Source organism: Balaenoptera ricei, chromosome 21 (genome assembly GCF_028023285.1).
Source record: "Balaenoptera ricei isolate mBalRic1 chromosome 21, mBalRic1.hap2, whole genome shotgun sequence".
Classification (NCBI taxonomy): Eukaryota; Metazoa; Chordata; class Mammalia; order Artiodactyla; family Balaenopteridae; genus Balaenoptera; species Balaenoptera ricei.
Genome location: NC_082659.1, coordinates 17385089 through 17645461, shown reverse-complemented (window position 1 = coordinate 17645461; position 260373 = coordinate 17385089). Strand labels below are relative to the sequence as shown.

The 260373-nt window shown below is 37.8% G+C and overlaps 4 protein-coding genes across 31 annotated transcripts; 1 reads left to right on the top strand and 3 right to left on the bottom strand.

Moving 5' to 3' along the window:
• Positions 1-17164: 17164 nt before the first annotated feature.
• FGL1 (fibrinogen like 1) lies at positions 17165-74270 on the bottom strand. Of its 6 annotated transcripts, none has more exons than XM_059909282.1 (9): positions 73935-74270; positions 72968-73141; positions 39532-39611; positions 37186-37366; positions 25812-25971; positions 25472-25569; positions 22255-22343; positions 21898-22085; positions 17165-17523 (listed from the first exon to the last, which is right to left on the bottom strand). In XM_059909282.1, exons 3-9 carry the CDS (start codon positions 39592-39594, stop codon positions 17364-17366), a joined length of 939 nt encoding a protein of 312 aa, XP_059765265.1. In that variant the 5' UTR covers positions 39595-39611; positions 72968-73141; positions 73935-74270; the 3' UTR covers positions 17165-17363. The 6 variants fall into 6 exon arrangements, with proteins under 6 accessions (XP_059765265.1, XP_059765269.1, XP_059765267.1 ...); XM_059909286.1 differs by having other exon boundaries at positions 74110-74270; XM_059909284.1 differs by lacking the exon at positions 73935-74270 and adding an exon at positions 73835-73913.
• Positions 74271-74530: 260 nt separating this feature from the next.
• On the top strand, positions 74531-162980 carry PCM1 (pericentriolar material 1). Of its 22 annotated transcripts, none has more exons than XM_059909749.1 (43): positions 74531-74923; positions 76804-76871; positions 86000-86117; positions 87893-88138; positions 89516-89785; positions 90449-90619; positions 90805-90921; positions 92419-92607; positions 97400-97577; positions 97741-97830; positions 100669-100778; positions 102714-102930; positions 105687-105873; positions 106812-106985; positions 107506-107663; positions 107780-108018; positions 111828-111982; positions 112127-112256; positions 113575-113715; positions 114625-114815; positions 116197-116400; positions 118287-118506; positions 118596-118741; positions 119270-119457; positions 121836-122007; positions 124560-124918; positions 132300-132464; positions 134731-134787; positions 137136-137308; positions 137653-137784; positions 141674-141794; positions 143312-143473; positions 143730-143869; positions 148769-148903; positions 151030-151227; positions 152830-152892; positions 153154-153289; positions 153594-153754; positions 156339-156414; positions 156955-157211; positions 159301-159393; positions 159485-159602; positions 160972-162980. In XM_059909749.1, exons 3-43 carry the CDS (start codon positions 86022-86024, stop codon positions 160995-160997), a joined length of 6561 nt encoding a protein of 2186 aa, XP_059765732.1. In that variant the 5' UTR covers positions 74531-74923; positions 76804-76871; positions 86000-86021; the 3' UTR covers positions 160998-162980. The 22 variants fall into 22 exon arrangements, with proteins under 22 accessions (XP_059765732.1, XP_059765731.1, XP_059765738.1 ...); XM_059909748.1 differs by having other exon boundaries at positions 76801-76871; XM_059909750.1 differs by lacking the exon at positions 74531-74923 and adding an exon at positions 75044-75131 and having other exon boundaries at positions 76801-76871.
• Positions 162981-172477: 9497 nt separating this feature from the next.
• On the bottom strand, positions 172478-211734 carry ASAH1 (N-acylsphingosine amidohydrolase 1). Of its 2 annotated transcripts, XM_059909489.1 has the most exons (14): positions 211576-211734; positions 198239-198285; positions 189027-189117; positions 188531-188617; positions 185351-185429; positions 182587-182661; positions 181710-181755; positions 180996-181140; positions 180410-180464; positions 180199-180280; positions 175349-175480; positions 175118-175241; positions 174632-174688; positions 172478-173419 (listed from the first exon to the last, which is right to left on the bottom strand). In XM_059909489.1, the coding sequence occupies exons 1-14, from the start codon at positions 211651-211653 to the stop codon at positions 173330-173332; spliced, it is 1188 nt and encodes a 395-aa protein (XP_059765472.1). In that variant the 5' UTR covers positions 211654-211734; the 3' UTR covers positions 172478-173329. The 2 variants fall into 2 exon arrangements, with proteins under 2 accessions (XP_059765472.1, XP_059765473.1); XM_059909490.1 differs by lacking the exon at positions 182587-182661 and having other exon boundaries at positions 211576-211733.
• A 14386-nt stretch (positions 211735-226120) lies between these two features.
• On the bottom strand, positions 226121-240103 carry FRG1 (FSHD region gene 1). The gene is made up of 10 exons (XM_059909256.1): positions 239993-240103; positions 239819-239896; positions 237703-237773; positions 233535-233660; positions 232667-232724; positions 232210-232324; positions 230830-230934; positions 228357-228448; positions 227742-227852; positions 226121-226226 (listed from the first exon to the last, which is right to left on the bottom strand). The coding sequence occupies exons 2-10, from the start codon at positions 239878-239880 to the stop codon at positions 226190-226192; spliced, it is 777 nt and encodes a 258-aa protein (XP_059765239.1). The 5' UTR covers positions 239881-239896; positions 239993-240103; the 3' UTR covers positions 226121-226189.
• Positions 240104-260373: the final 20270 nt, after the last annotated feature.

Here is a 260373-nt window from a genome sequence, read left to right as displayed (position 1 = left end):
AGTAGTTAAGCAAGAAAAGTAATGTTAGCTTAAACAATAGTCAGCAGCTAAAACAGAGTTCTAGCCCCTCCTCAAGGGATAATACATAACAATATGACACTTATCTTTGAGTTGTTCTGCAGAAACTAAGACCACCCCCCCCTCCAGGTGGCGAATGGTGACTACATGCTGAAAACAAGCATGTAGACCCCAGACTGGATAGAACCAAAAGGTTGATGATTAAGATTCCTGAAACACCACCTTGTTGCCTCACCAGAAACCAATCAGAAGAAAGTCCATGAGCTGCAACCCTCACTCCAAATGTTGCCTTTTAAAAACCCTCCCATAAAAGCCATTGCCAGGATTTCCCTGGCAGTCCAATGGTTGAGATTCCACACTTCCACTGCAGGGGGCACAGGTTTGATCCCTGATTGGGGAACTAGGACCCTGCATGCTGCATGGTGTGGCAAAAAAAAAAAAAAAAATCATACATATATATATATTTATATATCTATATATATGTGCCATGAAGGAGTTTGGGTCTTTTGTGCATGAGCAGCCCATTCTCCTTGCTTGGTGGCCTGCAAATAAGTGCTGTACTTTCCTTTGCCACAATCTGGTGTTGGTAGATTGCCTTTGCTGTGCAGCAGGCAAGCAAACCCAAGTTTGGTTTCGTAGTTTCATGTTTCATCCTTTTTTTTTTTTTTGGCCACACGGCCTGTGGGATCAGGGATTGAACCCATGCCCCCTGCATTGGAAGCATAGAGTGTTAACCACTGGACCACCAGGGAAGTCCCTCATGTTTCATCTTAAAAACTTGTTTCATGTTTCATCTTAAAAACTTTTTTCATGTTTCATTTAAAACATGTTTAAAATTTACAATCTACACCATTATATATCAGCACTTATTTAAAACTAAAGTAACTTTTATCTCAACTCTTCTAATGAAGATGAATGGCATTGTACCTATTACCTGCTGGGCTATACAAACCTCAAACCTTTTGAGAAACACAAGTACTCATTTTTTAAAAATATATTTATTTATCTATTTATTTTTATTTAGTTGAGTCAGGTCTTGGTTGTGGAAGGCGGGCTCCTTAGTTGCAGCATGTGGGCTCTTTTAGTGGTGGCAGGCAGCAGGTGGACTCCTTAGTTGTGGTTCAGGGGCTCCTTAGTTGTGGCAGGCAGGCTCCTTAGTTGAGGCATGCATGTGGGCTCTAGTTCTTTGACCAGGGGTCAAACCTGGGCCCTTGGCATTGCAAGTGCGGAATCTTAACCACTGTGCAACCAGGGAAGTCCCAAGAGACACAAGCACTCATTAAGTGATCTATAAGGCTCCCTTTTTGTTCAAAGTTTTATGATTCTCTAATTGTAACTTATCAAACAACGAATATTTACTGAGTTCCTTTCCTGTTCAAGTCACAGGGGGAGAATACAAGAAACAGATAAACCATCTGCTTTTTTTTTTTTTTTTAATTTTTGGCTGTGTTGGGTCTTCGTTTCTGTGCGAGGGCTTTCTCCAGTTGCGGCGAGTGGGGGCCACTCTTCATCGCGGTGCGCGGGCCTCTCACTGTCGCGGCCTCTCCCGTTGCGGAGCACAGGCTCCAGATGCGCAGGCTCAGCAGTTGTGGCTCACGGGCTTAGTTGCTCCGCGGCATGTGGGATCTTCCCAGACCAGGGCTCGAACCCCCGTCCCCTGCATTGGCAGGCAGATTCTTAACCACTGCGCCACCAGGGAAGCCCCTAAACCATCTGCTTTTAAGGAGGTTAGGCTGTCGTAACAAGTCATACACATGTAAAAAGATAACATTAGGAGGTAGTAAAGAGTGAGTGCCAAGTGAGTGGAGAATCTTGTTAGTGCAGAATAGTTCAGAAGAAGGATTAAGCCCTCTAAGCCTCAATTTCCTCATTTGTAACACGGGGTAACGATGCTCACACCTTTTATCTCAGAGGGCAGTTGTAAAGTTCAAGAAGATAAACTATGCCCACTTACAAATAAGAAATAGCATCATTAAGATATCAGGGCAGGGGACTTCCCTAGTGGCTCAGTGGTTAAGAATCCGCCTGCCAACGGGTTCAAGCCCTGGTCCGGGAATATCCCACATGCCACGGAGCAACGAAGCCCATGCGTCACAACTACTGAGCCTGCGCTCTAGAGCCCGCGAGCCACAACAACTGAGGCTGCACGCCACAGCTACTGAAGCCCACATGCCTAGAGCCCGTGCTCCACAACAAGAGAAGCCACCGCAATGAGAAGCCCGTGCACCGCAACGAAGAGTAGCCCCGGCTCGCCGCAACTAGAGAAAGCCTGCATGCAGCAACGAAGACCCAACGCAGCCAAAAAAAGATAAATAAATAAGTAAATTTATTTTTAAAAAAAGAGTTCAAGGCATCTCAGTGGCATGGTGAAACCTTGATATACGGGTTGCAAACAAAAGGCTAGCATGGGTAATGGCCTTCATGAGGTCATGGAAGGAGAAATACACCACAAAGATACAGGAAACTAAAAACAACATAATCTATTGAGCTGAACGCTCAATTAAGGGAGATATCTCTGAAAAAAAGCAGACTATTGCAGGCCATGAATTCTAAGTTAGGGAATTTAGAATCACTCCTGTAAAACTTTATTTTAAAAAGATAAGCCCCTTGGTATAATTTGGTTCATATTTTGAGACAGCTGGGAACGTTTTGGCACAGACCAAAGGGCTATTGTAAATGCTTCAACTCCTTTAAAGAATATTAAAAGGAGAATTGAAGAAACCAGATAATTGTTTGCAGAGATCAAGTGTCAGGATTGCAATATTGCTAAAAGAATAAAGAAGGAGAATATGGCTGTGTCTTTCAGCCGAAAGTGAGCTGACATCATGCCAAGTGTGGGAGAACAGAATACAAGTAAATTCAAAAAGGAGTTTCAATATAACCCTTGATGGGAGGCTAAAAGCAAGTGGCCTCCAGGATGATTTGGAATACATTTCAGCATTATTGAATGAATAACACATGGTTCAAATCTTAATCTGAAAACCCAATCAGCTCCATGTGATGAAACCTTGACATTTGTAGAGGGCTGAGCTTCGGGGGCATGACGTAAGCGAAACAGTACCTGGTGACGATGATGACTCTATTTGGTCAATTAAATGGGGTATTTGAAAATCAAGTAAAAAGAAAACACGTGGTTAGTACACAGCATTAGAATTTTTTAAATGGAAGCATTTAAATGCAAAACAAATCCCTACTTTAAGAACTTTCTATAAAGCATACCTTCTTTTGCAAAACTTGGAAAAGGCCATAAAACTTAATGTTGGAGTCATATACATTGAGTACATTTGAACGACTAGGGTGTGCCACATTTTGTATAGAAAAAAAAGTGAAAAAAGAATACACCTATTAGCTGGTATGTGTATAAAATAACCCTGGAAGGATACACCTATTAGCTGGTATGTGTATAAAATAACCCTGGAAGGATACACCTATTAGCTGGTATGTGTATAAAATAACCCTGGAAGGATACACCTATTAGCTGGTATGTGTATAAAATAACCCTGGAAGGATACGAAACGAACTGTTAATCTTACTTTGCATCCAGGACACAGGAGTAAAGGGGAGAAATTTCTTTGTACGCCATGTTGTGTATTAAAAAATTTTTTTGTTGTCTAATTTTTTTTTTAGTTTCTTTTTGGCTGTGTTGGGTCTTCGTTGCTGCGCATAGGCTTTCTCTAGTTGCGGCGAGCGGGGGCTGCTCTTCGTTGCGGTGCGCGGGCTTCTCATTGCGGTGGCTTCTCTTGTTGCTGAGCCCAGGCTCAAGGCACGTGGGCTTTAGCAGTTGTAGCAAATGGATTCAGCAGCTGCGGTACGCGGGCCCTAGAGCGAAGGCTCAGTAGTTGTGGCACACAGGCTTAGTTGCTCCTCGGCATGTGGGATCCTCCCGGATCAGGGATCAAACCCATGTCCCCTACATTGGCAGGTGGATTCCCAGCCACAGCCCCACCAGGGAAGTCCCTGTGTTTTAAAATTTTGATTCATGTTCATTATGTAGTCCAATAAGCAGACAGACAAACAAACAAATCGAATGACTGCAAATAAAATGTTTATCTTTGACATGGTTTCTGGAGATTTGATGTTCAACATATTAATAAATAAATCAACTTACATCATATAGTCAGACAGGTAAGACAGTAATCCTTCTGCAGCATATTTTCCCCAAACTTTAGCATGCATCAGAATACCTTTGCTAAATATGGAATTGACATGGTAATATTACACTTTACCCATCGCATTGTATGCAATGCCTCAGTGGAACATTTGGGGAGAATATTGAATAACTAACATGCAATGAATATGCCTTCTGTTGAGTAATGCTTGCCTCTGATTGCTTTGAATTTGTGAGTCAGAATCTGGAGGAGGAGGGAGTGGAATCATTCTCTCCCTTTTCTCCCACACGGCGCCCCTTACTGACCACAAATTCTTGGCTTTGACTCTTATTAGGGGTTTTCTGTCAGATTTTATGGTTTTCCACATTCTAAAATACAAGTTGTATAAATAAATGACACATGCTTCAGGCCCACAGATGCCTTTAGATATTTTTGAGATTCCCTGTGGGCTAGTTCTCCACCTTCCTTCATAATGTAACACAGATTGGGCATTTGGACTCGAATTAGCAGGCAACAACTAGATCTTTACTCTGGACTTTCATTTGCCCATTGCTGCAGTTGCTCTGGGTCGGGTTTGATTAGGATACAGCCCACAGGATTTCAATTAACAAACTCTTAAAAATTGCTTGAAAGGTCCCATCTACCAAAGTAAAAATTTTGTGATGTCTCTATGAATATTGACAGTACGTTGGTGTATCATGTGCTTCATTCTGTGAAGTTAACCTGTAACATATCAAAGGCAACTGGTTAAGATAAGACTCGGTCAGCTCCTACCCTCAGGTTCAAGGATACATCCTGCCAGGTAGGCAGAGCCCAGAAGCTGAAGTTTCTGCATAGCAGCATGGATTAAGGCATAATAAAACATATTTGTAAGCTCTTCCCCCATTCAACTCTAACTGTATCAAATTAGGGGGAGAGAAATTTCTAGGATCCAGAGAAAGGACTGAGCATTAGGTAATCTTGGCCTACAGCATCGGGTGCAGATGAATGCTTCCATGGTGGAATATCATTTTGAAATTGTAAATATTCTTCTACTGCTCACCTCCATCAACCAGGTGAAAGACATAGTATTTTCTAATTGCTCTGAGTCTGAGGGTGCCTGAATCCTCCTTCAGCCTGCCCGAGTTTGGGCTTTGATACAGAAACAACGATTGAAAAGACATGCTTTCTTCCCTTTGTCCCTGCAGATGGTTGCAAAGGGGATCCTTTCCAGCTTTTATCATTGGGGGGTTAGGTCAGATCCATAGGCACAAATGCCATGTAGCTAAAAGACATTCAAAAGTCAGTTTGTTAAAATGATTTCTAACGAAGAGAGTTAGAAATGTATTAGGAAAATATTTCCATTTTTCCTAATTTTATTTATTTATTTTTGGCTATGTTGGGTCTTCGTTGCTGCCCGCGGGCTTTCTCTAGTTGGGGTGAGCAGGGGCTACTCTTCGTTGCAGTGTGCTGGCTTCTCACTGCGGTGGCTTCTTTTCCTGCAGAGCGTGGGCTCCAGTAGTTGTGACACGCAGGCTCAGTAGTTGTGGCGCATGGGTTTATTTGCTCTGCGGCATGTGGCATCATCCCGGACCAGGGCTCAAACCCGTGTCCCCTGCATTGGCAGGCGGATTCCCAACCACTGCGCCACCAGGGAAGTCACCATTTTTCCTAATTTTAAATTAAAAATTCATGTATAATGGTTACTTAACCTTTTTTTTAAAAGTAGAATTTAGAGAATTGAAATTGTTAGTTCATTTTTCCTTAGTTGTTTTCTTTACACTCTTACTTCTTTTCTCTATGACTCATTTCTTTCTCCTGAGCTTAGAGACATAGGTGTTAGATGTTAAGAGTGTGAATTCTAGAGCTAGGGCACTCGGGTTCAAATCCCAGCTCATTGCCTGCTAGCTGTGTGACCTTAGGCATTATTACTTAACCTCTCTGAGTCTATGTTTCTTCATTCATCACAAGGGAATAATTTTTATAAAGCCTAGCTCAGAGGGCTGTTGAGAGGATTAATAAGCAGAGATGAAGCACCAAGAACAGCATCTGGCACTTGCTTAAACGCCACGTTAAGTGTCAGCTTTACTCCTGTTCTTGCTGAGGGATTTTCTTGTACCTTTTGCCCCATGATTTGCCTCTTCCTGATGCTTCTTCTCTCCTAGTCTTAACTCTAGCTTTCGCTCTACATTAACATGCTGACTTCATTTGTTTGTTTATTTCTTGGTGTAGATTTCCCCCAGTGGTTTTGAATCATAAGATTCCCTGGGTGGTAGAGAATGACCTTTATTATTAACTAACAAGAGCTTGGTATAAATGTAAAGACTGTCACTTGCTAAGTGATTCATTTATTACCCACTACTGTCATGCACTGGTCATAAGACAATCGAAAGGCACAGATTAAAAGAACACTCATCTACTTTAATTGTTATGTTTTGGAAATAATGTGTAACATTAAAACCACAACTCCAAATCATAAAACCTAAGATTTGGGAGAGACCAAAAAGATCACTCAGTTTACTACCCAGCTGATGCTTGTGTGCATTCGCAATATTCTCCACAAAAATTCCAGCTTCAATTAAATCCTGTGATGATAATCTTATCAACTCGAGGGGCAGCTTATATTATCTTTTAGGTAGCTTTGAATCTTGGGAGATTCTTCCTAACTTTAGTCAAAATTAGCATACTCACATTTATTTATTTTACTCTTTTGAGTTCTTAGGGAATAAATATAACACATATTTCTATAAAAATATTTCAGATATTTGCTGACTGTTCACATGTTTCTCCTGGGGTTCTCTCTGGGTATTCCCTGTTGAGCTAAATATTACTAATTTTGTTCATTGTAGACAGTCTTTTCTGAATGAACTTATAGTTTCTTAATATCCTTTTAATTTTGGTCCCAAATTGAACCCAATATTTCATATATAGCTGGGTAAGTCCAAAGTAGTTATTACCTATATTTACTATTCTACATTCTAGATGTTATACTTCTACTAATGGACCCCAAGATCATATTAGCTTAATTTTGGTAGCTACATCACTCTTGTGAATAATATTGTATTAATTCTGTCCAACTGACTGTCCCAATACAGATCTAATTAGCAACTCATTCTTTGGAGGTTCCATAGCATTTTCTATAGACTTCTATTATAAGACACAGTGCAAAGGTATTCTAATTATTTTATTGTTTTGATTTTAATTTCTTCTAATTATTTTATTGTGTTCTTGCATTTGACTATGAACTCCACATAGGTGAATTTTTCATCATTTTGTTGTAGTGACTAATAACTTATCTGTTACTTAAAACATGTTTATTGAATAAATGTTGCATAATCCCTTTATAGTGCTTTTTAAAGGTAACTGCAGTTAACGAAGATCACTGTACCATAAAGTCACATGAAAATTTTGATAGAAGAGGCCCACAGAGATTAATAAACCCATCTCCCTTCCTAGAGGCCTGCAGACCAAACCAACTAGATGAAGAGTTATATAACCTAAATCTAACGATCATCAGGAAAAGGGATTATTAAACCTAACAGCTTAGCCAAGTGTATGTCCTATGCATGCCTCCAACTGTACAGCCACTGGAAACATCATGTAAGATATGAACGGGTTACCATGCAGAGTCGGCACCCACCATGGCAAAGTCATCAGCTTCAGAAGCCTGAAGCCATGAGCAAACCTGTTCCAAGGAAACCTGATGCTGGAAAATTCCAGTGAATTCTGCTGCCTTGGCAGTTACATGACATCCAACGACCTGCATGCCTTTCAGGAGATCGCAATGACTCTGACCTTAAACTAAACATAGGAGCCTGGAAGATTAGGGTTCTATTTCTGCTGTTTGGGTTTTTAATATGTCCTTCATATCCTTTCTTATTTGGTCTTTGGTTAATACACATTCTTTGGTAACAGCTGCTATACTGAACACAGAGGAACAGCTACCCCAAGACTGTAAATTCTCTTGGATTTTGCAAACTTGATATACAATTTCCAGATTAGCATTGATAGCAATGCTTCCAAGTGATAACTCATAGAAAATGATGAAGCAAGTTCTCCTGACAGTGAGGTCCTGCGTGCACTGAGCCGATGCGGAACGCTAAAAAAGTAGGTGTCCACGTCTTTGAGGTGATTCAGGGTGCATCCAGTGACAGCTCCCTTCCTTTCTGTCCAGAAATTCCCATCAGAAAAGTTACACCCAAAATAAATAAAGCTGTTGTTTGATTACTGAAGGGCCTTTCCATTACCTGAGAAGAAGGGAAGATATTCTAGCCCTTCTTTATTAGCATCTTAGGAGGCACTGGTGAAGCAACACCTGAGAAGATACAAGTGATAACATACGTGAGGGACAATCAGTTCCCAGGGACTGAGTTTGTCCCCGGGCCCAGGCACAGAGCCTCTCTGAAGACCCTGAGCAGCCTAAGGCAGAAAATGCCGAGCAGCAGCGGTGAGGTGTGAAGGCCTCGGCCAGCCAACGTCTAGGGAGTCCACTGGGCTGCTTCCTGAGGGAGGAAGGACTAAAGACAGGAGAGGAGAAAGCCTGGATTCACCTAGGATCTGATCTGCAAAGAAAACCGTCTCTGGGTGGCATCCTTTGCCACTGTCACCTTGCAGGGTAAGCAAGCCGCGCTCTGGGAAGCCCGCCTGGGAAGCCGCAGAAGCAGACCTGCAACACCGCCTGGGAGCACTTTCACAGGCGGTCACTCTGTTAGAGCCACTCTGTGTAGGCGGGCAGGCCAGGCCCGCACTGCGGGCGATTCTGCGTTCAGGGCTCACGGCGTCTCACCGAGACGACAGACCCCAGAGCACAGACACCCCGTGAAGGGCCTCAGGTCCGGTACACCCTTCCCGCCAAATTCATAAACACCAGAGCTAGAAAAAGCTAACAAGGGTGTCTCCATACCCCACCACCGTTTCAAGTAAGCACTTCACAAAATTCCCTCCTATGTTTTCTTTCTGTTACTTTGGGAAATTTGAACAAAACATTTTTTCAGATAAAGTATACAAGTATTTATTGCAAAATATTTAAATTTTTATACGTTAAAGCATTCTCTGGCCCAGAAAGCATTCTGTCCTGAGGACTTGTCACATCTTAGAATGGAAGGCTCTGTTTTGGTGGGTTTTATTTATGGATATAGGAAAAAAAAAAAAAAAGGGTAACTGAAACTGGTCACATAGTCTGCCCCACACTTTAAAAAAAAAAAAAAAGTTTTTTTTTGGTTCTGGGCTCATGTCCAGCATGGAAAAGTTTTAGTCTCTAAATAGACTCTTTCAGGAAGTTTTGGATGATGGTGAAGGATGGTATAAAGAGAAGTGTGACACCCTAACTTTGTCCTTGGTGAATATTTTCTTATGCAAAAACTACAGTGACCATTGGGCTCCAGGGATCAGTCTTTCATTAAATTATGAAACGAGGAGAGAGACAGCTGTCACTCAGGCCCCTCGGCCGGTAGTCCGGTCCAGGCTTGCTGACTGAAGGAATGAGTGTGGAGCGCTCACCAGCTGTCTAAGCACCCTGGCTGGGGGCATCCGATCCTCCAGGGGGTCCCTGAAGGATTTGGGGAGCACGCCTGATAGCTATCTGCATGCTGTAATCATCACTGAGGTGCTGCTTTCTTGCACTGTTTCAGAAAACTGTATGAGACTATAGATCTGAACTTTTCACATAAACTTTTATCACATTGGGGTTCAATCTGGAAGACTGTCCTTGAACTAAAGCTAAGATGTCAAACACCTCAGCTTCTCTGAATGAGAAGAGTGTTGAGGAGTGACACCAAGGATCTTTAAACTTTGGGGTGAATCAGATTTGTTTATGCACCTTGTTAAAAAGTAAGTGGCCCAGGCTGACAGCTTGATATTAAAAATAGCCTTGAAAGTACAACACATAGTCCTTCCAAACTCCTAGTTCCTCTGAGTTACACATCCTACTACATGCTGACTCATACACAAACAAGATGCAGATGTTGTTTGAACCTAGGCTACCAAGATCCCTATTTAGAAAAATTTCTTAATCATATTCACCAAATTACTCACATATTCTGAGAGTTTTCAGAACCATTCTTTTTCTGGTCCTACTGGTCTCTGAGGCAACATGGAACTCCATTTAGGATTTCATTTTAATTTGAAATTGTTCTGCATAATCATTTTTTTTTAAGTATGTGATTTCCTGCCTCTTCAACATGAGTGAATACATGAGGATATAATACTCTTTCAAACCACAACTATTAGAATAGGACAAAAGTTGCAAGGGAATGATGATTTTCCACCCATGAGCTACTTAGTGTTGTTTCAGATTTAACTTTCTCATAACAAGGGAAACGTAAGTTATTTTTAATCTTTAAAAAAAAAAAAAACTGGTGATGAAAAAGCTGGTATCTCTAGAAGACCTTCTTTGAAGAGTATGGGATTTCTGAGAATCTCAGTTAGTTAGCTGGTCACCAGAAAAGGACAGAGAAGCCTTTATAACTAGCTGAGTTTTCTGAGGTTTCATTTTACATTTCAAGAGCTCTGTGTTCCAATATCACTCAACTGAAAAGAGATAGAGTAGGTGTAACTAAAGGACAAGAGTGAAAGAGATGAAACAGCTGGCATGTTAGCCACCTTTAAGAGCTCCCAAACTACCTGTTATTCCAAAGAATTATGACGTGCACAATAATTCCTAAGGGTTTAATCATTCCTTCTGGGAGAGAAGCCACAGCAGAAACCAGAGAGTGAGCTAGTATCCAACAAGTGGGTATCTGTTTAGCACCCTGAAGAAAACAAAAGCAAATTACCCCTAAATCTAAACTGCGTGAGGTCATCTTCCAATGAACTAAAAAACCTAGTACTTCTAAAATATACTCCTGGCCTCATTCCAATTGCTATATGACCTTGGAGAAACTTCTTTTGAAGTTTTCTGTGTCTGTAAAACCTGGATAATAGTACTATCTGTCCCAGATGGTTGGAATTGTATGAATTAATTAGTTCAAGCTGGAAAGGTCTTTGATAATGTTAAGTGCTGAATATTGTTATTGTTAGCGGTGCAGGTGGAGGCAATGTTACATAGCACATCTATAATTAGAAAGGCCTAGAAACTGCAAATGGTGCCAATGTCCCGGGAGTTGAGACAATACCCTGTGTCAAGTCGGCTTGTTATGAGAGAACGCCTAATTCGCTCTTTTATCCTCTTGCAAAGGTTGCAGCTTGTCATGAAGTTGCCCACCATAGAGTATGGTTTTTACTGGGTATATAGGCTTTTGAAGGCACTGTTCTAAATGAAGTGCTGATATTCATTGGAACACAGGGTACAGTCTTGGGATTACAATGCTTGTTAATTCATTTGAGTCGAGGGAGTCACAAAGTCCTTCCCCAGAAATACCTGTCCTCTGCAAAATGCAGAAAATTTCTTCATCTGAAAAAATGAAGGAAGAGGTCTAAACCTTCTTTTAGAGATGATAAGCATTCTTTTTTTCCAAACAAACAAAACCCCATAACACATAGCAGTGTTATGTGGAACCCAAATACAGAAAATAGATAAAAACAGCTGTGTCCAATGAAAAAAAAAAGAGGAAAACTTCCTGTTACCTACAGTGACCCTGAGGCACGTTATCAAAATTAAAGTCTCCCCCGAGCCCATTTTAGAGACCACTGGACCAGATGGTCTGTAAACCAGGTTTCATTCTCTAATTTTTTAGTTTTTTTTTTTTTTTTTGTGGCCGCACTGAGTGGCATGCAGGATCTTGGTTCCCTGACCAGGGATTGAACCCACGCCCCCTGCAGTGGAAGCACGGAGTCTTAACCACTGGACCGCCAGGGAAGTCCCTAATTTTTTAGTATTTTAAATTCCAGTAATATGAAGAACCTGGATTGCGGGGCTCTTACAGCTTGTCCAGAGAAAATACAGCTTAGCCAGAGTCATAATTCATTTTATCTGCTACCTTGTCTGGAAAACCTTCTCTGACCATCTCTCTTCTCACACCTTCAACTCTTGGTGAAGGTCACACAGCACTCCAATTCACCATTACCACATTCCTTTTTTATCTTCCTCATCTTCAATAGCACCACCACTGTCATCGTAGTAGTAAATATTTATGGAGCACTTAGTATGTGCCAAGCACAGTATATCTCATTTAATCCTCACAACACTACTATAGGGTAACTAGATTATTATTCATATTTTAGAGATGAGAACACTCAGCACAAAGATGTAAAGTAATTTGTCAGAGAAAAAAAGGCAAAGATAAAATTTAAACCTCAGTTAGACTGCAACCTTCTTGGGCAATAGCTAAACATTAAACCATCTCGTTTATCGCTTGGAGCAGACTAACTGCCTATATGTTGACTTGTCTTTCTCCCCAACTAATTTCGTGTTGACCAAACAATAGATTATAGGCTGTAAGGAAGGATCTTGTTTTTATGATTTGCATCCTTTCTGAAACTGTAGATCTTGGGCAAATTTGTGAAGTTGGTACTTGCAGGGACACCTCCCCACCGCCTTTTGTTAAAAATACCATTTGTCTTTTGGTGGAAACCTCTTCTGCAATGATGTCAGGTATTTACCATTCTTGCATTTCCTTTATACTTCCGTTTTATTAAAAAAAAGGTGGGGGGCGGAACTCAAGTTTCTTTGCCATAATGTAATCACCTGATATAAATTAAAAGCATATTTGCATTTTAAAAAGTGGTAAAATCTAATAAACCACTCTCTAATGGTAAAATTTTAGAGGAATTTGTTTATACTGGGGTGTTCCTCATGTTTTGACTTCAGGTAAACCAGTCCAATTTCCCTCTCTCAAGTCTAAACTCAAATGACCTATCTATTCTCTCTAACTGCTTTTATTTCCTGCCCTCTGGCTATTCTCCCCACTAGGTCTATTGAAATAGGCTTAAGGACACAAATAACATCATCACTAAATCCAAAGGTTTTTCATTAGAACTCTTTCTCTTCCATCTTTTTATGGCATTAAAATTCTTTTTCATTACTTCTGCATTGAAAAACTATTACACTGAGATTTATGTAACACTATACTTGTTTAGCTCCCCTCCCACTTCTCTATAAAATCATTTTTTTCTCCTTTAAAAGCTTTTCTTCTTTTGATCTCCTAATTGCATGAGGTCTCCATGCTACTACTTGAGCAAATAATACCCATATTTAAAATTGGTACTGGCCCCCCATTATTTATGCCTTCCCAAAGTATGATCTGTGGGACACTGTTCCCAGAAGACTGCATTAAAAAAAAGGTTCATGGGGCTTCCCTGGTGGCACAGTGGTTGAGAATCTGCCTGCCAATGCAGGAGACACGGGTTCGAGCCCTGGTCTGGGAAGATCCCACATGCCACGGAGCAACTGGGCCCGTGAGCCACAATTACTGAGCCTGCGCGTCTGGAGCCCATGCTCCGCAACAAGAGAGGCCGCGATAGTGAGAGGCCCGCGCACCGCGATGAAGAGTGGCCCCCGCTTGCCACAACTAGAGAAAGCCCTCTCACAGAAACGAAGACCCAACACAGCCAAAAATAAATTAATTAATTAATTAATTAAAAAAAAAAAAAAAAGATTCAGTTATCTATGAAACAGACTCACAGACATAGAGAACAGACTTGTGGTTGCCAAGGGGGAGGGTGGGATGGGGGAGGGAAGGATTGGGAGTTTGGGATTAGCAAAGGCAAACTATCATACATAGAATGGGTAAACAACAAGGTCCTACTGTATAGCACAGGGAACTATATTCAATATCCTGGAATAAGCCATAATGGAAAAGAACATGAAAAAGAATATATATATATATATGCATGACTGAATCACTTTGCTGTGCAGCAGAAATTAACACAACATTGTAAATCAACTATACTTCAATAAAATAAATTTTTAAAAAAGTTCAGGAACCATGACAAACACTTTTCTTGCCTGTACATTCTAGCAACTATAACATTAAATATTCTCTTTCACGATCTTCCAGATAGAATAACTACATGACAAAATTCTGGCCAATAAGGCATAAATTGAAGTCTATTGACCCTTCGCCCTTCTTCCTGCTTTCAACACGGACTCAAAGTAGAAACTGCAGTAGAAAACTTGTGCTTTTGAAGGGAGGGCAAAGTGAGTTGCAGAGATATCAGCTTCCACACTGCAGAGCACTGAACCAAGGCCAGCAACCTCCTGCCTCCTGAGTTTTTGTTATGTAAGATGAACAAACCCCCATTTGTCTGGACTTCCGTAATAAGTGATGTGCATCTTGCAGCTGAACACACTCCTAACTAGATCTAAAAGTGCAAAAGTGGCTCACCTTTTATCTGCGGAGAATACATTCAAAGATCCTCAGTGGATGCCTAAAACCGTGGACAGTACCGAACCCTATATATACGGTTTTTTCCTATACGTACATACCAATGATAAAGTTTAATTTATAAATCAGGCATAGTAAGAGATTAATAACAATAATAAAATAATAATACACGTAATAAAAGTTATGTGAGCGTGGTCTCTTTCTCTCTCCCACAATATTTTATTGTACAAATTTAATGCCTTTTCCATCTTAACTAAGCACTTTCCATGCTCTGTGGCTGTAATTATTGCAGTTTGAGGTGCGACAGCAAAACCAGCACAAATTTCTTTTTTTTCACAATTTCACAGAAAGGAGATTCGGTCTTACCGTAGATCTTAGCAATCCCAGCATACGATTTCTTTTCTTTCCTCATTGAGAATTTTCAGTTTTTCACTTAAATGAAGCACTTTACAGCTCCTCTCTGGCACATCCAAATCAATAGCATCACTACTTTTGAGCTTGGGGGCCATTATTAAGTAAAGCAAGGGTCTCTTGAACATAAGCGTTGCATTACCCAGACAGTTGATCGGATACTGAGGCGGCTACTAAGTAACAGGTGGGAAACTCCAGACAAAGGGAAGATTTCCATCCACGTGGGATGGAGCAGATGCACGCAAGATTTCATCACGCTACTCAGAAGTTGCATAATTTAAAACGTAAATTGTTTATTTCTGAAATTTTCTATTCGAAATTTTCAGACCATGGTTGACCGTAGGTAACTGAAACCTTGGAAAGGGAAACTGCAGGTAAGGGGGGAGGACTACTGTATGTTCCTCTTGGAACTTCAGAATGCGCCTAAGCATATTAAAGGACGTGAGAAAGACTCAAGAGAAGAAATCTGTTGAATTTTGTGTCTTCTCCTAGACTCATTTGATCAAGGGGCCCTTTTCTTCCTGTATTAATTATTACTATCCCACAGAACTACCGTTCCCTACACTCTTATTTTTCCAAGTGTGATCCCTAGACCAGATTCCTAAATCTGCATCACCTGAAAACTTGTTAAACAACTAGAACAACTGAGGCCCCACCCCAGAATCACTTTAACTAGATGCCCAGGTGATTGGTATGACATTAAAGTTTGAGAAGCCTGCTTTGGAAAGCACTGTTTAGAGGATAAAGTATCAGTACACCTAACCTTAACATCTTTTTTGTTTGTTTGTTTTGTTTTGTTTTGGCGGCCCCGGGCGGCATGTGAGATCTTAGTTTCCCGACCAGGGCTCAAACCCACGGCCCCTGCAGTGGAAGCCAGAGTCTTAGCCACTGGACCGCTAGGGAAGTCCCAACCTTAACATCTTTATGTGACCCATTATTTCAAGACATCTGTTATTATTGTCTCTTAATGCCAACTTCACTAATAATTACGGCTAGTTCTTATTGACTGCTTACTTTGTGCAAGGCATTACTCTAAGTACTTTACTTGTGTAATCCTCAACCCAACCCTATGAGGCAGGTACTATTATAATCTTCATCTAACAGATGAGATTACTGAAGTTCAGAGATGTTAAGCAGCCTTCCCAAGGTCACACAGCTATTAGGTGGCAGAATCCTTGGTTTAAGGATGTAAGGATCACTAAACCATATTGCCTCTCTAGCCTTTTCTTGTTTCCATGCACTTTTTTTTAAATAATTTTTTAAAATTAATTAGTTAATTTGTATTTATTTTTGGCTGTGTTAGGTCTTCATTTCTGTGAGAGGGCTTTCTCTAGTTGCGGCAAGCGGGGGCCACTCTTCATCGCGGTGCGCGGGCCTCTCACTGTCGCGGCCTCTCTTGTTGCGGCGCACAAGCTCCAGACGTGCAGGCTCAGTAGTTGTGGCTCACGGGCCTAGTTGCTCCGCGGCATGTGGGATCTTCCCAGACCAGGGCTCGAACCCGTGTCCCCTGCATTGGCAGGCAGACTCTCAAACGCTGCGCCACCAGGGAAGCCCCTCCATGCGCTTTCTTGCTTTGTGTACTTTACACAAGGATTTCTCTCTGCCTGCAATGATTTCCCACATAACACCTAGTTAAAAGATCTCAGCTCAAAAAGTTAGTTCTTCTGGGAAACTTCTCTGACCCCCCTCCCCCAAGCCAGGTCAGGTTCCCTGCTATACATCCCCCAGGCACACATTTTTTCTTCATACTTATCAGCTTTTGGAATTATTTATATTTTTGTGATTGTATGGTTAGTGTATGTTTTTAGCCAAAACACTTAGCTTCATGTGGGTTTGAAGTGCGCCCTCTGTGTCTGACACATCCCAGAAGTTGCAGCGTGGGTGCAAAACATTTGACTCAGCATGCGAAGACTTGGACTTGAGTCCTTGTTCCCCTACTTATTAGCTTTGTAACTTTGAGCAATGACAGCCTCTCAGGTCCTCAGATTCTCAGCTCTTTTAAATGGGGATCATAATACCTCACAGGACTGGTATAAGAATTAAACTGAGCCTTCTGAAAGAAGTGTGTAATCTACCTAAACATCCTAAAAATACGAGAAAGTGTTTTATAGTGATTAAGATCCTGGGTTGTATTTAAAGTTCTAGCTTTGCAGTCAGAGACCTGAGTTCATTCTCAATTCATAATATTTATTATCTACGCAGTTGATTTGGCAATCCATTATTTGCTGGATTATTTTCAGGTATTTTTAAAACTGCATTCATATGTAAGTTATTATAAATTTATGCTGTGTTATCTCCCAAGTCATGTATATACTCTATGCTTTTTATTTTTTGTTCAGCAATAATCTCTTATTGTAGTCCTTTGCACGTAGGAATTCAATTAAATAGTAACATAATCTACATTTATTTGGTGAATATCACTTATTTGCTGTACTGAAAGTACATTAATTAATAAAGGCAAGTAAGAATGAAAAGCAGTGCACATAACAATTGCCATCATTATACATGTGAATGTTTAGATTTGCTATTTTCCAAATCACTTAAACCAAGATGAACTGCAGAAATGAAAGCTCAGCAGGGATAATTAAACAATATTTGGAATAAAATCATTTGGCCTAATTTTCATAACCACAGATTTCAAGGAATACCACCATCCATGCCAGGTGTGCCAGACTATCCCATTGTCCGTTTTAGCCGTGTAGGGGCCCATGTGATATAAACCATTCAGGTTTGCAGAGTGACACCTAGTGGGAGGAAAAATAAACACAAAACAATCACTAGAAAAACACCCTTTGGAACCATTTTATTTTGCTAGCAAATGATTAAAAACATTTTAATTACGAATTCTGCCTTTTTTTTTTCCTTGGCCACGCCGAGCGGCTTGTGGGATTTTAGTTCCCCATCCAGGGATTGAACCCACGCCCTTGGCAGTGAGAGTGTGGCGTCCTAACCACTGGACCGCCAGGGAATTCCCTCTGCCGTTTTTAGATAAGGGAATATTTATCAGTTTCCAAAAGCCAAGTGATTCTACAACATGAGTTTTTTAAACTGGTGGGTTTTAGTACCATAACAGCTCTCAGGATAAAACCTAGGCCACTTAGAGAGTACTGATAAAGGAGGAGTTCTGTTCTTAGTAGAAAAGGAAGGAAGGAAGGGAGGGAGGGAGGGAGGAAGGAAGGGAGGAACGGAGGGAGGGAGGGAGGGAGGGAAGGAAGGGAGGAAGAAAGAAACAGGAAGAAAGGAAAGAAAGAAAGAAAGAAAGAAAGAAAGGAAGGAAGGAAGGAAGGAAGAAAGGAAGGAAGGAAGGAAGAAAGAAAAAGAAAAGAGAGAATGGAAGGAAGGAAGGGAGAAAACAAGCAAGCAGAAACATGACCTTGTAAGCCTGAGCCTTAGCAAGAGCAGCATGGCTAAGAAAGCAGGGTGTGGCCCGCTTCTCTATTCGCCAGCTCCCCTGTATACGTTACACTACAGTGTTCATCCGTCTGCTGCCAAGACTTAGCTTTCGGAATTCAAATTCCCTTCCTCCCTCTTAAAAATCACCAGTGTATCGATTATTTTAAGCTCAGGGATAAGAAAACAAAACCTAAACCACCATTTAAAATTTTCCCAGCCATCAGACAATAATCATTTGTCTTAGTTGCTGAGTTAACTTTTTACATTTATTGCTCCAACCTAGATAAGTGGGTTAGGTTATCACACATTTTTAAATGTCCCCCTTCCTCCTTTGGAATCTGTAAATTTTGTTCCTGATATGGATACACTGAGGATAGGTGATAATTTTCTGTGTACTGTTATGAAATTAGTTACTATATATTTATTGATATAACCAATGAAAAGATATCAGACATTAGGACATAAGGAGAACATTCACAAGGAATAGTTCTTAAAATCTTTGGCAAGCACCTAAATTGCTGAATCAAAGAAAGCATATAATTTACCCATAAACGCTGAGTGGCTGGCTTGAACCCCTTGCCCGCCTTGTAATTCTCTCCTGCCGACCGTCCTGACAGTCCTCCTAACTTAAATTGATGCAACTAATCAAAACCATGTATGCTAAATCTGCAAGTGTTTTAAGAGCCTACTGTGTTTTTAAAACTGCAATGGAAAGTAACGTCAAAAGACAAAACACTCTAAATTGAGCCTCCAGAACATACATTTTGACATATTTCTGTCTTCCTAGAGACACCTACTATATGTACTTTTTTATTTGGTCTGTGATTTGAATGCTATTAGGAAACTGACTCTGGTCAACACAGGAAACCTTAGCAATTCTAAGACCAATTTTCCAGCATCTTCCAGGTTCTAGAACAGCCTGGACTTGAAGCTAGATTGGAAGTTGATTGGGGCTTCCTTGGTGAAGAAGTAGCTGTGAGCACACACATGAGATGCTACACCAGAAAAGCAGAGAAGACGTCAACACTCAGTGATTAGTTTGCTATGCAGAGAAGGAATGCCTTGTAAGTGGAGTATACTTATGAAGTGCCAAGATTTCTTGTAAATTGGAAGAACTATGGGACAGAAAAAAAAAGAGTAAGGAGGAAGAGGATGATGCAATTAAACCACAGAAGCAGCAGGTATGGTAGAAGTAGCACTGAGCTCCTGGAACAACTGACTTTTTCTCCAGCTTTTCTGTTTTTCCACCTGCACAGCCTTATCATCTCCTCTGACTCCAAGGATAACTGCAGGCTCCTTGGGTGGCTGCAGCAACTGAATTGCCTTTCTTTGTCCTCCCTGAACCCCTATCTTTAAAGTCAAGTAAATCGTTTATTAGCCCCTGTTAATCTGTGTGCCAGCTGTCTTCCACTGGGTAGGTACTTAGTTTTTTTTTTTTTTTTTTTTTTTTTTTTTTTTTTTTTTTTTTTTTTTATTTATTTATTTTTGGCTGTGTTGGGTCTTCGTCTCTGTGCGAGGGCCTTCTCTAGTTGCGGCAAGCGGGAGCCACTCTTCATCGCGGTGCGCGAGCCTCTCACTGTCGTGGCCTCTCTTGTTGCGGAGCACAGGCTCCAGACGCGCAGGCTCAGTAGTTGTGGCTCACGGGCCTAGTTGCTCCGCGGCATGTGGGATCCTCCCAGACCAGGGCTCGAACCCGCGTCCCCTGCATTGGCAGGCAGACTCTCAACCACTGCGCCACCAGGGAAGCCCAGGTACTTAGTTTTGATCTCCTGCTAACATTAACAATGTGGTTGTTATTTCCGTGTATGGAATTCTGTTCCAAACCAAACATTAAGGGCTGCTTGCAACTTTGTGAATCATAGATGTTTTACGTAATGCTGATAATTCTTACATAAGGCTAACTTAGAACGGGAAGAAAAAGGAAGATGAAGAGAAGCTGATAAAGATGGTTTTAAGAGAACAAGAAAACCGCTGGGGAAAAGATTATCACCACCTTCAACTTGTCAAACAGGAAAGATAACTTTGTTTCTCTGTCTCCTCTCACTGCTGTGTGTGTTCTACTTCCCTTACAAATGACCCAAAATTAAACGGACTCAAACTTTGAAAAAAAGCAAAATCCAGATAAAATAGTGTTTTTACAACTATCTAGGTTCAACTTGACACTCCACACTATACACAACAAGCTGTACCTCCATAGAATCTACAACTCTAAAATCAGCACATCACAATAACACAAGATGTTCATAATGAGGATTCTCATGATTTTAGGGAAAACAGACATATGTCTGGTATACCTCCACTTAATAAAACAGAGGATGCTTAATGTTTTAAAAGTATTTACATAATCAAAAAAATGTTAAAATTTGGAATGTGGAATTTAAATGATTATTCCTCAATTACATGGAAAACACGGCACTCCAGAAATACTCAAGATTCTGTAATGCAAAGTTATTTTGAGGGGGCCCCTGTCTTCTAAATAGAAAAGATGTTCAAAGCCCATGTACTGCCTAACAGTCTGAGCACATCTGCTTTGCAGACATAGCAGGCTTATCAGGTTATTTTTAAGGAAGACTGTTTGAATTTTTCCATTCCTGCCTTAACTTTGTGATTACAGCAAAGGGTACTGTCTGGATATCATCTTGGGTGGAGAACAGTTACGGGAATGAGGCATATCTAGCTTAGAGAAGAGAAAACACTGAGGAATACAATAAATATCTTCCTATCCAGCACCCGAAGAGATTATGTTGAAAAAGAATACAATTACTCTGTAGCTACTGAGAAAAAAAACTGGCAAAGTAATAAGAAGGAAGATTTCAAGCAAATAAAAGGAAAATGAAGAAAAATTGATTTAGTACAATCAAAAATGGAATAAGTTTGCTGATAAAGTAACACTGAAGTATTCAATGAGAAGGTGGAATTAGGTTTCAGGAATGTTGTAGAGGAAATTTATGCATTGGAAGGAGCTTGGATTCAATGATTTAATAAAAGTCACAGTAAATGAAAAGTAGTATTACACAGAAAAAATTACAATAACATGGCCATTTGGGATGACACGAGAAGGTGGAGAGCTACTTGGTTATTAGAACATCGAAAATGTTCTCTATTTCTTTGTGTCAATTTGTGACCCACTACTTATGATAACTCACCCATAATTCAGTTTGCAAAGAATCTTTGTAAAAGCAGTAATTTGATTTATTTCTATGATGTATCTTTCAAGCTTTACTAATGTACACAATGAACAAATCCTTAAAGCGACTTCGTCACTTAAGAATTCTTATAGGGGCTTCCCTGGTGGCGCAGTGGTTGAGAGTCTGCCTGCCAATGCAGGGGACACGGGTTCGAGCCCTGGTCTGGGAAGATCCCAAATGCCGCGGAGCAACTAGGCCCGTGAGCCACAACTACTGAGCCTGAGCGTCTGGAGCCTGTGCTCCGCAACAAGAGAGGCCACGACAGTGAGAGGCCCGAGCACCGCGATGAAGAGTGGCCCCCGCTTGCCACAACTAGAGAAAGCCCTCGCACAGAAACGAAGACCCAACACAGCCAAAAAGAAAGAAAGAAAGAAGCTTTCATTTTAAAAAAGAAAAAAAAAAAGAATTCTTATAAAGATGATTATTTAATAATACCAGGATCACAAAGAAGACCAACATTACCTCATATATTATAATTAATGCCCACCAGTGAGCAATCATCAACGCCACTACAGCTATGTTTATAAAATGTCAAACCTGTTAAACCACCAGCCAGACTGATCTTCTTTTGCACAGTTCCCTTCGTAGTTGTCGTTATCTCTGTCCCATGTGCTGAATTTCATTCTTTTGTGACTGGCCCACCATTGCACTTCAGGATGAAAATTCCCTGCAAGGGAGTCTCCAGCTGTTCCAGAATATTCCCCAATATGCAAATCATAGGAATTCTAAAGGAAAAGAGGTGACTTCCATTATCAGTTGTTACTATTTTACCAGGCTTATTTAATAAATAAAAGATTAGGTTCTATTGCATATTTTTGTTTCCCCTGACTTCAGGTTTATATTGTATGTTTTACATGTTAATTCATGATGTTAGTTATTTGAAAATGTTCATACCTTTTCATCTCCAACTTTGAAATTTCTGTATTGTGCATAACGGCTATTTTTTTCAAAATCTGCAAGGTTGATTTTTAATGTGTAGTCTCCTGAAAAAAAAAAAAGAAATCATAGTTGTTTTTTTTTTTTTTAATGTGTGAGATGACACTGACTTACTGAGGCTTAAAAACAATTTGCGGCTCTATTTTACTTAGACAATTTCCTTCTGCCATGAGTCAGTTTTCAAAGGATAAGCAGTGACTCCATTGTATTTACAACGTGAGTGTTTTATTGTGTATTTTACTCGAAAAAAATTAGGGACGCAATATTAAAGGTAGAACATTTCTACTACATCTATCACAGGTAAAAGCCAGTGTAATTCACTTGGCAAAGAACAACAGAAAGCAAGTCATTTTTTAGTAAGTAGATTAAGAAATCTAACAATGAAAGAAGTTTTAAGATGTTTAAACGTTTATCCTCTTTTTCTTACTTTTGGTAAGAATGTTGATCTTAAATATAAATAATGACTGAAATAGTTGATATCATCAAGTAATCATCTTTTCTTCATTGTCCCATCATTTGCAAATAACAAAGACTATTCTTCTTTCAGAAACAGAACTATTGTCAGGAACATAAAAAAGTTATAAATCAAACTAACTGTTAGATAATAACTATATTCAATCCTCCTACTTTGATAAATAAACTTTCACAGTGACCTGTAAGATCAGGTTTGAATTTAGTCTTGGCCGCCTCCCAGTTCCAGGCCGGACCATGGAGACACGGCATGCAGACCTGGTCTGTGGTCTACCTCACTTCTCTTCCACCTCTGTCTCCATCACACACAGCAAGGGGCTTTGCCCACACGCATGGGCGTTCCAGGCTGCACACCCACGCTCTTTTTACACCAAAATAAAAGCTCTTTCTTTACCTCCCCTCAGACTTAGGGGTGCACACACCAGCTGTATAATTGTCCCACAGTGGAGACAGATGAAGAAGAGGCATGAGCAGGTCCTGGAGACAAGTTCAAGGCTTCTTGGGCAGGGAATGCTGGATTCGCCATCACTGGAGCGAGTCTGGGAGGCACTCTGGCCCCACAGATTCCTTGTCCCAGGGAGCTCTCTAAAGTGGGGTTTCAAGGAAGAGGCCACTTTCATCTGATCAAAACGTACTAAATGTTATGTGAGCTAAGACTGCAAAGGGGACAAGAGCAGTAACACAGGCTAAGTCAAGACTCCTAAAAAAAGTGCTTTGTATTATAGAAGAGATTCAGACTTTTAGGTAACCATCTAAATATCTCTTTGGTCAATGAGTAAATAAAAGTTCAATTACAGACCATTTCTAAATTAACTTTATTGCAAACACTTCAGCCAAAATTTGTATAATGGGGATAAAGCTATTTTCAGAGGCAACTCCTTAGCCTTAAAGGCTCTCATAATTAATAAATGCAAGGACAAAGGCACTGTTTCTCCTTGGGATGATGTGATATGCAGTTGTGATGCCTGGAACTGATCAATACATTTTTGCTACCATGAGAGTAGCCAGCCTGAAACACCAATCAAAACCTGAAGGGGAAGCAGATGTGTTGGCAAAGTGCATCTGGGCAAATAAACATTTAATAATAATTTGAAAAATAATAACTTTGAATTTTGTATGTTTAGAAGGAGCCAAAGGTTACTTCTTGGGGTTTTCATAGTTTCGACAAGAAATCAGATGCATATTAATGCGTGAAAGAAACAGAAGATGGTATGATAAATGTTATATATCTATCATAAAACACGTAAAAGTAGGATAATAAATACATTGAAATTTAGAGAGCACTGATCACAAGAAGAATATACAAAGAAAGCATTAGACATCTAGGAGTATCCATCCTCTCTGAGTTACTATTCTGGTGTCTCAAAGACCTCTATAATTATAATCATACTATTATGAATATAGAAACACCAATCACTTTCCTTAACTTATTTGGAAAAAATAAACCCTTGCTCTTACATTTAGTGCATTGCCAGTGTGATTTAGCATGTTTTCTTGAGCAATACAGTTGCCTTTTATGAAACATTAAGAATCAGATTTGAGTGGAACTGACTACAATCTGAGATAGCAACTAAGGTAAGGAAGGTAAAGGATTGGAGCAAAAGAACACGGGAAAGAGAAGCTTGGAAAACGTATTATTAAACTAGTGATATTTTAGACAAATATTGAACTCTAGTTAAAGATATCCATGCAAAAACATATAGGGGGAATTTTACAGATGTACACAATTTACTTTGAAATATGTCCAAAAAAATGGATTGATGGATGGATAGATGGATAGTTATGGGATTAAAATGTTAATGTAAAATCTAGGTGGTAGGTTGAAACTTTTCCCAGTTGTGCTGTGTCTTGGAAATTTTTCAAAATAAAATTTGGAAATGGAATGGGAACAAAAATATTTAGTATATTGTGGTATTTGATTCCAAAAAACTGCCATAATTCCTCAATTCTCCACCTTTCCCTATGCAATGCAACTTCGTAACTCCTCCCATTAAGTCTATTTCCTTTCCCCTTACATCTGAGTTGGTCCTGTGACTTGCTTTCACCAATAGAAGGCAGTGAAAGTGACTGTGTGCCATTTCTGAGTCTGGGTCTCAAGAAAGTTATGTGCTTCCACTGTCTCTCTTGGAACTCTGCCTCTGCTTCAAGAGCAAGTCCAGACTAGCCAGCTGGAAGATGAGAGACCAAATGGAGTGAGCTGAAGCATTCTCTCCAAGGCTAGCCTAGAACAGCCAGCCTCCAGTTGACCAGGAAGTTGATCACCAACCCATGAGCAAGCTGAGCCAAGACCAGCAGAGCCCAGCCCTGATCAGCAAAGCCACCCAGCCAACCTGTAGATCTGTGAGAAATAAGAAACAGTTGTTGTTTTAAGCCACTAAATTTATGTCTTGTTACACAGTTTTATTGTGCCAGCAGATAACTGATACAATATATATGTTTTGAGGCGCTCAGGGCATTTAAAAAGAATGATTATAACATTAGCTTTCCTTCCAAGAAACAGAACAAAAATATATGAGAAATCTCCCTCCCACAACCCAGGTGCAAGGAGCCACATTTTACAAAGGGAATTATTGCCCAAAAGCGATCATTGCCATCTGCAAATCATAGTAGTTACTGAATTAGTTCTATTGCCTATGATTTAGTGAAAAACATTTGTGTTCTTTTTATTGTATTTCAGATGAAGTTGATATTAGGCAAACCTTACCTTGTGTAGTCAATAAGTGAAGATTTCTATTACCCAGCCAATATTCACCATTTTTTTGGACAAAATTTCCAAAGCCATTTTCATAGTCATTCCAGTCTCTAAAAAATTAAAGTGAAAGCTGACTTTAGCAAAATCCAAATGGACCTTTGCAGTACCCAAGGTGTGCACCTCCACTCCTACCCCCAATATTTTCTTGATTAGCTAATGTATTTTATTATTATTAAGAGAGAATGAAATTCTGTCTAATTAATACACTTCAGGATATAATAAAAAAGGCTTAACTTATTGTAAACCTCACATTTCCCACTCCAAATAAATCCTTATGTCATAATTAACACACCTGTTAAAGTTCTCACTGCCATCAGATCGTCTCTGAATTACAGTCCATCCTCCTCCATCAGACATGTCACAATAAACAGAGAATTCTGCTGGGCTCTGGAGAGGTTTGATTTGGTAAAATCCACTCTGCTTATACCCATCATTGAAAATCTCTGAACAATCTGTTTGGAAAACAAGGTAATGTAGTATTTGTTATCTTTTTTTTTTTTAAAGGGAGCCTCTGAATGAGATTACTCAATACTAATGGAGACAGATAAATACATGATGTAGATAAGCAGCTGTTTAAAACTGAATCTTGTACATCTTCCAGTGGCTATTAGGAAATTCTTATTTCTTTTCCTAGTATTTAATTAGCATCTGTCTTCTTGATATGATCATGGAAAAAATAAAACAGTGAACCATGTATCTGGTTTTTCATTTCTGATTCTTGTAGAAAACAATTAAAAGTATATGTTTCAGTTAAGCACAGTATATTTAAGTGAAACTTATAGCTTTATCAGACAGAACAGAGGAAATTTTCTCTCCTGTGACACTAAAATGAAAGTAGAAATACAACACCAAACAAATAATTTAATATAGATTATCTTGACTTAGAGCATTATAAATCATTCTGAACATCTGGAAGTGAACTCAAAATAGTAATCTTCTGGTTAGATTCTTATAACCTCCCAGTCTCACCAGATTTTTTACTAACCCACTGAAATTTATAACAGTCCACGCATTCTTAGATGTTTTTGCTGAAAACTGCAAGATTCTACTTTTGTCCCCACAGTCTCCTTTGCTATGGTATTTCTTTGACCCCTGAAGCAAACATAGCTACCAGTTTGTCACCAAAAACTAGTATCTGTTTCTTAAACCACTTGAGGGTGGGATAAATTAATATCTATTGGGTCTTATCTAGGCTGATCTGTACTGACTTCGAGAATATGGCAAGTATGGACTCACTGTTGTTTAGACGCCCAGGAAGCTATGTTTTAGGGTAGTTGAATTCGTGGCCACTGTAAAGAGATAGTTTTGAAGGATACCCAGTCACAGACTTTTGGATAAAAATACTATAATTTAACATCACAAACTTTCAAATTTTACCCTTATCATTTTGTTTATTTCCCTCCTTTTTTAAAAAAAAATTTTCTACAATTCTGTAACTATGTATGGCAATGGATGTTGACTAGACTTACCGTGGTGATTATTTCACAATACATACAAATATCAAATCATTATGTTGTACACCAGAAACTAATATAATGTTTTATGTTCAACTGTACCCAATAAAAAATTTCTCTTCCTGATGGGATAATTCCATTCTTTTAGCATATTTTAAGTTCTTTCTTCACTTTCATTGTTTTGATGCCAAATTGTCTACAACAATTTTGTTACAAATAAAATATACTCCACATTAAATAGATTGAATAGCCAATAGGAATCAGAAGAGAAATGAAAATAAAGAACCTTCATCACTTTCTAAAAACACTTATCAGGTTGAGACCAATCATATACTACTGCTTTGGTGAAATGTTCATTTTTCTAATGATTTAGGCTTTATTCATATATTTATTTTTGAGATTCAGAAGCCCAAGTGTTCTTTACACATGCTGGATTATTTTTAAAAAATCCTGTTTTGGCAATTAAACAAGCAGAAAAACAATGGGAAAATGATTGTCTAAAATTAGTTCAATGTTATTCAAAAGCTTACATCTGTGATCAAGTATATCACACAACATTTTTCATTCAAGTAAGCAGATTTTAACGTTGTTAGGAAAGGAGCTCTTTGCTTACATTTAATTACCTACCAAAGAGCTGAATAGTAAAGACTCACAAGTTCCAGACTATTTTCCAAGCAAATATGAAAATGATTAGCTATAACATTTGCCTCTGGAAAACTCTGTGAATATGGAGTTTTCAGCCAACATTTTCTATTTGTTTTTATTTTATGCCAACCCTGAGTTTAAGTTTTTAAAAATTTTTTCTTCTTCCCAGAGGAAAATGCCAAACACAACTTAAGATCCAGAGGAAGGATTTCAACTGAAAAAACAAAAACAAAACCCCAACAAATAAATAAACATCAAAAAAGTGCCAGTAGCTCAATTGCTTATAGCAAATAAGTTAAGGAGCCTGCCTTGGGGAAATGTGACTTACACTGTGATAGAAAGTTCAAGCAATGTAGTGTTTAAAATATTAGCTAAATATTTTAAACTACTATGATTTTCAAAATGTTTTGACCCACTCAGCGTCCCCAAGAATAGGCAGGAGAAGGGCAGGAGAAGGGTTAAAGAGCTCTGTGTTCATGGGAGTTTAAAAAAAAAAAAAAGAATTTTTGGATACTTACGTAATGCTAGAGTGAGGCCAAGGATACCTGCCCTCTGTTTGATAAACACTGTGTTAAACTGGGTGAGGTGAACACTTTCTCTGATCATGCAGAAAGCAAGCCATTTTGGAAGGCTGAATGTTGAAGCTTCAAAAAGTGCCATGACAGCCTGCCAAACGAGCTTCTTCCTCTTGTCCCAGAATGGTGGCTGAGCCCAAAGCTGAGCACCAAAGGCACCAAGTACCCCACATTCTGAACTCACAGAAAGGCCAGCATGAACTCAGCCATCACGCCATAGAGCATGCTGGGGAATGCCGGACTGGCCCTACCACTGCCATCCTCACCCCCAGGCAACATAGGGTAAAACTTAAGAGGAGAGAGAGGACGTTGCAGTATTCTTTCAGGGGAGGGTTGGTGGGCTCTTTCCTCTGAAAACAAGGGAGAGAAGATATAATAATGTAGACATTCATTGAGCTAAACGCTCAATGCTTTTGTAATCATGTTACATGTATTAACTCATTTGCTCTTTTTTAAAAAAAATTTATTTATTTATTTTTGGCTGCATTGGGTCTTCGTTGCTGCGCATGAGCTTTCTCTAGTTGCGGCAAGCGGGGGCTACTTTGTTGCAGTGCGCGGGCTTCTTTTTGCGGTGGCTTCTCTTGTTGCAGAGCATAGGCTCTAGGTGCGTGGGCTCAGTAGTTGTGGCTCATGGGCTCTAGAGCACAGGCTCAGTAGTTGTGGCACACGGGCTTAGTCGCTCTGTGGCATGTGGGATCTTCCCAGACCAGGGATCAAACCCGTGTGCCCTGCGTTGGCAGGTGGATACTTAACCACTGCACCACCAGGGAAGTCCAACTCGTTTGATCTTTACAACAAAGAGATAGGTCTTCTTATCACTTCCATGTTACAGATGAGGAATATGAGGCACATAGAGGTCAAGTAACTTGCTCAAAGGCCATGGCTAGCAAGGGCAACTGGACTTTGAAACCAGGCTTTGGACTCTCTACATTAACCACTACACATACTGCCTTGAGAGACTGTCTCATAAAGATTGGGGCTCCTGCAGAAGGGGGCATGGTTAAACTAATGGTCTTGGCTGAACAGATGTGATACCAAAGGCTGTTGTGATTGTCACCAATTAGTGTGAATTTGGTACTACAATCTTTTAATGTAGGCACATAATTCAATCACACCCAAAAGATTAAAAAAATACATTTAATTATATGTTGTATAAAAATGGTGGTGATGTGATGAATTGGGAGACTGGGATTGACATGTATACACTGATGTGTATAAAATGGATGACTAGTAAGAACCTGCTGTATAAAAAAATAAATAAAATAAAATTCAAAAAAAAAAAAAAAAAAGATACTGAGATAGGAGGTAGATGGGGCCCTGGGCTGGACAGCTGGAGTTTGTCCAACGGGAGTAAATTGGAGCTTTGTTTTCCCTGACACTCCAAAGACAAAGGGCAGGAGCTGAGCTCTGCTAGAGTAAAGAGATAAGATGACCACATCTATTACCTCCCGGACTGCATATGTGCAGAAAAGCTCCTCGGGGGTCAAAAAGGGAGGGGCACGACCCCATAATAAATGTTGTCAAATCTCCCACAGGCCTCTGCACTGAAATCCATCTTGGCAAAAAGATGTGCATGCATGTTGGAAAGATTTCTAGGGCAGGTCAGGTGTGAAAAAAGAAACAAGATAACTGGCCAAAGGTAAACAAAGACCTGGAAGAACTGCCTTGTATAAATAATTTAACCCCTTCTTTACTGCACTCCTCATTAGGGATGACACCCACACCCTTTCTCTCTGGGTGTGTATTTCTGCCTTGCTTCTGTCTTAAATAAATAAACTGTTTCTCTGTGTGCTCTCCCACATGTTATGCTGTGTCTCTAATAATAAACTTTGTACCTGTTTTTGCAAAAAAAAAAAAAAAAAAAATCATGTGATTTGTGCATTGTTTTCAAAAATTGCTAGGTTGTATGTAAGTAGGCATTTTCTACTATGAGATGAATTAGAATTCAGAAAATAATTGATTTAGTAATAAACTTGTAAATAACAAAGAAATTTATTTCTACAGATCATATGCATGAATATTTAATTTTTTAATTTAAGGAGACCAAAAACATACACTTTGGTGTGAGCAAATTTTTATATATTTTATATAATATTATATATTATATATTTTCTTAGAATTTATGTCTTATTATATATTTTATTTATTCAGTGTTTGCCCTTGGTAGGCTCTCTAGTACTATTTTCCTATATGCTGAAAAATAAAATACAATTGAACTGGATTTATATTTCATAGCTTATTCCTCCTTCTCCTCCTTCATGCTTGCCTCACCATAAACACATCATCATAAAAACAGATCTACTGACTTCTGGAATTTTTTTAGCTGTTATACCCAGAAGCAGTCATCTAGAATGTCTATTATCTATCTTATTACACATGCTATAATTTTATAACACACACACACACACACACACACACTATAATAGTTTGTCTAGACCCTGTCCATATGACTCTTCTACCCAACTCCTACTTATACAGTCAGTTCTGCTCTGTCCTTGGTATTTCAATTTCCTAGTAACTGATTTCTTGCCTTACTCCTTGGTGACCTCTTGTTTCCTAAGTTCTGCGCCCAGCACTCTCAACACAGGGGTGAGAGTTTTAGTGCTTAAACTTCACTCTTCCCAGGACTGGTTGCACAGTCCCTGTAACAAACACCCAACTGCCTGCCTCCTGCCATTATCTGACACTTGAATCTGTGTTGACAACCCACTCAGACTGTTTAAATAGACACCGTGGATCTTGAGCTTGGTTTGGTATTTGGAATAATGGTGCTTTTTTTTTTTTTCCAGCCGCACCACGCAGCTTGTGGGATCATAGTTCCCTGACCAGGGATCCAGCCGGGCCATGGCAGTGAAAGTGCCGAGTCCTAACTACTGGATGGCCAGGGAATTCCCTGGTACTTCTTCTCATACATTGATCAGTTCCTTGCCCTTGAGATCAGTTTTGTTCCTACTTTTGGAATCACATATCCTTTGCAGACCAAACTGTTACCTTCCTCTGAGTTGTTATTCAAATAAATATCTTGTTTTACTCCATGAGTATATTTGAAGCATCTGCCCTCTCTTTTTTTTTCCATCTGATTTGTTCCACCAATTAAAATTTTTAAATATATATTGAACATTCACAATATGCCAATCACCACATTAGATGCTAAAGATACCAGTACCTAGACAGTTTAGCAAGAGATAGACAATTAAGCATGCAGTGACAATACTCCATGATAAGTGCTGAGATAGAAAAGTAGGGACTTCCCTGGTGGTCCAGTGGTAAAGAATACGCCTTCCAACGCAGGGGACACAGGTTCCATCCCTGGTCAGGGAACTAAGATCCCACATGCCGCGGGGCAACTAAGCCCGTGCGCCACAACTATTGAGCTCGCATGCCTAACTAGAGAGCCCGCGTGCTGCAAACTACAGAGCTCGCGAGCCCTGGAGCCCGCGTGCCACAACTACAGAGAAGCCAGCACACCACAACGAGGAGCCCGCACGCCACAACAAAAGATCCTGCGTGCCTCAACGAAGATTCTGCGTGCCGCAACTGAGACCCGATGCAGCCAAAAATAAATAAATAATAAATAAATCTTTAAAAAAAAAAAAAGAAAGAAAAGTAAAGGGTGCTTTTGGAGTACATGGAAGTGGTGCCTAATTCAGTCTTGAGGGTCAGGAAGTTTCCTGAAGGGTTAAACTGGGGTCCGAAGGATGAATAACAGGAGTCAGCCCAGGCGACAGGATTGAGTAGGGAAGATGTTCCAGACAGAGAAAATGGCTAATGTAAAGTTCCAAGGAGAGCAGGGTGCTGTTGAGAAACTGAAGTAAGTTACTGTACCTGGAATGTAACATGCAAAAGAGAAGCATGAAAACAGATCATGTCAAAATGCCGCGTACTTCTGATCCCATAGCTACGCAGCCTCCACAAAGCCAGCACACGCGCAACACCAGTGCTCTCTCTGCCAGGCAATCCCCTCCAACACCAAAGACACTTCTAACTCCTTATCATTCTACGTGGAGCCCCTGTGGTCTAGAGGCAGCGTCAGCCCTGGAATCAAAGACTCCCCTTCACGCTTACAGCCTCTTCTCTCTCCTATCCTTGTACCACTCCCACTCTTCTCTTTTCCCTAGCTCTGATTATGCACTTGGGGGTTTTGATGGCTGCTTTCTCGGACCTCCCTGCCCCAGCCCTGACCCCTCTTCTGACCTGGGGGGCTACAGGAGAGAGAACAACAGGGGCTGAGGGTGACAGCAGCAAATTCAAGGTCATGGAAGTTATGTCAAATTTAAATGGCAAAGACTTTATATCCATTCTCCCCAAGGAAATTGGGGTAGGCAAGAAATAGATACGGTAGATATAGATAAATCTTTTCATTTTTGTCAGGATCCCTTGTAGTTTTGTATCTAGTTTATTGTGTAACAATTTATCTTTGAAACATAAAAAAAGTAATGATAGCTATATTTATGAGTACTTACTGTGTGCCAGGCACAGTTCTCATTGTTCTACATGTATTTATTCATTTAATTCTCAAAATTCTCTAAATTAGATACCATGATTATCCCCATTTTACAACTGAGAAAATTGAGGCCTAGAGAAGTTAAACAAATTGCCTGAAGACCATTGTTAATAGTGCTACAATCCATTCTCCAAACAATAGGCAAGACTTAACCTTGCTTTAAAATAGACTGTTATATGTGTTTGGGTGACTAAGGGCAGGGACATCCACAGAGGGCAGACCCAGGCCATTATGATGGAGCCTGGAGTCAGTGTGTAATCTACTTTGTTTCTATAACAGCCTCTGCTATTCCTCTAGGAAAATTCACTGGCAACAGCGATCCTTCCGGTGTTTCTTCTGTAGAGTCGGTTATGTCAGAACATGCCAGTTTCATGGGCTGCCTGTCTGGTTTTACACTTAGCGGGGGAAGCACACATGTTATTCCCACTTCGCCGCTGGCTAGGCGCCCGTGGCTCCAGATTGAACTGGGCTTCTTAGAAGAATTAAGCCAGTGCTTGATAGCCCCGTCATAATACGGCCACTAGCTGACCACAGACATGGGCAGTGGATGGGGCCAGTTGGCTGCTACTTCTGGTGGATGCAGCTCTTGACCAGGCGCTATAATGGAATGATTTTAGGTCTCAGGTGGATCTGTTGTGTTAGACTTGAAAGAGGTCCAGTACCCATGTCTTTTCAATGTTTAGAATCAGTAAATGTAATGTCTTTTTAAATCTATGAGCATATCTCAGAATGGCAACCTCATTTCTCCCCATCCCGTGCTTGGTAGAAGGAGATGAGAAACTCTGAGGACGGCAGGTCTGATTTACTACTTTGTGGCGGGGAGCAGATGCCCAAGACATGCACGCCCCAGGCGCTGTCCAGGAAGGCACCCTCCACCGCCCCACTGGCTGCAGTGTCCTTCCAGCATCCTCTGTTGATCCTCAAGCGCCCCTGTGGGAGGAACACGCTGGATTATGTCTTTCATTGAGCAACATCTCCTGGAAAGTACATTATCTTGATGATGGTAGACACTCTTTTGAAGACGGCACATTTTATTCCTTGAAAGGGCTTCCTCATTTGTACCAGTCACTGACAACCTGTTCATCAAAAAGATCATCCCCCATCAGGCGTTTAAAGACACATGATCTTGACTGACACGGAACATGTCTCCTGGATTTAGGAAGTGATGTTAAAATCAGCCTGTCCACTCCCTCCTTGATCAAATGGAATGGATAGCCTAGGGAGTTACCTCACAATAACCCTTGCCAACTCATCTACCTGTCTCAGCACTGAGGAATTTACCCCGAACATGCTTCACTCCTCCACCAGGAACACTCCATTCCAGAGCAATCATGGCTCTCAGCCCCTTACACCTCTGACCTCACCGACATTCCACTGGTCAGTCAGGTTCTGAACAAACTACAGATCTCTCAGCTAAGATATCCTCTAGTGAATCAGTGACAGAGTGGTCACCGGTTGGCCCAGAGCCCTGACGAGCCCTGATGAAAGGACACCTCTAGTAACTTTTCTTTATAAAAGTACTACCTTCCCGAGCCAGAAGCTCATATCTAAGGCAATGTAAGGTATATTAGCTTGCTAGGGCTGCCAGAACAAAATACCACAAAAATGGGTAGCTTAAATAATAGAAATTTATTTTCTCACAGTTATGGGGCTCGGAAGTCCAAGATCAAGACGTCAGCAGGTTTGGTTTTCTCTGAACCCTCTGTTCTTGGCTGACTTCTTGCTGTGTCCTCACATGGTCTTCCCTCTGTGCACACACATCCCTGGTGTCTCTCTGTGTGTCCAAACTTCCTCTTCTTATAAGGATACCAGTCAGATTGAATCAAGGCCCATCCTTAATGGCCTCCTTTTAACTTAAGCACCTCTTTAAGGGCCCTACCGCCAAGTGCAGTAGCATTCGTAGGTACTGAGGGTTAGGGCTTCAACATACGTATTTTGGGGGAACATGATTCAGCCCATAAGACAGAGTAATCAATCAAATGGCCTTTTGACTATTCTGATTACCCACTTCTCTGTGAATCAATCCTGTCATCCACAATGATTGACCAAATTAACCCAGTGAGATCTTACCCTCTAATCTGTGTCTTATTGACATTTTCTGCAGTCTCAGGATAGGTACCTGAAGCCTCCTTGTTGGATACCTAAACATATTACAACCAGGTCTCAAACACCCAATAAAAAGAGTACCAAACTGGGAACTTCCCTGGCGGTCCAGTGGTTAAGATAAGACTATGGGCTTCCACTGCAGGGGGCACAGGTTCAATCCCTGGTTGGGGAACTGAGATCCCTGGTCCGGGAACTGAGATCCCACATGCCATGCAGTGTGGCAGAAAAAAAAAAAAGAGTACCAAACTGGTACAGGACCCCACCTCCTACCTGAAAAGAAATAAAGCCTCTGCTTTGTGACCTCAGGGAACCTTGGACTTTTTCAGCCTGTGGGAAGAAATTTGGTAAGAAGCCTGATCTGGTTTTGGTCTTGAGCAATCTCATCCACACCCAACAGGGAAAGCACTCCTTTTCAACCCTGTAGGGTTTATAATTTAATTGGCCTGGATTGGAGCTCAGGCACTGTTTATAGTTTCCCATGGGTCACTTGCATTTCTGCACATTTTGCACACAGAGCTTATGTTCTGGACTGTTTTTTTCAAGGATGTTTCTATAGAGAACAGCTTTGGGCAGACAGAGATAGTGGCTGCCCCAGAGCAGATGGTGGGTTTGTTTGCTTCCTCTGGGGTGCGAAGGCTGGGCAGACTTGCTTGTAACCTATTATAAAAGACTGAGGTTTCCTAAGCTCAGGGTTCCTCAGCTGTGACCTAGCCCACTGCCTGCACACCTTCCACCTGGATTATTCCACACTGCGCCCTTGGTATTTGCAGGTTGGACACATTGGTGCAAACATGAAGCTCATGTCTCTGACCCTGGAGTCTCTTAGTCTTCTGCCAGCATCCCTGAAACTGTGACAGGCCATCAGCATTTTAAAAGGTCACCAGGTGATTCTCTTGAGAATCACTGTCTTTAAGAAATCACTACTGATTCTGCTTCCTGTTTGATTGCTTTCCTGAGTCTTCTTTCACTGTCTTGCTTAATCTTCCCAGTAATTCTCCACTTAGGTTCCAGTTCCTGGTTCTCTGCCCCTGTGATGGCTTCAGACCGTCCCTTGTTTCTGAAGCCTGTTTTTACCCAAGTGGTCCTTAGTTCCTCTTTGTTCCATGCTTCAGAGCCACACGCCATTCTCGCTCCGTATCCAGTCCCACTCTGCAGGGCAGTGGCTCTGGTCCCCTAAAGTGGGGAAGGCAGTTGGACTCCAAGGATCAAGGGCAAAGGATCAAGCTGCTGAACAACAGAGTCAGGAACTCAGGGCAAAGAGTCTGAGCAAAGAGAGATTAGGATCTCAGTAAAGAGAGAAAAAGGGAGCATTTTATTGAAGCATACGTTCTAATATTCTCACAACTCATATCTGACACTGATGAGTATATTTAGAAACACAAAATAAAGATGTTTTTATTCTCCTCAGCTTGGCATCTCATTAGCCTCTACAGGTTCTCAATTATAGTCAGATATATTTCCCAATTTATAATTGCTTATCTTGCTATTCCTATTTCTATATACTACCGTGCTTTCATTCATAAATATGAGGCTCTACTATGTTCCAAGGACTCTGATGGGAAATAAGGAGCAAAGAGTGTATTAAACGTCATCCCAGACCTTATAAAGTATCCAGTTAATTGACAAAGATAGGTTCATAAACAGAGAAATTATAATATATCATGGCAGTACAGTAGACATATAAGAACAAAGCATTCCAGATGTCATTCTCATTTGTGACAACTATTATTTGTTTATTTTAAAGTTGCCTGGAGGAAATCAGGTGAATAGTTTTCTGTAGGGAATAAGGATATGTGTAGTGATAAGTGCGATATGTTAGCAGTTTAAGATCATTTAGTTTCTGTGGGGAAACCTGGCCTAATCAAAGGGAAAATGACCAAACTGTAAAATTTACACATAAAACATAAATAGTAGGGAGATTATTTATTTTCCTAAATAATTCTGATTCTTTTTCCTGCCCTGCCCTTTTATTCTATTACCTTACTTACTATCCTAAGGCATATCAGGGTTTCAGAAGGGAAAACTGTATAAATGAAATGAAGCAAGACACAGTACACAAATAAAAAACTGTAAAATTTCACAAATATAATCTGCCATTTGCACACTGATATTTAAACAATCTATTGTCATGATCTCTTATTAAACTATTGAAATCCTCAGATAACTGGCATATGTTATTCAATGTCCCTTGCAGAGATAATAGAGAGAAAGGGGTAAAATATAGTAGAAGACGTTAAATTTGGTATAATGCTTCATGTTGCTTGTTACTGGAATAGGAAAAGCTCTTTAGCAAAACCTGAAGTGATCAAATTACTAGCACCACCGTTGCACACGGGTGTATGATGTAAGTTACTGAAACACGTAAGAAACATAGATTCTGACCTGCGTATTGCCTCTTGCCTCCAAGGTCAATGACGCTATTCTCCTCTCCTTCATCAAGGAGCTGGACTTCCTTCTCGTGCAAAAGCTGCGCGATCTTGACCCGCTGCTGCTTGACCCGGGTCTCAAGCAGGTGCACCTGGGCTCTGAGCCGCGTCTGCTCCTGCAGGCAGTTCTCGAGAGCCTGCAGAGTAACGCGCATCTCGCTCTTAAGGGGAAGAAACGCTCCGAACAAGCTGGATAAATTAATGATTCAAATTTGTCCCCAACTCCCAGTTCAGAATAATATTCTAACCAGAAAGTGGTTTGCAAGTTCTAACACTGTTTGCTATTTGGAGAATAAGAAATTATGGCTTACGGTAAAGTGCTTGAACTAAAAAATGATATAAAATAATCTGAATGACTACACCAAGAGCTGTAGAGTGGTTGTCTTGTTTGATCCTCCTAACGATTCCACGAGGTAGGAGGGGACTCATCCTTGAGGAAACTTGCAATTTCTCAAGGAAACAGGAAATTCTCAGCTGGCAAGAGGAGTCAGGATTCATATCCAGTTCAAGGATCCTACTCTCAAACGCTACGTATCACCGCCTGAGTGCTTTCTTAACAGGAAAGTGCTTTACAGCATCATTACATGTGACTAGTGTGTCAGTCTCTAAAATAAACAAGGCTTTTGAATGACCTTTTTGTATTAATATGTTTTAAAAATATACTGAATGCTCATAACCTGATGACACATGGTCACCTTTCTAAGGGATGCTACTTTAGACGCTCAGATCCTTGAGTATCTTACCCATTTACCTGTTTCTGGAAATTCTACTGGAGTCACTTTACCTTTTGGCTTACTTATTGTTTTTCCCTTAATTACTTCAAAACAGGATGGAGAAGCCTGAGTCTTTCAGTTAAATTATTTACTTTCTCTAAAAAGGCAAATAACCCAAGAATATTGCATGTGAAAGAGTTTATCAGCTTCCTTCTACAGTGGCATCTGACTGAGCAGATTTCTCCAGAGATAAAGCAAATGTGGTGAGTTGGGAAGGGGAGTTGCAGAGGTGTGCCTCCTGGGAAAAGCTACTGAGAACAAGAAGCTGCAGTAAAGACCCTTAAGTACTCAACGCTGGGAGAGTTACTAGGGGATAGTGAAGAGAAAGGACAAAAGACAAATTTTTGCCTTTTTCCTGTTTTTACTTGGACAACTCTATTTGCAGCTCATGTCATGATCTCCTGTGATAAGCATAAATGTTTGCTGAGAAATTATGAATTTTAACGTGTAAGTGCCTTACACTACTTTTATATACATTATTTCCTAAAATAGGCATTTGAATACAGTCAGACATATTTCCCAATTTATAATTGCATAACTTCCTGTTTCTATCTTTATGTGCTACCTTGTATTCATTCCATAAATATGAGGGCATACTGTGTTCTGGGCACTTTGCTAGGCTGTCTGAACAGCATGCTCAGATATTCTGTTTGGGGCAAAAGAAAGATGTAAATACATTGTCTTCCTATGAAGGACTATAACGTAAACATAGAAATTCGGCCTCTAAACTGAAGGTCATATAGCAAGAGAATGGAGAAATGATAGTAGAGGACTCCTTCCTCCCATCTCCAGGCCCAAGTCACTGAATCTCTCCCAGCTGTTTCTCTAGGACTATTTCTTATTTTCGGACTCTCTCTTCAACTCTCTTTGATTTATCCTCTCTGAACGAGTTATTTGCTTAGCCCCCTGAGTTATACCTGTCTAAAAAATGAACAGCAAAGACATTTTATGGCATCTGGAATCCTGTGTTGCTTTCTAATAGTGGGAAATTGGTTGTGATATTGTTAAATATAGTGGACTATACAATTTAAAAATAAAGGATTACAGGGCAAGGATGTTCAATTTTTACGTGACTACATATACAGTGTTAGTAAGCTTATTTAAAACTTAAGGGTTTTCTTTCTCCCAGAACTTTGAGTAAATGATTGTTTTTCCCTTTTTACTCACGAATGGAGAGAGGCACGAGTTCATTGCAATTACTTTCAAATAATCTGTTTAGTTTACACTGACAGTGTCTGATACTGGAAAGCTCAAGGTCAATTTCAAAGGACAGTTTTAAATTCTTAATATTATGTAACCACCCAAATAACCCCAGTAAATAAAAAAGATTTTACTTAGTGTGAATACTGATTTTTACTTAAAAAAATTTTTTTAAGGACTTAATAAGTGCCTATTATGTGGCAGGTGCTTTTTCATTTTCCCCCTAGTTAAGTTTTTTCAGTGACAAGTTACTATAGACTTTCTGCAAAATAAAAGAAAATTCAGATCTCAGTGGGTATTTAAAACAATAGTTTTTGTAATGAGCTTACCCAGCTTTCCCTGCCCATTACCAGAAGAGTGGTGAGAAGGATGAAACTGATCATCTTCGCCATTTTTCCCACTGAAAGAACTGCAAGAACAAAAAGAATTTCATAAACTTAATTTATTGTGAATTTTTCATGAGACCAATGCTGGCTTGACTCAGAGTGATCCAGGAGGTCAGACACAGTTCCAGGCTGTTTCTAATCTGAGAGTCGCCATGGAAATTCTCCTCGACTTTCCCAGGCTTCCCCCCACAGAAGGATGCTCACTGTTACATTGTATAGAATTGAACCAGTTCCACAGCAAAAACAGAGGAACTCTGGCTCTTGGGAGTATGGAAGAGGCACAGGCTCTTTAAGCACAAAGACGTGGTTTCCATATTTTGGCTCATTCAGTTCCTAGTTGTGTGACCTTAGGCAACTTACTATAAAATGCTCCTGATCTGTAAAACAGACATCATAATTCTCACCTTATAGGACCGTGGTCATTTTGTTGTAATATTTTCAAACACCTTAGCATATGATAAGTGCTAAATGAATAGTCACTCATTTTGTATATGGAACGTTTTTTATTTTGACAAAAAGGAAGAAAGAAAAAGAGTTACAACAATTAGAAGGTGATATGCATTATTTTTCTCAGTGTTTTAATGTATAGGCAGCTACCAAGATAATATAAAACTTTAAGCTCTCTTTAAAGTTGTAGAGGAAAATTAACTTTACCACTTCTTGAGATTATTTTAAAAATCAGTCTTGAAGTCATGAGTCTTGATGAAAAATTTTGTTCATCCTCAAAATAACTTCTGTATGCTGCCAGTGGTGAAATTTCATAAATTTTAGAAGCTAAGGAGCTTAGAAGGGCAGAAATACCTGCATAATCTTCAGACAAATTTATACCTATTTCTTTTTGCTAAAAAAAAGAACCAGAATCAACTGAATTATTTATTTGTCAGCCTATTTTTATTCTTATAAAATCTATGACCACTAAGTCCTTTTCATGTATCTTTTTCTCAATTTTTACATAATTTAAAAAGTGGTTCCTAAACTTTGCTGTCCGTTGGGATCACTTGGGGAGCTTTAAAAATATTTCCACGTCCAGAAATTGAATCAAATGTCTAAAGGTGGCAGTCAGGGCTTAGAATTTTTAAAAGACTCCCAGCTGATTCCAATGTACAGCAAAATGTGAAAAGCAAGGATTTAGGGACTTAATAGACAATTTTTTTTTCAGTCTATACTAACAAAATACGTAGTTCTCAGTCCTTCTGGGGCCAAAAAAAAAAAAAAAAAGTTACAGAATGAGAGGGGCACTACTTAAATTCAGGGACAAGTAGCATGCATGGGTGTCTTGGGAAGCACTGAAAGATATAATGTGAATTTCTTAAATATGTGAAATTTGTGCATTTGTGCTCTCAAGACAAAATTACTTCCTCCACTGTGATCTCATACTATGTTTACAGACCAATATAGCATTCCTTCACTCAGTAAACACTGTTTGCTATGCTCCAGGCACTGTGCCAGGTGATGGAATTATCGTTTGATTTGTTTTTACATGTCTCTCTCCAACTGCTTCCTTTTGTCCACGCTATTTTGTTTAGAATAAGATTTTTGAAGGCAAAGGCCACACCTTGCTACAACTGTTGTATCCCTAGCATCTAACTTATTATGGCAACCCTAATAAAAGTTTAGTTATTGCCTCTGAAGAAAAATTTCCCCGAGAGGGAATATCTTTCTCAGAGGGAAAAATATGAGTTCCTTGCCATAAAGCTAGTCTGTTTGCAGTGACATACTTCCTCTCCTATGCTTATCCTTGTCAAGGGGAAAACGATGGGCTGAGTATATTTTTGAAAATAAGTGTTAAGAAGGAGTTAGGGACTTTGGGTTGGATTGAACACATACATTTTTTTCTTTCTCACAAAACCCCACTAGAAAGGAGTAAAGAAAAATGGAAAAGACATGAATTGACAAGGTGGAAGAGAAAGGGAGAGGTGAAAACACCTGGCACGCAATGTCAACCAGATGACAAAAAGCACATGGGGGAATTGGCAGAGCTGCTAAAACTGAAGAGCAAGCAGCAGCAGCAGGGAGTACCACCAGAAGCAAGCTAGGTTGCACTGCAGTATCCCAGATGGTGCTGGGTTGGAGGTGACCACTAACTTGGAAGGCAGGGTGGAGGTGATGGGCTGATAGCTTCTCACCTAAACCCTGAACAGCCAGGTGAATAATGTTTTTCCCACCCCATCAGAAAATGAAAGGCTTCTTCTTTTTTTTTTTTAATATTTTTTTAAAATTAATTAATTAATTTATTTTTGGCTGCATTGGGTCTTCGTTGCTGCACGTGGGCTTTCTCTAGTTGCGGGGAGTGGGGGCTACTCTTTGTTGAGGTGCACAGGCTTCTCACTGCAGTGGCTTCTCTTGTTGAGGAGCACGGGCTCTAGGTGTGTGGGCTTCAGTAATTGTGGAGCATGGGCTCAGTAGTTGTGGCTCGCGGGCTCTAGAGCGCAGGCTCAGTAGTTGTGGTGCACAGGCTTACTTGCTCTGTGGCATGTGGAATCTTCCCGGACCAGGGCTCGAACCCATGCCCCCTGCATTGGCAGGTGGATTCTTAACCACTGTGGCACCAGGGAAGCCCTGAAAGGCTTATTTCTATTAAGGTCGAACCAAAGAGACTCCAGGTAGCATGACCACAGGTACAATGGAGGTCAAAAGAGAGACACTGTTCTATAAGTTTGAGCCCTCCCCAGGTTACTTCCAGCCTGGCAGCCAGATAGCCACGCAGCCAGCTCTAAACTCCTCCCATTACTTTCCAGGCCAGAGATTGTGGGATTCCTCTCTGGAGGAATGAATAGCCTCACAGAAAAGATCTTCAGAAGTTGACATTGGGAGATTCCCCAGCAAAAGAGCTATGTTCTTACCTGATCATTCTCCAAAGAAGTCCACCAGTTGGCAAGCTTCTTTTATGCACACAGGGAAGGTATAGGCACAATATTTTGCTTATTTCTTTTCTATCTGAAGGGAGGCTTATTTTAAATTACATTCTGTGTCCATATTTACTTAACAGTCTAAAGAGAAACACTTAAAGACCAAACTTTCTATATGACAACACTGGGCAGAAATCCATATGATAGCAATTAATTTACCATGAAGTATATAATTTACTTGTTATCATTTAACCTTTTTATCCAACATTGTAGCATATATCCAGAGAAAACCATAATTCAAAAAGACACATGCACCCCAATGTTCACTGCAGCACTATTTATAATAGCCAGGTCATGGAAGCAACCTAAATGCCCATTGACAGACAAATGGATAAAGAAGATGTGGTACGTATATATAATGGAATATTACTCAGCCATAAAAAGGAAAGAAATTGGGTCATTTGTAGAGACGTGGATGGACCCAGAGACTGTCATACAGAGTGAAGTAAGTCAGAAAGAGAAAAACAAATATCGTATATTAACGCATGTATGTGGAATCTGGAAAAATGGTACACATGAACTGGTTTGCAGGGCAGAAATAAAGACACAGATGTAGAGAACAAACGTATGGACAAAAAGGGCGGGAAAGTGGGGCGGGGGGGCAGGGGTGGTGGTGATGGTGGGATGAATTGGGAGATTGGGATTGACATATATACACTAATATGTATACGATAGATAATAAAAAAATAAAATTAAAAATATCCAACATTGTAAACAAAATAACCAAAATACACAGAAGGAAGTGAAGTGCTGAGTAGATTACACAGCTAAATGGACAAAGAAATTAGATAAAACACAAGAAGACATACAATTGTTCATTACAGAAAAGTTCCAAAGAGCATTTATAGACCCATTTTTTTTTCAGTAAGTCATCCTTTTATACATGCATATGATAAAGTTTGTAGCAACAGTTTAGGAAAACGGATATTTTACTCTATTATCCTAGTAGCTAGTTTTCTTTAAATTCAAGCATGTATTGTGTACCTGCTTTATGCCAGGTGCTATGTATACTAGATGCTTATACATATAGCTTATTTTAAATATATTTAATTATATTAAAAATATTAGCTTATATTAACATGTAGAGAAAATTAAGTTAATTATGGCATTTAAAATGTTTTCCAGTGTAAAATAGAGACCCCCACCCCCACTCTGTGGGCTTTTAGAGGGGATAGAAGTGACGTGACAAGAAAAATGCAAGCAAACAGAAGTATAAACAAATTGAGAAGGAAGATGAATAGGCTTGCTATCAGTATCTTCTAATTGATAAAATAATCTTGGAATTCTATTAAAAACTCATCTAGGTAGCTTTTTTTTGTATGAAAGATAAAGTCAGAGCCCATTTGCAATGCAGTAGTCTCCTAAACTTTGCATTTGCTGATGCTGAGGTCATACCTACAAAATTAGCAAAATTTCAGGTTGAAATGAAAACCCTAATCCAAGACATCTGATGTTATAATCAAACACATTTTCATCCTGATCCTGGGGGTAGTTTCACGTTTCTTTTGTCTGGGAGTTCTTGGAAAGATCTGCCATTATCATCGGTCCATCTGTCAAGACTCTATTTGTAAAGAAAGAGCTTGCAGAAGAATAAATTCTCACTACAATTATGACAATTTAGGTATATATGGAATGAAGACATTTCCACCTTTCCTGTTAGGCATAGCAGTCAAACACTGCTATAGTAAGACTTATTTTCTTTAGATTTAGCTATACCAGTTGTCTAATCTTGTTCATTTAGACATAATTATATGCAATTAAGGCCTAATAAAACACAACAAATCTCTGAAAAATGTGCCTCCTTTCCTCCATCAGAATGAAAGATAGAAAAAAAATGAGGAAAAACAAAAGAGAAAGAATCCAATTACTTTCAATGTCTGTATTCCATAAATCCCATTACAAAATATATATATATGTTGTCAAAGTATCTACTGTTGTCTGCACTAAATGTCAATGATTTTGAGTAGTATTTCACTGTAAACTTATCACTGATCTTTTTCCTAAGAAGAGCTGAGATGGTGACTAGTGCTCTCTAAAGATCATAAAGAACAAAAAGCTATTTGTCTTGTTTATGAATTATATGCAGTACTTTTCTACTTGAATCATAAATATCTTCAGTGTTTTCTGCTACATTGACCAGCTTCTGAATTATCTATCCTTTTTCAAAATAGAAAATGCAAGTACCCTTTGACTTTAATACTATCGCTAATTCTCTCAGTTAACATGTTTTTCAATACTATGTAAAATTGTGATTTAAAAAGGCTAATTTTAAAAAGAAAAATGAACAAACCTCCATACTGTGAAAACGCAGATATAACAGAAAGCAGGGACTTGAACAGATAGTTGTACACCAATGTTTACAGCAGCATTATTCGCAATAGCCACAAGGTAGAAACAACCCAAATGTGTATCGACAGATGACCAGATGAACAGAAGGACATATATACGCACAATGAAATATTAACTTGAAACTAACACAATATTGTAAATCAACTACACTTCAAAAAAACAGAAAAAAAACCCAACAACAAAAAAAGTGTTAGCTTCCAGAGACGGGGGATGGAGTAGAAGGAATGAGCCCAGGGACAGCCGATTTTCATCATAAGCCTCTCTGTATTATTTGACGTTCTTTAACTATGTACACTTTGATACACATTTTTAAACATCAAATTTTAAAACTCCATGATTTAATTTACATATGTAGAGGATTTTCAGACATGAAAATCCCTGACATGATTTTAAGTGTTTTTAACTGTCATTATCTAAAATTATTTTAAAATAACAACATTGGGGCTTCCCTGGTGGTGCAGTGGTTAAGAATCCGCCTGCCAATGCAGGGGACACGGGTTCGAGCCCTGGTCTGGGAAGATCCCACATGCCGCGGAGCAACTAAGCCCGTGCGCCACAACTACTGAGCCTGTGCTCTAGAGCCCGTGAGCCACAACTACTGAGCCCACGTGCCACAACTACTGAAGCCCACGCGCCCAGAGCCTGTGCTCCGCAACAAGAGAAGCCACCGCAATGAGAAGCCTGCACACCGCAACAAAGAGTAGCCCCCGCTCGCCACAACTAGAGAAAGCCTGTGCGCAGCAACGAAGACCCAACGCAGCCAAAAATAAAAAAAAAAAATTAAATAAATATATTAAAAAAAAACAACAACATATTACCACAAACTGGGTGGCTTAAAATAACAGAAGTTTATTGTCTCACATTGTGGAGGATAGAAATGTGAAGTCAAGTCAGCATGCCTATGCACCCTTCAAGAAGCTCTAAGGAAGAATCAATCCTTCCCTGCCTCTTCTAGCTTCTGGTGGTTGCCAGCAATCTTTGGCGTTCCTTGGCCTGTGTCAACATAACTCTACTCTCTGCCTCCGTCTTCACATGGCTGTCTTCCCTTTGTATGTCTCTGTGTCCAAATTTCTCTCTTAATACAAGGACCCCAGTCATTGGATTAAGGTTCCAATATGACGTATTGTAATTTGATTACATCTCCAAAGACCCTATTTCCAACGGGATTTAGAATTGAACATATCACTTTAGAAGACACAATTTAACCCAGTACAGGTACTCAACAAAATATTTGTTGAATGGATGAGAAGAAAAATTGTGAACCTAAGTTACAATTTTAGAACTTCCCAGTATCTGTTACTGCAATTTTATAGTTGTTTACTAGAGACCGAATTCAGTTGGTCTGCTGAATTTATTAGATGTCCCTGTCAGGTTCCCTACATCATCTCCCCACTCCCAGTAACAACTAGAAACACTTAACAAACTATGCCTTTCATAAAGTTTTTATTGATTTGCAAATATGACATTGCAGTGTGTGATAGCTTAAAAAGAGTTACTTTTAAAAGAGATATTTGGATTTATAAAATCCCCAAAGGAAAAAAAAAATTAACTGAAAACTTAATACCTAAAATATTTAAAATTTGGCTCTTAATGGGCTAAAGCTATTATCATACCTATCTCATAATAAATTATTAGTTTGACTCATTTTTCAGTTGGTAATAAATATATTTCTTGAGCAAAATTACAACAGGTATGCTCCTATTTAAAAGAAAATCTCATTTGTATCCTTAAGGTCATTTATTATTTAATTTTAAAATTTACCATGAAGTTCAAGTAGCAAAAAGTAAAACAAAACAAAACAAAAAAACCCTCCACATAACAGAGGTTTCTTAACATGTAATCAACTACACAGTCATAAACATATAAAGTTTTTTAATGTTACAGAAAATAAGAAGCAAGATAATTGTTTTATTATAAGCAAGCAAAAGAAAATAAAGACAGAAAATAGATGTTTTTTTAAAACACATAAAAGAGATTTTTGAAGTAGAAAGTATTATCCCATGAGGTTAGAACACACAATCAAAATATAATTAAAGGAAGTGAGATCATCCAGTTGAACACTGCCAACATTTGAGGAAGCAAGGCTCAGAGAGGGCATATCATCTGCCTAAAGAAATAAAATAGACCCTCCTAGAGTAACAAAAATAAAAACAAAATTAAACAAATGGGACCTAATTAAACTTAAAAGCTTTTGCTTTTAAGCAAAGGAAACCGTAAACAAGACGAAAAGACAACCCTCAGAATGGGAGAAAATATTTGCAAACGAAGCAACTGACACTTATTTGTGGAATCTAAAAAAAATGATAAAATGAACTTATTTACAAAACAGAAACAGACCCACAGACATAGAAAACAAACTTATGGTTACCAAAGGGGAGAGGGGTGGGGACAAATTAGGAGCTTAGGATTAACATATACACACTATTATATATAAAATAGATAAACAAAAAGGACCTACTGTATAGGTAGGTCCTTGTTTTATATATATCTCTCTATATATAACTGAATCACTTTGCTATACACTAGCAACTAACACAACATTGCAAATTATACTTCAATAAAAAATTATGTTCTTATATCTATATCTGAATCTGGCTCTTGCATGAGCAAAAGTGTGTATTAAAAGTGCTCTGGGAGAGCTTCCCTGGTGGAACAGTGGTTAAGAATCCTCCTGTCGGGCTTCCCTGGTGGCGCAGTGGTTGAGAACCTGCCTGCCGATGCAGGGGACGTGGGTTCGAGCCCTGGTCTGGGAGGATCCCACATGCCACGGAGCAACTAGGCCCGTGAGCCACAGCTACTGAGCCTGTGCGTCTGGAGCCTGTGCTCCGCAACAAGAGAGGCCGCAATAGTGAGAGGCCCGTGCACCGCGATGAAGAGTGGCCCCGCTTGCCACAACTGGAGAAAGCCCTCGCACAGAAATGAAGACCCAACACAGCCAAGAATGAATAAATAAATAAATAATAATTTAACAAAAAAAAAAAAAAAAAAAAAAAGAATCCTCCTGTCAATGCAGGGGACACGGGTTCAAGCCCTGGTCTGGGAAGATCCCACATGCCACGGAGCAACTAAGCCCGTGTGCCACAACTACTGAGCCCACGTGCCACAACTATTGAAGCTCGCATGCCTAGAGCCCGTGTGCCGCAACAAGAAAAGCCATCCAATGAGAAGTCCGTGCATCACAATGAAGAGTAGCCTCTGCTCCCCGCAGCTAGAGAAAGCCCGCACAGCAATGAAGACCCAAGGCAGCCAAAAAACAAAAAAACAAAAAAAGTGCTCTGGGAGATGCTGGGAAATTATATTATATACAGATTGCAATGCATTATGTTTGGTAGAAGATAAAGGGGCAGGAACTTGCCTGGTGGTGCAATGGTTAAGAATCCGCCTGCCAATGCAGGGAACACGGGTTTGAGCCCTGGTCCCAGAAGATCCCACATGCCATGGAGCAACTAAGCCCGTGTGCCACAACTACTGAGCCTGGGCTCTAGAGCCCGCGAGCCACAACTGCTGAGCCCACGTGCCACAACTACTGAAGGCCGTGTGCCTAGAGCCCATGCTCTGCAACGAGAGAAGCCACCGCAATGAGAAGCCCGTACACCACAACGAAGAATAGCCTCCATTCACCACAACTAGAGAAAAGCCTGCGCGCAGCAACGAAGACCCAATGCAGCCAAAAATAAATAAATAGATAAATAAATATATTAAAAAAGAAAGAAAGAAAATAAAGGGACAGTGAAAAGCTTTGGCAGGTTTCTCTTGCCATTGAATTTCCAATTCATTGCCATTAAAATAATCAAATCTGATCTTTCCCAGAGAAAGGAGGCAGCCTCTAGTCTGGCAGATCCTTAAACAATAAGGCATTTCAAAATGTTATTATATATATTTAAAAGTCATTATATTAACTTGATCATCTTTAGAATAATTCCTGAGAATATCTTAAATCTTTTAAAATTCCCCAGTGCCTCCATTAGTAATTCCAGCCATCTTCTATAATATTGAAGAAATGTTTAGGTATAAGAAACTTGCTTTGAAATTCTGATCTCCATCATTCATCATAGTAAACCATCATTATTCTGCAAACCTGGATTGTGGTGAAGTTATATCAGATTACTTCACTCCTCACTATACAACTAGTTGTATTTATTTTACAATGTTTTTGCTTTGGGCTATCTCAAAATTTTAATTATTATAAAATTAAAATAGTTTTCAAATGGCTATTCTTTGATGTACTGTATCATTTGATATAAATTGTTCTAAGTGTAAGTCCATTTATTTCCCAATAAAATCTTTGAGTTTAATTGATTATAGTAAATTAAATATAAACACAAAAATTTTAAGTTTGGGACTAAAAAGTTCTACAGCTGACATGTAACTTTTAAAAACACAATTACCAAACACAAGTACATTACTAGCATGTAATGGTAATTCAAAAATGGTATGTTTTAAGTGAGCTATTATGAAAGGATACAGATAAAAGAAATTAAAAGGAAGAAAAAGTTACTGAAGGAAGCATATTTAATAAGTTAGCATTCACAAATGGTAATGTGTAAGACATATTAATGTGTCTCATATTAATGGAAGACAGTTAAAATTACCCATAAACACAGACTTAGAGACTCCTTTTGGGTTATTTTCTTCTAATTTTTTCCCTTTTTCTGGTAATGGAATACAACAGTATCTTTGTTACTTATCTCAAGAATTTACACTCAATGAAAGCTTTAAAAAGCCAAGTAAGTTTGATTCCCAAAAGAAAGAAATAAAGAAGAACATTTCTGAAGTTTTTACTTCTGAAGAGGAAATTATAACATCATCCATTTTATTTTCCATTTTGTATATTAAAACTGCAAATCTTTTTATTTACATCAAATTCTCATCCAATTCATTCAAAATGTACCAGGAATGGAAAGGAGATGTAATTCTAAATCTCTTTTCCAAGTGGCAGAAGCGGCCGTCTCTCTAATCAACCTAACCTTTCTCAAGAGCCAACAGTTGTTTCTCGAGTTATGCTTAATATCATACCTAGGAAATCAACTAGCATTACCACAATTATGTCAAAAGTGCAGAGAGGTTAAATACCTTGCCTAAAGTCACAAAGGAGTCAGAGACACACCTTAGGCGAGGTCCAGCCACTCTGTCTCCCAGGCTCCTCTAACTGTATTCAGACTTTGTAATTGCTTCCCTGTTATTTGATTAGAAATAGGGACAGTGTTGATTCTGGCTTTAGTCCAGAAACAAATAGATGAGGAAATCAGTTTAACTGGAAGGAAAACTAAAAGAGGGAATTCAAGGACAAATCCCAGTACTCTAATATTTTTCTTTTTTTCTCCTATTTGAATGAATTTTTACTAAAAATCCAATAATATATCTTTATAAAAACATATCTCTGATTTTTTAACCTCTTACTATTGTGCTCATCCAGAGAATTTTTGTATTTTGATTAACTTCAGTAATGTTCACTTGAAGATTAAGTAAAACCAAAGTTTGGTTGAAGCTTTACTTTCTGGTACTAACGATAATAAAATTTTACCTATAAAGATACGGATTAAAATTTCATTTCAACTACAATATGGAGAGAAGTCAAATTTTTCTTAGTTATAAAAATGTGGCAAGTTAATAATTGTCAAGATGAAACAGTCAGTTTCTTTGATCTTTAAGAAAAGCAAAAATATTCTCTGAGGTGCAAAATTGTGAAATTTATCTGTAAGCATCAATTATCCTCTGATCGAGCTGTTCCTTTTGTTTTAAACTGTAGAGGATTTTCTAATGTGTAAGACGTTAGCTCCATTAATCATATTGCACAATAGTTTCAGACTGGAAACCCAGGTTCATCGTTTCTTTTTTCATTCTGATGTAACTCACGCTGTTGTTTGCTGTTTGTTCTGTGATCCCTATTTATTAACTCAGATTCCAGTAAAAAGTTGTTTTTCTCTCTGTTCTTTGTTGTTTTCTGGACTAAAGTATTGCTGGTGTTTGGACTTCCCATTAAGCATTTTCTCATCATTCACTCAGAAATTTTCAAGTTTATTAAGGAAAACATAATCCTGATGATTTACTGGAAAGAAAAAGTCAACTAGGTTGGAGTGATTTACACACATGGGATAAGTGGAAATTACACATTTACAATAACGAATTCAAGCTGCTGCTGTTAAATTTCAAAAGCAAAGGTATGGGATTATTTGGCTGATTTGATAATTACCTCTGGTAAAATGCAGTATTTTGAAATACAGACCTATTTTTTTCCTCCTTGTATCCTTTTTGCCTCCTTCCCATTCAAGCATTTAGTAAACCCTGAGCTCACGTCCTCAGAGGAGGGACCTATAACTCTATGTCCCAGTAACAGCAGCTATCACACGTGGCACCCTTATGTACCAGACGTGGTAAATATACTAACTCATTCGGCGCCAACAGCCCCATCAGTGGGTACTGTTACTATCCCCATTTCACAAATGAGGAAACCAAGGCACAGAGGTTTAAGTAACTTGCCCAAGGTCAAGTTACAATTAGCAAGAGGTGGAGCTAGGATTCAAAGGCAGTCTGGCTCAGAATCTGTGCTCTTTACCGTTAAAGATGATCAATGCTATCTGTCAAGGATTCGAGCAGCACCATGGCCTCAGGAGAAACCTGGGAAAAGCTAATCAGACCATAAGGACAGAATCTAGGGTCAATGTTCTGTGAAGGTGTGCCAGAACCTGAACTTCTTGGGAGGAATGTTAGTACTGCAGTCCATGGATGCACTGTCAGAGCATCAGGAAAGGTCAGATTTGTGACCTTGTACAATTGTACCAAAGCTATGAAATGAGAATGAGACCTCAGCTCACTGGCTGACAGAAGCATGAGAAAACGAGACAAGACGAGCAGGTGGGATCCAGTGTTTGAGGAGATGGACCAGAAACAGAATGGTTGGGATGCATACTGTAAGGCATGCCTGCTTTTTTTCTTTCTTTCTTTCTTTCTTTTTTAAAAATTGAAGTATAGTTGCTGTACAGTATTATATATTATAGGTGTACAATATAGTGATTCACAATTTTTAAAGGTTATACACCAGTTACAATTATAAAATATGTGCCATAGTCCCCATGTTGTACAGTATATCCTTATAGCTTATTTTATACCTAATAGTTTGTACCTCTTACTCCCCTACCCAATATTGCCCCACCCTCTTCCCTCTCCTCACGGGTAACCACTAGTTTGTTCTCTACATCTGTGAGTCTGCTTCTTTTTTGTTATATCACTAGTTTGTTGTATTTTTTAGATTCTACGTATAAGTGATATCAGACAGTATTTGTCTTTCTCTGTCTGATTTATTACACTTAGCATACAGGGCTCAGCTTCTCAAAGGGGCTTCACTGAGCAGCACAGTGAGCTCATTAGGCTTACATCTTAACTTAGCTTGTCTAGAAGTTGGATTTTACACATTTACCCTAAGTGATTATTTTCTGGAGAATGGACTCATACTTAACAGTTTCTCAGGGATATATAAAACAGAAAAGTGAACTTATTAATTTAGGAAAAGAGAATTGCTTGGTAAGATAACCCGTTTAGGAATTTGCATAGAGGACTTCCTCATGGTGGACAAAATTGCCCCAGAGCAAATCAAGCAAAAGGAATTTTGATGAACAAAGAACATGAATAAAGAGCATTGGACTTAGAGGCTTTTTTTTTTTTTTTCAAAGTAAAGTAATTAGATAAACTTTTCTTCTCTGACCCGAGAATATTTCCATTGGATAACAGGTACAGTTGCACCAAGATCAGGTCACTCTGGCTCCCAGACAAGATTAGATGAGCATCGACAAATTTTTTCCTTCTCCTTTTGGAAGACCATATTCAGAGAAGCTTCTCAACTAATACATCAGTTATAACACAGTTGTCATCCAAACCCTCTGGACTCTGTATTGTGTCTGCCCCTTACCTGATACCTGACCCAGTCCCAGGAGGAAGGTTGAATTCCAGGTCTCCCCAACTCCAGTCCGCTCCTGCCTGCAGCAGTGAACATGTCTGTTCTCAGCCCCATCATGAACTAGACAACTGATCGTATATCCTTTAGTGTATTCTACCAGCAAACATTTCTGATGGTTATATTTTCCAACCTTGACTCCCAGTGAAGGGGGAGACACCTTTTATGGGACTTATAAAATCCTGTGCTCTGAATACAGTGATCACATTTTAAACTTAAAAATGTGACTTTTATCAAAATATTTAGGATGGAACATATTTTAAATATCAAGGAAAGAGGTTAACAAGACTAGTCTTCATTTCAGGCAACTAACAGAGCTTCCTCAGGTGGAGGTTATGAAACTCCTAAATATATAAACTTCCTAAAATGTTGGTTTAGATATCATCTCATATGGAGTCCTGAAAGGATATAAAACATTCTCATGTAGCACAAGTCTGAGAAATTACTATGGAAAAGCATTTTAAAATTAGTAAGACTAAACCAATTTCACTGGTGAGTCACCCTACCCATTCCTATTGTCTATGTAACCAGTAAAAGTTTAAATTAATAGATGCTCAATAAACGGGTCCTGAATTAATTAATCCATGTCATGTCAATATGAATGGTATGGTCAAGGGAATAAAAGCGTTTTACTGAAGACTGAGAGAACTGCATTAATTTCCAAGCTCTGTCACGGCTCATCCTATGCTCCTGAGCAAGTCATTGCTCCTCTCTGAACCTGTCTTCTCATCTGTGAAAAAAGCTATTGGATCTAATGGTCCCTACGATCCACTCCCACTTTTAAATTCTTCCTTTTTGCTTATTTATTATTATCTACAAGAAACCTTCCTAGAACGTATTATGAAAGAGGATTAAGTTTTATATCAAAGTTAGGAAAGTTCATGGATAACTAGGCAATGCTGGTAAGTATGTGTAACGGATGAGTAAACTAGGTTGGAACTGAGACTTGGGTAGAGAGTCCTGTGGAATTAGGGATCCCCTTCATAGCTCCCCTGGGGCTCAAAACAGATAATCACAAAGCTGCTGTAATTATCCAGTTGGAAAACCTATATTATTACCTAAAAAATCTAGTTGCTTTGCTCTGTTCCTGGCCAACTCCTAGAGTTCTGGGACCATGGTGGTCTTGAAATGCTGCTGTTACTACCAGGCAGATTTCAAAATGTTAAGTGGTGGTTGTAGGAAAAGGCCACTTTCTTCTTCCTTAACCTAATCTAGACTTGGACACAAGCCCCTTCCCTGAAACCCCAACAAAAGCATTTGATAGGCTGTGATGTTTGCAAAACTTCTGAAACATTGGGGGTAATGGAAAGAAATTACAATGCAGAGAAGGAAAATGTAAACAGGAATATTAGCTATGACTATTCTCTTCTCCACAGAGGTCTCCCATGGGCCATCTCTCCCCTTATTAATGGACCCAGACTACTGACAGGTTGAAGGAATTACATAACCTCCCACGCAGAGAATGTCCTTGGTCATATCCTACCCTTAACTCCTCTCTTGCTTTAGAAGAAGGGAAAAAATGTCTATATCCCCAGCCAATAAAGTACTAACCACTACTGATTCTTTACGTACAATTAAGACAACAATTTATAGATCATGCAGAAAAATTTTGCTTTTTTTCCCACAAACTTTCCATTTCAGAATATAATCTGTGTTATATTTTGCATAATAAAAGCTCATTAAAGTATCACCCACGGAGAAAAAGAAAAGTTTTCTCCAAAGATAAATAATGGTTCTGCTCCTAGCTAAACAAAAAAATTGTCACCAAAATCTTCTTGTTAAATATGGTGGATTGACCACATATTTTAATATGTGCTTCCTCCTCAAATCCCTTTAAAATGACAGCAAAGAAATAAAAAGGCATAAACCTACAATGTCAAAGCAAACAGGAATGATATGTGAAGAGATAAGAGAGTACAACAACTTATTGGAAGAGATTTTAGAGGAACCACAAAATTCAAGAGTGACTGTCAAGGCTGAAAATAAGGAGATTGGTAAAATAATATAAAAAGTGTAGTTGGACCCTATAGCCTCTTCCCCAGCCCATGTAACTCCTACCCTCTTTATTCATACACTACCTACCACTTGCCCATTTTTTATTCCTAAAAGAATTTGGTCTGGAACTTATTTTCATTTGGGGATAGTAGGAATGTTGAAAGGTAGGAGCCATAACAGAGAAGTTAAAATAAAGCATGTATAGAAAAAGTACAACCAGGCACCTCTTTCAAACAAGATTGCTCAGGCAGGCTTGTGTTTCCTGGCAGGAGACAGGGTTCTTCTCGGGAGAAATGGAATGGCCCCACAGGAAAAAAAATTAAGGATACTAAAATATAATGCTCCCTCCACAGACATGCCAGCTCACCACTTAACCATATATTGAATCTCTCCAGTCCACAAACTCTACCCATGAACATTAAGCTAGCTTTCCATTAGCTTTGTTGGTGCCTCACATAGAGATAACCAAGGATCACCAGACATTTGAAGAATGTCTCCAATATGAAAAACAGAGATAAAAACAAGGGAAGAAAAAAATAAAAATGGAACCCAGGGAATACAGAATACTGGGGGCCAGGCAGTGTTCTAGATGCTGGGGAAATTGTAATGAACAAAACAGACAAAAGTCTCTGCCCTCATAGAGCTTACATTCTAGCAGAAAGGGGGAAGTAAACATTAAACGAAATAAATAAATAGATTTGTTAGAAAGTGATGTCTGCCATATACTGTGAAGAAAAATAAGTCAGTGGAGAGGCTTAGTGAGTGGCTAGGGTAAAGAGAGGCAAATTTAGATAGAGTGGGCCAGGGAAGGCTTTACTGAGATGACATTTGATCAAAGACTTGAAGGAGATAAGAAAGTAAATCATGGGGATATCTGGGGACAGAGGGAGGAAGGAAGCAGTCCAGGCAGAGAGACTAGGTAGTGCAAAGGCTATGAGGCCGAAGTGTGTCCGAATGTCTGAGGAATAGCTAGGAAGCAAGCAGTCAATGTGTTCAGAGAGATAACAGAGATTAGATTATAGACAGACTACTAGTCTGTTGAAAGGAATTTGACTTTTACTTTGAGTGATGGGCAAGCCACTGAGGTATTTTTGAACCAAGAAATAATATGATGTGACCTACATTTAAAAGAAAAGACATATTTGGGGGACACAAGAGTGGAGGTAGAGAGACCAGTAAGAGACTAGAGGAATACTCCAGGCAAGAAATGATGGCAGGTCAGAACAGGATGCTAATAGTGGAGGTGAAGAGGAATGGATATAATTTGAAAGTAGACGAATGATTTCCTGACAGTTTGAATGTGAGTTGTGAGAGAAAAAAAGTAGTCAAAGATGACTTCAAAGTTTCTGGTCTTAGCTACCTGAAAGATGGACATGTCAATAAGCTGAGGTGGGGAAGAATGAAAGAATGACAATTTGGAGCAAGGAGGAGAGATCAAGAACTCTATTTTGGAAACGGTAAGTTTGAGATGACTGTTGAACATGCAAGGAAAATGTCAAGAAGGCACTTGGATTACAGAGTCTACAGTTAGGGGAAAATATATATTTTAAAGTCAGTACCACAAAGAATGGTATTGAAAGTTATAAGATGAATGAGGACAGCAAGGATGTAGTACAGATTCAGAAGGGAAGAGGTAAAAATACCGAGCCCTGGGGTAATCCAATGTTAAGAAGCTGGGGAGATGAGGCACAAAGAGCAAAGAATAGCAGAAAGGAGTTGTCAGTGGGGTAGGAGGAAAACCAGGAATGAGCGACGTCCTAGGAACCAGGTGAGAAGATGCTTCAAGGAGAAGGGGGTCATTCATGTGTCTAGCAGATAAAGTAGCAGGAGGACTGAGAACTGATCCTTGGATGAAGAAACATGAAGGTCCTTGGAGACTGTGACAAGGTCAGTTTCAGTGGAATGGTGGGGTGAAAGCCTGGTCAGAGTGAGTTTAAGAGAGAATGGGAGGGGATAAATTGGACATAGCTAAAAAGAAGTACAACTGCTGTAATGGGAAGTAAAGAAAAGGTTTTGTTTTATTTTTTAAGGTGGGAGATGTCTGCAGAAGAAAACTCCTTCCAAACTATATTTAGTATTATCAGAAAAGTAAGAAACAATACTGGAATGCTGTTATTTTTATTTAAAAAGGAACAATTAGCACAAAGCAGAAAAAGCTCAAAGAAATTAAATGAAATAGTCAAAATTAAACAAACTTCACTGAGTGGATTAGAATATATATTCAAGGAAACCTCCCAGAAAGTAGAATAAAAATACAAGGGTAGTAAAATAGGACAGAAAAGATAAGAAAATTAGAGGTATAAGTTTAGGAAGTCAAGCATGTACCTAACAGAACCTTCAAAGAGGAGATAGAACAAATGGAGAGTGAATTATCAAAGAAACAATAGAAAAATAATTCCCAGAACTGAAGGAGTTGAAGTTGAGTTTATTTAGTGTCCAGCACAACGACTTTTAAAAACAAGACAAAAAACACCCACCCCTTGGGCAAATCATGATAAAAATGTGAATAACAGTGTTAGTGAAAAGTTGCAAAAAGCTTTCAGAAGTGAAATCACATAAAAAGTACTGAGACTCAGAATGGCATCATGCTTCTCCACAGAAAGAATGCCTTAAAAATTCTGAGGGAATTTATATTTTCCAAATCAGGACTCTACACTGCCAAGCTAGCAATCAAGTGTGAAGTGTGAATAAAGCCATTTCAGACGTGCAAGAACTAAAAAAACAAAAACGAAAACAGCAAACAAACAAAAAACTGCCTTAACATAGCCTTTCTGAGAAAGAGTCTGACAATATGATCTAGAAAAATAAGGGCGAATGAAGATCGATACATCAGAAGACAAGGAAAAGGAACCAAGAAAAAGGGTTCATTTCCCAGAAATCCCTTTCCCTTGCCAGAGTTGGGATTCTTGTGGGAGATTTGAAGGGCAGAAATGAAGCGGCAGGCTTTGTAGCTCTCACATGCTGTTGCCTATCTGTTGGCTCATCTCACTGGCATAAGATCTCTGCCAGGCCTGCAGCTGCCCCGCCTCCCTGGATCTTCCTTCAGCACATGACAAAGGGTTCAGCTTCCACAGGACAGCCGCAACACCCAGGTCAGAGGCAACAAGAACTGACACAGCTTGCAGTCCGTCCTCATGGGCTCCAGCTCCTGCTTCCCGTACAGCCATCTACCCTTTTCACTCACCTACCCTCCATCCTTCGAACTCCTCCGGCATCTTATGTTAAGAAAAGGGCCTTTGAGAGACCCACAGTAGCCTAAGGTCATTCCTTATATATCCTAGAGGCTCTGCTTCTCTGATTGAACTCTGTTATATACAGGATCCCAAACAGGAAAACTGAATGCCAGAGAAGGAATTTTTCAAATGCACTGTTGTTTCCTGGAGGACTCACTGGCCCTCTTGGCCGGCTACATGAAGCACGTAAAGAGTAATCTTAATAGACATTGGACAGATCTCCCAAAATGTATAGCTTCAGGTCCCACAAAACCTGTATCCTCCCCTGCTTACCAGTTAAGATAAAATGAAATGCTTATTTACTACTCTTCTTTTCAGAGGTTTCTTGCCTATCTGAAATTTTTTCCCTCTGGTATCTAACCAACTCTAAATTAGTTGCCTAACAGGGCAAAGTGCAAAAGATGTTTTCTTATTCAATTTATTTTCCCTGTAAAGAATAAAAAGAGCTCTGGGCAAGGAATGTTTGTTTTTCTTTCGACATGTATGCAAGGACTTCAGAATTGCATATATTTTATGCTTCTGAAGAATAACATCTTTCTTATTAAAGAAGAATCTCCCCATAAGATCACGTCATTAAAAAAAAAACAATTGCAACCAAATAAATATTAAATTCTAATAGAAAACAGATTTTTTACACTAAATACATGAAGAAGAAATTCAGCTATATTGTGTAAAAATATGTGGAGAAAAAAGAAAACAAGAGCTCATGTTAAGTAAAACCACATTTTAAAATATGCCTTTAGACCCAAGGAAGATGGGCGGTAACACAAGCGTCTGCTTTCACTCTACTCCCCAGTATGACTTCTCTGCTTTCTTTGATAAATTTGCTATACATCTTTTTCATTCAGGTACCTAAATCCAATTTCTACGTGTGCTTTTTTCCTCCAGTTTTTAGATTCTTAAAATATTATCTCCTCTTAAAACATCATCCAACTAATTGGAAAACACATGATGATTCATACTTTTATGACCACAACTAAAAGTAGAATTCCCAGAGTTGTTAGCTATCCTGACAGAATTTCTGGACACTAGCAGAAAATTTAAAAACATGTTATTGACAGAAGTGTATTTGTACATTTGAATTTAAAATTTGTCCTTGGGACTTCCCTGGTGGCGCAGTGGTTAATAATCTGTCTGCCAATGCAGGGGACATGGGTTCGATCCCTGGCCGGGAAGATCCCACATGCCGCGGAGCAACTAAGCCCGTGTGCCACAACTACTGAGCCTGCGCTCTAGAGCCCGTGAGCCACAACTACTGAGCCCACGTGCTGCAACTACTGAAGTCCACACGCCTAGAACCTGTGCTCCGCAACAAGAGAAGCCACAGCAATAAGAACCCCACACACCGCAACGAAGTGTAGCCCCTGCTGGCTGCAACTAGAGAAAGCCTGCACACAGCAACAAAGACCCAGTGCAGCCAAAAATCAATCAATCAATAAAATTTAAAAAATAAAATCTGTCCTTATTTTTCATTCAGCTTTTAATATTTTTTATTTCTTAGAAAAAAATAAGACATCCTAAATATAATGCTCTAAGATAGTTCATTTAATTTTTTTGGTCGCACAGCTTGCGGGATCTTAGTTCCCAGACCGGGGATCGAACCCGTGCCACCTGCAGTCGAAGCAAGTCCTAACCACTGGACCCCCAGGAAATTCTGAGATATAGTTTCTTACTTTCACTTGAAAATAACTACATAATGCTGAGAAAAAAAGTTTTATTGTGCACAATTACACACACATTCTGATTCATTGTTTGGTTAGCCCGCATAAGTTTCATTACAATGAATTTATTTTTCTGCATGTGCATTTGAGACCAGAAGCTGGAGTATTAAACTTTTAAAATTTACATTTAAAAATTTTACATTTGCACGTGGATGACTTTACCAATAACTAGGACTACCTCAAAAACAAAGGATAGATGTCCACACATGTGCATGACCAAGAGTACACACCAAAGTGATTCTCTAAGATTGAAGTGTTTTCCCATTTCCTCCTTAGAAATATTGAGGGAAAATTCTAGAACTTTTAGATTAGACTTTTTGTCCCTACCTCTAGCAATCAAAGATTATGAAATATTAAAACCTAATCTCAGAGTAATCCACTTTTTGTTTTTGCTTATAAGCTAAAGAAATAAATTTATACAGTCATCTTGAGCAAAAATAAATAAATAAAATAAACAATTGAATTTATTACAGGGATACTAAGGTAAGTAACAGAATCAATAACAGACTGCCACAAAAAACCTGAGGAAGGCAGAACATGCACTGCTCCAAAATGCTCAGCAAGAGGAGTTCTTGGATCTCTTCTGTAGTGTGCACCCTTAAAACAATTTAATTTCAGTGGAAGTTTAGCCCCTGTGTCTTTCCATACAAATTCCACATCCCTGGGAGAGAGAATCCAATTAGCCTAGTCACTTATATATCAGCGTACACCTAGACATATAGCACCCACACATCGGGGCTATGTGCCTGCTCTCTTGTCCACAGATGATAGATTCAGGGGTAGAGATTCTTACCAAACATGACTACTGGGGGAACTTCTGTAAATAAAGAAGGCTCCCAGTATGTGCCATTTTCCTATTAGCCAATCAGGAAATTTAAAGAATGAAGAAAGGGGGATCCATCCAGTTTACTAGAATATCTTCTGGTTAATAAAGATGCCTGGCAAGCCTAATATCTCATCTCCCGCGACGACTATTTTCACCAATGACTCAACCACATTACATGTGCTCTTTCGTTATTGCTGTCATATATATATATATATATATATATATATATATATATATATAAACATATATATATGGTTGATATGTGTGTATGTATATATATATATGTGTGTGTGTGTGTGTGTGTGTGTGTGTGTATTCCAGTCCTCTTTTCCTTTATTTGTCTATTCCAATATTCCAATAATCCCTCTGTACCCTCTATGAATGAAATAAGCCTTCCCTGGCCACCTGCCCTTCCCCTAAGCCCATCCACCTAGGCTAGATGTTTTCCTATGTGTTTACTCTCTTATATCACACATCACTATATTGTGTACTGGAGTTTCTCTCGTCATTAAAGAGAGATCAGGGACTTTTTTCTTGCTTCTATATCCATAGCACCTAGCATATACGTACCATACAATAGAGGCTCAAAAATATTTATTGTTCATGGAACAATAAAATTCCTTATCTGTGATAGCATATAATAAAAGATTCAAACTGGGTAACTTTTATCAAATTGGCATCTTACATGAAGTATTACTTACTATCAGGCCTAATACACAGAAGTCATGCAATAAATTCTAGTTTCCTATTGTCTTGAAACAAGATTAGGACTGTTGAATTTGATCTATAGAGAGTGAGGCAGCAATAATACTCATACAAATAATTAATGGTTTCATATATATTGCTAATTTAGACAGGGAAGGAAGAAAGTGATTTTTAATAATCTAGAATTATTTGTGAGATGGGGAAGAGGTGAATCTGGAGACGATACCTTGCTCCTAAAATCATTTTCTAACATTGCCAAACTCACTCACTCTTGTAGCAGAATGAGAACTTTACATCGCAATAAAGAAAAGTAACAGAAACTTCTGCTTTAATCTATAACGTAAGTGCTTGTAGCAGAACAAAATTGCTACCAAGAAAAACTTGAAAAGTTAGGTAAAATGAAAAAGACTGTCTGTATGAAAGCATCAGGGAGTTACTAAGGCAGCCAGGATTGGAGGGGCCAGATTGTAGAGAAGAAAGCTGCCCACAGTCATAATATGATAAATGTAAACTATTCTTGCTTTTTTTTGTTTTTAAAGCATAAACTATTGATCAAAGCAAAAAATACACACAGGTACACGCAGGAAAAATACACAAATCATTAGCATATAGTTCAATGAATTTTCTCAAACTACTTTTTCTGTAGTGTGGATATTCTGGTGATTGATTTTTTCTGTTTTTGTATACCTGAAAATATTTTTGCCTTAGTTTCTGCATATAGCATTCTGGTTACTCCACTGTTTTCTCACATGCATCATTTCCAGCAAGAAATCTGCTAGCATCCTTGTTCCTCTTTAGGTAACACTTTTTTTTCTCTTGCTGATTTTAAAGGAACTAAGTCTGTCCATTCAGATTATATTCTCCAGGAAGCTAAGTCTGTCCATTCAGATTATATTCTCCAGGAAGCTAACTCCGAGATAAAGTTTTGTTCTCGGGATGTTTATGAGGGAGTGGCCTGTGATCCACCCCTGTGGAAGGGAGCAGGTTTGGGCAAAGGGAGAACCTACGCAGAGTTTTGAGCTAATATGGCCCATGAGAGGTATCCTGCTTTGGCCAAAATGGCTGGACCTTACTCCCAGCTTGATGGGACATTACTTGTGGGCTGCCCAGGGAGGGGAGAGACCTTGGCCAGAGGTGGCTCTCTATAACTGAGGGAACTCCTAAAGGGGCTGATGGCACACCAAGCAACAGGGCAACAAATTCTCCCTTGAAGGGCGGATCTGGAGGTGGTGCATCACCATTTCCTTACATCTGTGGATACAATCACAGGCATTATTCATTCACTTGGTGGAGGAGAGCAGAGTCTAGATACCCAAGAGAGTGTCTATTGTTGTATCTTTTTGGTGACACAGAAAGACTGTTAGATGCCTTTAAAAAAAATTGTGATAAAATATACATAGCATAAGGTTGACCATTTAAACCATTTTAACTGTATATTTCAGTGGCATTAAGTACATTCACATTGTGGTGCAACCATCACCACCAACCATCTCCAGAATTTTTCATCTTCCCAAACTGAAACACTATACACATTAAACAATAACTCCTGTTATTTCCTTCCCCCAAACAATGGCAACCACACTCTAATCTCTGTCTCTATGAATTTGACTACACTACGTACCTCAAATAAAAACAATCATTCACTATATGTCCTTTTGTGTCTGGCTTATTTTACTTAGCACAATACCTTCAAGATTCATCCATGCTGTAGCATGTGTCAGAATTTCCTTCCTTTTTAAGAATGAATAATATTGCATTGTATGTATATAACGCATTTTGTTTATTCATCTGTTGATGGATATTTGGCTTGTTTCCACCCCTTGGCTATTGTGAATAATGCTATTATGAACATTGGTATACAACATGTCACATTCCTTTTAATCGCTCTCCATGACTACTAAAGGATAAAAGAAAACAAGAGGCCAAAATATGAGCTATGAATTTCAATTGGTGACATTCAGAGTCAGATTTTGAGTATTTGATCACGCAAACTACATGAGGATTAAAAGCAGGTGTGCAAAACAGGTTAAGTGTCTTTAAAAGGATTGTTCAGCTTTCAACAGTATAAAAGGCCACACACACAAAAAAAATCTGAACAATCTCATGTTCTCTCCGCCCCAGCCAAACTGGATATATGCCATTTCCCAAATACAAGTTGTGCTTTCTGTTTCTGTGCCTTTGCCCATGCTGTTCATTAAGTCTGCAGAAATCTTTTCTCAAAGGATCTGTGATAGCCAACTCTGACCTGTAGTTCAGAACAGAGAAAATGTCAATAATTATTTTCCTATTCTGAGACAATTTCATTTAGCATCTTTTTATTCCACTGCTAACACCTATTTACATTTATTCCCATTTTTTTCAGTTTGTCCTTTAAATATTATACATATTATAGCCAAAGAATATTATGCATTCTAGATCATAAGATCCTTATGGTTATTCACTTGTCAATGACCAGGTCTGTGTCATCCATAGTCAACAGGCAGCCCTCGACAACAGCCCTGTCTGGTTGACTGATGAGATCTGCAGTTGACGTGTTATTCTTTTGCCTCCCAGCGTCTGTTCCTCCTCTCTAATAGCATCTCTATTTCTGTCTGGGGCTTCTCCGTAACTTTTGGGGAAAATAATTCTGCACTTCCACCGCAGGAGCCAAAGGGCAGTGGGCTGAAGGAGTGAGATGCTTTCTCCAGCATCTGCACATTTAAGGAGAGACACAAGGAGGTCATGCAACCTACAAGAGCAGAGGCAGCAGCATGCTGGCCAGATGGTACAGGCTATGACACAGGTGCTCTGCCCCTTGCTTTCTGCTTCTTGGCTTTCCAGAGCTCCCTTAATTCCTGTTCATCCTGAAGCCTGATGGTCCCAGATGACTTTTGATTCTGTGAATCCCACATTCTCCAGTAAATTTCAATAAATTCACTTTTGCCCAAATTTGTGTCAGAAACCAACCAGGAACTCTGATACATTACTATCCTCTTGCCCCTACTCATCTCTCAAATTCCTGTCCTGCTCTGGCCTGTATCTACTTTTTTAAATGCATATATATACATATATATATATATATATATATATATATATATATATATATACATGTATATATGTATATATATAAATAATACATATATATGATGACATTTGTAGATGAAAATGTAGATGTAACTTTAGACACAGATGAATGATATCTATCTATCTACCTATCATCTCAAAAAATGAAGGATCAGATTCAGAAACAATGGAACTGAAGGACAATAACACAAGTTGGCAGTTAGCTTTTACTGCTTTTACACATCTCTCTTTAGAAGATCCTTATCCTAGGCTACTCATCAGAAGATACAGTACTACTGGCATGGACAAAGACAAAGAAGCAAAAAGCATAACTTGTATTTGGGCAATGCCATGTACCCAGTGTGCAAAAAGGTTAATAAGAGTGACAAAGTATGATTTGGCTGGAGAAACCCAAGACGTGGAATTAGAAAGCCTGGGATAATGTTCTAACTCAAAATCTATTTAAATTGGGGTCCCCCAAAGCAAAGCCTGAGACAAAGATTTGGATGCAAGTAGTTTACTTGGGGGGTGATTCCAGGAATCATAAGTGAGGGAGTAGTGAGATGGAACAGGGAGGAAAGCCAATAAAGGGTGCCTAGTGAGTGGGTTACAGCCCTAGGCAAATGGGGCACAAACCTCCTGGACCAGGACTTCCCTGGTGGTGCAGTGGTTAAGAATCCACCTGCCAATGCAGGGACATGGGTTCGAGTCCTGGTCTGGGAAGATCCCACATGCCACGGAGCAACTAAGCCCGTGTGCCACAACTACTGAGCCTGCGCCCCAGAGCCCACGAGCCACAATTGCTGAGCCCACGTGCCACAACTAATGAAGCCCACGCGCCTAGAGCCCATGCTCCGCAACAAGAGAGGCCACCGCAATGAGAAGCCCGCGCACCACAACGGAGAGTAGCCCCCCGTTCTCCGCAACTAGAGAAAGCCTGCGCACAGCAACAAAGACCCAATGCAGCCAAAAACAGATAAGTAAAATAAATACATTTATTTAAAAAAAAAACCTGCTGGACCCTCTGAGAGACCCACATCAGAATTTGCCGTCATGTGGCAAGAAACCTGGGGTATATATCTAGTAACTCCAGCCCCTCATTGCTTGAGGGTTGCTTCTGTAGGTACTGGCTCCTCTTGTTTTAGTCTATTCCTTCTACCTATGCTCTGAATCCCAGCCCCTCCTTTCTTCTCTAGAACTGTACTCTTTTAATTATCTTTCCCCTTCTTACTTTTAACATCACCCTCTCTACCCATAGTCTTGTCCCCCTTTCATCCTAGAGACAAGCTCAATTCTTTTAAACTCTAGAAAATTAAAATCTCCCTTCTTCCTGCCTCTAGCTACCCTCTAATTGTTCTCTCTCCCTTCCAACCACGCTTTGTAAAAAGGGCAATCTACACTCACTGACTCCACGGTCTCACTTCCTATTAACCCCTCAACCAAAGCCAATGACTTCTGATCCCTTCACTTCGCTGCAGCTGCTCACAATTAGGTCACAAGTCTCCTCAGAGCAGTTTCTTACTGATTTCTCAGAATGCTCCTTCTTCTTCAAAACTTATTCTTCAGTGGGCTTTCCTAAAACACCTCCCTCTTAGTTCTCTGGGTGTCCTCCAAGTGCTTCATCTTTTCTTAATAGAGTATTCTTCCTCTGTTAGTCCACTGAATGTTAGTGTGTACCAACTCCCAAATATCTAAGGCCAGCTTTCACTTCTCTCTGTAACTCTGTAAGTGTTTGGCCAACAGTCAACTCATTATAGTCTCTTCCTTTTCCTTTCCCCTGGAGGAAAAGGCTTGCCTTTGGGAGAACACAATGAGTTGGTAAAACCCCTATTTATTCACTCATTCAGTTCAAAATCTTGGCATTATCAGACATCATTCCTCTCCCTCATCCTTCTTTTCCTTGGTCAGTAAGTCCTACTGAATCTACTTCCTAAATACCAAACTTCCTTCATCAGCCCCATTGCCACAATCTCATTGCCACTGCAATCTTAATTTGTGTCCTCAACACCTTAGCATAATCTATTGGTACCTCCTCTTTGATCAATCTACTTCCAGTTTCTTTCCCATGGTGAGTATCTCCTACACAGTTAAAAAAAAAAAAGTTATCTGTATAAAAACAAATGTCATCACATCGCTCCTCTGTTTAATAAGGCACAAGTGGCCCTCCATAATCAACAAGATAAGATAAAATCCAGTTTCTTTCCTGTGGTGATCTAACCTTGGTGTCAGTATCCACTGGTAGTCAAGTAGTCCCCACGGTTAAAGCCACTGTGACTCAGCCAAAGTGGTGTACTGTGAATGCTTTGAAACCTCTGCTAAAATGTGATGCAGGAATGGATCCTGAAAACTTGGAGGCCCAAGTCAGTATCAGCACAGAGTCTTCTTTGTAAGCATAATAAATGTAAACATTTATATATCACTTACTGTGAGCCAGTACTCTCTGAACATTTTCTGTGTATTAATTCATTTAATGCTCATAACAGCCCTTTGAGATATGCATTCTTATTTTTATTCCCATTTTGTCAGTGAGGCAACAGAGATGTAAAAAGAGCAAGTAACTTGCTGAAGGTCACGTATGCCAGGGTTTGACTTGAAATAGTCTGGCCTCAGAAGCATGTTCTCATCCACTTGCTGTAGTGCTTTACTAGCTTTACACGAAGGTAGTGGGGTCGCCCAGCCTTAGAACATCATTACAGCCTGTGCAGGGATCTATGCTAAACAGAGGCAAAAAGCCTGAGTCAGTGATAGCTCAGGGCAACCTAAACCTGGAGCATAACATAAGGAGAATCCTTGTCTCCACATCTTCCCAGTGCCCCACACTCCATGAAAAGCTTCTAAGAGACCAGAAGTGGAATCATTGCTGCAGAGGATAATGATGGCCTCAGATCATATGGGAATGTTTTCAAAACTGATAAGATGAGGGCAGTGGGACAAAGAACAAAAAGTGGGACCCATCTTGAAAATTAGGCAGTCTACCCTTCTCTCTCCACTATGTGTTTGGACTAAAGACTGGCTCCTAAGAACTGAGTTAAGCATCCCCCATTCCATTCTTGAATATTAAGGGAGGGGATGTCAGGGAAATGGAGGGAAATGTTTCTTGTTACAATATCTGCTAATCAGGATAGTTAAGAGCCATATGCAATTAATTTTAGCATTCAGAGAAGACAACTTTCTTAGAAGTTCATGCTGAGGAAATGGGTCACGCTAACTCATGTAGCAGAGGAAGAACCTTGTTTATTTTAATAGTAGGTCTAGCTGGGACAGGCTAGAAGCAAGACCAAGGGAAAAACACTGTTCTGATAACAAATAATTAATGAGGAATTTGGAGTTTCCATGGATAACCCAAGAGGAAGAGGGTGAAAAGGCAGGAGTGAGTGAGATAAGAATGGGCAGCAGAATGTGAAGAATCCATCAAGATGACAGAAAGTTGGCAAGAGGCAGCCAGTGAGAAATTCCAGGCTATGGCCAAAGATCTTTAAAGAACAGGGGTGTCGAATATTCACTTTTAAGATGTTTGCTGCAGCATGAAGTCCTCTTTCTCCTCACCCCCTTGCACTGTTAACACCAAATCTTCACTGAAAAGCTACCACAGAGAGTGCCTTGTGTCCATGGTATTTTGAGAAAATAAAGGGTAAGAGGCCACGTTCTGCCTTGGGAATGACGTGGGATGAAGAAAAAGAACAGCCAAAAGAGGCTAGACTTGAGAGAAATCAAGAAATCAGCAAAAGCAAAAAATAACAGAAAAACATTAGCTCCAAGGATCCTAGAAGATGTTGGCAAACGAGATCAGATTTCCTGCTGTCCTCGCAACGGAGATGTGGTTATCCCAACAACTTCGGGGGCTTGGGAACATTCAGGTAGCTGACATTTGAACTATGTAAGTAAAGTGGGTATATTTCTTATGCCACAAACTTACACGTGAAAGATAAATGTGACTCTTGTTTTTCTAATTGGATTTCAAGACTATGTCCTCTGGGCTTGAAGAAACCTAATCTCTCTTGCATTGACTGCCGGGCCTTGTGGTAGGCGAGGTCTGCGCTGTGCCACGAGAACCCTCTATTCCTGCCACAGATACTGGCCCCTCTTAGTTCTCCTCAGTCATCAGTCCACACAGGCTGCTGCTAAATGCTTTTGATTTCCCATCAAGTCTTCCTCTTTTCACAAATTGTAAGGGGTGGAAACTGCTCTGATTTTAATCTTTTTTTCTTATGTCTGAAATTTTTATCTTTTGTTTCTGCTATGACTGCCTCGGACCATCCTTCATGGAGGCAATGCATGCCTATAACTAGTCTGAATGGGGGAAAAGAAAATATATCGGAAAATGGAACAAGCTAATACCTACAAATATTGTTCAGTTGCATTTGCTTGATATTCTCCCTTTCTTAATTAGTTCAAAAGATTCCTTGTATAATGACCATCCTGCAAAGTAGTAAAACTGCGTTTTTTTCCGTTGCTAATTTCTCCTTTGATCTATCATTAATTATCTAAAAACTTTAAATGTTCAGTACTCTCTATCAGGGGTCAGCACACTATGGCCCCTGGGTTAAATTGGGCCCACTGCCTATTTTAATATTTTTAAATGGTTGAAAAAAATTAGAAGAGGATTAATATTTTGTGACGTGAAAATTATATAAAATTTAAATTTCAGCGTCCAAAAATGTTATATTGGAACACAGCCATGCTCATTCATTACCTGTTGTCTGGCTGCTTGCACTCTACAATCATTGAGTAGTGGGACCGGATGGCCCACAGTATCTAAAATATTTAATATCTGGCTTTTTACAGGAAAAGTTTATCAACCCCTGCTCTACACCATTCTGCTGCACCTATTGTCAGGGTTTTATTTTTTTCCTTCTCTAGATTAGATTGTCTATCCATTCAATATCCCCCAGTTTTTAACTCTGGAAATTTAGTCCTCTTTTGGTAAAGAAAGAACATTCTAACCTCTTTTACCTGGTTAATTTGAGTTCACACGTTTTGCCAGTTCTCCCTGATCTTAGAATCTTTCTTATGGAAGGAGAAATGCAGTGTGGGAAGCTTTTTTATGGTAAAAGGGCAAAAATCATAGCATATACAGTTGTACTTCACTATATAATGCAGTGAATTTAATATGGCTCAATGTAACGCCAATCATGTTGGATATTCCTTCATTAGCCCACCCTTATTTTCATGTATATACCAAATCTAGACCTGCAGATCTCTTTATGTGAGAAAAGACCCTTTTCTAACCCAGAGTTCATCTTTTGTGGTTACTCCAGATTACTCCTTTAGAATCATGGCAATTGTTCTTATTTCATATAATTTTAGTTTCAATAACAGGGTTTTTAAAGTAAAAGCTGAAAATTACTTTTCATACCTTTCTAATATTTTTCATATGAATTAGGGAACAAAATCTCTATCAGTCTATATTTCTGTAATTTTGGAACCCTCCCACCTAATTACCTGGTTTCTCTAATTATTAACAACCTACATCTAGTTATATTTAAGACTTTTCTATTGTAGGGGTGGTGGGAAGCTAGGAAAAAAGATATAGATTATTTTCTTTCCAGTTTTTTATTGTTACTCACGACACCTTTTATAAACCCCTTCAACTTGATTTCTTCCTGGGAAGCAAGCATTGCACATAGGACTGCACTGCTGCCGCTCTTATCAGGTTTACAATGAACAGAGAAGGTGGGGCAAAAACACACAGACCCCCACGAATATACACAAGGAAAATACAGGAAGACGTGTATAGTAATTACAACTCTATAGTTGGAAAGCCGTGTAAAGACTGATGACCTGCAGACAGAAATAGAGACACAGATGTAGAGAACAAACCTATGGACACCAAGGGGGGAAAGTGGTGGTGGGATGAACTGGGAGATTGGGACTGACATGTACACACTAATATGTACAAAATGGATAACTAATAGGAACCTGCTGTATAAAAAAAATAAAATTCAAAACTTAAAAAAAAAAAAAAATTGATGACCGGCAAATATGTATGGAATTGTCAGAATCACAAGGCTTACATTTATCGAAAGATTGATTTTTGAATGAAAAGGGCCATAAATTGGTTATGAAGGAAAGAGCAGTTCAGACTGGTGTAAACATTAATATTGTATGTTGAGAACAGCAATTAGGTATTTTGGGATCTAGTAATAAAGAGTCTGAACTAGGCAGTAATGAGAGATGTCATAGTAATTAGATATGGGGGAAACGGAAGAAGGTAAGAAGAGCCTTGAAAAATTACTTAAGCATGAGGATTTGATATAACTAGTTGATATAATTACCTAGTAATTAATTGATTTAATTATTTATATGTTCAGGTTTTTGAGCAAAGGAGGTACATAAGAAGAATCATAATTAACATGGTTTTCTCAATGCAAAGACTAGACAGTGTTTCTCAACGGGGAGTGATTCTGCCCTTAAGCCACGCCGCCCACCCCACCCTGACTCCGGGGTTACTGGGCCATGTCAGGAGACAGTTTTGATTGTCATCACCGGGGAGGCAGCGGGCTACAGGCTGCAAGAGGCCAGGGTTCCTGCAGCACACAGCACAGTCCCCATCACAAAGAATCATCCAGCCCCACAGGTCAACCACGTCAAGACTGACAAACTCTGGGCCAAATTAAGGCAGAGCAGTGAAGTGCTCAAATTTAACCGAAAGGTATAAGAACTAGGCCAGAGGTCTCCAACTAGTTCCCTGGGTGACAATGATCGATCTCTTTGTTCATCAAGTTACCCACAAGCTAAGATAAAGAGTAAAGATAAAATCACTTATATTCAGTTGTAGGATTATTCAAAAATTAATTTTACATTCTGCTCTTAACAGACTGTGTTTCTACCCATCAACATGGATGAATCTCAGAAACATAACGAGGAATCAAAAAGCACATCAAGCAAGAATATAATCAGTATGATACCATTTATATGAAGTACGAAAACAAGCAAAACTAAAAAAATATACTACTTAGGTATATATACATATAGTTACACAGGAAAATTAAGGAATTATAACACTGATATCATTCAAGATAGTATTTATGACTGCAAAGAAGGGGAATGAGTTTGGTGGAAAGCAGAGGGGTCCTTAAATATACTGATTATATTCTATGTTTTAGGTTAGGAAGTGGATTCTTGAGTGTTTCTTTTCTTATTGTACTTTATAATTTACATAAATGTCATACATTTTCTTGAGTGTATCAAAAATCACATAATAAAAATAATCTTAAATTCAGTTATAACAGTATAGCCGTCACTGAAGGTTTTACCTTTAAGTTCTATCACCACCTACAGGTTAAAACTAGGTACTGCAGAAAACCGTCTTAAAAGACCAAATTAACGAACATCAAAATAAACGAACTCTACAAGGCATCTGGGATATAAAGAAGCATAAAAGGCAGGGTTTCTGCTCTAGCCATGATTAAAATCTATCTATGGATAAAGAAGGTACAGAACTCATTAAAGAGATAGATAATATATCACAAAATGTCATATTTTAAGTGCCCTCTGGTCAATGTCATACTAAATATCAAATAACAGAAACAAATATTTTACACAGCAATGACAGCTGATTTAATTTACCATCAGATTCGAACTCCTCCACTTGATTCATTCTGCTACCACCTTAGGCCAGGCCTTAATTATTTCATGCCAGTTACCACCTGTTCTTTGTCTTTCCCTTCTCCTCTGCTCTCCCTAGTCTGTTCTAAACATTGCCACTAGATTAAGTCTTAGAACAACTACTTCCTCATATCATTGCCTCTTCCAAACCCTCAACTAGTTTCACACTATCTGTTGAACAAAGCCCAAACATTTCAGATCAACATTTGAGATTTTTTACAGTTTGGCCCCAACCTGTTCATGGATCTTGCTTTCTTCTCCTGCTTCCCCATCTCCACATGAATCCTCTACTTGACCCAGTCTGTCTTCTGCATTATTCATTGCTTATTCTGGATGTATTATCTGTGTTACAGGTGTGCTCCTTTCCTTTGAACATTATTCTTCCATTTCGGCCTCCTCACCCACCTTTAATATATGTGTTTTAGTTTTACTTAAATGTGGAAAACTGAGATGTAGTTTCAACCTATATCTTTTAAAGGCTACTTATGTTCCCCATTTACATTTCCACCAGACTGTTGCCCCTAATTTCATCCTACATAGAAATCCTGGAGCTATCATCATCTTTGAGGCAATATAATACAATATACTTAATATGATGTACTCTTTCTCTGCATTCCTAAAGCACTTACTGTCTGTATCATTTATTTGCCATATTCATACACTACTGATGCTAAACTGGTTCATTTGCATAGTTTGTTTTTCAAAATTACATGTGAAGGTTTTAGAAATCCAAGATAATTTCATCATTTGGGGGGGTCCTCTGTCCCCTGCTAAGATCAATAATGCCCATATTTAGTTTGAGGACCCCATTTTAATGTAAAAATTTCTCAGACTTCTCCCACCACCTAATAGACCAATAATAGCACTGGAATTTTTTAGGGTTCACTAATTAAAAGAACATAATGACCATATGATTTCAGTAGTGCTTTTGAATCCATTTGAATTGTTTCAATGACAATAGCTTCTACATATTTAAAAATACTACTACATATGTATAAAACAAAACGGTGGTGATGGTGATGATGATGATTATGGCTTACCATGTGCCAGTATTTTTTCCCATGCATTTTCTTAATCAAAAAATTCCTTCGAGGAGTCAGTAGACCTCAGTTTACACCTGGGCTCTCCCACTTGGAGCTGTCAGAACTTTGGCAATTTATTTAACCTCTCATTAGTAAAATGGAACTGATGCAGAACCAGTATCTTCAGGATAGCTGTGAGAATTAAGAAAACCACAAGAGATGAAATGCTTAATCCTGTGCCTAATATAGAATAAACACTACTTTAAAAAAAAAAAGATCTTTCTAAGGTAGGCAATATTATTAGCTCCTCCCCCTCATTTCATAGGTGGGGCAACTGAGGCTCAGAAAGGTTAAGTAACTTGCCCAAAATCTTAGAGCTAGTATGTGGTGGAATTGCAGTGAGGCCTAGGGCACACTGGACTACAGTAAACACCTAATCCATTAGCTGCTCCGTGCTGGGAGTTCCCACAGCACTTTGTTTTCTTATAAAACAGAGTTTATTTACATCACACCCTATTTCTTCATCATTCATTAAAATATGAGCTCTTAATGGGCACGGACTATGTGTTTGTTACCTCAGTAATCAGCACGGTTAGACGCACAGAAAAGTACTTTAAAAATGCAGGACAAAGTGTCAAAGATCATTGCACTGAAGCTGAACCTGGATTCAGTTACAAATTACAGTAGCACGAAGGGCTTGATTTATCTTAATTATGTACCGAGACGCAGTTCTATTAATTGGTTTTGTGAACAAATTCCATTGGTAACTGAGAACAATTTGCTGTTGGAACTCAGATACCCATTCTTCATTCCTCCTACCCTTATTTTGCTTAAAACAAAGTTATTCCACCATTACAAACTGTCGAAAAATAAAGAAAAACTGACCAGTGTTTAAAACTTTCAGGTAGCCACACTGAAGGCCTTAATTGTCACTTTAACGCGTTCTGGGGGTTTGTTTTGAGAGAGAACCTGTTGATATACTAACCTTAACAGGGCTGCTGCTGAGGAAAGAGAGTAAATAAAAAGGGACTTAAGAGACTAGTTTTAGAGAACATTTTTCGATATTAAATTTTGATTAAAATCATCTGGTTCTTCTAAGGAAACTAGGGCGTTAATCCAAGGTGGAGTTAATTACTAACACTGATGATTCTCGCACTGACCAGCTGTACGACATTTGGCCAATTAACTCGCGTGGGTTTATCTCCTCAGGTGTAAAATTAAGCCCAGATTGTAAAGGTCCTTTTGCTTCCACCCCTTCGGGACCGGGATGTGGGTGGAGAGCGACCCCAGTCTGCGGCCTTTTCTCCTCCTTCCGGCACTCTCTGGAGCTGGCACCTCCCCCCCCCCCCCCCCCCCCAACCCCACGGAAAACCAGAACGCGCCTCCGCTCTTTTTCCCGCTGCCTAAGAGGGCTCCATCCACTTCCGCACAGGCCTCGACCTCCTCGCTGGAGGAGCCGGAAGCGCACAGCATGCTGGGATTTGTAGTCATTTCCCTCGTGCCGAACGTGCGGCCGCGTATAACCCGAGAGCGAGTTGGCATTCTGGGATATGTAGTTCCTGGTGGTTCGTTTGTGTAATCGGCACCCGGCTCCGGAGCCAGAGGTGACACCGCAGACTCCTGCCGGTCATATGACTCAATTCTAGAGCGCTGATCGCACTGCGTCTCCCGCCCAGGCGAATTTCGCCCCCGCGCGGCCGTTGCCGAGGAGACGGCGCATGTCTCCCGGCGCGTTGCCCACTCTGCAGTCCCCCCGCCCCTCTTCTCCCACCACAATGAGAGTCTAAGATGGCGGTGGCTGCGGCCGTTGGAGCCGAGTAGCTGATGTAGAAAAGGCGGCCATTGGGCCCTAAGCAGCCAGGAAACTTGGGGACTCTCCCTGCTGTGGTCTCTAAGGGAGGTCCGCCGCCGGTGGCGTTTCGTGGGGGCTGGCCGCTACTCCGCCCTTGGCGGGAGCGGCTGCTTCGTTTACAGGTAATGCCTGAGCGTCCCCAGCCCTTGGCAACCGAGGGCAGCGCGGCGTAGGGGCGGGAGAGCAACGGCCCTGGGACACTTGACTCCGTAGGGCCTGGTCTCGGGCCCACGCCTCTGTCTGGGCTCCTGGGGTTTTTTTGCTGCTTGCTTCCCGTCCCCTGGGCAGGCATTCCGCCCCCTCCGCCGGACCGACCGACGCGACCTCGGGGTGAGCCTCAAGGGACGCATCTTGGCGACCGCAGAATCCCCCTTCTTGCCTCCCCGCCCCTCTCTCTTTTTGGCGCTGGGGAGGAGGCCGCCCTGCGACTCGGGAGCTTCAGGAATGTCCCTTGCGAGTGGAGGAAGCGGAGGGGGGGGTTACGGTTTGGTTGCCAGGGGTAGGGGGTCTAGTTTTCCATAGTAAGGGGCTTTAGTGGCCGTAGTCTTCGTCACTGCGCCTCTCCCACCCTACCCCCCAAATTCTCTTCTGGTGGGGCTTTCGAGGTCCAGAATTTGGGGTGGAGAAGGGCCGGTGAGGAGCGACGCGACTTCGGGGTTGGGCTGTGGGCAGCGGGACTTCAGCTGTCTCGGGTGTTCTTAGAGCGGAAGGGCCGCGGGAGGCGTTCCTGGCTTTGGGGTTTCTACTTGCGAGGGGAATGTTCATTTCAGAGCTCTTCCCTCGCCTCTGCCGTTGCGCCCCTTCGCCATCCCTTACTGCTGGTCCAGTTTGGATGGGCCCAGGGTGGGGAGAAACTAAATGCCAAATGGGATTCAGGGAACATCGCTTGCTTTGCAGAAACGGGGGTTTGGGGATTACGTAGTAGGCCCCGCTAGGGAGGCGGGTCGCCCAAACTTTTCATCCCGCGGCTCACTCCTCAAGAGCTCGCCCTCTCTGAAAAAAGAAACAAATTTTTTTGACCGATTGGAGATCTGTGTCGTGTGCTCTACGGGTGACGGATCGTGTCTTGGCGCTGGAAGAAGCGGGCTTTCTGGGCGCCCCTTTCACCCCCGCCCCATCGCTGCTTTCCAGACTCCGCCTTCTGGTATTCTCTGGTTTCTGGAGTGGGTGTTGTCAAGCTTCGTGCACCTGCTCCTTTCTTTCCCTATCACCTTCCCAGTTAGAGCCACTGGAAACCATTATAATTCTGAGTTTTTGGACTGAAAGTAAATCTTGTGTTTATGTAGTTACAGGGTTATTTTTTTTTTTTTAAATTTATTTATTTATAGCTGTGTTGGGTCTTCGTTTCTGTGCGAGGGCTTCCTCTAGTTGCGGCAAGTGGGGGCCACTCTTCATCACGGTGCGCGGGCCTCTCACTATCGCGGCCTCTCTTGTTGCGGAGCACAGGCTCCAGACGCGCAGGCTCAGTAGTTGTGGCTCACGGGCCCAGTTGCTCCGCGGCATGTGGGATCTTCCCAGACCAGGGCTCGAACCCGTGTCCCCTGCATTGGCAGGCAGACTCTCAACCACTGCGCCACCAGGGAAGCCCTACAGGGTTATTTTTTAATGAAGTAGCCAGCTTTTAAATAAACTTTTTCCTCATCAACGGGTCTGCAAAGTTCTGGAAGTTTTGAGTGACAGGAAGTTAATGACTTGATCAATCTGAAGAGTAAACTTGGGCATGGATTTTTTACATGATGATTACATTATATTCCAAAGTAGGTATTAAGGTATCACACTGTTGTTTGGTAGGATCTTACAAGGTTGGAGGATTTAAACCTGTGTACCACATTGTTTTCCTAAAAGATGAAAGTAAGGTGATTTTAAAATAGTGATAAATTGGATTTTTCCTTTTCTGTTGATTTTCTGAACATACTTCAGGTTATAAATATAGTCAGTATTTGTTATTCTGTACTTCATAGTGTAATTTACTGAAGTGATTTTTTTTTTTAATCATAAGCAGACAACAGCTTTGAAGTGTGAAACAGGAAAGGAGCTGTTTCTGAGCTGCAAAAACTAGTTTCTAAACAGGTAATTTGACATCATTATATATGTTATTGGCCTTTGTATTACAGTGGAAGAAGACATTATGATGCAGACTGTTATAAAATACCAGTGCATGTAGTAAACAAACGGTCTAGGTTTGCTGCCCTGTTTGCTCTGCTTTTGGCATGCCACTTTGGTCTGCCTTCATACTTTTGTTTGAAAAGAGCCATGTCATTCCTAATTATTAAATACTAGAATAGTTTATGCAATACCTTTTTAAATGTCTTTGTCTTCACAGAATTTCTTCTTCAACCCATTTCAGTTTGAGTGTGTCCTGTAACAACTATTTGGATAGCCTCTCGTTCTGAATTCATTTAATCTTAAGTCATCTTGTACAACTTTTCTATTAATTGACTGTTTTTATTTTTTATTCACAAACTTATCTACTTTTTGAGCTTATTATATATACTATTGATTGAAGTTGTTTTGGTTTTTTTGGTTTTTTTTTTAGCTGTCTAAAATTACTTTAAACATTAGTTTGTATGCACAGTGCATTGTCAAATGCTGGTTATGTAAAGATATTCTCTGACCAGAAGAAAAAAGTCAATGTAAGTTCATTGAGGGAAAGTTAAGTAATTGTTTGCCAAGGACCGTTCAGAAATTAAATGACCAAAGGATGAGGATTAGAAGAAATTTTTGTTAGAAGCATTTCAGCAATAATTACTCTTTTTAAAAAAATCTCAGAAAATTTAATTCTATTGTTAAAATTTTAAGACAGCCCATTTTCAAAATATGTTTACTATATCTTTGCTTTCTAGGAAAGCAGACAAATCTTCAGCTCCCTTATGAAATAGGCTATCATGAGAAAATATAGATTGGCCGTTGATTTATATCTTACTTATAATTCTTGGTATTTTTTTCTTTTAATTGAAAGAGTATAACAGAATAAAACAAGAAAAGTGGAACTTGGGAAAAGTCAAATGTGAGTTTGTGGATTAGAGTTCTTAACACTGGAGTGTGTAATAGGCATTTGGTAAAATAAAAACAGGTATAAAATCAGTCATAAAATAATTTTCCTTTTAACACATTAGAGAAGATGGATAAAATAGAATAAAAATACAGGGCTCTTGAGTTAAACTCATTTTAAAAGACCTTTGTTTTCTCAGTAGGAGATTTGGCCATTTGTTTGTAAAGGAGGCAAGTGTATGTGAGATTTGGAAAAAATAGAAACTGTTTGGAATAATCACACTAGGGAATTTATTAAGAAGCCAGAAGGGGGTACACAGCAGTACATTCATCTTCAGATTTAATTCAGTGCCTACAATGTGCAACTTAATGGCTATAAAGTACTAGAGATGTGGCAGTGAGCAAAACAGATAAAGTTCCTTACCTCAGGGAGTAAACCTACATTTTGCAAGTGTGAGTGTGTAGTATGGTATAATATACCTTAATAGTGGACACAGTCATTGCCATTTTATAACTATTTGACTGACCTTACTTTGAGTTTGAGAGTAGAAGCAAAGAGATTAGGTAATGAGGTTTATCCAGAATTGAGTTCATAAAATGGGCAAATAGCTGAGGAGGCCAAGGATGCTAGCAGGTCATTTTTGGAATGGCTTACTTGGGTTTGTGTTTGGGGTTGAGTAAGAAAGTGGGGGTTTAATGGATTCCTGGAAAGAGAAATGATCAAGGGGCTGGAAGTATTCAGCAGGGCCATGAGCAAGTGAGAGAAGTAGAATGCAAGGTCTTAGGTTCAGAAAGAGGGATTTCAGAAGTTCAGGATCTTGAACAAATTATCTCTTCAGAGTAGAAATAGTATTGGAATAGAGAAGATGAGATGGATGTTGGAACTGAGGTCAGAGTTTAGAAAAATGGTTATAAATGTTCAAGTCATGAAAGCAGAGAATGAGGCGGAGAGTGAAACCATGAGCCTGTTGTTACCAAGAAAAGTGTAAGACTGTCTTGGGATGGACAGTAGGAAATGGTACCCAAGATAGGGAGAGTGGTATTTTTGGTGGTTAATTTGTTCGAAAGAGGAAGGTTAAGCATTGTTAAATAAGAATGGTCTGCAATTAGTATCCTTTCCCCCATGAATCTGAAAGACTAGGAAGAGTAGCATCTTCTTTTAGAAAGGATTTCTAAGGAAATAGTGCTTTTAGAGGGACTTGGGATTTTATTGAACCCAAAGAAGTAGGAGGAATATTTGGGAACAGATGGAGGATGTGTAGGGAGTTTGTATGTAATGGTCCAGTGGAAGGGGATCATAGGAAGAGCTGTTGTCAGTAATGAGTATGCGATGGAGTGGCCGTGAAGATTGGGATTGGTTATAGCAGGGCATATAGATGTACCCAGGGAGTTATATGTAATCAGTGACAAGGAAGTGACAGATTTGCATATAAATTGTAGAGAGGGAGAGGTTTTAGCAAGCAGAATTTAATTGACCTCAGGGCTCTCATTTGCTTTTGTAGAGAGCAAGGATATATTAAATTTTCTTGGTGTGGAAATGCTCTACAGAGTAACTGTACCATAGACCCAGTGCAATACTTGGTACATAGGTCTAATCAAAGTTTTCTTGATTCGAATTGAGTGTTAATATTGCAGTCTATTGTTGCAGTCTATTCATTCTCCTCCCCCCAATACCTTAAGAGTTTTTATTTTTTTTAATTTAAAGAGGGTAATTATAGAGAGATATCTTAAGTTCTAGAAAATTATTGAAATTTTTAGGAAGTGTCAAATTGAAAGAACTATGGAAAAGATCTGTATGGTTTTTAGGTACAGAGAAGAAATTGAGAAATTCCTCAAATGAAACTAAACAATCACATAATGCCAGAAACTTATGCATTTTCTTCTCAGTTTCCATTAAAAGTGCTTATTAGTATGCTTGTGCACTGTATTAAGACTTTCAAAACAGTATACTGGGTATTTCCTTTATATAATTAGTAAAAGAAATATTCCAAATAATGCAACCTTTAGAAAACTTGTGCAGATAACATAAAGTACCAGCTTTGGTTATTTTGTGACTGACTCTAAGTAAATATTTAGAAAAAAACCTGTAGTTTCTACATTATTTTATTTGGATGAGTATTTCTAAAACCTTGATTTACAGCTGTCAGGAGAGAAGTAAGGTATTTCCAAAGACAGTTATGAGTAATTTAATACCATTTGAGAAATAATATCTGAATTTTAAAGATTTTAGGAAAAATAATCTTTTTTCTTTTCTTGATTAATTTCTTCTTTACTTTGTATTTTTATTTCAAAGGTAACTTTAGTCAACCATTGGTATTTTCATGGTAATTAATACTGTGATATTCTACTTAGATATATATAATACTTTTCTATAGTAAGAATCCTACAACAGGATTTTCTTCAGAAGGATCAGTCACTGAAAGTAGCTTATAAATTGCCATGGTATTTTTGCATTTCATATCCTTATAAGATAGGGGAGCCAAATAAGGCTGTCAAAAATAGCAAAATGAAACCTATAAATAATAGTTTCAACTTAGTTTAGTAGGTCATAGGATGCATAGAAGTGCTTGTTTGAAGTAGAAGAATTTTACTCTTATCCCCATTCAGCTTCACATACTATCTTCCATCACTTGTACTAGTTATCTTCCAGTGGCTTCAACTTTTCCATCTCATTGTCTTTCTATTAAACCTGCCTGGCAAAATCCCAACCTTGGATGGATTCGATGGAGTGTTTATACCAAGGCTGATGAGCACTTCTGGGGGAAAAAAATTCACACTGCAGATGAGTGATACATTAGTGATATCAGTGAATGTTAGCGCTCTCATCTGAGTCCTTAGTGCTGCCCACAGCCACTCTTCCCCAGTCTCTCAGACACTGTCATGTTACCCTTGCACATTTAATGAGCAGTCCTTTTTACTTCACCTCACTTAACAAACTCTCTCAGCTTCCTACCACCAAATCTGCTAACCAGCCTGTATCCAATTGTAAACTTTCTTTCTTTTCTTTTGTTTCAGTAAAGAGGTGTTCCTTTGCCTATCTGAAGCTAATCATTTTTCTTACACCCTGGATCCCAGCTGCTCCTGGTTTTTCAGAGACCACACAATTTATCTCCTTTGTCTTTTGCATCTTCATTATCTCCCTCTGTGAGCTCTATCCCGACAAATTTTAAATGTGCTCAAGATACCTTCCTTTTAAGGAAAACTTTCTTCTTGACCATCTCCACCTGCTTTCCTTCACAGACGGATTCCTTGAAAAAATCACCTCATCACTTCCTTTATTTTTTCCCTTTCCCATCAATAAATGCCTTTGTTATGGAATTGATTCTTACCAAGGTTGTCAGTAACCCCCTTGTTGCTAAATCCAAGTGTACACTTGTCACTGCTTTCCTTATATGACAGAGTAACATTTGGCATTCTTATCATACCCTCCTTCTTTATATACTTCTCCCCCTTTCTAGCACATTCTTCTCGTTTTCTTCCTGTCTTTCTGTACCTTCTTAGTGTTCTTTTCCTTTCTCTCTTAAATATCAGTGTCTTTCAAGGTTCAGTCTTCCTCTTTTACTCTTCATCTTCTCCCTGAGCCTTCTTTTCCACTTTAAGTTCTTTTATGAGTTGATGATTTGCAAATCTCTCTAGCCTAGGTTTCACTTCTGAGAGATCAGTATTTGCCCACTAGACATTTAATTTGGTGGACAGTAGGCATCTCAAATATTTCTAAAACTGAACTCATCTTCTCTCAACAGAAACTTGTTTCTTTTCAAATTAGTTTGAATGTATCATCCTATACCCGGTTGTTCAAGCTAGAAACCTGGGAGTCATCCTTTAACTCCTTCCTCCCTGCCTCATCTCCCACATCATTACAGTCACCAAGTTCTATTGATTCTGCCATAAAATTTTTTCTTGCATTGGTCCTCTTCTCTACCTACCTAGTTTTTTGATTATTGGAAGTCTTTCTATACAAGTAATAGTTTATAATCATCATAAAATAATCAAAAACTATATAAATAATTATATTAATGTGTTTACAGAGTAAAATTTAGGAGGTAGAGAGAGACCTGTAGTTTTAATGGTGACTTTGAGGTGGTTAGAGAGGTTGACATAAAAAAGAAATGACTTGCCTTTGTATTATCCCTTTTGTAGGGCGAGATAGCTACTCCTGTAGAGAGATCAGCTGAATGTTAATACACTGAGAATTGACTCACATGCAATTATTTCTTTAGCTTCATACTGATAATTTTACTTCTATAGGAGTGTGCCTTTTAAACCATGTTTTAGAAACTTATGTTAATAGTGTTCAAAGTCATTAGCCTATAAATAGATCCTTAGAAAAAGCTCTTCATTTTAGGGGGAATTCATCATCATAAAAAATGAGTATAAAACATGTCTGAATATAGTCTTAATAATTTATCTTAAAGTAAACTTACCTTATTACTCAACTGATAGAAAATGTTAACATACTCTATTAAAAAAAGAAGAAAAAGGGATTTCCCTGGTGGTCCAGTGCGTAAGACTCCGCATTCTCAATGCAGGGGGCCTGGGTTTGATCCCTGGTCAGGGAACTAGATCCCACATGCCACAGCTAAGAGCCCACATGCTGCAACTAAGACCCAGCACAGCCAAAATAAATAATAAAATAAATAAGTATTTTTTAAAAAAATGTAACATACTCTGTTTTACCAAGAAAATTGGTAAAAGTTTTTGTTAAATATTTTAATTTTCTGTTCTAATTTCTATTTTAAGATAAATTGCTTTTAGTAATGTTAAGTATCGTTATCACCTCTACTGCTTACGTATTTTTTTGAGCTCCTGTTCTTTAATATTACAGATTATATTAGTACATCTAGAAAAAGGTACTTGTAAAATGTTTCATTTAAATGAGTCATTTCAATTCACTGGGCATACCTCTTTATGAGTATCAGTATTTGCTATTTTTAATCTACTAGATAGTATATTGGTGTTATGATATAAGGCAGTCTTTTTCAATTGGGAAGGAATTAAGCTCTAATGCTCTAAGGCATCTGTTTTTTACTGTGAATTAATTCCCCTTCTGTGTGTCTGGAATGGTACTGGGTATGTACCATCCTTGGGAGAACTGAGAAAATAGTCGCTCAAATCATACTTCTGTGTTTGTGTTTAAGATGAAGAATCCTAGTTTAGGAAGCCTGTTAAAGCTCTAAATAAACTTTTTTCAACATTGTTAGCAAATTGTCCCAACCACTGAATAATCCAATACCACACAATTGTTGTGAAGATTAAATGATAAACGCATATAAAATATTTAGCATGGTGCTTGGCATATAGTGAACAAAATAGATGTTAGCTATAATTAATTTTTGTCATTAAATTTTTTGAATTGGGTGTATTTGAGGATTTTCTTTTTGGGCGGTACTAATATAACCATATAGATACTTAACGTGGTTGAACACCTTGGGACTAGTTTTCTACTTTCTTGACCTCTCTTGCAACTCTTGCTTTTATTTTTCAGATAATTTTTTTTCCAACTACTTGTTTATTCTTCCAGATGGTTTTTAGAATCATTCTGTCAAATTCCAAGAAACATTCCAGTGGGATTTTTCTTGGTATTTAATTAAGTTTATACATTTAGAAAAAATGATATTATGTTTATAATATTTAGCCTTTTCATTAGGGGACATAGTTTGTTTTTCTGCTTATTCACATCTTCTGTTATGTTGTTTTATAGCGTTTAATAGTGCTTCTTATATATGTTTAACTGAATCACTCTGCTGTACAGCAGAAATTAGCACAACATTGTAAGTCAGCTGTACTTCAATTAAAAAAATAATTCTTCTTTACATAGGGCAAAATTATATTATTCCTAGATAATTTTATTTTTTTGCCACTGTTATAAGTGATATCATTTCCACCCAGTATATTTCTAACTGGTTATTTGTGATATTTTGAAGTTCTCTAGGTTTTTAAAATGCATATTCTTTAAGAATACCTTTTCTCTTTTCAGTATTAGTATTTGTTTCATATTTTTCTATTTTGTAGAAACAATTTCAAAACAATGCTAAATAACTAATATGTGTTTTGGTCTTTGTTTAAAAATTGTTTTTAAAGTTTTTTTTTTTTTGATGTGGACCATTTTTAAAGTCTTTATTGAATTTGTTACAGTGTTGCTCCTGTTTTATGTTTTGGTCCTCTGGCTGAGAGGCATGTGGGACCGTAGCTCCCCGGCCAGGGATCCAGCCTGCACCCCACCCCACCCCACCCCCCTGCCTTGGAAGGCGAAGTCCTGGCCACTGGACTGCCAGGGAAGCCCTGTTTTGGTCTTTTAATAGGAATAGTCTTCATATCTTATTTTAAGATCATTGGCTATTGGTTTAAAATATACTTCTTTTCAACTCTTTAGAAAATTTTTAAAGTAACATATGCTCATTGAGTATAACCTTTAAAATTTATGAATCGCTATGTTTTACACTTGAAAATTATATATTGTATGTCAACTATACCTCAATAAAAATTTTTTTTAAAAGTAATAAATGCTATTGAAATAAACAGCATAAAAATACACATACCTGTAAGGAAGTACCAATGTATTTGTACTTTTTAAGATTTTTTTCAAATTAAGTGTTGAATTTTATCACTTTTTATTCTGAGATGATAATATTTAACCTGTTTAATGTAATGTATTATTCTAATATATATCCTAGCATTCAAATCCCCATGGGATAAATCCTGCCTTGTCATGGATGGTTAAAATCCTTTTAATATTATACTCTAGTGAGTGGGAGAAGTTAGGATCTTAGAATCAAAGCAACTTGGATTTGTATTCTTTTATGACATTTTTAGCTGAATGACCTTGACAAAATTATCTGACTTCTTTGCATGTTAATGTTAGTATTAGTAAACTGAAAAACCTATTATAACCCTGCCGTCTAATGGCTTACCCTGCCCCTTGAGTTACAGATAAAGTTTATCTCACTGTCTCCTCTTTCACTCAGTCCCCCTCCAACCCGAGCAGTTCCACACCCAGTGGAAATATAAAGTCCTCCACAAGATCATGTAGAAATCTTATTTTCTCATGATCATCTCTGCTTCTGAACCTTTGCTTGTACTATTGCTTCTTCCATTTCTCAGCTCTTTGACCCAGGTGTGAAATTTAGTACCTTCCTTGATTTTCACAAAATCCCCACTTTTTTTAGTGGGGAGAATTTGTGACTTTAGTAGACTATATCAAGATCTAGGGAAAAGTATGAGGTAGCAGTAATATAATTTAAAATAGGGCAGTAGCGGGACTTCCATGGTGGCACAGTGGTTAACAGTCCGCCTACCAGTGCAAGGTACACGGGTTTGATCCCTGGTCTGGGAAGATCCCACATGCTGTGGGGCAGCTAAGCCCATGCACCACAACTATTGAGCCTGCGCTCTAGAGTCCGTGAGCCACAACTACTGAAGCCTGCGTGCCACAACTACTGAAGCCTGCGCTCATAGAGCCCGTGCTCCACAACGAGAGAAGCCACCACAGTGCGAAGCCCGGGCGCCTCAACGAAGAGTAGCCCCCAGCTCGCCGCAACTAGAGAAAGCCCGCGCGTAGCAACGAAGACCCAATGCAGCCAAAAATAAAGTAAACAAATAAATAAATTTAAAATAGGACAGGAAACATTGCTATGTTTAAAAGTTTTTAGCCACTGTATTCTTGGTTTTTATCGGCCATTTCACCTACCTGGTCCTGTTTCTCCCTTGCTGCTTTCTTTTCATCTTGCTTACCATTACCTTCCCATTAAGACCAAACCTTTCTTCATGTTCCATGCAGAGCATTTCTACCTTCTTTGAATCTTTGACACAAAACAAATGCCCAGGTCTTTGGGGGTATTAGTTTCTTTTCGAGGAGCAGTTTTGGTTCTAGCTATTAATAACTTTTTCCTACCTGATTACTCTACTTTTAGGATTGTGTTGAATAAATTAAATTGAATAACCTTAAAGCATGCAAGCCAGCTGACACAGTGGGTATTCTGAGATTTTTCCTTCCCCTCCCCATCACTTTGGCTACTTAATGCATGCTAATCGTACTATGCCTATGGCAGCTAAATCATTTCGTCTGTGATGTGTAGTTGACAGTGCCTCTTTTATTTCATAAAATCAACTTTTCTGATATCCTTTTATATTGCTAAGCTTCATGGAATTATTTAAATTTACAATTTGCTTTTATGTGTTAGGAAAGTTAGTTTTCGCTTGTTTTGCAGAACATTAATTATAAAAGCCAGTATGGCCACAGGAGGAGGTCCTTTTGAAGAAGGCATGAATGATCAGGATTTACCAGACTGGAGCAGTGAGGGTGTTGATGACCGGCTCAACAACATGGTAGGATGTCTTACTGTTGATGGTGTGTCGTTGGCTGCTAATGTTAGAATGCAGCTTCCCCCTGCCTTAGCCAAGTCATACTCACTGAAACTCTTTGAAAACACATTTTTTCTTGCTGTCCAAGATATTAAATGACCCTGGGCTATTTGTTATATTACTTGAAGACATTTTTGTTTGTAGGTAACATATCAACTTGAGTTAGCTTAAGCCAAAAAGGAGATTTATTACAAGGATATAAAGATGTTTTATGGAAAACAACTTAAAGGAATATAGCTGGGTTTTAGGAAGGGACTAGAAAAAGCAACCAGAAAGTTGTCACGAATTACTTTTTTATTACGCTGACTGCTTGCTTCTGTGTGCCTCTGCTTAACACAACTTTCTTTTCACAGACCAGCTTTCTCTCCTCTCTGGTCCACGTGGTATACTCTGGCTGCCCCTTCATTCTAAAGCTTTCAGCTATGGCTGCAATTATATACTGACTAGTTATCTCTTAGTTCCAATTTGAAATTTTAACATATGATTATCCCAATTTGGATTAGATATGCATCTCTTTTCCAGTCATCTATGGCCAGGATTGGGTGGGGTAAGTAGAACAAGAGGTTGGCAGGAATACCCACACGTGGATTGGGGTGGAGGGACAGTTTGTAGAGAAAGGAGTTTTATTATAAAAGAGAAAACTATCCCAAAAGATTTTACGAAAGTAAAACTAAAAGACTCTTCCAATATGGATAAAGTGGGAATTTATAGCCTTTTTGTTGAATGTGTTATGTGAGTATAGCTAAGTAAATAAAAATGTTTTCTAGTTAAAATATTAAGCATTTTTTGTCATTTCATATCAGACCTTATCATGTAGTACATTGTTGCCTATAGAAAATAATAATAGTTATATTTATTGCTTACTATATGCTAGGCGCTGTGCTAGCTGTTTTACGTATGTTATTTTTTTTCTTTAAAAAAATTTTTTTTATTGGAGTATAATTGCTTTACAATGTTGTATTAGTTTCTGCTGTACAATGAAGTGAATCAGCTATATGTATACCTATATCCCCTCCCTCTTGGACCTCCCTCCCAACCTCCCCATCCCACCCATCTAGGTCGTCACAGAACACCGAGCTGAGCTCCCTGTGATAATACAGGAGGTTCTCACTAGCTATCTGTTTTACACAGGGTAGTGTATTTATGTCAAACCTAATCTCCCAGTTTGTCCCACCCTCCCCTTATGTATGTTATTTTTAATCGTATTTTAAAGGTGACACTATTTTAGAGATTAGGAAACTGAGATCTTGGGAAGTTTAATAAATTGCCTAGGGTCACACAGTGGGGCGTTTCTTCCTATAACAGTAATTGCTTTAGAACACAGGTTGATTCCAGATCTGTCTACCTATATATACTGACTTTAAAGGAGGCCAGTAAAGGTATATATAATTTATTTCACTATTCAGTTTATAAGTAGTAAGGAACCATTTTTTAAAACGCTTTTGAAAATATTCAGACTGACGCTAGGTTTGGAGTTTGGGTATTTGTATTTGTTAATGACCTATGATAGGAAAGTAATTATTTTCTGAATAATTATAATTTCAGCACAGTTTGAAATTTAGGTGTAGTGGAGGGAAAATGGGTTAGTACAAGTAACTGATTGTCTCTAAGACTATGTATTTATGTGAAAAATGTTTGTCATTTAAAATTTTAAGACCAAGAATTTTTAAGCGTACCAAAATATTTTCCTGATTTGATAGAGGCCAGATTAACCTTTGCCTGTACTTTTTTTTTTAAAGGATTGGGGTGGCCAACAGAAGAAGGCAAATAGATCATCAGAAAAGAATAAGAAAAAGTTTGGTGTAGAAAGTGATAAAAGGGTAACTAATGATATTTCTCCGGAGTCATCGCCAGGAGTTGGAAGGCGAAGAACGAAGACTCCACATACGTTTCCGCATAGTAGATACATGACGCAGATGTCTGTTCCCGAGCAGGCAGAATTAGAGAAACTTAAACAGCGGATAAACTTCAGTGATTTAGATCAGGTTTGTAAATTATTTTAAAAATCAAATTATAACTATGGAAAATATTTGCAATAGACTAAATAGTTTGTCTTAATAAAATTGAGCTGTTTATTTCCTTTTTCTTAGTTTCTGTGCCTATGGAAAGAATGTTAATCGTTGTGATGGTACTGTGTTCTTTGGAGGGCAATAAAGTCCTTATTTCTAAACTTGCTGAGGACAAGTCTCTTGGGACTTTATTATTATACTATATGACTAACTTAAATGATTTCATTTTGAAACTAAATTATGCATGCTAGTAACTGATTAAGATTGCTGTTAAGCAAAAGGGAATATCGAGTTTAGAATATTTGTCATTGGTTAAGTGTGGGATGTGCTGGGTTATCTCAAGTTTAGAATAAAACAGTTGTTTGTATTTATAATCACTGAAATCAAGTTTAGAACTAAAAGCAAGTAGAAATGATAATGAACTCTTAACATTTTACTGTCACATCTGTACTTCATAGAGATAAGTTTTCCAAATATGCATAAAGGTAGATTCAAGTCTGGTATGATGGTGATGATCATATATCATTTAGTCACCTATGGGTTAATTATTAAACATTTACTGTATGCCGGGCACTGAGTTGAGTACTTTATCAAACAGTGCTTCACACTGACCCATCTTTTTTTAAAAATTAATTAATTTTTGGCTGCGTTGGGTCTTCCTTGCTGCGTGTGGTCTTTCTCTGGCTGCGGCGAGCGGGGGCTACTCTTCCTTGTGGTGTGCAGGCTTCTCATTACGGTGGCTTCTCTTGTTGAGGAGTGCGGGCTCTAGGGCATGCGGGTTTCAGTAGTTTTGGCATGCGGGCTCAGTAGTTGTGGCTCGCGGGCTCTAGAGCGCAGGCTCTGAAGTTGTGGCACATGGGCTTAGTTGCTCCGCGGCATGTGGGATCTCCCTGGCCCAGGGATCAAACCTGTGTCCCCTGCATTGGCAGGTGGATTCTTAACCACTGCGCCACCAGGGAAGTCCTACATTGACACATCTTTATGTTGATGTTCATATTAATTAATTAACATTGATTCATTGGGTTCAAAGCCTATGTTATATTCTGTGATCAAGTATGACTAGCAATATGAGTTATAAATATGATTCATAATCCTACTGCTTCATTTAGACAAGTCTTGCTCATATTCATCATTTGAATTGTCTCTGGACAGAATGAGGCCTAGGACGTGATAATTGAATTTTGATATTTTATGAAAAGAATTTTGTAGGTCTGAAGCTGTTTTGAATCTTACAGCAAATCTGTTTATATGCACCTTGTGAATCAATATCTGATGGTAAAACTAAGAACATTGGATTTTTTTTAATTTTGAAAGATTAATGTTTGTGGGATTTGGTTTCTTTTTCATGTATAGAGAAGCATTGGAAGTGATTCTCAAGGTAGAGCAACAGCTGCTAACAACAAACGTCAGCTTAGTGAAAACCGAAAGCCCTTCAACTTTTTGCCTATGCAGATTAATACTAACAAGAGCAAAGATGCTGCTGTAAATCCCCAAAAGAGAGAAATGATTGGATCAGCACAATGTAAAGAGTTGTTTGCTTCTGCTTTGAGTAATGACCTTTTGCAAAACTGTCAAGTCTCTGAAGAAGATGGGAGAGGAGAGCCTGCAATGGAGAGCAGCCAGGTGATAAAACTTCTTTCTTTTGCTCTTTGCTTTCATAAACCTCAAAGTAGATTCATTAAGATTTAAAAAAAATATTGGGTTATGCACATAGGAATTTTAGTTAGGTAGAATTAAAGTTCTTCTCTGACCTTCCTCATTAATCTATCAGATTTACTCAAAGTGGTGTAAATTTCTTTTTACCAAAATGATTGTAGAAATGGCATAGTCAGGTAAATTAAGACTTCTGTTCATCTGCCAAATGTTGTATTGCTAATTTTTAGTAAAGAGCAATTGGGAGCAATGTGATTAATAGATTGCTGTAGAAATTTTTTTTAAATGGTATAATTCTTTTGAAAAAATTATTTTTCAAAAGTATCTTAATTTTTAAAATTTATTTATAAAGACATATATAAACAGTAGAAAAATTTATATAAATAATAGTTTGATGCACAGTTTTATAAAATGAAGTTCCCAAGTAATGAAACTAAAACACATTTTGAAATTTTTAAGTTAACAGTAATTGGAATTGTTGGTATTGCCTGTTATGTTTTGATTAAATTCTAAATTTGATTCAGATCTTCTGCATGTATGAATTCACACAATAAACCTAGAAGTATCTTTGGTTATTTGAAATTAAAATCTATAATTTTAATTCCCCCCCCACCCCAAATATTTCCCTTGCAGATTGTAAGCAGGCTTGTTCAGATTCGTGACTATATTACTAAAGCTAGTTCCATGCGGGAAGATCTTGTAGAGAAAAATGAAAGATCTGCTAATGTTGAGCGCCTTACTCATCTAATAGATCACCTTAAAGAACAAGAAAAGTCATATATGAAATTTCTGCAAAAAATTCTTGTAAGTTTTGGACACTTTAAGTAATGTATTGAGTTATTTTTGTAGTACATCAGTGTACATGTACTGATGACATTCTGATGCCACCCCAGAGGAGTTAATATATTTTCAAAAAATCGTGCCATCCGTTATAATATTTTATTGCCCTTTTTAATAGTTGTATGATTTATACCGCTGAAATATTTCAGGCTAGAGAAAATGAGGAGGAGGATGTTCGGACTGTAGATTCAGCCGTGGGATCTGGTTCTGTAGCTGAGAGCACATCGCTAAACATAGATGTGCAGTCTGAGGCTTCAGATACCACGGTAAGCGGCTTTTTAGTAATTAAAGTGCTGGAAATGAAGATAGAAAGTTCTCCCCCGGTTTTCACGATGATATTTTTGTAGGCATTCCTTAATGAAAAGTTTATCTCAGGGAAGAAACCCTCAGATTGTTAATGCTGTATATATTCTTTTTGAACATGGAAGTTTAAAAGTTTTATTTATTAGCATTAAAAATAGTTTTAATGGTTGATTAAATCTAATAATATCTGATCTTCAATTTGCAGAAACCTGGTTTTTCTAGTTTGTTTCATTAAGCACAGCTTTACTCATTTTAAGAAGCATTGGGAAAGTTAAAATTCATTGTGGATGTAAGAGCTATAAGTACAGTGTCATTGCTTAGCATGTCGTCTGTTGGAAAAGTCTCCAAGTTCATTTGCCATTGAGGAACCATTTTAAGGCTGTTAGGATTCTCATTTCTCTGGCTAGCTTAGAACGGAAGCAAAACCAGACGACTGATAAAATTGAGATGAAAATGGGACAGGGTAACATTTACTTCGGGATTTATTCTAGTGAGAAAAATACTATAAATTCTGACTCTGCAAAATGGAATGTATCAAAATACTGTCTTTTGGAAAAATAATCAGAAATTTACAGAACTTTGAGGAAAGATTTATAAAATAAACTTAGTTCATAGAAGTTAGTATGAAACTAGTATACTTTTAAGCATTTTAATTTTAGCAGATAAACCTACAACCATGCATTAGTAAACTTGAAAGACTGTTATCAGTAATGCCTTTCTTGTGAAAGGATAGCCATGTGTATCTTTTGTTTCCGAGGTATGTTCCAAAGTACCATTCAGCATTAGGAATTTGAGGGTTTGTTTCCTTTTAATATTGCCCTGCATAGTTTCCTATCTGCCTCCTTTCTCTTCCTTGCCCTTCCTGATTTGAAGAGGAAATTTGAATTTTTTTTCTCTCCATTATTTTCACCAGGAGATGCTCAGAGGACTTGATCCAAATGGTTGTTGAAGAATGGATTCTACTGTGGGGAAATTGTTTTTCTATTTACAGTGGTGCTGGGAATAATTTCTTTCTCACATTTCATTCCAGCAGAAGTGGAAGGGTTGGGGCATGTTGGTAAAGGAATTCTGTTGGAGAGGAGTGGGAAATGATATAGATGATTATTATAATTTATATGCTAGTGTATATCGTGTTCCCCATGATGAGAATTTCTTTCATAACATAAAATCAGGACATTTTGAAAGTTAATTAATGACATAGAATAAATGTTGAAATATGCTTCAGCAATTGTTGTATAGCTTATTGCCTAGGATGTGATATTCACTTAATTATAATAAGCCCGAAGTCTAGTCTATAGGAATTTAAAAGTCTAATTTAAAGTTTTATTGCCACTTGGGGGAGGGTGGATTGATTTTCTAAAAGATGGACTGGTAATTTTTTATATTTATTTACAAGACTGGCTTATATGTTAAACAGGAGTTTGTGTTAAGAAATTAATATGCTACACTATTTAATAAAGGAGGCATCTTTTAGTCTGAGAATTCGGCCGTGCATTGAGGACAAACTAGGGAATTCAGCTTCACAAGAACAGGTTTCAGACATTGACGTTACAACAAGTCCAAAAGGGAAAGGTGACAGACCTCCTCAGAATGACAGGGAACTGAGGCCTAATAGGAAATATAGCCGAAAACGTGGATTTCCCTCAAAGGTATACTTCACAATATTAACTTGGGAAGTCTCTAAATGAGCACCTCTTTTGTTCATATTTCCTCTTCTTTATTTGCTTTTCTGTTGTTGTTGCTGTTAACTTTTAAATATGTACGTTAACATGGTTAATTGTACTGTAATTTGCATTAGTAAAATGCTGTCCCTTAGTGTTTTTTCCTTTTCTGCTTTCTTATTCTCCTCTCCATGGATTATGTGTGGCGGCTGTTTTTAATTTGTATTAACAAAGGACTTGAAACTTAATCCATTTTCCTTTTTTTGCTGTTGAGAACTCAAAATATAACACATTCTTAAACCTTGACCATTAGTTGCCTTTTGTTTCTGATATTTGTGTTCATGGATTAAGAAGGTACTTTTAAGTTTTGTCTTATTTCCTGTAGTCATTCATTAAAGAAAGAAAAAAATAGAGCAAGCTATTAGCTTTCCTGTTTTTTTAAGAATGAAATATTGGGTTGGCTAAAAAATTCGTTTGGGTTTTTCCCTAAAATCCTATGGAAAAACCCAAACGAACTTTTTGGCCAACCCAATATTTTTAGTGTTTTTTGGTTTATATTTTTCTTCCCATTGGAAATCCCTTTTTCCAATCTTTTTTTTTTTTAATTATCCAGTTGACTTGTTTCCTGATGATTTTGCTACTTTCTCCTCCAATGTTTGCTGTAAATGTTCTTTCTTTTAATTTTCCATCATTTGCATAAAGACACTCAGGAAAGGTTTAAAGACAACTATTTGTGTAGTTCCGCTTAAAACAGTTTGAAAAAAAAACAGCATTTGTAAAAGTGCTCATATCCATTTGACAGGAGTAAAGTACTATTTTAATAATTGAGTATAGATAAGACCAATTTCATATGTTTTATTACTAGCTTATTACCTAGGATTAGGCTTTCCTTTCTGTTATGTACATATTTTATATTTTTGTGGCTGTTTAAAAATGACAAAGCTTAACCTCTAGATATTAGGATGTCTCCCCACTCTCCCACAAGAGTTTGAAGATATAGTTTGAAATCAGCTATAGTGATCTTACTATAAAATGTTAAGCAAAAGGTATCCCAGTTCAACAGAATAGTAAAGTAGCTGATTATTTTTAAAACTACTAGCATTGGAGAAGAGAAAGTGAATGGGGGAAAATAGATCCTTTGGAACTTAATGTTCCTTTCTTAAGTCTTCTGAATAGTGACAAACAGAACTTGAGTTGACAGTTACTACAGCATAGCGTCTTCCAGTTTTACTTTTTTCCCCTAAGGCGTTATGTTTGCTTTTAAAAACCACTTTTCTGTTTTTAAATTTCTTTGAATAATGTCCTTATAAATATTATTTTCTCTTGAACTTCTTTCTGGAGTTTATTTTAATTTGATTCTTTTTAATCTTTTGATTCTTAGGGCCATCCTAGGGTAGTTCTATCAGTACTCTGTTCATAAAATGATTTCATTTTCTTAGAAAAAACCCTAATTCCCACTGACTGACTTTATTGTTTCTCTGCTATGCAGAATCTTTTGTTCTCCCCACCTGCCTTCATTCCCTCCTTAACATCCTTTCAAAATGTAGTATTCTGTTAGAAGATCAGGGAAGAAAGTTGGTGTCTTAACTGAGGTTCAGTGCTTAAAGCAACCTTGTGAGTTGCAGCTTGATAGGAGATAATTGATATTCTTGAGTTGGGCAGAGTCCATTTTATGAAATATTTTATAGACACGATGACATTGCATAATTTTTAAAAAGAGCCTTCCCTGAATACCCATGCCTTCATTGTTTTCCCGTACTCATCTTTCCCCCCACACTTAATCTCAGCTCTTAGAGCATTCATAAGCTTTTAAAAATACCATCTACCCATTTTTTGCTATTGTTTTTATCATTTCTAGTTATTTCATGTGGGCTAGATTTGTCTCCCAAACCAGACTATGCTTCTTCAGAGATAGTTTTAAATACAGAAGACAGAGTCTATGGATGTAATTTTGGGGCAGATAGTATGATGTGAAAAAACACTAACCTAGAACTTAGGAATCTGACTTCCCCTCACTGTGATATTGGATAAATCACAGCTTCATCTTCTCTGGGCTTATAGTTTCTCACCTTTCAGATGACAAAACTTGGAATACATATTAACTGAAGTACTTTTCAGCCATAAAAATATATTTGGATCCATGAAGAATTATTGGAAGAACATCAGTTGGGTAGAGGAAAGGAAGACTTAGGGTTTTCTGAAATCTGTTACCTGTATGCAACTCGAGATTTCATGCTTAAGTTATTATTATTATTTTTTAATTTGTAAACTAAGAATGTACTTACTGAAAGTGACTCAAAACATTTAAATGAAAATATGTGTTTGAAGGATGGGTATAGTCCTGGCCTCCTTTTTTGGATTTCTATTCCATGCACCATCTTCTTGCCATGTTTTTATCCCCAGGTATTTTTATTACCATTTTCTCATCTTCCCTTTCTTTATATTTGATTGTAGTTCCCACCCACCTCCCTCAGTTCATCTTTTCTAAGTGTTAGTCTGAAATGTTATTTATGTGGATGCAAAAGTTATTAAGCAGTAATAAAACTCCACTAATTTCAAAAATTGTTGGGAATTCATCTTTGGATTAGTGAAAAATCTGAAGTTCAGAATTCTTTATAATTAGAGTATCAAAGTTTTGCGAATAAATGTGACTAACAAGGATTAAAGTTCTTTTTAAAAGTTTGCATTTTAAAGGGTAAGAAACCATAATATTAAATTGTTTAGTAAATTCTTTAAAATTAGATAGCTTTAAGGTTAGCTTGAGGTCTAAACTATTTTTGAGAGATGGGAGGATTATGAATTAGATGGAGATAATGCATTCTTGATGGTTTTCTTTTTTCCTAGATGACTTTTAGCCTTATTTGTGTAATGTTTCTTTTCTTAGTCATTTACCACTGATGCTTTGTTGGAGTATTTGATTGATGTCAACCTGGAGAGATTTCTCTGAGTCGTTCCACTGAAATCTGTACCTGATTGGGTCTGGTTTTATATTTTACCGGTGACTTTGATGAAATTAATTTGGATCAGATCTGAGATGGCTACGTATCTCAGATTGATAGTTATCTCTCACCCTTCAAATTATTTTTTCAAGATGTAAATAGTCTTGAAATGAGCAAGAACTAAGAAGATGAATTTTCATAGGAATGAATGTAATGTTAACTAGGTAACTCCACTTGTATAGGATGGGAGAGAACTGAGTAAATTGTACTTGATTTGAAAATGGCTTTAGTTTATTGGAAATTCTCCAGTAAAATACTAGCTTAACCAAGATACATTATTTCTCTTCCATGTTCATAAAGTCTAGTTGGCCAGTCCAGGATAGAGCACTGACCTGGCTTCTCTGATACCTTACATCAAACATTCTAACTGTAGTCTTCTACTTCCTATTTGAGCTTCCTTTCTTTGAGTTCTTAATTCTGAGCCATGTAATTATTTTTATTGCTTGCCAAGTTATCACAGTTACTCATTCTTGTTTACAGTACTAATGAGTGCTACGTGGGGAGGTAAAGGGAAGAGGTTTGTGCAAAGTATTGTTAAGGAATGTTACCCAGAAGGGAATTTCTCTGGAGCCATCTGTGTTCTCCATAATTTTTCTTGGAATCAAACGTACATAGGGAAAACAGATCAGTGCATTTTTACTTTGAAAAGAAATCACTGAGGTTTATTTTCCTTGTTAACTTTGGTTAGAGCCAGGGGATATCATTCATTTAAAGTCTCCATATCCCCAACAAAAATTTGGTAGCAATGCAAATTTAAAATTAACTATTTCTAAGTTAACAGAAATATTTTATGTAAATGTTAGCTAAAATCATTAAACTTTTAAGATACAAAATTTTTAAAAGGCAAATCAGTGATGAAAAATACCATTATGGTATACAGTTCATGCATAATTTGTCTTATTTATTGTTTCCAGGTTGTATTTAAATTTCTCTCTTTGATTAATTGACTTTATTTTTTCTGGTTGGGTTACACTTGAATATTTTTAAGATTAACATTTAAAATTTTATAATTCCTTGTAAGTGGCACCTATTTAATCTGTTCCTCTTTTAGGCAAAATGTTATCTTTTGGGGGGGAATTTCAAAGTAATTTATGTCCTCAGACTCAGCATTAAATGAGCATCTTTTAAAAGAAAAAATAGTAATGATATCTTTGATGCAAAAGATAATATTTTTTCTTTCCTGTATCCTAATATAAAGTGATGCAAGTAAATTAAAACCTTTCACATCAAATAATCAAATAAAAAGTATATTTTTAAAATTTCCATCCGTAGTTAGAAAATAGTTGGTTTGTTTTTGTTTTGTTGGTTTTTAAACATCACTTCTAGGAATGGGGCAGAAGATTTTTTAGTTTGGTCTTTCTCCAGGGCTACTTTTAGGGCATTAACCTGGTATGATCTGCTCTTCCTTTTCTGTAAGGCCTGGATCCCTCATTCTTTGTGTGTGTGTGTGTGTGTGTGTGTGTGTGTGTGTGTGTGTGTGTGTGTGTGTGTCGGCCTTCCTGTGTTCCTTTTTGTATGCCTTTTGCTCTATTTTCTTTTTGTTAATTCTTCTTCATGCTAAGCACATGCATATGGTCTTCTACCTTGAAATTACCTAACTACCTAATTCTTAACATGACAGGCTGTCTCTGTGTCATCATTTTCTTCTTTTTCTTTCAAGTCTGTATCTAGGGTTGTATATTTAATACTAATTTATTGTCTATGTATGTACCTTGCCGTTGGCAATTGAAATAGGAACATGGATTTTAAAAGATATAAGTGTTGTTGGTCTTATTTTTCAGGCCAGAGATCCTCAGCAGGAGCCTATGGAAGAGATAGAAAATTTGAAGAAACAACATGATTTATTAAAAAGGATGTTACAGCAGCAGGAGCAACTGAGAGCTCTGCAGGGACGACAAGCTGCTCTTCTTGCTCTGCAGCATAAGGCAGAGCAAGCTATCGCTGTGATGGATGATTCTGGTATGCCACCATCTTAGAGTGTTTTTATAAGTAAGGCTCAGTAAATAATGATATGATTGCAAGGTGGATGCTGGTTATTATATAATTAGATCTTGATTGTTGTCTAGTTGAGAAACCTACATGTGAGGCTTACCCTGTCCTGTGCTTTTCTCTGGTTATGCAGAAAAGGTTGCAGGGACAACTCCTGGCCATCATACTGTACCGTGCAGACAGCCAGCTCGCTCTCCTTTTCATCAGAGAGTACCCTTAAGAGGTAAAAGGGACAGGATGTAGTTCTGTTTTTGTACCTCAAATTTATAGGGCTCTTGTTGCTTCTATTTCTGCCTTTTGTACTTTATTTAACTAGGATTGCTGTACTTTGCTTGCCTGCCAAGGAAGGGTTAAAACCTTAAGTGAGGCAGTGAATAAATGTAAGCTTCTTTGGCTTCTGGCATGAATAGTGAGGTATCCAATTGTATGCACTAGTTCCTTTGAACTAAATTTGTATCCTATCCAGTCTCCCTGAGACTCAGAAATGTTCTTTTCTTTCTTCTTCTTTCCCTCATAGCCATGTATCACTTAGATGGAAATTGTATTGAATTCTTTTTTTAAAAAAATGTCAGCTTTATTGCGGTATAATTGACAAATAAAATTATAAGATATTTAAAGTATACATCTTAGTGATTTAAGTTTTGTATTTTTGGATCTTGTTTAAGAAACCTTTCCCCATCCTATGTATTGAATTCTTTAGTATTGAGTCTAACTTTATAGTTTGTCTTGTTATTGTCAAACCTACGTGTTTAATTTCTCATTAAGTTGAAAACAGATTGTTACTTATTAAAACTTAAAACCAAGTTATATTTTCTAGTAGTCTGTCATTACAGTCTAATAATAATTTATCTCCTGTGGGCTCTCCATTTAAGGTCCTTACTGTGGTTACCCTGTTACTCAGTCTGTCGTGTCGTCCACACCTAGCCCACTGGCTCAGCCTTCTGCGCACTGTTATATGTAATTTAATTTTGCATTTTCATAAGGAGCTTTATGACTCGCAAGTAACTTACTCTTTTGTAATAATTATATAGTTGTATAGAATATGTATGGTATAGTATATAATAATTATGCAAATTTTCATCCCCATTTTTCCCTTGCAAAATTCAAAGTATCATTAGCTGTTAGATTTAGGAAAAAACAAAATACTTTAACAGTGACAAATACAGTTTGGTTAATGACCAACTTTTAAAATATTTTTCAAGATTGGAGTATCAAATTTCAGAGATTTTCTTGTGATAGTTATGTTATTTCAAATAGTTATACTTACGTCATCTCATTTGATCACCACAAAACTGTAGGTTAGTCGCCAGGGCTTTTTTTATAATTCTCACTTTAGAGAGAAGGAACTCTAACACAAGAGTTCGTGACTTGCCTAGGCTTATATGGAATTTTAGTAGAATCAGATTTCTTGAGTTCCAGGTCAGGGGTCTTCTTTTTCTGAATATAAACCTTTATTTTTAAGTAAGCAGATAATCTTTCTTTCTTTCTTTTTTTTTTTTTTAATGTACTATTATGAGACAAGGACCAGGAGGAGAATGAACAGGAGTTTAAATTTGAATTTATTTTATGTACTATTTCAAAAAGAATTTTAGGTTAATGATTGAAAACAGATTTTATCTTGCATTTATGAGATTTTGCAGGAGAATACTGATGTAAAAACAAACTTACAGTATTTAATCTTTAGGTATATAAGAGAGGCAACATAATTGTCATGGGAAAGAGTGTTCCTTTTACCATTTAACTAGCAAGTTGTGTGTTATCTAGACTGTAATTGCTTTTTTTCCCCCAAGTACTTTGGACTGCATACATGGGAGTCTACCCCACCCTGTAATTCTAATTTCTCATTGAAAAAGCTAATATTTTCCTTCAAAACAGACACAGTTTATAGTCATTGTCTCTTTTAGAGCTGGAAAGATAAGCATGGGGTGGTTGAGTAACAGAGCAGTAACTATTATGAAAATTGTCATCAGAATACTGCCTTAGGAAGAAATAAACTGTGGTCTTTTAGTATGAGTTGTATCACAAGCAACTCCTTCAATAAATTATCTGTTCTACAGTAGGGGTCGGCAAACTATAGCCAGCTGGATTTGGCCCACTGCCTGAAATAAAATTTTATGGAATACAGCCATGTCCATTTGTTTTTGTATTGTATGTAGTTGCTTATGTATTGTATATAGTTGCTTTTGCCCTACAGTGGCAGAGTTGGGTAGTTGAGACAAGAACTGTATCTCCACAAAGCCTAACATGTTTACTATCTGAATCTTTAAAAAAAGTTTGCCAGCCCCTGTACTAGAACATTGATTCTGTTGGGGAGGTGGGGATTGAGACTGGTCAGAATTAGCTGTGCTTTTTCAGACTAACCACTTTGCCCGCCACGCCTCCAACCCAACCTGGTGGACCTTCCCGCACCCCGACTCTGTTGAGTCACTATTCCTTTTTTTTTTTTTTTAATTTATTTATTTATTTATTTATTTATTTTTATTTTTGGCCGTGTTGGGTCTTTGTTTCTGTGCGAGGGCTTTCTCTAGTTGCGGCGAGTGGGGGCCACTCTTCATCGGAGTGCGCGGGCCTCTCACTATTGCGGCCTCTCTTGTTGCGGACCACAGGCTCCAGATGCGCAGGCTCAGTAGTTGTGGCTCACGGGCCTAGTTGCTCCGCGGCATGTGGGGTCTTCCCAGACCAGGGCTCGAACCCGTGTCCCCTGCATTGGCAGGCAGATTCTCAACCACTGTGCCACCAGGGATGCCCGAGTCACTATTCTTAATTGGGATGTAGCAGTATCCCTCCTTGAATGTTGGGACAGAAAAAGATGAACCACTATACTAGAGTTTTGTGAGTGTCCCTTTATTTTCAGGTTAGATGGAAACTTATAAAATGATTGGTTGGCAGATAAATCTGAGGGTTAACTAGCTTCAAATTACGTTGAGATTTTTAAAATTTCTTTTTTCCCCCCAAATTTATTTTTAGCTTCTCAGAAATTAAAAGTGTTGTTTTTTATTTATTTGCTTTAATGAATTATTAAATTATTTGCTTGAATGAAAGTTGTTAACTTTCTTTCCAGTTGTAACAGAAACTACAGGTAGCCTATCTGGAGTCAGTATCACATCTGAACTAAATGAAGAATTGAATGATTTAATTCAGCGTTTTCATAATCAGCTTCGTGATTCTCAGGTAACTTCATTTTTTTGGTATACTGGATTTAAAATCACATTAACTAAAGCAGTGCTTCTCAAACTTTACTGAGCATACATATCACCTGGCATGATTGTTAAAAAATGTAGATTTCTGGTCAGTGGGATCCCCCCACCTCCAAAATTATGATTCATACATCTGGGGTGGGCTTCCCACCATGCGATTCCAGTGCTGGAAGTCTCGGGACTATGCTTTGGGAAGCTCTAATTTAGAGGAATATCTACTTTGAATGAAGTGATTAGTGAAACTTCCCCTTTGTATGCTCCTAGATGACGCATTCTTATTTCACCTTAAAGATCGTTAATGGTCACAACTGTTAAACTTAAGTTAGTGTGAATCTATGCTTTTGCAATGTTTTACTAACAATTTTAAGAAAGTTCTTAAGTTTAATTTCAGAGTTAATAAGTGTTATAATTTAATGACCTTTGTAAATAATGATATAAATGCAAAATTTCAGTCTCTTGAGTGAGAAAGGGTGAATTAATACCTCTCCACTGGAAATGGGTATAATTGACAATGCATTATCTTCTGTCTGCTGACCCAAGTTTAAATAAAAGAAGATGATCTAACTACTTTGGAGAGTTATTAAGCAATATCTAGTACATTTTTTCTAGTGACCCTATTCAAAAGGAGATGCATACAAGAATGTTCTTGGCAGCATTGTATTAATAGCAAAGCAGAAACAATCTAAATGTCCATGAACAGGAAAATGGATTAGTAAGTTATTATATATACATAGAGTGAAATCCTATAACCGGTTACAGTAAGTGAACCAGAGCTAATGAATGAAAATGCAAGTTTAAGAAGGATACCACTTAGCTTATGTTTTAAAATGTGTAGAGTGTATATTTTTTATGGATACCTTCATAGGTATTAACAAAATAAAAATATGTATGAGAATGGTAGGTGTCTAATTCCAGATTGTGGTTATCTCTTGAGAGAGTAATGGGGTCAGGATTTCTACGTATAAAGCTTTAGCTATTATCTGTAATATTATATTTCTCTTAAAGAAAGAACTGATGCAAAAGTGGCAAAATACTAAAATTTGACTAAGCCCAGTGCTGGTTATTCATTATATGATTCCCTAATCCTTAGTGGATTTTTTAAATGTTTCATAGATTTTGTTTTTAATAGGAAAGAGGTGGTAGGAGAAACTGATAGGTTAAGAAGTTAAAGTTTATGATTGTGGTTCTAAAAAGATGGCAAGAGAGAGAATGAGATTTTTGAAGGTTTGTTCTATATAAAATGTGGCATTTCTAGCACTTAATTTAGATCCAGTTAATAACATCCAGTGAATCCCCACTGTGTAGTTATGTGTGTCTATAAAACAGTATATATATATATACTGTTTTATAGATATGGTGGCACATCAGGAAACAGTATGTATATCACTTGGGAATAGGAATGGCATATATACTTACCAACCAGCACAACCTACACAAATGTTTATCTCTTCTTATAAAGAATATTTATGTATTTTTGGGACTTCCCTGGTGGCACAGTGGTTAAGAATCCACCTGCCAACGCAAGGGACACGAGTTCGATCCCTGGTCCAGGAAGGTCCCACACGCTGTGGAGCAACTAAGCCTGTGGGCCGCTACTACTGAGCCTGCACTCCAGAGCCCGCGAGCCACAACTGCTGAGCCCACATGCCACAGCTACTGAAGCCCGCGTGCCCTGGAGCCTGTGCTCCGCAGAAAGAGAAGCCACTGCAATGAGAAGCCCGTGCCCCACAGCTAAGAGTAGCCCCCACTCGCCACAACTAGAGAAAGCCTGCGCGCAGCAATGAAGACCCAATGCAGCCAAAAGAAAAAAAGAGAGAAAATATTTATGCATTTTTAAAATGAGAATGCAAGCTTAAATCGCCTAATCTTTCTTTTTTTTCTTTTGTTTTCTTTTTTTTTTTTTTTAAAGCCTCCAGCTGTTCCAGACAATAGAAGACAAGCAGAAAGTCTTTCATTAACTAGGGAGGTTTCTCAGAGCAGAAATCCATCAGTTTCAGAGCATTTACCTGATGAGAAAGTCCAGCTTTTTAGCAAAATGAGAGTGTTACAAGAAAAGAAACAAAAAATGGACAAGCTGCTTGGAGAACTTCATACACTTCGAGATGAGCATTTGAACAATTCAGCATGTAAGTAAATCTAAGCAGTATTAGGTAGAGGACACGTAAGTATATATGCCAACATGTAATAATTACTTAGTAAATATTTGGTGAATGAATAAACACATAGTTACTCAAGAAAATTATAATTTTTGTGGGGAAATAGGACTTGCACGTGAAAAGTTTTTAAGTAACAAGGCGATGTATGGTAAAGCCAAATAGATGGTAGATCTGTAAAATTCAGAAAAGGAAAAGAATGAATTTGGGCTTGAAAAATTGGTAGGATTTTATTTTATTTTTTATAAATTTATTTATTTTATTTATTTATTATTATTTTTGGCTGTGTTGGGTCTTTGCCGCTGCACGCGGGCTCTCCCCAGTTGCGGCGAGTGGGGGCCACCCTCCGTTGCAGTGCTCGGACCTCTCACCGCATGGCCTCTCCCGTTGTGGAGCACGGGCTCCAGGCGCGCGGGCTTCAGCAGTTGTGGCGTGCGGGCCCAGTTGCTCCGCGGCATGTGGGATCTTCCCGTACCGGGGCTCAAACCCGTGTCCCCTGCATTGGCAGGCAGACTCCCAACCACTGCGCCACCAGGGAAGCCTGGTAGGATTTTTTTTTTTTTTTTAATTTATTATTTATTTATTTATTTATGACTGTGTTGGGTCTTCGTTTCTGTGCGAGGGCTTTCTCCAGTTGCGGCAAGCGGGGGCCACTCTTCATCGCGGTGCGCGGGCCTCTCACTATCGCGGCCTCTCTTGTTGCGGAGCACAGGCTCCAGACGCGCAGGCTCAGTAGTTGTGGCTCACGGGCCTAGTTGCTCCGCGGCATGTGGGATCTTCCCAGACCAGGGCTCGAACCCGTGTCCCCTGCATTGGCAGGCAGATTCTCAACCACTGCGCCACCAGGGAAGCCCCAGCCTGGTAGGATTTTAAATAAGGGATAAGTATAAGAGAAGGTAACTGTTAGATACTTTGACATAATAATACTGCACTTTTTAGCATATCCAAAATTTTTCCTTAAGGAAAAGCTAAACCAAATTAGTACATTGACTTTAAAACTATGAAACAGATTTAGAAAGTATTTATGCAATAAAAACCTGAGATATGAAAAACTTATTTAGTGCAGAAAGTCCCAAACACTTCATTTTTTAAAATACATAAATAGTCATCTCAGGTGGGACTAGGAAAGGCATATAGTCATCCTAGGTATACTAGTTAAATAGTTATACAACCATCCCTCAGTATCCATGGGGGATTGGTTCCAGCACCCTCACCCACACCCCTACGGATACCAAAATCTGAGGCTGCTTAAGTCCCTTATCTAAAATGGCATAGTATTTGCATGTAACATAAGCATATCCTCCAGTATACTTTAAATCATCTCTGGGTTACTTACAATACTTAATACAATGTAAATGCTATATAAATAGTTAGTAGCATGCTGCAGATTCAAGTTTTGCTTTTTGGAACTTTATGGAATTTTTTTTTTCCTGAATATTTTCTATCTGCTTTTGGTTAAATCCGCAGATGCAGAACTCTTGGATACGGAGGGCCAACTGTACTAGTTATATAGGAAAGCCAATAGTCATCTTAGTTATACTGTAGGAACTGTCTTTTCTGCTCTGCAGATGTTTTGCTGGCCTTTGTCTTATTCAGATCCAGTTACTAGCCCTCACTTGGCCACATGCCTTCCCAAGCCTGGTCCCTGAGCAACAAATGACGATTGTCACTGTGAGGAAGAGAAAAATGATGATAGTTTTAAAGTGGTAGTGGACTTGCCTGGTGGTGCAGTGGTTAAGAATCTGCCAGTACAGGGGACACGGGTTCGAGCCCTGGTCTAGGAAGATCCCACATGCCGCGGAGCAACTAAGCCCGTGCACCACAACTACTGAGCCTGCACTCTAGAGCCCGTGAGCCACAACTACTGAAGCCCGCGTGCCTAGAGCTTGTGCTCCGCAGCAAGAGAAGCCACCACAATGAGAAGCCCATGCACCTCAACAAAGAGTAACCCCCCGCTCACCGCAACTAGAGAAAGCCCGCACGCAGCAACGAAGACCCAACGCAACCAGAAATAAAAAAATGAAAGGAAAAAAATAAATAAACTGGTAGGAGAGAGAGAAGCACAAAGATTCTTAGTCTTCATTTATTACCCTTGAAAGCATAAGATATCTTTGATCTGTGTGGACAGAAAAGTAATTAAAATGTAGTTCAAGAGCTGTCTTAGAGGATTAATCGTCATCTAATTAGAAAATTTTATTGCTGAGTAGTATTCATGGTATTATGTACCACAGTCACTTTAACAATTTTGCTTTATCTTTTGGAACAAGAAAAGTTCCATCTTGGAGACCAGATAGAATCCCTCTGGACTGGAACATTCTCACGGACCTATCAGCTAGGGTTGCCCTGTAAAGATTTGTAGATGGTGTGCTTGCACATCATATGCAGTGGCTCTATTTAACTTAACCTGGAACCAAGTTTATCAGAGGAGTACTCTCGTTACTTTCTCAAGGTAGAATATCGTAGTTCTTGTTGGTTTCCATCTTGTCTTTCCTTATTCTTTCCTTTCTGTTTTAACTCTGTTTGGTTGAAGGACATGTTAGTAAACAAGTGGCCTGGTTATATCCTTAAGTTTCACATTTTAAAGCTGCAGGATTTAAGATGTTAATGACTTTTACTTTTTATTTTTCTATGTCTGAGCCAACTACGGATGTGTTGTTTGATGCTGTATTTGTTTATTTATGGTAACTGGTCTTTTTTTTTTTTTTTTTTGGTGGTTGTGCCTTCTTCAGCCTCTCCACAAAGGAGTGTGGATCAGAGAAGTACAGCCGCAGCTCCCCCTGCTCCTGTAGGCTTAACACCAGTTGTCAATGGAGAATCCAGTAGCCTCACATCATCTGTTCCTTATCCTGCTGCTTCTCTAGTTTCTCAGAATCAGAGTGAAAATGAAGGCCACCTAAATCCAACTGAAAAACTCCAGTAAAACATTTCTACAAACATTGTTTACATAGATTAGAATTGAATAATGGAGATAAATCTTGGGGGTTTTTTCTTTGTTGAAAATTCTGGAAAAACTGAGTTAATTTGATATGATAAACATTTTTAAGTGATGTGGTGGTAGAATAAGTTTGTGTGTTATATGTGCATCTTTGAGTTGTCCTAGAGAAATGTGACATTGTAATAACATGTAATTTCTATGAGCTAATGTATTCCTGTTTTCCAAATAAAGGGACTACAGTTAAAAGATTTCTATATTCAAATGGTTTAGAGCCCAGGCTCTAGAGTCAGACAGCCCTGAAATTGTATCTCACAAGGTTGTGTGACTGTGGACAAATAGCACCCTCACTAAGCCTCTTTTTCTTCACCTAGCATAATATATTTGTTCATAAAGGTGTTTTAAGGATTAGAAAACATTGGCATAATTCCTGGGACTCAGTAAAAACTCAACAACCTAATTATTCTTTTTGGTAAACATGTTATATAGTATGGTAACATGTAGATCTCTATATGTTGTAGACAAATTGGGAACCTTCTGTAAATGCTCAGTAATGCCTGCATACCTGATTTGCCTAAGAGGTACTATTTTAATGGAATATTTAGTACTTCACATTTTTGATACTTATTAAGAAACATAGGAATATTTTTGACATTGAGATTTAAGCTGTTAACATCTATACCTGCTTAAAGTGAACACGTGGAAGAGGGTTTCTTATGCTTTTGTCCGTAACACAAGATAAGTAAATAAGGTGATGAGATTTTGAATAACCTGTACTTGAAATTACATTCATTATAGTCACATCCCCTGGATATTTGACTGGGTTTAAATTTTGTTTGTGCTGGCTGCTACTCTATGAAAATAGTGTGTGCTTTATTTTGCTAAAATGGGTGTTAATATAAATGTTTTTGTTGTTTATCAGGAAGTTAAATGAAGTTCGAAAGAGGTTGAATGAGCTAAGAGAATTAGTTCATTATTATGAGCAAACATCAGATATGATGACAGATGCTGTAAATGAAAACACAAAAGAAGAAGAAACTGAAGAGTCAGAATATGATTCCGAGCATGAGAATTCTGAACCTGTTACTAACATTCGGTAAGAACTTTTTTTAAAGTTGTTTTTCTAACATATTCACCCTAACAATACATTTAATATGAAACAAAAGAAACCTCAATAGATGCCTACCGTTTGCCTTTTATTTAAGCTTTTCTCCTGTAAGTCTGCTGTTTTGGTCAGTGTACTCTTACTTGTTCTATAAAGAAAAACAAATAGGGAAGTATTGAATACAGTAGTCTGGTAAATTTGCTGTTTGTTAGATCAACTAAAAGTTAATCATAAGAAGTACGTAACTTCATTTTCCTACCTCTTTATTTTTAGGTGTAATTTTTTTTTTTGGTTGTAATTTTGATTTTTTTAGATGTTTTTCTTCTTAAATTTGTGAATAGGAGAAGTTAGTGAAAAGCAAGAGCCGTTTATTTAGAGGATGAATTTAAATGGGAAAATAGCCAATGATGTTCATAGTCTGGAATTATTTTATCAGCAGTTCTAAAACTTTGATTTTTTTATTATTACATATATTTTTTACCTTAAATAACTTCAGGTTGTTTTCTTTTAGAAATCCACAAGTAACTGCCACCTGGAACGAAGTAAATAGTAATTCTAATGCACAGTGTGTTTCTAATAATAGAGATGGGAGATCAGTTAATTCTAATTGTGAAATTAACAACAGATCTGCTGCCAACATAAGAGCTCTAAACATGCCTCCTTCTTTAGGTATGATTGACTCTATTCACAGATAATTTTACCATATTATTCTTGGGAAGTGGAATTCCTTTCTTTAGTACTCTTAAGTTTATTAAATTATTGATTTCACTGGTACATGTTTTCAGCAGATTGTCGATATAATAGAGAACGAGAACAGGGGATTCATGTTGCACAAGGTGAAGATGAGGAGGAGGAGGAGGAAGAAGCAGAAGATGAGGCAGTCAGTGGAGCTTCATTATCTAGTCATAGGAGCAGTCTGGTTGATGAGACTCCTGAAGATGCTGAATTTGAACAGAAGATCAATAGACTTATGGCTGCAAAACAGAAACTTAGACAGTTACAAGATCTTGTTGCATTGGTGCAGGTAAATACTGCTTGTATTAAAAAAAAAAAAAAAGTGTCAAATGGACAGTCTTATAAGGTAAAATTTATGTGTTTGATAATTATGTTGGTATAAGTATACTAGTACACATTTATTGAGTTCTAACTATATACCAGGTTTAAATGCTTAGCACTTTACATGCCATATTATCAGAGATCAGCAAACTTTTTATAAGGGTGACTTAGTAAATATGTTAGGCTTTGTGGGCTATACAGTTTCTGTCACAACTACTCAGTGCAAAAGCAGCGATAGACAGAATGCAAACAGATGAGCATGGCTGTGTACCAGTATAACTATTACAAAAACAGGTTTGTTTGTTTTTTTGCTGGAGACCCCAGTTCTATATCACGTAGAACTTGGTAACATCTCAGTGAGGCAGATACACAGATTAAAGGTGTTAATTGACCAGAGTTATACCATTGTCAGAGCCAGAGTTGAGACTGACATTCTGGCTGAGATCTTAACTCACTTGATGTAGAAGAAAAACCATATTGTCTTATTCAGTAAGGCCAAATTAGTAAAGTTGGAACTATTAGTTGTAAATTTTAAAAAGCCATTTGAATGTATGAACGTGAAATTATGTAACTATTAACACTTCTGTATTGACTGATGTGGTCCAAAGGCTTTTTGCAGTTTATTAGACAAGGTATAAAACTTTCTAAGAATGATTGAACTTTCTAAAATCATTCCTTTTCATCTGTTTTTATATATATATATATATATATATATATATATATATATATATATATATATATATATATTCTTAGTAACATAATCACTAGAAAAATATCTTTTAAGAGAGACTTCCTAAAGTATTGAAATTTATATGATTGTTGGAAGCCAAAAAACTTCTGGTAAAATTAATGAGTGATTTGTTTTCATTTAGGTTTGCTTAGCTTGTGTTAGGTTGAAAAAAATGAAGTATAGAACATTAAAATTAACCACACTAATGTATAGAAAAACAATTTTTTTATGAATGAAAAAAATTCAATTGTTATTCACAACTTCTTTTGGAATGCTACTTATTTTGAATTACTCAAGTGAAAGATGAATGTGCTCTCATTTTTAATTAAAGGAAACACTACTAGTAAACTCCCTCTGAGCCTTCATTCATAATCCCATTCTCCTTCACAGATGCTACTGTGCATATGTTTTATATATATATATATATAGTAAATACAGTTCTTTTTTTTAGCTGCAACATAGTTTTCTGTAGTATCAGTGGACCTTAGTTTAGTTAATCTATCATCCTATTGATGTTTACTTTTGTTGTTTCCAATTTTTCACTATTTGGAAACAACACTCCAATGAACAATCTTTCACAAGCTTTGTGGTGCATTTGTGTTTTTCAAGAGCAGATATGAAGAAGTGGAATTGCTTTGTCAGAGTATATGCACATTTTAATTTTAATGGACACTGCTTAATTGCTCTCCAGAATGACTATATTAATTGATATCTAAGCAGTGGTGGATGAATCCATTTCCTTATACCCTTAATTACATTTTATTTTATTGAGATACCATATAGCTTGTTTAACCATTACTGGAATTGGCTTTTGGCTTTTTCTAAGGTTTTCCTATTGTAAGAAGGGGTGTTGAAGGGAAGAAGGAGCATAAACACATGTATACAAACAAACACATACAGGTTTATATACACATGTATATATTTTTGCTTATATATTCAAAGTATATCTGTAGACAGATACATAAACTGATAACACTGGTTACCTGTGGAGAATGGAATTGGGGAAAAGGATGGAAAGGAGATTTTTCTAAACATCTTTTTTACTTTTTGAACTTTGATCATATGACAGTAGTACCATTTGAAAAAATTAAGACAGCTTCTAAAGCAAATAAGAATATAGGTTGTGCTATCATGAACATCATTGTACTTGTTAATTACTTTCTCATTTTTTCTTTATGACTCCTCTCCTCAGATGTATTGCCCAGAGTGGGAATAATAGATCAGAAATGATGAATAACTTGGTGGCTTATAGATGTATCAGCTTAATTTCAGGCTTATGTTGAATGCAGCTCTTTTGCTTTAGCGAGTGTTCTAAGACCTGAAATAACATGTATGAAAAATGAGAAAACTGCAACACAGAGGGATTAAGGGTCCTCATTTTGAGAGCTATTAAAAAAAAATGATCCAAACTCCCCAAGTTTTTATATGTTTAAGATTGATACATTTTACTTATTTTATTAAGGGTAGTCTTATTTTGCTTGTGCCCTTACTTATATCCTTTCCCAGGAGACTCAGGAGAAGGTTTAAACAGTTATATAGTTATCATGATTGTATAAAACTATTATTACTCTTCTTGATTAGATTAGCTTAGACAACTTATATGGCCCTTATATGGTTCCTTAGTCTGTGATGCAGCATGTGTTGAAACAATAATTCTTCAGTCAGTTACTTTTAGCTTTGGAGTTTATATCATTTCAGTTGTTCAGACACTCTCGTGTGACAATCTGAAACTTTATGTAGTTCTTTTTTTCATACTTTGGTTTTTCCACTTTTTTATTGTGTGAAAATGCCTCATGATCCAGCTTCTCTGTTTTTGAGTCCCAACTCAGTTTCTTTTTAATCTTACCATTTTAGTAATAAATCAGGTTAGCTTTTAGATTGATGAGAAGACCAGAATAATACCATGTCTATAAGCTTAAAATCAATTAGACAGTTTTACAATCAAAGTTAGCTTTAACTCTCTATTTCCAAAGGTTAAAGTTTCAGTTGATTTCTGCAGAGAAAGCATGAGTAAATATAAAGTATACAATATTAAATGTTTTTAAGAAAATGTCATAGGTTACCTCCAATCCTCCATTCTTTTTTTATAAGATTTTTAAAAAATAAATTTATTTATATATATTTTTGGCTGCATCGGGTCTTCGTTGCTGCGTGCGGGCTTTTTCTAGTTGTGGTGAGCGGGGGCTACTCTTCATTGCAGCGCGCGGGCTTCTCATTGCGGTGGCTTCTCTTGTTGCAGAGCACGGGCTTTAGGTGCGCGGGCTTCAGTAGTTGTGGCACGCGGGCTCAGTAGTTGTGGCTCACAGGCTCTAGAGCGCAGGCTCAGTAGTTGTGGTGCATGGGCTCAGTTGCTCCACGGCGTGTGGGAACTTCCCGGACCAGGGATTGAACCCGTGTCCCCTGAATTGGCAAGCGGATTCTTAACCAATGCGCCACCAGCCCAGTCCTCCATTTTAATAAGCACATTGATTTCAACAGAAGATACGTATCTACTGTTAGGAAGATATGAACTTTTGTTGTTTTTCCAGTAGTTACAGATTTGAGGTGGTACATTCTCATTCGTTTTTGTATTGTGAGCCATTGGTACTTGTTTGGCAAACTAAAGACCAAAGTGAGGAAATGGAAAGCTTTTTAAGTGAACAAGTGATAATAGACATTGGTTGTTAAATTGTTAATGTAAAAGTCACATCTGAAGAAAAAGTATCTAATATCAAGAGTTCTCAGCTCCAATGATATATTTTGTATCTTTTTCATATTCTCTGGAAAACTCTTCTTTGATTTTAGAATCTGGCCAAGGAAAGAAAAGGCAAACTAGTACTTGCCATTGCTGGGTAATTGGCAACTCAAATTATTAATGTACTGTTTTTAGTTTTAGTACTTTATTTCCTGCCATTGGTAGAGGATGAATTTCATTGCTCAAAATCATATGCTTTCCCTACTGCTTTAAATTTTATGTTAATTTTACAACCTAGTTGTATTTACTAAGGTATGAATTGGATAATGTCTTTAGATATCAAGATTGTTTTAATATAATGATGCTGTTTTAGGATGATGATACAGCAGATCAAGGAGTTATCTCTGCCAATACCTCAAATTTGGATGGTTTCTACCCAGCAGAAGAAGACACCAAACAGAATGCAAATAACACTAGAGGAAATACCAATAAAACACAGAAAGATGCTGGAGTAAATGAAAAGGCAAGGTATGTTAAGCTTCTGGCTTTCAGGTCATAAAAGTTTAGTGCCTATTAGAGAGAAGGTACTCCGCTAGGTACTGTATTACATCGTGCTTAATGCTATTATCAGATTTACTGGAGTCCACAAATATAATGTCAATTTAATTATAGAGAGAAATTTTATGAGGCTAAACTACAGCAGCAACAGAGAGAGCTCAAACAATTGCAGGAAGAAAGAAAGAAACTGATTGAGATTCAAGAGAAAATTCAAGCATTGCAAAAGGCATGTCCTGACCTACAGGTAATTAGGAAATTTCTTTCTTTCTGTTTGTCTGAAGGAAGGTATTTAAAATCTTAATGTCAACTGAAAGTACTCTTTGTCTTTTTTTAGTGCTAATTTGATAGGTTTATATCTTAATTTTATGATTAATGAAATGGATGGACAAATGAAATGTGTTAAGGATGTACATTTATACTGTGAAAGGTAGCACATAGGAATTGACTCTAATTATTCCCATTCTTTCACTTGTTGGGCTGGCTGGCTGTAGATTCAGAACATGAGTGTTTATAACTATGTATTACATTAAAATATTCTGGTTTGAACTTGGCAGTTAAGGGACTAGCATTTCCATTTTTTACTGGCCTAAAATTACATAATAAAGCTGTTAAGCCATCATGAGTTTTTTAGGGAAATTAAAATATTGTTTTTGTTTGAATATTAAATGTATATATGCTTATTAAATAGTACCCTATGCATGGGTTTTTAAAAAAATTTTATTTACTTATTTATTTATTTATGGCTGTGTTGGGTCTTCGTTCCTGTGTGAGGGCTTTTTCTAGTTGCGGCAAGTGGGGGCCACTCTTCATCGTGGTGCGCGGGCTTCTCACTATCGCGGCCTCTCTTATTGCGGAGCACAGGCTCCAGACACGCAGGCTCAGTAATTGTGGCTCACGGGCCCAGTTGCTCCGTGGCATGTGGGATCTTCCCAGCCCAGGGCTCGAACCCGTGTCCCCTGCATTGGCAGGCAGGTTCTCAACCACTGCGCCACCAGGGAAGTCCCAATGCATGGGTTTTTGAGATTGAACAGAGAATGTGCAGTCTTTGACCACATCAGGTAATCAGGAGGAGGGTTAATATGGGAGGGGAATATCAATTCTTCTTTGAGATTTTTCCTATACTTTATTGGTTAGCTTTATTCTTCAGTCAGGTTTTGTTTTCAAAGAAAGGGAAACATACCAAGTGATATTTCTAATATAACTTTATTTTCTAGGTGCTTACCTTTTCTACTTTAATCCTTTCTTTCTTGTTCCCAATCTAAATAATGTGCAGAGGAATATATGTCGGAGTTGGGTTGAGTATGTGAAATTTTCCACAGTAACATTTTATCCCTCATGTCTCTGTTGTTTTGGAGGGTTGGTTACTACTGTTCAACTTTAGCCTGTGTTTTCATCTTTGTTTTCTTATGTCAGATTTTCTTTAGATCATGATGGCAACTGAAGTCTGGTGGTAATAAATTAAATATGATACTAGAGCCCTAGAGAAGCAGTGAAATAATTGCGTTTATGAAATTAACATATAATTGCTTTGATTCCTCATAATAGTTTTAATTCACTTTTAGCTGTCAGCCACTAGTGCGGGTAATTGTCCCACAAAAAAATACATGCCAGCTGTTACTTCAACCCCAACTGTTAATGAAAATGAAGCCAGTACAAGCAAATCTGCTTTTGAACCTGATGATTCTTCAGTGGTAGATAATGAGGTATTGTATGTTGTACCTTGTTCCTGGGTCTTAAGGAAGAAAACTGAATATCTGTGAAACATGTTTTTAAATGTAGCCTATTATGTATCTTTTAGTTGTGGGAAGAAATAATTTTTTCCAAAAAGTAATTAAGTTGGTATATTTTCAAAATAGCCTTGCCCTTTATTAGCAAATATTTGGCAGAATTATATGAAAGGGTTAGTTATAGTAAATAGTAATCATTTCAATTAGAAAAACCTGTCCTTTGGCATTTTATTTATATGGGATTTATAGAAAACATTGTAACTTTCTTCTTTTTTTTTTTTTTTTTTTTTTTTTTTTTTTAAATATTTATTTATTTATTTATTTATTTATTTATTTATTTATTTATTTTTGGCTGTGTTGGGTCTTCGGTTCGTGCGAGGGCTTTCTCCAGTTGCGGCAAGCGGGGGCCACTCTTCATCGCGGTGCGGGGACCGCTCTTCATCGCGGTGCGCGGGCCTTTCACTATCGCGGCCCCTCCCGTTGCGGGGCACAGGCTCCAGACGCGCAGGCTCAGCAGTTGTGGCTCACGGGCCCAGCCACTCCGTGGCATGTGGGATCTTCCCAGACCAGGGCTCGAACCCGTGTCCCCTGCATTAGCAGGCAGATTCTCAACCACTGCGCCACCAGGGAAGCCCCTGTAACTTTCTTTTAATAGTTGATAAAGTATACTTGGGTGCTACCTGTTTTCATAAAGAATTAATGATTGCCTAATTTTTTCTTATAACTAAAATATCATTTTGACCTTCTTGGGTGTCTCAGTGTAAAAAGGATAGAGTGAGAATAGAAATATTTGTTGGTATTGACAATAGTATTAGGCTGTTTTTCTTTAAGGCTAAAACAAGTCCAGATATTTACACTAACTTGACTTAATTTTTAAAATAACAGTTGTGGTCAGAAATGCGAAGACACGAAATGTTAAGGGAAGAGCTGCGACAGAGAAGAAAGCAGCTTGAAGCTTTGATGGCTGAACATCAGAGGAGGCAAGGTCTGGCTGAAACTACATCTCCAGTGGCTGCTTCACTGAGAAGTGATGGGTCTGAGAACCTGTGTACGCCTCAACTGAGTAGAACAGAAAAGTAAGGGAGCTGTTTAAATCATTTTTTAAAATATCACCTACTTACGGCCTGTAGGATAGGCGGCCTCATTTCCCCTCTGCGTCATAGCACAAATCTGCTGTTGCAGTGAGACTTGTGTTTTAAACATCACCTTTGTGACTCAGTTTGACTAAATCCAGCTACTTTCTGTTCTAACTTCTCACAGCATCACCTTTCTCTCTTTTTAAAAAATTTTAAAAAATTACTAAGACACTTGCTCACACGGTGATACAGATTTTCTTGAGTATATAAGCCTTATTTTCTTAGTTAAGTTTCAAGTTTATAAAAAGAAAATGCTTGATACTTTGTAGTGCTTTTCTATCAGTCCAGAAATAAGTGCTTTTTTTTAACTTGAGTATCTGCTATTTGTAAATTTCCTAAGAATTTGAAAACATTTTATTGTATAAAACATTCAGTTTTTAGGATTTATGTTTGAAATTTCCATATTTAGACTATTTCTAAAAGAATTGGTTATCTATAAGATCAGTTAATTACTTATCTTTATAGTAGTATTCAGATCTAAAATTTTGAAATCCACATTTGTTATGACCTAATCTTTTGGTGTCAGATGGCATTTCTGCAACATTGCACTAAACCTTACGCTCTTTCGTACTCATAAAAGAACTATTCCTGTTCTTGGAGTGCCAACATGAATTTTATTGATCAAACTATGTCTTTAATATTTTATTGTGTTCTGTGTACCACACATCTATACTTTAAAAAAGTTCTTTATATTGTTTTGTTAAACATCTAGGTTTGAGAACCATGGGTCTAGAATTGTGCTTTCAAGTACGGCAGCCACTAAATATAGGTGGCTATTTAAAGTTAAATAAAATTAAAAATTCATTTTCTCTGTCACACCAGCCACATTTTAGGTGCTCATTAGTCATGTGTACTTAATGGCTACTCTATTGGACAGCACAGATATGGATTATTACTACTATTGCAGAAAGTTTTACTGGATAACTCTGATCTAGAAAACTGTGACTCAAGGAAAAGTTGAAAGTTGAGAGGGGTTTAGTTTAGGAATAAGTTCCAGGGGATATGATTACTAGTTTAATTTATATGAAGAATTGTTTTCTGGAAGGTAGCGTAAACAGATTATAACAGCAGTTGGAGAGTACCATCCATCTCATAGTTACTATGACTAAATGAAATTTTATGTACACACACATATGCATATACATATATATATATATATATATATATATATATATACACACATATATACATACACTTTTTTTGGTACAGTGATTTTTTTTTTTTTTTTCTTTTTTTGGTACAGTGTCTGGTACATAATAGGCGGTAAAGTATTTAGCTCATCTCCAGAATGATCTCATGTGTTTTGTCTCTTAATCTCTAGAACAATGGCAACTTGGGGAGGTTCTACCCAGTGTGCACTAGATGAAGAAGGAGATGAAGATGGTTACCTTTCTGAAGCAGTTGTTCGGACAGATGAAGAAGAGGAAGAGGAGGAGCAAGATGCCAGTTCCAATGATAACTTTGCTGTGTATCCTCCTAACAGTGCAAATCATAACTCTTATAATGTAAAGGAAACTAAAAATAGGTTAGTTTCACTGTTTTAATTTTTTGCTTGATTTGAAGAGTCTCAGGTCTTTCTGACTCCAAGCAGTTCTTCAGTTCTCTGAACCAACTGTGTGTCCTACAATGTAATTTAATTCCACCACTAACTACTTGGAGTCAGGGCAGAGCCCACAAGTTAAGAGGCTCAGTCCCACAAGAGTGCCCTCACTTTCGATGCCGCTTTAAAGTCTCGAGTCTTCAGGGCACCCACACTTCTGTCTGACTTGGCGACATATGTGGCGGTTCCCACAGCCCCTCTTCAGGTTCCATAATTTGCTAAAATAACTCATAGAACTCTGGAAAATACTTCTGTTTGCTGACTTCTTATGAAAGATACTACTCAAGAACAACTAAGTGAAAGAGATGTGCAGGGCCAGGGATGGGTTGGGGAGGGGCACAGAGCTTTTATGCCCTCTCTGGGCACACCAGCCTCCCAGCACTTCACCGTGTTCATGACCCGGAAGCTGTCCTAACCACCTTGTTGAGGAGTTGTTAGGGAGGTTTCTTTACATAGACAGAATTGACTAAATCACTGGCCATTGAGGACAAAGTTCAGTCTCCCTCCGTGAAAGTTGGGGGGTGGGGCTAAAAGTTCCAGCCCCCAACACCTGGTTGGTTTTTCTGGTGACTAGCCCTCATCATGAAGCTAACTAGGGCCTGACCAGAAGGCGCTCATTATGAATAACAAAAGACAGTCGTCACTCAGGAGATGGCCAAGAGCTTTAGGAGCTCTGTGCTGGGAACCTGAGACAAAGACCAAATATGATTTTTTTTTTTTTTAATTTATTTATTTATTTTTGGGTGTGTTGGGTCTTTGTTTCTGTGCGAGGGCTTTCTCCAGTTGTGGCAAGTGGGGGCCACTCTTCATCGCGGTGCGCGGGCCTCTCACTATTGCGGCCTCTCCTGTTGTGGAGCACAGGCTCCAGACGCGCAGGCTCAGCAGCTGTGGCTCACGGGCCTAGTTTCTCCGCGGCATGTGGGATCTTCCCAGACCAGGGCACGAACCCGTGTCCCCTGCATTGGCAGGCAGACTCTCAACCACTGCGCCACCAGGGAAGCCCCAAATATGATATTTATTGTATCACAAGAGTACTGTCGTTGAGATAGATTCCAGCTAGATAAGATCAAGATTGATAAGCTTTGATCTTCACTCTTGTTTTGGGGAATTAAGCAAAAATAAAAATCATAGTGAAAAAGATCTATCAACAAAAATATTTACTACATTTTTATTTATAACTGAAAAATATTTCATGTATAAAAGATGGTTAAGTAATTCCACTTGATGGAATGTTATGTAGCTAAGCTTAAAGCATGAAGAGTGGAAAAATGCTCGTGGTATAATAACTATAACTATTTTCTTTTTTTTTTTTAATGGCAAACTTTCTCTATTTTTAATATTTATTTGGTTGCACTGGGTCTTAATTGCGGCAGGTGGGCTCCTTAGTTGCAGCTCGCCAGCTCCTTAGTTGCGGCACGCGGGCCCCTTAGTTGTGGCGTGCGAACTCTTAGTTGCTGCATGCATGTGGGATCTAGTTCCCTGACCAGGAATCGAACCAGGCCCCCTGCATTGGGAGCGTGGAGTCTTAACCACTGTGCCACCAGGGAAGTCCCATAACTGTTTTCATTTTGAAGAATACAGAATTATATAGACACTTCTCGGTAAAACATAAATGAAAAAAGATTCAAAAGGAATGAAAAATGAAATTGTATAAGACTAGAAATCCAGAATTTTTCTCATTCTATTTTCCATACATTTTAAGTCCTGTGAAGAGAATACAGGTGTATGGACCAGGGTATCAAGGTTTATTGCCAGATTTTAAAAACCAAATAATTACATAAGATGACCTAATGCTTTAAATCTTGTGTTAGGTGGAAGAACAATCGCCCTTTTTCAGCAGATGGAAATTATCGTCCTTTAGCCAGGACAAGACAACAGAATATCAGCATGCAGCGTCAGGAAAACCTTCGCTGGGTGTCAGAACTCTCTTATGTAGAAGAGAAAGAACAGTGGCAAGAACAAATCAATCAGCTAAAGAAACAACTTGATTTCAGTGTCAATATTTGTCAGACTTTGATGCAAGACCAGCAGGTAAAGTAGAATTTTTTTATCTTGTTTTTGAAGCAGTACACGTTTTTCTCATGTCATCGGTAACTATTCCAAAAATTTTCTTTCCACAGACTCTATCTTGTCTGCTACAAACTCTTCTCACGGGCCCTTACAGTGTTATGCCCAGCAATGTTGCATCTCCTCAAGTACACCTTATAATGCACCAGTTGAACCAGTGCTATACCCAGCTAACATGGCAACAGAATAATGTACAAAGGTAATCTGTTTCTTAGAAGTAGTGAGAGTGTATAGTAAGTGCTAAAACTGAGCAAGAGTTTTACAGTTACCTTCTGGAAGAAAAGGGCATGAGCCAAGTATCATTTTCGAATATTCTCTGGCACCTGAGAATTTTATAAGCAGAGATTTTGTTCAATGTTCCTTTTTCATACTGTGGACCTGACTTTTTAAAAAAATTTTATAGTACTCAACTTTACACTTACCTTAAGTAGGTTGTATAGTGTGTAAATTATACCTCAGTAAAGCTGTAAACAGCAATATAAACAATGAGTTTGTTGTAATTATGCCTACTATCTGTTAGAAGTGCTAAGCGCAGTTCTTGTTGTAAAGGCTAAGTTACTGAACTAAGCATGCAGGACAAGCAGATATTTGTTGTAGTAAACATCAGAGCAGTCAGTTTGTTCCACATACTGTTGAATCATGTCTTACATATATTCTTTCTGGATGTACTTTACATAGATGGTAATATAACTGATCTTTAAATTACTGACTCCTTAAATTTTTACAGGTTGAAGCAAATGCTAAATGAACTTATGCGCCAACAAAATCATCCAGAAAATCCTGGAAGCAAGGAAAGAGTCAGTAGTGCATCACACCCTCCTTCTCCCAGTTTATTTTGTCCTTTCAGCTTTCCAGCACAGCCTGTAAATCTGTTCAACCTACCGGGGTTTACTAATTTTTCATCATTTGCACCAGGTAAGTGGCTGAAAACTTAAATGAAAATAAATAAATGCAGAGTGTTTGAGAATAACATTCGTCTATTTCATGGATTTTTATCAGTCCCTTTTGGAGTGGTAGAAAATGTTTGCAAAGAAAGTTATAAACTCTTTTCTACATTGATTCTTTGTAGTGAACGCTTAAACTGAATGTGGTTGCTAATGAAATTAAGTAAATTATGAATGATTGCTTAGTCTTTTACCTTTGAATTATTCAACAACTATTTATCAAGGAGAAAGGGAATTAACCTGTCTACTGGCTGCTGTACATCAGGCACTGTGTAAAATATTAGGAGAGGAGAGGTGAATAAGGCAACGCTCTTGTAGAGGAGCTTTGTGTCTTAGTAGGGAGATATACCACTAGAGTAAAGGTGTTTGGTTTAGGCTTATATTTACTTTTACTTAGTTTAGGCTTTTATTCAGACTTTTTCTGTACCTGTTATGTGCCAGACACTATATAAATGACTGGGATTCAAAGATGGTAAGCCTGATGCTTTAAGGAATTTAGAGTCTAGTGAAGAAGCTAAGAATGCTAATAAATGCTTAGTGCTTTGCCATGGGTGCTGTAGCAGTGGTGCAGATGAGGTGAATGGCCTCCTTTTCCTTGGGGCAAGATATTATCAGCAAATCGCTTTTTTTCTAGAGAAAGTGATATTAAAGCTAAAGAATGAATATAATTTTTTTCCAGGGAGATTAGAAGGGAAAGGACTTTCTGATTAATGGAACCACTTAGAGTTACAAAGCAATGGAACAGTATATTACTTAGGGAATTTAGAGGTCATGAAGTATGGCTCGTGTTTAGGGCCATGGCAGGGGAAGGGTGGTTGATGTGGCTGGAGAGCAGTGGAGGCCTTTGTGCTGTGCAAAGAAGCTTAGACTTTCTGCTGCTTACTAGAGGGGCCATTGGAGGATTTTGAGGAATCCTGCTAATCCAGAGGAATAGCATGAGGTTTATCTTTTAAAAAGATGACACTAGTGATAGTGTTGATTGAGATTGGAGGGAAGGCGCTAAGGGTATAGATGGTGAGTGGAAGGCTAGTGCAGTAACAGCAGGGAAGGAATGACAGCTCGACCTGAGGCATCGGCAGTAGCGGTAAAGAAAAAGGAGTAATTTTAAAGACATTCTGGAGGTAGAATGATCAGTTAGGTGAGGTGAGTCATGAAGGGAGAGGAGTTGAAGGTGTTTGCCAGAGAATATAGGAAGAGGAAAAGGGTTGGGAGGGCTTTGTGAATATAAATATCCACAGATACAGTGTATTTTCTTAACAGGATTATAAAAGCAATGGTGTTAAACAATTTAACAAGGTTTTTAGTTCTTAGGTGTGGATTAATATTGGCAGCAGACTTTTTAAAAAATTTTATTTATTTATTTATTTATTGTCTGTATTGGGTCTTCGTTGCGGCTTGCAGGCTTTCTCTAGTTGCGGCGAGCGGGGGCTACTCTTTGTTGCAGTGCGCAGGCTTCTCACTGTGGTGACTTCTCTTGTTGCGGAGCACAGGCTCTAGAGCGCAGGCTCAGTAGTTGCAGCGCACGGGCTTAGTTGCTCCGCGGCATGTGGGATCTTCTCAGACCAGGGCTCGAACCCGTGTCCCCTGCATTGGCAGGCGGATTCTTAACCACTGCGCCTCCAGGGAAGTCCCAGCAGATGTTTTTTGAGTAGGCATTTAAGTAACAAATAATATAAGAAATTGCACATGCAGTTCCTTTTTGTCATAATATGCCTTATACCCATGCCAGCCCTGTACGAAGACTGTTCGTTCTTCACAGTCAACCTAGTTCAGTTTTGTGAAACCCTCCCTGATCCCCTTCTCCCCCAAGTTGTAAGTAGCCATTTGTAAATATCTCTGTTACAGCGCTATATATTAAGTATGTGATTATATTTTACTTCCTACGTAGAGTGTAAAGAACCTAAGCTTTGGAGCCATGCAGACCCGAGATCTAACCTGCTCTTTCATTTACTAGGCATTCGATAGCTAAACCTATTTTCTCACTAGTAAAATGAATATAATACCTATTTCACAGTGTTGTTTTGAGCATTAAATGAAGTAACATGTAACGTGCCTACAGTAGAGCCTTGTACCCAGTAATACTCTGATAAATATCAAGCATTATTTTTGCTAACTTTTAGCTTTTAAGGGGTTGGGGATCCGTATTTATCTTTGAATCACCAATGCTGAAAACATAGCTGACTGAGTTGTAAAACAGTGATTGAATAAATGAGTGTTACTTTATTTTAATCACAGATTTTTCTTTTGGTGGATTTGAATGGCATATTTAATTAAAACTATTTTCTAATTTCATTTTAAGGCTAAAGGTGCTTCTTTATTGTTGTCTTACCCATTGTTTTTATTTATTAGGTATGAATTTCAGCCCTTTATTTCCTTCTAATTTTGGAGATTTTTCTCAAAATATTTCTACACCCACTGAACAGCAGCAACCATTAGCCCAGAATCCTTCAGGGAAAACAGAATACATGGCTTTTCCAAAACCTTTTGAAAGTAGTTCTTCTGTTGGAGCAGAAAAACAAAGGTACTTGATTGTAAACATAATCCATTATTTGCTTAAACATCACTTTGTGACTACATCTAATTATCTGTAATTTGAGAATGTAATTAGGGAGGATGTTTGTGATTGTCTGACTCGATAGTGTTGGGAATGTGAAGTTTTGACATCTTACCAGATGTCACTCAGGCGTATACCTGCTGCTAACCCTGGTACAAGAGCGGTTCAGAGTTTTGATCAGGGTGTCCTGTGAGGTTCATTTTGGAAGGATATGACCTAATCCATAGAGTGTCTTTGGCCTTGATTTGATATCTATCTTTAAGGTTATACCAGTTCACTGTTCATTGATTTAGAAATAGAAACTAATATTAACTGCTGGAAGATAGTTGTTACAAAGTGATGGCTCCTTTGTTTGATTCATAGCCCCTGATTAGAGTAAGTTCCTAAGGCCCATCCAAATGTAATATTGAGTACTATTAGGTTATAAAAACAACTTTTGCCAAGGAAGTTTTAGTGATACATAGTCAGGATTCCTTTTTCTCTCTGTTTCTCACATTTATTATTTTTTAATACGATAATCTTCCCAATTACAATTTTGACCCAAATAGTGTGTGAAAGACTCATTGGATTGGCTCAGGTTAATCATTCTCTAAAGCATTTTTATGGCTCGATAAATAATGTTTTTAATGATTGTTTTAATCCAGAAAATGATTTTGATAGCCCGCTGGTAAAAAGATTATAGCCTTTTTATTGTTGTTATTTACTTCAGAAAAACTTTTTAAAAGGATGAAAAATCAGAGGTCAGTTGAGCCTAATGCTTGTTCTGTCAGAAGTATCTCTATGGTTTTGTTTTTCCTATCCCTTTATAAATATATAGGTCACATTACTTCTCCCTTTAGTTATGTGTGTGGGCATGTCTCAGCCTCTTAAATTAGCATTTTGACAGTTTAATTGTTAAATCATGAACATTTTGGTTTTGTTTTTTACTTAATTAACCAAAAATTCTTAGAATTCAACTTCGTGTTCACCTTTCACCTCCAGGAATCCTGTGGTAGACCTCCCTGACCTTGTTGACTCCTTTTCTTATCTGCACTAACCTCTTTTTCCTACTAAGTCTTGTGTTACTCTGTGAAAGTATTCTATTGTCAGAGCCTAAAACAGTGTTTAGTGGTCAACTGACATTGAGAAATGGTGGTTGAATGAATCTCCATCACAAGCAATAAACATTTATTCAAAGCTTTAGTGAATGGCCTTCCTAATGGAAGGTCCCTACTTCATTATTATCTATAGTTTACATGTAATTGGTAGTAAAAAAAAAAAAAAGATGCATCTGGGTATTATTATTTTAGATATTAGACCTACTTCAGATTAGACCTCATCTCTTTCCAAAATTTCAGCTATTATAGGTTCCCTGAATTAAATGGCTGGAGATAACAAAGAGGTCAGATGAAACATTGTAGTTGTTAGCTCGGGTCAGAAAACTTTTCCTATAAAGGACTACGTAGTAAATATTGCAGGCCATAGTGTCTGTCATAACCATTTATCTCTGCCATTTTTGCACAGAAGCATTTATAAACAATATATAAACAGATAAGTTGCTGTGTTCCAAGAACACTTGATTTATGGACAGTGAAATTTGAATTTTATGTAATTTTCATGTCTCATAAACTATATTTCTCCTTTTAATTTTTTTTTTCAACGATTTAAGAATATAAAGATCATTCATAGCTCTCAGGCCATACAAAAAAACAGGCAACAAGCTGAATTTGGCATGTAAACTATAGGTTTGCTAATCTTTGTCTTGAATTAATCCCTATAGATCAATGTCTCCCAAATTATATTCTTAGGAACTCTGTTGTCCATGTCAGGTTCTGTAATAAAAAGTTGCAGACAACGTGTTCACTATGTTCCCTTCGAAGACATTTATAAAACACATTGGCATATAGAAAGTTCTGAGAAGTACTGCAGACCTGTTTAACTTTGTTTTGCATATTTTTTCCCAGATTTAGATAACCAGTGAATACCTATTAACATATTAAGGGATGCCAATGTTTAGCAGATAAAATTTGGAAAATGACACTAAGCTAACAGAGCTAAACAAGACTTAATATGCAGAGAAATAAATTACTAGTTACATGGCCAGTTGTTTTCACCAGATTCTGGTTATACTTGAACTGCTTTAGGTGACACAGATCCATGTATGTTTCCAAACTTTTTACTGTGGTTCTTTTTCAGTTGTTTCTTTAAGTTTTTTGTTTTTTCCTTGTATGTTCCATCCTCCCTTGATCTTACCTTCCCACTCTTTCCATCATGAATGCTGGATCTTTGGTTTGAAAGTCTCACTAGTGAAAATGGTTTAGTGAGAAAGGTATAAAATTAAAGTTTAAAGTAATTTAGTACCTTAGCCTGTGTAATATTTTCATTTTTAATGTGTATTTTGTGGGAATATTTTTATAGCCTGTTGACAGTTTTTATTTACCTGAATCTACTAGTAGACTATAAATTAAGTATATCTGGAGTTTTCAGTAGATATAGAAATATATCATTGTAATATATAAAAACTTATTTTCATTGGTAAGGAATCAAAAACAGCCCGAAGAGGAGGTGGAGAACAGTAGGACACCATGGTTATATGACCAAGAAGGTGAAGTAGAAAAACCATTTCTCAAGACTGGATTTGCAGTGTCTGTAGAGAAAACAACAAATAGTCATCGCAAAAATCAATTAGATACCAGTAGGAGAAGACGCCAATTTGATGAAGAGTCGTTAGAAAGCTTTAGCAGTATGCCTGACCCAGTAGATCCAACAACAGTAACTAAAACATTCAAGTCAAGAAAAGCATCTGCACAGGCCAGCCTGGCATCTAAAGATAAAACTCCCAAATCAAAGAGTAAGAAGAGGCATTCTACTCAGCTGAAAAGCAGAGTTAAAAATACTGGTAAGTACTGCAATTTGTTGACTTGATGAACATAAATGTTGGCACCCTCACTCTCACATGTTGGCGAGTATCATTTCGGCGTGACTGATGAGGAGGCACTGTTGTAGACCCACCTGAGCAAAGTCATTTTTAGTTACCTTTGAGAACTTTTTAAATAAAATCTATCAAATAGGGTTTAATGGTGTAGGTATTTTAAAACATGGCATTTATTCTTTTTTGTGCCTCTTAAAACTTCTTACTATGTATGTGGTTCCTATGAGCTCGGAACTTTTACTGTTCTCTCGTTTAATATTACGTGCAAGACTTTGTTCATGACTTCTGGCTAGATCCGCGGTGGATTCATTTAAAGAAATGTGGGCCTCTGACTACTTTGCAATCTTTGAATATCATGTAGATGAAGTCACTTTTAGAACAGGTTTGCTCTTAGTCCTTCAGGAACTGAACCTTAGTTAATAGGAGAAAACATTAATCTATATTTTATTGAATCTTGTCATTGAGTATAATATCAGAGTTCTCTTTATAGTGTTCACTGCATGCCACTTTTTTAAAAAACAGATTTTTTATGATTTTTGAAGAACTTACTGAAGTCTAACACTAGGTTAAAAATTGATTTACTAGCTAAACTCTGGAATATTGTAGTTAAAGGATGCTCCTTCCAGTTTGCAAGGGACACTTTGGCTGTGGCCCTGAAAGGTTGTTCTGCCTTCAAGGAGATGGTATTTGGTGCTTAAGAGCAAAATATTCTAGGCTTATAATCAGAAAATTGTGAAAATTCACTGCACCCACTAACTTCCTCTCCTGGAAGCTCACAATACACTATAAGTGTAGTAAAGGTCCTGGGACACTCTGCAGTTAAAAATCCACGTGTAAGCTTTGGCAGCGTTCATCTCAGCCATCTTTGGATAATGGAACCCTTGAAAAATCTGATGAAAAGTATGGATGTGACAAAGAATACGTGTATATATTTTCTTCCATTTCGGTACCTCATGTTCCCTGAAGTCCTGGGCTCCTACTCCTGCTCCCATGCGAAGGCTCTGATTTCATCGTTAAACAAGCGAACCTGAACAGGGGCAACAGTTTTCTCAGCATACACATTGTCATCCTTGAAATCCTTTTTCAGTTACGTAGATTTGGGAGGAGCTGATTACTTAGTAGATTAGTGATCTGAAACCATTCAAATGAATGAAAATACAACTACGATGCCTTCTCCATGGTCACTTTTGGTGCCACTAGAGAAGATTTAAGTAGATAGTGACCATTTTGAGAGAGGCCCTCTGGGTAACTCTGAACTTCTTATTGACGTAGTTGCTCCAACAGAATGCTTTTTGTCATATGAGTAAATGGAAAGAAACTAACATTTGTGATCCCAGCATTCTCTCATTCAGCTGGTTATTTTGAGTGTGCTAGGGCAGTGCTTCTTGAACTTTATAATGTTTCATGCGGATCTCCTTGGGAATCTTGCTTAAAGTCAGAGTCTGATTCAGTCAGTCTGAGGAGGGACCTGAGAGTCTGCATTTCTAACAAGCTCTCCCGTGCATTGTTGGTCAGCACTGACAGTGCAGTCTGTGGACTCCAGTTTGAGTAGCAGGGTCTTAGAGGGCACTCAGCCAACATACGGCCATGTCTGCCTGAGCCTAGAAATCCTGGTGTATTTGTATTTTTGAAACCCCTTTATTCTGAAGAATTATGGTTCCAGATATACAATTCAGCTTTTCTTTTACTTCAAGGCAAAGATTGGCCTTCTGATCTATTTGCTGTCTTTTTTCATACTTAAGTATAAAAATACTTGCCAAAAATGCACATTCACATTTGTTCAAGAGGGCTTTAAGACCATCTGTTAGTGGGAGCTCCACTTTAAGGTGCACACACAAAGATAAAAGACCTGATAGCAGAACCGAACTAATATATGCAGAGTCAAAATAATATGTAGCAAAATCAAATGAGCCAAGTCCTTGCTACGCAGCATGTGAGCCGCGGACAAGCAGCATCCGCATCGTCTGGGAGCTTATGAGAAATGCAGGCTCTTGGGCCCCACCTCATACCGGCTGAATCAGTACGCACTGTTTCTCAGTTTGCATAGTAGCAAGATTCCAGATGTTTTAATACGAATACATGCACATTAAAGTCTGAGAAGTGCTGAGCTAGACCACTAATTGATGTTGCTTTTGTTCTCTTTGTGGGATAAGGATAGCCATGATTTCTTAGAAGAAAGAATGTTTACTGTGTCTTAAAGGAAGTAGGAATGGAGGTCGATGGAGGGAAGATTGGGAAGCATTCCAAATTGTAGTAACAATAGGAAAAGTAATGTAGAGTCAGGGTGAAGCAAGAAGAGAAGATGAGAGAACTGGGGAAGGAAATAGGATATGGCAAATAGGCCAGCACAGTGGGACTTAAGTTGCTGTCTTAAAAGATATAGTACAGCCAATTATACTGTTCCAAATTTGAGCTGTTTCTATGTTTTCTGTGCATGTTGACAGTCTTTCAGAAGTAGCATGCTAAATCTTCATTTAACTTTTTTTCACATGATGGTAATGTACCAATGATGGTAATCTTTAGAAGGTCTTTATATGTAAAGATACATATTATTGCATGCAAAGTAAGATTTTACAAATTATGTGCTAATTATCTTTTAAGCTTCAGTTCAAATTCAGACTTTATGAGTTGAGCATGACTTCTTGCCTTGCTGGGTACTTGAGTTATCAGACATATAACTTGGTTAACAGACCCATAATTTGGCTACGCTCTACCAGGCCCATTTCCTCTTTTGATGTTATTGGAGAGGAGTAGAAGCACATAGTCTAGATGGTCCTCAGTATGCTGACTTCCGGGTTCCTCCTGGCCCTGAGTCTTTTCGTTGCTTTCTTCCCCCACTCTTCTTGCTCACTAATGAAGCTTGAGATAAAATGCATGTCTAGCATTAGGCAAGATAAGCCCTGACAGATATGGCCCTTTTTAGATTCAGAGTTTATTATTTAATGAAGTCAGAGAAAGGAAGGGTGGCCAAAGGTGCCAGCTCCCTGTGTCCCTTATGCCACTCACCACAAGGGCGATGCTGAAACAGAAGGGGCCAGATGATAGTTGCATCATGAGTGGTGGGGCACCCTGTAGCCTAGGAGCCAATGCTGTGCTGTAGCTAAGCCACGGTAGAGAATGGAGATGTACCCTCAGGGGGTGAGGCGAACCGGTCTCATGTTTTCATCAGAGCCCAGGAGGAGATGAGAAGTTCTCTCATGACAGCCTTTCAGGGGAAAGAGGAAAATCGTAAGGCCTTCCGCCAAGACTTAGATTCAGCGACGGTTCAGTCCTTCCCGGTGTGGCCTGTGTGGGTGCGTGGAAGGTCTCCAGGGTGCTGTGGCTGAGCTGTTTCCCTGTAATGGAGACACAACTAGAAATACTGTTTGCTCTAGCTCTGTCAGCCACTCGTGCTGAGAAAAACAGGAGATAACCCCCTTACAATAATGACCATCATATGTTGTTGTTGCCACTGTTATATCAGCTGGCCTGGCCAGTGTTACTCTGAAGTATTACTGACTTTCATTAAATCTTCTACTTTCCCTGGAGGATTACTATTAAAGTGCCCCAAAGAGAAACTAATCAACAGTAGTACCTTAACTTTGGAAATCTAGCCCTTGATATTTTAAAATTGGGACTCATATAAAACCATGGGGTTTTTTTTCCCCTCTTTTTATAGCATCTTAAAACTTATAGCATGCTTCTCTTCACAGTCTTAGCTTTTTTGGAGGATGACTGATTTTTATTTTTTTGTTTTTTCTCACTACGGGGGCTCCCTAAAGAGAATTTTCTGTATGCTACATAATATATATTTTAATTTTGATTAGAATCCATTCAGCACTTTTCACATGATTCAGTAACAGCAATTAGAAGCTTAATTTCATTTATATAAATGTTCTTGTTAGAATAACATACTTTATTTTCTTCAGAGCTATGTTTGCTGTTAATTAAATAAGCAATAGTACTACCATTTATATCATTTTACATATTACTCTTGGCAGTCATACCTTTTATTGCTTTTTATGTAATAGTCCAAAGTAACCAACAGGGCTCTTTTTCCGGTAAGTTTCATGCAGAATGAATGAGAGTGGCTTGAGAGTCTTAGAGACCAACAAAGAAATCAGGAACCTAAACATGAGATGATGAAGTCCTAACTTGAATGATGGCCTTAGAGAAAGAAAGGGAAGTTGAATCCAGATAGGATATCACAGAGAATAATTTGACAGTATATTGGGAACTAATTTGTTATTAACAGAGCAGCCGTTGCGATCTAGAGAGATAAGCAGCAAGGCTTTAGGTTCTGCTGGCTCTTTCAGAGAGTGAGCAAAAATCAGAGCCCTGTGGTTCTTAGAGAAAACTTGTTTGGAGGAGATCCATGCAACCCCTCCTTCCACGGGGAGGGCACTTCCCTCCCTTCCAGGAGTAGCAGTCTTTTGCCACTTCAAAGTACTAATGGGAAAGGGTGTCACTGAAAACAGAGGCGGCATCCTCCCTACCCTGAACATGGTAAAGCACTTACCTTGGCAGCTGAGGAGACTGAGCAGTCGAGAGGCTTCCTTTTTCATTGTCTTGATGGGAGGCTGACAGCTCGCCAACCAGACCATTGCTTCACCGTGGGCGTGAGGCTTCCAAGCACTGTCGGCATGCTGCCATTAAAGCCGCCCAGCAGTTGGGTCCAGCCTTAAGGGTGGATAAGAGTCGGGACTAACCCAGTGAACATAACAGTGCACATAAAAGGGACCAGCAGCCAGAGAGAAGTCACAGAAGCAGACCACTAGAACAGGTAAAATCTAGTAAAAACAGAATTATTGAAGGAAATACTCACTTGAGCAAAATGATAAGAATACTTAAGCAGATTGAATTATTTTAAAAAGCAGATTGAATTATAACGTAAATTCTTTAGAACTAGAAAAAATGATTTTCACATTTAATGTTTAGATTATTTGAAAAAGAGGACAAATGCTATTAAGTTCCAAATTACTGGCCTAGAAAATTAAAGGGAAGAACTATGTCATTACACAGAGCAAAAAGTACTAAGAGATAAAATAAAGAGAGAAATGATTAGAGGCTTAAGGACAAATCTTGGAGATCTGATATACAAGGAGTTCTAAAGGAGAAAAAAAAAAAAGGTGGAGAGGCAGTAATTCAACAAATAATAAAGGGGAATCTTTAATGAAGAAAGACTCAAGACCGCAGATCAAAATAGTTGACTGTTGCCCAGCCAGGAGGCAGGGAGAGAAAGTACACACCCCTTCACCCCTGTGTATAGACTGATAACAGTTCCTGGATTCCGAGGAAAAAGTAGAAATCCTCTAAGCTTCCAGGTTGGAAGAACAAGTTACATATAATGAGAAAAACCAAACTGACATCAGACAGTCTTACTTAAAACCTAAAAAAGTAGAAGTGAAGTGACATCCATTCATGGACAAAAAGGGACTACAACTCAGAATCCTACTCTCCGACAAGAGACTCTTCACCTGACAAGATGAAAGAAGATACTGGTGTATCCTATCTGAAGGAAACTATAGAGACAACATATGAATCAGATAGAGACCTTTATATAAGGGAAGGTGAAAAGGAGAGGTAACAGTTGAGTAAAGACAGCAGTAGTTTAATCTCAGCTATTAATGTAAATTCAAAAGTAAAATACTAGCACATTTAACCTGCCAGTATATGAAAAGAATATTAGACTGTTGTCAACAGGGTTTATTACAGAAATGTAATCGTGATTTATTATCAGGAAATCTGTCAACATAATTGATTATATCAACCACATTACAGGACAGAAGTCATGTAATCATAGCGGTAGGTTAGATAAAATTTTAAGTCATTCCTAATGAAAATGCACCTAGAAAGGGAGGCAGTTATTTAAATATAATAAAGGCTGTTAGCTGATGCCACTTACAAGCACTACTGTAAATGAAAATACTCCAGAGATATCTCTATCAAAATTAGGAATTAACAGGGATTCCCTCTCTACCACCATCATTATTTAGCATTGGTTGGAAAGTATTATGACAAGATTAAATGATTGGAATAAATATTTGAAAAGGAGGGAAACAAATTTCATATATTTTCTAAGCTAGCCCGAGAGACACTGGAAAATAGCTACCTAAGTTAGCTAAGTTAGTAAAGTAATTATGAAATAAGATTATGAAATAAGTGTGTAAATATTTTTCTCTATCATAGTAATACCCAGTGGAAATGGAAGTGGCAGGGAGTATTCTTTTCATAGTAGTATCCAAAGCTACTGGGACAAAAAATCCTTAGGAATAAATTTAACAAGAAATGTACTAGATCTATAAAAAATTTTTTGAAGAACACGAAACAAGATTAAGCAAATATAAAAGCATAACTATGTTCTTAAGTTAGAATGTATAAAATTGCAACTAAAGATTCCACACGCTGCAACAACGATCCCCCGTGCTGCAGCTAAGACCTGGCATAGCCAAATAAATATATAAATAAATATTTAAATAAATTCTCCTCAAATTAATAAATACTTTTAATGTGTTTCTATTTTGAATCCTCAGGGATTGTTTTTGAAATTGGGGGGAAAAGATCTCGAAACTTCTGTGGAAGGACCAGTGTCCAAAAATAGCTAAGAAAATAAGCTAGATAGGACTTGTCTTACCAGGTGTTTAAACATAGTGTAAAACTTCTGTGGCATTGGAATAGATAAGTTAAACAGATGGAATGCCCAGAAGTAAAACCCAATAAATGTGGAGATTTAATATATTGACCAAGGTTGCATTTTAATTCAGTGGGAAAAGGGTAGGTGTAACCAACTATCCATGTGGAACAAAATAAAGTTGAATTCCTACCTTGTGCTAGATGCCAAAAAGTAACTGGAAAAAAAAGATTAATACCAAAACTTGGAAGAGTTAATAGAATATATGTATAACCTATGGGTGGGGAAGGCTTTATACCAAGTCATATTAAACAAAAGGTATACAAAAGCAGACATCTGATTATTTAATGCCCCTTATTCTTCTGTCTATCATGGACATATATAGATTAGATGTGATTCTTTCTTGTATTTCCTAATACTGAAAAATTGTTAGCTTGGAGTCTAGTAGAGAATTTGGGTTATATAAGGTCTCCCATGTAGTTTGAGTTGGGATATATTCATTGAGATGAATATCGAAGGACAATGAAGTGTTAGAATTTATTACTGTTATCCTATGCCTCCAAAGGTTATCGCAAAGATTTTTCCGAAACATACTATTTACTATTTTGATTTCTAGTTATACCAGGCCTTCACAGCATTCTAAATTGAGTGACCTGTACTGTTTCACTATGGAAATCAATTTCCCTTTCAGTCTGAGTTAGTTGCAACTGATAACAGCTGTCACTTTTTTTACTCAAGGGTATGAATGTGCCAGTATGTCTAGCACATGTGAACCTTGCAAAAGTAGGAACAGACATTCAGCCCAGACTGAAGCGCCTGTTCAAGCGAAAGTGTTCAGCAGAAAGAATCATGAGCAGCTGGAAAAAGTAATAAGACATAGTAGGTCTACAGAAATATCGTCAGGTATGTTCTTTTTTGGTTTGTTTTAATTTAAGGACTTCTTCACCTTAGATTTGAAAAGCTATATTAAAACAAGCTTAAAATTCATCTATCACACTTTTCTATCATGTGAAAGGTTTTATAGTAGAGTTTACAGTACACAGTTCTTGATATCAAGAAGTGTAAACTGGAAATATATTTTATTGTTATTGTGATACTATCTTTTGATACATTTTGATAAAATTTTGAATGAACAAGTATAGTTGACATTAATTTGGTACTCCTAATTTGAAATTCTGAAAATATTATCTGAATAAGAGTTGGATATAAAATCACATCGTTCCCCTGCTTAAAATCTTTGGCCTTCACCATGCCTGCAGGAGAAAGTCCAGATGCCTCAGTGTAACATACCTGACCAGCAGAGATTTGATTCCTTCCTGCCTCTCCAGACTCATTTCTCACACCCTATGCCTTGAACTTGACTCTTTCAGTGGCACTGAACTGAAGTTTTCCCATAGCCACCTCAGCAGTTGTCTTTTCTGCCTCAAGTCCTTTTTGCTCTTTGTAAGCCTTTTTCTCTGCTGGCTCTTAAATAAAATCTTAATTCTGGAACTCTGGAATTGTATCCAAATCCAAGCTGGGAGAGGTTACCCTTTCTCCTTTTTGTTTTTCTGTCATAGCCTGTGTAAACCTCTTTTGTTGCCTGTATCACATTATGTAGTATTTACTTGTTCAAGTGTCTGTATCACCTTTTTGAGTCCTTTGGCAGTAGACGATATTTTTTCATATTTGTATCTTAAATGTTAGCATGGAACGTGACACATGGTAGGCACTCAGTGAGTGTTTATTGAATGAATGGGGTCATAAGTATTCGCCGCCATTTTAGTTTAAGTAAGTACTGTCATGTCCCTGATTTATAAAGAATAAGTACATCTCAAAGAAATATGGAGAGGGAGGCAGTAAATATAGACTCTAAATTTTCAGTTGTCAGTAAGACCCTTGGTGAAAATGATAATAGTAGCTACCATTTGTAGTATGCTTTATTGTTTACAAACTAAACAAATTACTCATCTCATTTGAGCCTCATAATCCTTTGAATTCATTTTATTTTCATTTTGCAGATGAGGAAGCATGATCAGAGGGGGTGCCTGTTTTTTCCCAGTGCTCATAAAGGACCAGTAATATAAACTGGTACAGTTTTGGGGGAAAAAAGTCGTGCCCTTAACCCAGTACCTGTAGGCATCCATCCTAAGGAAACAAAAGTGAAAAGAAGAAAGTGGGATTTAGGTGTTGACTGAACATTATGATTCCAACTATTTTAAACAAAAATCTGGATAAAAATAAAACTGGAAGAAAATGCGTCAAAATGTTAATAGTGGTTTTATTATCTTTAAACTCCTCTATATTTTCTAAAACTTATAATGAGTATTTATTACTTTTGTAATCAGAAAAGAAACATCACATTTATTCGTATTTTGAAATGACCTCCTCAAGGTCGTATTGCTAGCAAATGGTAGAGCCGAAGTTTTAATCCTGGTCTCCTGTTAAGTCCAAGATCCTTTTGTCAAACATATCAATTCTATTGTTCCGACCCTAGCATTTTACCAAAGTTTTGTAGTTTCCATCTCCTTTCACTATCTTTGTCAAATACTGATGTCTTCAAACAGTAAACAGTTGGGTGGAGGTTGGAGAAAGGCACTAAATTGATAGGCTTAATAACTGAGATGTCAGTTACCTAAATAATTGATAGTTGGTCATAGTGCTTCAGATCTTATTACTGTCACTTAGAAACATATAACCATGAAATTTTGGTGAACTAAAAAAATGTTTGAATAATATAAATATTCCTCTTTTCTAAAAAGACTTATAGTTTTAACCATTACCCTAAAATTCTTTATGGCAAGTAATAGTAGTTTTTGTTATATGATCATTAGATTGTAGCATATATGGCTGCTAGTATTGAACTATATACAGTCCTCTTCTCCCTCGGGGGTTGTGGGAGGTTCCCTTTGATGTGTATGCTTCTAAGAGTGAATGGTAGAAGTTTATTATGATAGTCGTCATCAGTCACATCAACACAAGTTTATAGCAGATCTTTTGATATTTTCCCTGAAGAGATTATTTTTAAACAGAGCATAAACGATACCTTGGGATAACATTTCAGTTCAGGCAAACGATTTTAAAGAAATTTGCTTATTTCTTTTTTTCATTCATTTATTCATGTTATAGACCCTGTCTTTACTATTCATACACATTTTATGTTCATCCTTATGTCTGCCCTTTCCTACAGCACATGCTAGGAGAATACTACAGCAGTCTAACAGAAATGCATGCAATGAAGCGCCAGGTAACAATCTGCTTAGTTTTGGTGTCCACTTTTTGTTAATTCTTCCATTGGTCCTAAAAATCCTTAGTTTTATTGTTCTAATTATTTTTTTAGATTTAGTTTAGTGTGTGTGTGTTATTTGGCTGGTAAAAGAGAAAGAATTCATACTTACTAAATTCTGAAGGTTTTCATTTATAATTCTTTACTTGGTTGGTAAAATTGGCTGCTTTTCTTATTTTCATTTTCTGTTAGTGTATGTAACATAACCAACACATTCATGTAGGTAATAGGTGTTATAATTTTGTGTTTTATTTGAAGTTATTTATCTTGTATTCTTTAAATGCTTACGAACATTAATATTTTTTAGAAACAGAAATATAGTTATTTTTATTCTTAGCTCTGATTTACAGTGTTAAGTATTGTGTATGACTTCTGTTGTAGTTCTTATTTTTCCTTACCAGTCAACATGTATAAAAAAATAAACCGTTGAACAAAAGCAACTATGACATGCAAAGACCATGATAAATAAAGATCATGGAAAATTGCAGAATGCTATTTTTGTCTTTAAACTATGAATTTTCTTTAGACATGGTTCTGTATGATTTAGAATTGTAAATATTCTTTAATGCCTCCTGTGCTATACATGAGTAAAAAAGAAAAGCCTGTATGAACCTCTAGGGGAATTTAAAGAAAACAAAAAAAACAAGGACGTAGCGTGGAGGAAGCTAAATGTATCAGTGGTACTTCCTAAAGAAAACAACTCTGAAAGTAGGATAAAAACAAGATGGAGTCAGAGAAATCTGGCTGAGATCAAGGATTTTTCCAGCCTAAACAAATGCATTTTAGTCCAGGAGGAGAAACTGGCAAAAACTTTCCACTTTTCTATTGTAGGCGGGAGGGATGAAGCATATGTTTGGCATAATTCATTATTCGGGAATAATTTAATCTTTACTGATATATAATTTAGAGTGATAATTTTATCACATACAGAGGTAATTAAATATGCTTTGTTCTTATATCTTTAAAATAAACTTTTTCTAAAACAACTGATCAAACTACAATATAGTGTATAAATTGGGAAAGTTTGTGTGATATCCCATCTTCATACCTGGATTTTTCCTATAAGTAGAGATTTCCTACAGAGATAGTTCTGGTTCCTGCTCATAATAAATATTTTTATAGTAACATAGCACATTTGAATATTTTAAAACTACTAAGAGAATTTTAGTATATCATTTCATTTTATACTCATAAATGTCTGAGGCAAGATAGGGAAGTTACATATTTATTACCCTTATTATTTTATACTTGTGGAAATTGAGGCCTGAGGATGTTAATTTGCCTAGTAAATTAATGGAAAGTTTTTTCATTAAACCACATTTGCTTTGCATTTTAAAAATTTCTCTCTTGCAAAAAGTGAATTTTTAAAATCTTAATGATCTTTGCATGTTTATTTGAAAGCGCAATATATTAAAACACTCAACATTTCAAATTCCCTTTCTTGAAAACTTATCACTGATTTTTGTAGAACTTGAATATTTAGCTGCTTGTGGTTCTACTGTTACTCTAGAAAGTTTATAGAATTTGATAGTTAGAAGAACACTGGGAAATTTTTTTTTTTTTCATAGAGAACTCAAAATGGGAACAATTCCTAATTTGTGCTCTTAAAAGTAAAGGTATGAGTGTATACCTTTAAGGGTGATAATTCTTTGCTATAAACAAATACATGTAGCAGAATTGTTGCTAAATAATAGAGTGATGCCTAGATTCTGTGAAACTGAAAGCTTCATTTGCCTCACTGCTTGCTCCAACTTATAATGAGTGTGTCAGTAAGACACTGTAGTAAAATTGACCTATTTTGTTATAGTTACCAATTCAGTTTTTCATCAATACAGCATGATTGCGGAGATTTGAGAATCAGTAGACCTAACTAGATAAGCCTTAAAGTAGTATGTTTCCTTGGCAGCATTTAGTTCTCAACATTAACAAAATAAACGAATTTCCTTTTCTGTAAGAAAACTCATATTAGCAAAAAAAGAAAATTGTTTGCAATTTGCTTATTTCATTCAAGTGCTGAAAGATTTCCACTGATTATTCCTATGAAATGTGTAAAATTTTCCATTGAGAAATAACTTTGCTCTAAGTAATGCTAAGTAATGTTATTTCTCTAGTAAATATTTAGTGTATATCTTGATATTTTTAAGATTATTTTTTTCTTGGTAATTTTAAGATTTTTATTTTACTTTAAAAGCTCTGAAATAGAATTGTGTTTTAAGTAATTTAAAGGTGAGAGTAATGTTGCAAGTTAAAAGAAATAGTCAGGAATGTATTTCATCAATATTAACTTCCTGATCTTTTATATCTTCCAGAAACTGGGAGTGATTTTTCCATGTTTGAAGCTTTGCGGGATACCATTTATTCTGAAGTAGCTACGTTGATTTCTCAAAATGAATCTCGTCCACATTTTCTTATTGAACTCTTCCATGAACTTCAGCTACTGAATACAGACTATTTGAGACAGAGGGCTTTATATGCATTGCAGGTATCTAGTACCTAACATTTTTTCCCCTACGCTTTCTGGTATTGCCATTTTTCACCATTCTGTCTGGTTACTTTCTTAGACTGAAGTATGTCCTTGTTCCATAAGTATTTTGATCTTTTTTTTAATGTATTTCCATGCCATTTTAATAATCTTATATAGCTCAAGTAGCTTTAGAGAAAGTCTTTTTCTGAGCAATTTTTTAGTGTTTTATCCTAAATGTTATGTCTTCCTCGTAGTTAACCTTTGAGGTCAGGAGTATTGCATTTGTTCTGGTATCTACTTCTACTTTTAATTTTGTGATTAAACACAAATGTTTTTCATAGCTATCTTATTTCCTTATTTAGGACATAGTATCCAGACATATTTCTGAGAACCATGAAAAAGAAGGGGAAAACGTAAAGTCAGTGAATTCTGGTACTTGGATAGCATCAAACTCAGAACTTACTCCCAGTGAAAGCCTTGCTACTACTGATGATGTAAGCTGATAATGATTAATGAAATGTAGACATAATTTCAGTATGCAGCTAACAAAAGTTAAGTAGGTTGTTAATAAATTGTGAGTATACCTAATGTATTTGGTTTTTAGCATTTTTAAAAAGCTGAGTGTAATGTATTGCTTTATTTTGAGGTGAGGTATAAAATTCAGTCACAATATGACAGCAGTCAAACACCAAAAGTTAATGATAGGTTATAAGGTTTAAAGTAGCCATATTTATATCTCCTTTGTCCAACATAGGAGTTGAGTCATAATAGACACTCAGTAAAAATTGTTGTCTTCGTTCAAGACATTGAGTAAACCAGACAGCAGTTAGATCAAAGAACCCTTGAGTAAATACAAGATAAATTGAGTTAGTCTTTGAGTTAGAAGAGAAACCTAGACAAAAGAAAGCCTGGTAGAAAATGTAATTTAATGTATTAAAATTGATGAAGAAATTTTTGAGTAAAGTACAAAGGGCCTGGAAATGGAAAAGAGTGGTGAGGAAAGTGTATATTTTCAATAAACTGTGTCCTCCAAATAACACCTACCTCACACATAGTGGATTGAATGACTGTATGGCGAACTACGAGGATACTGAGGAGATAATGAACTAGGCATTTGAAATCACCTATTTAAAGGATCAGACCATGATTCTATTGTGAAAGATTATATGTGGTCCTGGGATAACAAGTACATTCTTTTTTATACCAACTTCAGCACCTGGATGTTCATGGATAAGAGTGCCATAATTGATTAGCAAATACCTGCTATAGGTATAGAGTTGGAAGCATATTACTGTGTTTCTGCCCATTGTTAATATGATAACATACTTTTTTTCTGGAAAGATAGTGTTTTCTCAAAAGATCATCTTCTCTTCTTCATGTATAGTAATTTCCTTACAATTACTGAGGACTTTTTCTCAATTTTTGCTCTTTTATTTTACTCATGTTTAAAACAATACTTCCCCAAGTCATCTTTTCTGCTTAAAACTTTTCTTCACTCGGCTCCAACTCCTAAACTACTATGAACATAAACCTGTGTGCAAAAACTACATGGTTTTGATTGACTTTATAATAGCAAATACAAATTAATGTAACTAATTGCTACTTGGGATTAATTGTTATTTTAATTAATTGAAAATTGTGTTCTCTTTTTTTGTGGGAAATGAAAAGTGGTCCAGCTGTATACATAAAAAATAGGAGATACTAGGTTACATTTAAGTTGATTAGGCATTGAAATAACTTACTGAGGGAGCATGAAGAGTGTCTGTTCTTAGAAATCTTTTTTAGTAATTTTATATCCCTAACTCCAGTGCCTTTCTTTGTACCCAGATTTCAGATAGGCGGCATTACCTCCAGTTATTTTAAAGGGTTTGAGCCCATTGGTTTGCATCGTCAACAGTAAATTTTGAAAATTGAGCTACAATTTATGATAAAGTTAACCTGACAAGGTTTTAAAGTTAAAATTTAAAGATGCAGTGATACTTTATAAGTAGGTGTCTTAGCAGATCTAGAGCAGTGCTATCCAGTAGAACTTTCTACAGTGATGGAAGTGTCTTATATCTTCATTGTCTAATACAGTACCCATTAGCCACATGTGGCTATCGAGCACTTGAAATGTGACTAATGGAATTGAGGAACTAAATTTTAAATTTTATTTAAATAGCTGCATGGCTAGTGGTTGCCATACTGGATGGATATAGAGTCTCATTCTCCATGTTTCTAGGCCAAGGTCCTTTGAGTTCCATTTATGGAGCTTTTACACATACCTTTCAGAGTGTGTAAAAGTCTTCATGCCGGGCTTCCCTGGTGGTGCAGTGGTTGAGAATCCGCCTGCCAATGCAGGGGACATGGGTTCAAGCCCTGGTCTGGGAAGATCCCACATGCCGCGGAGCAACTGGGCCCGTGAGCCACAACTACTGAGCCTGCGTGTCTGGAGCCTGTGCTCCGCAACAGGAGAGGCCGCGATGGTGAGAGGCCCGCGCACCGCGATGAAGAGTGGCCCCCGCTCACCACAACTAGAGAAAGCCCTCGCACAGAAACGAAGACCCAACACAACCAAAAATAAATAAATAAATAAATAAAAAAAAAAAAAAAAAAAAAAAAAGTCTTCATGCCATGAAAGAGAGAATTAAAGTAGACATCTGGGGATTATAGTCAAGGAGGTTGAGGAATTGAGATTTAGGAAGAGGAAGAAACAATTTGCATCTTCTACTCCAGGGTGCTATAAAATGGCAAAGGCACATCTACCTTCAAGTCTTCCTTAAAGGAGTAGCAAAATGGTTCCATTTCTTAAAACATGTTCCCTAATGCCTGAATTTCCTTTAATCAGGGACAAACCTTTCATTTCATAATTTAAGAGAAAACTTTAAAAGATCAGTAGCTAGGAAAGAACACAATTGTGAAATGAGTTACAGTCAAAATATAATTGAGGCTCTCTCCTAATCACACTATACACAAAAATTAATTTGAAACTACTTATAGTCCTGGAAAAGTTAAAACTATAAAACTTCTAAAAGAAAGCAAAATCGTCATGATTTTGACATAAGCAGAGATTTTGTAGGACACAGCACTAAATATGAAAAGAAAAAAATTGATAAATCAGCCTTCATAAAAATAAAATCTCTCTGCTTTTCAAAAGATACCATTAGGAGAAAACAACCTCAGTACATATATCTGGCAAATGACTGTGTAAAAGACAAATCCTGACTATGTAAGGAACTTTTACAACTCAGTTGTAAGAAATCAACTCAAAAAAAATGGGCAAGAGATTTGAACATGTGCTTCACAAAAGAAGATATATAAATGACCAGTGTGCAAATCAGAACTACATGAGGTACTACCTCACGTCCACTAGAAAGGCTGAAATTTAAAAGACTGAAAATAAGAAGTATTGGTGTGAATTTGGAGCAATTGGAACTCTCACACTGCTTGTAGGATTGTAAAAATTGTACAGCCACTTTGGAAAGCAGTTTGGCAGTTTCTTATAAACTTAAACATAAACTTGGCATGTGACCCAGCAATTTCTCTTCTAGGTACTCATCCAAGAGAAATGAAAACATGTCCACAAATACTTGTACACTAATGTTCATAGAATCTTTAGTCATGATAGCCTCAAACTGGAACATCACCAGATAAATGGATAAACAAACGGTGGTATATCCATACAATGGAATACTATTTCAGCCATTAAAAAATAATGAACTTCTGAAACACACAACAACATGGATTAATTTCAGAAACATACTGAGTGAAAGAAGCCAGACACCGAAGAGTATATAATGAGTGGTTCCATTTTATATAAAGCTCTAGAACCAGCAAAACTAATCTGTGGTAATAGAAATCATATGAGTGGGGTGTAGAGGATACAGAAGAACTCTTCTGGGCTGGTGGAAATGGTCTTTATATTTAGGAAAGATGGTTGCGTTGGTACATATATTTTTCAAAACTCATCAAACTGTACACTTAATGGGTGCATTGTATGTAAATTATACTTCAATAAAGTTAATTTTAAAAAATATGAATAATGCTGTCATGTTTTTCTTCTGAGACAACCAGATATCATAGTAAGGTACTAAGCATTGTTAGAGTGTGAAGATGGAGTTTCTCTGATAGTGTAGAAATAATGTTACCTTTTCCAAGTTAGAGTTTAATTAGTAGCTGGCCCTGTGTATTTTCATCTCCATAATGACAAAGTGTTCTACAAGGTTACTTAATATTTTAATATTCTCTGTGACTCTGTATTCAACTTTTTATAACTTTCATTATATCACAGCTTTAAGTGTTTTATGCAAATACTTAGTTTCTATGTTAAATTTTTAATATTAATCATAAAATTTTAAAAGAAATATTAGTGACTTTTATTTGTTTTTTTAAACTATAACTTAGGAAACTTTTGAGAAGAACTTTGAGAGAGAAACACATAAAATAAGTGAGCAAAATGATGCTGATAATGCTAGTGTCATGTCTGTATCTTCAAATTTTGAGCCTTTTGCAACAGATGATCTGGGTAAGCAGAATTTTTATAATCTTAGAACACGACTTTAATATAGTCTTTGAATGGCATTGATAAGGAAACAAAAGTCTAGAAAGGCAAGATGTGGTGGAAAGAATGTGGACTTACAAGTCCATCCATCAGTCTAAATTCAAGAATTGTTAAACTCTTTGACTTTGGGCAAATCATCTAACCTTTCTGACTCTCTGCATATATATATATACTAAGGAAATGGGATCCTATTTACCTTGCTATGTTCTTGTGAAAAATACACAGAACTCTCTAGCATGCCTAATAGAAGTTCAGAGAATGTTAATTTCCTTTCTCTTAAAGGTCATCCTTTAAGATCTTCCAGTTAGTCAGTAGGAAAAATTCAGAGGTAGCAATGCCTCATCCAATCACATCTTCAATAAAAATGTTAACTTCATAATTTGGGTAAGAACTGAAATTTCTTAGCATATATAATTTATAGTGGGAAATCCAGGTAACTCTGAGGCATGGCACATTGCATTTTTTTACATCAGTAGTAAAACAAAAGCTTAGAGGGTTGCATAGGTCAGAGAGAAAAAAACCCAAGTCCTAAATTCGGAAAGGAAATTAGAGAAAAGAAAGATGCCCACGTGCCTGATTCATTTTCCAGACTGTAGCACATCTAACTATACCCAAGTATTCAATCATTCAGACTTCCGGGGCACTTAGTTGATAGAATAATCTAATGTTCTATAATTCTAGTGTTTGTTTATATGATGAGAACAAGATTTAGATGATTTCAAAGGCCTTTTCCACTACAAAGAAAAGGGCCAAGCCCTGCTTTATCGTTAGGTACCTACCTTTTAGTAAGCAGTAAGTTTTCCTTTTGCCTTACCCTAATTACGAGGCCTCTAGGCCCTAGCTCCCTCTGATTAAATACCTGTCGAGTCTGTACTGAGCTCATCTCATTATAGAGAAAAATCACTCTGTAGCCAACCCTCTCTCCCTTAATTGTCCCTACTTTCTGAGTTGCCAAGAGATTTTGAATCCTACCTGTTTAGTTTCATTAGCTGATTGTTTATTCACAATCCTTCACCACTAGCTTTGTCTGAAGTGGACAAAGAAGAATTGGGAAATCTCATTCTTAGGTCTTTTCTCTACCTTAATTGCTTGTATTAGGTTGGATTATTTACATCAGAATTTGTATGACATTTTGGAATTAGTTTTTGTTGTACTGTTTATGTGAAGTAATGTATGGACTTGAGAGTCTGAGAGGGCTGGGTTCCAATTCTTGATTCTGTATTTAACTGGCTGTGAAACCTTGGGCAGTCACTTAAGTTCCGTGAAAATGAGGGTACTATCATCTACTTTATAGGGTTATTTTAAGGATTAAGTAAATGTGATAATGTATGCCAGGTACCCAAATAGTACAGTATCTGGAACTTGTTAAGCTAGTTTTTCTTCCTTATGCTCAGACATTATTTTTTTATTAATAAATTTTATGGAATACGTGAAAAAGTTCGCTTTTATATCCTCTAGAAATATTTCTGTTCCATATGCAGGTAACACTGTGATTCACTTAGATCAAGCATTAGCCAGAATGAGAGAATATGAGCGTATGAAGACTGAGGCTGAAAGTAACACAAATGTCAGATGCACCTGCAGGATTATTGAGGATGAGGATGGTGGTGCTGCTGCCCCGACTACGGGTGATGGTTTAGAAGGTGTGTTCTTGAACTGATTAAAAGTAAGACTCATCGCTCCATATATAAAAAATTAAGAGCCCCGCGTGATGTGTAACGGGGATTTTTTGGACCACTTTTCTTTTAATTATCAGGGGTACTAGAACTACATGGCTGTTCCTTTGTGTTATTTTAGCATAAAATCATCAGAGTTTAATATTCTTTAGAATTTTGCATAAAGGTATACATATAACATCATAGACTTTATTTTGCTAATACAGCATTTTCTTTTTTGAAGCGGAAACTCCTATTATTGAAAATCATAGTTCACAGCAACCTGTAAGTGAAGTTTCTACCGTCCCATGTCCTAGAATTGATACGCAGCAACTGGACCGGCAAATTAAAGCAATTATGAAAGAAGTCATTCCCTTTTTGAAGGTAAGCAATTTTTTAAAATAAACAAACTTCTGTATTTATTTTTAAAATTCATACCAAAGACTCCATTGTAATAAATTAAGAAAATAGGTAAACAAAAGAGAAAACTAAAAATCACCCATAATTTTGTCACCCAGAGATAGCTCCTGTCAATATTTTGTCAACCTTTCTGTAATATTTTGTCCATATATTTGTGCATTCTACTTTTTTCAGATATTAATAACATAAACATCTTTCTGAATTGCTATTTTCTACAGCGTATTTTTTAATGGTTACACACTATTGATTCATTATTCATTCAAAAGTATTTGTAAGATGCCTGCTTTGTCCACAAAACCTGGCATATAGTAGTGAACAAGTCAAGACCTTTGCTAACATGGAGCTTACATGCTAAGATGAGAATATGAATTAAAAAAACAAGCAAATATAAAACATATAAGTAGATATATATCAGGTAGTCATACATGCCATGCAGAGAATTAAAATATGGTGATGTGATGGTGTCTATTTTTGACTGGATGATCAGTGAAGACTTTTTAAAGAGGGAACATTTAAGCAGGGGTGTGCATAAGGAGCCAGCTTAAGCCAAGATCATGCCAGACAGAGGAAGGCCTTAAAGTAGAAGCTAGCTTGGCATGTTAAGGAACTGGATGAAGGACCATGTGGCTGTAGGAAATTTGTGTGAGATGATGTTGGAGAAGGGGGAAGGGCCAGTTACATAGAACATCATAGGTATGGTTAGGTGTTTGGATTTTGTTCGAAGTTCGAAGGGAAACTCCTAGAAGGTTTTAAGTAAGAGAGAAACAAAGTCTGGTTTGTTTATGGAGAATTAAATATAGGGGTCAGAAGAGCAATGAGACAGGTGAGAAATGATAATGGCTTAGACAAGGGTGTGGTACTAAAGGGAGAAGTAGACAGTTGGGATATATTTTGGAAATCCGGTCCTACTAACAGTAGGTAGGGTCACCTAAAGCCCAGCACTAGATAAGAGAAGGTGGCCTAGAACTGGGGCCCAGGATCAGGTGATTAAACATATAAAAGTTGTGCAAAAGAGGAAGAGCCAGAGTTGACTAAGTAGGACTGCCAGCAGTGAGCTATGTTGATTGCTACTGTGAGGGCTGAGTATTCATAGAACAGAATTTCCTGTTATTTTGTCAGTTCCTGTTGTTAAACATTTATGTTTATTCTGGTTTCTTTTTCACTATTATGAACAATACTTAAATGATTGAGCTAAATTTAAATACACATCCCATTTTTATTTTATTTATTTTATTTATCAGAAATAATTCTTAGACATAGAATTTTGAGCTTTAAGGGTATAAATATTTTTAAGGCTTTGGGGCCTTATGTGCATTGTCCCTCAGAAAGGTTAACAATTTATATTCCTACTAACAGAATAGTAAGCAGTACCATTAATTTTGTTTAATGACAATGAAAAGGGGAGAGAAAGAAGCGTGCAAGCCAGGGCTTCTTTCTGAGATGGCCCCTTTTACAGTCCCATTTAAAATGGAAATTTAAAAAACTAGAAATGAAAAGACAGTCTTTTCATTCAGATGTGGGAAACTACAAAATATGTTGTCATTGGGCTCATTTCTTACAACCTACTTGTACTTGCCAATGTGTAAGATGTTGACAACAGAAAGTTGTTTCCATATACTTACATTTCTTCCCTCGGTGGAAGTAATTGCTTTCTTTGGAATATTTTAAGAGAAGAGAGATCTTTGAAAAGGCAATTATAGAAACTGCTTTCTCTGAAGAGATGTGATAGCCAAGAGGAGAGAGAGGATCCATCTGTCTATGCCCAAATTATTCCATGTGAAAAGTGAAAAACTTAGCCTTTTCCTGGGCACCCGCAGCAGCTCCAAATGGCTCTTTCTGTCTCTGCTTCCTCTTCTAATCTTTCAACTCTCCTGCTAGCGTTCCTAGCACTTTTAAGGCTTTGGCACTTGCTGATACTTCTACCTGGAATGCTCTTCCTTCATCATACCTGCATGGCTTTTTCCTTTGAACCCTCAAGGCTTTAATCAAATGTTACTTATTGGGTGAGCAGATCTCCCCTACTCCTTATCTGCTTTTCTTTATCTTCATAGTGCTTGTCACCTTATAACCTATTTAATATTTGCTTATTTATTTTGTCTGTCTCCCTTGTTACATGTAAGCTCCATGAAGTAATGGAAGATTTACATCAGAGATGTTAAACTGTTTTGGTCACTGTCTTACCATGCCAAGTATAGTACATGCAGGTAGTAGGTACTTGGTAAATACTTAATGAATTAGTAAGTGAATGGATCCACCAAACCTTGACTGTGGTTTTCAAACTGATCAAGTGCAGTTTGAAGTATAGTTTGAAAACAGTTGGCCTATAGAATCCAGATCAGATTCAGCATCGCTCATAAAACTTTTATAGCCTGGTCCCAGCCTCATAACTATTCCTTCCCACGTACCTTGTATCCTCCTTGACATTGTTCAAAAAGGCACCTTGCCCATTTTACTTCCTTTGCCTCGAATGCCCTTCACCCTTCCTCTGGCAGTCACACCCTTGAGGACCCAGCTGAAGTATGTTAGCATGTACTTGCAGGCAGGATTTCTCCTTCTTGTCACTGCTTCAGGGATACTTGGTACATATTTTTATTACAGCACTTATGACAAAGTATCACAATTTTTTGCCTGTATCTCCCCACTAGAATAATGTCTTTCTCGATTTCTTAGTATTTTCACTCAAGAAGGACTTCAGAGACTAGATGAAGGGAATCTGAGGAGATAAGACAAATACATCAGTTTCATCCGTTATTCCTGTGCATTTATTAAAATATGTATTCACCCCCTCACATATTTATATTCCTATAAATTATAAGAATATATATATATTCTTATAGATAGATAGGTAGATATTCATTTAAGAGTTTGAAACCATTCCCTAAAGTAAATTGACAAACTATTCAGGTCATTGCTTGCTTCTATCTTAGGCATAGACAACAAAGCATTACCTTTTTTCTTATAGGTTTTTGTTTTATTGTAATTCAATAAATACTTTTAAACATGTCTTTTTGGTTGAATTAGGTATATTGTTAGTGATATTTATCTGATATGTACAGTTATTTTCTAAGTGTTAAAAAATATAAATGATTTAGCTTTATGTGTAGGGAATGCGACCATCTCAGGAAATTTTATTGCATTTACAGTTTTGTGTCTGATTAAGTTATATCCTTTCATAAGGATCCCCTACTAAATTTAGCATTGCAGACAGTTTCTGAGGCCAACAAAATGAGTAGGACTAATGGTCTGATTTTAACTATTTTATGATGTCTCATTTCACTTCAAATCTTGACTTTCCGGGTGAGATTATAGAACTAAGAACTAAGATTCTAAGATTATAGAACTTCTTTGTTACACCCAGTCACCTAAGCTTGCCTTACACCCAGTCACCTAAGCTAGACTTCCTTTCTCTTACCCTCTATCACCTGTGAGTCAAAAATTGATTTTGCCCCTAAGAGCAGTTAGTTTTACTTCCTTCTCGCCAATAGCATAATCTTAATTCATATCTTTGAAGTCGAGAGATTTCACCACTGCATGTGGTTTAGTTTCCCAGCTTCATCTCTCACTGCTCTCCATCTAGATAAATACTTGTTTCAAACTACTCAACATTTCCTATACCTGCCATTTCTTTTTCATATATCAGCCCTTTGTGCAACTAGTCATCATTGAAAATATAAAATGCTGTCACTCTTTTCTGCCTGACTGACCTTTCTTCAGTGCTCTGATATGCTCCCACAGCTCCTTAGGGCACCTAGTGTGTGCTTCTTTTAGGATCCTTATTTATTCAGCAAGTAATGAGTATCTCCTGTGAGCTAGCAGCTGTGCTAGGTGATGAGTAAGAAACGGTCCCTGCAGTTTAAAAGTATCACCTACTGGACAGTGCGTAGCTTGTAGTGATTGATGTATTCATGATCCGACTCCTCCACTGGTATTTGATTCCTTGAAGACGGGGACTGTTGTCTTTTTATTAAATTGCCTGCCTTGACACATGAATTTTTTAAAAATGAGCTTAAATCCTTAGATTTAAGGGATCTTAGACATCATCTAGTTTGGCCACCTTGTTTTACACATTTGTAATGGAAGGGGAAAAAACCCCACAAACTTAACGTGAGTCAAGGTTAGAGGACCTGCCCGATGAGTTGAGTGGCAGAAAGGACCAGAAGCTTGAGGTTACTTGGTAAGGATGCGTTAGGACGCACCTCAGGAAGTTAACGGTGGTGTGGATTGTGATGCAGCCTGCACATGCTTCCAAAGGAAGATTAAGGTGATGAAGAGAGTTGCCCAAAGGGGCTTGTTAAGAAAGGACAGTAGTTCTCAACTGGGTGTGATTTTGACCCTAACAACATTTTGTGATGTCTGGGTATGTTTTTTAGTTGTCAGAACTTGGGAGAGTGGAGGGTGCCATTTGCTTCTAGTGGGTAGAGGCCAGAGGGCTGCTAAATATCCTACAATGCACAGGATGTCAGCAGTGCCAAGGCTTAGAAAAGTTAGAAGATAACGCAGAGGAAGTTGGGTGGAAGGTGAAGTGTGGTTGTGAGAGTAGTTGAAATGAACTGAACTGCAAATAGGAATACAGGCAATATGGAAACCATGGCATGAGTAGTTCCTTAAAGTACAGAAAGGAAGTGATGGAAAATGTTGAATCAGCCAGTTTCTTTTACTGGCTGTTATCTGCTATGGTGAGTCAAAATTTGCAAACCTTTTAATGTGTGTAGGGGGGAGTTTGGCTATTCTTATGAATGAAGTTTCCAAGTGTGCATCTAAAAGCTGAAGAGCTTATGCAAGAAAAATACAATCTCATATTATGTGGATTAATAGTTTTTAAACAAGGTAAGTTACATCCTAACCAACTAGGATTTTTCTCAGGAGCACATGGATGAAGTATGCTCTTCTCAACTTCTGACGTCAGTAAGACGCATGGTTTTGACTCTTACCCAGCAAAACGATGAGAGCAAAGAGTTTGTAAAGTTCTTCCATAAACAACTTGGAAGTATATTACAGGTAAGAGTTTGTACTTGTATGACTTCAATATGTACCATGCGGTTAGGATTTTTTTTTCCCGCCATTTTCTGACATTACACAGTTTATTCAAGTAGATATTCATTCTAGCATCCATTTGGGATGACATTTTAATACTTCTTAGGTTATTGCTTACTTAGTTAAAAAAAAGTTGGATTAGGGCCTGTGTCTTCATTTAACTTTATCATCTCTAAGGCCTGTCCCAACTCTAATAAAAGTTTGTTTTGATTTTTCTCCTACCCAATAAGAGCATTTCAAGTTTGAATTGTTTAAAAAGTATTCCGTGATATTTTCTAAAATAATTATTTTTACCAATCTGGGAAATTGTAGAAGCCGGAAGCTAGCTTTTGATTGTAGAGACTTCTTAGGCTGTAACAATAACTAAATCATGTGACGGTTAGTGGTTTGTAACTGGGGCAGTTTTGCCTCCCGGGAGGCATTTAGCAGTGTCCTCAGACCAACAGGCAGGGAGGGGCTGGTAGTAGCACCTTGTGGAATGTTAACAGTGCCAAGGAGGAGAACCCCTGTGTTAATGAGTAGGGATACCATAATTACTCCATATAATAAACATCTTGACAGTTAAATTCACCGGTATGTTTTCCCATTGAGATAGTTCAGTGATGTGTATTATTGCTCCAAACTGGAAAATATGTTTTTCTTTTCATCTGTATTACAGAATTTTCCTGTAAAATTTTTCCTTGCTTCCTATTCCTGTGTTTAATTTAAATTGGTTTTAGAGATAGTATTTTCACTTTGTCCATCAAATTTTTAAAAACCCTAGGTTGATGTGCTTTTCCATCACTATAATTTTTCATTTTGTTTTTAATAAGACTGAAGTATAAATTTCAGGAAATCTATAGTAATCTATATAAATCTATATAATCTATATAAATCTATAGTAATAGATCCTAAATTGTCCTGGCTCTATTTAATCTAGTTGTACTAACACATAAGGAATATAAGACATCTGTGGTGTTATGCATTGTTTTAAAATGTTTAGGATAATTTTTAGATAAATGTATTTTTATAAACTTAACTAGGTAACTTATTCCTACAGAAAGAAAGAACTCCATTTTAGAGTCAGGTTGAAAGAGAAACTGTTGATACTTTAAATGTTTTTGTTAATCAGGATCCATGCAGCCCTTCCTCAGTTTTGTCTACTGTTACAATTGTGGGCAGATTCCATATATTAATTTGCACGTAAGTTTTTTTTTTCTAAGTCTAAGAAAATTCGACTGCTTTTCTTTCATCTTATTCCTAATTTTTTTCGCAAGGAGACCTACATGAAGAATAAAAGTTAGTTTACATTAAATCTTGCCCAGAGTTGAAAATTTTCTTGAGGTAGAGATTAAATTAGTCTTCTACTTTTTCTCTTACAAAACCTATTCAGTGAATTTTTTTTCATGAAGGACCCAGGGTTTGTACTTCTCTCCATCACTGTGCTAGATAAGGTGTTTTTTTGGGAGGGAGGGGGCACTGAGCATTAGAGTTGTTTGCCTGTTTTCTAAATAGCATAGTCCATATTTTTAGGAAGAAAGAAAAATAAAAGCGGTTTTGTAAAAAATGTGTAGAGTATAGCAGACTTGTTCATTTGATGATACTATATTTCAGCTTAAATAGAACTAAAGTTTACTTTTAGACTGATTTTGAAGAGAAACTTTAAATTAGAGTGATTGGCTGCCTTACATAAAGGGGAAAACTGGAAAAGTATCTAATGGTGTTTTCGTCTCTCACGGCGCTCCAGCTTTTCACTGTGGTTCATATGTATATCCTCTGGTACTGTGTGGGACCTCTTGTGAGATTAGGAATCCCTTATCTTCTGTATTTGTGGCTAGCAGTTATATTACATAGGGACTAAAGCTGTGGATGACCATATGTTCTTTTGTATACCTGTAAGCAGGACTAGCAAGATTCCTACTTAGTAATATTAATATATCTTTTCTTAGCCTGTCTTAGCCATTAGGTTTAAGTTTTTCAATACTAAAAAGTAATAATATTGTTTTCTCATTGGTGAGTATTATAATTTAAACTTGTTAATTGTTTGTATTGCTTTACCCACAGTTGAAGTTTACTGTAATCTTAAAGCTATTTGGTTTATCTTTGAACAGGATTCACTGGCAAAATTTGCTGGCAGAAAACTGAAAGATTGTGGAGAAGATCTTCTTGTAGAGATATCTGAAGTGTTATTTAACGAATTGGCTTTCTTTAAACTCATGCAAGATTTGGATAATAATAGTATAACTGTTAAACAGAGATGCAAAAGGAAAATAGAAGCAGCTGGCGTGATACAGTCTTACGCGAAAGAGGTAAATTACATGCATTTTGATTTTAGGAGTAGTTATAATTAGCATATAAATGTAGTTCTTGATCATTATGAGTAACTAAAATCATACTTGACCTCAGCAAAAGTAGGTTTTTTAGTAATAGGAGTTAATCAGGAATGCAGGCAGGAACGGGTGGCAGGAATTGTCAGATAGCCACTTCACGTTACTGCCACTTAACGCAGGTTTCCAGAAGAGAGAGGAGGAGTGGGATCCGGCCCGTGGCCAGCTGCCTGCCGTGGTTATTGCCAATCCCAGCAGATGCCCCGGGAGTATTTATCACTCCAGCCAACACTTATGCTTGTTATTAGTCAGGGCTTTGGTTGTATATCCCTGTAGCTGCTTATACCCTGTTAAAGTAGTCTTGATCACATATGAAATTGGATGTTTTTTTTCCCTCAACTTAAGGCATACCAGGAGGCTTTTTCCCTAGACAAGCACCCTTTTCTTGACTCCAATCATGAGAGGGAAAGCAGGTCAAGACCCAAAACGGAAACAGATAACCCTTCTTCCTGAAATCTAAAGTAGATAAAGTCAAGTCATCTTTTTCACACTTTTCATAATGTTTTTTATTGTAGACATAAATAAGTTTCACATCATTTCAGTCGTTGCTTAGAGCTTGAAAAAAATAAAAGACGATGATACTATTAAAAAAATGATAGGAAGGGTTGCTTTAGATGGCGGAATCACGAGGCTCCTTCAGGGGATGAAAAGTGAGGTAAGCCATGGAGGGACAAGAGGAGTTTATAATGAAGATGAAAGGGAAGAGCATTCCAGGCAGAGAGAACTGTTAAGTATAAAGAAAGACTCTTAAGGCAGGATTGAGTGTTTTGGAGAATAGAGAGAAGGCCAGGGAGGCAGGAACACTTTAAATGAGACGAGCATGTAGGAGATGAGGTACACAGAGGTAGGTAGGACCAAGTTATGGAACCTTAGAAACTGTGGTAGAGACCTTATATTTTATTTTGTTGTAAGCATGATGGAAACTCATGGGAAAGTTTGGAGTAGAGGAGTGACATAGTCTCAGTTTAAGATTTGTCTGGATATGATATTAATTAGGAATTGTAGAAGAGTAGAGATGGAAGCAGAGAGACCAGTTGTAAGGCTGTTGCAATAGTCCAGGTAAGAAATTATGTGTCTTATCTTTGAGTGTGTAACAACAGATACCTTTGGATGATTGAGTCAATAACGCATTCTAATAGTTTCAGTGTGGATAATAAAAGTAAAGTACAGGCTGGTTCCTAGTTTTCTGGCTTGTGCATTTGGGTGGATGAAGAGCCATTTACTGAGATTGGGAAGACTGAAGGAAGATGGGGTTTTGGAAGGGAAGGAATCTAAATTTTTGTTTTGGATTTAGTAAGTTCGTGATATTTCTTACACATCCAAAGAGATGTCCAGTAGACAGTGTTGCTTTTTGTTTTGTTCGTTTAAAAGATTTAAATGAAAGAGTTGAATTTACATTTCTAAGAAAACACTCAACTCTTTGGATGATGGTTAAAAAGTGCAGCATTTGTTAAGGTTTACTGAGTACTTAAGTGTAATGATGAATGGTTACCCCTAAATTCTGCTTAATTGATTTGCTTATAGGCCAAAAGGATTCTTGAAGGAGATCATGGCTCACCTGCTGGAGAAATTGATGATGAAGACAAAGTATGTGCTAATAATGCTTTTGAAACAAAAGATTAAATAATTTAAGTAGCTTTTACCTTAATGTTTGAGAGCAAAGTATATCATAAAATATCCTTTCTTCTGACAAACTTTTATTTTCTTTTAAAAACAGAACTAAATTTAAAATGATTCTTTATATTTTTTATTAGATAATAACTATTATTAATTTTTATGATAGACTTACTGTATACCTTTTAAAAATGTACTTTAAGGTATTAATTACTCAAATTTATTTGTGGCTAGGACAAGGATGAGACTGAAACAGTTAAACAGACTCAAACAGCTGAGGTTTATGATGGTGATGGTCCCAAAAATGTGAGCTCTGATGTCTCTGATCAAGAGGAAGATGAAGAAAGTGAAGACTGTCCAGTGTCTATTAGTAAGTCTGAAGGTTCTAGACTAGGTTTATACATTAGTTCTTTATAGATGGCTTATTGAAACAGTTTGGTGGAGTGGAATGATTATGGAATTAGGTGTCAAGCAACTCTGAATTTGAATTTCCGTGTGACCCTGACTAAATTACCTGTCCTTTCTACACCACAGTTTTCTAGTACTTACTGTTTTAAAGATTTCAGATACTGTATGTAAAGCACTTGAGCAATGCAGGAATGCAATAAATGGTAGCTATTATTAAGATTTAAGTGCTGAAATTTTACTAAAAGTTGTGTTATTAATCAACTTAGATTTGTCCAAAGCTGAAACTCAGGCTTTGACTAATTATGGAAGTGGAGAAGATGAGAATGAAGATGAAGAAATAGAAGAATTTGAAGAGGGACCTGTAGATGTCCAGACTTCACTGCAGGCTAACACTGAAACTACAGAAGAAAATGAACACGACGATCAGGTATTCCAGTGCAGACTAACACACCCTCCACCAGTCTTACTGTAACTACTAAAAAGCTGATTCTTTTTACAGATGTTAAAATTTACAACTTCCCCATTCTCATTTTCATGAATACAAACTACTTTAATATTCTTATTGAAATCCTAAACACTATTATTATTTTTGTATTTAGCAATGTTTACATTTAAAGCACTTCAAAAAAAAATTTTTTTTTTTTTTGATAACAAGTCCTAAAAAACTATGTGATTACTTCAGAAGATCTGGATTTTTAAGTTTTATTTTTTTCTAGTTATACATGGAAGTGGTATGTAACAAAATAAAATCATTCCCTTTCCTACCTTCACCTCATCCTGCCCCAGAGGCAAACTTTTGTATGATTGCTTCTGCTGTTTACTTCCTTACATCTGAATAATATGTGTGTGTATTTATTCATTTATGTATTAGGCATTACCTACTGACTTCTATTACAGCAGGTGAAGATTTTTAGGTCACTTACGGCTCCTCATTTAATTATATTAATCCTGTCCACCTCATTTAATTATACCTTTTGGTTAAATCTGTATTTAACCAAATATTTAGATTTAACCAAACTTTGTAAATATTACTGACCGTTGAGCTAAGCAAATATTATTTATTGCTAAGTCTTACACATTTTTTCACCTGAATTTAATAATTGTCTCAATTTTTTTATTTACTCACTTTTCTTTCATCAGAAACTCAAGTCTTTGCTATGCCCATCAGTAGTTTTATAAACCTTTCAGTAGAATTTTCTACATGAACCAATTAGTCAGTTTTGTCCTTCCTTCCTGGAGCATTCTCCTTTCCTGCTCCATTCTGGGTTTGGCTGTTCTTTAGACCTTTAAATAGCTACCAGCCTGGGAATCCCCTTTGTTGTTCTTTATTAGATCTCAGTTTCTGGAATCAAATCTTGCCTTTCTCTTCCTTGGTTTATTACCTCATTTTGGTGGAGCACATCTTCCAGTAGCTCTCTAAGAAAGAGTGCAAAGAATATTTTGAGGCTTTATATTGTCTAAGAAAACTTAACACTTCAGTGTTGAAAATCATTTTCCCTCAGGTCTTTGAAGGCACTGTTTCCTTGTCTTCTAGTTTTCAGTGTTGCCATTGCCTTTCTTTATTCTGATTCTTCATATATATCTTTTTTTCTTTCTAGCTCTAGAAGCTTTCCCTCCATCCCCACCTCCCCACCCCCACCCCCCACCCCCACCCTGGAGCTCTGAAACTTTACAGTGATATACATTGTTGCAGGTCTTTTTTCATTCACTACACTAGGTACTCAGTTGTCTTTTCAATATAGCATGTTCTTCAGGTTTGGTCAATTTTATTTTATTTCTTTTATTTCTTCCTTACCATTTTCTCTTCTTTTCTTCTGGAATAAATGTTATCAAACGTTATTAGCTCTCATGGGTTGATCTAATTTTCTCCTCTCTTTTATTGTCTCATTGCTCTTTCTCTTTTACTTTTTGGGAGATTTCTTTGACCTTAATACCTATATGAAATTATTTTTATTTCAACTGTTATATTTTTAATTTCTAAGTACTTTTTTCCTGATTGTTACTTTTTTATAGCACCCTATTACTTCATCAAAGCAATATTTTCTCTTACCCACCTAGAGGCTTTCTTTAAATATCCACTGTACCTTTGGTGCTTATATTAAAGAATAATACATCAAAAAGCCAGGTGGGGTTCTTTTGGGCTTCACCATAGGGTAGCCGAGTGTATAGGTTTTTGACAGAAAGTCCCAAATGTTAATTCCTATTGGTCTTTTCTCTGGGGTGGTTTAGTTTCTCCAAAGTAGGGAGGGTCCTCCAGTCTCCTTCTGCCTCCTTGGCTGTTGGTGTTCTGCAGTTAGATGTAGGATTAGGGCTGAGGGTCCCACCTCTATACAGACTTGCACTAGATCTTTCTGTTTCAGTGTGACACTTTATCCTGTCTTCACTTGTGCTTTCTGCAGCCTACCCCTTCCCTGGTGGCCCCTGGTCTGAGGCTCACTAGTTCCTTTTCTCCAAAACATAATCTCCCATTTTCTGTTGAGCCTGGGGGAGGGAATCTAAAGGTCCATATATTTCTTAAACAGCTTCAGACAACCACCAGCACCGTCCCCTTGTCACCAGCTCCCACCCCACGACTGTACTCCTTCCTTCCTAGCATCTGGTACACCCAGTTATGAGGTGTCTTCAGTTTTCTGTCCTCCTGCAGAAGGCACTTAGCTCTGTTCATCTTTCTCTCCTCCTCGTCATTTCCTCTTCCTTTCACTTAACATCTGCATATAAACAGGTGTCTTTTAGTTTCATTTAAGATAGAGTCTGGTCTGAAAAAAACAGTGAAAACTAGTGGAGTCCGTAACATTCAGTTCCTTGTGTTCCTGTGCGGCTGAGAAGAGGAGCCCTTGTCCTGGGCTGCCGCGGAACTGCAGCCACCGCCGCCTCCCTGAAACACTTTCAGGGGGTATTTTAAATTCCCCTGTCTGAGGTCTCAGGCTGGACATACCACACTTACCAAGCATCTCCTGCATAGTGACCATATATTTAGGCCCTGCTATTAAGACATCACTTTTTCCTTCCAGGTTCCACAGCACGATTTTGAAAAATCAGCGGAAAGCAAAAATGTCCCATCAGAACAAGAACCCACTACTAGTAAAGGTAAGAAATCTAAATAAGTTTCAATGTTAAGATTATCTGTAGTGCCCTTTATGTGCTTAAAAACAAAAAAATCTAAATTCTTAGCTAATGGAAGTTCAAAGGTGTTTTGGACCTGAGGTATGTCTTTTTTTTTTCTCCATAAATCCTTTGTAGAAAACATGAGGGCTTTGTTTCTGCAAACAGCTGTTAAAGAATAGTTCACAAATATTTAAACACAGAAAAAAATTTTGTAAGGAAGGTATCTTTAGATACCAATGCGGGGGATTTTTTAAAAATACCCATTCCTGGGCCTTACTCCTGAAAATCCTATTTCATTAGAAATCAGGTGCATTTCAGGAATCTAATATTTAAAGTATCCCCAGATGAATCTGGTCAAATAAATTTGGGAACCATTGATAAAGATAATTTCTAGTTGCCTTTTCTTTTGGGTCTTAAATGTCTTGATTACTCTAATTTATACAGTTTAGTCTTTATTTGGTATAATAGTAAATTTAATGACAGTTGTATTACACTAATGTTAAGACTTTCTTTTGATGACAGATGACCAAGATAGCACTCCTGTGAAGCCCTGTTACCTCAATATCTTGGAAAATGAGCAACCTTTAAACAGCACTGTCCAAAAGGACGCTCTTACTACCATCGATTCATCTAATCAGCCTAACGCTTTGCCTTTACCTTTAACTGAAATTGAAACCTTGGTGCCTAGAGTCAAAGAAGTTAAATCTGCCCAGGAAACTCCTGAAAGCTCTTTGGCTGGAAGTCCTGACACTGAATCTCCAGTGTTAGTGAATGACTATGTATGTATCATTTGCATTTCATTTCTGTGCATATTTCTTCATTTTCAGGTTAACATTTCTAGTATATAAACATAACTCTGCTTTGTGTTTAGGTTTAGAAACTGTCGGAACATTTTTATTTCTTACTCAGACTTATTTTAAACTTGAACAGAAGAGTGATAGTGAATTAAGATGACCATCTCAAAACCTAAAATTCCACTTTTCATAGTTTTGAGAAGCAAAGAGATGAGTTTTATATGGAAACCTTGAGGGAGTTCAAGTTCAGATCTAAAGGGGTAGTGATATGTGAATCATCTCTTACGCCATCCACGCTTGACTTCTCAACAGTTTGGAACACTTCATAATCTTTGATAACCCTGAAAGTTTACATTTGGGATGGGAAATAAAGCAGTTTGACAGCACTAGAGTCCCTAGCTCTGTATAGGGGATGACAGAAAAGTAAGCTAGCAAATCTGCATTTATGATGTAAGTAGCTAAGTTTAGTTTTACTCTGGACGTTTGTTTCAATTTAATTTTATAGCAAATAGGGTTTTTTTTGTGGATCCTTGGGCTGTATATGTTATATATACTTCACTTTCTCTTGTCAGTAAAACTGAAGGGATTTGTAATAATGTACCTTTAGGTCTAAAGAATATGTTTCACATATTTTTTAATTAACATCAGTTTTCTGCCCAAAGATATACTTATGATTTCACAGCTTCTCAGCAAGGGGGTTATAATACTTCAAAACATTCGTAGAAAGAGTAACTCTCTTAACTGTTTTATTTGCTTCACTACCCGTAAAATTTTGCATTTAAAACTGTGAAAGTTACTTACTAGATTTGTTCTTGTTATCATTTGATGAGTGCATAGAATTACTGTAGGAGGCATTCAATCAAAATTAACTTGAAATTAGATCTCAGAGGGTCTTGAATTTGAATTTTAGGCAGGGAACACTACTGAAGGTCTTTGCGCAAGAAAGTGAAATGGTCAAAGTCACGGTTTTTGAAGATGAATCTGATGACTGTGTAAGAAGTGTTGTCAAGCAAGCTGTGTTAGGAGCCTCCATTATCATATAAATACAAAGTGAGCTGAACAGAGAGACATGGGTGAGAAATGTTTCAAGAAAAAGAAAAACCTAAGGTTTCTACTGGGTAATTGGTAGAATGATGATACTATTAAAAATCAAAGAACTAGGAGAATAAAAGACATCAGTTTTCAGGAAAAACAGTGTGAGGTGTTTTTTAGTAACTTTTGTGAGTTACTAAGTTCATACCTCATCTTTCTATTTGAACCTCTGGAGTTGATACTGAAAGTCTGTAGGGGCTTCGCTGGTGGCACAGTGGTTAAGAATCCACCTGCCCATGCAGGGTACATGGGTTCGAGCCCTGGTCTGGGAAGATCCCACAGGCTGCGGAGCAGCTAAGCCCATGCGCCACAACTACTGAGCCTGTGCTCTAGAACCCCCGAGCCACAACTACTGAGCCCACATGCCACAACTACTGAAGCCCACACGCCTAGAGCCCGTGCTCTGCAATGAGAGAAGCCACCGCAATGAGAAGGCCGCGCACCGCAACGAAGAGTAGCCCCGCTCGCCGCAACTAGAGAAAGCCCGTGCACAGCAACGAAGACCCAACACAGCCAGAGAGAGAGAGAGAGGGAGAGAGAGGGAGAGAGAGGGAGAGAAAGAAAGAAAAAAGGAAGGAAGGAAGGAAGACTGTAAATGTTTACTTATATTCTGCTGGATACAGCTCTGATGCATTCTATAAACATATCAAGTAATAAGAGTAGTTGTTCTAATTATTTTAGCCCTCAGTATTACTATTACTATTTTTTCCTCTAACCTGTGTGAACTGGCTCTTTGTTTTATAAAATGGGGACAGAAAAGCTTGACTGTGTGCCCACAGTTGCAAGTGTGTAGCCCTTCCCGTGAACTCTAGATTTCTGTTCTATTCACTGAGCTGAATATAGAAGAAAAGCAAATATGATAGAATTACTGACATATATACACATGTAAGAATCCACTTTATCTCTTGGCATGGATGACTTTGGTTTAGATCCAGAGATAGAGTGGATTGCCGTCATTAAATATAATTTGTTAATCTTATAGGAAGCAGAATCTGGTAACATAAGTCAAAAATCTGATGAAGAAGACTTTGTGAAAGTTGAAGATTTACCACTTAAACTGACAATATATTCAGAGGTATTTTGCTCTCTTTAATTAAAGTTGTCTTTATATAACAAATATTGTTAAGGTGAAAAATGATTTTGTATTTTTAATTTTCATTCTAAAGGCAGATCTAAGGAAGAAAATGGTAGAAGAAGAACAGAAAAACCATTTATCTGGTGAAATATTATGTGAAATGCAGACTGAAGAATTAGCTGGGAATTCTCAGACACTAAAAGAACCTGGTAAGTGTTATCAGTTTTAACCGTATCATATTGAAAAGCTACTGAATCTTGATACCATCATTTTGTTTTGTTTTTTAAATGTGCTACTAGTACCTGGAATATCTAAGCTAAACATTAGAAAGGAAGCATAGTTCTATAAAAATTTGTTCAACTGCCCAATTTATAAAATAGTATTATAATATTTTTCTGTTTTTAGTTCTAACAAAGTAATATATGCACATGGCTTAAGAAAGAAAGGTATAAAGCAGTTAGTGATGATTGGCAAGAGCCCGTTTCTTTTAATTATTGGTTTTCAGTTCTTTTGGAGGAGACCCTCTAGATCTCTAAATACTATTCTTATAATTTTTCTTAATTTTAAAAATTAGATAATATTTCCTGTCTCCCAAATGAAAAGTATTTAGACCTACCTCTTCTTTCAGTGTTTATATTATTTTTGGTTTTTCTGTTACCTTTGTTCTTATAAATATATACATTTTCTAGTTCCATCAACTTTGGTCATTACCCAACTACTTGCTCCTCCCCTTTTCCTTCTGCCTCCTCTGTTCAGTTTCATTCATATTCTTACGTTATTAACATTATTAAAGTAAACACACGTACATTCTGTTTTTGTAACTATAATAATTGAATCTTCTATAATTTCCTGAAGATGATTCTATATAAATATGATTTGTTGCAGAGCCAAGTGATAGTCCCAGATTTCCTTCTTTATGGGTCTAATAGCACAACCCAAGGGCCACTCAGAGGAGCACATTTCTTGCATCAAGGTCAAAGATTTTCTTTTTTGTTCATCAATTCATCAGTTGATGAAACTCATATAAGATTTTTTGTTTTTTTAAGAAATAGGGTGAAGAGAAGTGCAAACCAAATGTCAAACCTTCAGTTACTTTCCCAGTCTTCAGCCCACTTCTGCCTGTCAGGACTCAGTTGGTGCCCTCTGCACTGCCGCCTGTGCTAGCGCGTCTAGGCTGCAGCTTCCTCCCCTCTTCCCTCTGCCTCCGTCCCCTTTGAGCGTCCTGGGAACTTGTTGTGGTTCCCCATCCTCTGTTCTCTCACAACCACTCTTCTTCTGTTGGTCTGGGTTTATTCATTTTTATACTTCTTTTCTTTTTTTTTTCTAGTGGGGTTTTCTTTTTGAGAGAGAGGAAGTATCTGCTTAGTCTGCCATCTTAAAATGGAAACCCTTACCTATGCCTTTTAAACTCTTGCTGTGTGTTATCAGGGAATTATTGTAGCAAACTAAGTTTCTTTTGTAATAACTTTATATTAGAAGTGAAAGTTTTAATGGAAGAGAGCAGTATTAAACTAAATTCTCTAAGGTCTTAACTCAGTAAGTAACTTATAAGGCATTAACTGTGATTCTGTTTTTCAGAGACGGTGGGAGCCCAGAGTACATGAGATGTCTTCAGAGGCTCATCTGACTCTCTTTACATAGTCAGTGCATATATGAAAATGGCACTAAATAAACATCTGTTTTGATCTGTAAAAAATGTAAATTAGTTTGACACTGCGATTTTGGTAGGTGTGCTTATTTCTGCCCATGGCAGTTTAAAACATCAAAAACTGAGTTCTGGACAGATTCAAGCCTTGATACACCGTGGGGTTTTTTTCTTTTTCTTTCTGTCATTTTTTTTGGTCTTGATTTTTTTTCCCCATTGTGATGTTTGGTAACGTTAAATTTAAAATGTAGTTTTAAATAAAGTTTGGACTTAACCTGTAAACTATCTTTTTGGAAATTATGTTGAATTCTGTACAGCAAGTCACTGTTCTGTATAATTAGGCTATTCAAAGAGCAGTGGTCAAGAGTTAGAGAAGTATACTATTTATTGTAAAGCCCAGCCTTTAGGCCAGGCTTCCAAATAATGCCAGTGTTGCTGCTGTTGGGTCTAATGTTCTTTTAGATACTTGCATCTCTTATTCCTGTGCAAGAATAGGGCAGGTTATAAAGGTATCCAGGTTATTGTAGAATATATATTAATATTCTATTCAAATTGGATAATAAGTTTAGAACACTTGTCCTTAGTACCTAGAACTTACATAATTATCTATTAGATAAATATTTTCTAGAATTTCAATTCATATCTGTGTTGCCTCAGTCTAAAAGTAAAAAAAAAAAAAAAAGTTTTCTATAATTAGAGAGTATTTCTGCACAGCCAAGTAACATTGTGATTAATTTTAAAAGGAAAACCAAGATCTTTAAAGTAGAGATTAATAGAACTAAATTTATGTACCAGCACGTTAAAGTTCTATATGCCTTTGGACAGCCTTGCCTTTTGAGAAGATAGTTTAGCCAAAGCATAGCAGTTGCTTTTGTATGCAGTGAGAGAGAAGCAGGTTCGCAGATGAAGTTTTGAGTAACGAAAATCTACATGACCTCTTTGTCACTAAGTAAATCAGCTTTTAAAAGGTGGTGTAGCTTTAGATCCCAAACTTGCCATATACCCAGTAAGGCTTCACATAGCCAGTTAACAATTAAGTCATCTTTACAGATTCTTTCTTGAATAAAATAAGAAGAATTGTTCCAAATAGTCTTTTAAATTTGTCAACAATTAACTGAAGTACCCCATAAGAAAAGAATTTGGTTGGTGTTCCTCTGAAATTCTTGCCTGATACTTCAGTGTAAAAGTATAATGTCCAGTCAGGGAGTATTAAATGAGGATTTCCCTATGAGGGCATTGACTGTATTGCTCCATAATTTAAATTATGTGAGACATATATCTCCAACTTTCTGAATTAGTAAAACTTATTCAGAAAACTATCATTCCAGAAACAGGAATTCTTATTCAATTGGCTTGACTTCAGGGAAATTGAAACATAAGTTACATTATATGTATACTTAAGTTCTGTATTTGTTTTCTAGACTCTGTACAGAAACTTCATTTTGATACTCAAGCCAGGCCTTACATATTAAGACTGTCTCTCTCTCTCTGCATGCATTTTAAAGATCGATACAGTGGAAGCGTTGTACTTATACCTTAGTTATTACTGTAGTATCTGTGAACCTTATCAAACTTGCTTATTTGACTTATGTTATAGCTGTTGTAATATGGTCTGTTGTTTTCTATTATAGTAGATAATTTAGTTTTAAAATACCTAGGACTTGAGAGCAGATAACTTGTTTAATATGTTTTTCCCTGGTAACTGTTGCTAAAGGGGTTAGGCATTGAATATTACTGTTTGTCTTCATTTTTAAGTTAAAAATTTGGTTAGAGATAAAAGAGGAAGAAAAGGTCAAACTGAGTGAGAGAGAAACCTCGCAGGTTGAAATAATGCCTAAAAGAGTGAGCTCGCCAGACTGTGCAGCAGGTACTCTTTGTATTTTGTAACATTCACTTTGGGTAAATGCTTTTTCACTGTTAATAAATGTATATCCTGCATACAGCCCTGAGTTGCATTTTCATTTAAATTGACATACTCATTTATGCTTTAGAATTTATTCCAGAATTGTGGCTTATTTGACTATTTTAAATGTGTAAAAAAACCCCTCAATACAAACTACTATATATAAAATAGAAAAATAACAAGGTCCTACTGTATAGCACAGGGAACTATATTCAGTATCCTGTAATAAACCATAATGGAAAAGAATATGAAAAAGAATATATATGTATATGTATAACTGAATCACTTTGCTATACACCAGAAACTAAAACAACATTGTAAATCAACTATACTTCAATTTTTAAAAAAATCAAGACATGAAAAATAACGACATATCAACCAACCAGAGAGAAGATTTATTAAACTTGAGACATTTTTCTTACAGTGTGGCTGTGCTCTTCTATTTTTTAGTTACATCTGTCTTATATACTACATACAGAACCCCCTAATTGAAGGGTAAGCTCTATAAGGGCAGGAATTTTTCTCTGCTTTGTCCACTGCAATAAAACTAACCTTTAGAGCAGTTCCTGGCATATAGAAGGTGTTCACTGTCTATGAGTAAATGATTAAATTATTTTAGTACTCCAAAGAGAGGTTTAAGTTCTTACGTTTTACTATGTAGGATTGGCTATCTCATTTAATTATGACAGATTTCTCTCCACTTCAACAGTTTTGAAAAGAACAGTGTAATACTCCTATAATAGTGTATTTCAGACGGAATAGTTCCAGCTGAGGAAAATGCAAATATATACCTAGCTATTCTTTTTCAAATCTGCTAATAGGTAAGTCATATGCATTGATTGATATGATCAAAATGAATATGGAATTATTTAAAATGCAGTGAATTCAGTGATGTGATATGATAGCAGATTTTAAACTAATCATTGGAAAGCCTTTCAGAAAGACCAGGTTTTTACTCAAATTTAAAAGTATCTACTAAAGGTTTCTGAGAAGAGGATTCTCCCCCCGCCCCCCATTTTTCTACTAAATGGTCCATGAAAATTGGTACCCTAGTTTGGCAATATGCACCGAAGTTTTTCATGATGTGTATATCCTTTGACAGAGCAATTCAATTTCTAGAAATGTATCCTAAAGATAAACAACTTACTAAGTTGTAAGAATTCTTTTTATATTGTGGATACTAGTCCTTTGTCTTATATAGTTATTATAAATATTTCCTCCCAGTCTGTGGTTTGCATTTTCATTTTTCTCTTTCAAAGAAGCTGTTAATTATGATGTTATGTCATTTTTTTTTAATGCTTGGTACTTTGTGTCCTAAGAAATAATTTGCCTATGCCAAAGTCATTGAGGTTTTTTTCCTATTTTCTTCTAGACGTTTTATAGTTTTAGTTTTTACACGTAGATATATCCTCCATTTTGAGTAATTTTTTTGTATAATGTGAGGTAAGGATCAGATTTATTTTCCTCCCATATAGAAATCCAGCCTGCACCATTTGTTGAAAAGACTATTCTTCTCTATTAAATTATCTTGTCACCTTCATGGAAATCAGTTGGCCATGTGCGTGTGGATCTGTGTGTGGAATCTCTTTCCCACTCGTTTATATGTCTAGTCTTACATCCATGTCGTTACTGTAGCTTTATAGAAAGTCTTGAAAATAGGCAACATAAGACCTCTAAGTTTGTTCTTCTTTCTCAAGAACTTTTGACTATTCTGTGTCCATAATCTTGCATTTGCAATTTTAGAACTGTCTTCTTAGTTTTCACAAACAAAAAAGCTGCTGGGATTTTTATTGGAATTACATTGAATAAATAGATCAATTTGAGGAAATAAGAATATAAACAGTATTGAGTTTTCCAATCCATGAACCCTGTATAGCTTTCCATTCATTTAGGTTGTCTTTTGGCTCTATACAGAAATTTGGTTTGATAGTATTTGTGTTTGTCAACTTTGCAGTGTAACTACCTGTCTACAACATTCACTACTTGTGTAATGACTCAGCTCACCTATTATTTGCAGGACTTCGGCTATCCTATCCGCAGTATTCTGGCATTGCTGATTTCATTGTCACCGATTTGTGAAAAGGGAAGTGGCTAGGTTGATTCTTTGAAAGAAACTGTTGTTCTAGAAAAGAGGTAATTGTTAAATCACCACCACTGTTTACTGCCTGGTGGCTAAATTAACCTCCCTGTGGGAGACAAAAAAACAACTTAATGTTAACTCTTCTTCAGATCAAGTGGATTCCACTCTACCTACCTCTCCAGATAGGAAGCCAAACATCCCTAGTGTTCGGTAAATATTGTTACTGAGGATCCAAGATGTGGGAAGAACAAAGGATAGGGTCAACCTTATCAATAGTGTCTAACCTTGCTTGCATTGGCATCTTCCTATTATTGCAGAGAGTGGCCGAGTAGGGCAAAGAAGGAAGAGCAGTATGAGTGTGGGCCTCTCTTGTCTGTGGGGAATATGCTGATCAAATAGGAGGTCAGAGAACAAGTACAGTGTAATCACAATATTAAACCACAAACAGCACGTTATGTTTTTTCAGCAAAAACAAGGCCATTTTCTATTTGCTATTTTGCAGAGAGTTAATTTCTTCATTTTTTTGGTGGGGGGGGTGCAGTGGGGAGTATACTTATATACATCTTGCACCAACTCTTGTGACATTGTGTGTATTGACAGCAAGGTGTAAATGAGACGTCAGTGATTGGTCAGGCCCTTTGAAGGCCATCTCTGCCAAGTAAGAATATTGTTTGTATGAAAAACACCATGAATTCAGCAGAGCATCAGACCCATCAAGGAAAATTATACCGAGAAGTTTGGGTAGAGGAGATTAATTTGAAGTCTTTGTGATCTATACAATTACTGAAGGTGTTTAGTATTACAATAGATGCCAATACCTCTGACCATTGTTTTTCACTGAAATGTTTTAAAATCCACATCGGTCACCATAAAATGTCATGTCAAATTTATTTCTCTATCCTTATCGTGACCCTTCCCTAACACTTTAAATACAATTAAAAGGAAAGGATAAAGAAAAGAAAGTGCATGTGTGGGTACTGTCAGTACACTGTGCATCCTTCATTGTTCTGAGAACTTTTTTTTAAAATTGATGTATAGTTGATTTACAATATTGTGTTAGTTTCTGGTGTACAGCAAAGTGATTCAGTTATATATATACATTTTTCAGATTATTTTTCATTATAGGTTATTACAAGATACTGAACATAGGTCTCTGTGCTATACAGTAAATCCTTGTTGCTCATTTATTTTATATATAGTAGTTTGTTAATCCCATACTAATTTATCCCTCCCCCCATCTTCCCCTTTGGTAACCATAGTTTGTTTTCTATGTCTGTGAGTCTGTTTCTGTTTTGTATATAGATTCGTGTTATTTTTTTAGATTCTACATATAAGTGATAAAACATTTGTCTTTCTCTGACTTACTTCACTTATTATGATATTCTCTAGTCCATCCATGTTGCTGCAAATGGCAATATTTCATTTTTATGGCTGAGTAATATTCCATGGTGTGTGTGTGTACATCTTCTTAAACCAGTCATCTATCAATGAGCATTCGGGTTGCTTCCATGTCTTGGCTATTGTAAATAGCGCTGCTGGAAACATTGGGTTGCATGTAGCTTTCAAATGAGAGTTTTCCTCTTTTCTGGATTTAAGCCCAGGAGTGGGACTGCTGGATCATAGGGTAGCTCTATTTTTACTTTTTTAAGGAACCTCCATACTGTTCTCCATAGTGGCTGCACCAATTTACATTCCCACCAACAGTCCCGGAGGGTTCCCTTTATCTCCACACCCTCTCCAGAATTTATTATTTGTAGGCTTTTTGATAATGGTCATTCTGACCAGTGTGAGGTGTGGTACCTCATTGTAGCTTTGATTTGCATTTCTCTAATAATTAGCAATGTTTGCATCTTTTCATGTGCCCCTGTTGGCCATCTATATGTCTTTGGAGAAATGTGTATTTAGGTTCTTCTACCCATTTATTTTGTTTTTTGGATATTGAGTTGTGTGAGCTGTTTGTGTATTTTGGAAATTAAGCCCTTGTTGGTCGCATCATTTGCAGATATTTCCTCCCAGTGCATAGGCTGTCTTTTCGTTTTATGGTTTCCTTTGCTGTGCAAAAGCTTTTATGTTTGATTAGGTCCCATTTGTTCATTTTTGGTTTTGCTTTTTTGCCTTGGGAGACGGAGCTGAGAAAAAATTGCTACTACGTACGTCTGGGGGTGTTTTGCCTATGTTCCCTTCTAGGAGTTTTATGGTGTTGCGTCTTATATTTAGGTCTTCAAACCGTTTTGAGTTTATTTTTTTGAGAATAGGACGCTTGTGAGGCTTACAAGCAGGCGGGCAAGAGGGTGCCGTGCTCTGAGAACTTAGTGGGCTACGGTTTTATAATCAAAGGAAAAGTGGGGAGAGAGAAAAGACCACCGTCTTCCTCGTTCTTGAGTGGACGTCTAGCTTCCATCGTCAGCTCCTCCTCCACGTCGGGTGGAGTTTCCTTGTCCCTACATAGTCAAGCCGAGCAAAAGGATAGTAACATATACTTAAATATGGTAAATCATCCTAGGTTTTAGTATAATGTCACCTTTTCCTCGTATTTTGTTTTCAGTGTGCGCAGAAGAGCATGTGCTAGGCATCATTTAACTTACTGAGCTCAGTGGGCAGGATGTGGGTCTCTTGCCGCCATTGTTTTATTGTTTTGGGGCCTGTCTCATGCTTCTATTGCATGGTTTTGTTGCTAAGCAACCCTGCTTTCTTGAGTGATCATTAACTTACAGGGGTCTCCCATACTTTTTTCTTTACTTACAGTCCCCTAGTGGGATTAACTCTTTAATTACCTAATTTGTCCCTTTACTCTGTCCCTATCAATAACACCACTGTTTATCCATTAATCTGTTGATGCACATTGGATTGTTTCTGGTTTGGATTTCCCAATGTGGCTGTACCATTTTACATTACTCCTCCATTACACACTGAGGGTTCCACTCACTTGCTCCACATCCCAGCCAACACTTGGTATTATCAGTCTTTGCAATTTTTAGACATTCTAATACATGTGTAGTGGTATCTCATTATGGTTTGACTTGCGTATCCCTAGTAACTGATGATCTTGAACATCTCATGTACACATTTGCCATCCATATGTTGTCTTTGAAGTGTCTTCAAATGTTTTGCCTATTTTTAAAATTGGGTTGTTGGATTTCTTATTTCTGAGTTGTAAGAGTTGTTTATATATTCTAAAGTCCTTTATTAGATCAATGATCTGCAAATCTTTCCTGAGCCTTTTTATTCTTTTTTCAGTGCTTATTAAAGAAGCTCTCAATTTTGATGGAAGCTGATTTACTATTTTCTCTTAGGCATCCTGCATGTAGTATCATATCTAAGAAATTTTTCCGTAACCCAAGGTCACATAGATTTTTCTGTTTCCTTCTAGAGGTTTTATAGCTTTAGATTTTTACATTTAGGTCACCGATTATCATTTTGAATTAATTTTTGTATACAGTGGGAGATATGGATCAATGTTCCTTTATTTTCTGATTAGTATCCAATTGTTCCAGTTCCGTTTATTAAAAATACTATCCCTTTTCTACTGAATTGCATGTGCACCTACTGAATGAATGTTCGCTCAGTTCATTTCCTTGTCGAGCTGCAGGAAGTAAGAAGGATATAGAAAAGGGAGCCAGACCTGTTTGTACTTAGGATAAAATGTAATCATGATAAAAGCAGTACCTTGAAAGCCTTCCGAGCAGAGCACCACTTAAGTATTGCCTTTATGAATAAGGCCAAGGATCACTCCAGCCTGGTTCTGTCTGTCTCTGAGCAGACACTGTGGAAGGACAGAATAGAATCTTTTTCTTATTCCAGTGCTGGATAAGCTGTTGTCCCCAAAGGCTTCTGGAATTCAGTGACTCAGTAGCCAGAAGGGTTGAATGTTAGGTAAGTTGGTGTTTCCAGAATGACTTGATTTACGAAATGGTAATTGTAGAGCCCTGGATACACCACTCAGTGTTGAACTTGTTGACTTCAGTGTGAAGTTTTTCAGTTACAAGCTGTTGATTCTGTCTAGGTGGAAAATACTGTCTTGGAACACAGGGCCAAGAGTCACAATTCCTTGATTTCTTCCCACCCTTTCAGATCAGATTTTCCAGGTTTAGAGGGGCCTCCATCGGGTTTTCCTTCTCCTTTTTTCAGTTGCCCTGACACAGGCACCTGTTATCAGTACTCATAGTGGACCCTTCGCCAAATTGGAGTTGTAGCCCACCTGACCCCATCTCCCCAGGAATGTCTTTGCAGGATGCCCCAGGGATTCTCTGAAAATGAATCTGGCAATGGAAATAGAGTAACTGTGCTCACTCTTACAAATGTGTTGTTCACTGATGTCATTTGACAACAATTACTGTTTTGAGTGTCTTGGGAAAAGGCATTCTCCCCACTGTTGGTGGAAGTGTATAAAGATTCACACATTCTGGCAGGCACTTCGGTAGTAGCATACAAAATAAGTGTGCACCTAAACACATCTTTATTATCTGCTCTGTAAACTTTCACATACTTGAAATATGTTCACTGTAGCATTACTTATAGTTGCAAAACCATGAAAACAAACTAAATGTCCACAAAATGTATTTTAGAATCCTACAAAGCATTTTAAAAGTATGATGAAAATCGATAGTGACATGGAAAGAGATTCATACTGCTAAATGAAAAACAAAAATAAGCACAGGACATAGCACAGAGTATGTGTGAGGGGTTACCTCCCAGGAGAGGAGTAGAATTAGAGTGAAATAAAGAGACTTTTGTTTCTTTTCATTAAAAAAAAAATTTTTTTAACCAAAAGGAATAAATTACTATATTGTTTGTATATTTAAAAAAATATTAAAATAACCTAGCCCACTGGCTTCTGTACAGAAGCCATCAAGTAGCTTGGAGGTATAACTGATGAAAAGTAGGTCTGATACAAATTTAATGTGGTATTCTCTGCACACAGACAAAATCCTTTATTTTACTATACCTAGGTTACATAACTTTATTAATAAAACTTAAAAATTACTGTTAAGTAAACCTTGTGGCAGTATCTAAAGCAGAACATGAAAAACCATTCCTTCTAAATCAATTTGTCATTAATGTCACTTGATAAAAAAAATTGCACCTTCCTGTTTTTCTATGCTAAACTCTGTAAAATATTAACTCTGTAAAATACTGTTGTTCAGTGCCAAAAGTTTTAAATTTGTTTTAATTTGAAGGGCAAAAAAGTTGCTCTGTAGGAAAACCAATGGAATTGTCAAAAATAAAATTATAAAAAATTCTTCAGTAAAAGTTACACTTCTGTTTTCTAACTAACTTGGCAAAGCTGCAACTGGTTATTTAAAAAAATTTTTCCAAGTATTTTACACAAAATGATACACCAAAGGATAATCACTTTGGTTAAAATTCTGATAAACGACTTGAAAATTTTATTAGCTCTTCTCTGTGTCTTTAGTGCCGAATTTGTCACTGTTTTAAGTAGCTTAGTTGAAAAAAGAAAAAAGTTAAAAGTGCTTGTACTCAACTCTTGAAATCTAGGATCTAGCTGGATAGCCTATCAATTCTATGATTTTAAAAAAAGAAAAAAAAAATACGAGCTATAATCTCTTCTCCTAAACAAGCACTTAACGATTTTAAAAAAATCCATCATACTAGCTCTTGGCATATTGAGAGCTTAAGGAGATGATAGAAAAATATTTTCAGTATCAGATTATTTTGGCCATGGCAGATTTTCAACGTGAAAATGATTTGAAAAATATAAATTTTTACCTGGCTGCGAAGACAACAGTATTGTTCAGTACATACTGATTTGTTATAGATTCCCTTATTCCATCTAGCAACTGTAAATTAACGGGAAAAAATACATAATACTGAAAATCTATTTTCTACAGTCAAGACGATAAACTTAATTCTCTACTGATAATGACAGGGCAAGCTAATCATTAGGTGTTAGGTACACAAGGAAATATTTATTTTCAGTAACTAAGATGGAAAGTCTTACTTACTTATTGTATTTGGTGATAATGGTTCATTGTACCTGAGTATGTGAAGAACAGAAACTGTTATTAACATCGTTTTTTCTCCTTGGTCATTGCTCCTGTGGGTAATTTCACTCACCCACACACACCTGGGCATGCATGGTCTTGCAAGTTGACGTGTTAGAATACCCATCTCTTATCATAATATTTTGAAATAATGCTCTCACCCCAGTCTCATATCTGTATGTGGGAGTTGAAATTATTTGTTTAGCCCAGTGGGCTACTGTAGAGCATAATTTGAATTGATTATGTTTTCCTGAGACTGAAATAGGGTTGGCATTGAACTCAGGTGCTACATGTTTTCAAACTTAAACAAATTTACTGTCAGTGTGTAAGATATACACACGTATTATACAGATGTTATCTGTGTATAAAAATAACGTCCATTTGCCACTGACAGGCTATTTGGGGCATCCGAGCTAGCTGCCCATGACTGCTTTAACGATGCGCATGCTTTCTGCAAATTAGTGTGTCGTCATTATTTTGAAATACTTATTAAGAAAACTTTTGAGTAGATTCACCCATGCATGTCTGTGAATAAAGAAAACTACAACGGTTCTGACGTCTCCAACAGCACCTGGAGGTCGGCTGCTACCTAACTGCCTCCTAACCTGAGATGCAGTTTAAATCTGGATTCATAAAGCTAGAAGAAACCTTGGAGAAAACTGGGGTTAAACCCTCACTTGACAGAGGCAGACCTGAGGGTGTTGGAAGGCTTGGTGGCTTGTCCCAGGGCACGCAGCCACGATGAAAGGCCTCCGGGTTCACTTTCCACCCAGAGCTCTGTGATGGTGCTTTCCAACCTTTTCACATGCCATGGCGCACACAGAAAATGACAGTGTTTTAAGACACACTGAGGTAAACTGGAGGGGACAAGGGACTTCATGAAAAATTCATGACATTTTCTATTAAAAAGTTATGAAACGTGTAAATTACAGAAGATTTTTAAACAAATTAATTGAATCTTGTTTTCAGCACAAATCCTCTTGTAATTCTCCCTGCTTCACTGAGCTAATACTAGTGTCGCTGCAGTCGCACCGCCTGTGGGGGGAGAAGCTGCCTCTGGACACACACACTCGGTTGATACCACTGAGTTAGGGTTAGTCATGTAAGACTGTGACCATTTAGTCTTAAGTTGAATAACCCACCTCCATAACCCTTGTAATGTTAATTCAAATATTACATTCAGCTCGGATTTCTCCATAACCCCACCCTCAAACCAACACGTGAGGTACACACTCAGCACACATGACTGCTGACTGACACTTCTTCCAATGACTGTTTACTGAGTGTCACGAATACAGCTGACATTATACAGAAATGAAGTAGCTACAGTCTTGCCCAACTGGCATACATTTCAAAACTGTGAAGGTCTGAAAGGTTAACAAGTCCTATCAGCACTTCTCATAGATTTCTGAAAAACATTTTTAGTAACTATACTTAGTTAAAAAAAATACATATTTGATCAGAAGGAAAAACAAAATCTATTTATTAAATGAATGATACTTATGAGAGTTTAAAATAACAGTTCACCTCCCATTTTCCACTAGTCTTTGACCTGCTTATTTACTATTGATTCATAGAACCCGGGACTGTTTTTGAAATTTATTTAATAACTTCCTGGGGTTAGTGGTGGTAGGTTAATTATGAAAAAGGAAACACTTCAATTCTGAGTATAAAAGACTGCCTTGCATACCGGTTACTTCAAGAACCCCAGAAAGTACTTCTATTCAGAGTCAAAAGCCCATGTGCTGCCCATGAAGAGAAACATACAGCTGAATGCCTGTCTCATCCCCCGCCAATCAAAATTAGTGAAATACACTGCTGTCACAGACAGCAAAAACAATGGTATATTAATTTTAATAGTAAGAGCCAGGAAGAAAAGACAAAAACATACAAATATGTAGATAAAAGTGAAACACTGAATAATGTGGACTATTTAACTATTACACAGATGTACAGGATTCTGTGCTCACAGAGAATCTTGCTTTATTCCATGGGGGTGGGTCCCACAATAGTTTTAATTGCCCATCCCCATCCCCAAATGAATCAGACTGAAATGAATCACTGTAAATTCTGGATGATTGTTGCACTTCACTAAAAGGAGTTATCTGTATATAAGGAAAATCAACCATTACGGCAAAAATAGCCTGTGAATTGTAAACATACCATGCAGGACAAGCTCACACCTCAAAGAGAACCTGCCCTGAGTCTCAGTCTTTGGAAGGAGATCAGACAGCTGTACTTCTCAGCCCCGTGAGAGCTCCCGTCTTGATGTCATACAGGGCGCATCCTACAGGCCAGGTGTGTGCTCACCAACCTATACAGGGGTCTGGGCAGTCCCGCAGGTATGTTTCAAATTGGCCTTTGGTAACGTCTATCAAGGCTGTGTATACCGTCAGCTGAAAGAAAAGTTATTTTTACTTTAAGGATGTTTTCAATTCTAAGATGACCTGCCTCATATTAGCATTTCTTGTGGAATTGCTTATGAAGTTTCTTAACATTAAATAATTAATATATAATATATATGTGAAAAGACACAAAATAAGTATCATATAATATGAAGATCCAAAAATTAGTAAGTCAATAACAACTAAAACAACTGACTTCAGTAGAACCATTATTCCAGGGCACGATATAAACAGGCGTGGGAGAGAATCTTCAGTTCTTTACAAGGTCTTAATTCTGAGCAGTATACTGCTTCACCACCAAAGCTTTAAGACTCACTTAACCCTCCTCAGTGCACAATTTACAAAGACTAACGGTGTACTATGGCATCTAAACAGTTTAGCTTCGGCTATCCTTATCCTGAAAGCATTTCTCACGCAGTGAGGGAAACTATGCAGGCATGCAGAAGGCACACACCCAACCCCCACAGGATGTGTAAGTAACCCAACTGTGAGCTCACACGAAGATGGTGTGGGCAAAATGAGAAGTATGGCGGGGTCAGTGGGCATAAGGAAGGCTTCCCTCAGGGGCCAGGTTCTCAGTCACATGCTAATGAACAGGACAGTTTGTTCTGGCATAGGTGATGGAAGCACACTGATTTTAGGGAGGGTTTAGGAAAAGGACCAAGGAAAAGAAGAGAAGGAACAAATGGGGAAAATCAGAGGAATCAGAAATACACAAGAAGGGGCTATTGGCTATTGGCAAATTGGATGATCAGGACACTTCTGCATATTTTAGCTATAGAGAAGGGATAAGATAAAAGGATGTAATAACGTTTAAGAGAAACCCTAATCCACTAAGAAAGAAAGCTGTCTGAAAACATACTTCAGACTTTGTCAAGTATCAGGTGCAGCATACAACATTCGATTCCCCACAGACGGAGAAGTCAAGACTGACATGCTAGACTCAGTCCAAATGCCATGTAAGTAAAGCTGGAAATAACACTCTGACCAAACTGGATTATCAAGCTGCAGTGACCAAGTTCTTTGTCACATTCCAAGAGTTATGGTTTTGGTCACACAAAAACATTTTAAAAAGCAGCCTTAAGCTGAACATGACTTGGGATTCTAGCTCTGATTAATCCAAGACAACAGGGAAAGATAAAACATGGGATCAAATTCTTTTCCTAAAAGCAAATTAATTAATTAATTATTTTAAAAAAATACCTTGTTGAGGACAGGTTTTGTTGACAGGACATCGTACATGGTTGCAAATGAGATATTCTAAAACACAAAAATAGTTCTTTTCAGTACAATAAATACAGATGTTGGCAGCCTTATCCACACAAGTGAGTCATTAGACCAAGACATTCTTCAATCAACCTCCCCCCTCCCCCATAAAAGAATTTCCCTTGGGGTCACTGTTACAGGTGATGATTCTAATATATCACATTTTCTTTCTTTCTCTTGCCCCCCCTTGAATTCTTGCCATTCAGCTCCACAGAGTGGTGTCCAGCATTAACTAAGAAACAAAAAAGTACGGCAAAATTTTACTCTTTACATTAAAAATAAAACAGAAACTCGGTTGGGACTGTCCAGAGACAATGGCTAACAGGAGCTTTATAAATTCTTCAAAGGCCGATGAAAAATGCCAGAATGGAGATAACCTTTAATAGTCACCATTTCTTTCTGTATATGACACTGTGAATGTACCTCTTGGGTTGTCCGGTTTAGACACATCTTTGCAGGTGTTCTGCGATTATCAAGGAAGAAGGGATTTTTCCAACGGTCATAATTTGTTTGTACCACATACCATATACCCTGCTTGGGGTCGAGTCTAGATAAAAAAAAGAGAGATTCCTCCTAGGTTTCATGCCTTAAACCTGTACATACGTCAGTCTATGCTTTACTGTCTGCTTATTTTGCTTTAACAAATGTACTTACTCATATATATCCAAAGACTGCACTCTGTCTCGTGTAATCACACAACCCTCCCCAGACTTGCTGCCTCCCAGGATAAAGTATGCTGGGGCCAATATCTTGGTTTTGGTCAATATAGTCTTGGCTTCTTCATAACTATATAGAAACATTTGAAACAAAGGAAACATTTTTAGTTGACTTGGAATGGGAAATTTTTAGCTGTGGAAACAAATATCTGAGGAACACATTTTTTTAAATAAGGATAGTGAACAATGGCTCAGGAAGAAACAATCCCTGACTCCTATGTGGTGAAACACTGAGATCTGAAATGTTCCCTCTAACCTGAAGGACAAAAAAAACGGTCTCAAGAGATCACCTTTCACCCTTACAGTCTATACCTTTCACTCAACAACAGAACTAGGAAAAATAATACAAATTTATATATATATTATATATATATATATATATATATATATATATATATATATAAAATAGGTGATCACAAAGCACCAAGCTGATCTCCCTGTGCTATGCAGCTGCTTCCCACTATCTATCTATTTTACATTTGGTAGTGTATATATGTCCATGCCGCTCTCTCACTTCGTCCCAACTTCCCCTTCCCCCTCTCTGTGTCAAGTCCATTTTCTACGTCTGCGTTTTTATTGCTGTCCTGCCCCTAGGTTTGTCAGCACCATTTTTTAAGAAATATAGATTCCATATATATGTGTTAGCATACGGTATTTATTCTTCTCTTTCTGACTTACTTCACTCTGTATGACAGACTCTAGATCCATCCACCTCACAACAAATAACTCAATTTCGTTTCTTTTTATGGCAGAGTAATATTCCATTGTATATATGTGCCACATCTTCTTTATCCATTCATCTGTCAATGGACACTTAGGTTGCTTCCATGTCCTGGCTATTGTAAATAGACCTGCAGTGAACATTGTGGTACATGACTCTTTGAATTACGGTTTTCTCAGGGTATATGACCCAGTGGTATTGCTGGGTCGTATGGTAGTTCTATTTTTAGTTTTTTAAGGACCCTCCATACTGTTCCCCATAGTGGATGCACCAATTTACATTCCCACCAACAGTGGAGGGTTCCCACTTTTCTCCACACCCTCTCCAGTATCTTATTGTTTGTAGATTTTTTGATGGTGGCCATTCTGACCGGTGTGAGGTGATACCTCATTGTAGTTTTGATTTGCATTTCTCTAATGATTAGTGATGTTGAGCATCCTTTCATGTGTTTGTAGGCAATCTGTGTATCTTCTTTGGAGAAATGTCTGTTTAGGTCTTCTGCCCATTTTTGGATTTGGTTGTTTGTTTTTTTGATATTGAGCTGCATGAGCTGCTTGTATATTTTGGAGATTAATCCTTTGTCAGTTGCTTCGTTTGCAAATATTCTCTCCTATTCTGAGGGTTGTCTTTTCATCTTGTTTATGGTTTCCTTTGCTGTGCAAAAGTTTTTAAGTTTCATTAGGTCTCATTTGTTTATTTTTGTTTTTATTTCCATTTCTCTAGGAGGTGTGTCTAAAAGGATCTTGCTGTGATTTATGTCACAGGGTGTTCTGCCTATGTTTTCCTCTAAGAGTTTTATAGTGTCTGCCCTTACATTTAGGTCTTTAACCCATTTTGAGTTTATTTTTGTGTATGGTGTTAGGAAGTGTTCTAATTTCATTCTTTTACATGTAACTGTCCAGTTTTCCCAGCACCACTTACTGAAGAGGCTGTCTTTTCTCCACTGTATATTCTTGCCTCCTTTATCAAAGGTAAGGTGACTATATGTGCATGGGGGTATTATGATTTAAATGAAGATTTTATTATACAAATTTTTCTTTTCTGTATGGGTGGGGATTTTTTTTTTACACCAAGAAAAATTCATAGATGCCCTTCATAGGGGCACTATCCCCAGAACTTTTTAAATAAATCATTTCATTTTCTTGCTATAAACATACACACACAAAACATGAAGAATTCCATGAGTGTCAAAGGTTCACCTAAGAAATTCTGAAATAGTTCCTCAGTGGAAGATAAAGCTGGGAAATATTTTAATATGAGTAATTTAAAGTAAACTATATTAAAAGGATCATACAGCATGATGCAAAGATGGTTCAACATCCACAAATCAATCAGTTTGATACACCCATTAACAAAATGAAGGATAAAAATATGATCATCTTAATAGGTGCAGAAAAAGCATTTGACAAAATTCAACGTCCATTTATTCAACATCTCAAAAAAGTGGGCATAAAGGAAACATACCTCAACATAATAAGGGCCATATATGACAAGCCCACAGTTAACATCATACTCAGCAGTGAAAAGCTAAAAGCTTTTTCTCTAAGATTAGGAACAAGACAAAGTTGCCCACTCTTGCCATTTTTATTCAATACAGTATTGGCAGTATTAGCCAGAGTAATCAGGCAAGAAAAAGAAATAAAAGATATCCAAATCAGAAAGGAAGAATTGGAATTGTCACTATCTGCAGATGACATACTACTCTATATAGAAATCCCTAAAGACTCCACCAAAAAAACTGTTAGGAATAATAAATTCAGTAAAGTTGCAGGACACAAAATCAGTATACAAAAATCAGTTGTGGTTCCATACACTAATAACGAACTATCAGAAAGAGAAATTAAGAAAACAATCCCATTTACAATTACATTAAAAAGAATAAAATAGGGCTTCCCTGGTGGCACAGTGATTAAGAATCCTCCTGCCAATGCAGGGGACACGGGTTCGATCCCTGATCCGGGAAGATCCCACATGCCGCGGAGCAACTAAGCCCATATATCACAACTACAACTACTGAGCCTGCGCTCTAGAGCCCACGAGCCACAACTACTGAGCCCACGTGCCACAACTACTGAAGCCCATGTGCCTAGAGCCTGTGCTCCGCAACAAGAGAAGCCACTGCAATGAGAAGCCCACTCACCGCAACTAGAGAAAGCCCACACACAGCAACGAAGACCCAATGCAGCCACAAATAAATGTATATATATATTAAAAAAATCTCTATAAAAAAGAATAAAATACATGGGAATAAATTTAACCAAGGAGGTGAAAGACCTGTACACTGAGAACTATAAGACACTGTTGAAAGAAGCAGAAGGAGACACAAATGAACAGAAAGATACTCCACTGTCATGGACTGGAAGAATTAATGTTAAAATGTCCAAACTACCCAAAACAATCTACAGGTTCACGGCAATCCCTATCAAAACTCCAAAGGCATCTTTCACAGAATTAGAACAATCCTAAAATTTGTGTGGAATCACAAAAGGCCCTGAATAGCCAAAGCAATCTTGAAAAAGAAGAATAATTATATTCCACACTGTGTTACAAAGCTATAGTAATCAAAACAATGGTACTGGCATAAAAACAGACACACAGATCAATGGAACAGAATAGAGAGCCCATAATTAATTTACGAAAAAAGAACCAAGAATATACATTGGAGAAGGACAGTCTCTTCAATAAATGGTGTTTGGGAAACTGGACAGCTACATGCAAAAGAATGAAACCAAACCACTATCTTACACCATACACAAAAATCAAAATGGATTAAAGACTTAAATGTAAGACCTGAAATCATAAAACTCCTAAAGGAGAACACAGGCAATAAGCTCCTTGACACTGGTCTTGGCAATGAGTTTTTGGATTTGACACCAAAACAAAGGCAACAAAGACAAAAATAAACAAGTGGGAATACCTCAAACTAAAAAGCTTCTAAACAAATAAAACCATCAACAAAATAAAAAGGCAACCCAGTGAATGGGAGAAAATATTTGCAAATCATATATCTGATAAGGGGTTAATATCCATAATATATCTGGAACTCATACCACTCAATAGCAAAAAAAAGACAACCTGATTAAAAAATGCACAGAGGATCCGAATAGACATTTTTCCAAAGATGGCCAACAGGTGCATGAGAAGGTGGGAAATGCAAATCAAAGCCACAATAAGGTATCATCTCACGTGTCAGACGGGCTATTATCAAAGAGACAAGTGGTAACAGTGTTGGCCAGGGTGTGGAGAAAAGGGAACCCTTGTGCACTGTTTGTGGGAATGTAAATTGGTGCAGCCACTATGAAACCACGAGTATGGAGGTTCCTCAAAAAGCTAAAACCACCATTACCACCACCACCAATCCCACTTCTAAGTATTTATCTGAAGGACATGAAAACACGAACTCAGAAAGACGTCTGCAGCCCCACATTCACCGCAGCACTATTTACAATAAGCTAAGTTATGGAAACAACCTAAGTGTCCATCTAAGGATGAATGGATAAAGAAGATGTGGTACATATACACAGAGTATTACTTAGCCAAAAAAAAAGAATGAAATCTTGCCATTTGTGACAACATGGATGGACCTTGAGAGCATTTTGCTAAATGAAATAAATCAGACAGAGAAAGACAAATACCATGTGACCACACTTATAAGTGGAATCAAAAAACAAAGGAATTCATAGATACAGAGAACAAACTGGTGGTTGACTGGGGGCGGGTGGTGACAGGTGGGCAAAATGGGTGAAGGGTCAAAAGGTACAAACTTGCAGTTATAAAATAAGTCCTGGGGATGTCATGTATATCATAATGACTACAGTTAATAATACTGTACTGCATATTTGAAAGTTGCAAAGAAAGGAAATCTTAAAAGTTCTCATCAAAAGGAAAAAGAAATGTGTAACTATGTGCGGTGATGGACGTTAACTAGACTTACTGTGGTGATCATCATGCCATATATACAAGTATCTAAATATCTTGTAGTACATCTTAAACTAATATGTCAATCGTATCTCAAGAAAAAAATAAAATAACAAATATTAAATCTGATAATAAAGCAACCAGATTACCTTGTGCTGTTTTCCAGAACTGATCTAATGATGAACCCTATCCACTTGGCATCTTTCTTCCCCAAAATCCATTCTATGACACCTGGAAGAGATCAAACACACGCAGTGTCACAGGTCCTAGAAGAGATTAAACTATTAACCAGAAGGCACAGTAGCCCTCCTCTTAAAACAGCTATGAAATTCCCATTTTATTTAAGAACTCTCTACTCACCCATAAAACCGCCATTTGTACTGAAACGCTCATTGAGCGTAAGACTAAATAGTCCCTGAAAAGAAAACAAAGCAACGTCAGAAACCTCAACCATCCTGTTTAAGGCCCTCTCACTGTGCCATTTTACCTGATGGTCCTGGATTGGGGAATTGAGCCGGGGTCAGGGGAGAAAAATCAAAACCATGATACTATCACCTTCTATTAACAGAGCTTTTTTAGAAGTTCAAAGCATTTTTCACATGTACTGTGTGAGGTAAGTAGGTGGGATGTTGTTGGCCACAATTTTCTGACCAGGAAACTTACGTGCAGAGACTTAATGACTAACTTGCTTGAGGGGCAGACCCATGGCCAGATTCCAGATTTACACTCCCAGCCCTTGAGACCCACCACATGCTTTATCTCCACAAAAGGCTCCGAAACCTCCACTTCCTACTCTTCTCTACCACCTGAGCTCAAACCTAAGAAGGAAGGCAACAAGTACAATGCCATGAACTGGGGCTTCATATGCTTTTTAGGTCCTCATTTCCTTAGACTCCACCTTTCGCAGAGAGCTACCTGTAAAATTATGTAACAATAGATTCCTTACTGGTTTGAATCCTGTTAACATGCCCACATAGCCAGCAAAGCCTGCCGCCTTGAAGACAGTTTTATTGTTTCTTTGGAAGTCCAAATTCACTGTTAAAGGTTTTAGTTCCTCAGTTACGACCCAGGTATTATTATTTACATTCCACCTACAAAAGACAAATTTCAGTGACATTTAATAACAATGATAATAATGATGAATATGATAATGATGGTCAGGCATTACACCATGTGCTTTATCTACCTAATCCCTAATGATCAATCCTCACAAGGATTTTTCAATATGGGTAGTTTTAGCCTCCATTTTCCACATGATAAAACTGAGGCTCAGAGAAGTTAAGTAACTCCCCCAACATGACACAGCCTATATTAGCAAACCCCAGGTTAGTATTTAGGTCTCTAATTACAAAGCCCTGTTATATTTTTTTCAGAAAGGTCAAGAAGACACATGAAATAGAATGCTACTCTTCCTTCTAAGCAATAAACTAGACGTGCATCTAGGGCCTTCAAGCATGCTCCAGATTTCTGTTCACTGGGTGCACCTCAGCTACAAACTCTCAAATAACTGAATAAGAGTGTGCCCACCTGGTCTCAAAACTAAGGAATCTAGGATCTCTACTTCTGGTCATATTCTGGGAATGACTTGGGACTTACTTTTCATCAGTGTAATAAAACCTACTCTTCTTAGGGACTGAGACACACCACATTTTTTACTTACCCAAGAAATACTCCAAAATCCATGTTTCGTGCATGTAGTAGATGACCTAATTCAAAGTAAGCAGAAGAGACATGTAACAGCAATTATGACAGTATGATTGATTCTAAACCAAAGCTGGACACTTAATTTTGGTTAAGTGATATTCCCAACTGTTCAATCCAACAATAAGAATTAAGCAGCATCTCATATCATAGGCTGTAACAAGATCAAACTGCTGTCCCTGTCACATTGGCCAGATTCCTCCCCCAATACCTGAGAGCACGGGGTTCCAGAGAACTGAGACTGGAATATGGGACAAGGGTAGGTGGTCATTTTGTGGTTCACTATGACACAGTCCTACTCAGACACAGCTATCTCAGCCTCATCTAATGCAACTTACCAACATGCTTCCCTTCAGGGATTGTCACCTACAGCTATACCCAGAGTACAAGTCAAAAATAAGAGTGAATCAGGGTAAATCATCCTGTGCCTTGTACACTGGGGACTTGTCAGGAAAAACATGGAAAAGTGAGCACAGGGTCCCTTGGCTGGAAAATGATGGGAGAAAGTCTGTCCTGCCCCTGTGAGTACTTATATCAAATCATAAATAGGGGTATAAGTAGACTATGAAGAATAGTAAGAATGTTTATAATCCTGAAACACTTCTTCCAAGAGTTTTGCATACCTGAATTAAACTTTAATAGGCATTACAGTGGTCTTAAAATAAGAATAGCTTTCAATTCACTTCCAAAAACTTACCAAGGTCTGTAAAACCATATGCAACATGCACACGGTATTTACATAGTAAGCCTGTATTTTACAAGTTCTAATTTCATTTCTTTAAAGATTTTTCTTCTACTTTGTACCACCCACCTTCCCTCAGCACACGTTTATTTACCTTCTTTGTCTTCTGTTATTATTGAAGTACAAATGGTAAAAAATTCATAGAAAATATTGAATAAAATAATCTCTCCTATGAGAAAAGACAGGAAAATTTGGGTCAATATATAGAACCATGACGTTGTTAGAAAATTCTTTTTTAAGAAAAGGTTGAAATATCATCGCCGTGTGAGTTTTTGCCTGGGCATACGTAAGTGTCCGCAGACAGTCTGAGAGAATCTGAATGGCTGGTTGGGTGGACATGTCTCACTAGCCTGTACTCTCTGCAGACTCAAGATGAAACGAGTCCCCAGAGAAGCAGCTATTGGACAAGCTGAACCCCTGGGCATGTTGGAATTATACGGCAACATAATGTTCACATTTTTCGTCAATATGCTTCATTTTAGTTTTCTTTGGAGGGCTCAAATATGATAATTTAATACATCTGGGTGTTGGTTGGATGCCGAAAATGTATTTTGCCCAGGTTTTTAGAGTGTGACTAATATTTCTAAGGTGAGAAAAAAGACAATAAAATAAGTGTTGAGCTTATCAAGAAATTCCATTGTAAAACATTTTAATTTTTGAACATTTTTCCTAACCTGTACAATAATGATACCACTCAGCCTTTAATTTGAAGGTATACAACATACTTTTTCTCTGTTCCATTTCATGTTAACATGTTAAGCTTAATATGTTTTTTTCCCACCCTAATGTTTATTTTATTTCCATTTGACTTCTATTTTGGTAAAATTCCACTCTAATTTTATTATGACTCATCTGTTAACCTTCTCAATCCATTTTTCTCTTGAGATATTTATACGTGGTATTCATTTGCTAGAGTCCTTTACATAATAAAGGAATTAAAGACATTTCTCATATAGACTGAAAAAATATATTTCTAGTATGTTAATTATATTTTTAAAGAAGCAAAAACAAAAAAAATCTAGCCACTTTTGTTGATAAATACTATTGATTTTTAGAAATTCTCAGTCATCTCTTGTAAAACCAAGGTATATAGAGTTTACTTAAAGTAACAACTCTATTGATTTGATGGCTTAAAAATAAAACTTTGGGGCGGCAGAAAAAGTCTTTTTCATTAAATTAAGTGCTATAAATTGGAAATGGAAATTTTAAAAATAGCTTCCAAAAACATCAATACTTAAGGATATGATGATTATGAAGAATATGATAAATGATATAACAAAGGATCTGATGAATGAATGATATGCAAGACCTCATCCCTGAAAATAAAAAATACTGCTCAGAGAAATCAATAACCTAAATAAATGCTGAAATCTCATATACCAAGTTTGTGGCTTGGAAAACTCAGTATTATAATCCCACTGAAAATATCAGTAGGCTCTTTTGTCAAGTTGATTCTAAAATTTATGTGGAAATGCAAAGGGTCTAGAATACCTAAGAGAATTTTAAAGAAAAAAAGTTAGAAAACTTACACTACCTAATATTAAGACTTACTATAAAGCTTTAGTAATTGCAGTAGCATGGTATTGGTGTAAGGAAAGACAAACAGACAAATGAAATGAGGTGGAAAGTCCCCAAATAGAATCAGATACATGCAATCATGTGATTTATATCAAAGGCACCACTGCAATTTACTGAGGGAATGATAGTCTTTTTAATAAACGGTGTTGTCAATTAGAAAAAACTTGAACCTTGATCCCTAACTCATACCATATGCAAAAGTTAACTCAAGATACACAATGGGTCTATATGTAAAAAGTAAACAAAAAACATACAGAAGAAAACATAGAAGAATATGTTTGGGGGTAGGCAAAGATCACTTAAATGGGCATAAAAAGCACTACCCATCAAAAAATTGAAAAACTGGACTGCGTTAAAATTAAGAATTACTGTTCATCAAAAGACACCAATAAGAAAATAAATGCAAGCTACAGTGTGGGAGAAGATGTTCGGCATACATATATCTGACAAAGGACCTGTATCAGTATACATATAAAGAATTCCTTCAAACCAATAAAAATGGGTATTAGATTTAACAAGCACAATGAAGGAAGGAGGGAGGGAGGGAGGAAGGGAAGAAGAAAGGAAGGAAGAAAGGAAAAGGTCAATAAACTGTTCAATCTCATTAGTCATCAGGGAAATGCAAATTAAACAATAATGGGTGAATATAACACACTCAACAAAAGGGCCCAAATAAAAAAGACTGAGACTATCACGTGGAGAGTTAGCAAGTGGAGAAAACGAAAACTCTTGTACTAGGTTGACTGTCAGTGGGTACAATCACTTTGGAAAACTGGCTGGCAGAGTGTACAAGGCTAAACATATAGCTACCCTGTGACCCAGGACATAGCGCAGAGAAATGAGTGCGTATGCCCATCAAAGCACATGTACAAGAGTGTTCATAACTGCTTTATTCTTAATATCCCAAATCTGGAAACAACAAATATCCTATTCATACAATAGCTTACTACCTATAATGGTAAGTGCAAGAAACCAGACAACAGTTCATACTGTTCGGTTCTATTTGTAAGACGTTCAAGAGGCAAAATTAATCTACAGTGAAGTCAGAATAGTGGTTAACAGAGGACACAGAACTGTGTGAAAGTGCAGGATGGAGCATGCTGGATTGCTGGAATTTATTTCTGTATCTTGTTCTGAGTTGTGATTACATGTATGTATGTGTTTAAAAAATTCTACTGTATACTTAAGATCTGTGCACTTTATTGTATGTATACCATACCTCAATAAAAAAATTTTAAGTACTTTATTCAATTTTTTAAAAGCTGTGAAGTGCACTTTACCTAAAGGTATTTCAGTAACTGCTGCAATCCCCTTCATTTCCTCCTCGAAAGGCCCAGGAAAGTTGCCAAGTAGACCAGGCTGAAAAACAAATACATTAACAGTCATTCAGCCTAAAGTGTGGCTTTGAGATTTGGTTCTTTTACATATAATTTGTACTAGCTATTGCTGCCATAATAGGTGATCAAAGCTTACTTTTGAACGCACTTTCACATCATGTATTTCTAAAAGATTCTATGTAATACTCAATATTGGGCCCCTATAATTCTTGCTTGTGTACCCCATAAACTCATCTCAAGTACTAGGCAGAGACCTATGATTCTCAGATTGTTTTTTCCTGCCTTACAGTTCACCCTATTCTCTAGAGAGATGAACTGGAGTAGTTCCACTTGGATGTCCTAACATGGCTCACAACACAGGAACATCACAACAAGCCCTCCTCATCTCTGCTCAAACTTGCCCTCCAGCCATTAGCGTCACACCCTCATTACTGCTGTCCTTCCTGAACCGTGGTTTCGCTTTCTGAGGTTCCAGTTACCCGTGGTCAACCACAGCCCAAAAATATTAAATGGAAAATCCCAGAAGTAAACAATTCATGAGTGCTAAATTGCATGCCATTCTGAGTAGCACGATGAAATCTCCTGCCATCCTACCCTGTCCCACCTGGGGTCCCCAACCACTGACGCTGTCTGCTCCTGACATTCAACCATCAGCTTTGTCACGGCTTGATGATCCAGGATCACCAGAAGCAGATGCTCCTCCTTCTGAAGTAATGTCAGGTCACTAGTAGCCTAATGGTACGTCACAATGCCCACTTCATTCACCTCACGTCACCTCATCATGTAAACATTGAATCATCTCACATCGTCACAGGAAGAAGGGTGAGTACAGGACAGTACGACAGCTTGAGAGAGAGAGCACATTCACATGACTTTTATTACACTGTACTGTTATAATTGTTCTATTTTATTATTAGTTGTTGTTAATCTCCTACTGTGCCTAATTTAAAAATTAAACTTATAGGTGTGTATTTATAGGAAAAAAATAAAGTACACATAGGGTTCAGTACTATCTACGGTTTCAGGCATCCACTGGGGGTCTTGGAATGTATCTCCCAAGGATGAAGGGTACTAATGTACTATTCCCTTCCCACACGCATAGCAACAAATCTGTATTCTAGTGATTCACAAAACATTTGTCATGGTTAACAGCCAATCTTAGGCTGAGATGCATTACCACATTCTGTTAGCAAACAATGGACACATGAGCAAATTCAATGGTGGACATACATACTTTTTTTGCATGGTTTGATTTATATACATCATTAAGTGATTACCAAAATAAGTTCAATGAACATCCATCATCTCATATAAATATAAAATTCAAAAAAAAAGAAAAAAATTTTTTTCTTGTGATGAGAACTCTTAGGATTTTCTCCTTAACAACATATGTAACACACAGCAGCGTTAATTACAATCATCATGCTGTACATTACATCCCTAGTACTTATTTATCTTGTAACTAAAGTTTGTAACTTTTGACCACCTTCATCCAATCCACCTTCCCAAATCTGATCTCTTTTTCTACGAGTTACTTTGTTTTTGAAGTATAGTTGACCTACAACACTATGTTAGTTCCCAGTACACAACACGGTGATTCAATATTCTATACATTTAAAAATGATCAAGTCTAGTTATATCTGTCACCATAAAAAGACGTTAAATTATTATTATTAATTATATTCTCCACACTGTGCATTTTATACCCATGACTCTTTTATTTTGTAACTTTAAGTTTGTACCTGTTAATCTCCCTCACCTGTTCCTCTCCTCCCCCCAACCCCTCTCCCCTCTGGCAACTACCTGTTTATTCTCTGTGAGAAATCTGAAGTTGCATATGTTAAGAAACTTGTCGAAGGACACACAGCTAGTGTGTGACTGATCTAACCTTAAAATCCAATGTTTAAAGAACAAACAAAACCCCTAATGTCTGACTGCGAAGTCTGGGCACCTAGACCTTCTGCATGCTGCCCTCCCTGCTGACACGCAGGTTAGGGGGATTAGGGCACCTGGGGCATCTGGGGGCCTCTTCTGCTACTGCTTCTGCCAACATTTGTATTTTGGGGAAGTCTGGTGAGTATGAACACAAAGGATAGCCTTAATCAAAGGCTCTGAGAGCATAAACATGAGGAATAACAGGTTTGGTGGTTGGCAGGTACAAGTGTCATAGGGATGGTGTGCCCAGAACGTCCAGCCTCTAGGACAATGATTCTCGACCAGGGATGGCTTTCCCCCCAGGGGAGGTCTGGTGAAGTCTAGAGACATTTTTGGTTGTCACAGCTGAAGGGGTGCTACTGGCATCCAGCGAGTCGAGGCCAAGGGTGCTGCTCAACAACCTACAATGCACAGACAGTGCCCACAACAAAGTGTTACCCAGTCCCACGCCATCACTACTGAGGTTAAAACAGCTGCCCTAGGGCCTCGGTTTCCTCTCCAGTCCTTTGCACCCTGCCAGCCGGCGAGGGCCCCAATGCAAAGACTGAAAGAGGATGATGAGGATCTCTCTGGGGGTTCTAGGGGCCAGGCCCTAGATTTTCCACTGGTTTCATCTAAATAAAAAAAGGGTCTGAGAAATGGAATCTTCCTGCATGACCAAGAAACGAAATGGTCTGGCGAACGCACAAAGACACGAAACACACAACCCAAGTGCGTTTCAGTGGTCACAGCTACTGAGGGGCAGGGCTGGGCTGAGCATGTCATTTGGTCGTATCTAGAACATCTCTCAGTGTCTTGACATACTCAGGCAAAGTACTTAAGAAAAACCCCAAATTTTCAATAGTGAACTTGCAAACCTAAGTACACATAACAGAAGGAAATGCTGTATTCCCAGACGAAATATGGATATTTGCCCAATGCTCTGTAAAACAGTTCATACTTTTATAAAACAATAAAGTGCAGCTAACTGCCGACATTTGCCATGCTATTTTATGTCGTCCTATTACTGTCATTATTACCAAGCCCCAGAATTTTAAGTCCCTCTGAAGTTTTGACAGTAGTCTGGAATAAAAGCAAACTTGTCCAAATTATGCCTTTAAATAAATAACAGAGCCTTTGCTGAACTCTTGTGTGTATATGTGTACCTGTGTGTGTTTAACATTTACTGTAGGAAATAATATTTCTTACCAACTTTTGATCCACTAACTGCACAATTTTTCCACTTGGCTCAAATGCATTTATCATATTTTTCAGGGAATTCACTATAACTTTTAGCTGAAAAATAAATTTAAAAATTGATAAGAGACATAAAGAAGTGTTGACATTTAAGATTAATACTGGTATAATGAAAACAGATATAGACCTTTTGACTTACCCATATGCAGCTAAATAAAGGAGTACTATTTAAAAACGTATACGTAAACACATCTTTAACATGACATTTGATTAACCATTTAGATGATGCATATGATATGAGATAAAGAAACAAAGGCAAAGGCTAGTAAAAAGAGCAAGACGCTACAGAGAAATGACATCTTTCCTCTACTATCATTTATTGTAAATGGCAGAGAACCATGGAAAGCAGATTCTTAAAATACTTGGTACATAATATCATGACGTGTTCTTTCAAATGCAATTATATCCAGTAAAGTCAGAAACAAAAGATTTAAGAATCATAGCATACCGCTGGTGCCTTGTCAACCATCAATTCATGCCATCTTTTGTACGGTGGTAAATCGAGATTTATAGTGTACCACGGAACCGGACCCCTATAGCTGTAATGAGAGGGGTATCATCTTGAAATGTTAAAAGCAGTTTTTTGATGATGGTTAGATAGTTACATCCATATGGATATGTTAGAGACATATTCTTAATAACAATAGAGAAACTGGTACTCAAACCAAAACTCGCAAAAAAAGCTCATTTCCCACGCAGTGCTTCTGCCCTATGTTGTATATACAATCACAAGTCATTTTAGAAATCCTAGAATAGAATTATGTGTTCTAGAAGGTTAATGTGTCGTGGTGATAGGCAAAATAATCAACTTTGGCTCAAGAGCTATACGTAACCTGAATATCACTGCTAGAAAATATCTGCCCTTTTTTCCCTCCTAAATCTCTACGAAGATTTAGTCTAGGCTCTGGGCACTTCTCCAGTTGGTTTCCCAGCCTCAGAATTCCCTCTTAGTCTAACACTACTGTCAAATCACTGACTCCAGCGCTGGCTTCAGTAAGGTCACTTTTTAAGCCCCCAGAGTGGCAACACAGTGTATGAGCTTCCCTGGGTGTATGTATACGGTTCTATGAAACTGTTAACCAGAAGCCACTCACGCTGTGATTTAGACAGAAAAGGAAAGCACATGCAATTCTGGAAACATACATGTAAACCAAATCACAAGATTGAATTTTGTTTTTCTCAAAGCACTTTCAACCTCCCATTTCCTTAGTAGTTGACCTCTATATTAAATACTGTAACACTTAAATCCCAGAAAAAAGCTTTATATAAAAACAAATGAATTCAACTTCTAACCGTAATTTCACACGTGAAATTCTGTCCCACAATTCAGTAAAATAATGACTGTTCCTCCTGTTATGGCAGGGGCTACAACCCCCTCGCCTCTCCGCCAGCACACATTTGGATTTCTGTGTCTACTAGCAATGATAAATCAGCAGCCCACTGGAGGCAGGCACGTTGGTGGCACTGTCATAAGATACGTGTTCTACCTGTGAACTCCAATCAGCTGCTTCTCCCCGTGTAACTTCCAACAAAACCCAAACCATGTCCCTGTATCTGCCCTAAACTCCTGATTCTTTTTCAGTCTAGGATTCCAAAGAAGAAATGGAGAGGACAAACTCATTACAGCAGAGGATTATGATTAAGTGGGAATGGGAAGACCCCAGAAGCCTCTCTACAGTAAAATCTCCACTCATCAGAATTCTTTGACAAAACCGTTATTAATCTGATTAAGAAAATTATTTTAATAGCTAAAGCTTACTATGATTTTGGCTAACTATAATCCCATGTTTCACTTCTCATTCAATACTTTTCTAAAATATTTCAGTATTTAACATCTGTACCTCAATTTCCTAGAGAAATAAAGAGTATTTACCTTATGAGAGCAGTGAAGATTACATGAAATATGCAAAAAATACTTAGCAGCATCGGTATTTATTTATCTATTTAGGCTGTGCCGTGCAGCACGCGGGATCTTATTAGTTCCCCAACCAGGAACTGAACCTGTGCCCCCTGCATCGGGAGCTTGCAGTCTTAACCACTGGACTGCCAGGGAAGTGCCACAGCATTGGTATTTTTTTTTTTGAATTTTATTTTATTTATTTTTTTATACAGCAGGTTCTTATTAGTCATCAATTTTATACACATCAGTGTATACATGTCATTCCCAATCTCCCAATTCATCACACCACCATCCCCACCCCCCCGCGGCTTTCCCCCCTTGGTGTCCATATGTTTGTTCTCTACATCTGTGTCTCAACTTCTGCCCTGCAAACCGGTTCATCTGTACCATTTTTCTAGGTTCCACATACATGCGTTAATATACGATATTTGTTTTTCTCTTTCTGACTTACTTCTCTCTGTATGACAGTCTCCATTCACGTCTCAACAAATGACCCAATTTCGTTCCTTTTTATGGCTAATACTCCATTGTATGTATGTACCACAACTTCTTTAACCACTCGTCTGTCGATGGGCATTTAGGCTGCATCTATGACCTGGCTATTGTAAATACTGCTGCAGTGAACATTGGGGTGCATGTGTCTTTTTGAATTATGGTGTTCTCTGGGTATATGCCCAGTAGTGGGATTGCTGGATCATATGGTAATTCTATTTTTAGTTTTTTAAGGAACCTCCATACTGTTCTCCATAGTGGCTGTATCAATTTACATTCCCACCAACAGTGCAAGAGGGTTCCCTTTTCTCCACACCCTCTCCAGCATTTGTTGTTTCTAGATTTTCTGATGGTGCCCATTCTAACTGGTGTGAGGTGGTACCTCATTGTACTTTTGATTTGCATTTCTCTAATAATTAGTGATGTTGAGCAGCTTTTCATGTGCTTCTTGGCCATCTGTATGTCTTCTTTGGAGAAATGTCTATTTAGGTCTTCTGCCCACTTTTGGATTGGGTTGTTTGTTTCTTTAATATTGAGCTGCATGAGCTGTTTATATATTTTGGAGATTAATCCTTTGTCCATTGATTCATTTGCAAATATTTTCTCCCATTCTGAGGGTTGTCTTTTCATCTTGTTTATGGTTCCCTTTGCTGTGCAAAAGCTTTTAAGTTTCATTAGGTCCGATTTGTTTATTTTTGTTTTTATTTCCATTACTCTAGGAGGTGGATCAAATAAGAACTTGCTGTGATTTATGTCAAAGAGTGTCCTTCCTATGTTTTCCTCTAAGACTTTTATAGTGCCCGGTCTTACATTGAGGTCTTTAATCCATTTTGAGTTTATTTTTGTGTATGGTGTTAGGGAGTGTTCTAATTTCATTCTTTTTCATGCAGCTGTCCAGTTTTCCCAGCACCACTTATTGAAGAGACTGTCTTTTCTCCATTGCATATCCTTGCCTCCTTTGTCACAGATTAGTTGACCATAGGTGCGTGGGTTCATCTCTGGGCTTTCTATTTTGTTCCATTGATCTATGTTTCTGTTTTTGTGCCAGTACCATATTGTCTTGATTACTGTAGCTTTGTAGTATAGTCTAAAGTCAGGGAGTCTGATTCCTCCAGCTCGGTTTTTTTCCTTCAAGACTGCTTTGGCTATTCGGGGTCTTTTGTGTCTCCAGACAAATTTTAAGATTTTTTCTTCTAGTTCTGTAAAAAATGCCATTGGTAATTTGATAGGGATTGCACTGAATCTGTAGATTGCTTTGGGTAGTTTGGTCATTTTCACAATACTGATTCTTCCAATCCAAGAACATGGTATATCTCTCCATCTGTTCGTATCATCTTTAATTTCTTTCATCAGTGTCTTATAGTTTTCTGCATGCAGGTCTTTTGTCTCCCTAGGTAGGTTTATTCCTAGGTATTCTATTCTTTTTGTTGCACTGGTAAATGGGAGTGTTTACTTAATCTCTCTTTCAGATTTTTCATCATTAGTGTATAGGAATGCAAGAGATTTCTGTGCATTAATTTTATATCCTGAAACTTTACCAAATTCATTGATTAGCTCTAGTAGTTTTCTGGTGGCATCTTTAGGATTCTCTATGTATAGTATCATGTCATCTGCAAACAGTGACAGTTTTATTTCTTCTTTTCCAATTTGTATTCCTTTTATTTCTTTTTCTCCTCTGATTGCCATGGCTAGGACTTCCAAAACTATGTTGAATAGTAGTGGTGAGAGTGGACATCCTTGTCTCGTTCCTGATCTTAGAGGAAATGGTTTCAGTTTTTCACCATTGAGAATGATGTTTGCTGTGGGTTGGTCGTATATGGCCTTTATTATGTTGAGGTAGGTTCCCTCTATGCCCACTTTCTGGAGAGTTTTTATCATACATGGGTGTTGAATTTTGTCAAAAGCTTTTTCTGCATCGATTGAGATGATCATATGGTTTTTATTCTTCGATTTGTTAATATGGTGTATCACATTGATTGATTTGCATGTATTGAAGAATCCTTGCATCCCTGGGATAAATCCCACTTGATCATGGTGTATGATACTTTTAATGTGTTTTGGATTCTGTTGGCTAGTATTTTGTTGAGGATTCTTGAATCTATATTCATCAGTGATATTGGTCTGTAATTTTTTTTTTGTAGTATCTTTGTCTGGTTTTGGTATCAGGGTGATGGTGGCCTCACAGAATGAGTTTGGGAGTGTTCCTTCCTCTGCAATTTTTTGGAAAAGTTTGAGAAGGATGGGTGTTAGCTGTTCTCTGAATGTTTGATAGAATTCACCTGTGAAGCCATCTGGTCCTGGACTTTTGTTTGTTGGAAGATTTTTAATCACAGTTTCAATTTCATTACTTGTGATTGGTCTGTTCATATTTTCTATTTCTTCCTGGTTCAGTCTGGGAAGGTTATGCCTTTCTAAGAATTTGTCCATTTCTTCCAGGTTGTCCATTTTATTGGCATAGAGTTGCTTGTAGTAGTCTCTTAGGATGCTTTGTATTTCTGTAGTGTCTGTTGTAACTTCTCCTTTTTCATTTCTAATTTTATTGATTTGAGTCCTCTCCCTCTTTTTCTTGATGAGTCTGGCTAATGGTTTATCAATTTTGTTATCTTTTCAAAGAACCAGCTTTTAGTTTTATTCATCTTTGTTACTGTTTTCTTTGTTTCTATTTTATTTATTTCTGTTCCGATCTTTATGATTTCTTTCCTTCTGCTAACTTTGGGTTTTGTTTGTTCTTCTTCCTCTAGTTCCTTTAGGTGTAAGGTTAGATTGTTTATTTGAGATTTTTCTTGTTTCTTGAGGTAGGCTTGTATTGCTCTAAACTTCCCTCTTAGAACTGCTTTTGCTGCATCCCACAGGTTTTGATCGTTGTGTTTTCATTGTCATTTGTCTCTAGTATTTTTTGATTTCCTCTTTGATTTCTTCAGTGATCTCTTGGTTATTTAGTAACATATTGTTTAGCCTCCATGTGTTTGTGTTTTTTATGTTTTTTTCCCTGTAATTGATTTCTAATCTCATAGTGTTGCGGTCAGAAAAGATGCTTGATATGATTTCAATTTTCTTAAATTTTACTGAGGCTTGATTTGTGACCCAAGATATGATCTATCCTGGAGAATGTTCCGTGTGCATTTGAGAAGAAAGTGTAATCTGCTGTTTTTGGATGGAATGTCCTATAAATATCAATTAAATCTATCTGGTCTCTTGTGTCATTTAAAGCTTGTGTTTCCTTGTTAATTTTCTGTTTGGACAATCTGTCTATTGGTGTAAGTGAGGTGTTAAAGTCCCCCACTATTATTGTGTTACTGTCAATTTCCTCTTTTATAGCTGTTAGCAGTTGCCTTATGTATTGAGGTGCTCCTATGTTGGATGCATATATATTTATAATTGTTATATCTTCTTCTTGATCATTATGTAGTGTCCTTCCTTGTCTCTTGTAACATTATTATTGTAAAGTGTATTTTATCTGATATGAGTATTGCTACTCCAGCTTTCTTTTGATTTCCATTTGCATGGAATATCTTTTTCCATCCCTTCACTTTCAGCCTGAATGTGTCCCTAGGTCTGAAGTGGGTCTCTTGTAGACAGCATATATATGGGTCTTGTTTCTGAATCCATTCAGCAAGCCTGTGTCTTTTGGTTGGAGCATTTAATCCATTCACGTTTAAGGTAATTATCGATATGTATGTTCCTATGACCATTTTCTTAATTGTTTTGGGTTTGTTTTTGTAGGTCCTTTTCTTCACTTGTGTTTCCCACTTAAACAAGTTCCTTTAGCATTTGTTGTAGAGCTGGTTTGGTGGTGTTGAATTCTCTTAGCTTTTGCTTGTCTGTAAAGCTTTTGATTTCTCCATCGAATCTGAATGAGATCCTTGCTGGGTAGAGTAATCTGGGTTGTAGGTTCTTTCCTTTCATCACTTTAAGTATATCATGCCACTCCCTTCTGGCTTGTAGAGTTTCTGCTGAGAAATCAGCTGTTAACCTTTTGGGAGTTCCCTTGTATGTTATTTGTCGTTTTTCCCTTGCTGCTTTCAATAATTTTTCTTTGTCTTTATTTTTTGCCAATTTGATTACTATGTGTCTCGGCATGTTTCTCCTTGGGTTTATCCTGCCTGGGACTCTCTGCACTTCCTGGACTTGGGTGGATATTTCTTTTCCCATGTTAGGGAAGTTTTCGATTATAATCTCTTCAAATATTTTCTAGGGTCCTTTCTCTCTCTCTTCTCCTTCTGGGACCCCTATAATGCAAATGTTGTTGCGTTTAATGTTGTCCCAGAGGTCTCTTAGGCTGTCTTCATTTCTTTTCATTCTTTTTTCTTTATTCTGTTCCACAGCAGTGAATTCCACCATTCTGTCTTGCAGGTCACTTATCCGTTCTTCTGCCTCAGTTATTCTGGTATTGATTACTTCTAGTGTAGTTTTCATTTCAGTTATTGTATTGTTCATCTCTGTTTGTTTGTTCTTTAATTCTTTTAGGTCTTTGTTAAACATTTCTTGCATCTTCTCAATCTTTGCCTCCATTCTTTTTCCAAGGTCCTGGATCATCTTCACTATCATTATTCTGAATTCTTTTTCTGGAAGGTTGCCTATCTCCACTTCATTTAGTTGTTTTCCTGGGGTTTTATCTTGTTCCTTCATCTGGTACATAGCTCTCTGCTTTTTCAACTTGTCTATCTTTCTATGAATACGATTTTTGTTCCACAGGCTGCAGGATTGTATTTCTTCTTGCTTCTGCTGTCTGCCCTCTGGTGGATGAGGGTATCTAAGAGGCTTGTGCAAGTTTCCTGATGGGAGGGACTGGTGGTGGGTAGAGCTGACTGTTGCTCTGGTGGGCAGAGCTCAGTAAAACTTTAATCTGCTTGACTGCTGATGGGTGGGGCTGGGTTCCGTCCCTGTTGGTTGTTTGGCCTGAGGCGACCCAACAGTGGAGCCTTCCTGGGCTGTTTGGTGGGGCTAATGGCGGACTCTGGGAGGGCTCACGCTAAGGAGTACTTCCCAGAACTTCTGCTGTCAGTGTCCTTGTCCTCACGGTGAGCCACAGCCACTCCCAGCCTCTGCAGGAGACCCTCCAACACTAGCAGGTAGGTCTGGTTCAGTCTCCCCTGGGGTCACTGCTCCTTCCCCTGGGTCCCGATCCGCACACTACTTTGTGTGTGCCCTCCAAGAGTGGAGTCTCTGTTTCCCCCATTCCTGTCGAAGTCCTGAAATCAAATCCCATTAGCCTTCAAAGTCTGATTCTCTAGGAATTCCTCCTCCCGTTGCCGGACCCCCAGGTGGGGAAGCCTGAGGTGGGGCTTAGAATCTGCACTCCAGTGGGTGGACTTCTGTAGTATAAGTGTTCTCCAGTCTGTGAGTCACCCACCCAGCAGTTATGGGATTTGATTTTACTGTGATTGCGCCCCTCCTACCGTCTCATTGTGGCTTCTCCTTTGTCTTTGGATGTGAGGTGTGTTTTTTGGTGAATTCCAGTGTCTTCCTGTCAATGACTGTCCAGCAGCTAGTTGTGATTCTTGTGTTCTCACAAGAGGGAGTGAGAGCACGTCCTTCTACTCCGCCATCTTGGTTCAGTATCCTCACTGCATTGGTATTTAATCAGTAGTGATCACTATAGAATATTTTCCTCCTTTACTCTGAACAATAAACATCATGAAATTATTTTTGAAACTTAGCATTTCCTGTGCCCAGGTCAGCACAAGCAACATTAATCACTGACTGAACCCACCTGGTAGCGTGGCAACTAGTCCAAGTGACACAACACGCATACACAAATAAGACAGCAGATGCTAAGCACCAGTGAGCAGTAGAAAAGAAATGATAATGGGATTCAGCTGGATACAGGAGTGCCCTTGTTGTCAGTCCCTTGATCTCCAGCACTGATTTGACTGGTCTGGCTGGATAAACAGGTGTTTCTCTGCTCCCTCACAACTGCCAATGCATACCTCCAGAATCTGTGCACTTGATTAAAAAGGATGGTCTTAAAGGTACAGGAGGGACTTCCCAGTGGCTCAGTGGTTAAGAATCCACCTGCCAATGCAGGGAACACGGGTTCGAACCCGTATGCGCACGCACGCACACACACACACACACACTAACATGGAACCAGTTAAATGCCCAAGCAGGGAGTTTGCAGGGCAATCAATTCACTGACACCTACACACAAAATGGAGTAGGGACAAAAAAGCCTTAAATGTGGCAGGTACTCATTAAATGTTCAATGAACTGGGGCAGAGAGAGCAGCCAAGAGACACTCGCAATCAATAAGGCACTGAAGATCAACACAATGCCAGCGGTGATGAAAAGGAAGAGCCTCAGAGACCGAGCCATGAGAGAGGGCTGGAGTGTGCACTGGCTTCATAGCAACACAGAAACTGGTAACTGCTAAATACTTCCTGCCAAATATTTGCTTCTTTCTACAGAAAGGTGAGCAAATACAAAGAATTTAGTTTATTATGGTTTCACTGTCTCTAGGACAGAGGCTATTTAGAAAACATAATTCAGACAAGTGTAGCACAATATATATATACTTGAAGTACCATAAAAACTGAAATGTCATCTTGATATTACTGGTTAAAGTTGTACGTACTCTGCCTTCCCTTCCCTGCAGCAGGCTTTTAGCGAGAGGGAAGAGCAGAGATAGTACGGTTACCCTTCCCGACACACCTCTTCCTTCTTTTTCACATTCTGCACCCTCTGGACCAGTGAGCTGTTTTTATGTCTTTCCCACAGGCTTATTTAGCCACATGGGATCTGAAAAGGCCAAAACCCTAAACTAAAAATATTAATGTAAACACACTAAAACACGATATTGGCCCATCCATATGTTTTCCAATCCTGTTTTGTCCTCAATAGCTTTGATTATCATGCCAGGGTTAATTTTTTTAATGTTTCACATGAGACCCTACACTTCTTTGTTTCAGTATGATCCAGTAGTTTATACTCAGGCACCACAGAAAACCACAGGTCACCTCTGCATTTGTCATGATGAGAAAAATACTCAGGGGTAGATAGAAGAATTTAGTGGAGAATGGAAATCCTTTTTTTTTCTCCTATGATTTTGAAAGGGTAGAAATGGACATTTTCATCATGGGATATTTTCATATTTGTTCAAAGTCTTAGCCAAATGCATAATACACAAACCTGAGGGAAGAAAAATTTGTCTCAGGATAGAAGACATGACTTAAGTTTTTATTCACTGTCATTATTATTATGAGATCATCACATGGAGAAAAGTCTCCACAAAGGTCAGAGTGAGTCTTGATCATCTGATGTTTACTCACGTTGGTCCAGAGGGAGGATAAGTTGATTTTCTGCAGTCTTCTGTCCACTAAAAAACAAAGACAATTAAGTTTCAGAAAAACAAACTGAGTAGGCAATCTGCAAAAACAGTTAAAGCTTGTGAAGACAAAATCAAGTATGATCTGTCACTTTAGACCATTTCAATGCCTCTTAAAAGTCTTTTCCTCCCCTGAAAACTTCTAAAATCTCACACCTAAGTGCATTTTCATTCAATTCAACTTGCACTATTTGCCAGGTATTGTAATTTCGCTTTTCTACTGCAAATATATTGAGTAAAAAGAAAATATAAGAACGTAGATGGACAGAGTTCCCAGGTGGCCCAGTGGTTAGGGTTCCGGGTGTTCACTGCTGAGGCTCAGATTCAATCCATGGTGGGGGAACTGAGACACCCAACAGTGATTTATCATTCTTTTATTACTAGTTCAAGATGCCAAGGCATGTTCATCTCCTTTCTGCTGGAGACCCAATATTGTAAAAGAAAAAAAAATTTTTTTTTAAGAAGTATAAATCCACAATAAGAGGAAGGCCAAGTAGGGAAGGAAACTACTAGAACTGTAGTTTGAGCTCAGAAAATATATCTGCAGCAAATTTGTGTGGGAATGGAGATCTCACATCCTGTTTTAACTTTTGATTGTATGGGAAGTGTATAAGGTAGCTTGACATTACCTGAGATTCAAACATTAATTGTTGTCAAAATACTACAGTATGTTTCCCATATAAGTACTGTTTGCTTTGTAATTTTAGGTTGACCTCATTAACAGCATCAAGTGTAAACTTAAATTATCAAAGGATAATTTAATCATTAGCATTTATATTCTATTTCTAAATTATTAGAATATAAAATATTAGATATTAAATAATACCAATTTGATAATTCAGTATCAAATTAGCAAAAGCTAATTTCCAAAGCCATTCAGTGTTCAATAATAGTGATTGAGGGTGGTTCTTCTTATTCAGAAAAATTTCAGTCTCAGCCTTGAGCTCAAAAGTTGTAGTAAAACTTCACTGCTGCCAACCTATCTAACTGTTGAGTGGTAAGGGCAGTCAGGATATTCAGCATCTATTTCTTACAAAATTCACTCAAGTGAAAATCTGTGAGAGCAAAAGAAGTTCATGGTTGAATATTAACAGAATGATAGATTTAAGTATTGTCCACAAAGGACCTGCCAATCAACAATATATTTAATAACCACAAGCTTTAAACATCTTGCATTTTCAGAAGTTCTGTACATTTGTCCAACTAAGCTTTTTTTTGCTCCACACATATTTTTACCACTGTCAACTGTTACACATCATAGCAGATTCCACTTCAGGTCTTTCTGAATTACTCAATTCTCAACTTCTTTGAAAACATCCCTGCCTGTTGTTGTTTTATGCAGACTATTCATAGAGACTAATTCTTTAGTCTCAAACTTGGCATCGGATGCTCAAATAAATGTTGATAACTGATCAGTATCAAGAGTCAAGAAAAACAACTAGGAATCATTTGCCTTGTTCTTTAATTGATGTTGATGTTGCTGCCAAAGTCCCAGGCAACTGTTCTCGGCTAAAAGCTAATAGTGTGAAACAAATTTTCTCAGGACACATTTCTTCAACTTCTACAAGCAAATGTGATTTCATCAACTCATCTTTGGCAAATGGCTTTCCTTGCTTTGCTAACAAATAAGCTACCTGGAGACTTAATTTGGCTGCAGCCTCATTTTACTTTGTAAAATTTGTAAATAAATTCTGCTGTGATGAGATACTCTAGATCTTGTTTTTCTAACCACTTTTCCCCCTAGGAGTTGGGAATACTGTGATGACTGCTCGGTCTCGTAATATCAACATACACTGTATTCTTTTAGCACACCTCTAGCGTCACTGTGTAATAAACACAATGCTTTGCCAGCTAATTAACAAGATAATCCCTACTCCGCTTGGCCTGAAGAGCACGTCTGAGGTCCACTTTTCCCTTCTTTTCTTGTTTTGACATGATAGGTCTAGACTAGTAATTTACTTAAAGATTAAAATAACCTGGTGCATTGATACATGCGGCACTTAAAATGCAGTTGAGTTATAATTGCATAAGCGTCATCTGAAGTGTGCAGAGCAGCAGTGAAAGCCACGAGCACACTGCATTCAGTCTCTGCTGCAACAACCCAACTGCCATAGTGCTGAAGCAGCCAGACAAAATGCAAACAAACAAGTGTAGCTGTGCTCCAATAAAACTCAGTTTATGGACCCTGACGTGTGAAATTTACAAAATTTTGACATGTTACAAAATATTAATCTTTTGAATTTCCCCCCAACTTTTAAAAGACGTAAAAATCATCCCTCACTTGCAGACTTTAAAAAAACAGGTGCCAGGCTGTAATTTGCCAACCACCACTCAGGATACTAACACCCATACAAGTTGCCCTTGCTCTTGCTAGATGATTTCTTCAGTTTCTGTCAAGGAAAACCCTTTGAGGTGGTATGTATGTGTGAAAAAAAAAGAGAAGAGGGAGAGAGAGTGTGTGGGTTTAGTCTTTTGCTTAGCTATATATGCAGTTCTCTATGCAGAGGTTGGGATGGGGGTTATTTTCTGTTTGCTGGCCCCTCAACTAAACTCTTTTCATCCTCATTTATTATTCTTACTCTCCAGAATAAATGCTACTCAGAGCCAGGAATCTCTCTGGGATCTCCTTTCCTCAAAACAGCTTTGTCCACTTTGTTTCATCAGTCAAAACTCCTCCACCTATTACCTAAATGCTAAGAAGTAACTAAAAATCTCTCAGACATACAGAGACTCAATTAAAATCATACACTCTTGGACTGATATTAGTCTTTGGTGGCACTTAGTTATATTAGTTTCCTATTGCTGCTGTAACAAATTACCACAAACTTAATGCTTAAAACAACACAAATTTATTATGTTACAGCTCTGAAGGTTGGAAGTCTAAAATGGTTCTGCACAGCTGAGTTTCCCCTGGGGCTCCAAGGCAGAATCTGTTTCCTTGACTTTTCCAGCTTCTAGGGGTCACCTACATTCGTTGGTTTGTGCCCCACTTCCTCCATCTTCAAAGTCAGCAGTATAGCATCTTCTCTCTTCTTTGGCCTCCTGCCTCCCTCTTATAAAGATGTCTGTGATTATATCGGCCCCCTTGGATAATCCAGTACAACATCCCCATCTCAAGATTGTTTACTAAATCACATTTGCCAAGTTCCTTTTGCCATAAAAAATACAAGATGAATGTACAACAATCAAATGTATTTCTATACAGTAACAATGTGCAAACTGAAATGAAACTAAGAAACTACTCCACTTACAACAGCATCAAAAAGAATAGAATACTTAGGAATAAATTTAACCAAAGATGTGTAAGACTTGTACATTGAAAACTACAAAACACTGTAGAAAAAAAATTAAAGACCTAAATAAATGGAAAGATATACATTGTTCATAGATTGGAAGACTTAATATTGTTAAGATGGCAATGCTCCCTGAATTGATCTACAGATTCAATGCAATACCTATCAAAATCCTAGATGGTTTCTTTGCAGAAATAGACAAGTGATCCTAAAATTCACGTTGAAATTCAAGGGACGCAGAACATCCAAAACGATCTTGAAAAAGAATAACAAAGTTAGCGGACTGACACTTCCTGATTTTAAAACGTACTATCAAAGCTACAGTAATTAAGATAGTGCACTACCAGCATAAAGATATAAATCAACGGAATAGAATTGAGAGTCCAGAAATAAACCCTTACATTTATGCCGATTACAAACCATATATTTGGTAAAAGATTTGTCTAGAATATATAAAAATCTTACAACTCAATAATAAAAAGACAACTCAATTAATAAATGGGCAAAGGATCTGAACAGACATTTCTCCAAAGAAAATATAACTCAATAAGCAAATGAAAAGATGCTCAACATCATTTGCCAATAGGGAAATGCAAGTCAAAAGCACAATGAGATACCACTTCACACCCAATAGGATGGCAGTTATAATAATAAAACAAGTGTTGGCATGGATGTAGAGAAACTGGAACCCTCATGTACTGCCAGTGGGAATATAAGATAGTGCAGCTGCTTTGGAAAACAGTCTGGCAGTTCCTCAAAGAGTTAAACACAGAGTTATCATGTGACCCAGCAAATTACTCTCCTAAGTATAAACCTAAGAGACATGAAAACATGTGTTCACACAAAAACACTGTACACAAATGTTCACAGTAGCATTATTCATAATAGCCAAAAGCAGAAACAACCCAAATGTCCATTAACTGATGAATGAACAAAATATGGTATATCCATAAATGCAATATTACTCCATCATAAAAAGGAATGCACATTTACTGTACTGATAGATGCTACAATGTGAATGAACCTTGAAAACATTACGTGAAAGAAGCCAGTCACATGTATTGTATGATCCTCTTTATAGAAAATGTCCAGAATAGGTAAATCTATAGAGACAAAAAGTAGATTAGTGGCTGCCTAAGACTGAGAAGTAGTTTTCAGGGTTAAGGCTAAGTGGTGAGGGGTTTCTTGGGGGTGATGAAAATGTTCTAAAATTGATTGTAGTGATGGTTGTACAACTCTGTGAATATACTGAAGCCATTAAGTTGTACACTTTTAGTGGGTGATTTGTATGGTGTGAATTATATCTCAGTAACACTGTTAAAAAAAAGAAAGGTGCAGGGAAGATTGTTGAAAGTAAACTACATTTTTATCCATCACTGAGATGGATATGTATGAGAGCAGACAATGCCTCAAGTGGATTCAGACAAATTCAGCATAAACACATTATCAATAGCAGTATTCATAAAGCTAACCAGGGGTGATATTTGGATCTTTCAGCACCCAATTTGGCATGGGTACCAATTAATCAAAACAGACTGAGCTGCAAACAACTAGTAGGACAGTAGAGGTGGTATCTGGCTGAACATCACTTGGGTATGAACAGTTAAAAGTGCCTGCTTCCGAGATGAAAACTCTAATTCGAAAAGTACATGCACCTCAATGTTCACAGGAGCACATTTACAATAGCCAAGATGTGGAAGCAACCTAAGTGTCTATCAACAGATGAATGGATAAAGAAGATGTGATGTATATATACACAATGGAATACTACTCAGCCATAAAAAGGAATGAAGTATTGCCATTTGCAGCAATATAGATGGACCTAGAGATGATCATACTAAGTGAAGTAAATCAGAAAGACAAAGACAAGTATCATGTGATAACACTTATACGTAGAATATAAAAAGTAATATCAATACAAATGAATCTACTTACAAAACAGAAATAGACTCACAGACATAGAAAACAAACTTATGGTTACAAAAGGGGAAAGGGAGGGAGGTAGGGAGGGATAAGTTAGGAGTATGGGATTAACAGATACGTACTACTACATGTAAAATAGATAAGCAACAAGGATTTACTGTATAGCATAAGGAACTATATTCAGTATTTGTAATAACCTATAATGGAAAATAATTTGAAAAAATGTATATAACTTAATCACTTTGCTGTACACCTGAAACTAACGCAATACTGTAAATCAACTATACTTCGAAAAACACAACAATAACAACAAAAACAACAAAAAAGTGTTTGCTTCCAGAGAAGGGGGATGGGGTAGAAGGAATAAGCCTGGAGATGGCTGGGTTTTTTTATCATAAGCCTCTCTATATTATTTGATTTTCTTTAACTATGTACATTTTGATACCCATTTTAAAATATCAAATTAAAAAACTGAATGATTTCATTTACATTATGTTGAGGATTTTCAGAGAGTGATTTTCTGACATGATTTTAAGTTTTCTTTTTAAATTTATTTATTTAATTAATTTATTTTTGGCTGCGTTGGGTCTTCGTTGATGCACTCGGGCTTTCTCTAGTTGCAGGGAGTGGGGGCTACTCTTCGTTGTGGTGCACAGGCTTCTCATTGCGGTGGCTTCTCTTGATGCGGAGCACGGGTTTCGGTAGTTGTGGCACGTGGGCTCAGTAGTTGAGGCTCATGGGCTCTAGAGTGCAGGCTCAGTAGTTGTGGCGCATGGGCTTAGTTGCTCCGCAGCATGTGGGATCTTCCCAGACCAGGGCTCGAACCGTGTCCCCTGCATTGGCAGGCGGATTCTTAACCACTGCGCCACCAGGCAAATCCTGACTTTAAGTATTTTTAGTTGTCAGTATCTAAAATTATTTTAAGATAACAACATATGACTGCATTGGAGGGCAGGGTATTCTAAATTCACTAGTCCTTGCTTAGTGAAATTGGAAATGGGACACCAAAAAGCAACACTCTACTTAAGAACATCTTGATTTAAAACTACGGATTTTCCAAACAGCACTTAATAAGAAGGGCAAGTATTAATTTTAGAAATACAACTCTTACTTCATTCTAATTTATTCACTATAAGATTCTTCTAAATATCAGAGCTTTCAGTGAGTTTAAAATGTGATTTGATTCACAAATATCTAATTTATGCCCTTTTTACTGAATTTCAAGTTTTCAGGAACTTTACAGTCATGGGGTTATGTTCTGGATGCAAGGCCCAGCTCCATTAGTGACAAGGTTACACAGTGGGTGACAGAGCCCCAGTTCAGGCTCCCCCTGATCTCTCCCATAGCTTCCCACAGAGATAACAAGAAAACCTCAATTTAATTCCTAATAGGGAACAATCTGCATTTCCTTCAGGGCTTTTGATGATCACTAGAATCAACTCAGTGAGTAAATGAAATGTAATGACGCTCATCCTTCCCTAGTAATTTTATCTGCATGACCTGGGTTCCAAAGCCAATATAAAATTAAACTACAAGGCATATTTCTTACGACTGTAGGGAAGTTACAAGTGCTCTATCAAATATTAGGAGAGAGTTCAACTGCCCCAGAGGTAACAGAGCAACCTAATCATACATGCAAGAGTCTGAGGTTGATAAGACATTTTACTATGATAATGCTGACAGCAATAAATAAACATGAAATACAAGGACATGAAATCTACACAGAAATTGGCTGTAAGAGTAAAGGGTAAATGTGATTGTAAGTTTTAAAGCTAGCAGCCATAAGATCAGGGTATTTCAGGTGTTCATAAGGTACTGACACTGAAGTCATTTTTTTTGTTTTTAAAATTTTTTAATTTTTTTATTGAAGTAGAATTGATTTACAATATTATATTCGTTTCAGGTATACAGCATAGTGATTCAAATTTTTATAGATTATACTATAAATTTAAAGTTATTATAAAATATTCACTATATTCCCTGGAGTGTACAATATATCCTTGTAGCTTATTTATTTTATATATAGTAGTTTCTATCTCTTAATCCCCTACTACTTATTTTCCTCTCCCCCTTCCCTCTCTCCACTTGTAACCACTAGTTTGTTCTCTATATCTGTGAGTCTGTTTCTGTTTTGCTATATTCTTTTGTTTGTTTTATTTTTTAGATTCCTTGTATAAGCGATAACATACGGTATTTGTCTTTGACTTATTTCACTAAGCATAATAGCCTCTAACAACAGTCATTTTAAACAAAAAGATTAGATTTGGGGTAGAGTGGAGACAGGTACATCCTTACTTTCAAGGGAGACCTCAACAGGGAAAGACAGCTTGAAAAATCTATGTACAGACTTGAAATAAAATTACAGTGAGCTCATTTGTTATTTAAAGTTTCTTACTATCTCCAAATTTAACTATACATGGTTTTAATAACAGACAACCTTATCAAGGTAAGTAAAAATTTAAACAGATGATAGGTATAGAATGTAAATAGATGAAAGGGAGCGATATTAGGTAGTCAACTTGGTATATACTGTGCTACCTTGTCAAAGGGTGAAAAAATACAACCAACTTAAAATCTCAATCTTTCACGTATGTGATCTCTCATTTTTGCTTCCTAAAGCCAAATAAAGTGGTGAAAATCTCTGTAAAATGTTTTCTTAATATTTCCTGAGTCAGCGAATTCTCTAATTATTCTAGTTATTTGATAAGAAGTTGAAGGTCTTCAGAATTAATCAGTCTTTACGTCCTCCCCACTCACTAAAAAAAAACTAACTACAGAGCTACTTGACATAACTATATTTAGGAAAATAAAATATAAAGTGAAAATTATTCCGTTAGCAACCCGAACGCTCCATGCCTAAAAGAAATGAGATAATTCATCCAGCTCCCTAAAATATTTGAGTCCTCTGGAATGAGAACCTCAATGAAATGTATGCTTCTAAGACTGTACAAAAGAGTTCAGAAAGCCCTCATGTGCTTGTCTTATTCACATAACCAGAAAAAGGCAATGAAAGGTGATTTAATTATATAGCTCACACCAGTGTTCTTACCATCAGAAAAGAAGCTGAACAATTTCAGCAAGACAACTTCTTTCTTTCTTCCTCCGTTCCTTCCTCCGTTCCTTCCTCCGTTCCTTCCTTTCCTTCCTTCTTTCTTCCTTTCTTTCTTTCCTTTTCCTTCTTTCGTTTCCTTCCTTCCTTTCTTTATTCCTTTATTTATTTATGGCTGCATTGGGTCTTTGTTGCTGCGTGCGGGGGCTACTCTTTGTTGTGGTGCACGGGCTTCTCACTGCGGTGGCTTCTCTTGTTGCAGAGCATGGGCTCTAGGAGCGCGGGCTTCAGTAGTTGTGGCACGCAGGCTCTAGAGCACAGGCTCGGTAGTTGTGGCACGGGGGCTCAGCAGTTGTGGCTCACGAGCTCCAGAGTGCAGGCTCAGGAGTTGTGGCGCACAGGCTTAGTTGCTCCACGGCATGTGGGATCTTCCCGGACCAAGGCTTGAACCTGTGTCCCCTGCTTTGGCAGGTGGATTCTTAACCACTGCGCCACCAGGGAAGTCCAGCAAGACAATTTCAATTCAATTCTTTAATTCACTGACAACTATTTTCTAAATAAGATTTGTTTCTTAAAGTGTTCTCTATGTAAGACAGAGCAGACACATATTCAAGACACACTTGAATAAGAAAAGGCATGTTTTCTTGCATATATAACAAATTCAAATGAGCATGCAAAGTTTTTCACTTGTTTTCTGACCTCTGATGGAACGGTACGCTATTAAATTGAGAATATTTAGGTAAAAGGCATGTGAACAAACTCTCCATAAGGGCAAAGACCTCTCTATCTTGTTCACTGACCTGTTCCCAGCATCTGTAACAGTCTGGCACAGAGTAGGCGTGCAGTATTTGTTGACTAAGCATACATATGGTATCTGTGTATTCCTTCCTTTAAAGTACTGGGTGGAAAGCAAATGCAGTACAGTAAAACTGGCCAGGCCAGATAGGGTTTGGGTGATTTGGGAAAACTTTGTAAAAATCATTGCTAAAACCTGATTCAGTGGCTAATGTCAACAACGTTATCACTCACTTGAAAAACTGATGCATAAAAATAAGTTCGATTCAGCAATTCACTACTGAGCCAGTGTGTTTAATTTTCACACATTTTAGGGATCTGCTTAGATTTATTACTGAGAACAGTCATCTCGCCTACTCTGATTCCCTACCTTCTGATCACTCCATAGGCTACTACAATCTATTTTCTGCTCCCAACATGCTCTGGCCAAGGTGACCAATGACCTCTAGGTGCCAAGCACAACAGATACTAGACATCTCAATGGCATTCACCACAGGTGACCTGTCCCTCTCTCCCCTGAGCTTCCCTAACACTCACTCTCCAGTTCTGGCTGCTGCTTTAACTTTGCCAGTTCTTCCTGACCTGACACATGCCAGTCCCCTGAGCCTTTGACTAAGCCTCTTCTCTTCTCTTCTCTTCTATCTGCTCATTGTTCACTCCAGTGGGCTTCAAATAATATGCCTACGACTTCCAATATCCTCTTCTGAGCTCCTGTCCCAAAGGTCTGCTGGGTATCTTGGTGCCATCTGAAATTCGACATAACCAGAGTGAAAAATGATCTTCATTCTTCCCTCCTCATATTCCTGGGTAGTGATGCCACCATTCTCCCAGCTGAGCACTTCAGAAAGGTGCCAGTATCTCATCCCCATCCAACCCCTCCTTCTTCTCATTCTACCTCCAAATCTTCTCCGGAACCATCCACTTCTTTCCTTTTCCACTAGCACAACCCTCCTGTAAGTCACCCCTGGACTAGCTCCTCAGATCCACCCTTGCTCCCTTCCAATCCAAACTGATCTTCTGAAAGTGAGAAATTCATCACGTCTTGCTTAAAACCAGTCAACAGTTTCCCATTGTTTTTAGGATGAATTCCAAAATCCTTAACAAGGTCTACAGGGCCCTGGATGATGTCATCTCCATCTCCCTCTCCAGATTTTCTTGCACCACTTCTGTCACCACCATCTCTCTTTTTAAAATATTTTTTAAATTTATTTTTTATGGACATAATATTGGTTTATAACATAAGTTTCCAGTACACATTATATTTCTACTTCTGTATACACTACGGCATGCTTACCGCCAAAATTTTAGTTTCCATCCATCACGATACAATTGATCCCCTTTACTCATTTCACCCTCCCTCTGCTCCTTTCCCTCTGGTAACCACTATGCTGCTGTTCTCTGTATCTACATGTTTGTTTTTGTTTGGTTTGTTCGTTTATTTTGTTTGTTTCCACATTTGAGTAAATCATACAGTATCTGACTTTCTCTGTCTGATTTATTTCACCCAGCGTAATTCTTTCAATATCTATACATGTTGTTACATATGGCGAGATTTCATCTTTTTTTTATGGCTGACTAGTATTCCATCGTGTGTGGTGGGTGTGTGTGTGTGAGCAGGAGAATCATATCTTCTTTATCCATTCATCCATTCATGGGCACTTAGGTTGTGTCCATGTCTTGGCTCTTGTAAATAATGCTGCAATGAACATGGGGATGCAGATATCTTTTCAAATTAGTGTTTTCGTTTTCTTTGGATAAATACCCAGAAGTGGGATAGCTTGTCACCACCATCTCTTAATAGAATCAAATAACTCAAGAAGACCTTAAAATATGCCATAGTCTGAAACGCCTCAAAAACAAAACAGAACAAAATCCACAGACATTCCAAATCCAATGATTTTTGTTTGTAATTTAAAGCCAGTTCCCACTATCATATTTATCAAAAGTAGTTTTGAAATATATTTTGTTACTATGTGTGGCTACAAACAGTTTATCATAGAACAATTCAAAATGAAAAAAATGCTTATTCTTGTCAAAGGATGAGGTCACTGAACTTCTGTGAAGTTCCCAAAATCCTGTCAGCCAGTGGCTCCCAGATTTTCCAGATCAGTTAAAAAACTGAGAGGGGCCCAGCACAAGGGAGTCCCAGTTTTTGTTCTCCAAAGTGAAGATGTTAAAACAAACAAAACAAAACAACTCACACACATAAAAGAACATTTTAACAACAAAAATTGGAAGGTCAAAAAAAAAAAATTGGAAGGTCATAATCAGAATAAAAGCTAACATTCTAAATTAATAATTTCAAGGCCTCATTTTTCTCATTTCATTAAAGACTTGTGAAAGCAGCTTCCCAAACTGACACCAGAGGCCAGACTAGAATTTGACAACCACTGTTCCAGATAAGAACTATTAAATTCATGGAGGGGTTGTTGATTTTTCCTGTTCTACAAATACCTTTTAAAGTACTTTTGCTTGAAAAAATAAGGTACTGAGAAAGGAAATAAAAGGCAGACATTGACGTATGAAACTGTTCTGAGGTCCACAACTAGACCTCTCAGTATTATCACTTGCTGATCTGTCACTCAAAAGCCAGGCCGTTTCTGTTCTCTTGTTAGACACAACCAAACTCACAGACTACCTACCTCACTGAAGGTGAATCTGAGACATGATCAAATGAGACAAAGCAAGGCCACTTCATGACTCTGTCTAAGCACAGACAAAAACAAAGGTACGTGTAACACGCAAAATACCAAACACCTCCTTCTCTTGCTAAACAAATAACTGTTTCTTCTTTACCCATAGTGTTGCCTCACTTTCTAAAAGCAACCAATCTAGAGCAAACCACCGATTCCTTAGACCGGCCCCTGAAACACACAAAGTCCAAATTATAAAACAGGTTTTTCCTAATGCCCTTTTACTGAGAGGCCCCACGGTTGCCCATGGCATGCATTCTCATTCACTGCAAAATCATAAACCCAATTTCTTCAACTACAGGTGTGTTTCCTGGGGTCTTTGGCTGAAAGCATTGACAGTATCAAAGTATAAAATTCTTTAAAAATTCCCATAATCCCAACCACTTTAAAGCAAATTAATTCCTTACCCACACTAAAGCAGACTAATTTTATTTTTCCTTATACCCTTCCAATCCTCACCCACGTGTATATACTGTGTATTTTTCTGTTACTGAAATCGCTGTGTATACTATTTTGTATTCTATTTTTACTTGCTTTATCTTGCATCAGTTTTGAATGGCTGAGTAATATCTCACCACGATCTTATTCTTAAAGCTTTTCTCCGCAAAGAAATAAAAGAATAAAAGAGGAGAATGCACATCTTGCTCCCAATGTCAATGTTCTACCTAAACTATTCAAAAACACCCTCACCTAGTCTTAGGTCACATGCACCCAAGTTCCTATTTATCTGATCTGTTGATAAGAAAAATGCAGTCTTATGGCTTTTAAAGAAGAGAATTATGCAAGAGCACCAGACCGGGTGTCCAGAAGCTTGAGTTCAATCATGCGTCCGAAAACAATACTGTGACCTCTGGCTAGACATTTTCTCACTCGGAATCAACTTCCTCCCTTGCAAAGTAAGAGTGAAACTGGTCCCTCACTGTCTCCTGTAGTTATCAAGTCTGTGTTCCTGCTACTTCCCTCAAGGGGAAATAACCACAGGCCCAGTGTTCACTTGACTCGGAGATAAAGGCCAGGCATCCGCATCTGGGTTGGCCTGGGCTGCTCCCATTGCCCTGACTGGGGATGCCTCGCCCTTTCCCAGGGCCCTCAGGATCCTTAGCTAATACTTTTCCTTCAGCACCTGGTCACCAGGCAGAGGATGCCAAAGTCCTCAGGAAGTTCGTCATTTAATCATGTACACAAATCAACTGCAACTTTTTCTCTTACAGTTCTGGATGCTCGAGGCTGGTACTGGTAGAACAGATGCAATCCATCAAACGTGAGGGTATGCAAACCATAATCACCAGTCGGCAGAAATCAGGATTTCCCCAAAAGGTTTCCTTGTTCCAGCTTGTACCGAATCAACCCGGGGTGAAATTCACCAGCCCGCTCTGCACCCACACCTCTGCTCAGGAAAACACCGACCCCTGTAAAGATGCTGCCGGGGCTAGGTGTCCCTCAAGCCCCGCCCGCCCCGCACCTGAGCCCCCCGCTTCTCCGTGCTCCCGCGCGCCCCTCTCCGCGCCCTCGCCTCCAGCTCACCCACCGGTGGCACATGCTGCGCCACCGAGCAGGTGACGGTCACGCTCAGTAAGACGAAGGTTAGGCGACTCCGGCCCAGCATCGCTCCGACCGCGAACGCCGCTGCAAAGGACGCTAGATGAGGCCGCACTAGGTACCACCTGAGCTCAGAGCAGACCACGCCCCCGACGCCGCGTGACCCGCGGGCTGGACCGCACCACGCGAGGCGGGGGGAGACGGGCGCGCAGGAGATGGAGAGGGCCGGGCTTTTCGGTGACTCGGCAGGACAAGGGAGCCTTCCGAGAGGAAGAACGAACCCACAGGATGGGGGTCAGCGCTCGCGTTAGGACCGTGGTGTTTGTCGGTCCCCTTCCCCCCCCCCCCACTGCTCCGCGGGCAATGGTTGCGCCGAGCCCGAGCTCCAGCCCCAGCTCCGCCCCGGCGGGTGGGGCTGAGGAACTTCTAGCCAGAGAGCTGCCCCACGAAGGGCCGCGCCCACCCCCGAGCTAGGGGATGGGTCCCTTCTTCTCCGACTCCTCTGCCGGCCAGGTGCGGCCGTGCAGCGTCCGCAAACGGCCCAGGGCGAAGTCTGCCTTCGGGCAGCTCGGTACCAAAAGCCCACGAAACGGGCGCAAGCCACGAGAGTCTCAAAACGCGGCGTAGCACGCGAACGCGACCCGTCTTTGCGCTCTAAGGAGAGCAGGGCCGAAGTGAGTGAGGTTTTTCGTCCTGACCGTGGGGTCACCGGACAGGTGTCGAGGGGGGGATACCCGGGAGGGGGGATAATTAATTCTCACGGATAGTAAAGACTGTGAATTACCCATTTAGACTTTAGCAGCCGAGCTGACAAGGCACAGAATTTAGGCTTCAGTTCCTTGCACTTACACAACAGGTGGAATGTTCAGGTAGAACCGCGAACCTTCCTTCACTGATGGGAAGCAGCTGTGTGTTTTCACTTAACTGATGAAACGCTTCAGGTTGGCAGAGCCGGGGGTGAACCTGGGAGGAGGGTAGGCTTTCGCACCTGAAAAACAGCTTTACAGATGTATTTGCTTGGCCTTCGTCCCTTGTATGGACGCCGTCGCCCTAGTAGGATGAGTTACTTAAAAGTCCAACAGGAAATCCTACCCTCTGGGTTCCAATTTCTGATTGAGCCTCTTTGACATCCAACTAGCTTTTTTTTTTAATGCTTCAGTAAAACTCAGAATACTATCACTAAAATCTTCATATATTCTTTTTTCTCTTGTGTGTGTTTGAAATTGCAATTTGACCCATTTGTATTACTTCGTTAGAAAACCAAGCAATCTTTTTGCTGGAGATTGGGAAACGAGAATTTGATGTTTGAAGGCTGTTTTCCTAGGATTTTTTGTTTGTTTGTTTTGGTTTTTGGTAGATGACAGGGTTCCTCTCTCTGAGGAGGAAGTTTGACTTTTGAAACATATCACATGATTTTGAAACATATCAGTGGTTCCTGATTCAACAGTGAGCAAGCAGATCATAGAAATGTTCATTAATTCAAAAATATTTACTGTCTACCTACAATGTGCTAATCATTTTTTCCAGACATTGGGGATAAGCAGGGAACAAAAAGACAGGAGGTTCCTCCCTCATGAGGCTTACATTCTAGATGAGAAATGGGCATTAAACAGCATACCCGAGAAAATTTATATAGGATGTTAGAAGGTAATAAATGTTATAGAGAGAAAATGGAGTAAGGGGGATCAAGAGTAGGGAGAGTCACAATGTTAAGTAAGATGGACAGGACAAGCATTATTGAGAAAGTGATGTTTGAGCAGAGATTTGAAGGAGGTGAAGAAGTTAGTTTTGTGGATGCCTAAGGAAGAGTATTCCAGGCAGAGGGCGCAGCTGGGGCAAAGGGTTGACGGTGAGAATGTGCCTGGCATGTTTGGCTACAGCGAGGAAGTCAGTGTATGTGGAGAAGGAAGAGGGGGTAAAAGAAGTAGAAGAAGTCTGAGAGGTAAGGGGGGTAGGGCAGATTATATAGGTTATAAGGAGCTATTGTAAAGACCTGGGCTTCACTCTGTGCAAATGTGTAATGTGTAAATAGGTTGAATTATCTTGGACCTTAAAATAAGTCTGAAAAAAAAGAAAAAAGAAATAGAGGATTCCCATCTTTTATATAAGTAGCTATTTGGTTTGAAGATCATTCATCTTTTAAAAAAATTTTTTTTTATTGAATGAAAGATTCTTTAAATTCTATGGTGCTTTACAGTTTTCAAAAGTTTCATGCACATGATTTCATATAATCCCATTATTGTCTCTCCCCTTTCCCTTCTCCCCAGCTGGTAACCACTAGTTTGTTCTCTATATCTTTGAGTCTGCTTCTTTTTTGTTTTATTCCCTAGTTTATCTTTTAGACTGCACGTTAAGTGATATACAGTATATATATTTCTCTGTATTATTTCACTTAGCATTATGCCCTCAAAATCCATCGATGTTACTACAAATGGCAAAATTTCCTTCTATTTTATGGCTGAGTAGTATTCCATTGTATATATATGCCACTACTTCTTTATCCATTCATCTTGATGGATGCTTAGGTTGCTTCCATACCTTGGCCATTATAAATAATGCTGCTATAAACATAGGGGTGCATGTATCTTTTCAAATTAGTGTTTTTGTTTTTTTTGGGTATATAGCCAGGAGTGGAATTGCTAGATTATATAGTAGTTCTAGTCTTAGTTTTTGGAGAAACCTCCATGCTCTTTTCCACAGTGGCTTCAGCAATTTACATTCCTAACAACAGTGTATGAAGGTTTCCTTTTCTCCACATCCTTGAAGATCATTCATCTTAAATACTACCGAGAGCACTTTAAACATGTCACCAAACACATTTTTTCCCTATAAGAGGATATTAATTGCTGGTTAGATGGTATGGCAAAATCAGAATCTTTATACAGAAAATTTACGTCAATTGGCATGATATTCTTAGGCATGAAAAATTCTAATTTTCATATAACTTTGCATTTAACTTTCAAAGCCCTATTATATACCATTGATTCTATTTTCAGGCAAATTAAAATTTAAATCTACTTCCCTAAAATTATACCATTTTATGCATTTTTTTCTTACACCTACATCTTTTTTCTTAATCTACTTGATTCTTCAGTACTAGAAATGTACGGAAGGCCAAGGCAAAGCATGTGGCTATAGGAAACTTTGCTGTGGTTTATGGCACACAGACATATTCATAGAAATGGTATTTAAGTGTACAAAGGCATGATTATGTTGGCGGGAAGGGTGGTTCAAATACTATCTTCACAGCAAGCATCAGGTGTAAGACTTGGATGACATATTTAATGTGCAAGAGTCAGCATCAGTAATCGAATTGTTTATCAGAATAGCTGAAGTTCTTGGCAAGCTGTGGACCTTTTCTAATCTCCTACCTAACATTCCTGGGTTCCTGAGGTGATTTAAAATCATTGCAGTCTAATCACCCAACCCTTAATGAAATCTACCGCACATAACACATTACCCAGAACAGGTATGACTTGATTTAATAAAGCTGAATATTCAAAGGTTTGCACTAAAAAATAAAGAAATATGGAAATAATGATCCAGTTTTAAAAAAAAACCCAACATTTTAGGGAATTCCCTAGCAGTCCAGTGGTGAGGACTCTGAGCTCTCACTACAGGGGACCTGGGTTCGACCCCTGGTCAGGGAACTAAGATCTCGCAAGCCATGCGGTGCAGCCAAAAAAATAAATAAAAATTTTAAAAAATAATAAATTTTAAAAATTTTACCAGAAGTATTTACCAATGAATTGTTTAATTAAGAAGAAAAGACTTAGTATATCTAAAATGTAATCTGAGTTTCAAAGCTTTGATTTTTATCCATATTTTCAGAAAGGAATCTAGAGAATGAAAGATGAAATAGATGGAAAATCAGAAGTCTTGCAAAACTGTTACATGATTCTTTTCCTCCAGGAGCTTTATTTATCACACTAAGCAAGATTACTTGCTTTATGTTTTACTTTTATAAAGAAAAATATGTCAAATTATTACCTTTGGCTCAAGGTATAATGATATTTTATTCTATTACAAAACTATAAATTGCTCACATTTAATCTAATTGCCCCCCCATGTAATATCAAAATCAAAAGTTTATCTTAATTATCCTTTACTTTGCGCTTATCTTTCTGTTACTTTGTGAAACATTTTTGTTGTCTTATTGAACCCCTGGTACCACAGACATGTAAGAATCTGAAGAGCCACTTTACAAAAAAATCCTTTTGTCTATTTCTACTTTCTTTGAAAAGACATATAGTTCTGACCTGAAAATTATTCTTCAATTCGGTTCAAATCCAATAATCTCTGAATCTTTTTTTCTTGTTCTGACTTCATATTCCTGCATAGTTCCATTTTACATAAACCATTATAATTACCTATTTAATGCTTCCAACAGTTGTTTCTCATAAGTTTGTGGTAAATTCATTTTTCCCTCAATAAACTCTGAGTACTTACTCTAGGTGCTGGGTAACTAGCGAACAAATGATCCCTGCCCTCGGGCTTTGTTTTGTGGGAGAGAAAAATGAAGACGGAAGGGAAAATGTAAATCAAATGAGTATTTTGTAAAATATCAATAGATTTAACTCATTCCATGCTCTACCCTCTGGTTGGTTTATTGATTGATTGATTGATTGATTTACTTACTTACTTACTTATTTATTTATGGCTGTGTTGGGTCTTCGTTTCTGTGCCGGGGCTTTCTCTAGTTGCGGCGAGCGGGGGCCACTCTTCATCGCGGTGCGCGGGCCTCTCACTGTTGCAGCCTCTCTTGTTGCGGAGCACAGGCTCCAGACGCGCAGGCTCAGTAGTTGTGGCTCACGGGCCCAGTTGCTCCGCGGCATGTGGGATCCTCCCAGACCAGGGCTCGAACCCGTGTCCCCTGCACTGGCAGGCAAATTCTCAACCACTGCGCCACCAGGGAAGCCCTACCCTCTGGTTTAATATTGTGGATGTTTTACCAACCTCAGTTCCACGCCTCCGTTATACAGCAGACGTGCGATTTGGATGAACCGTGTCCTTAGCCTCATCTCTGGAGGTGGGCCCTGGTTGGCCTGATGTTTAAGGTTACCCTGGTCCTCTTGCCCCCATGCTTGGCTTCGGCCTTAGTCACTCACTCTTGAATTCAATAGGCCATGGTTTGAATCTCAGGGTTTTTGCTCTATGATTGAGGCAATTGTCCTTTCTCTACTAACAGGAAAGAGTAAGCTATTAGTCCCCATTGCTGCTGGCATGCATGCTGTAAACTTGAAGGGAGCTGCCTAAGGATGAATAGGTACTGTGGACGGCACAGAGGAGAGAAGGAAAGAAACTTGGTCATTATGACATTAAGCTGATAGATGACCAAACACGGAGCCTGTCCAACAACTGGACTCTTAATTACGGTAAGCCACTACTCTTCTTTATTATTTAAGCCAGTTCAAGTTGGTTTGCTTGCAAGTTGAATTGTTGTATCTGATAGCATCCTAAGTGATGCACACATAAAAATAGATATGTCTACCTTCTCAAGAGCAGAGGAGAATTTATAAAGCTATATATTTATAAAGCTGTAATGCTTAAGTTTCAGGACCTTCACTTGCTCAGGCATCTTCCAAACCTTCTACCCAATTTTACACTTGTAATTTTGTATTCTTTTCTTTAAAGAGGACCATCCAAATTGTATAAGCTTTAGGCCTTACAAAACCATCAGATGTTTTGGGGGAGAAAATTTCCACTTTTCTCCCCAATCCCTTTAATTCATGTTTCTCTAGGGGAAGAGTGACTTACCTAATTGGTAAATAGCTGGATGGGTCACTGCACACGTGTGGCCTGACTTCTCTAGCTCTCTCACTCAGATCTGTGTGCCCACAGTGGTAAGTCCTGGATGACAAGAGTGGAGGGGGAAGTAATTGCTGTCTTTGACTACATCTTCCAAAATTGGCACCTATCCACCAAATTTTTAAAATACTATGTTAACGTCATGGCTGTGAAGACTTTGAAGAAAGCATCATGAAAGGGTGGCTCTGAGAGACACTGAGAGAAGGTAGTAAAAAAAATGGAGCCTTTTGTATGTACTTGCATCTGTTGCCCCCCAACCTGGCCTACTCTGCCCTCAGTTTACTCCCTGTCATGTTAGAAATTGGCTGTGCCCCTGGGAAGCAGTTTGCATTTGTCAAATGACTGAGTGCATAAATTCATTCCAGAGGAGAAGGAGTTGGTATCCCATCTTGGCCTCAGGTCCAAGTTGTTTTCTCTTTTCTAGCTTAATTAGCAGTAAAGCTGATGTTTATTGCCACCTGATGCCTGTGTATATTCCTCAGTCATTTCCCAACCAGGAAAGGTGAGGAGAATGATTATTACCCTGAAATGACAACATACGTCAGCAGTTGCAATTATAATAATATATATATTAAAAGTACTAAATGACCTATTAAAAGTACCAAGCAGACCACTAGGTGCCGTGAAAGACACACATGCAGTAAAATAGGAATTCCTGACCAAAGGGAGTTTACAACTGAAAAAGAAAATACCACGAACATAAATATATATCAACTTATGAGGCCAACTACAATTCAAATGTATGTTTTATATATATTGGGTTAAATCATATGAGATTGCCATTTTTGTAGGTTAATAAGTACTTTCATATGGCCTACCTAATGTTACCAACACCCAAAACATTCACAGTTATTTGACTTGACTTGGAAGCTGGTGCCATCATACTAGGTCATCTGTAGACCTCTGATGGCTCCTGCTTTTCCTCACCCCTTGAAAATTTTTCACATCTGGCTCACTGTCACTCTTTTAAATATGATACCTGTCAATATTCTTGGTGACTGCAATTTCCACAAAGACAATTTTTCCAATATTCTGGGTTTTCTCAGTTTCTTGACCTCTTCCCTTGCAATGTTCTTAGCCTGTATTTTACCTCAAATGCCCAATTCCATTGTCATATCTTAGACATTGGAACACTTACTTGATTTTGCTTCTGGAATACCAGTCTTTTTTGATTCTTATATTCCTCACTGGACACGTCTTCAATATCTTCCATTGGTTTCTACTCATCAACTGACTTCTTTATGTGGGGTGCCCCAGAGCCTGGTCTTCGGATGTCTTTTCTTCTTTATGCATGTTCTCACTTCCCCACTTAATATCTCTCAGTGATTTCCCATTACCCTTACAGTCAAGTCCAGCATTCTCAACCATGGCTCAGAAGGCTCTGCTTAGAAGCTGGATTGCTTCTGACTTCCTCTCTGGAATATTGCTTATCACACCCCCTCACTCATTGCCTTAAAGCAGTTTTTCCAAAATACCATGCTTTTTCCCGCCTTAGTGGCCCTACTCACTGGCTTTCTATGCATGGAATATTCTTTCTCACACCTGCCTTCACACATATAACTCCTGAGAGTTCTGCTTAACTTATGTCTTCCTTAGCAGAGGCTTCCCTGACTTATATCTTTCCAAACCAAGTTTTGTTACCCTGTTAATCAATTCTCAGATATCCTGTACTTCTCCTTGTCCTTTGCACATGTAGTTATTTGATTAATTACTATTTGTTTAAAGTCTGCCTTCCTTAACTATAAACCCTTTCAAGACAGGGGTCATGTCTATGTTGTTATCATGGTATCTGCAATATGTAGCACAACTCCTGACATAATGATGGTATAGAAAAAATATATGATGATTAAGTGACTTATTACTTACAGAGCTCAGGATCCTAACTTCTCTAAGTAACAATACTTTGTGGGGAATGCATTCAAGTGCTAACTGGGGTTCTACAAGCCTATCCTTCCCTTCTCTTCCCTCAATCACACTTCTTTCATTTTCTCTCTCTTTTGCTTTCTGTGGTTTTCACAGTCTCCAACCTTCTTGTAGAAAGTCTCCAATTTGTGATGGGCTTTGGAAGAAGTGTGAGTTCTAGAAAAAGGACTGGGTCAAGGACCTAGGGTGAGACACCTTGGCTTTTATCTCAGAATATCTCAGAGATAAGCTGTCATTCTATTCTTCAGGCTCTAAAATAAAGCTTTAGGGATCTTGTTGTTGTTGTTCTATTAAAGATACAAGAAGCACAACCAAACCAACCATAATCCTATACTTCATTTTATCAGGATCATGTAGGAAAAGACCAAGTCTAATCCTGGATGTTAATATTACATCTGTATCTAAAATACAAAGATCTGAAGGAGTAGTATCTATGAGTTGTAGAATATGCATATATTCAGCCAAAGCGATTAATCCTATTTACTACCACAAACAGTGGATTAGAGTTCCTAGTGTTTCATATATTTGCCAACTCTGGTATTGACTTTTAAATTTTTACTAGTCTGGTGGCTGCAAATGCTGTCTCACTGTAGTTTTATTTTGCAGTGTTGGCGTGGGCTCTCATGAGCCAGTGACCACACAGTGTGATTGTGTTCAGTGACAAAACATTGGTAGTTTGATTCATCATATGATATTTATCCCATGGAAATCAGCAAACATTACAAATCAGGGCTTTCCCCTCTGGAAAGCCAAGTGTTAAAGATTACCTATACACCATTGTTGATAAGGTTAAATATTTTCTCATGTATTTATGGGCTTTTGTAATTCTTTGAATTGTTTTATCTTGAGTGGCTTGGGCTGTTATTACAAACTACCATAGACTTGGTGGCTTATAAACAACAGAAATCTATTTCTTGCAGTTCTAGAGGCTGAAAAGTGCAAGATTAAGGTGCTGGCACGTTTGCTATCTGGTCTGGGCCTGCTACCTGGTTCATAGACTACCGTCTTTTCGCTATAACCTCACCTACAAATACCATCACATTGGCAATTAGGTTTCAACATATAAATTTTGGGGGAACATAAACATTCAATCCATGTCATATCTGTTTGTGTCTTTTGCCTATTTAAAAATTTTTTGGCTATCTTTTTTTTTTTGATTCATTCACAATTGTTTTTCGTATCTTATAAATACTTTACTCATTATTATCTTCAGTATATTTGCTTCACATTTCTTATTACACCTCTGACCTTCCCTCTGGGATCATTTTTGTTCTACCTAGACTTCTCTTAATGGTGATCTATTGGTGATAAAGTCTCTCAATTTTTATCTGTTGACAGTGTCTTTATTCTGCTTTAGTGCTTTTCTCTTATTCTTGAAAGATAGTTTCATAGAGTATAGTATTCTAGGTTGACAATTTTTTTCTCTCAGCTCATGAAAGATACTCCTCTGCTGTTTTCTGGCTTCATATCTGCTAGTGAGAAGCTAGCAATTAGCTGAATTGCTGAAATTTTGGAGTGATCACTCTCTTCTTTCCAGCTGCTTTTAAGATGAAACTTTTTCTCTGTAGTTCTGTAGTTTCACCATAATGTGTTTAGGTGTGTATCTTTATTTATCATGTTTGGGATTCACTGGTATGCCAAGATCTGATGTCTGAAAAGTTCTCAGTTGTTATGTCTATTATCTCTTTCTCATTCTTTTTATTACCTCCTTTTTGTATCTGAAGTAGGCATATATTAGACCTTCTCATCATGTTCTCTGTCTCTCGATCTTTATTTCATTGTATATTCTATCTCCTTGTCTCTGTGAGCTGTATTTGGGATCAATTACTGAGTTATATTCTGGCTCATTATTTTTTTCTTTGCTTTTGTTTAATCTGATATTTAATCCATCCACTGAATTTTTAATTATGTTATTTTTTGAAGTTATTTTTTTTCAAATCTTCATAGTCTTTTTATAATCTTTTTGTTTTAATGAGGTTTTTTTAAAATTAATTAATTTATTATTTGGCTGCGTTGGGTCTTTGTTGCTGTGCACAGGCTTTCTCTAGTTGTGGCGAGCTGGGGCTACTCTTTGTTGCACTGCATGGGCTTCTAGTTGTGGTGGTTTCTCTTGTTGTGGAGCACGGGCTCTAGGCACACGGGCTTCAGTAGCCATGGCACGGGGGCTCAGTAGTTGTGGCTCACAGGCTCTAGAGCGCAGGCTCAGTAGTTGTGGTGTACGGGCTTAGTTGCTCTGCAGTATGTGGGATCTCCCCGGACCAGAGATCGAACTCGTGTCCCCTGCATTGGCAGGTGGATTCTCAACCACTACGCTACCAAGGAAGTCCTATAATCTCTTATTTCCTGCTTATATCCCAGCCTAAGTTTTATTTCTTTAAACATGTCAAGTATAGTTATTTAGTATTATACATTTGATGATTAAATTTTTTTTTGCTTCTCCTGATTCTCATTAATGGTGCTTTGTTTCTCTGTGTATTTTTAATTTTTTCCTTTCCTTCTACTCAGTGCCAAACAAAAGAAAAACTTTGTCACCCACCTCTGTGCAATAAGATTTACTTCTCTGCACTGTTACCCTTGAAGGCATAGCCCTTTATAGCCATAGATTCCCTCCTGGGTGAGTCCAGGCTCCTACCTCCCATATCTTGGACACTTGTCAAAGCAAAATCTCAAAGTCTCCAGGATTTGGCAGAAACTTCCAGGTGAGAGTGAGGTTTGGTCCTCATTCATCTCTGCGGGTTCCTGTTTTCCCTTTGTTTGATATCTGTAGATTCCTTTCTTTTGTGCGGATGAACACCTGCAGATTTTAATTTATAAGTCCTTGCTATGCAGTCTGAAAAGAAAATCTGTTTTTTTTAATGAAATACAAAGGCAGGGTTGAAACACAAGGCCAAATGGAAAGAAGGCTTGTTGTTTCTCCATCATGGAAAATAAGCCTCAGTAATGTTTTAAGTAGCCCAGTGGCAAAAAATTAAACAGAAATACATCAAATAGTGCCAGAGATTTTCCTGGGGTGAAGTACACAGGAAATGTCGTAAAGCAAAACCTGCCTTAACACCATCCAGTTCACTTAATGAAATACGCATTAAAGAAAAAAGCCTGTAAACTAGTAGGTGGGTGAGGGAAGGGGAAGTAAAGGTATGAAATTGTTCTTTTTCTCATTTTGTTTCTAATCTTTTAATTAAATGGATTTCAAGATGAGTGAGCTTGAAAAAATTATCACAGAGGTTACCTGCATTAATCCCTTTAGGCTAATACTGATGATAATACCATAAAAGAACAATATCTTGAAAAGTAATTTTTGATGTTTTTCACCCGTTATGAAAGCTATCATGTCATAATAATTTGGTTAATAAAATATGATGTTAAGCTAGCATATTTTAATATATTCTGCTGTGTTATAAGAGTTTAGAATTACTGAGTAAATATAATTCCTACAAGAAGGAGTTGAACCCATGCACTGATTAGCTCCACACTAGAGCTGACCCAGGAACTCCGTGGCATTTGGGTGGGTACTGGGTCATCTGGTATGCTGAGTCCGTTTTAGGAATTCAGGCCTATTTTAAGATGTATGAATGTATTCATTGATTTTAATGATTTCTTTATTAACTTCTTTCTGTAGGATGTTGGTGAGTTTTGTATCTGTATTTAGGAAAGTCCAGGCAGGTCCTTAATTTGGGAAGAGAGGGCAAGGAAAAAATAAGAGTTTGAGCATGTCATGGTGGAGTCGCTTGACTAGACTAACACTCTCACATACACAAAAATTAAACTTTGGACAAAATATTAAAAATTATCTAAAGGTAAAGGAGAGTGACCAAAAGTACACAGAAACTTGAGGGGAGTTAATTCTAGTAAGAAGGGAATCATATTTTCAACATTTTTTCAACTTAGGGCAGGCCCCAGGCAGTGCCACTAAGAGTCATTAAAACTCACACAGAAACCTTTAGTCTTAGTAGTTGAGGAATCTGAGGACAGAGTTCAGAGTAACCAGAGTCTAGAAAGTGAGGAGGAAATCCTGAAAAAAGAAGAAAGCCACAGAGGGTAGCCATACTGCCCAAATCTCTCACTGATCTCAGAACTCCACATCTTTGGGGCAGACTTCAAGCAGCCCGGCTAAAACTGAAAGAACTAAAAGGATATTTCAGCTGTTGCCCACTGTGGAGAGATAGAATTTGGAGCTTGAGGTCAACCATGTTAACTGCCTACTAAACAACAAAGATTCTTCAGAAGGACAAAACAGAATCCACAGTTTCTATAATGTATTATTCACAATGTCCAGGATACAGTCTAATTATATCAGACATATGAAGAAACATACTAAAAAGAAAAGGCAATCAGTGTTGACTGATCCTGAGATGACCCAGATGTTGGAATTAGAAGACAAGGGTTTTTAAGGTAGCTATTATAATTCTGCCTAAAAACAAAAACACCAAAAAAAGACTTTTAATGAATGGATAAGAAATTTCAGCAGAGAAAAAGAAATTATAACAACAGTAGCAATAACCACAGGATCAAATGGATTCTAGAAGTGAAAAGTAGTGTCTGAGATTAAAAAATCACCAGATGGGTTTAATAGCAGTTTAGAGATGATAAAAGAGTCAGTGAACTTGAAGATAGAAAAATCAAAATGATCTAATCTGAAAATGTGTGAGCAGTCAAAATTGGGCGTGGGGAGCTTTTTGTTTGTGCTTTTATTGTATATAACCTTCCTTTTGATAAGGTTACTAAACTAGTAAATCAGGGGAATGTTTGATCAGAATGTATCTTGATTTTGATAGTGCTTTAAACAAAATTTCTCATGATATGCTCATGCACAAGATGGAAAAATGTGCACCACATGACTATATGTAGAAACATTCATTCTTGATCTCTGCCACTCTCCCAGACTAACTTCAGTGCATAATGGGGGTTGTATAAAGTGCAATGCTGGAAACAGGGAAGGAATACTCACCTATTACCTGCAATTTTTATTCATTTGTTGTCCTCCTTCACTAGTGTATAAACTCCATGAGGGCAGGCGATGCCTGTTTTTAATCTGTATCCTCCAGTTGCCAGGACCTGTTAATTAGTCCTGCTCTCTCAAATGGGGGCAGGAACCGGGTGAACATAAGGGTGAGCATGGTGACAAGGAGTCCAGGAATATACTACGTTCAGAAATTCAGGCAGACAGAATGTCTGTTCCAGGGAAATCAGTTGGCCAGCAGATGGCCTTTGGTACCAGGCCACTGTTGGAAATAAGACTTTAGTCTCTTGAGGGTAGTGTTTCTCAAAGTGTGGTTCAGATCGCTTACTTCCGAATTACCTGGAGTGCTTGTTAAATGTCAGTTTTGGGGACTAATCCTAGATATGCTAAGCCTGCACCTCTAAGGATGGGTCTTGGAAATCTACAGGTACCCTAGGCGATTCTTACGTATATAAATGTGAACCAATTCTTTTTAGAGGTTGGGGAGCTGACAAAAGGACTAGACTAAGTCCTCGGGCAGGTTTCACAATCTCGGCACCACTGGCAGTTTGGCTGATGGCTCTTTGTTGTAAGGGAGGGCTGTCCTGTGCATGGCAGGATGTGTAGCAGCATCCCTAGTTTCTAACCCTCTAAATGCCAGAGTACCCCCTGTTCTCCCAGTTGTGACATACAAAAATGCCTCCACACATTCCAAAATGCCCCCCAGAGGGCAAAATAGGCCCTGCTTGAGAACTGCTGCTTTGCGGGATCAGAGTAGTACGTATCCAAGGATCCGAAGAAGGAGAAAGCAATATGGGGGAATGTCCAGCGACTGGAATTGGAATGCCAAGTTAGGGCCAGAGCTACAGCAAGAGCTTCTCCTTTATAAGGCTGATGTTGGTGGCTTAGCTACCTTGCTGTAGAGGGGCCATGTAAGTCTAGAGTTGGTGACAGATGGAATATAAATATAAAAGCTGAGAATTAGACGAGGTGTGGCACCAGGTCTCAGTCATGGCTGTGCATTGGAATCAATGTGGAATTGTAAAAACATAAAAATGCCTCGGCCAACCTTAGCTCTTCTGAAGCAGAATTTCCAGTGGTGAAGTCCAGGCAACTGGTATACAAGCTGGTTCGGGAACACTCACAGGGTTAGATGACATCCTGAATACTGTGTTCAGGAACTCAGAAAGAGACAGGCTAGGAATGAAACTGCCTCAGCATAGCAGACCTCAGCAATGCTTAGTGTCTGAAACTCTTTAATAGCTCCCATCCCATCCCACACGTGAGGATGAAAGCATTATATAAATACACATCCATTGTGGCTAAACTGTCCTAAGTAGGGAATTTCCCCAATTTTACTCTTATCCTCTGTTCTGAACCTACTTGCTCTTTTCTAAAACGTTTCCTGTTCCCACCCCACTGCTTAATACCCGATTTCTTTCTCTCTGTGCAGCCCCCTTGTCCTGATATTTGTTTGGCTTGTGTGTGATTTGGGCAATATTTAAGAGGTAGAATCAAAGCCTTGCTGACTGATTGGATTGGGAGTTTCTAATTTCCTTTTAAAGGTACTGATTAGGCATCTATTGTACTAAGTAATGCAAAGTAAGACTGTAAAGCAATAAGACAGCTTCCACAAGCTGCACAAGCATCAGTTTCACAGAGTAGCACTTCATGCTTTATGACAGGAAATCCAGAAAAAGAAGCGAATTCTGTGGTACTTTAAGTGTGTACTCTAAGTTTCATTTCCATGTGAAACACTGCAGTTGACTAAAAAAATACATCCATGGAGAATCTCAATTAAACTTGATTAATCTTGGTTAAATCTAGCAACTGGTTCAGCAGTAATTCCATAACAGCCCAATAATTCTGTAAAAACACTTCCACTGACTTTTTTATTCAGAAAAAAAGGAGAAGACAGAAACAAAAATCCTGGTCATTTGCAATATCTGTCAGCTTTCAGTTTGGCTCTCCTGTTTAAACAAAAACAAATAATAAAAATTAATCTATGTAGAAACATGTCATATACAGTCAACTGCTACTAAACATAAACTCATGCTCAGAAATTGTGCTCTCAATTTTGGTTATTGTATTACCATACCGCTTATATTAAAATATTTTAATTAAAATTTTACTTTTCAATTTTATGTTTCATACTACATGGATTTTATTCTTACAAAAAAAATCTTTTCCTGATCTTTAACTCATGTTGCTTAAGGGCTTTTAAAATCCATAACAGTGATTTTAATTGCCTCTGAATTTAAGCATGCCCTAAGCTTCTATTTAACAAGGTGGCAATGTTGTATTTTCATAAGTGATAAAAGTTAGAGGACACAGACCTTACTCTGTTTCTTTTGAGTCCATATCCTGATTATTATTTATAGCCTATTCTTGATTTCTTAGAAATAGGTACATGTTAAATTTGCTCAGCTGGAAACAATTATTACATCATTTTTCTATCTTTAGGTAACCACCTGATCAACTGGTTAACAGAAAATACCTGATAAAACACTGTATCAAGGAGTGTAAAGAAATGTCTTAAGACTAATTTTGCAACATAAGACTTGAATGAGTGGCAGGAGATTACCAAATTCTCTCTCGATCTGGCACTTCCTTGATTTATACTTGTAAGCTCACAGCTAAACCTCTCTAACCATTTTATTTTTATTTATTTTTTATTCTGAATGAAGATGAAATAAACTTTTAAAATGTTTTTACTGAAGTGGAATTCTAGAAACTTCATAAAGCTAGGCAAAAAGAATTATTTTCAAGAGGTAGTAAATATTATTATTCACACTTTAATATTAATATTGTTGATAGTGATAACAATAACACCATTATCTACATAACCCTTTTACAGTTTACAAACTAAATTTACATACATTATACCTCTTCTGTATCTATTTTTTTTCAATTTAATTTTATTTATTTTCTAAGCATTTTTTAAATGTTGTAAATCTAGGACACTACTTACCTAAATAGGAATACTAATAAAGAAATATTAATAATGTGCTATGATAAATATCCTGCACACGTCTGAATTCAACTTAATAAAAGTGCTTCAATTTTGTTATTCAATTTTATACTTAGAAATTTTTTAACTGATTTTTATCTCATTTTTGGAAACCTGTACTACTTTAATAGAACCCACTGAATTTTGAAATTAGTCAAACAACTTCTTTCTAGCCCTGGTTCTAATAGTTATAAAAAGTTGATGGTAAATAAATTTATGAAACAGTTTCAGTCAGACCTGAATTTCTTGCAATAAAATATATAAGCACTTGGAATCTGGCTATTTCCAGATATTCTTTCTTGGTGATCTTTTCCCAGACTTATGATGTCCTTTTAAGGTAATACCACCACATTCAAAACTTAAAAATAAAGACAAAAATTTGAAAATTACAGCAATTAAAAAAAGAACATGGGTTTATATACACTACTTCTATTGGCCACTGAAAATAGTTGGAAATGATTAAAAATATACCTACCTGTCCAGAAGTGTTTCATGCAAAAATCCATCTTTCCGGGCCTTTTTAAGGACTTTACTGTCTTCTTTACTTATTTTAAGTTTGTGGTCTTGGAAGCTCTGGAATTTCTTTCTGTTAAGAAAATATCTTTCTTGAAAAATATCTCAAACTTTGATTATACATGTTTACTGATGAGCTTAAAATATTTTAAAAAGTTTTTTATTTAAAAAAACTAATTGTTTTTCTTAAATAACATACAACTTTTCAACAACAAAAATGACTTTAGTACCCCACCATCAAGGAGGCAGTTGTTTGGATAGCTCTACAAACTCAAGATTTGGAATGTTGGCTGGAGTCTCCTGTGTCCTGGCAGCATTTGGTTGGCATTATGTACTGACAGTGACAGACACTCTATAGAGCAGGGAGAATAGACTAACTCAAGTGACTTGAGCATTGAAAGCTAGCAGGATGATAATTAGGAAAACTGAAGCCTTAACAGAAGCATTCAGTTTAGTGCTCTGTCCTAGAGTCTACATTATGTTGTCTCTGCTTGTCCTTCAGGTTATTTTATTTTAGGTGCCTTGAGAAGCATGTCAATGCCAAATCTACAGTTCTAAAAGGAAAAAATATACGTACACATAATTGATTTCACACTGTTTAACATTTCCTTTGTCTTCTTCTGGAATATCATCTTTTTTCTTAGTTTCTCTTTCAGCACAGGATCTAATCTGCATATTGGAGATGAGAACCCAACAGGTTACACATTTATCTTCCCCCTGCTCCACCTTGCTTATTACAAAAGAACATTCTAGGTGATTTCTTATGCAAAAGAAGAAAACAGTTAACTTAGCAATTAGATTCAGAAAAAGACAGATTCTAGATATGTGTTTTTATTTATATATATAATTTATCTAAATAATTGCTATTATATGTTTCTTTAGAGCCCTTACATCAGAAACACTGAAGAGAAACTTATTTGAAAAGCATTTTACAGATCAGATCCCGCTAAGCCAATTAGGCAATAATTTAACTAGTTTAATTTTGGCTGCAAAAGTAAATACAGTAGGATCAAATTATCCTGCTATTTAGTGTTCATTTTATAACACTGAAAGTTTAAGATAGTAGCTGTTTTACTATGCATAGGATATTACCAACACATTAAAACTTTTAACATAACACGATTTGTTTTCATCTAATTGGAATCTATCCCTTTTAAATCCTCCTTATACTTTCATAAGTTTTGACAGATACTTACTAAAACATTCCATAAATTAATTGATACAGATATAGCAATTAGGATCAACTGAGTGGGGTAAGAGGAGGACAGAATTCAGGGCCATGAAACTGGCAATTTGCAACCCAAAGGACCCACATCTGGAAAGGGATCTCTGTGGCTTAGAGCACAATTCCAAGATTGCTTAGAAACTGGTGAGCAATAGGCATGTGCAAATAATACGTGTGCAACAGTTTTGGCTGGAGGAGTCCTAGAAGACCTGGGGAAATTCTGGGCCAGGTCTGTGACACAATACTGCTTTTGGCAGGAGAGAATGTGTTCTGGTAGATAAGGCTAGGCTATAAAGGTGGATGCTGACACAGACTAGCAGAGCCGGCAACGTAAAAGGCAAGGTGGAAAGAGTCCTGGATTATCATTGCTCAGAGCTTCCAGGTACCTGACTAACCAGACAGACCCAGGGAAATCTGACAGGTACTTCATATAAAAACGGTTGTAATTTTTTTTGTTTGTTTTAATTTTATTTATTTATTTATTTATTTATGGCTGTGTTGGGTCTTCGTTTCTGTGCAAGGGCTTTCTCTAGTTGCGGCGACCGGGGGCCACGCTTCATCATGGTGCGCGGGCCTCTCACTATCGCGGCCTCTCTTGTTGCGGAGCACAGGCTCCAGACGCGCAGGCTCAGTAGTTGTGGCTCACGGGCCTAGCTGCTCCGCGGCATGTGGGATCTTCCCAGACCAGGGCTTGAACCCGTGTCCCCTGCATTGGCAGGCAGATTCTCAACCACTGCGCCACCAGGGAAGCCCAGTTGTAATTATTGATAAATTTAGCATAGTGTTTTTTTATTTCTGTAGATGTGCAAAGTACTGCACATACATTTGTACTGCTTGTCTTCAATAATCATACTTTTATAATGTAATCCAGATGAAAAACAATTCAAGCATGATACAATAAAATTAAATATAAATAAATAAAACTAAAAATAGGTGAGTCAGAAATCCACCAGCATTTTTCTAATGACTGCTTCCTGAGAAGCAGTGTGGTGTGGAACGTAATTTCTAGAGTCAGTTGGGCCTGGGTACACATCCTGTCTCCACTTTATCTGTGTGACTTCATGAAGTGACTAATCAAACCAGTGAGGATGTAGGGGAGGTCAAAGGTTGTTTCCTCCTCTGTAAAGTTAAGACAACCTCACAGGAACACTATGAAGATGAAAGACAACTATGCATGTGCCTCACTCAGCAGAGTACCTGCAGCTACTTGCTGTAGTTTTGTTTACATAATTGAAAAATATTATGACTAATACTTTTTAAAATATAACAAGAAAATCTAGGTTTTAGATTTAAATTTTCTGAGATTTTGGCAGTGAAAATGGCTTTTGAGAAAACTATGGAAGATAGACCAAAACTTCTAATTCTTGAGCTGTCTAGAATGGTATTTTTTTCTCCATCAATCAACTCCAAATGATGAAATGAAGAGTTACTGGTATTAACATTCTTGTTTAAAAAGATTAGTGATATTTTTCAAGGTAAAAAGAATACTGTAAGACTGTGAGACTGAGGATTATGAAAATCAAGAACATTTACAAAATAAAATCAAATATATGACACAGAATTTAAAACATATACAGATGCTTGATAGCTGTGTTTAAATTATGCTGATAGTAGAGAAAATGTAACATGGATTTTTATGCTTTATTTATAAGGATTAAAGCCACTTGAGAAAAGGCTTTTTTCCCTCATTTCTTTAAGCCTTCCACTCTGGCCCTCACTAATGCATTACACACAGCGAATTTGGATCAGACTACAACATTTTAAAGAGATGTAGTCACATCATACATGTGACGTGTATTAGTCTATAGAAAAGTCTCATGATTACCTTTATCATTTCTTCTTCTCCTGCCGTTTTACTTTTTGCTTCTATATCACCTGCTTCATTGCATCTAATAAAGCAGCTGTTTGAGGCCAGTAAAGCCATTTTCCCCTAAATGGACAAAATAATAAGAAACAAGTTACAAGAATACCTGTGAAAAAAATTCTTAAGTCTTGAGACTAAACTGATTTTTTCCCATGTCTAAAAGTAATCAGGAAAAATAATGTGAAGAAAACCTGGAAAAATAAAAAAACATACAGAGAAGAAAACCAAAATCACCTATAATCTTACTACTCAAAGATAACCACATTAAATATTTTTAGTATATTCTATTAGTAGGACTAAATTCTAAATGTATGGAATAGAATTATTTCCTTTGGCCTCAGAGATTTATTGAGGATATAACTGATTTAGTATTTTAAAAAGTTAGCTTTAAAGACAAAAAAAGTTATAATAGTAGTGTTTTAAATTTTTCTCCATAATTAGAAAATATAAAAACATATCATAGTTGACAGAAGTATAATCAACTATACTTCAATAAAATTTAAAAAAAAGAAAAAAATGCAGAGAAAATATATCTCATAAAAGCTAGCCTTCGATGCCTTTGAATTTATTGTTCAGAACTTTAAGAATCAATGTCTGAGGGACTTTTGGGTGTAGGAAGAATTAAATCTTCTATCATATCCAGTTACAAAAGTGCTAATAACACGGATTTGACTTAATTTCTTATCTGAGGTGGTAAGGGCTGGGTTTTCTGTCGTCTGCATGACTTTTGGTAAGCTTGGATGCGGCTGTATAGTCCAAGGTGATTTAAATCTGTGCTGCTGATCTTTCTGCTGAGTACCTTTGTGTAATAAAGTTTTACTTGTTACATCAGGGACTTTTAAGTCTTTCTTTCATTTAAATTTAAAATTTTAAAACTTAGTGTTTTTCCCAAAAATAAAGTGAAATGAACATCCCTCAAATTCTGTATAACTGGTAGTATCTGACTCATCATCCTGGCCTTATCATATGTTGGCGTTTTCTGTTGATATAATGAAAAATATCTATTCAGTTTCTTTGCCCTTTTTTAAATTTTTCTTTTTTTTTGCTATTGAATGAGTTTCTTATATAATTTGGACATTAACACCTTATCAGATATATGGTTTGCAAATACTTTTCCCAATCCATAGCTTGTCTTTTCACTTTGTTGATTGTTTTTTTTTCCCCTGTGTTGTACTATTCTTTGAGATCTTTTTAAGGTTATGAATTCATGTTGGTTTTAAAAAATTTAATGCATTATTGTAGTCTACTTTTTTTGTTTTTTTTGAATATATGTTCTCAATGAATGTTAGAGACTTTCTCATTCACTGACAAGGAACTTTTATAAACAATAAGAGTACTTACATCTTGAAAGACCGGTTCCCATTGTTCTCTTGGTCCAATTGCATCTGAACGCCCAACAACAAGTCCATCTGAATTTATACCTAGGTATTTTCCATAGCCAGATTTCAGGGCAATTCTTCAGATCAATAAAATAGATCAATGTTAAAAACGGAGAGAAAGGAAATTAAATATGGAACATAAAAATAGTATGTGTGTGTAGAAAAATTCAAGACTAACCATAGTCCAAATGTTCAAAAGCCATGTGTGGCTGGTGGCTACCATATTGGACAATGTAGTTCTATGTATACAATTTAATATTCTACTTTTTTAATACAAGTATTATATAATACCTTATATAGCAAACATTTTCCAAATTCATTATTCTTCAAAAACACTACCTTTAATGGATATATAATATTCTATTACAATGTATCATATTGTATTACAATGTATTAATTATAGTTCAACTCAAGCTTACCTAGAATCAGATAATTTGACAGCTGTAAACTGCTCTGGAGGACTAGGACCCTCATCAACTACAGGAGAAAAAACAATTTGAAATAAATTTGACATTTCTTATAAATATACATATAAAGATACTCTTTAGCTTGAAAGAAGTAGCTCTTTTTCTTTTAAAAACAAACGTAAGAATATTGTCTTATGATGTAATTATAATACAGTATTCATAGTATCAAGAGTTACTTTATCTTCTATATAACTCATGTTTAGTTTTACATACTTAACAAGATAGGTCAGCATGATGCTTATTTAGTCACTTCCAAGATACTGTCTCTTTGTATTTTAAAATGCAGTCAGCACAGAGACAAATAAGCACTTAATATTTAAAAAGCTAAATGCTTTAATTTATTCAAGGGATGGCCATTCAGACAAGAAGCTACTGCTTTTTAATCTTCTGATTTCTTCGTATCTCATTAGTGCTTCTTCCCATGGGCTAAAAGGAATGAGAAAACTTTAAATTATTAACAGTTAGTTAATGCTCCAGGTTAGTTTTGGCAAAAGGTCTAAAGAATGAAGGAATTCAAACCATTGACTCAACCAGGTTTTCTTTTTCCTTCTACTTATTATTTCAATTATTCATATTGTTTTTGATTCCCATGGATACTCTTCTGGAACTATACAGAATGTTTTCAAATGCTTACACTGGAAGGAGGGAGCTGCCAATAACTGGTAAATAGTGAAGAAGGAAAAAAAATGGAAGAGTCAAATCAATGGATTCATTCATTTGGAATATATTCGAGATTTGTTAGAATTTGGCCTAAGTGAATGAATGTCATAAAATATATACTGTAGCCTTTTCCCTTCCATTGCTTCTACCAGACACAAACCTTCTTTATGTGGGGCTCCCAGTGTAAAAAGACCATTGTCAAGTGCATGTATGTAGGTTCCTTTATCCATTTCAATCGCTATGGTTCCTGAAATTTCACCAAAGTTTGTTACTGTCCACCAGATTCCTAAAAAATAAAATCAGTAATTTAAATTTATATTCTGGATTTGACAGAAGGTTCTTACTTGTTGCTGTTGTCATTATAACATATTTAAGATTTTTATTCTATAGTTGTAAGAAATAATACAGGGGGATCTCATATACCCTTTAATCACTTTCTCCCAATGGTTAACATCTTGCATAACTATAGTCAGTATCAAAACCAAAAAACTGACACTGATACAATCCATGAAACTTATTCAGATTTCATCACTTTTACACACACTCACTTGTATGTTTCTATGCGGGTATGTAGATCTAGGTTACTACCACCACAGTCAAGATTAGGTTCTTTTAAAATATAAAATAGCAGTACACATGAAGGCACAAAATGATATATACAGAACAGTCTCTCTCATATCAGCCTCCAGTCATCCACGACTGCTTTCCAGAGGCAATGACTATTACAACGTGTTTCCTATGTATCCCTCCAGATTATAATTACAATTGCTAAGACTGAGGTCAGGGAGCTTATTACGTATATTTTTCTTCTAGGAGTTTTATGGTTTCAGGTCTTACATTTAAACATTTAATTCATTTTGAGTTAATTTTTGTGTATGGTACAAGATAGCAGTCCAGTTTTCCCAACATCATTTATTGAAAAGACTGTCCTTTCTTCATTGTATATTCCTGGCATATACATGGGTTTATTTCTGGGCTCTCTATCCGGCTCCATTGATCTATGTGTTTGTCTTTATGGCAGTACCATACTGTTTTGATTACTTTAGCTTTATAATATACTTTGAAATCAGGAAGTGTGATACATCCAGCCTTGTTCTTCTTTCTCTATATCGCTTTGATTATTTGGGGTCTTTTGTGGTACATATAAATTTTAGGACTGTTTGTTCTACTTCTATGAAAAATGCCACTGGAATTTTGATAGGAATTGCACTGAATCTGTAGATTGCTTTGGGGTTAGTTTAGACATTTTAACAATATTAATTCTTTCAATCCATGACCATGGAATATCTTTTCTACATGTCTTCTTCAATTTCTGTCATGAATGTCTTATAGTTTTCAGTGTACAGGTCTTTCACCACCTTCGTAAATTTATTCCTAGGTATTTTATTCTTTTTGATGCAGTTGTAAATGGGATTGTGAATTTTGCTTTCTGATAGTTCATTATTAATGTATAGTAAATGCAACAAAGTTTTGTATATTCATTTTGTATTCTGCAACTTTACTGAATTCGTTGATCAGTTCTAACGGTTTTTTGGTGGAGTCTTTAGGGTTTTCTGTATATAATGTCCTGTCATCTGCAAATAGTGACATTTTTACTTCTTACTTTCTGATTTGGATTTATTTTTCTTGCCTAATTGCTCTGTAGGATTTCCAATACTATGTTGAATAAAAGTGGCAAGTGTGGGCATCCTTGTCTTGTTCCTGACCTTAGAGGAAAAGCTTTTCACTGTTGAGTACAAACCTAAATTTTACCCAATTTTTGTTGGGTCTGATAATGATAGTGTTATGTATTAAAAGAAAGAGCAAAACAGAAGGAAGAAAAGAGAGAGAGAAAGAGAGAGACTGATCTTATAAGAAATGCACATTTATGTATATATGTATAATGACATAGTATCTGTTATTTATTTTAAAATTCTCCAGAAAAATGTATGCATGAGAGATCATCTCACAGTGGGCATGTGTGTAAATGAAACAAGACTGTTAAAATATTGATTATTACTAAAGCTCAGTGATTCATTATATTCATGGAAGATTCATTACATTCTTTTCTCTACTTATGTATTAGTTTGAAAATTTTCCATAATAAAAAATTTTAAAAATTGAGTTAATCACACTGTACAAAATTATCTATTCAGCTAAACAGGTCAGGCTTTTCATAACTAATAAAAAAATTAGTAAAAGTTTAGCTTAAATGAAGCTGGACTTTACCTAATATCATATACACATACTAACTCAAAATGGACCAAAGACCTACATGTAAGAGCTGAAACTATCAAGATAAAACTCTAAGAAGAAAGCATATGGGAGAAGCCTCATGACACTGGATTTGGCAATGATTTCTTGGATATGACATCAAAGGCACAAACAACAAAAGAATAAACAAACTGGACTTCATCAAAATGAAAAATTTTTGTGCATCAAAGGACACTATAAATAGAGTAAAAAGACAACCAGAAAATATTTGTACATCACGTATTTGATAAGGAATAAATATCCAGGATATATAGAGAACTCTTAAAACTCAGCAACCACAAGAAAAGCAACCCAGTTCTAATGATGGGCAAAGGACTTGAATAGGCATTTCTCCAAAGAAGATATGCAGATGGCCAATAACCACATGAAAAGATGCTCAACATTACTAATCATTAGGAAAATGCAAACCAAAACCATAATGAGATACCACTTCATACCCATTAGGATGGCTATTATCAAAAAAACAGAAAATAACAAAGTGTTCATGAGGATGTGGAGAAACTGGAACTCTTGTGCACTGCTGGTGGGAATGTAAAATGGTATGGTGGTTTCTCACAAAATTTAAAATAGAATTACTGTACATGATCCAGCAATTCCATTTCTGGGTCTATACCAAGAAGAAATGAAAGCAGAGTCTTGAAGAGATATCTATACAACCATGTTCACAGGCAAAAGGTAGAAGGAACCCATGTTTTCATTGATAGATGAATGGGTAAACAAATGTGGTATATACGTACAACGGAATATTATTCAGCCTTAAAAAGGAAGGCAATTCTGACACATGCTACAACGTGGATGAACCCTGAAAACATTATGCAAAGTAAGACAGTCATAAAAGGACAATTACTGTATGATTCCACCCTTCTGAGGTACTTAGAGTAGTTGAATTCATAGAGACAGAAAATAGACAGAAAATAGAATGGAGGTTTCCAGGGACTAGAGGGGAGTGAGGAATAGGCATTCATAATTTAATGGGTGCAAAGTTTCAGTTTTGCAAGATGAAAAAAATTCTGGAGATGGATGGTTGTGATGGCTGTATAACAACGTGAATGCACTTAATGACACTGAACTGTACACTTAAAAATCGCTAAAGCGATAAATTTTGTTATGTATATTTTACCACAATTAAAATAATTTAGTGAGAGGTTTACATGATAATTTATTTCTGACTTATAGCTATAATTGTTTTCAGTAAAAAAAAAGCTTTACTCAGAATCATTATCAGCATCCTATGATCATTAAATCTTTCTTAAGAATGTAACAGTTAATGATTTAAAATTATTTGTATTTTATATGTTCTGTGCCATGCTGACCAAGTACACTTAATGTTGATTCTCCCCAAATGACCTAGATTCAATATAATTCTCCCAGAAAATCCAACAGGATTTATGGTAGAAAATAATAAATTGTAAAATTTATATGGAAATGCAGAGGATCTAGAAGAGTATAAGGAAGTATAGAAGTATAAAGAAGAAGTATAAAGTTGGGAGAGTCACACAACCTAATTTCAAGACTTTATGAAATGACAATAATCAAGACAAATATATCACTAGAACAGTAGACAAATCGATGGAACAGAGTCCAGAAATAGACTTAACACATATAAAGTCAATTGATTTTTGACAAAGATACCAAAGCACTTTAATGGAGAAAGGAAAGTCTATTCATCAGTGATGCTGGGACAACTGGATATCAATATGAAAAAAAAGAGAAAGAGAAAATAATTTGTAAAATGTATTTGGTTAAATAATATTTATCTATATTAGGCCTTTAAAATGATATATCAGAATCTCTGGGTTATTAAGCAGTGTAATGATTCAGAGAACCATGTTTCCTCTCTCATGTGCTTTGTTCTGATGATGAAGAAAAGACCTCAGCAGTGACATCTACTGTGCTAGAGCATAAAAGCAATCTATAACTATAAGTAATATTTGAGCACTTTAAGACAAATATGAGTCGGTCATAAATTCCTTCTACTTCCTTTTTTACTACTTATCCCGACTAGGAAAATATTTTTAAAGGGATCTCAACTGATGTTAACTTTTCTCAGAATAAAGTATACAAAACTGACTCACCAACAATATCAAGTTGAATTTCTTCATCTTCTTCTCTTTTTCTCTTCTTCTCTTTGCTCTTTTTCTTCTTACTGTAGGAGATAATTTATATAGATGAGTTTAAATATATTGATTTGCATACTGTCATAAGATGGAATCTTAGAACTCTTTTAAGATGTACATTGATATATAAATTATTGATTTACAACGATATACATTGATATACCCTCTTACTTCTAATCCTGAGAAGTCACTTCTGATCCTGTACATACTGTGTTACAGTTAAGAGAACAGACTCTGGAGCCAGACTGCCTTTTAAAAGCCTGATTCTGTCATTTCTTAGCTCTGTGATTTTTGGAAATTTTACTTAATCTCTCTGTAAGTCAGTTTCCCCACCTGCACAATGAGGATAATAATTTAACCCAACTCTTAAGGCTGTTGTGAGGATTAAGAGAATGCGTATCTTCATACATTGCTCATGAAAATGTAAAATGGTGCAGCCACTTTAGAAAAGAGTTTGGTGTTCTCAAAAAGTTAAACACAGAGTTACCATAGGACTTAACAATTCTACTCCTAGGTATACACCCAAGAGAAAAGAAAACATATGTCTGCACAGAAACTTGTATAAGAATATTCACAGCAGCATCATTGACAAGTGCCAGAAAGTGGAAACCCAAATGTCCATCAACTGATGAATGGATAAACAAACTGTGTTGTATCCATACAATGGAATATTACTCAGCCATAAAAGGAATGAGTACTAATATAACATACATGAACCCTGGGAATGTTATCCTAAGGAAAAGAAGCCAGGTACAAAAGGCCACATATTGTATGATTCCATTTATATGAAATATTTAGAAGAGGCAAACTGATACAGACAAACAGTGGATTCGTGGTTGCCTGGGATTAGGGGACGAGCAGAATGGGGAGTGACTGCTAATGACGGTGGGGTTTCCTTCTGAGATGATGAAAATGTTCAGCGACTTGACAGTGGTGAACCTTGTGAATATCCTAAAAGGCACGGAATTCTACTTTAAAAGGGTGAATTGTATAGTATATGTATTATATCTCAATAATTAAAAGAAAACCAAGAGTGACTTTAAAAAAAAGTTAATATGTAGTACTTAGAACAGTTCTTGGCACATAGAAAGTGCTATGTATGTGTTAATTATATTGATAGTTGTAATGATTATACGACACACTTGTTTGTATTTTCATCACAAAATAAGCTTTCAGAAGCTAACTCTCCCCTCCCTCCTATGAATTCAGACAGTAACAATTTCACATGTATTCAGGAGAAATTCTTGATGCCAGACCCCTAGGCAGAGTTCTCAAGTGCAGTGGCTTCAGTTTGCTCCTTGACACTTTCTTTACGTCTCTCATAAAAGTACCTAAAACTCTATCACTCAGACCAGGATGAAATGCTCAACATTTTTGTGAATAATCAACCCCGAGCAAATCTAGCAGTTAAAAAAGAGGTGGAGGTATGAGTGGGCAGATATCTTTTCCTAAAAATCTAATACTGATAAATCACCACTATAACTTCTTCCTTGTATTTGGCTCTAGTTATTTACTGTACATGTTATCTCACTTAATCCTCATAATAATCCTTTTAGAGTATCATTAATCTCTCCCAATAAACGAATAAACGGAAGCTCAAAGATATTAATGTACCTGTCACAAATCACAAAATTAGTTATTAGTGGAGTCCAGGTTCAAACCCATATCCTTTTCAAAATCCACATCTACATATTGCACTAAAAGCTAATTTTTTTCTAGGTGGGAGGGAGACAATGTTGAAAATAATTATTCCTAATAAAGGAAGTTACTGTTATAACCTACACGATCAGACTAATACAGACCCACCAAACATAGGTCTGGAGGTGGGGGGCTCATCAAGGGACCCGAACTTGTGGCTCTTGGGCTATCGGTCCGCCCTGCTAGGGCGCGACTGTGGCGGTGCGTCTCTGCACCGGCCCCGGGAACTGAGTCCATCCCGGCAGGAGGCCAGGCCCAAGGACTGGGAGCCTGAATGACAGCTCCCGGTGGCTTCCACAGACTAGCCGCTGGGAGGGGAGAGCGGAGGGTTGTCGGAAAAGAGGGGCAGATTCTCCCGCACAAACTCGCGGTTTACCTCTTGGCCTTGGTTCCCTTGAGCACGAGTTTGGTGGGCTTCACGTAGGAGTATTCGGCCATGGTTGCGGTGACGCTTCTGTATTAAGACAGGGAGCTGGCTCAGGGCAAGATACGCGAACCGGCGCAGAAGCGGGCGAGGGAGGCACAAAAGTGGGGATGAAGTCCAAACTACCTGAGAACGTATCAGCGGAGTGGGCGTGTTTCCCCGGAATCCCTGGCCTTTCTCTCCCGAATATTGAGTCCCAAATTGAATTCTACTTCCTGTTTACAGCCTGGGGCTACGGCAACCGCAGAGGGCCTAAATATACCAGCGTTCATTTGCTCCGTCCTGAGAACGGGAACCTTAGGGCCTTTCTAAGCGAGGAAACCGGGGAGACGCGCCCTCTGGTGGATGTGGCGGGTCTCACAGCCCTGCTCGGCGTCTTGAGCCACTCTGGAGAGAGCCGCCTGCTAGGTCTCGGGAGGAGGCGATAGTTAGATCAGAGGGTGAAATAAGTGACTCCGTCAACCCTCCGGATTCTGCACAGCGGTCTGGTCCTGACTGCGCCCCGCGGCCGAGGGCTGAGCCGGTGTGTGGGAGCGGGGTGGCGGGGGCGCTGGGTAACATAGCGCGTTATCTGGCCTTGGACGACGTCGTGAGCCATCTCAATTACATAAACGTTTATTGTACTGTTTTAATGAGGGAAACTCGAGTAATGTACAGGAAACAAATAGGGAATGAAATAAAAGAGAATTAAGTGCCAACATTTGGGCCGAAGATTTCACTAGGAATTTGGGCGGCGGTAGAGTGGGAGGGGGACCGTGGAAACTAATGTAATCAGAGAGGTCTTTCCATATAGGGTGGGTCTTGAGAGGCTTTCACAACTTCAGTCACCTGTTCCAGTCTCTTCATCAGTTTGATAATCCACCTCCCTGATTCCATTTTCTCCACCTTCCAAACCATCCTCTGTAGTGCTGAGTGGTCTCTCTAAAGAAATCGCTGATCATTATTCCCTTACCTAAAATCTGTTAAAGGGAAGCCTGTTGCTTTCTGGAGGGAAAATCCTAGCATCATTTAATAAACTGGTGATCATGACCTCTTTACCCACCACTGAACCCCTGCCACCTTAATTCCAGTCACACAAAATTATTGGAAATGTTGGAGAGCTCTGTGTTTGCTTCTGCTGCCTAGAATGCTGCTTTAGACTCTTACCCACCCTCTTCATGTGGCCCTTTTTTTTCAGACTTTAAGACAAACTCAGGCTTCATTTTCTCCAAAAAGCCATCTTTGAATGACTTCCTCTGTTTCCCCAGATAGCCTTCATTTCTCACTCTGTAGTTTAATACTGTGCTTTTTAAGTGCAGGAGCCATGGCTTATTTATCCTTGTTTCACCTACACCTGTACCCAATCCCTGCTTCATAGTAGACCTTGCCTAAATGTCAGTTAAAATAGTAAGATTCTAAATTCTGGTGTGGGATAATGGAGAGAGTGGAACAGAGTGTGACTGGACTAGATAGGAGGGGTTGTGATAGAAAAACACAAGTAGACATATTGGATGGGTAAGGAATAGCAGGCCATTGAAAGTCAATTCCTTATTTATTTGTCAGCTGTCTCTGCAAAGACACTGCTTGGTGATAGGAGAATACAAAAGATGCTTAGACTCAGGGCCTGATCTTAAGGGCCTTCATCTAAATAAATAATGAGCTGTGAGAGGCAGTATAACACATAATTAAGAGTGTAGCTTCTGGAGACAGACTGCTGGGTGGACAAACCTTGCTGTCTTTATAAGTTAGATGACATAGTTATTTAACCTCCACATAGCTATGTTTCTTCAGCTATAAAATGGGATGATACCTCCTAGGGTTATGATGAATATTAAGAGAGTTAATACAGGAAAATACTTTTAAAAGTTCCTGATAAATAGTGCATCATAAATGTTAGCTATTATTATTAGATATCAAAGTGCCCTGAGAAAGATATAAACAAAATGTTGTAGCAGGATATGGTGGTGACATGTTATAGGAGTTTGTGCTCCTGTCTTGCTCTAAGGATCAGGAGAAGATTAATAGTCAAAGTGGCATCTGAGAAGGGTCTTGAACAATGGGTAGGATTTTGATAGATGGAGATGGGGGAGGATAGGCATGTCTGATGGTGGAAGCAGCATTAGCAAAGGCATGGAGATAGAAGAGTAAAGGGCTTGTGTAAGGAGCAGTGAGCAACCCTGTTGTTTGGAGCACAGGGCATGTAGATTAGAGTGGTGGGAACTAGGACTGAGAAGGCAAGTTGGGGTCATTTTTTTTTTAACTTATTTTTATTTTATTTTTATAAATTTATTTATTTATTTTTGGCTGCATTGGGTCTTCATTGCTGCACGCGGGCTTTCTCTAGTTGTGGCGAGCGGGAGCTACTCTTCCTTGCGGTGCATGGGCTTCTCATTGCGGTGGCTTCTCTTGTTGCAGAGCATGGGCTCTAGGCGTGTGGGCTTCAGTAGTTGTGGCGCGTGGGCTCAGTAGTTGTGGCACGCGGGCTTAGGTGCTCCGCAGCATGTGGGATCTTCCCAGAGCAGAGCTCGAACCCGTGTCCCCTGCATTGGCAGGCGGATTCTTAACCACTGTGCCACCAGGGAAGTCCCTGGGGTCATTTTTTGGCTGAAGAATTTGCATGAAATCAGTAAGCACTCTAGAGTGATTAAATAGTAGTGGGGTGAGATGAACAAAGTGGTATTCCAGGATGCTTATTCTGCAGCAGTGGGTATGATGGGTTGTGCAAGTGATACCAGGATCCTCCCACTCAAGCCATAGCTCTTTGTGACATAGAAAAAAAATGGAAACCAGTTTGAATATTAAAGAATTTTTGGCAATATTAAACTCTTGATTCCTGGTGCCACCACAGAATCAAGATGGGCCCAATTCAAACCTGACTCAAAGCAAAACCATGACAAATGGTTTAGTAGATTAGTATCCAGTCTAGTTTGTAGAATCTAAGACGATGCTTTGTACTGGAATCAAGATAAATTCATGACTCTCCCTTCTAGTCCCACCCTCCGTTTTGAAGTTAAGCAGCCGCTTTTTTTTTTTAATTTTATTTTCAACTCCTCCAGGTTTCTGTGGGTTTCGGGAGTTACATAAGTCCTCTAGGATCTTGATGAATTGAGGAGGTGTGAGCAAACGTGTTTTTAGCAAGGGGAGAAATTTGAAATTCTGTTAACATATTTTCATTAACATTCCCAAGTTTTCAAGGTTATTCAATGAGAGGGATCCTTGTGCAATTTTCCAGGCTTTACTGACCTTAAGAATCGTTGCAGGGAATTCCCTAGCGGTCCAGTCGTTAGGACTCAGTGCTTTCACTGCCGTGGGCCCGAGTTTGATCCCTGGTCGGGGAACTAAGATCCCACGAGCTGCGCGGTGCGGACAAAAAAAAAAAGAATCACTGAAGATATTTTTTAGAAACACTGACCCCCAGGCTCCTCATCTAGAGATTTTTATTCAGGAAGATCATTGATGGGACCCAGGAATATGTGTTTTTGGTAAGTGTCACAAATGATTCTTAGTGGTCAGGCAAATTTGGGAAACATTGACCTAGAATTTATGTTTTCATGACTGGCAGCTGGAGAAGTTTGTTCCCCAAACTTCTATCTTTTCTGAAAATTAAATATTTATTTTTAGTTTTTAAAAGGAAAATTTTTATAACTAGATACAATGTTTATACATATACTATATGTATTGTACTATACTGTATCTTTTGTCATTTGTATACTTAAAGATGGGTAAGAATACTATGAGAAAAATTAGATGTTAAATGAAAAGAGAAGTGTATAGAGGTAGAGAATAATGGGAGAGGTGTGTTTATTGCTGTGCAAAAGTAAAGTCCAAAATGATAGAAGTCTGAGTTTGCAAATAGCACTTAGTAAGGTGCAAGAGCTTCAAAATCATTTCTGAAATCTTTGATGTTCAGTTGTAAATGGTGACTTGGGACTAGATTTAGGGGAGAAACCAATTATGCTTTAAAGTGTTCTTGTAAAAAGGGCTTTAAATGAAGGAAAATCCTTATATTTACTTGAGTTAATTTAAATGGGAAGTTTTTAACAAATTACTAACCCTCCCCTTCTTAAAAATTTTCATTTGAAATGAAAATTTGAAATAAAAATTTAAACTGATGTTTATGCTCTATTAGCATCCTTATGCAAAGACTTAACATATTTTACATTTCCAAGTTTTTATTTCTTAATTTTTCTGGAAGGAATTGTTTTACCTTGAGTTTTTAAAAGCAAGGTAAAACAATTTATTTTGACAAGTGCATATGGTACATTCTTTCCCAGTTTTTTTGTGGCAAACGATTAGGTTTAACAGTGATTGCAGTATGAGAGCAGTGGGTCCAGACCAATTGCACTAATTTTACTAAAATTGTGTTCTGTTGTTTGGACTAAAAGGAAATGGAGGCAAAACATATAGGTCTGACATGAAAACATCGACTGTTCTACTCTCTGTTTCTATGAGAGAGTACACACACACACACACACACACACACACACACACACCACATCTTATTTATCCATTCATTCATAGACAGACATTTAGGTTGTTTCCATCTTTGCTATTGTGAATAATGCTGCATCGAACATGGAAGTGCAGATATCTCTTTGAGATACTGATTTCCTTTCCTTTGGATATATACCCAGAAGTGGGATTACTGGATCATATGGAAGTCCTATTTTCACTTTTTTAAGGAACCTCCATGCTACTTTCTACAGTGGCTGCTCCAATTTACATTCCTACCAACAGTGTGTAAGGGTTCCCTTTCTCCATATCTTTGCCAGTACTTATTATCTCTTGTCTTCCTGCTAATAGTCATTCTAACAGGTGTGAGGTTATATTTCATTGTGGTTTTGATTTGCGTTTCCCTGATGATTAGTGACATTGAGTGTCTTTTTATATGCCTGTTGGCCTTTGGAAAAATATCTATTCCGTTCCTTTGTCCATTTTTAATAGTTTTTTTTTTTCTAATGAATGAATTTCTTATATGTTTTGGATATTAATCCCTTATCAGATATATGATTTGCAAATATTTTCTCCCACTCTGTAGATTGCCTTTTTAATTTGTTGATTGTTTCTTTTGCTGTGCGGAAGCTTTCTGGTCTGTTGTAGTCCCACTTGTTTATTTTGCTTTTGTTGCCTGTGCCTTTGTTGCTTGTGCCTTTGTTGCTTGTGCCTTTGTTGCTTGTGCCTTTGTCACATCCAGAAAATTAATTCCATGACCAATGTTGAGGAACTTTTTCTCTATGTTTTCGTTTAGGAGTTTTATGTTTTCAGGCCTTATGTTTAAGTCTTTAATCATTTTCAATAGAAATATTTAACATTTCAGGAGTGTTATGGAGGCTATCATGAGCACATCTTCTAAGGACCTAAGCTGGGACATTCTGGACTATACTCTTTATGGATTTACCCCTTCAACATGTAACATTGGCTAATATACACAGAAGATATATCATATAGAGTACAAGATGACAGGACAGGAGATATATGACATTCTGCCACATTCTATCATTATTTTCTCACTTATCAAAGCCTCAAAGCATCTTCTTTTTTCTTTTTTTCTGTTGATCCATTACTAAGTAGAGCCCTATTTACTTGTGCTGGAGAGAAGGAACATTTAAAATATATGTCTTAGAGAGAGAGGGTATGAAGGAAGTGGTTTCAAATAGGTTGATGACATTGAAGGGTGCTTTTTGTAGAGAAGCTAATAAATAATTCCCACAATATGGAGCACTTCCCCATATGAGGGAGGCCTGGAGTAGAGAAATAGTTTCTGGATTTTGCAACACAGCTTGGGTGAGGGGGACGGGAGATGATCAATCAAGTACTGTCCTTAAGAAATGGAGTAGGTGGAAACTATTTCAGAGAGTATGTGCTTTAAAGCGTCAGGTCTCAAACTTTTTGCTGTCAAAAAGTCTATACTCTTAAAAATTATTGAGGACCCTAAAGAAGTTTTTTAAAATATGGATTATATCTATCTATATTTACCATACTAAAAATTAAAACTGAGAAATTTTAAAAATTATTAGAAAATAGACCTATTATGTGTTAACATAAATAACATATTTTATTAAAATTGATGAGAAGAGTGGCATTGTTTTATATTTTTGCATATATATCTTTAGTGTCTACCTTAACAGAAGAGATTTTGGTTCTCCTATCTGCTACCACATTCAATTTCTTGTGATATCGCATGCCGGGCAGCTTCTGGGAGACTCCAGTGTACACTGGGGAGAAGATGGGGGTGGGAGAGGCAAGTAACACCTAAGTACTGTCACTGAAAGGGTTTTGACCTTGCAGACTTCCTGAAAGGGACTCAGGACCTCCCAGCATCCCCTGGCCCACGTGAGCACAGAGTAGAGGGTAAGTTCAGGTGAGAAAGCAGCCTTTGTGGAGGGTTTTGTTGACTGGCAGGGGGATCCGGGTTAGGGAGTGTGGAAATGAAGGTTGTGCTCTTCTTTCCTTTCATTTTCCTTTACACTCTTGTTAGAATTTACTTTTTAGATTACAGTATTGCCAGAAATTAGGAATTGTGTGAATGGACGTCATTGATACTGCTTGATTAAAGACTTATTTTGTCCATCTTCTAAGTTTTTGGTGCATTCAAAGAAGTTTTCTGTCTCATTTTTTCCCACACGCCAATTTGGAATTTAGAAAGCGTCCTTGAAGCTGTATTTAGATGATGTGTCTCCCTGAATACACTTTGAGATCACTTATAAATCTCTATAAACCATGTTATGCTGTCCTTAAAATACAAATATGACACTACTCCTCATGTAGAAAGGGCTACAGAAACCTAAAAAAATGATATTTTTAATACAACCTGATGCTACTTGAACAAAATGTCTACTTTCTTATGTGTCCACAAGGTGCTGCTGTTTCCCTTCTAATAACACAAGGCAGCTGCTCCCAAGAACACAGGGTGCTCAAAAAATTACTATCGTTCCTATTCCATAATTATTAAGTTTTCAGGGTGCAATTAGGTTTGTCCCAGAGAAGAAACGTGTAGGGTTTTTCTTATAGAAACATAATTTATGAGTTAGTCTAAAATTTGGCATTGTTAGAGTGAAGATTTCTCTTTTTTCCTTATAATTTCATTTATAATAATTATATTTTTAGTGATACTAACGGCTTCTTAAAAACATCATTATATTATACATCCAGTGACTGTGAAATCATCTGCCTTGAAGCACAGCGAAATCATTAATCAGCAAACTGGGTCTGAAATGGGGCCATTTTAAGAAAGCTATTTACACTCTGATTTGCAAGTTGGGTTTTTTTTTTTTTTTTTGAAATTAAAACATTTCGAAAATGTACTAACTCTGATTGTTTAAAAAAAGTAATGGTTCTTTTTATGGTAAGGAAATAAATTGAGCCTCTGTGTTGGAAAGTGCAGAAAACAAATCAGCATTCTTTATAAATAGATTTTACTGCTGGTTTAGAAATTACCTTATGTGCTTTTTAGATGATGGAAAAATGAAATCAGCCTCTGTTGGCACTGTGCATGCAGCGTATTTGCTGTGTCCCTTTCAAGAGGATTACGGAATGTTGGGGGGTCAGGATTCTCAAACAAGAGAATTCTAAGAAGTGGCAAAATGAGAAAATGAAAATAAAGCAAGCCTGGTTGTTTAATATATACACTGATGGAGTTGAGGGAAGACCCTGAACTGGGAGCCAGCGGATCATGTTCTGACTTTGATGGAGTCATAGGTGGACCCAGCAGACCTGGTATTCAGTGAAGGCCAAGGCTGACTGGGGGTCAGGCTGACGGGCTTTGGGACAGGGAGAGAGGCCACTGGCCAGAGGTAATGGCCAAATGTTCACTGCTCAGTGCTTAAAGCGAAGCAGGGCATTAATGTGCATTCTGAGGGCAAAGTTGATACCAGAATCTAGACTTCCCAGCTGAATCCAAGACCTCAGTCTGATGGGCAGGATTAAGTAGTCTCAGAGGTCCAACGAGCCCACAGAGGTGTGCTCTGCAGATGTTGGCTGGAGAGCAGCATAGAGATGTTTCATTCCACTTAGTAAACATTCTTTGATAGTCTAAGTTTGACAGAAACATCCTTCAGGAGCAGAGACAAACTCTTCAGATTTGGGTTAGAGGTCTGGCTCCTTGGAGCTATAGCCCTAGGAGAGAGGAGACAGCATCTCAGGATGGTAGGTGACTGCAGTTAAACTGGATTTTTAAAAAAAGAGAATTCTTATGTCTTAGTCTGCTTGGGCTGCTATAACATATTATCATAAACAAAAAACATTTATTTCTCTCAGTTCTAGAGGCTGGGAAGTCCAAGATTGAGGCAGATCTCATGTCTGGTCAGGACCTGCTTCCTGATCTGCCAATGGCTAGCTTCTCATATCCTTGTATGGCAGAGAGAGCTCTCTTTCTCTTCTTATAAGAACACTAATCCCACCCTCATGACCTCACCTAAACTAAATTACCTTCCCAAACCCAATCTCCTAATATCATCCCATTGTAGGTTAGGGCTTTCACATATGAATTTTGGGAGGACACAAATGTGTAGTCCACAGCACCTTATCTAATAAAATCTAGTCCCTAAAAGAGACGTAGGAATTTGATTTTTGTCCAAACTGTCTTGATTTTTGTCCAAACTGTCAGTCTGGATTTCTTAAAAACAAACCATACTTTACTATTTCATCTAAAGATTTATTCATTCTTAATCCATTATATTTACAGAATTTTTAAAGAATTGCATACATGAGACTTCTAATAGCTTTATCATAGGAAGCTTTATAATATTGTAGGTAAAAGCATGTGCTTTGAAATCATACAGTAGAATTTATGAAAAAATCCACACAAAACCCTATTATTGGCTACTCTTACTGTTCTAATTGTGCTGAGGAACTGAATTTGAGAGACTTGCCCAAGGTCACACAATTAATAAGTGGTATAGCTGGAGTGTGAATCTTGGTCTATTTGATTCCAGGACCTATTTACCATTCTCCTACAATGCTTTTTAAGACCTGGAGAATGCTAACATTCTTTCTTTTGAAATCTCACTTCTTTCTGGGTAGGAGCTTTATTGATCTGTGAATAGGGTACCATAATACAGACAAAAAATTCTTTGAAATCTTTAATCTTTGTGGTGAGATAAGGAACAGTTCTGTGGTATTGTCAGTGGGTAAGCATCATTTGAACGCTCTCTGTGCACCAGCTCTGTAAGAAGTAGAGACATTTCTGTTGGCCTGTGGAGGACAGAAAGCCCATAGCTTCTATCATACCTTCCCTTTTACTTCATCTCCATGGAGATGGACTTTTATGGTTGGTCAAATTTAAGGATCTTTTATGAGCCACAGCTAGAGGTAGAACTTTCCTAACTCTAGGTTAAGATTTATGAGCAAGCTGGAGAGCTAACGTAGCTTGCGACTACTCCTTTTGGGAGAAAGTCTAATCATTTCTTTTTTGGGGGCCCCCTTTGTTCCCCCAAATGCTGCATAAAATAAGTCTGCATTCTAATCCTTTGGCAGTAGAGGATATCCACTCTCTTCCGCTGAACGCACAACCAAAAACAAACAAGAAAAACTAAAAACCTAGGCAAGCTCCCCTGGCTTCCTTGGGACTACACTCTCTCTGGCTGCTTTCCTCTTCCTCCTCTCCGACAGGTGTTCTGTCCCTTCCTCATAAGGGAGTGTCCAGATCTAAGACTTGGGCCTGGGCTTCGGGAGAAGTAGGCGGGAGGGGTCTCTGGCTTGCTTTGGCACCAGACCAAGTTAGTAACAGAGTCCTTCCAGCTTTAAGGTCAGCTCAGTAGACCTCTCTCTGTGTTTGGGGAAAATCTCCAGGTAGCAATAAAGTGTTATTTTCCTGTGCTTTGTTTTCTGTACATATGTATCTATCTTAGGGACATCATGTGGAGATTTGTTCCTTGGCCAAATACCATCCTCATCACTTCCATTATGGCAAATTGTATTCCCGTGTGGAACTGAAATCTAACTGGAGATTCAGCAAATGAGTATAGTGAGAGAATTATGTTATGGGGTAAATCCTTTAGTGTCTTCTTAGGGACATTGATTGTTTTCCCCCTTATTCACCAAGTTCTAGGCTTGCATAAAAGTGATGTTTTGGTCTGAGGCAAACTTCCTGATTTGTTAGCAATAAATTTGACTGCCTCCCATAGGACTGCTGGGAACTATCTCTTGTCTCAATCAGAAATTCCACTATTTGGAGATGTGGACTGGGAAGGCTATTAATATTTATTGAGTACCTGTTGTATGCTCAGCACTATGTTAAACATTGGACATATTAAATAATTTTGAATATCTTCACATTCAACCCTGACAACAATACTCTGATATACATGTTATTAGTCCCATTTTAGAGATGATAAAACTGAGGGTCAGAGAGACTAAGAATCACACAGCTAGGAAGAGATGGTGCTGAAATTTGCAGCAAGTCTAACTCTGAACCACCACATTTATGCTGTCTCTTTACTAGTGAGTTCTTTCTTTGATTCCTCAAAGTCATTAGTCTTCAGGGATTAATCCTCAACTGTAGGTTTCACAGGGAGGAGCTGCCACTTTAAACTTTGTGGCTAAAAGTGCAGATTTGGAACCTGGGGAGAGGCACAGGGGAGGGTTCTGTTGATAAACTTCATGTATTGGGTTGGCCAAAAGTTTCTGCAACAGCTTACTGAAAACCCGAATGAACTTTTTGGCCAACCCAATACTTGTGGGGCTCTGAAAGACTGTCTCCAAATTCTCTGTCCTGTTGGCTTTTCCATATTACTTCAAATGTCATAAGTCTCTCTTTTAGGTTAAATTAAGGAAAATTTCTAAAAAACTAAAAAAAAAAAAAAAAAAAAGGACTGAGAGAGAGATAAAAAGCCAACTCAGATCTCATACTTAGGTCCCAGAGCTTTGTTCAACCTAAAACAGGCCTTGGTTCAATTTGAAGAAGGCAGAATTGAGCTTGGATATCTTTAGCAAACCTGTCAGGAAGCAGGCAGGGTCTGGGGGAGGGTGGCACTGGTCATCTAGGGAACTGGGCACCTTTGGGTTGGCCAAAGATCACAGAACTCAACTCTGCTTTCTTCAGGCGCTGCTCAGGTCTGCTGGCGCTAACAGAGCTCTGAGAAGGACTGCTCCATGGCCTGAGCATGGGTCCTGAGCTGCCTTCCCTCATCAATATCTTGGCTGGTGGCTCTGCCCTCAGGGGCAACTGGCCTGGCTTTCTTGATCCACGCCAGAAAACTTGCTTTTGAAGTGGTTTGGAAAGCTCCAAAAGAGACGTGCTTCATGGTATTGGTACTGCTGCCAAAAAGAAAAGGTTCTGCTTTTCATCAGCTGTTTTCTCCAGCAATCTGCATCTCTCTAGCACCGACTGCTGATGGCCCTGTTACGCTGACATACAGATAGTGTAGCTGAGGGTGAACAACAGCCAAGGGTCCTGTTCCTCTCAATTCCAGCCTGGGCTAGAAACAGACTTAAGATGTTCTGATGCTTGAATGCAGGTAAGCTGGAGATCTGCGGCGGCTCTTATAACATGAGGCTGGACATTCTTTATCGTTTCTCCAGATACAGGAATTGGCAGGGCTTGAAAAAGAATCACTGGCAGGAAGTTCATTTTCTTTACTGCTACCTCCCCAGCCATAAAGCTAAAAGCTTTTTACCTAAATCATGTTTGATATCTCATGGGAGTGGGAGATATTTCCTTCAGAGTTTTTCCCAATTGGAGTTTAGTCCTAGGGATTTGCTAGTTTTAATAGTCTGTTTGAATTTGAAAAGCTTTTCTAATTGATGTTTCTCATATTCTCTCCCTCCCCCAGAAGGCTTCTGATTTTGTGTCTTTAGGTTTTCCCCACTCCCCCTGCCAAATCTCAAATTCCTGAACGTAAAATCCTTTCATTTTGAACTTCACCATCTTTCACTTAATTAGAACTTCATTCACCTATTATGCTAGGTTTAATTTCATCCCTTCAGAATAACCTTCCTCTGTTTGAGTTTTCTCTAACTATTTGACCCAGAGCTATTTCATTCTTGCAAATAAGCAGAAAAGGGAACCTCTCCTTGTGTCTGGTGATTTGTGTAACAAAACGTTTTGAGGTGCTGACTCCCTGATTTGTGCTTTGTTAATGAATAAAAATCTTACTAAGAATCTTCTAATTTTCAAGATTTAAAAGTGTAGTAACTGACATTGTATCTAATTCAGTCTACATTTCCCGTGTGAAATAGTGTCAGGAGCCCTGTGACCTAAAGCTGACAGTGGGACTAACCCGCTGTGTGACCGCAAGCAAACCACTTCATCTTGCTGCTTCTTCTTTCTTCATGTGTAAAATGTAGATAACTTGTCTGCCCCACTTAATTCACAGGGTGACTGTATTAGATCATGGGTAGCCAGGTTTATTGAAAATCATAAAGCTCTACAATTAGGTACGATATTATCTGTAATTTATAAGCTTCTGCAATCCTGTGACCATAGAGGAAGTCCCTCTTCTGGTAAAAGAACCCTCTACAGAATTTCTACAGGATCCCTGGGTCTCTTCTTTCCTTGGCTTTCAGGGATTCTGTTGTTTATCACTTTTCCATTTCTCATCTGCATCTTCAGTCTTTCTCCTCCTTGATGTTTTTTGTCAGCATTTAAATATAAATCTTTCATAGAGAATGAACTTATGGTTACTGGGGGGGAAGGGTGGAGGGAAGGGATAGTTAGGGAGTTTGGGACTGACACGTACACACTGGTATATTTAAAAGGATAACCAACAAGGACCTACTGTATAGCACAGGGAACTCTGCTCAATGTTATGTGGCAGCCTGGATGGGAGGGGAGTCTGGGAGAGAATGGATACATGTATATGTATGGCCGAGTCGCTTTGCCATGCACCTGAAACTATCACAACACTGTTAATCGGCTATACTCTAATATCAAATAAAAAGTGAAAAAAAAATGGGATCAATATTACACACAGAATAAAAATAAAGACAAAAAATTTATAAATCTTTCATTCATATGGAAGATATTATCTTCCATTTTAGAGAGATCCCTTCCCTTGACTCTGTATGCCTTTCTAGCTACCAAGCTCTCTCTCCTCTCCCTTCATGGCCAAATTTTCCTCAGGAATATTCCGCATTTACTATCTCCTCTTCCTCACTTTCCTTTCACTCTTTATCTAGGCCAGCTGGTTTTCACTTTCATTAAGTCCGTTAAACTACTTTTGCTAAGGTCACTGAAGTAGTTTGCTAGGGCAGCCATAACAAAATACCATAGACTGGGTGGTGTAAACAACAGAAGTTTATTTTCTCACAGCTCTGGAGGCTGGAAATCCAAGATCAAAGTGTTGGCAGATTTGGTTTCTTCTGCGGCCTCTGTCCTTGGCACCTTCTTTCTGTGTCCTCATGTGGCCAACCCTCCATTTTTGTCCTAATCTCCTCTTCTTATAAGGACACCAGTCATATTGATTAGGGTCTACCTGCGTGACCTCATTTAACCGTAATTACCTTTTAAAAGGCCCTATCTCCAAATACAGTCACAGTCTGAGGTATTGGGGTTAGGACTTCAACATATACGTTTTGGGTGAACACAACTGAGACTGTAACAGTTACCAACAGCCTTCCTTTTTTTTTTTTTTTTTCTAGGAATAACAGTTTTATTTACCAATTACAGAATCCATTCATTTTATGCACACTGCACCCCCTGTCTTTCCCCTCTCCTTACTCCCCTCACTAATAGATTTAGAACTGACGGTGCTTTCACTTCTCAGTATAAAGAATAATTTTCTTTTGAACATAGAGACAACTATAAAATCAAAATCAAACTTTAAAATATAGTCCTCTTCTAACAGTAGTCTTCCTATTTTTAAGTCCAGTGGGTTCTCAGGAATATTCAGTAGAGTAAACCTCTTCCTCTGAATCTCTCTTTTTTGGGGGCTCCTTTGATTCTATACTTGGGTGATTTTCCTCCCCTTTCTTTGGCTCAGATCCTCCTTCCTTACCTCCAAACTCTAAATGCTAGAGTTCCTCAGGGCTTGGCTCTGGGTCCTCTTCTCACTTGATATAGACTTTAAATAAGATTTTAATAATTCCTGTACTTTAAATATCATTTAAATGCTTATGACTCTCAAATGTAAATCTGTACTACAGACCTCTCCTGCTAAGTGCCAAAACATCATGTCCAACTGTTTTTTTGAAGTTTCCACTTGGATTTTCACAGGCATACCTAAAATCAGAACTCAGAACTTTTGAGTTCTATCCCCAAATTTATGCCTCTTCCTAAATCTATTCCTTCCTGTTAGCTTATTTCTTATCCAACCTTCTTGTTCTTCGTAGAAGTCACCTCCATTTGCCTACTTTCTTCTCCCAGAAATGAGGAGTAATCCTTGATGCTTCCTTCTTTTTGCCACACCTCTGTTAGAACCACTTGCAATCAAGTCCTGTTATTCTACTTCAAAAACATGTCCTAAAAGCAATCTCCTTCCATCCCCATCAATATCTCTCACCTGGTGTGTAAACAAAACTCCTCTTTCCAACTTTGTGTCCCTCTAATTCATTCTCTACAGAGCATCCAGAGAGATCCTTTAAAGATTTCAATTGGATCACATTTCTCCTCTGTTTATAAATTTTAATGGTTTCCCACCTACAAGGTAATTCTGCTAGACTGCAAGCTCTAAGGATGCAGGGACTAAGTTTGCCTTATTTATTTCTGTTTACCCAGAGCCTAGCCCAGTGCCTTGTACCTAGTAGGCCCCTAACACATTGACCTAGCTCTCGTCTACCTTTTTTGGCCTCACCCTTCATGCCAGTACTCATCTGTCTTAGTCACTTTGCTCTTTTCTCAGATCCGTGAGCTGGCCTGGTCCAGGCTGCCTGGGCTGGGATGTACTCACTCTCCCTTTGGCTAGCATTCACGTGTATCCTTACTACGCTAACTGGTGTCCAAGACCAGCAGCACGGGCTTCCCTGAGAGCTTGTTAGGACTCAGACCCCACCCTAGACCTGATGAATCAGAATCCACACTTTAATCAAGTCCCCAGGTGACTCATGTGCACATTAAAGTGTGAGAAGCTCGGCTGTAGATCTCAGCCTAATTGTTAGTTCTTTAGAGAGACCTTTCCCAACTGGGCAATATAAATTAGGCCAAGTAATGGATTCACACATCTGTGACACCCAGAAGGGAAAGGAAGTGAGATGCCAGGGAGGAAGGCTGGGGGGGTGAAGCCTGCCAATCAGAAGCTGTTCACTTTAGAATTTTACCTAAGGCTGACCTTTCAAAAGTTTTGGATTACACAGAGGAGCATGTGAAATCTGTGAATAGTTCTGATTTGATTTGAGCGAATAGAGAATTGCAAGAAATTTTGTTTGCTTTAACAGATTTTTGAGTCCACTCTGAAAATCCCTTTATGTAGTTGTTTTGTGTTGATTTGCCACATTATGACACCACAGGATAAATGCACAGCAGTGAGTCATAATCACTTTGGGTTTTCCCATATTTCATCGATCCATGATTGTGTATTGTAGAAAATCTGGCCAGGACACCTTTTCTTTAAGGTAGTTTGATTCCAGCTTTGTTGCAAGGCAATTGTTCAGTGTTTTGATGCAAATACTTTAGGCATTGCATTGTTGACTGATTGGTTTGTGGTTCCTGGGGCCTTCTATAGATTCTGTCAGGAGCCCCAAAATAACATCATTGCAGATCTGCAGCACTTTACAAAGGACGTGCAATGAGTGTTCAACCGATGAACTAAGCCATGGTTTGTGACTGAGAGATGGAAGAAAACACACTAATTAAAAATAAACACCTTTGTTACTTATCTCTGAAAACATTTCTAAGGTGTCAAACATGTATTTCAGGATTTTATGGTGCCAAAGTATTTTATTAATTTAACTAGACAATTTGTTTTAGTTATTCAACAAAGTGTTGGCAGAGCTGTCATTTTAAAGTATAATCCCACACGACCCTCGAGCATTACAGATGCTCCTTGTTTGTGTAATAGAGCTGATGAGTACTTAATTTCAGAGGAAAGCTGGCCGCAGGTGTAGTGCTATTTAGAGGTAACACATTTGACATCTGTTCCATGATTTATAGGTAAAGCAAAGCAGAAGTTAAAATCAGCCCTATGTCAAATCTACATAGTTTAAAACTTCACAGAGTTTTTCTGGACGTTGAAGGAGGAAGTTTAGTGGAAATCTAAGGGAATGAGAGAGAGAGAGACCAACATTTGTTGATTTGTTGATTACCTTCTATGGGGTACTCATTTAATCATCACATCCACCCTTTGAGATGGGGTTTATTTATTCCATTTTACCCAAATGAAAAACTGAGCCTCAGATGCATGCTTTCCCCTCACCCCACCGTCACACATTAAAATCATAGGAGTGGCATTAAAAAAACACATTGTACACTCGTTAGGATGGCTATTAGAAAATGGAAAATAACAAGTGTTGGCGGACTTCCCTGGTGGCACAGTGGTTAAGAATCCACCTGCCAGTGCAGGGGACATGGGTTCACGCCCTGGACCGGGAAGATCCCACATGCTGTGGAGCAACTAAGCCTGTGCGCCACAACTACTGAGCCTGCGTTCTAGAGCCCCTGAGTCACAACTACTGAGCCTGCGTGCCACAACTACTGAAGCCCATGCGCCTAGAGCCCGTGCTTCGCAACAGGAGAAGCCACCACAATGAGAAGCCCATGCGCCGCAACGAAGGGTAGCTCCTGCTCACCGCAACTAGAGAAAGCCCGCGTGCAACAGTGAAGACCTAACGCAGCCAAAAATAAATAAATAAAATTAATTTATAAACAAAAAAAAAAGTGTTGCAAGGATGTGGCAAAATTGGAACCCTTATGAATGGCTTGTGGGAATGTAAAGTGGTGCAGCTGATGTGGAAAACATTATGCCAATTCCTCAAAAATTTAAACAATTACCATGTGAGCCAGTGATTCCACTTATAGATTGGTATATATCCAGAATAACTGAAAGCAGGGACTCAAAGAGATACTTCTACATCCATGTTCATAACTGCATTATTCACAAATTCCAAAAGGTGGAAATAACCTAAAACTCCATTTATGGATAAATGAATAAACAAAAGGTGGTATATACACATAATGGAATATTATTCAGCCATAAATAAACAAAAGGTGGTATGTACACATAATGGAATATTATTCAGCCATAAAAACAAATGAAATTCTGATTCTTGCTACAACATGGATATGAAAACGTATGCTACGTGAAGTAAGCCAGACACAAAAAGACAAATATTGTATGATTCCACTTACATGAGGTGCCTAGAATAGGTAAATTCATAGAGACAGAAAGTAGAATAAAGGTTACCAGGGACTGGGGGAACGTGGGAATGGGAAGTTATTGTTTAATGGGTACAGGGTCTCTATTTGGCACGATGAAAGAGTTCTGGAGATGGATAGTGGTGATGGTTGCAAAGCGTTTTGAATGCACTTGATGCCACCGAAATATTCACTTACAAATGGTTAAAACGGTAAATTTTATGCTATTTATATTTACCACAATAAAATTTAACACATTGCTTGGGCTCCACTATCAGCTTTGTCTTGGGCATCAGTGTCTCCCAGGTACCTTCTTCTGCTTTCAAGCTGTCCTTTCCAGAGCTGTTCCAAAATCCCTCTTGGTTTCCAGTTTATGCCTGATTGCTTCTGAAGAGCTCCACGCATCAAAGCCAGCTCTGTTTCTTCCTCTTCTCACTTCAAGCCTCTACCTACCTCAGCTAGGCATTAGGAGAAAATCAAAATTTGCTGTAGGATACCAAATAACCTCCAGGATTATTGGTTATTAACCCATACGACTCCCTGGAGAGTGGAGGATCCCTAAAATCCCACCATTCAGTCAGGCATTTGTATGTCAAAAATGTCTTTATTTTTGCTAAAGCTGGAGATGGGGAAAGAGTAATGAATAGAGCCAGAAGCTACTCTGAGGCCCAGTGAAGACCTCAGGCTCATAACTCCAGGGGCCAGAAGCGGTGAGGGAAATTGACGGCTTCACATCCTTTCTCCACCTCTACTATTCTGTTTCTCCCCTTTGCCCCCTGCAGCTTCCCCTGGGGTCCGGATCCTTAACCATTCTCCACTTCAATCATCTACCTTCCACCCTCTTTAATGAAGGAGGTGGTTTAAGTGAGGGTGCTGAGTTGCATTAAATTACATTAATTCAGGAATCTTGATTAGTTCCGTACTGGCTTCTAAAACCAGAGAAAGAATGTGGAATGCTCTTCTCTGTAACAGAAATGTCCCTATGTACCATATTGATCATGTGTTTCCTAGGACATAATACAGATATGATGTCTATTCAAGCCATCTTGAATTTGGATCTTGCTTCTGGATATACATTTCACTTTCCTCTAGTGTGAAATATAGTGTTGGACTAAACAATCTCTCTGCTCTCTTGAAACTCTAAGATTGAATACTTCTATGGCAGAGTTACTTTTTCTCCTGGTGCCTCCTAAGTCTAGCTTCATTAATTGGCTTGGCCAAGCCTGCCTTCTTCTTTCCTCTCCATCTACTTTTTCCCCTCTGTTTGATCCAATGTATATTAAAACTTTTTTTTTTTTTACCCAAAAGCTCCTTTTATGAAGCTGGCCTCTGATACTGTTTCTGTGAAAAATAGGCAAGACTGAATATAGTTCAGTATGTCTTCTGTTTGTTTAATGGCAATATTCTGATAAGAAAGTAAGAGTGCTTCTTTTTAACTCATCGTTTAAAATGAGGCAGAGCAGGTAAAGAGAAATTAGATTCCAAAATCTTGCATTTGTCAACCTCGGGTATCTTCTCACTGATTCTTTTTTTTTTTTTTTAAGGGATGGGCGGGGGGGGTCTCTGCTGTCAGAAACTTAAAGTGGCATCTCTTGGTTACTATGTAATTCTAAACATTAGTGAAGATCTAGTATGTAGATATTTTTGCTCTGTCTTAGTAATTTTGATGTCTTAAATGTATTATATTCATGCTATTGTTATTGCTAGTAATAATAATATCTTAACAGTTACTGTAAAAAGTGGTAACTCTCCAGATAATCAAGAGATTATTTTTATTGTTAATACATTTATTAAGTGTTTAAACTAGGCCAGGCATGTTAATTGCTTAACTCTTTTTTCTCTATTAATTGCCACAATAATCAGACAGAATAGGTATTATTGTTTTTCCCTTTTTTTAAAGATGAAGAACCTGAAGTGTAGCTATTAAATGGGGGATCAAAGATTCTAATCCAGTTCATTCATGTTTTAAAAATGTAAAAGTTGTTAAATATGGAAAAGTACACAGATTTAAAGTAATACTCAATGAATTTTCACAAAATAAATACGCTTTTGTAACCAGAATCCCAGAAGCCTGCTTGCACTTCTTTCTAGACAATCTCACCCCTCTTCTAAGGGTAACTACTATTCTGACTTCCATCACCCATTCATTTTTTTTTTTAATTTTTTAATTTAATTTAATTTTTTTATACAGCAGGTTCTTCTTAGTCATCCATTTTATACACATCAGTGTATACATGTCAATCCCAATCGCCCAATTCATCCCACCACCACCACCCCCCCCCCCACCGCTTTTCCCCCTTGGTGTCCATACGTTTGTCCTCTACATCTGTGTCTCAATTTCTGCCCTGCAAACCACTTCATCTGTACCATTCTTCTAGGTTCCACATATATGTGCTAACATACGATATTTGTTTTTCTCTTTCTGACTTACTTCACTCTACATGACAGTCTCTAGATGGATCCACATCTCTATAGATGACCCAATTTCATTCCTTTTTATGGCTGAGTAATATTCCATTGTATATATGTACCACAACTTCTTTATCCATTCGTCTGTCGATGGGCATGTAGGTTGCTTCCATGACCTGGCTATTGTAAATAGTGCTGCAATGAACATTGGGGTGCATGTGCCTTTTTGAATTATGGTTTTCTCTGGGTATATGCCCAGTAGTGGGATTGCTGGATCATATGGTAATTCTATTTTTAGTTTTTTAAGGAATCTCCATACTGTTCTCCATAGTGGCTGTATCAATTTACATTCCCACCAACAGTGCAAGAGGGTTCCCTTTTCTCCACACCCTCTCCAGCATTTGTTGTTTGTAGATTCTCTGATGATGCCCATTCTAACTGGTGTGAGGTGATACCTCATTGTAGTTTTGATTTGCATTTCTCTAATAACTAGTGATGTTGAGCAGCTTTTCTTGTGCTTCTTGGCCATCAGTATGTCTTCTTTGGAGAAATGTCTATTTAGGTCTTCTGCCCATTTTTGGATTGGGTTGTTTGTTTTTTTACTGTTGAGCTGCATGAGCTGTTTATATATTTTGGAGATTAATCCTTTGTCCGTTGATTCGTTTGCAAATATTTTCTCCCATTCTGAGGGTTGTCTTTTTGTCTTGTTTATGGTTTCCTTTGCTGCGCAAAAGCTTTGAAGTTTCAATAGGTCCGATTTGTTTATTTTTGTTTTTATTTCCATTACTTTAGGAGGTGGATCAAAAAAGATCTTGCTGTGATTTATGTCAAAGACTGTCCTCCCTATGTTTTCCTCTGAGAGTTTTATAGTGTCTGGTCTTACATTTAGGTCTCG

What these genes read in the sequence shown, in the direction of transcription:
- FGL1 (XM_059909282.1), bottom strand. Translation starts at nt 39,594, where the DNA reads ATGGCGAAGATGATCAGTTTCATCCTTCTCACCACTCTTCTGGTAATG. An exon ending in GGCAGTGAGAACTTTAACAG is followed by an intron (nt 25,570 to 25,811) that starts GTGTGTTAATTA and finishes TTAATTTTTTAG; the next exon opens with AGACTGGAATGACTATGAAA. An exon ending in TCAAAGTTGGAGATGAAAAG is followed by an intron (nt 22,086 to 22,254) that starts GTATGAACATTT and finishes CTTTTCCTTTAG; the next exon opens with AATTCCTATGATTTGCATAT.
- PCM1 (XM_059909747.1), top strand. Translation starts at nt 86,022, where the DNA reads ATGGCCACAGGAGGAGGTCCTTTTGAAGAAGGCATGAATGATCAGGAT. An exon ending in AATTTCTGCAAAAAATTCTT is followed by an intron (nt 90,620 to 90,804) that starts GTAAGTTTTGGA and finishes GAAATATTTCAG; the next exon opens with GCTAGAGAAAATGAGGAGGA. An exon ending in AGACTGTCCAGTGTCTATTA is followed by an intron (nt 153,290 to 153,593) that starts GTAAGTCTGAAG and finishes TAATCAACTTAG; the next exon opens with ATTTGTCCAAAGCTGAAACT.
- ASAH1 (XM_059909489.1), bottom strand. Translation starts at nt 211,653, where the DNA reads ATGCTGGGCCGGAGTCGCCTAACCTTCGTCTTACTGAGCGTGACCGTC. An exon ending in TACAAATGGCGGTTTTATGG is followed by an intron (nt 180,281 to 180,409) that starts GTGAGTAGAGAG and finishes GATCTCTTCCAG; the next exon opens with GTGTCATAGAATGGATTTTG. An exon ending in CAAAACCTGTCCTCAACAAG is followed by an intron (nt 173,420 to 174,631) that starts GTATTTTTTTAA and finishes CTTTTCTTTCAG; the next exon opens with CTGACGGTATACACAGCCTT.
- FRG1 (XM_059909256.1), bottom strand. Translation starts at nt 239,880, where the DNA reads ATGGCCGAATACTCCTACGTGAAGCCCACCAAACTCGTGCTCAAGGGA. An exon ending in AAGGGAACCAAGGCCAAGAG is followed by an intron (nt 237,774 to 239,818) that starts GTAAACCGCGAG and finishes TATCTCCTACAG; the next exon opens with TAAGAAGAAAAAGAGCAAAG. An exon ending in GAGAAGAAGAAATGATAAAG is followed by an intron (nt 228,449 to 230,829) that starts GTAATCATGAGA and finishes TCCAATATGCAG; the next exon opens with ATTAGATCCTGTGCTGAAAG.